This window comes from Erpetoichthys calabaricus, chromosome 12 (genome assembly GCF_900747795.2).
Source record: "Erpetoichthys calabaricus chromosome 12, fErpCal1.3, whole genome shotgun sequence".
NCBI lineage: Eukaryota > Metazoa > Chordata > Cladistia > Polypteriformes > Polypteridae > Erpetoichthys > Erpetoichthys calabaricus.
Window position 1 is genome coordinate 145,659,271 of NC_041405.2, and position 222,405 is coordinate 145,881,675.

The 222,405-nt window shown below is 40.0% G+C and overlaps 2 protein-coding genes across 5 annotated transcripts; one reads left to right on the forward strand and one right to left on the reverse strand.

Annotated features, from left to right (window-relative positions):
* Positions 1-10,657: 10,657 nt before the first annotated feature.
* On the reverse strand, positions 10,658-151,464 carry sh3gl1b (SH3-domain GRB2-like 1b). 3 transcript variants are annotated; one of them, XM_028816495.2, is made up of 10 exons: positions 151,287-151,464; positions 89,149-89,217; positions 83,212-83,284; positions 81,746-81,889; positions 39,921-40,054; positions 39,602-39,760; positions 36,428-36,531; positions 36,074-36,216; positions 35,909-35,962; positions 10,658-12,575 (listed from the first exon to the last, which is right to left on the reverse strand). In XM_028816495.2, the coding sequence occupies exons 1-10, from the start codon at positions 151,329-151,331 to the stop codon at positions 12,382-12,384; spliced, it is 1,119 nt and encodes a 372-aa protein (XP_028672328.1). In that variant the 5' UTR covers positions 151,332-151,464; the 3' UTR covers positions 10,658-12,381. The 3 variants fall into 3 exon arrangements, with proteins under 3 accessions (XP_028672328.1, XP_028672329.1, XP_028672330.1); XM_028816496.2 differs by having other exon boundaries at positions 35,909-35,959; positions 151,287-151,463; XM_028816497.2 differs by lacking the exon at positions 35,909-35,962 and having other exon boundaries at positions 151,287-151,463.
* Positions 151,465-163,068: 11,604 nt separating this feature from the next.
* On the forward strand, positions 163,069-221,449 carry chaf1a (chromatin assembly factor 1, subunit A (p150)). Of its 2 annotated transcripts, none has more exons than XM_051935257.1 (15): positions 163,069-163,309; positions 165,604-165,654; positions 170,079-170,869; positions 185,840-185,893; positions 186,469-186,710; positions 186,919-186,979; positions 187,061-187,129; positions 188,065-188,285; positions 192,615-192,789; positions 200,370-200,450; positions 202,970-203,065; positions 206,117-206,369; positions 209,401-209,885; positions 210,000-210,093; positions 220,984-221,449. In XM_051935257.1, exons 2-15 carry the CDS (start codon positions 165,606-165,608, stop codon positions 221,007-221,009), a joined length of 2,697 nt encoding a protein of 898 aa, XP_051791217.1. In that variant the 5' UTR covers positions 163,069-163,309; positions 165,604-165,605; the 3' UTR covers positions 221,010-221,449. The 2 variants fall into 2 exon arrangements, with proteins under 2 accessions (XP_051791217.1, XP_028672331.2); XM_028816498.2 differs by lacking the exon at positions 163,069-163,309 and adding an exon at positions 163,345-163,659.
* Positions 221,450-222,405: the final 956 nt, after the last annotated feature.

Consider the following 222,405-nt stretch of genomic DNA (forward strand, 5'->3'; position numbering starts at 1 on the left):
CTTGGGGAGAACATTCCAGATTTGTGAGTGTGAACTTGATGACTTCAGTTGCAGAACTTGTCACCCCAGTGTGCTAATTCACTGTGGGGATGTCAAAGTACACGACTACATGATGACCTCCCAGCACTTTCACAATTCCAATGTATCACAAGCTCACTTTTTGTTCTGACAGCCAATAACGTGCTGCCTGTTGTAGCTGAAGGTTTTTACAGCTTGTGACCCATAGGGGGCATTGTAACGCCCCAAACCCCCAGACATAATTGCATAACACAGTCCTGGGTTTAAATACAAGGCGTTTATTTCACACAATACCTCTGCAGGGTTTCACTTTCCTTCTTTCTAAACCTTTCATGCATTCTCATCCCCTTTTTATGAGGTGGGTCTGGCTGCAGACCTTCCACAGATTCACAATTGTGCCACTGGACAGTCAGTTGGATTGCAGGTTTTTGTCCCTTGCTTTACTTGACATGAGTCAGATGGCGCCTCCCTCCAACCCCTCATTTTGATCACAGTGTAAGCAGGCGTCATCACCGACATATTAACATAAAGCAACGACCTCCTCAATGGAGTGCAGCTCTGGAGGTCTGCAGCTGGAGTCTATTGCTTTTTACACTGGACCCTGGAGGAAGCCCCCGACAGTATGGACAGCTCCACCCTGTCAGCACTCAGCAGGGCTACAGAACTCCCAACATGCCCTGCAGGTACACAAATGGGCATACTGGCCTGTGTGTCGGGGGAGCATGTACTCTTGGGTGGCAGTCCAAACACTACACTGGCCTCCCTGCCAGTTAAGGGCATGGGGTTTTAGCCCAGCCCTGCTGCCCATCACAGGGTACAGTAAGTTCAGGCACAATCTCGGCCCTTTGTATTATTTTTCCATTCTGTCATGGTATGCAACAGACAAGTCTCTCTTCTGTTTCCTGCATTCCTTATTTCTCATGCTCTTCACTGTATGTATTATATTTCTAAGTGGGCACGCATTGCTTGTCAGCTGTCATTCACAAGAGCCCACCCCTACGATTTAAGGCAAAATCCAACCTATCTGCTTTAAGGCTATGTTACGTTATGTGAGTGTTTCAGCGATTTTCAGTACCAACCGTAGGAAGATTGGAAGCGAGAAGAATTCGGCAGCACATCCAAATGTGTGGCTCACTCTGATAAAGGTTCTCATATACAAAGAATAGGGAAAGTATTGTAATCATCCAAAAATTCGATGTTGAGATTTTGATGAATCATGTTTTAGACCTCACCCGAGTCCGAAAATACCATTCTTGGAATTATGTGTGTGTGAAAACACAATAACTTGAGTTCACCTGCACTTAGATCAACCACATTTTGTATACAAGTATTACGTACAAAACATTGATTTCTATCCACTTTTGGGCTATTTCCGCAAACTGGATGTGGTACTTTACCTTTTATTCATGCAGCTGCAGAGTCTGTTTTATTCAACTTTACTTTTAGAATAATTGTTCAATATATTATTAATTTGATTTGATTTGTTGTTGATGGTTTTTTAATGAACATAATATAAAAATATAATCATTGTCTTGTGGTTTACTCCTCAAATATCCATCCCCATATCTGAGTATACGAGAAAGTCGAAGGGAGACTCCTCCTGATTTTTATTGTTAGTCATAGTGGTGGGCTCAGGGTGCATGAGAGCAGACAACCAATGAATGGCTCGTCCAGAAGTACAATGCACAGAAGGCAGTGACGAGGAGTAAGGAACATGGGGGTCTTTGGACCTCACAAATGGAAGAGAGGCTCATCTATCTCAGGGGTTCTCAAAGTCGCTCCTGGGGGCCCACTGTGGCTTCAGATTTTTGCTTCAACCAAATTCATAATCGGTGACAACTGATAACACTGATCTCAATTAATTAGCTGGTATTTTTTTTCTCCTCCTATTCTACATTCAGAAAGCACAGAGGCATGATTTTTACCTTTATTATAAGACATTTAGAAGTATTTCCATTTTTGCTATTGATTTAAATGCTTAACTCTCTTTTGTTGGTTTCATTATATTTTTCCCTTTCTCAATGCAGTTTGCTCCCTTCGTTGTATCTTATTAATGACAAATAAAAATGAGCAGAGCAGACGCCCAGGCAAACAACACTGAATCGTGAAAGGCTGCAACTACTGCAGCGTCAGACCCACTAATTAGTGAAAAACTGATTAAACAATTACAACACCTGGAAAAACAGAATGAACTTCAAGATGAAAATATTGTTTAAAAAAAATACATTATTCCCATGTAACTGCTTTGTGCATTTTAATTTATATATAAATATATATATATATATATAAATTTTTATATATATATATATATATATATATATATATATATAAATATATATATATATATATAAATTTTTATATATATAAATATATATATATATATAAATTTTTATATATATATATATATATATATAAATTTTTATATATATAAATTTTTATATATATATATATATATATATATATATATATATATATATTTTTATATATATATATATATATATATATATAAATTTTTATATATATATATATATATATATATATATATATATATATATATATATAAAATTTTTATATATATATATATATATATATATATATATATATATAAATTTTTATATATATATATATATATATATATATATATATATATATATATATAAATTTTTATATATATATATATATATATATATATATATATATATATATATATATATATATATATATATATATATATATATATATATATATATATAAATTTTTATATATATATATATATATATATATATATATATATATATATAAATTTTTATATATATTTATATATATATATATATATATATATATATATATATATAAATTTTTATATATATATAAATTTTTATATATATATATATATATATATATAAATTTTTATATATATATATATATATATATATATATAAATTTTTATATATATATATATATATATATATAAATTTATATATATATATATATATATATATATATATATATATATATATATATATATATATATATATATATATATATAAATTTATATATATATATATATATATATATATATATATATATATATATATATATAAATTTATATATATATATATATATATATATATATATATATATATATATATATATATATATATATATATATATATATATATATATATATATATATATATATATACAGTGGTGTGAAAAACTATTTGCCCCCTTCCTGATTTCTTATTCTTTTGCATGTTTGTTACACAAAATGTTTCTGATCATCAAACACATTTAACCATTAGTCAAATATAACACAAGTAAACACAAAATGCAGTTTTTAAATGATGGTGTTTATTATTTAGGGAGAAAAAAAATCCAAACCTACATGGCCCTGTGTGAAAAAGTAATTGCCCCCTTGTTAAAAAATAACCTAACTGTGGTGTATCACACCTGAGTTCAATTTCCGTAGCCACCCCCAGGCCTGATTACTGCCACACCTGTTTCAATCAAGAAATCACTTAAATAGGAGCTGCCTGACACAGAGAAGTAGACCAAAAGCACCTCAAAAGCTAGACATCATGCCAAGATCCAAAGAAATTCAGGAACAAATGAGAACAGAAGTAATTGAGATCTATCAGTCTGGTAAAGGTTATAAAGCCATTTCTAAAGCTTTGGGACTCCAGCGAACCACAGTGAGAGCCATTATCCACAAATGGCAAAAACATGGAACAGTGGTGAACCTTCCCAGGAGTGGCCGGCCGACCAAAATTACCCCAAGAGCGCAGAGACGACTCATCCGAGAAGTCACAAAAGACCCCAGGACAACGTCTAAAGAACTGCAGGCCTCACTTGCCTCAATTAAGGTCAGTGTTCACGACTCCACCATAAGAAAGAGACTGGGCAAAAACGGCCTGCATGGCAGATTTCCAAGAAGCAAACCACTGTTAAGCAAAAAGAACATTAGGGCTCGTCTCAATTTTGCTAAGAAACATCTCAATGATTGCCAAGACTTTTGGGAAAATACCTTGTGGACTGATGAGTCAAAAGTTGAACTTTTTGGAAGGCAAATGTCCCGTTACATCTGGCATAAAAGGAACACAGCATTTCAGAAAAAGAACATCATACCAACAGTAAAATATGGTGGTGGTAGTGTGATGGTCTGGGGTTGTTTTGCTGCTTCAGGACCTGGAAGGCTTGCTGTGATAGATGGAACCATGAATTCTACTGTCTACCAAAAAATCCTGAAGGAGAATGTCCGGCCATCTGTTCATCAACTCAAGCTGAAGCGATCTTGGGTGCTGCAACAGGACAATGACCCAAAACACACCAGCAAATCCACCTCTGAATGGCTGAAGAAAAACAAAATGAAGACTTTGGAGTGGCCTAGTCAAAGTCCTGACCTGAATCCAATTGAGATGCTATGGCATGACCTTAAAAAGGCGGTTCATGCTAGAAAACCCTCAAATAAAGCTGAATTACAACAATTTAGCAAATATGAGTGGGCCAAAATTCCTCCAGAGCGCTGTAAAAGACTCATTGCAAGTTATCGCAAACGCTTGATTGCAGTTATTGCTGCTAAGGGTGGCCCAGCCAGTTATTAGGTTCAGGGGGCAATTACTTTTTCACACAGGGCCATGTAGGTTTGGATTTTTTTTTCTCCCTAAATAATAAAAACCACCATTTACAAACTGCATTTTGTGTTTACTTGTGTTATATTTGACTAATGGTTAAATGTGTTTGATGATCAGAAACATTTTGTGTGACAAACATGCAAAAGAATAAGAAATCAGGAAGGGGGCAAATAGTTTTTCACACCACTGTATATATATATATATATATATATATATATATATATATATATATATACACACACACACACACATACACATATACATACAGTGGAACCTCAGTTCACGAACGTCTCAGAACACGTACAAATCGGTTTACGACCAAAAAGTCCGCCAAACTTTTGCATCTGCTCACAACCACACACTCGGTATACGAACAAGCCAGTTTCCCTTTCAGTTTGTACATGTTCAGTCTCTCCCTGTGCATATCCTGTGCAGCAAGCGAGAGAGAGAGCGAGGCACACACACACACAGGCATGCGAGAGAGAGAGAAAGAGTGCGACACACACACGAGAGAGAGACGCATACACACACAGGCAGTGCAAAAGAGACAGAAACACACACACACACATGCGAGAGAGAGAGAGACGCGCGCACACACACACAGGCAGTGCGAGAGAGACAGAAACACACACACACACACACAGGCATGCGAGAGAGAGAGAAAGAGTGCGACACACACACGAGAGACGCACACACACACAGGCAGTGCGAGAGAGACAGAAACACACACACACGAGAGAGACGCGCACACACACACACAGGCAGTGCGAGAGAGACAGAAACACACACACACACACATGCGAGAGAGAGAGAGACGCACACACACACAGGCAGTGCGAGAGAGACAGAAACACACACCCACACGAGAGAGAGAGACGCACGCACACACAGGCAGTGCGAGAGAGACAGAAACACACACACACACATGCGAGAGAGAGACACACACACACACAGGCAGTGCGAGAGAGACAGAAACACACACACACGAGAGAGACGCACACACACACACACAGGCAGTGCGAGAGAGACAGAAACACACACACACACACATGCGAGAGAGAGAGAGACGCACACACACACAGGCAGTGCGAGAGAGACAGAAACACACACACACACACGAGAGAGAGAGACGCACGCACACACAGGCAGTGCGAGAGAGACAGAAACACACACACACACATGCGAGAGAGAGAGAGACGCACACACACACAGGCAGTGCGAGAGAGACAGAAACACACACACACACGAGAGAGAGAGACGCACACACACACAGGCAGTGCGAGAGAGACAGAAACACACACACACATGCGAGAGAGAGAGACGCACACACACAGGCAGTGCGAGAGAGACAGAAACACACACACACACACGAGAGAGAGAGAGACGCACACACACACAGGCAGTGCGAGAGAGACAGAAACACACACACACACACATGCGAGAGAGAGAGAGAGACACACACACACACAGGCAGCACGAGAGAGAGAGCTGGACGCATAAGGCAGTTAAAGAATGCACTGGGCTTGATTTTGTTTTACAGCGATCAGTTTGTAGTGTGCATTGTTGCAATGTTACTTTTATTGGTGGTTTATTAAATTACGGATTTTTTCAAATGTTCATTCTTTTCCCTGTGCTTAAAACTCATTAAAAAAAAAAGTGTTTTTAGCGAGCAGTTCGTATCGCTATAACGCAAACTATTGCAGTGTTAATTTTCTCTGTTGTTCAAGGTTTTCTCAGTGTTATTCAATGTTTTTACATTTAGTTTACTATTACGCTGTGCATTCTATGGTTTAATTAACTATATTTGTGCTTAAAAACTTAAAAAAATATACATATTTACATATAGTTCGTATGGTCTGGAACGGATTAATTGTATGTAAATACAATCCTATGGGGGAAATTACTTCGGTTCACGACCAAATCGAGTTACGACCAGAGTTTTGGAACGAATTACGGTCGTGACCCGAGGTTCCACTGTATATATATTTTAACAAACAGTTTTCTAATTTCTATATTGTACCCAAAACCCAGAATTTGGGCAGTAACAGTTCACTTAATTAGCCCAGGATTCCAATTAAAAACAGAAGCAGCTTGGAACAAAAACCTGCAGTCACAGGGGGTCCCCAGGACCGACGTTGAGAACCCCTGGTCTACCTGATGCCTTATGTCTTACATACTATGACAAAACCACGGAAAATGAAAAACAAGGGCCAAGATGGTTGCTGAACTTGCCACAGCTGTTAACCTTTGGTCCAGCATCTGCAGCACACTATTAGTTGTACGAGAAAGGAGCGAGCGGGACTGTGCTGGAAAGTCGTCACGCACTCTAAGTATGACACGGGCAACAATTTTCAGTCATTTAAAGTACAGTTGTGTTCAAAATAATAGCAGTGTGTTTAAAAAAAAAAGTGAATAAGGCTCAAAATCCTTATGATAGCTTTTATGTCCATACACACAAATGCATTGGGGACACTGCACATTCTATTCCAAATCAAAACATGAAGAAAAATTGATCAAATTTACAGAAAGTGAAGAAAAGGGAATATTAGGCTGTTCAAAAAAAAATAATGGTGTGGAGTTCAGTTAGTGAGGTCATTCATGCTGTGTCAATTACAGCCCTTATTTAAAGAAGGGGAATGCAGCAAATGTTGTACATGCTGGTCAGAGTGCACTTCTCTCTGAAATTCTGAGTAAAATGGGTTGCTCCAGACATTGTTCAGAAGAACAGCGTGCTTTGATTAAAAAGTTGATTGGAGAGGGGAAAACATATAAAGAAGTGCAGAAAATGATAGGCTGCTCAGCTAAAATTACTTCCTTAGAAGGCTGGCGTCCTTCAACAACAATAAGATGCTGCAGATGTTCTATCAGACAGTTGTGGCGAGCGCCCTCTTCTACACGGTGGTGTGCTGGGGAGGCAGCATTAAGAAGAAAGACGCCTCACGCCTGGGCAAACTGGTGAGGAAGGCAGGCTCTATTGTAGGAATGGAGCTGGACAGTTTGACATCTGTGGCAGAGCGACGGGCGCTGAGCAGACTCCTATCAATTATGGAAAATCCACTGCATCCACTAAACAGGATCATCTCCAGACAGAGGAGCAGCTTCAGCGACAGACTGCTGTCATCGTCCTGCTCCACTGACAGACTGAGGAGATCGTTCCTCCCCCAAACTATGCGACTCTTCAATTCCATCCGGGGGGTAAACGTTAACATTAAATAAAGTTATTGTCTGTTTTTACCTGCATTATTATCAATCTTTAATTTAATATTGTTTTTTATATCAGTAAGGTGCTGCTGGAGTATGTGAATTTCCCCTTGGGATTAATAATCTATCTATCTATCTAAAATGATCGCAAATGTTTTAAAATGGCAACCAAAACCTGAATGATGTGGAAAAAAACAGAAGACTGCCAATCGAACGGATCGAAGAATAACCAAAATGGCAAAGAGGGGAAAACATAAAGAAGTGCAGAAAATGATAGGCTGCTCAGCTAAAATGATCGCAAATGCTTTAAAATGGCAGCCAAAACCTGAAAGGCGTGGAAGAATATGGAAGACTACCATTCGAACGGATCAAAGAACAGCCAAAATGGCAAAGATTCAGCCATTGATCAGCTCCAGGAAGATCAAAGAAGGTCTAAAGTTACCTGGGAGGACAATTAGAAGATGCCTATGTGAAGCCAAGCTGGCGGCAAGAAGCCACCACAAAATCCCATTGTTGAAAAAAAGGACATGTGCTGAAGAGGTTACAGTTTGCCAAAGAACACATTGACTGGCCTAAAGAGAAATGGCGCAACATTTTGTGGACACAACTGTAACACTGGTCCAGTGACGGGATCAGCAGCTGTGGTCGACAAGTGTGACACACTACACAACTAGAGGTCTCTCAATGTGACATCGGGTTTATCCAGGGGCCAGTCACAGAGTGGTCAAACTATACGAATGGTGGTCACAACTGCCCCCGACTCGCTGAGATTATGTGATCTCCAGCAGAATTCTTTTCAGCGTTAACCATGAATGGAGGACACCATTAGAAATTACGGGGAAGTGCATTGAGGGTTAGGGTTTACTTTATGCAAAGAGTTGTGGGAATTTGGAACAAACTACCAAGTCATGGAGTTGAAACAAAAACTTTGATAAGCTTTAACTCTTTGATGGCTGAATATTTTTTCCAATACACTTTGTTTTCTGAAAAGCACACAGAGCAATGGTTTCACAAATAAATCAACATAAAACGTCTGTTGCTATGTGCTGTGGCTGCTGTTGGCATCTCTGGGGACACCTCGATGGTCAGCAGGAATGCACTTTGGGCCTGCTGCCTGGCTGTCTTTGCACAGCAGGTTGGCGGAGCGGTGGCAGTCACAGTGTGACACAATATAATAATAATAATAATAATTCTTTGCATTTATATAGCGCTTTTCTCACTACTCAAAGCGCTCAGCAATTGCAGGTTAAGGGCCTTGCTGAAGGGCCCAACAGAGCAGAGTCCCTTTTTTGGCATTTATGGGATTCGAACTGGCAACCTTCTGATTGCCAGTGCAGATCCCTAGCCTCAGAGCCAACACTCCGTGGCTTTGTACCTCTTGTCATCATAAGTGGTGGTCCTCCCAGGTAAACGCTGCTATAGACGTGTCAGTTACACGAAAGTTTTCAGCTCCACGATCAGCTGGGGAACGATCAGATGATGCTGGTACTTCATTTTCGTTTGAGTTTGATGCACGTGATCTGGAGATGGATATCAGAGTCCGACAAGTCAGAGTTTTATTCAATGAAATTACAGAAATGGTCCACTGAGTATTTTGTTTTGCACATTCGCTTTGGTCTCTCGCCCGATGTTGATGCCATTTTAGAGGTCGTTTGCTCTTCGCTACTTACGCACACGTCAGGAATCGAGGTTAAATCAACAAAGCTATGTAACTTTTCTTCTAGCAAAGAGAGTTGAACTAAAACGTAAGGGCGAGTTTTGTTGCAGTTTGCAGCTGATTACTGTCCTCTACCCCTGAATTTTGACAAAAGTCGACATCAGCCCTGAAAGAGTTAAGGATTATCTGGATGAGCTCCTGGAGTGGCGGGGCTATTCGCTAAACAAATGAGCGACGAATGGACTGAAAGGTGCCTTCTCGCTTGTCAGATTGTCTGTAATGTGACAGGATCTTTAGGTGTATCCAGTCCTAGTGGCTACTGCACAAAATGGGCTCACTGGTGACTTCTGCCCGGACCTGTGTATGTACAGAGGGGTAATGCGATCATCTTTCACAACAGAAGTCATTAGCTCTGTCCAAACACACAGCCCACCCAAATATGATTATAATAATAAAAAACTGTTTACATTTATATAGCGCTAGTCTCATTACTCAAAGCACTTTACATAGTGAATGGGGAGCCACTTCAACCATCACTAATATGCAGCAACCACCTGGATGATGTGATGGCAGCCATTTTTGCGCTAGTACACTAACCACACATTAGCTGTTAGGTGGTGAGAGTGATAGCCAGTTTGGGACAGGGGATGAATAGGGGGCCAGAATGATTAGGCCATGGTGGGCAATTTAGCCAGGATATCAGGATACACCCTACTCTTTACGAAGGATGGCCAGGGATCTTTTATGAGCACAGAGAGTCAGGACCTCAGTTTTACATCTCATCCAAAGGATGGCACCATATTTACAGCACAGTGTCCCCCTGGGATCCACACACAGACCACAGGGTAAGCGCCCCCCAGCTGGCCACCCCAACACCTCTACCAGCAGCAACCCAAGGTATTCCAGTACTGGCCAGGCCCGAACACGATTAGCTGGCTGCTGGTCTGACGTGGTGCCCACAGTGACAGAGCTCTTCCTCCCACAAGGCCTTCACCTGGGACGAGTAAAAGGGGACTGAAAGTAGCATTTCCTGACAGGTAAAAGCAAATCACCACGTCTCATTATTTGCAAACATTTTATTCAAAAGTTTGACAACAAGAAAACAGACAAAAAATACAAAATAAATCATAACAAAACAAGGCTACACTTCTTTTTTTTTTTTAATATAAAACAATCCAAAACAGAAGAGGACAATCCCCTTGGCTGCCTGGACTCTTAATTAGTTCATGGCTATTTTAATACCATAATGGAGGAGGTGGGGGGGTATATTTCTACATGCAGGATTATTTTGTAACAAAACGAAAATAAATTTTCAATTGAATAAGCATCATGATAACGGACTTGTAATATCAAAAGATAGACTCTTATACAATTCACTGATTTTTACCTTTTTTTTTTGCATTTTCCAATACACAAGGCGCTGAAATCGCCAATACACTGTAGAGTTGGGGGCTGGGGGGGGGGGGGGGGGGTGATTGGATGGGACGGCGCATTTAGAAAACTCTCAAACGATCGGTGGGCTATACGGGTTTACAATACTTGGTAGAGCTGAAAAGGCAAAAGGCGGGATGGGGGGAGTCTGAGACATGCGCGCAGGGGGAGAGGCAGTGGGACAGGTCGTGGGCTTCTGAGTAGGTCAGGAACTGCCTGCAGTTAACCTGTGGAAGCCACGAGGTGTATGAAGGAAAGCAAGCCGACACCTGGTGCACGAGTTACCACAAAAACAAAAGCGTTACTACACAGAGCAAATGGGGAAGTAGGGCCTGCCCTCTGCACTGTGCCAGTATGGCCCGCTTCACTTTATGGAATTAATAAACTCATCAGTTTAGGGTTGCACAGGGTCAGTGACAAAAAGGGAAGCAGTATGTTTCCTCACGGTACCTGACAACACAAATAGTGCTTCCTTAAAAAAACAAAACAAAAAAAACACGCTGCACGGTTTGGGGGGGTGCATTGTGGAGGACGTAAAGGGGGGGGGGGAGAGAGAAAAGAAAAACAAACAAAAAAAAAAAGCAGATTGTCTCTTCATATCTTAAAACCTGCCATGTCACCTTCTGCCATCCCTTTTGTGTCCCCAAGGTTGGAGAAACATGGATTTTAAAGCCACGAGCACATTCTTTTTTTTTGTCTTGAAACCTACAAGCTGCCATGGAGTGTTCCACTCTCCCAAAAAACATGCAGTGAATATTCTTTAGTGTTTTGAAAACTGTGCTTATTTTTTGATTTTTTTTTTTTTCCTTGAGTGGCAGCAGCATTAGTGTAAGCAAAAGGGGGCCAGATGTGGCTTAGCAAAACTTACCCCCCCGTTAAGAAACGCCAGGCAACCATCGTGCACCGGAACTTCAGCACCCCTTTACAGCTTCAATATCACAATTATCTCTGTGAATATGGTGCCATAATTCTGAAGACCACTTCCAATTCCACCAGTTAAAGGGAAAAAGGGGTGGGGGGGTGGGGTGGAGGTGGGGGGAGTTTTCAGTTGTTAGTTTGGTCCCTTTAGTGTATGTATGCAGGACCACGGCTCTCATGGCTCCTGCAAGTGTGCAAACAAAATATTTAATACTGTTAACATTCCTCTGCAGGGGGCAATGTAATGTGTTGGAATGTTAAGTGACCCCAGTGCCCACCAAATTCACAGGATGTATTTTCACCCACCCTGTTTAAGGCAGAAGAAGCTGTCACTTAGGGGATTTTAGTGTGACAATGCTGAAAAGGCTGCAGAGGGGTTTGTTGGGGTTGTAGTGATGGTGTTGGGGGGAGAAAGGAGGGGGGGGGAATAAAAAAAAAAAGAGAGAGAGAGACATGAATCGAGAGTTAACGTAGTGTTCTTCAAGTCGTTCTCTGAAAACTGCATTTAAAGTCCTCCAGTATCTAGTGGGGAAGGGGAACCAGGACCTCCACATAGTTCAAGGGGAAGAAGCCCGACAGGCCATGCAGCATGCCTTCATACCAGTTGTCATCAATCTGATTGGTCAGCGTGATTATGTCACCCTCCTTGAAGCCCAATTCGCCATCATTCTCGGGCTCAAAGTCGTACAGTGCCTTGCAGCATGGCTGATCCATGGCTGGTAAAAGAAGGAGAGCAAGGAAAAGTGGAAAGGTGATCAAACACAGAAATGAGATTTTGCGTTTCATATGCCAGTTGTTTTCACATTTCAAGGACCCAAGCCCAGCCCAAACCCTTGTTCAGGTAATTTTTTTTTTGGGGGGGGTCCCCTCTGGACGCATGTTAAGATTATTCATAAATGAGCAAGTATGGATGTGCAGGTAAGTGTGTCCTGTGCCCCCCTCTGTCTGGGTGTTATGAGAGTTAACTTGCACTTCATCGCTATTGATATTCATACCGTTATGACAACAGAAATTACTTGATTGTTTGTGTTAATCTCCTAATTTTGATCATTTTTAAGGATAAAGAAAGACAGGTTAATTGTTTAGGAAAGGACAAAAAAAAAGAAAGAATAATTCCAGATTACTTAAGTACCATACTGTAAATTCAAAGGTCCTACAACAAACTTACACATGTGGACAAATTTGTTGGTACCCCTCCACGAAAGAAGAAGAACCCACAATTATCTCTGAACTAACACGAAGCTGACAAAAGTCACTGGCACCCATCATTGTTTATTCCGTATTTAACAAAAATCAGACTTTGCTTTAGAGTTTTGATTCAGGAGACTATTTCAAATTATAACACAAATGAAAATGGCATGGACAGAAATGATGGGACCCTTCACCTAATATTGTATTGCACCACAATCACTGCAAAGAGATGGCGGAGTGGTGGCTCTGAGGCTAAGGATCTGCGCTGGTACCCCGAAGGTTGCCGGTTCGAATCCCCGTCAATGCCAAAAAGAAATCCTACCCCCCTGTTCTTTATTTCACCTTATACAATTTCTTGTATTAGGAATGGCTGACCCTGCGAAAACTAACAAATTCCTAATACAAGAAATTGTATAAGGTGAAATAAAGAACAAAAAAAAAAAAAAAGAGGCAACTCCGAGAGATCTCAGTGAGACTTCTGCTCCTGTTGACAGGTAGTTCGGCTCACTCATCCTGCACAAACTGCTCCAGCTGTGTTAGGTATGAAGCGGGGCCTTCTCCAGACTGCATGTTTCAGTTCTTTTCATAGATATTAGAAACGATTCAAATCTGGGCTCACAGAAGTCCACTTCAGAGTAGTCCAATGTTTTGTCCTTAGCCATTCCTGACTGCTTTTCGCTGTGTGTTTTGGCTCATTATCCTGTTGGAGGGTCCATGACCTGTGACTGAGACAGAGCTTTCTGACATTGGGCAATATGTCTTGCCACATAATGTCTTGCTCGTCTTAAGGTTTCAATGTTCTCTGCACAGACTCAATGCACCCCCATGTCAGAAGCAGCAAAGCAGCTCCAAAACATGTTTCACAGTAGCTATGGTGGTCATTTCTTTGAAAGCTTCATTGTTCATCTGTAGACACAGAGCTGATATGACCTGCCAAAAAGCTCCAGTTTTGTCTCATCTGTCTAAAGAACATTCTGCCAGAAGCACTGTGGCTTGTCAATATGCATTTGATCAAATTCTAGTCTGGTTTTCAATAGTGGTGTCATCCTGGGTCTTCTTCCATTGAGCACACTGCCACTCAAAAAGCGACGGATGGTGCAATCACACACTGATGGACCGTGACCTTGCAGTTCAGTTTGAATCTCTTTGGAAGTTGTCTACCATTCTCACTATCCTTGTGCCCATTTTACATTTGCTTCCATGTCCTGGGGGGTTGGCTTCAGTCCCATGGACTTTAAATGTAATAGTATTTGCAACTGTTGTCATTAAACTGCTTGGAGATAGTCTTCTAGCCTTTGCCTTTAACATGCTTGTCTTCATTTTTCTTTCTGATCTTCTCAGACAAGTCTCTCCTTTATTTCTCTGGTCCATGTTCAGTGTGGGACACAAAAATGATGCCAAACAGCAGAGCAACAACTTTTCTCCATTTAAATCGTCTGAATGACTGAGCGCACAACTGAAGACGTGTGGTACCAACAAATGTGTCCAGGCCATTTTAGAATCTCTTTGCAGAATAAGCAACACTTGATTTCTTTCCACACTTGGTTTGATTGACTCGATGACATCTCAAAGGCATGCAGGTACACGGGACAAAGGCTTTTCATGTTATCACTTTTCAGGCGGCATACTGAACTTTTTCAGTAAGCTTTAAGGACCAACAAATTTGTCCACGTCTGTACTTAGGCTAAAGTTAATATACAAAAAATGATTCCACCCAAACCCCCTGGAAGTTTATTATTAAGCAACACTGAATCACAGTGGATTTATTTTAGCTCTTTGACAGCAGGAAACACCCCTGATTGGGACAACAGTTTAGTGTTATTAAACTCATATGCATGTCTTTGATTTTTGTTTTCCTGGGCTGGGGATAACCACACAGACATAAGAAACGACCAAACTGCATGCAGATTGTGACGGGGTGAGGGATTTCACCCCAGCATGCTGAATCCATGAATTATGAGTAACCACTGCAGCTTCATTAATGGTTACTAGGACGTAAATGTAGTTATGTCTCAGTATAATTCAAATTAAAGCAGCAATACAATTTAAAAGGTTTAAATCAGGGTGTCCTAGTGGGCCACAGTGGCTGCAGGTTTTCATTCTAACCATCTTCTTATTTAGTGAGTCGTTTTTGCTGCTGATTAACTTGTCTTGCCTTAGTTTTAAATTAACGTGACTTAGACCCCTTAGTTGTTTCTTTTTCCTTAATGAGCAGCCAAATAATAATGAGACACAAAACAAGCCACCACATGACCAGCTCACCTGAAAATAAAGAAAGGTGAAGGTCTCAGTCATGTTGGTCTGCTCAGGTCACCCAAACATCTTGACGGTGGTCTTAGAAAAAACAGTGGCAGAACGAGAGCAGTGACAAGTCGTGATATTCAATAACGGCTTTAAATAACAGCAAGAATTGGCCTTTTATTAAGAAACTGGTTGGAGTGTGTTGTGATGTGAGATTTTGCATATAACTTGATAAATATTTTGTATGTCTTTATTTGTAATTTAGGCAAAGCAATGTAATTTAGTGTTACTTTGGTGAGAGGCATTCGTGTTTGCCCCCCCCCCCCCTTTTATGACTGAGTTTCTTTGAATTTTACAACAGAGTTGGAGGGGGGTGTGCTTTTAAGTGCCTTGAGCATGGGAAAGGCGCTATATAAATAAAATGTATTATTATTATTATTACTATTAAACCAGTTTGGCAAGTGTTTCTCTGCTAAAGTCTTTCAACCCCTGCAAGGAAGCCAGGTTACTTTAACATATGGTCTTGGGGGGTGGCAGGTTTTAAGATGTTGTATTCCCCCATTGGTCTGAAGTATGGCAGTTTGGAATTGGCTTGGATCAGAAGCTTTTAAGTACCATGATGTCCTATTGGCTCTAGGGGTTGGACAGAGAATCTATAAATCTGCTTGCTCAACCACATTCTCTCTCTCTTACTAAACAATATATGATGAAGACCATCACACCATGAACTGAAAGGACAACACAATGGAGACCACAGCTCGGTAGCCATTTTGGAACAGGCATATGGCCTGTTCTGAAGAAAGCTGAGCACCAATGATGCCTTAACTACAGAGCAGAATTTAACAGTAGATGGGATATATCATCTACTGTTAAATTCTGCTCTGTACTTCTAAAATTTATATATTTTTTTTATTTCTTACTATATTGAGAAATTGTTCTGTGTACTGTACTGTATTGTATTGACCCCCTTCTTTTGACACCCACTGCACGCCCAATCTACCTGGAAAGGGGTCTCTCTTTGAACTGCCTTTCCCAAGGTTTCTTCCATTTTTCCCTACTAGGTTATTTTGGGAGTTTTTCCTTGTCTTCTTAGAGAGTCAAGGCTGGGGGGCTGTCAAGAGGCAGGGCCTGTTAAAGCCCATTGCGGCACTTCCTGTGTGATTTTGGGCTATACAAAAATAAACTGTATTGTATTGTATTAACTAGAGACATTTTAAATAACTAACAAGCCTGTGTGCCGCCTGAACTACACGTCACCATTTAATCAGGTTGTATGGTTATCAATATTCAAATGTACTTTACATATTGTTATTATTTATGAATATTATCAATAATGCATTATTTTATGTGTAACTTAATTCCTGCTCGTCTTTTTACTATACCTAATTGCCTATAGATATAGAAGGGAAGGTGGGGATAAGTTATATACTATAATACCTTATAAACAGTGGTAAGTCTGTGAGATTAGGCATTCTGACAAAGGCTACATATTAATAATACAATAGGGGAAAGTAGAGCAATATACTGTATTACTCTACCAATACGAAACAGAGTGAAATTGGCTGGAGTTTGATGTTCCAGTTTAGCTGGTCATCTGTCGGCTCGTTTCACATCTCATTTCTGTTTGGCTGCCATTTAATGAAGAAACGAATCAATTCAGACGACTGAATCCTTAAAAACAGGGCTATTAAAATGAAGGGAAAATAAGTTAATTAGCAGTGAAAATGGCTCACCGATTAGGAAAAGGGTTAGAATGAAAACCTGCAGCCACTGTGGCTCTCCAGGACCGAGAGTTGGACATCCCTCATTTAAATACTATCATATTATTTTGTTTGTCTATCTAGTTTGCTAAAACCTGTGCTTCTCAATAAGACAGAAGGCTGTTAAATCTTACACAGCTACAGTGGTCTCACAAGGCTAGCAAGTATTCTGTTTTACAGTGGATTTCTTATAATAGAGGGAGAAAAATAAATGAAATCAGAAACAACTAACAGATTTATAATGCTTGGCATCTGGAACCACACAATGTCAACTGTAATCGAGACTGGAGAAGGAAGGACAAAGGTAAAGGTTTTATTTATCCTAAAGTAAACTTTAGAGGTTAGGAATAAACATAAAAAGTAATTTGTCAATAATAAAATGGGTACAAGTTTAATGAGAGCTGCTCAATGAATTCAGTACAAAGACAATATTCCCCCGTATTTATACTGTTATTTATCTATTCCCTGGGGACAAATAACAGTCTACCTACCTACCTATCCACCCATCCAATAATGAAGGCATCTTAACCACACACAATTTTTGAGCTAGGCATTTCAGGTTCACTTGTTAAATCAATTAAGTGGTGGGCTATGGACGTTGTACAAGGAAAATTAGTGGGTGGGTGTTACAAGTTAGCATTACAGTGTATGATTGTTAAAAGACTCAAGAGAACACGAGTAGGCTTTCATTGGTAACCTGCTGTACTCTGCTCTTTCTGTAACGATTTGACTGCACTTATAATTTTTTCATACACCAACACTATTGGGCCTGGGCATATTTGCTGTTTATAAAGTGTAGACGCCACAATGGTTGACAGGCATCTCGTCCTGAATGACAAACAATACCTTACCCTGCTGGAAAGGTCGTTGTGGATGGAATGCATTAAGTGGAGGTGCAACCAGGCAAGGGTGGCTCTAGGTTCCTATCCCAGTCAGGGTGATCATATAATGGATGGACTGTGGGAGGCTGGTTGCTGATGACAGTTTACCCACTCCAGGATGAAAGGTGGCAGTGCTGCTCTGGTATGGTCCCAATTTGGACTCCTGCAGGGTTACATGGGACCTGTAGTTCAGAAGGGCAACCCTGTCAAGGTCCCCGAGGGTGCTGCTCAGGGGAAGGTCTCCCTACTTTGGGGAGCTTCTGCAGGATCCGGGATGAGATATGTTGTGACATCGGAAGTAGTTCCAGGTCTAACATAACCTCACTTAGGTAAGTCAGAGCCTGGAAGAAGAGGATGACAGTCACTTCCACTGGTAACCTGCTGTACTCTTCTCTTTCTATAATGACTTGACTGCACTTATAATTTTTTTATTCATAACACTATTGGGACTGGGCATATTTTCTGTTTATACAGTGTAGACACCACAATGGTGGACAGGCATCTCGTCCTGGATGGCTAACAATACCTTACCCAGCTGGAAGGCCATTGTGGATGGAAATGCATAAGTAGAGTTGCAACCTGGCAAGGATGGCACTAGGTTCCTATCCCAGTCAGGGCGATCATATAATGCATGGACTGTGGGAGGCTGGTTGTTGATGACAGATTAAAGGGGGTGAAAGGTGGCAGTGCTGCTCTGTTATGGTCACATAATGGATGGACTCCTGCAGTGTTACATGGTAGTTCAGAGGGGCAACCCTGTCAAGGTCCCAGAGGGTGCTACTCGGGGGAAGGTCTCCCTACTTTGGGGAGCTTCTATAGGACCCAGGATGAGATATGTTGTGACATCAGAAGTAGTTCCAGGTCTAACATAATAGAAGCCATCTCACCTCACTGAGTGGAGTCAGAGTCTGGAGGAAGAGGACGACAGTCAGTGTGGAGGTAGAAGGAGTCAGAAAGACATTTGAGTTATTTAAATTATGTGGATTGACCTAAAAGCCTGTCGAGGTATTGTTATAAAATAAATTATCTTGGTTTTGTTTAAACTTGGAATTGCGTCTGGTGTTTGGGGCTGACTGGTGCCGCCGAATACCACCCCAACCCACCCCCACCCAGAGTCCGTAATAGTAAAGACTCTTTAGACAAGAAGCAAGAAAGGGAAAAAAAAAAATGTGTAATTTCACACCTTGTATAGAGCATTTCTTACCAGGATTCAGCACTAACAGAGTGTTGCTTTGCACCCCCCGAACAGGCCAGTGTTAATGAAGTGTGAAGATAAATGTGTGTGTTGGCTTACTGAAAAAAACTGTTAAACCAATTTTTCAGACTTACACGTACTTCACTTATGCGGAGTATCACTGGTAGCAATGGTTTTATTGTCACCCATGACCTAGCTCTGGCCACTGCTTACCATTTTTGCTGCACTATTAGGGAAATTCATTTAAAAAAGGAAAAAACCCAATCAAAATGCTGGTTAGACATTTAATCGGACTTTTTCTAATTTTTGGGGGGACGCATCCCTCTAAAGATATACACTCACACTTATGGTTTTGAAAGCACATTACAGTCTTGCTGTAACATGTTTTCATTTTGGCTTTTTCAAATGGCTTTTTCTGTGATTTTTATTCGTGTAAAGTTGCTTTTTCCTCATTGGGAAACTCAGGGTTGCAAACAACATGTCAGCTAGTTGAGTTAGTGTTTACAACCCACAAATTCAGCAAGACAATAAACAAAAATGTGATTTTGTTAAAGACCTACAAGTCACAACATTCAAAGAAAAGGGCCTGATTCTAAAATTGCCTAACAATTTAAAGTTTTGAGATGGCCGTCAAGTATAAATTATCGTTTAAAAGATATGTGTTTGTTCCCTCACTTAATCATATATACATTTTTTTTTGTAATTTCTTTTTAAGAATTGTTGTTTTTCATGTATTTTTGTCATTTTGAATTTGAAGATTAGTTTTTTTTATATTTGGATTTCCTTTCAGGCTGAACTATTTAGTTTTACTTTATTCCCTTTTCCCTTATTTTGTTCTTCTTTTGCTTATTTAATAAATTCTTTGAACTTGAATTCTTTGTCCTAAGCGCCAGGCGGTTTTTGGGTTTCCTCTTCCTTGAAGGGCATTTTTATGTATTTAAAGTAGTCTGAAAAGCCTGAGCCCCATTCTGGGCCTGTGAAGGCCTCGAAGCCTGCCTTCAGAATTTGGGGCCAGGCTGCCTGGGGTGAGGCCTGGTCAGGCTTTTGTGCATTTTGAAGCCTGGTCACCCTTTTGACATCTTTGTATTGCTTAATCAGAACAACTACTGTATTATATAAATAAAAAAAACAGTTTTAATAGCTGTGAAGAAAAATATTTTTCAAAGTTGCACATTTATGTAGTACTGATGCAAAGCAGCTTTACATTCATGTAGTGTGTTAGAAAAGCAAAAAAGAACAACATGCTAGGAAATACAGATTAAAATTCAGAACATACAAAATTGAAGTCTGCTAAGCAAACATGGACAATTTGTGTTGACAATATTCATAAAATACAGAGAGCTGAAAGATGTGTCAATAAATGGATGCTGAGGGTAAAGTAAATTCATGACATCATCACATCTTGTTATTACCAGCAGGCAAGTGTTGCCAAAAAATTACTAAAGCGTCTCAGTGATTTGCCACACATCCCACTCACTAATCATACGCATTGAGTGGACTACAGTGTTACGTTTTACACAAACTTGTCAGAGGAAGAATTCACAAAAACACATCAGCTGTACAAACATATGCAGTTTTTTTAATATCTGGAAAATATTTGGGATTAAATTGCTTAGAGATCTTCATATAGACAACATCTTTGGATCCTATGAACAATTACATTCCAAATTTAATTTTCCAGCAACACATTTCTTTCACTATCTTCAAATTAGAAACTTTGTCAAACAGAGAACCTGCCCGATTTTCCCTCACCTCCCACCTTTTTCTATGCTGGAAAAAATATTGCTAAGTCTCGAGGACTCAGACAGCATTTCTGCAATATATAAAAATATTTTACAGTCCCTACCTTTCAAAGATCCAGTAGGACAATGGGAAAAGGATCTCTCACTCAACATACCAGAAAAGGAGTGGAAGGTAGCAATGCAGAGAATTCATTCGAGCTCCATATGCGCAAAGCATACAATTATTCAACTCAAAATTATATATCGAGCACATCTGTCTCGCTTGAAATTGTCCAAAATGTTTCCAGGGCAAGATCCAACCTGTGAATGCTGCAATCAAGCTCCAGCCTCACTGGGTCACGTTTTGTGCCTGCACCAAATTAACATCATTCTGGACAAAAATTTTTAAGTGCCTTTCAGACAGCCTTGGTGTCACAATCCCTCCTAATCCACTAACAGCTGTGTTTGGTATTCTTCCAGATGGGCTTAAAGTGGAGAAGGACAAACAAACTGTAATTGCCTTCACTACACTACTGGCACGCAGCCTTATTTTGCTAAACTGGAAGAATCCTAACTCACCTCTTGATGTTTTATATTATTTGAAATTGGAAAAAATCAAATTCTCACTTAGAGGATCTGTGCAGAACTTTTTCAAAATCTGGCAGGATCTCATCAATAACATTATAGAATAAGCTCTTAAAAGCACTGAGGAAGTAGATTCTCTCCCCATTTCATTTTCTTCTCCATTTATCTGTATCCGCCTATTAAACTCATCAATTTATTTATTTTTACTATTTTTAAGTTTTATTCCGTTGGCCATGCTCTCTTTCTCAGGAGTGGGGGTTGATTTTTTTCCATCCTATTTTTTTTTGTAAAAATTGATCTATTTGTATGGAATGATTACAATAAAATTAAAAAAAAAAAAGATAATGTAAAAAATAAATTACCACTATATTAAAATAAAATTTAAAAATCGATTTCATATTAATTCTGGTTTTCGGGAGAGATCTTGATTACTGAAAAACTCAAAACAGTCATCTTACACTGTAGATCTACATGCTCACTACAACTTTAAGCAGTAACACAGAAACAACAGGAGCTTTGCAACACTACATGTGGTAAAAGCAGCAGGCAATCTCTGCCATTGTGGCTACAGAAGATTCCTGCCTTTCTTGGGAAATTTCCAGGATAAAATTATTTGTAAAATAACTTGTAATACCTTTCTGTCCAGGAACCATGTTTGCAAGTTGCATGTATGAGGCTACTGTACTCTCCTTCTTCACTGCGATGCCAATTATGAGTCACTACTGGCTGTTATTCAAAGGTAAATATGTTCTTTCAACAAATTAGGTGAAAAAAGAACCCCACACCACTTCTACAAGCTTGAACTTGTTTAGTTACCTCTGAATAAATTCTATTTGTCTTTATAAAATTATCAATTACTGGTGCAATGTGGAATTTTAAAGCATACTCCGCGCCTTGCAAGCCTTTGCATGTATAACTATATCCAGTCCCTCTCTTACTTATAGCAGCAAAATAAAAATCTCAAGTGTATACGCACTCAATGAGCAAATTAGATAGATAGATAGATAGATAGATATTAGGAGGACTGCCTATACGCCTGCTTATCCATACAATTATCTAAAGACCATGCCAATACAGGACAGGAGATTTAGTTACTGTACACATCAAACACCAGAATGGGAAATAAAAAACGTGGTTTCTGTAATTTGCACGATGGAATAGTTGTTGGTGCCAGGCGGGCTGGTTTGAGTATTTCCATAGCTGCTGATCTTATGGGATTTTCACACACAACAGTCTTTAGAGTTTACTCAAAAAGGCTATGGTAACTCAGATAACCAATCTGTACAACTGTGGTGAGCAGAACAGCATACCAGAATGCACCACACGCTAAACCTTGCGGTGGATGGGCAACAACAGTAAAAGACCACTTTGTGCTCCACCCCTGGCAGCCAAGAACAGAAAGCTGAGGCTGCAGTAGGCACAGGTTCACCAAAACTGGACAGCTGTAGGCAGGGAAAAAAGAAGTAGCCTGGTCTGATGAATCTCAGTCTCTGTTGAGGCACACAGGTGGTAGGCTCAGAATTTGGTGCCAACAGTATGACATCCCTTGTGTCAGCAGTCAAGGCCGGTGTCAGTAGTGTAACGGTGTGGTGAATGTTTTCTTGGCACACTTTGGACCAGTTAATACCAAACTATTGTCTCTTGAATGCCATGGCCTATTTGATTATTGTTGCTGACCACACTCATGCTCACAAGTTACCCATCTTCTAATGGCTACTTCCAGCTTGATATGTAACAAAGCATAGACTATCTCCAACTGGTTTCAATAATCGGACAACGAGTTCAGTGTTCCTCAGTGGCCTTCCCGGTCACCAGATCTGAATCCAACAGAACGCCTTTCAGATGTGGTTTTACAGGGTACAAATCTGCAGAAATGGTGCGATACAACCAAGAATGTGGACCAGAACCTCGAAGTGGTGCTTGCAACATCTTGTGGAATCCACACCATGAAGAACTGAGGCTGTTTTGGGTACTAGGTACCCAGTATTAGTGTAGCGGTAGTGGGTGTACTCTCTTTCAGAAAATTAACCCTAACCCCATACCATTTATACAAACTGGATTGTGTTTAGTGACCTCTGAATTATTCCTATTTGCCTTTATAAAATTATCAGTTACTGACATGGTGGCTTCCCATATGGGATTATAAAGCCAACACAGTACTTCCCTAAGCTTGTGCACATATAACTATAAAAAAACCATCTCTTACTTATATCAGGAAAAAAATGACACTACATATACAATACATGCCTCTGCCTTTCTTTTTATATCAGTATCACTGCAAGGTGGTTTACACCATCATTTCACAAAACCTTGAATCTCTTTTATGAAGCAGGTCACAAGATGAAATCACAAATGAATGTGTTGAATTAAATGTATAAGTACTTGATCCTGCCTTTCAATAAAGGTAAGCCACTTAACCACCCCACAGAAACTTACTTCATGAAGACACAATATCAACTGGGAAGTCTGTGATGAAGTCTTAAATGCTAGAGTGGGTGGGTGTAGGCGATAAAAGATCTAAGGAATAAACTTTGCACTCATATGAAAAATAAATGCCAACATGCCCACACCAGCAACTTCCCCTGAAGATTAATAAAGTTTCTATTTATCTGTCTAGATAACGAGATCAGTATCATCGCAGCCCCCTTATAAAGCACTTGTGGGTAATACAACTGTCCGTAATGTTGTGTCACTGTGAGATACTGTACATTCACTGTCGTTTCAGAATGCACAGATAAAGTTAATATACATTAAGCACTGTCATCATTTGTCTGAGTAAGTAAAAGAGTAAACAACCCTTCCATTTGAGTCATGAACTCTCCCTTACATATGCCAATACAGATCATCCAAATTTCCCCAATTCTGTAAAAAAAGTTGTTTTGTGAAGATTCTTAGGTAGGACAAGCAAAAACGGAAATGGCACACAAACAATAATAATATTTACATTTTTAAAGAACTTTTCTCACTACTCAAAACTCTTAGATATAAGGGGGAACCACTTCAACTACCACCAATGTGGATGATGCGACTGCAGTCTTTATTGCACCAGTACACTTAGCTATTAGGTGGCGAAGTGGTGAGAGAGATAGCCAATTAGAGACAGGGAGCCAGAGTTGATGGGGCCGTGACTGGAAATTCAGCCAGGACACTGGGATAAACCCTACTCTGTAAAAGGGTGCCCAGGGATCTTTAGAGACCACACAGAGTCAGGACCTCGGCTTTATGTCTCATCCAAAGGATGGTGCCATATTCACAGCACAGTGTCCCCCGTCACTGCACTGGGGCACTGGAATCCACAAACAGACTACAGGGTAAGTGCCCCTTGCTGGCCTCAACAACACCTCTTCCAGCAGCAATCCAAGCTTTTCCTAGATGGTCTCCCATCCAGCTATTGGCTGGGTGTGAACATGCTTAGCTTCAGGTGGATGACCTCTTCTGAAGTGCATGTGGTTAAGAAAATGCACTGCATTCCATTGGCAGCCATTCTGGAAGTGGTGCGTCCCACCCTTGAAGCGGCTCTAGGCCTTTGCTAAAGTACTGAAGCGGATTTACTCAGCCTTGGTCATCACAGAGGTAGCCAGTGCAGGTGGTGTGGCTTCTGCATATGAACAAAAGAAGTCTGCAGCTTCACCAAGCTATAATCTATTATTCTAGTGTTCAAGGTGAAATTAAGATATTTTCACTTGCTTTAAATCAATGATAGTTTAACACAAGTTGTTGCCAACAGGCTATCATAGATACACAGCTTGTGCTGCTGAGCATCGTTTTAAATTAAATTACTAAGACTACCATAATAGTATGCTTTGACTGACTGAAAGAAAACATGTATCAGGCCAACAAAGTGCTAGAGGCTTTCCTACCACATGTAAATTAGGGATGTAAAAGATGAAGAAACTAATGGGAGAACATAGGATAACTGTTTTGTAATTTAATAGCCTTCTATTTTGCCTAATAAATGAATCAGTTTGACAGGCACAGGTTCTATAGCTTGAAGGACAAGTTCAAGTCGAAATTAGTTCTTCATAAACATGTTGTATACGAGGGGGTACCCAAAAATAACCGGAATCTGTACCTGAAAAGCAATCTAGACTTAGATGCGAATTTCGGCGCTAGGTGTAGCATACTCACAATATGCCAAGTGGTGTTACTCTGTATTGTTCATATGGTATTTCGTGTCGGTCTTCCTTGGTGCTTATTAAACGTGTTCTGCGGTTTTTGTGATGGGTGATCATGAAGAACAGCATGTCTGTGTTAACTTTTGTTTTCTCTTAGGGAAGACAGCTGCTGAAACTGAGGTAATGATTGAAACTGCGTTTAAAGAGGAAGCTTTAAGTAAAACACAGGTCTGCGAGTGGTTTTCGCATTTCAAACGAGGGGAAATGTCACTTGAAGACGAACCAAGATCTGGCCGACCTTCCACAATTAGGAATGATGGAAATCTTTAAGAAGTTCGCAATGCAATTTTTCGGAGATCATCGGCGGATCCCACCTATCCCTTCTCGCCTGATCTTTGCTCCATGCGACTTTTTCTTGTTCCCACATATGAAAAAAGATCTCAGAGGAAAGCGTTTTTTTTGTTTTTTTTTTACCGTGGAGGAAGTCAAAGAAAAATCACTGCAGACATTGGACAACGTTCCTCTTCAGCAATTCCAAAAATGTTTCTACCAGTGGGAAAACCTTTGGGACAAGTGCATTGAAGGAGACTTAAGTGTCAGTAAGTAAAAATTATTAAAACAATTTTTTTTTCAATTCCAGTTATTTTTGGGTACCCCCTCGTATGCAATTGCCACTCGAGAAAGTATTCTTAATTTAAGCATGTTCTATAAAGCTTAAAACCTATTTTGCTCACAATGGTGCTTAATAATGGCGGTGAAGGACCACTGAGCATTACTGAAAAATAAAAGCCTAAAAAAACCAGAAACTTAAAGAGGCCTGTATGTTTGAAGGTCTTATACATTTAATTATTATTTTTTTTTTTTTTTTTATCCATCCCATCTAAAGAGGAGTCGCCCAACCTTCATATTTCTTAAACTTACACTGCACATTACTTTTGAGATTTTTTACATATACATAATCTACTGAGTTCTGTGCTGGCAGGCTGCCATGGCTGCACATTGTCAATGCTTCTAAACTCTTGATCAGATATGTAAATGGGGACTTTACTGAATTTGGTTTCTGTATTTATAGTACCTGGAAGTTTAAGGAATGTCAGCAATGATCAATAAGGCTTTCTACGCATTTCAAAATGGCAGATTTGTATTCAGTATCAGAGGACACTCACATATATATTGCTGTCTAATGTTAATTTAAAACACTCAAACATGTACCAGCCTGGTTAATAATTCCTAACTCTTAAGATAAAAAAAAAATCGCATTTGCATTGGTTTTGCAACACTGAAAATGAGGCTTTTACTAATGAGGGAAATGGAGTCAATGCCGAATTACTGCAGATATTGAGTTAATTCACCGACGTACAGTGGCGAGCATTTATAATTGGAGATATACCGGTTCCCTGACTTTGGAAAATCCAAAGTAAAATTCTGATAGCTCAGACCTGGTGTGTTGCCAAGGAGTTATTCCGATTTGAACCAAGAAATGGACTCCTAGCTTGCCTAGACAGACGATTTTGTTGAAAAGATCCTTACCACTCCATTGCAGAATCGGCTCCTGGGAGATTCATATCACACATGGGTAAGCAGATAAATGGCAGGCGACAAATCTTCAAATTTGTGCAGACAAAAACCTGCATCTACCATAAAATGCAGCTTATAATCACATGCTTGTTTCTGGGGAGCAGTTGCATGTAAACTACTCAGAATAGGAGATGACACTTTTAGAGGTTTCACCACAACACTACTAGAGTAGATCCCATAGGAGAATCTTTGTTGTTGTCCTTTGGCAGCACAAAAACACCACACAATCTTCTCAGGCACTGCACTAATATTTCTATCCACAAGATGGAGTAATGAGCTACGATAAAAATTGTAGTATGTTTGCAGCTATCACTTCTCCTTTTGGGTTCACAAGCCTCCTATCTGGAGCAGATGGGAGAACTTCAGAGGGGAGTCTGCAGCGGTCAGGATGAGAATTGTCACCTAATTGTCATCTACAAACCTTGAAATCATAATGTGCTCCTGGAGAAGATTTGCTAACTCTCTGCAGGTTAGAGGGGAAGTATCTGTACTAAAAGAAGGAGACCAAGCACCTCAGGGTCTTGTTTACGGACGACTATTAAAGTAACTGAGACTGTCCAACAAATCAGCACAGTGGGAATCACATGATCGGTTTGCACTACTCTGTACTGGCACTTCCGTATTTGAGCTTTAAAGTACCAGCAGATACTATCTGCGTACCGGGGCGTACCTGCACACCCAGTGTGCCTATGATGCAAGGGGCAGATCGGGCAGCGACTTGAAGGTCAGTAGGCGTACTCTTACAGTACGTAGGAGTAAAAATTCTAGGAAAAAAGAGAACTCTGAGAACTGAAACAATGCGTCCTCTTGTATCCCCTAAAGGACCTGAATTAGGTGAGAAGTTGACCCTCTAACTCCTGTGTGATTGACAGTGCCAGTGAAACACACAGGCAGGTTGCAGTAAAGATAAATAGCCTTTATCTACTCGCTAAAATATGTAATTGTAGAAAAACCAGTATGAGCAAATTGATAATAAAAATGTAAATACACAGCTCGGGAAGTCCATTTTGATGGTCAGTCTTAGTAGATTCAGTAGCAAAGTAAGCTTCATTCTGCCTTTTCCTTGTTTTGCACTATGCCATGATGATATTCTCAGGATCGGAGGGACACAATTGTTAAGTGACAAGCTTAAAGCACTGTCACCAAGGCCTTTTATTCTTGAAAGAAGAGGCCAGCAATGGACATTTTCAGCCGGCCCCCTCTTATATGGACCTGGTGCGAGGTGAGTTGGCTGCAGGTCGTGTATAGACGAGGACAAATTTGTTGGTCCACTTACAGCTCATTGAAAAAGTTCCATCTGTCTCCTGAAAAGTGATGACATGAAAAGCCATTGTCCCCTGTGTACCCAACATGCTTTTGATATGTCATTGAGTAGAGTAAAGCAAGTGTGACAAGAGATCAAGTGTTGTTTATTCGACAAAGATATTCTAAAATGGCCTGGACACATTTGTTGGTACCCCTAGAAAATATTATCAGTAATTGGATTTGAGGGATTTTTCAAACTTGCTAGCTACTTTCCTGAATTCTTATCACATAGGTCTCCAATCGTGCAATCAGTCATTCAGCTGATTTAACTGGAGAAAAGTCATCACTCTGCTATTTGATATCATCGTGTGTCCCAAGAACCAGAAAGGGAAAAGGTGAGCGTTGTCTGAGGAGATCAGAAAGAAAATGATAGACAAGCATGTTAAAGGCAAAGAGGGGTGGGAGATCATCTCAAAGCAGATTGATGTTCCCGTGAGAACAGTTGCAAAAACTATTAAGAAGTTTAAGGTCCCATGGGACTGTAGCCAACCTCCCTGGACGTGGCCACAAGAGGAAAACTGATACCAGAATGGCCAGAAGAACAGTGAGAATAGCAGATGGAAAGTCAAGGACAACTTCTAAAGAGATAAAAGCTGAAGTCCAAGGTAAAGGTCCATCAGTGTCTGATTGCATCATCCGTCACTATGTGAGTGATGATTGGCTCAATAACAAAGGAGGACTGCACTGTTGAAAGCCAGACTGGAATTTTCTAAAATGCATACTGACAAGCCACAACGCTTCAGACAGAATGTCCTGTGGACAAATGAGACAAGATTGCAGCATTTTGGCAAATCACATCGGCTCCATGTCCACAGATGAAAAAAAAAAAAAAAGGACACCAGATCTGCTGTGAAAGATGGTTTAGACTTGGTTATGTTTTGGGGCTGCTTTACTGCATCTGGCATGGGGTACCTTGAGTCTGTGCAGGGAACAATGAAATCTGAAGACAATCAAGACATTCCAGAGTGAAACGTACTGCCCAGTGTCAAAATTCTCCATCTCAGTCACAGGTCATGGACCCTCCAACAGAATAACGAACCAAAACTCACAGCGGAAAAGCACCCAAGAATGGAAAAGAACAAGAAATTGGATTATTGTGAAGTGGCCTTCTCTGAGCCCTGATTTGATCCTAGCGAGCATCTATGGAAAGAACTGAAACATGCGGTCTGGAGAAGACCCCTTCAAATCTGATGCAGCTGGTGCAGTTCGCTCATGACGAGTGGGCCAAACGACCTGTCTTCAGGTGCAGAAGTCATGGAGAGCACCAGGAATTGTTTGTTTGCAATGATGGCCTCTAAAGGTGGTGCAACAAAATTTTAGGTGAAGGGTCCCATCATTTGTGCCAATGCCAGTCTAATTGTTGTTAAATACAGAATAAAAAAAAGATAGGTACCAATCATTTTTGTTGAGACACTTGTGAGTTATTCACTTCTCGAGGAGGGGTACCAACAAATTTGTCCAGTTGTATATGACTGTAGAAGTAAAGCAGGAACTACAGTAGGTCCATGGGTAGCTTTACACTCAATCGGTCAATTCACTTGATCAAAAGAATTGGACCACATTTATAGATTTAAAAACTAGTGGAGAGATAAGCTGGTGCAGCTTAAAGTTTTTGTAAAATAGCTTATACATGTTAATTTTAAACAGAAAAATCAACCTTATGTAATTCTGCCATTTTAAAAAATAAAAAGACCAGCTGTGTGCGTTAGCTTAGCACTTAGTCTTCCTGCACAATAACCTTTCATACCCCCTGGGGTTGGTTTTCTCATAACAAACTATATCATAATAAACGTTTCATGCCATGTGCTTGGTTTTGTTTCGATTTACTTCTGTATTTATGTCAGAATTTGCACAAGCAAGCAGAAAACATATCCTTATCACAAGAAAAATACTACCAGAAATCTATATATATATATATATATATATATATATATACACAGAATCCAACATCCGTCCGTCTGTCCACTTTCACGAGAGAACTACTTAACAGATTTAGATCGGGTTTGTTTCCATAATTTGCTTGAACATTCTGGTTGATCATAGTTTGGATGCTGCAGCGATTTATTTGCGAGAATCTGAGAGAGAGGCTCTGGGCCGAGGGGAGGGGGAAGCTGGATAGGACCCTCCTGACTCGCGCACTAGCCTCTGTTCAAGTTGGTCTGCCTCTTGCCACGTGTTGGAGCGCACCTTGCCTCCGCTTAGCTAGTGATACCTGCTTGTTCAGCAAACATTATAATCTAGTGATTGTTAAGGACTAACATTTGATGTTTTTGAGAAACAGAGAGAGAGAGAGAGAGAGAGAGAGAGAAAGAGAGAGATCAGAGCTATGTGTCTTTTAGAAGGTAGCTGCTGAATGGCAGAGATATCACGGCCACAAGCTTTTGTCCCCACACAGGGGATGCTCTCCCATCAGAGATGAACACGATCAGATACAGTGGCAACGTTTGACGTTGAACCGTACCTACCTTCCGCTTGGCCAGAATTGCATTTTTTTTAAAGTTTATCCTGTTTCACTACTACGTGGATTCAGAAACTTAAAAAATATTTATCAGGTGTTCAAGTGTGATCTGCACATTCCCTAAACCTATTTAAATCAATCTTTGTGTCACTGACACATTGCAGTATTTAATTAAATTTTTAATATAAAGTTCAGGCATATTTTAAAGAACTTATTTCAGATTACTTATTTAACTAAAAAAATAGGTTAAGACAAAGTTAAATGGCATGTGCAACCAGTAACTACTGAAGAATACTCAAAATATAGAAAAACAATTTGCCAAATTTTTAAAATATGCAGTAACATGACACAATTATACAGCAGACCAGCTATAACTCCCAGACCACCAATAAAACTGAACACTGATAAGTCAAGTCTCTTCTGGCACGTCATTGTTCATTTGGCCAAAAGTGACTTTAAGAGTTTAACTTGGTATATTCAATGTATGGTATGAAGAAGTACCAAAAATGGGGAAGGACTACTGAACTTTGCACCTGATGACCTGGGGACATCTGATGTCATTTCACTAACTAACATGACAGGCATAAAAATGCACACAGGCAGATGCAGCATCACATCAGGCTTTCAAGACCTCCTGAGTGTTGTCAAAGAGGGGTGTCTTCAAAATGCCATTCTAAATTGAAAGGCTGTGTGTGGGTGGAAGTTGGGATTGTTTCCCTCAAAGTCGAGCAACAAATGTGAATTCAACAAAAAACTGCATAACGAGGAACAGAAAGTGATTCAACACTTTAATAGGATGTGATGAGTAATTAGCCATTAGATGTCAACTGCCTTCTTGGTGCCTGGTGAACTCTAACCACCCACCCAAAATGCTTTCACAAAAACACATTACCAAGAAAAGCAGAAAACAAAAAACAAGGTAAGGATTTAAATGCTAGAAGATAATATTTAAGCTATACTTGCTTACTTACTTAAAATGTGAAGCCCTACTTTATTAAAGACCAGGAGTATTCTTGTGCGAGTCCACTATACAAGGACACCGCATAAAGCAGAAGACATACTCTTTGAACTAGGCACACCACTTTTATCTGTTCTTTGTGCCTTAACATTTCTTCTCGGCACATCCCTGTTATTCATACTAGACACTTTTCGTGTCCTGTTAACAGGTGTAGCTGCCGGAGTGTAAGGCGAGATCAAGCACGGGTAAAACGTGTACCAAAAGAAATCCCTCAGTCCGAAAGTTTGCTTTAAAAATATTAAGTGAAAATTCAAAGCAAATAATCCACACAAGAATAAAGAAAAACGTTGTGACACACGTAGAATAAAATGCAAAAAAAAGAAAAATGTATCTTCTCTAAACTTAGCTTTTCTTGTAAAACTAAATGTAGTTATTTCTATACTTAAGTTCTTTACTTCTTCTTTTATACTTAAAGATTCTTAACTTCTTCTTCTGTACGCTTTAAATGTACGGAGCAGAACTTTCATTTAAGTGCTTTGTCTTACATGTTAAAACCATGTGCCCTCTACACCTTACACATGGCAAGGCTGGCCACTAACTGAGAATAATATTTAGTCAGAGCAGTTAGAAATAGCTAGAATATACAAATTCAATTCTACTTATGGGGGTTATAGGAAGCTCCCATAAATTATGCACTATCATCTAGTAAAACATTTATGGATCTCATGTGACTAGGAAATGGCTCTTACAACAGGAGAAGATTAAGTACTGGCATAATTTTGAAAGTCGTTGCTGCATAGATTTCAAAAAAATATGAAATATTTTTTATTTAATCATATGTATGGATAATTGATGGCCAAATATAATTTGTAAAAATTTGTAATTATCCAGTAACCCACTTCAAAGATGGCGGAAGTCACAATTTTTAACATTTGGAAGCTTTTGCAAGATCTCTTTATACAGTGCATCCGGAAACTATTCACAGCGCATCACTTTTTCCACATTTTGTTATGTTACAGCCTTATTCCAAAATGGATTAAATTCATTTTTTTCCCTCAGAATTCTACACACAACACCCCATAATGACAACGTGAAAAAAGTTTACTTGAGATTTTTGCAAATTTATTAAAAATAAAAAAATTGAGAAAGCACATGTATATAAGTATTCACAGCCTTTGCCGTGAAGCTCAAAATTGAGCTCAGGTGCATCCTGTTTCCCCTGATCATCCTTGAGATGTTTCTGCAGCTTAATTGGAGTCCACCTGTGGTAAATTCAGTTGACTGGACATGATTTGGAAAGGCACACACCTGTCTATATAAGGTCCCACAGTTGACAGTTCATGTCAGAGCACAAACCAAGCATGAAGTCAAATGAATTGTCTGTAGACCTCCGAGACAGGATTGTCTCGAGGCACAAATCTGGGGAAGGTTACAGAAAAATTTCTGCTGCTTTGAAGGTCCCAATGAGCATAGTGGCCTCCATCATCCGTAAGTGGAAGAAGTTCGAAACCACCAGGTCTCTTCCTAGAGCTGGCTGGCCATCTAAACTGAGCGATCGGGGGAGAAGGGCCTTAGTCAGGGAGGTGACCAAGAACCCGATGGTCACTCTGTCAGAGCTCCAGAGGTCCTCTGTGGATAGAGGAGAACCTTCCAGAAGGACAACCATCTCTGCAGCAAATCCACCAATCAGGCCTGTATGGTAGAGTGGCCAGATGGAAGCCACTCCTTAGTAAAAGGCACATGGCAGCCCGCCTGGAGTTTGCCAAAAGGTACCTGAAGGACTCTCAGACCATGAGAAAGAAAATTCTCTGGTCTGATGAGACAAAGATTGAACTCTTTGGTGTGAATGCCAGGCGTCACGTTTGGAGGAAACCTGGCACCATCCCTACAGGGAAGCATGGTGGTGGCAGCATCATGCTGTGGGGATGTTTTTCAGCGGCAGGAACTGGGAGACTAGTCAGGATAAAGGGAAAGATGACTGCAGCAATGTACAGAGACATCCTGGATGAAAACCTGCTCATGTGATGGTTCGTCTTTCAGCAGGACAACGACCCTAAGCACACAGCCAAGATATCAAAGGAGTGGCTTCAGGACAACTCTGTGAATGTCCTTGAGTGGCCCAGCCAGAGCCCAGACTTGAATCTGATTGAACATGTCTGGAGAGATCTTAAAATGGCTGTGCACCGACGTTTCCCATCCAACCTGATGGAGCTTGAAAGGTGCTGCAAAGAGGAATGGGCGAAACTGGCCAAGGATAGGTGTGCCAAGCTTGTGGCATCATATTCAAAAAGACTTGAGGCTGTAATTGCTGCCAAAGGTGCATCGACAAAGTATTGAGCAAAGGCTGTGAACACTTATGTACATGGGATTTCTCAGTTTTTTTATTTTTAATAAATTTGCAAAAACCTCAAGTAAACTTTTTTTCATGTCATTATGGGGTGTTGTGTTTAGAATTCTGAGGAAAAAAATGAATTTAATCCATTTTGGAATAAGGCTGTAACATAACAAAATGTGGGAAAAAATGATGCACTGTGAATACTTTCCGGATGCACTGCATATAATAGGCTACCGTGGCTATTTATTTGTCTGCCCAGGTTTTTAAATCACCTGTAGCTCACAAACCGTTTGACGTATTGACCGGAAATTTGCTACACATATACTATGTGACGTCTACTATCCGCTTTCGGGGTGATGATTGACCTCCAAGGTTATTCCTCTTCATATTTTTATTTTATTGTAGAATCAACTCTCGGCAACGGACAGCATGGCGACCGTGCATGTGCCGTTCTCATCCCTACCACCTTTGCTGTCACCTCCCCTACCGCTTCATATCTTAAATCATTCTTGAGGCAGTTTGAAGACTTAAGTGCCAGCTTATGTGAAAAATTACAGAAAACGTACTAAGTAATTGGAACACAAACACTGACTTAATGAGTTTTAACACGAAAAGATGCTGACGAAAGAGAAGAAGAAGCGGGCTGCTAGGGTGGATGCTCAGTAAGCAGCAAGCGTATCAACCTCTGAGCAAATGAATGCTAAACGTATAGAGAAAGAGGATGGAACTGTAAGTCAAGTGTATTCACTGCACATTATCGTGCAGTGCGCCGTTACTGGTGTCAAATATCTCCTGAACCAATAAAGATATTTTAATGATTCAAAAATGACTTTCTCAGCATAAAATGATGATTCCTTTTCACTTACATGCTCTGAAATCAGTTATATTCTTTACTGTATAGCCCTTTAAAGACTGATGATCAGATACCGATTCTCACTTACTTTGTGATTTTTTTTTTTTTAAGCAGTGAAGAAAAGGTACACACATTTGTTATTCATACTGTACAGACTTTGGTACATGAAAAACATTAAAAGTGACCTGTAACATTTGTTTCAAAATCAACTTCTACTTTATGTTGATTCGATTACATTAATTCTCATTTGTAAGACGCTTTGGATAAAACTGTCTGCTAAATGAATAATTATGCCAGAAAGTAGCTGTAAGACAGAAAGGTACATCTCCCTACACTGTGTTGCATACAAACAAAGGGTATCTAACCATATTGTGACATATTTGGTATAATGAATTAGCTGAAGGCCATAAGGCTCAGGAGCCCAATAGTTCTCAATAGTGCAGTTAATTAAAACAATTCTATTTAAGAGCTCATTGGGTGCAGCAAACTCAGAAGAAGATAAGCAATTGTTGACTGAAAGCAACAGACTGAACTTGAAAATCCACCACAGTAATCAGCCATTAATTACTGCCGCTCAGATTCAGAAAGAGAGAGTCAAACTGCAAACAAAAGTATTTAGGAAAGGTGTATTAAAACTGACCCACACAATGCCAATGCACCGATGCTTCGCTTATGCTGGACTGGCAGGTATGGCCTATAAAACCTAACGGAAAGTTAGCAAACTGCAGTTAAATAGTTGGTTAGTGGAGCAGATGGCTAAATAGAAACACAGAGTATCCCTTCGTAGTAGAAGCTCTGCAGGGTTAGTGGAAGGCGGCAAAAACAAGCAACAGAGCAGGACAGCAGTCCACTCCAAGCTACTCTGAAACTTACAGGTGCTGCGGACACTGGGTGCACGGACTGGTCGATCCGAGCGGAATGAAGCTGCTGACATCAAAGTGCAAAAAGAAGATAGATTAAAGCAAAAAAATGTTTCACAAATCGACCACAGCTGGCAATTCTCCAATACGCATTAACTTAACACTTATGCTGTCTCACCTGGTGCCTTACTGGAGGGTTGGCTAGCTGCTGAAGATCCATAAGAAAAACCCCCATTCGACTGATCTTGGTCTCCATAGCTGTAAACAGGCTTAGGCTTTGGAGTATATTCCCTTTTAGGCTGTGAAGATGCTTCATTCATCCTGCATAAGCAAAAAATTACAAAAATGCTTATGGAAGCGGGACATCTTTTGTCCTTCAGGACCCTGACTAGAATACCCAAGCTATAGAACCCACAAATGCTAATTATGGAGTTAGAGCAGGAATTTCAAATTAGCTGGTTGAAATGATTGAACCTTTGGAAGACCAGAAGTACAGGAGCTCTATTTCCCATCATTAACAGCATAAATTTACCTTATCTTCAACTTTTCTGAAAGATCTTCCATGACTTGAACAGCTTGTCTGTGGTAATCAAGTTGGGCCTCCACCAGAGCGGACAGCTGGCTGACCTGCTCAATCTACAAAAAAGAACAGACAGCCATCATTCTCTGAGTTAACAGCACAAACGTGCATGGAGTAGATGGAAGGTAGTGCTGGGCGGTATGACCAAAATTCTCTATCACGGTATTTTTAAAAATTATACTGGTTTCACGGTATTGGAGGGTATTTTTTTCCCCATGCATGAGTGGATGTTAACCACATTTACACACACTTCAATTTCACCCTGGGGGTAAACGTTAACATTATACAAAGTTATTGTCTGTTATACCTGCATTTTTATCACTCTTTAATTTAATATTGTCTTTTTGTCACTATGCTGCTGGTGGAGTATGTGAATTTCCCCTTGGGATTAAGAATGAATGAATGAATGTATGTATGTATCTATCTATCTATTATATAGTGCCTTTCATATCTATCTATCACTTTTCCACTGCAATTACTGGCTAAGAATAACCTATTCCACTTTCATGAGAATTGTACATTGTACAAAAAAACATTTTAATGTGCACACAAGTATTAATACAGGTTTGCATGGCCCCATAAAGTCATAGTTTTCAAGGGGGTGGCACTAATGAAGAGAAGGAATCGCATTGCATGACAGATGCAGTCAAAATATAGAGCCTTTTTATTGAACAAAGTTTGCAAACAACTTAAACTAAAATTTTGACAACATATTTTCAACCATCCAAAGAGGCATTTAGACTTAGTAAAATATCCAGAGGTGCTTATCAAAAGTTTTATTGCACTGAACATGTCTTAGAAAAGGAAAAAAATAGTAAATATTTTTGTAAATCAACTACACTTTGTTAATGTTAACAACCTCTGTCCACTGACACATTAAAGTGACTTTCTAAACAACTTTACCATCATTAAACTGCATAATATTTAAACTAATAAATAATAACAATAAAATAAATAATGGTGCAACTTCCAGTAATAATACTATTACTTCCAAGACTTCAAGCCCAGGTGCATTACACAGTATTCACCAAATTAAAATAAAATAAAATAAAACAAGTGCAACTTGGTGAGGACATCTTTACCAACTGCACCATCATTAAGGCAAACTGCATTAACATGGACCTTGCTTCAAGCTAAGCTATATACATAAATAATAAAACTGCAACTTGCATTTATAATGGTATTTGTGGTATAGCCCTACAGAAGCGTATCAGGGCCACAGTGAAGAAGGAAAAAAAAACAAAAAAAACTATATGTCGAGAATAAAATCGACATTTTCACTTTATTCTCATAGTTTATTTTGTCATTAAAGTAGAATGTCGGACGTAAACTAAACTTCATCCTAAAATCAATGCTTAATTTACTAGATTTTCTCAAACCCTGTCATGAGTTAATGTAGCACATTAAATGCTTTGTGTTAAGTGTTCCCCGACCCAGCTGTTAATCGCTACGCTCTTCTTAAACTGACTTCCTCTTGCACTGAGGAGGCGCAGGCAGCGATCGTCGCACAGAATATATTCACTTCATGTTATTCCTGCTCTCTGGAAATATAGAATGCGAAGATAAATTTTCATGAAGAAATGCATTAAAGCAGGTATTAAACATGCACGGTGGTGTGACGGTAGTGCTGCTCCCTCGCAATAAGGGGTCCCCAGGTGTACGTTCAGTGTAGTGAACTTTATGGCAGGTGTGACGAGGCTCCAAAAAACTGGATGCATGAATGGGTATCGCACAGGTTTAACTTAAAATATTGTGTAAATATTGGATTCGTGATCTGGTGGTCGGAGACACGAACGCAGAATTCAATGGATGTTCTTCTGAGCGGGCTTTTTTTATTGTATGCATGCTGTCTCTGTCTGACGTACCGAACCCCCAGTTCCTATCCTTCCTTTTTCTTTCTCCACATAACCAATCACCACACGATAAACGTCTTTGTGAAATTAAAACTAGTTATAAACTTAGACCACGTAGTGTTCAGAACTTTAAAAAAATCTCCGTTATACATGTTTAATTATGCCATCCATTCAGGGTTGCACCCATCCCAGCAAGCATTATGTGCGAGGTAGGAGCAAATCCTGAACGTGGCGCCAGCACATCGCAGGGTAAATATGAGCAATACATACACTAGCAGGGTCAATATAACGTAACAAAACTCCACATCCTACATGACTTTGAAAAAAACTGAAGCACGCCAAGTTAACTCACCAGAAAAACATGCAAATTCAAGGCAGGGAACACCTGGGAACCCCTTGCTTGCGACGCAGCAGTGCAACGTCCACGCCCCTGTGCCCCCACATGATTAATACCTGCTTTAATGCATTTCATCATGAAAATGATATCGATTAACAACTGGGTCAGGGAACACTTAACACAAAATATTTAATGTGCTACATAACTTATGACGAGGTTTGAGAAAATCTAGTAAATTAAATATTCATTTTAAGATGAAGTTTAGTTTACGATGTTCTACTTTAATGAAAAATTACGAGAATAAAGTCAACATGTAAACTTTAATCTCAATATAAACGGCGAGAATAAAGTCAAAATGTCGACTTTATTCTCGTCATTAGCGTCGAGATTAAAGTGGAAATGTCGAGAATAAATTCAACATGTCGTCACACTATTATACAGTAGTACCCAGGTACATTACAGAGTATTGAGAAAAAAATAAAAAAAACAAGCACAACTTGGCTTGCAGTATTATCCAGTAATACAGAAACAGTATTCATACATTTGAACATAATGGTCCACATCCAATCTTTTAAAACCAAAGTATCTCCAGACAACAGACACGGCTCCTTTTTTTGACAAAAGTTCTTCTGTGTCATCATGTTCAACTTTATCGTCTGCTACAGCTTCAGTTTCAGAATGTTCTCTGTCCATTTTCACCGTTCAATACATCCACTAATGCATGTAATCAGTGTTTAGCGGTGCAGCAGTGAAAAAGTTCCCCCCCACTGCGCCACGTTCCAAATGTTGTTTAGGCTTTTTAAACCGGTGCTGCGGTATAACAAAAATCCATATTATAACTAGAATAAAAAACGGTTTTTGGTATGAACCAGTATACCGCCCAGCACTAATGGAAGGTTAACAGTTAAATAGAGATGGCAGACACTGCATACTTACATCAGTCTCTAGCAAGTTGAACATACTGGTCTCTGCAACTTCCTTGGATTCATCAAATTTTTCCAGGGCTTGGCGCACCTCCTCATCTGGGATTTTACCCTGACGCTTCTTCTTGTAATCATAGTCTAGCCTACGACCCTCCAGTTTTTTTAGGTGATGCTAAGTCAAATATCAACAATGAAACAAATTGTGAGAGTTTCCGCTTGAACTGAAAATATAGGGAAACAGGACTGATATTTTATCTATAGTCAAGACCTAGAGGATTTCTCAAGGTCAAGCATAGCACTTAGCTTTGCGTCTTGGGCCAACTGCTAAATACCTGGATCTCCTTGAGGTCTTTGTCGCATAGGTTCTGCAGAGGGTCAATAAAGTTTTGCTTTACTTCAATATCCAAAGAGTCCTTCACCTCAGCCAGTCGCTTCATAGTCTCTCCAGCATCCACAAGGGCAGCACCTAAAAGCAGGAGAGGATTATTTTTTACGAGAGCTAAATTTAGTATTATCAATGTTTTTTACCACATGGGTTTGTCTACCAATATAATAAACAATGGATATAAGCCCAGCAAGTTATTGTTTCAGGGAAGTTCCATCCATCCATCCATCCATCCATCTTCTTCCGCTTATCCGAGGTCGGGTCGCGGGGGCAGCAGCTTGAGCACAGATACCCAGACTTCCCTCTCCCCGGCCACTTCTTCTAGCTCTTCCGGGAGAATCCCGAGGCGTTCCTTCAGGGAAGTTAACCAATAGTATTGAGGCATGTGACTCTTTGCATGCGCTCCTGCAATCTATTATCAGGGGTTTTTCAGAACACCAAGGGGAGTGCTGGAGAGCCTACGTTAAGAGTTTTCTGAGGCATATCTAGCCTAAGAAATGATTAAGAGCTGTAATTTAGAAATGATCCCATAAAAAAGTTTAAGTGCTTCTTTCATGTTGTTAGATTAACAAGCTTGGAGTCTAGTGTGGAGTGCTGGACAAAGGCTTACATGGCAGGAGGAGGTGAGGCAAGTAGTGTACCATAAAGACCTTGGCGCGGGTTAGTTGAGGAGCTTGCCCACAGGATAGTCAGGGACCTACTATAGTTATATGTAGACAGTGCCGGTCAAAGCCTATTTGGAGACCTAGGTGGGGTGGGAGATGGCACCCCTCTGTGTCCATAGCAGGTAGTCTGTGTTAGACTTTGACAACCCTTGGTTCCCAATCTGTGTCTAGAACATGCACTCCTTCAGTTACATAATAGGCACCCCTCCATGCACGCAATACAGACTTTACAGAGTGTGTGCCCCTTAACTTTCGCAAATGGTGCCCCTAATGGATTGACTGGCTCAGGCTACAATCACCATTCTGAATTTTTGGTGCAGGTGCCCTGTGCTGCTTCCTATGTCACCCACATCTAAATCTGCCACTGAATGTTGGTCACAGAGTACATTTAAATATAAATAACTAAATAGAGGAATGTGTGTCTAGTGTAGCTCCATCTGTAATACATACCCATTTCATATTTATTTTAATTAAAACTCATGTTTAATTTTTACCTAGACTTGTCTGGCTTTATCCTGGATTAAAACATAGGTTAACAATATAAGCGTAACAAATCTCACATGTTCAATCAATTTTCAGCAAATAAGTAAACTATGTGCTATGTCAGTGAGTTTTCAGAGCCCTCGTTCTAATATTTGCTGGAGGTCTTTTACAGTGAATGCATTTACAGGCAACACAAAATGAGGTGAGGTAAGGTAAGTAACCCAGTTAAGGCAGAAATCTGGTTTCTTAAAAACTGCCACTTGTATGCATGAGTCCCCTTACAGAGTTCTCCCTTGGCAAACTGCTCTGACGTCATTAAACAGCACAAGAAAAAGATTTAACCATCATCGGCCACTGTGAATCTGAAAACAAGCATGAAGCCTGTGTCTTCTGAGATTGTGTTGCTGAGCTTAGCACTGGATGTTCATCTTATCAACATAAACGTAGCGAATTTTGAAATACAGCCACTCCCCAGGTTAACAACGATTCACTTATGGACCATTCGTACTTACGAACAGACTGCCATAAAGCGTATAATATAAAAAATTTGAAGAAGGCCCACTTACAGTTAGGTCCATAACTATTCGGACAGTTGCACAGTTACCATAATTTTGGCTCTGTATTACCACCACAATGGATTTGAAATTAAGCAATCATTATATGATTGGAGTTTAGACTTTCAGCTTTAATTTAAGGGGTTTGCTAAAAATATCGTATGAGCCATTTAGAAATGACAGACATTTTTCTGCATAGCCCCCCCATTTCCAGGAACTCAAAAGTATTTAGACAAACTAACATAATAATAAATACAATGATCATTCTCAATATATGGTTGAAAATCCTTTACAGTCGATGACTACCTTAAGTCTGGAACCCATGGCCATCTCCAAATGCCGAGTTTCCACTCCAGTGATGCTCTGCCAGGTCTTTATTGCTGCGGTCTTCAGTTGCTGCTTGTTCACTGAACGTTCTGCCATCACTTTTGCCTTCAGCAAGTGAAATGTATGTCCAGTTGGGTTGTGGTCAGTTGACTGACTTGGCCTTTGAAGAATATTCCACTACTTTTTATTGAAAAGCACTTGATTTGCTTTAACAGTATGCTTTGGCTCATTGTCCATCTGTACTGTGAGGAGTCTTCCTGTCAGTTTTGCAGCATGTGTCTGAATCTGAGCAGACAGTACAGCCCTGGAAACTTCAGAATTCATCCTTCTACGTCTGCCAGCAGTCATATCATCAGTAAACACCAGTGACTGACTTCCAGTTGCAGCCATACGTGATCAGGCCATAACACGGCCTCGACCATGGTTCACAGATGATGTAATATTCATTGGATCATGACCAGTTTCTTCTCTTCTCCATACTCTTCTCTTTCCAACAATCAGGTATTTATTGATCTACTTTCCTTTGTCCAAAGAAAATTATTCTAGAACTGGACAGGGTTCTAAAAATGTTTTCTGGCAAAGTCTGATCGGTCCTTTCTATGCATGAGGTTTGCCTTGTGGTAAACCCTCTATGTTTACTTTCATGAAGTCTTCTTTTGATTGTAGACTTTAGCAATGATAGGCCTACCTCCCGAAGAGTGTTCTTGGTTTGGCTAAATGTGGTGAAGGGGTCTTCCCCATGGAGTTTTTTCTTGCCTTTACATATCGATCTCACAGATATTTCCATTTCTGCCTGCACAAACATTCAGCTTTTTCCAAAATCTCGGCAATTTCTTGTTAAGAATTTATGCACATTTGGCTATAGAAGTGTGCTTTTAAATGTTGGATTGTATAAGTGCAGTTAGCATCATTTCACACAACTGTTCCTCCAATAAGCACGTTTTCTTGTCTAATGCATACAACTGGCACACACAGGGTGGTACAAATACAAAATTCTGGTGGCGTGCAGTTGCCAATGACTGATGACAAAATTTACACCACACGAACCGTAGTGTCCTCTCGCACTAATGTCTAATAACAAACACACACACATTATAGTACTTCACTGGCTTAAGGAAGGAGCCACTTTAAGTCAGATCACATTCCAGGGGTAAAATACAAACTACATATTAAGACAAACGTTTCACTAAATGATGCTAAATAAGAACCATATGTATGTTTTCCTACTTACCTACAAATCTGACTTAAAGACAGACTTGGGAACGGATCTTGTTTGTACACATGGGACTAACTCTATATTGAGACAGATTATTTCAACCAGGTGAAGGAATACCGCAATCGCCCAAGCTGCTGCCTCATCTTTGTGGATGCTTTCATCATTTATTATCCGTGGGTTGCTAGATGTGTGAGTGAAGCAAAGACTGGTGCAACAGTGTTAGTTTGAAAGAGTTTACCAATAATAAACATAGGGAAAAGATCAGGATGTCAAGAAGCACATTTATAAAATTATGCATTAAATTAAGCAATGTGATGAGCCCGAATCCAGTTACCACATGTGCAGCTCTGCCTTTATAAACGAAGAGTCCCCATTGCTCTTTATATAGGTGAAGTCAGACGTTTCCACACACTCAGAGTGAATTCTTTAAAACTCACTTTATAACCCCTCCACAGATTTTATGCTAACAAGCTATAAATTTGTCATAATATTTCAGATATCTGCTTTCTGCAGGGCAAAAGTAATTTTTCCACTAATGTTCACAATCAAATTATTTCACTTTTTACTGACAATCTCTTAATTCCAGAGGGTGACAATGTTTGTTAACTGTGCCCTTAAACAGCTTGGAATATTCCAGAAAATGATGTCAAGCCTTTAGGCAGTTAGACAATTGGCTTCTGATAGCCGATTAGCCTAAGTAGAGTCAACACGTGGACGGACGTTAAGGCCTACCATCAAACTCACTGTCTCTTGACATAATGGGAAAATCAAAAGAAATCAGGCAAGAATTCAGAAAAAAATGGTGGACCTCCACAAATCTGGCTTATCTTTGGGAACAATTTCCAAACACCAGAAGGTTCCACGTTCATCTGTATAAACAAGAATACTGAAGCATAAACACCATGGGACCACCCAGCCGTCATACTAAGGAAAGCGGCACATTCTGTCTCCTGGAGAAAAAAACATACTTTGGCACGAAAAGTGCAACTCAATCCTAGAATAACAGCAAAGGACCTTATGAAGATGCTGGAGGAAACAGGTAGACAAATGTCTCTATACACAGTAAAACAAGTCCGATATCAATATAACCTGAAAGGCTACTCAGCAAGGAGGAAGCCACTGCTCTAAACCCACCATAAAAAAGCCAAACTGCAGTTTACAATGACACATGGGGACAAAGATCTTATCTTCTGGAGTAAAGTCACCTGGTCTGATGAATCAAAGATTGGACTGTTGGACCATAATGACCATCATTATGTTTGGAGGACAAAGGGTGAGGCTTCCAAGCCAAAGAACATCATCCCAACTGTCAAGCATGATGGTGGAAGCATAATGTTTGGGAGGTGCTTTGCCTCAGGAGGGACTGGTACACTTCATAAAACAAAAGGCATCATGAGGAAGGAAAATGATGGAGATATACTGTGGCAGCATCTCAAGAGCTGAGCAAGGAAGTTGAAGCTTAATTGCAAATGGGTATTCCAAATGGACAAGGGCCCCAAGTAGACCTCCAAAGTCGAGGCAAAATGGCTTAAGGACAACAAGGTCAAGGTATTGCAGTGGCCATCACAAAGCCCTCACCTCAATCCAATTGAAAATTTGTGCGCAGAACTGAAAAAGTGTGTGTGAGAAAGGAGGAAAACGAATCTGTCCCAGTTACACCAGTTCTATCTGGAGGAATGGAAGAAAATTCCGCCTGCTTACTGTAAAAAGCTTTTCGAAAGCGACTCAAGATGTTTGGCTCTAGTTAAACAATTTAAAGGCAATGCCACTGAATATGAACAAAGTGTATGGAAACTTGTGACCCACTGGAATTATGATACGAGCAATAAAATGTGAAATACTCGGAGGTCTGTGAACATTATGAGAAAAAAAAAAACATTCTGCCCTGCACAAAGTCAATGTTTTAAATGATATGCCAAATATAGAGTTGGTTGGTATAAAATCTGTGGAGGGCTTATATAGTGAGTTTTAAAGAATTCACCCTAAATGCATGTAAACTTCTAACTTCAACTGTAGGCTTGGTAGTTGTGGAGAGTTTGCCAATCAGTTTGGTGTACACTAATCCACTATAAACAAATTTGTGTTCATGTTTTGTAAATGCATGGTGTCAATAATCAGCAACCTTATAAGAGTTCCTGGTCATGGACGCATGCTGGGTTTCTGTAAATGTCCGGGTTATTAACATGCATCTAAATGCACCCAGTGTCTTTTTGGGTATTTAACACTTTACACACAATCTGAAAGTTTTATTTTTTACTTTTAGGCAAAAACATCTCCAAATCTCTCAAATTGTTTGGAAAATTCCCACTTTGGTCCTGTTTTTTGTATGCTTGTCGCTGTGACATTTGAATCTTCATCCTTGCCTCACTTAGGTCATCTGCCTAAAAAAGTTGTGCACATTATCCCTTCTGCCTATTTATCCCACCCATATCTAGCATCTACAAACAGAAGCACCAAAATGGATGGAAACAGTCTTCAAAGTGTTTCAGTGAGAGTTTGGGACAAGTGATATAATGGTTGTTAGATTTTATGACATACATATCCTGGAGATATAAAGGTATTTTTAGTTACAATTGACCACATAAAGTTAATCATTTACAACCAACATAATAAGTTCCTTATAAATTAATAATTTTAGCAATGGCATCTTTATATTGCTTACTGATTAATGTTAGCTGCACTCTTGGCAGCTAAGCACTGTAGTCAATTTAAAGTTAAAGTTATTGTAGGCCCCTTACAAGTCATTGCTGGATTTGCTGTCTACTTTGAGGTATAGAGGATGCCATTCTGTGCACAATTCGAGTATAATGATGCATCTTTCATCAAGTCCTATTGAAATATTTCTAACTGAAATGCTACTTTGTAGCTGAAATTATAGCCAGCATGGCCTTATTTTAGCTGCAATAATAAAATACAGTAATCCCTCGCTATATCGTGCTTTGACTTTCACGGCTTCACTCTATCGTGGATTTTACATGTAAGCATATGTGAATATATATCGCGGATTTTTCACTGCTTCGCGGATGTCTGCCGTCTTTTTATTTCTGGTACGTGTTTACAGTACTGTATGCTTCCTCAGTTGATTTGCCCATTTGATTTCAAACAAGGGACGCTATTGGCGGATGGCTGAGAAGCTACCCAATCAGAGCACGCGGTTAAGTTCCTGGGTGCTGACTGGGAGCGCAGAATTCGATTTCGCTTAAATCTGGCATCTCGTCTCGCTCATTTAACATCAACGTGTTTCTTTGTGCGTACTGTAGTCAAGCCCTTCGTTATGTCTACAAAATGATCTGCTCCTGCTCCTGGGGCCGTGCCGAAGTGCCAACGGAAGATGCTAACAATTGCTGAAAAGGTAAAATTTTTGGACATGTTGAAGGACGGGAAAAGCTACGCCGCTGTAGGACGCCACTACGGCATCAACGAGTCCACAGTTCGTTATATTAAGAAGGAGGAAAAGAATATACTGTATGATCTACGGCCGCAGTGTCCTTTAACCAGGACGCGAAACGAACTGTAAGTGGACGTAATAAGGCGGTAGTCCGGATGGAATCTGCTTTAGGGATTTGGATCGAAGACTGCCGGAAGAAGAACATCCCCATGGACACCAATATCATCCGAGAAAAGGCCAAACAAACTTTATGATAGGTTTGTGGATGCCGGAGACGCTCTAGACGATGTCCCTCAACCTGGAACTTCTGCTGAATCCCCCAGCGAGAACCATGAATTTACTGCCAGCAAGGGCTGGTTTGAAAAATTCAAGAAAAGGTTCAACTTGGCCAGTGTTAACCTGCAAGGAGAGGCTGCCTCCGCAGACAAAGCCATAGCCGAGAAATACATCGCCGACACGTTCAAGGCGATCATTGAGGAAGGCGGATATCAGCCTGAAACCGTGTTTAATATGGATGAGACGGCCCTATTTTGGAAGCAGATGCCGTCTCATACTTTTATCACGAAGGAAGAGGCAAAAGCCCCGGGGTTTAAGGCTCTCAAAGATCGCATCACGCTGGTCATGTGCAGCAATGCTGTGGGCTTTATGATAAAGCCTGGGCTCATTTATAAGTCCAAAAACCCCCGGGCCCTGAAAAATAAGAATAAAAACCTGCTGCCTGTGTACTGGATGCACAACCTGAAGGCCTGGATTACGAAACGCCTAACGTCGGATTGGTTTCACCAATGCTTCGTCCCAGTGGTAAAGATCTATCTGGCAGATAAAGGGCTGGATTTCAAAGTCCTTTTACTTCTGGACAATGCTGGAGGTCATCCCTTGGATCTATCCTACCAAGGTGTAAAAATAGAGTTCTTGCCACCAAATACGACATCACTGATTCAACCAATGGATCATGAAGTTATCCGGGCTTTCAAGGCTTCGTACACAAGGAACAGCCTGCAACACATGGTCGAGGCAATGGACATGGACGATGACTTATCCCTGAAGGAGTACTGGCTTAAGTACATGATCACATCGTGTATGGTGAACGTGCAGCAGGCCCTTAATGATATGAAGAAAGAGACGGTTAATGCCTGCTGGAAGAAATTGTGGCCAGAAGTTGTGCACGACAATAAGGGCTTTTCTGCAGAAGAAATTGATCACTCGGTGGTTGACAAGGCAGTCAGGCTGGCAAAACTGCTAGGAGGAGAGGGATTCAACAACATGACCTGTGATGACATCAATGAGCTACTCGATGCCCACTCCGAGCTGCTGAGCGATGAAGATTTGGCCGAGATGACCAAGTCAGCGAGCGAGGAAGAACAAGATGACCCAGCAGAGGAAGAAGACGCCGGCCTAACTCTCGAGCATCTCGCAACCATTCTACGAATGGCAAAAGATCTCCAGACATCAGTTGAAGAATGGGACCCGCAAATGATTCGTTCTTTGCAATTTAAAAATGCTCTTGACGGCGCCACGGAAGTATATAAGAACCTCTTTACACAAATGAAAAAGCAGCGCCAGCAACTGCCCATCACGATGTTCCTTACCCGCAAAACACTGCCTAGTACGCCTTCAGTGGAAGAAGACAACGGCGGTGCTACACAGTCGCCTGAAGAGGCTCCTTTAGAAGAGCTGTGACAGTGCAGTAAATGTCATCGTTATCTGACAAGTTGTCATGTCATTGTTGGTGAGTACCCATAACTATTTTTCTACGTACTTAGTACATGTATGTACGTTTATTGTAACTGTGCACACATTTTATACAATTTTTCTTGCATTGTAGGTATTTATTGCCAGTGGCCTGTCTATTGTAATCGGTGTAACAAATGTGATATCGGAGACGCTCTACAGTATCTTTAAAATAACATTTTGATTTTATGTACAGCATTTACATGTTATAGATTTTTCACTTATTTTTATATTACCTAATCAATTACAATATATTTAAAACTGTATTACATATTAAATAAAACTCCTCAATGACATACGATGCGTATGTTTGTGAGTAGTATATAAACTGTGTTTACATACATAATTTCAACGAATCTTACCTAATAACTAAGAGAATATAAAGGGTTTATGCTGTATAACTGTACGGGGAATATTTATAAACCATGTGGGAGAGTTTATAAGGACTTAAAATATATAAAAATAACCATATAAACATATGGTTTCTACTTCGTGGATTTTCACCTTTCGCGGGGGTTCTGGAATGCAACCCCCGCGATCGAGGAGGGATTACCGTATCAGTATGAGGTTCAATGCAATATTCCTTCCATTGAAAGCGGTGAGGATGAATTTAACTGCAGGAAAACTAGTGAAAAGTTATTCTCTTGAAAAAGAGGCCTTTGATGGGGATTGTCATTCTGCATGAATGTAGACAATAACAATGCCATTTGATGCATGCATTCTTCTTCTTATCTATGGCCTTTGGATAGTTTTGCTAATGTTTGGTCTTCATTTTTGGGACCTTACCTAAATGGCCAATGCCCTTCACAGCTTTTATCCTTGTGTAATGAACGTTACACCTTTGCGGTTTAGAAATAGGGTACTTCATTGTGTGGCTCTTTAAAGCCATTTTAACTAAAAACTTAAAAATGCTATCTAGATGTTTGACTTTTAAGTATGTGTGGGGTCCTCCCCTTTTTAATCTGTATACAGTATGTGTCAAGTATTTAAAATTGCAGTATGGCATCTGCACTATGGCAGAGTGCAAGACCCCACAACAGTGCGTGGCTGAAATGGCCCAGTTCATCACTGGAGCTAAACTCCCATCTAACAGTACAGATGCCTTCAGAGTGCACTTTGCGCCATCTCACACATCCCAGTAACAGCACACACTAGAAATAATATAACTGTACACTGTATATGAGACAGCATTAACCCTAAGAACAAAGCATGATACAGCGTGCAACATCACAGCATTTGACATTTCAAGCCATACCTACAGATTCATGAATAACTGTTAATAAAGGTCCCTTAACCTGTTTCTTCATGTGCCATCTACTGCTTGGGCAGTGAACAAGACTCCAATAAATACCTGCATTACCAATCAGGCTGTAATGTAATTTTCTAACCCACCTGTTCCAGACCAGCTAGCTCAGGGCGCAAGGCGAGAAAAAACCCGGGACAGGGTGCAAGTCCATCTTGGGGTGAACACACACGCACCAAACACACACACACACTTTGGATAATTAAATGCCATCCATTTGTCTAATGTGCATGTCATTACTAGGAGGAAAGACACAGGGAGAACATACAAACTCCTTACTGCAAGGTAGCAGCACTACCACCGAGCTACCCTACCAATCAGCACTACCCAATTATTATTACTGACCATACAAAGTTCAGTTAATTATACTGCCCAGCTATTGGCTTGTTCTGATACGTTTATATCTGATGTTTATTTTTGAAATCAAAGTTTTCTAATTTGTGTCTGCTCTCTTCACCATTCCATTCAGTACACTGCTACGTCAGGTTTCTGCACCAGTAAGACTGGCAAAAGACCTTTTCACCGTAACATAAGTGATAATGAAAATTAAATTGAAATGCATATGGTCACAAATGAAAATAGATTTCACAATATGTGCTCTTTGTTACTCGTTAAAACACAATAAGTCAGTGAACTCTGAAATGATTCTGATGTTTCTCCACAATAAAACTATAATGAAAATAGTTTTGTCCATAGGTTATAGACTCATTTCAGCATTAAGCATGGTTCTCTCTCACTATCTTTCCAACAAATTATAAATGAGTACAGGTGGGCTGGCGCCCTGCCCGGGGTTTGTTTCCTGCCTTGCACCCTGTGTTGGCTGTAATTGGCTCCAGCAGACCCCTGTGACCCTGTAGCTAGGATATAACAGGTTGGAAAATGGACGGATGGATGGATTTAGTTTACAGAAATCTTCTAATGTCATTTAAGAGGATGAATTTGAAGGAGGTAAGAAAGTGAACTGTGTTTACATTCTATTAAAATACTAAAATAGATTAAGTATGGTCTGCCTCCTGCAATTTAACCAATATTAATCAATTCCACAAAAATACTTTGCAATGAGATTTATATATAATCGTGCATATATAATGAGATTTATATACAATCGAGTCCTTACTTGGTCTTTAAAAACATATATCTCTCTATATATAAAAGAAAATCCTGGAATGGAAAGCAAATGCAAGGCTACGATACGTGATAATCTTGAAAGACATTTTAAAGACCCGCAAGACCAAGGAGACTTGCCACGGTGTGTCTCGCGGGGACCGTAAACATGAGACTTGGTGCCAAGAGATTGTCCCAGGGCCATAGCAAAAAGGACAGCAGCTGTACAGGCTTTAAAAAGATCGAAGGGCAGCGCGACAGCAGCTACCCCAACCGAACACGAGCAGCGTTATACATCCTGCAAGAAAGAATTCAACCACACCCGGGGCCAGAAATAAAAGACAGGTATTGCTTTTACAACGTCACGCGAGACCAGGCAGTGAGCCATCATTTAAAACAAGTCAAAAGACCTCTAAGCTAGCAGTTGTTGGATTGCTTTTGGCAGGCAAGCATCATGTGCTCCGAGCTCTTAAAACAACGACATGCGACAGGCAAAAGAGGCAGCTAGCAAGCAGCAAAAAGACAGCAAATGATCCAAAGGCATATCTTTGGTGTACGTTCAGCCGCAACACCCTTCACAACAAGAGCAGTATTATACGTCTGGGAAGAAAGAGATGTAACCTCGCACGGGGCAGGAAATAAAGAAACAAGTATTGTTTTTACAAAAGTCTTTGAAGTAAAAGTGAAAATAATGCATATGTAACAATTCACAAGAAAATAACAATCTCTTTAAATTGTAGATTGCCTGCCTAAGGTAAAGTCATCCCTGATGAATGGGGACGTGGGAATGAAGGGGACCTTTCATCAGATTAGCGCTATTTCAGATGTGGAATGGCAAAATGGGGGAGGCAGCTTGATGAATGAGGTCTCCAGGACTTAAAACAAATCCAAATCATATTATGTGATATCATCTAATGTGAAATTCTACTCTGTACTTCTAGAATTTTTATTTTTATACTGTATTGAGGATTTATTTTGTTCTATGTATTGTACTGTATTGTATTGATCCCCTTCTTTTTGACACCCACTGCACGGCCAACCTACCTGGAAAGGGGTCTCTCTTTGAACTGCCTTTCCTGAGGTTTCTTCCATTTTTTACCTACAAGGGGTTTTTTTGGGGAGTTTTTTCTGGTCTTCTTAGAGGGTCAAGGCTGGGGGGCTCTCAAGAGGCAGGGCCTGTTAAAGCCCATTGCGGCACTTCTTGTGTGATTTTGGGCTATACAAAAATAAATTGTATTGTATATCCGGTAAACCAAACACAGGGGTTGGTGAGCGAAGCGAGCAGGGGGCGGAGCCCCCTAGTATTATTGAAGACAAAATAACAACAAATCTTTTAATTCTCGCGGATACGCCTCTTCATTAGGAAGAAACACTACTTTTTTTTCCCCTGATGGCAACATGAATTAGACAATCTACAAGTCTCAGACTTAAATCCAAACAATATAATTCGATCTCTTTTCGCTGTTCCGTTATTTCACCGAATAATAATTTCCGTTTATTTGTGCTAATGCGATCTTTACAATCCTTTTTTTTTTACTTTTGAATTTACGTACTTCCATTATTCCATCTTTACGATGGTCTACTTTGTCATCTACTCTATGTCTTTTATTTCCAGTCCTGGGCATGGTTAAATCTCTTGGCACAAAGTCTCATCTCGCGGGAGGTGAAAATGTAATTCTGAGAAAATCACTTCTCGTTTCATTCCAAGATTTTTATATGTATTTTTTTATGAGTTCAGAATATGTATTCAAAAGAAATCCATGGTAGCATCCATAAAACAAAGACATTTTTTAAAGATTAAAATGATCACATGGTAACGAGTGTGCCTTTTGAAACACAGGTGCCCTGCTCAAAGTAGGTTCCTGCTTTACACCCCTGTTGATCCACTCAAACATACCCAATAAATCACCCTTCAGAAAGAACCAGGCTTCCAAAAAACATTGCTGGATATGGTTCAAATAAGGCCGAGATTCTTATAAATAAAGCAGCAACTCTGTCTTGCAACCACAAGATGTCAGCAAAAAACATATCATTAACTTTCAAAAATATTAAAAGTGGAAGCCTAATAGTGTCTATATGATAGGTTAAAAGAGGTATAAATTAAAATATTTTAAATAATACCAAAAATAATGATTTATTTAATTATTTGGAGAGTAAACCATTTACAAGTAATTTACAGGAAATGTCAGTGTTCCTTCTGACTGGCTCCAAAAGACATGATGTTTTCTTAGAACATTATCCAAACATTGCATGAAGTTACACAACTTGAAGACACCATGCATGAACAGTAATATCTACTAAATAAAATACAGCCAGACTTCTTTAGGCAATAACCTTTGTGTAAGGTCAACCTGAGAAATCCACACAGATGCTCGGCTGTCAGCAGGTAAAAAAGAAATGAACAACACAAAGAGGATACAACTTTACAATGGTATCTATTGTAAAGCTCCCTGAAGCAAATGTAATATTGTAATATGACCTTTGAAACACGATGCCATAAGCATGTTTTAAAGCAAATGGGTAGTGGATTTCAGTGAGTTCCATTCTGTTGTGCACTTTCCAACAAGCTATCATCTGATGGTGTTAAAAACAGACAGAAGGGGAGAAGTGTTGCCCATTCAGCAATTTAACTTCACTGGCTTCAGGCTTGTTAAACACTAGAGTCCTTTAAATCTTCCTCAAAGCACATTACTGTCGCCTCTGTAATTATAGACTAGACTGATGCATACAGAAAACAACAATATCTGTATATTATCAAGCACTATATGCTTTAGTTTATAAATAACTCAACCAAACCCAACAAAAACTACATTGTTTTTAAAACTCTCTCTCTTGCAAGGCTTAGGTCTCAGCATCTTAATCCTGAGCATTTTACGCAAATATAATATAATGTGAAGAATCGTACTTCATACATACAAAGAAAACCTTATTAATGTTATAGAGTCTGTGGAATGAGTTCAAGTGATAAGCATGAAAGATCTATTGTCAACTGCTGACCTTGACGTTAGTATAATGTATATAATGTGTATGTGTTTCTGTATATGTATATATCTACACATACACAAATATATAAAAGATATATAAATCAATACAGAAATAAATACGATAGATAGATAGATAGATAGATAGATAGATAGATAGATAGATAGATAGATAGATAGATAGATATGAAAGGCACTATATAACAGATAGATAGAAAGATAGATAGATATGAAAGGCACTATATAACAGATAGATAGAAAGATAGATAGATATGAAAGGCACTATATAATAGATAGATAGATAGATAGATAGATAGATAGATAGATAGATAGATAGATAGATAGATAGATAGATAGATAGATAGATAGATAGATAGATAGATAGATAGATAGATAGATAGATAGATAGATAGATAGATGCAGACAGGCAGGAGACAGATTTTGCGCCCAGCACATGATTTATTTACAGTGCACAAATCACCAACACACAACACAATCTAGTCCCTCCAGGTGCCCAATGAGCTTCTTCTGGCCACACTTCCGGGAGTGGTGGAGGTGTGGCCAAATAGGGCTCTAAAAATATTCACAGGGGCAGCTTTCTGTCAACTCGGGGGAGAAACTGTCCTGAAAATACTGTGTCCTTCCACACTCTGGGTGACCCGGATGGGTAAGGGCTGTGGCCATCCTCTGCTATATATTATATTATATATACATACACACACACACACAGGGGCAGCATGGTGGTAAAACTGCTGCCTCACAGTAAGGAGACCTGGGTTCGCTTCCCGGGTCCCCCCTGCGTAGAGTTTGCATGTTCTCCCAGTGTCTGTGTGGGTTTCCTCCGGGTGCTCCAGTTTCCTCCCACAGTCCAAAGACATGCAGGTTAGGTGCATTGACGAGCCTAAATTGTCTGTAGTGGTGTGTGGGTGTGCCCTGCCCAGGATTTGTTCCTGCCTTGCATCCTGTGCTGGCTGGGATTGGCTCCCGTGACCCTGTGTTGGATACCTACCTACCTTTAACACTGTTCTGTCTCATAAACTGGGGAAAAAACTCAAGGCTTTGAACCGTGATGCCCTCACAATTTCCTAGATCACAGACTACCTGAACAACAGGCAGCAGTTTCTAAGCCTGAGGGACTGTGTGACAGAAATGGTGGTGTGTAATACTGGAGCAGATCAGGGAACTGTCCCGTCTCCCTTCCTAATTACCCTCCATTCAACAGATTTCCAGCACAATGCCAGCACTTGTCATCTCCAGAAATTTTCAGATGATTTGTCCATCATAGGCTGCATTAATAATGGAAATGAGTTGAAGTACAGGAAGGGTGTGGAGGACTTCATCTTGTGGTGTAGGGGGACAACAACATGCAACTCAACATCAGCAAGAAAAAAGAGCTGGTGGTGGATTTCCGATGTGCTGAGATGCCTCTGAGACCAGTCACCATTCAGGGACAGAATATGGATGGTGGCGCAGAGCTGCAAGTTCCTGAAGGTTCACATAAACAACAGACTGGACTGCTCAGACAACACGATGGACCTGGACAATAAGGGTAGCAGCAGACTGGACTTGCTAAGGAGACTTGGATCTTGTGATGTGTGCAACAAGCTGCTGGAAATGTTCTACCAGTCCATAGTAGCCAGTTTGGTGTTCTATACTGCAGTCTCCTGGGGAAGGAACTGGAGCTCAGAAGGAAAATGCCTGAAAAAACTTATCAAGAAAGCCCACTCCATCAGAACTCTGGACACACTGGAAGCTGTTATGGAAAAGAAAATGATAATAAAATTGGATGCCATCATGAAAAAACTCCTCCATCCCCTCCAGGAGGTGCTCTATTGCAGTACTTTGAACCACAGGCTCATTCCATCATGGTGTGCTACAAAGCATCTATGGGAGTCTTTTCTGCCCACTGCTATCAGGCAATTCAATGCTTCCAGCCAGTGCACTCATTAAGTTTATTTTTATTTATTTATGTACCTATTGATTGATTGATTGATTGGCTGACTATATTATTTGTCCTGCGAGGGAGTATCTTTGTTGTTTATGTTTCTGCTGCTGTATGCATCTGAATTTCCCCATGGGATTAATAAAGTTTATCTAATCTAATCTAATATTTTCTGAATCCAGTGTATATCAATTGTGGAAGAAAATTTTATTGCTATTCAAACACAGTTGAGTTGCTAACTCTGTTCTGGCAAAATGAATACAGTGGACAGTTTTTACTTTTTTATTTTAGCCGTTTTCTTGGTCGCACATCCGACATTTCTGCTCTGCGCATGCCTGTTTTCAGACTGGACTGCAGCTGCTCCCAACTCTTCATCTTCTGAGAGATCAACTACTTTGTTTAACTCTACTTATTTAATTAAAGGAAGCAAAAGTACATGCGTCTTTGTAACTTCACCTATCTTTACCTAGCATTCTGTCCAGCGTCTCCACAACCAGAAATAATGGCATCTTTAGTAGGTCATCTGGTCATTTATTCTCATGACTGCTTACTGCCACAGTTACAGTTATTTTAATCTGAATATAAAAGTGCTTTATAATTTAACCATTAAGTATTAACAGCTATATAAAATGCTAAATACATCTATGTTTATTTCAGCATTGGAGAGACAGTATCTTTTCTAAAGTTGTTCATAGTGTCTTCAATACCATCCAGATATCCCTGTTATGGGGTAAACTCCGAGATATGCAGGTGGATGAGCCTGTGGTGTCCTGATAACGGACTATCTGTCGGCAGACAGCAAGTTTATGAGACTCAAAGACTGGGTGAGCAACACTGGAGCACCACAAAGAACAGGCCTGTCTGCTTTTCTGTTCATTCTGTACACCTCAGACTACAAATATAACAGCAGGTTATATCACATGCGGAAATTCTCAAATGAGATGTGAACCCATGATCTGCACTTATGGGGTGTATTGAAAAGAGGGAAGAGACGGAGGAGAGGAATGGGGTGCAAAACTTTGTTTCTTGGGGCAAAGAGAATTGTCTGCAAATTAACATCAGCAAAACCAAGGAACTGCTTATTGACTTTTGCCACACCAAACAGCCTTTATGTCCAGTCACTATTCAGTGAGTGCATGTAGAGGTGGTCCACTCCTACAGGTACTTGGGGATCTACATTAATGACAGGTTGGACTGGTCTCAGAACACAAAGGAGCAAGAGAAAAAACAGCAATTTCTTTTTCCTTACGAGACTGCATTCCTTTAATGTGGGAAGTGACATTTTCTGTAACACTATGATGGTCAGTGTGGTGCGATGGGCCAGTAACATCACTTCAGGAGAAGCCCACGGAATAAACAAGCTAATTAAAACTGCAGGGTCAGTTATGGGGCGCACCCTGGACCACCTTGAAGGTTGTAGCAAAGGACAAAATTAAAATAAAACATAATGCCATTATGAACAATGCAGCACATCTTCTCTTTGACACACTAACACTGAGGACTTTCAGCCAATGAATCATTCAGCAGAAGTGTGTCAGGAAACACGACTAGGCCTCCTTTATACCAACAGCAGTACGCCTGCATAATGCCTCACTTTTACTGGGAGTGCCAAGTTATAAGTTTTCTTTCTTTTTAATTTTTTTGTTTTCTAGTGTGTCTTCAGACCATAGTGTGTGTGTGTATTTATTTATCTACCTACCTATTTATGTATTTATTTATTCAAAGAGTTTCTATAAAAAGTCAAATTTCCCCCAGGGACATATAAAGTTCTGTCTATCTACCTCACATCAAATGGAAAAACAAATTAAGCAACCAAGGAGCTCAACTAAAAGGATGTGTATAAAGAAGCTGAAATAAAAGAGACTCTCTAAAGATCGAGATTCAGAAAGATCCCAGACATTCAGACTGCAACAAATATTCACAAATAAAAGTGAAACCCAATCAGAACACAAAAACAAAAAACTTGAACATGTTAAAAACGCTCTTAAAATCTGCTCAAGAATCTTTCAATGTTTAATAGTTTAATAACAATTGCATTGTACATTTCTCTACCATATATTTACCTAGACCCAAAGATTACTTACACTATTATTTTTTAAAATTTGTATCTTTATTGTTTATTAAGTGGCTCCTTAGATCACATTTCTCCACTCTTTGCCATTTAGTTTGTGAGTACAGGAAAACAACTTTTAAACCTTCCATCTTTCCCAACATAAACCTCTACTTTTTTTGAATTAATTGTAATCAACTTGCTCTTGAAGACACAGACCCCTTAATTGTTTCTTTTTCCTTAATTAGCTGCCAAACAATAATGAGATACAAAATGAGCCAAAACATGACCAGCAAACTGTGTCCATCATACAAGATCTGAAAATAAAGATAGATGAGGGTCTCAGGAATGCTAATCTGCCCAGGTCCACAAGATATTTTAACAGAGCTCTTAGAAAAGAGAAAATCAACAGATTCAGAAATGTCTGCTATTGCATAATGAGAGCAGCAATAAGCCTTGGAATTAAAGAAGGGGTTTAATTAACAACAAGAATTGGCGCCTAATTAAGCAACTGGTTGGAGTGAAACTGGTTGGAGTTTGAGGCCCTGACTTAGTTGGTCTTCTGTTGGCTCATTCACTTCTCATTTCTTTTCTGTTTGGGTGCCATTTAAGGAAAGAAGTGAAGCAATTCAGAGGAACGATGAAGAAATTCAGGGAAACAAATCTTAAAAAATAAGTCAATTAAAATTAATTCAAAAGAAGTTAATTAGCAGCAAAAACAGGACACTAATTAAGAAAAGGGTTAGAATGAAAACCTGCAGCCACTGCGGCCCTCCAGAACCAGAGTTTGAGAACCCTGCTGTATATCAATGTTTCAATTATGTTTCAATGAAAAAGTTAATATCCATTATTAAAAATTGAAAACACACATAATAGTTCTACAGTAAAGAATAATGTATTCTGACAGTTTGTTGCAATTATTTATATAGTTCCATAAGGTTACTAAAGGAACACAATTACAAATGTTAATAGCAATGGAAGTAAAGACATTTTTTAATCTATTGTTCAAGTCTTGGGAATTTAAATCTGTAACCAGAAGGCAATATATACAACTTTTGTAAATGGAGGATGACATTTGCCAAAAACAACAGAGCTGGCCTTCTTACTAAAACTGCGTGCAATACAGCTTAGTAACAGAGGAATCCTGCAGACCAATCATTTTACCACTATCTTCACAGATTTGATGATGATGATGATGATGATGATGATGATGATAATGCTATGTAAGTAAACTTTTATCTCCTGGTATTCTTCTGATAAAATTTTGCATTGATAGCCTGGGAACACCTTGGGATGCCAAAGTATGCGCTGGCAAGTGTGGCTGGGGAAAAGAATGTGTGGGCCTCACTGCTAAGACTGTTGCCCCTGCGTGAATGAATGAATGAAATGTGACAGTGGCTTTGGTATGTTAGAGAAATGAATAGCTTACCTGTGAAAGAAATCTTGATGATTTTAGAGTGTTTTTTTTTTTTTACTGTAACTGTAGTATAGTTTGTATAATGTTACCCCAGTATACATAATGGAATCCCTGCTTATGTCAATGCACGCTTACCTGGGAGTACCAGGAACCTAACATGTATTCTGGGAATTTACCTAACAGATAAAAACAAAATAGAGACAGATATTTATGGCAGGAAACTAAAACCATATTCAAATGTTTTGTGACAGACTAAAGATATAATGGCACCTCCATTGCTATACTGAAAATATTACACAACAGACTGCCTTGTGAAAGTCTTTGCACCCTTGAACATTTTTATAATATACTAGCTGTGTAAGCCCATGCTGTAAAAAGCCCGGGGTCCTAGAAACTACTGAAATGGTCAGAAAAAAAATTGAAATGTAGAGATGTCAGGTAATTGAAAGGAGCTATTCTGGGTGTCTCTCCTAGGAGGTTTTGTTTTGCTGACATACTCGCATCGCTTGTGTATTAGCGGCAGGAGGAAAAGTAAAAGGTATACTGTTTAACCGATGTGCTCGCATCGTTTCTGTATTAGCGGCAGTAACATAAGTTTAATATGTCACTGTCCTCTGTACAAATATATTTTATAAATCTACTTTTCTTTCTAGTCACATGCACAGTTGACACAGATTTAGCACAGAGGCTCATCATTTAGAACTGCTAGGCAAAGCATAAGACAAGACAGATAAACACAGCTGGGAAAACGTGCACTATTTTTCATCTGCAGAGTCAGCATGAAGTTGTATCCTCTTTGCCTTGTTTGGAATTGTATTATTCACCTAAGTGGGGGCCTGCACATTAAGAAAGAATATAAAGTCTTGGAACATTGCCCGGCACATCTTTAAAGCTGACTGACGGATGGGAGATACCGTCTTCCGATCAAGAAAATCCTTCCAACGCAGCGGCGAAAATGGCAGACTCTACACATCGGGCCCCGACTCCAGAACTGGGTTCTTGCCATTGGCTTCCTTTGTCTGTTATGCAGCATAAGCCATCATGAAAGAAAGTGAAGTTATTTCTCCAATGTGATTATCGCTGTATCACTAAGGTAGGAGTATCGCCTTTTAATATCATATCTATATAGATTTAGGTTATGTAACATGCCGCAATTACAAAAGAACTCATTCCAACAAGGGTGCTAACGCCCCCTGCTGGATACAAAGGCTAAGGGAGTGACTCTTTCTTCGGAGGTTTCATTTGGCCTTGCTTGTGTTATTAGAGGCTAAGTGAGTTTCTGTTTCCTCAGAGGTGGAGACCTTAACTCGACTCCACCTCTCACATCCGGGCTGGACAGACACACTTCCATAAGATTCCAAAGCCTCAGAAATCCATCCATCCATTTTCCAACCCACTTTATCCTAACTACAGGGTCACAGGGGTCTGCTGGAGCCAATCCCAGTCAACACAGGGCGCAAGGCAGGAAACAAACCCCGGGCAGGGCACCAACCCACCACAGGGGGTGCGCGCGCGCACACACACACACACACACACACCAAGCACACACTAGGGACAATTTAGAATCGCCAATGCACCTAACCTGCATGTCTTTTGACTGTGGGAGGAAACCGGAGCACCAGGAGGAAACCCACGCAGACACGGGGAGAACATGCAAACTCCACACAGGGAGGACCCGGGAAGTGAACCCCGGTCTCCTAACTGCGAGGCAGCAGCGCTACCCACTGTGCCGCCACCTCAGAAATCTACTTGAAAATTCTGGTGTTGTGTTTGGTAATTTATGCAACATATCCTACTCATAAAACATAAAAAAAACAAGAAAAGGGGCTTCAGGAAAACAATTCAGGAAATGGAAAGAAAAAAAAGGCCTGACATCCCAAGTCACAACGACCAATAGACAGGATATATTTTACTCATATTATTGTCTTGGTAAACCTGAATAATGAAAAATATATTATTTAAACACTATTGTTTAGTATTTCCTTGAAGTCTAATCTCTAAGCTCCTAGACATCAGATGTAAATGCCATATATAATGCAGTCTGGCAGTGTCACTTTTTCCATAATTTTTTTTTTATTACTGTACTAAGCCTCAAACTGCACTACTTTTTCTTTTGCGACCATGTTGTTCGATATAGCTCCAACTTCATCATTACATATGCAGAAGACCCACCATCTTAGGCCTGATAACCAACAAAGATGACATGGCTGACAGAGAAGAGACCTGCCTTCTGACTATCTGCATTAGATTGTTTAGCCAGAAGGACTGAGAGTTTTTAAGCCTTTGGATTATTTTATTCAGGCTGATGCTTAAGCAATTAAACATGACTCTTTACAAACACTACGTGTATTGCTGGGAGTCAATAAGGAAGTTACTGCTTAAGAAATAATGCACGATACACTGAAAAGGAGATATCCAGCACATCATACCACATGCAAGATTTTGTGCTCTATTAAAATTATATGTAACTTTTTAGTCAAAACGTGATACTTTTATTTGACCCCACATAGTACCATACTACAGGGCTATTCAATTACCGATTCAGTTGGGCCAAATTTTCAAAACGAGAAATTAAGCTGGCCATACATGTTCAGCGGACAGTACACAGCTGATAATGACAAATTTTAAACCAACACATATGAATGCTTTGAAAAAAGGAATAATGTTTATTCAATACTCCCCTTTAAAATTTGGTCACATCTGACAAAAAGGCATATCGAAAAAATGTATGAAAAAACAATTAAAAAAGCTATAATTGAATAGAATCTGAGGGAGAAGCAATACTTTTTTTCCGCTTTTGAAAAAAAAACATTTTGGTCATATCTGACCTAGGCACAACTCAAAGTGCATAAAAACAAGATAGTGCACAGTATTAGCAATAACATTTGCTTCCCTTTTGAAATAAAATAAACATTTTGCTCACATCTGACCCAGGCACATCGCAAAGTGCTTAAAATCAAAAAAAGTGCACAGTATTAGCAATAACATTCGTTTCTCTTCTGAAATAAAATAAATATTTTGGTCATACAATAATAACAAATCTTTATATTTACATGCCGTTTTCCTCACTACTTAAAACACTTTGTGCCCCACGCAGAATGCAACCCATGATCTTTTTAATGTCAGGCAGCAGCACTTTGATTGTACCGCTGCATATATATATATAACCCAGTTACATCACAAAGTGAATTTAACAGAATAAAAAAAATATATATATATAAAACTATTGTGGAAGAAACACCCTCGAGGAAGACAGGATTAGTTCAATCAATTAGAGTTTTATTCAGTCACAGATGAGTACATGGATTCTACGCTGCAAGGCAGAAGAGCAAAGTTCCATTTTTAAGATTGGCCTTTTATAATTTCTTTTTCCTCCCCCTTCCCCTTATTTATAATAATAAAAAAAACATATTGCTTACTTAAGCATTTTATTTTATTACGCTAATCTGTTCTTATTTTTTTTTTTTTTAACTTGTCAGAAAGACCCTAAAGAAAGAAAGGTCATCTTTCCTGTGTCAAATAGATGCGTTCCTAAAGAAACTGGAAATTGTCCTAGGTCAGCTTACTGCACCCTGTCTAATGACAGACGCCAGTATGAATAACCTGTCATTAGAGCAAAATGGCTTTGTCAGCTATTAACCCTAAGTAGCTTGCAAGCAGTTAATTTTTCTTTCACACTATCAGGGCTATCAGCACTATCAATGCACAAACACACAACAAGAGAGAATAGTAACTAACATACATGAATTTAACATCTATGGCACACTGAGGGAACACATTAGTTTTAAATCACCATGTGAGCATTGATATCGTGACGTGCCTCGCTACTGTGTGGGCTGTCGGGGTTGAAGTCTTGGGGGAACGCATTTCATGAGGGCTCAGGGCACCTCCCTAGAGACAGCTGAGTGACAGGATCCGGGTGAGAGGGGAGTGAATGGTAGAAGAGCAGGAAGAGATTCCCCTAGGGAAGCGGCTCTTCCAACAGGTCGTTGTATCGGAGACTACTACCACCACTTCTAGATACACAACAATGTGCTGTATTGTGGGATGAATGTTGCTAAGGCTACACAGAGTATTGCATTCGTGGACTGTAATACTGTCAAAATTTCTGAAATGTGTTTTTCTCTGCGTTTCTGGCAGGACCATGGGCTGGGTCACTCGAAGGTTGCTTTTTCAGCCACATGTGGCCCACAGGCCGCCATTCCAATAGGCCAGTCATACTAAAATCATTCCTACAGCAAAGCAACATATGCAATATGTTTAAGAAATTCATGGCAAATCAAGGGACAGCGAGGCTTGACAAGTTCAAATAGGGGGGGAAAAAAAAAAAAAAAAAAAAAAAAAAAGGAGTGTGCCAAATAACTGGCGTATACTGGTGAAAAAAAATTTGTTATAGTAAGCCAAAGACCAGACTGAGGAATTGGGAAAGAAGCCACTTTAAACAAGCACAAAAAACAAAATAGAAGTGAAAGAGCAGAGCAAAAATAAAATGAAGGTGAAAAACTGAGAGCTCAATGCAACAAAATATCTGTGCCTGCAGGATCTGATGACTGCTGCACACTAACAAACTGCAGCTAACTTAAAAAGCTCTGGCAGCTCTGCCAAAAAGAACAGACAAAAAACACTCCATCCCCGCAGAGCAAAGCTGGCAGTCACTTAGCCAAAATGACTCATAGCTGTTTTTGCTACAAAAAGGTCCTTCACCAAGGAAGTGCTATAAAGACATCCCACTGCAAACTTTCAGTTGTGTTATTCATAAATCTTTTTTAAAATTTCTTTTAATTTTTCCACTTCACAGAAAGCCTAGATTATGATGCACAGATTATTTAAATACTTGCTACTGTAATGCATTTCCAGTGACATTTTCCAAAAGACACAGGAGAAATAAAGGATAGACGCTTTTGGCTTGTTTACAACCTGTCTGACTACGGATATCTCCAGCTGTACTGTACCCAAAAGACAATGGAAAAACTGACTACTTCTGTTAGTACAGTTACAGCACAGCTCTGCTCAAAGAAGAAAGAAAGAACTGCTTATTAAAGAGAAGGATTTTTTTTGTTAATGTAATGTGCCGTGGATCGCCTTGTGTACAATGTAGTAGAATTTGCTTTGAGACAGCATTTTTTTTTTGTATTTTAAAATTAAAAAGGTATTAGATACTTTTATGATGTAACCAACCATGTTATTTAGTATTGCCATTTATGATTTATATAGTCTCTCTCTATCTACATAATGTTTGGAACAAAGTCACATGTTGCCTTGATTTACCACTCAGCTCCATATTTAAAATAACAAATCACACAATTCAGACATTGTGATTAAAGTGCACATTTCAGGCTTTCATTTAAGGGTATTTGTATACATTTTGGTCAAACCATGTAGAAATGACAACACTTTCTACACATGGTCCCCCCTTTTCTGGACACCATAATGTTAAGGACAATTGGCGTCAAAGATTTATGTGATTACTTTGGTGTGTTTCATTGCTTCATCAGCACAAGCATAAGTTACCTCAGCTTGCTTCTACCTAAAGACTACCTTTGGAGTCTGTAACTGCCATTGTTCAACATGAGGACAAGAGCTATGCCAATGAAAGTCAAAGATGCCAATATGATGCTGAAAAACAAGAATAAAACCATTCGAGACACTAGTAAAACCTGAATCAACTGTCTAGAATATCATGAGGAAGAAAGAACACACTGGTGAGCTCAGTAATCACAAAAGTACTACTAGGCCAAGGAAGACCTCCACTGCTGAGGACAGAAGAATCTTCACTATGGTAAAGAAAAAGCCCCCAACGCCTGTCTGATCGATTACAGGAGGCCAACGTCGATGTGTGAGAGGCGACCTACCAGCAGAAGACTTCATGAATTCCATTCCAGCAAGCATCGGGTGCGAGGGAGAAACAATCCCTGGACAGGGCATCAGCTCATTGCAAGATGAATACAAGCACAACAACACACTAGCATCATTTTAGCATCACCAAATCCCAAAACCTTCATGTCCTTGGAAGAAAACCAGAGCACACTGTGGAAACCCAACAGGAAAACATTCAAACTCAAGGCAGGAAACGCCAGGGATGTGACTCCCTGTGAGGCAGCAACACTACCGCACTGCCATTGTGCCACCCCCACGTGTGATTATTAACAGTATTCATTATTTAAATGACGTTAACAATTGATCTGTAAAATGTAATGTACATAGTTTAATGAATTTCATCATGAAAGTGATATCAAGTATAAATCTATGGATTCTAAATGTGCACAGAGCTGGAATACAGTAATCCCTCGCTACTTCGCGGTTCACTTTTTGCAGATTTTATATGTAAACATATCTAAATATATAACGCGGATTTTTCACTGCTTCGCGGGTTTCTGCGGACAATGGGTCTTTTTACTTCTGGTATTTGCTTCCTCTGTTGGTTTGCCCAGTTGATTTCATACAAGAGATGCTATTGGCGGATGGCTGAGAAGCTACCCAATCAGAGCACGCAGTTAAGTTCCTGTGTGCTGCTGATTGGCTCAGCGACGGAGTGCTGCATTAACCAGGAAGTCTCTTCTCACTCATTCAGCATTAACGTGCTCTTGCTACTGCATTCAGGGGATTATCACCTTCATCGTCATCATTTTTACTGTGCAGCATATTCATCACCATCATCACGTCATATATAGCTACGTGTACTTTGCTATACAGTAAGTGTAAACTTATCTACCGATTTCATATTGTTTAGCAGTTGTCCCTGTTATTAACAGAGTAAAGGGTGGGTTGTAAACAATACAGGGAGGGTTTAAAAACGTCCAAATACACGTTAAATAATTAAATAAATATGGTGTCCCTACTTCGCGGAAATTCAGTTATCGCGGTCGGCCTTGGAACCTATCTCCCGCGATAAGTGAGGGATTACTGTATCACAAATTTAATGTGTTCTGTGTGGCAATTGCTGCCTGACACTGCAGTCAGTTCAGGAGGGAGTTCCAGAGCATTTAGTGATTAACAACTGGGTTGGTTTTAAGATGATGTTTACAACGGTCTAGTTTAATGACAAAATAAACTATGGGATTAAAGTGGAAATTTCGAGATTAAAGCCGAAATTTCCACTTTAATCACAAAATAGACCTTTTCACTTCCGTACATTCTGATGCTGTTGTGAAGGAACAGAAGATGGTATGTGAGACCTTTAAAATGTATCACGTCATTATGTTGGGGAATACACGATGGTCGAAAAGGAAAGCCCCACAAATACATTTATATGTCAGCATTTTGCTTCACCACATCAAACCATTCACCAAACATTGAAGCACGCACATTGATCCTGTAGGATCTGCAAACCACCTTGCTGTCACATGTTGATAGTAAACAGAGACTCTGATGTCATGTTCCAACTTACACATACTGCACTCCCCAATTTGCTGCTGGTACTGCAACTCACGCACACGTCTCGTTAATTTCTGAGAACCTCCTCAGAGGACGCTCAAATGGATGCTGGGAACGCGTGCCAGCCATGATGCGTACACGTACGTGTTCTGAGCGTGAAGTATAAACAGACCCATCCATCCATTATCCAACCCGCTATATCACGGGGGGTCTGCTAGAGCCAATCCCAAACAATACAGGGGGGCAAAGCAGGAAACAAAGCCCGGGCAGGGCGCCAGCCCACTACAGGGCACACACATACACCCACATACCAAGCACACACCAGGGACAATTTAGAATCACCAATGCATCAAACCTGCAGGTCTTTGGACCGTGAGAGGAAACCGGAGCACCCAGAGGAAACCCACAGGGAGAACATGCAAACTCCACGCAGGGAGGACCCGGGAAGTGAACCCAGGTCTCCTAACTGCGAGGCAGCAGCGCTACCCACTGCTGGCCATGGAATGGCAAATGAAACACCAGAAAAATGAGTTAAGGGTCTTCTGCTCTCCCTTCACATCCTTTTAATTGATAAAGAATCAATTTTGCAGAGTAGGGATGGCGTGGCCGAAAAGATTCAGCAGTGTGATAATTAAAGAGGAGTGAAAAAACAGAAATTGAAAATCTACAAGCTATTAAAAAACAGTAAGGAAGGAAAGGTTTATTCTTCATCCAAGGAACCTGTCTTAATCGCATTAGCCAGTGCTTCTCAAACTCTGAGGACCCCCTGTGGCTGCAGGTTTTTGTTGCAACCAACTTCTGTCTTTAATTGGATTCCTGGGCTAATTAGTGAACTATTATTTCCCAAATTCTGTGTTTTGGAAACAATATAGAAATTAGAAAACTATGCTAGGTAAAATAATATTATATATAAATATATATATATATATATATATATATATATATAAATATATATATATATATATATATATATATATATATATATATATATATATATATATATATATATATATATATATATACATATAAGGGGTGACCCGGTTTCACAATCTTAAAGAAAACTGAATTGTTTGAAGAGGTGCTGCTCTGTCATCCCAAATATTGTTAAAAGAGATGAACACATTGTTCACTTCTAAATGTTCCTCAGCAAACTCAAGCAGAACAGCAAAATTATCCCTGCTTCCTTCAGCGAGGGCACCAGGGACTATCTCCATATACACGTTTACATTGCTCTGCATTGCCTTCCAACTGACCTGCTTGGAGACCGTGCGTCTGAACTGAATGTGAAAGATTTTAGTCTTGCTGGTGGAAGCTAAATCTTTAGTTATTACCAGTCGATTATCCAAATAAATATAAGTTAGCTGAAAGATTGTGATTCTGGATCCCGTTGACTATTTCCTCACCTACCTGGGGATCTTCAGGGGTGGTTGAGGGATATCAGGCACACCACATCCTGGTTTTATTTCAATGTTTTCCTCTGACAAAACAGTGACTGTTTAGTAGCAGCTGGAGGCTGGAGTTCACCATCTGGCCTCTGTCTGCGAACGCAGATTTCAAGTGCCCTTCAACTTGAGAGGAGTGAAAGTGTACTTAAAAGAGCCTGCTAAATTCTGGAAAAATGTCTTATGGACAGATGGGAGGAAGATTAACCTGCATCAGAGAAGATGGAAAGAACAATGTGTGGAGTCCAACAAGAACTGCCCAAGACCCAAAGCAGACCACCTCACCTGTTAAACATGGTGGCGGGGGTGTTATGGCTTGGGCACGTGTGGCTGCCACAGGTCCTGGCATACTTCTCTTCATTAATGATGTAACTGCTGACAGCAATGGCACATCGAATTGTGAGGTGTATAGAAACATCCGATCGGTCTCACTGTCCCAAACATTATGGAGGGCACTGTATATCAATATTATCTATATATATCTATATATACTAGCTGTGTAAGCCCATGCTGTAAAAAGCCCAGGCTCCTAGAAACTATTGAAATCATCCATCCATCCATCCATTATCCAACCCGCTATATCCTAACTACAAGGTCATGGGGGTCTGCTGGAGCCAATCACAGCCAACACAGGGCGCAAGGCAGGGAGCCAGCCTACCGCATGGCCTATTTAAATCATCAGAAAAAAAATTGAAATGCAGAGTCGGCAGTTTTGCGGACGTGCTCACCCCCCTTGTCAATCGGCTAAGCGAGTTTGTCTCCAACTCGTTAACATGAAGTTGCCTTGCCGGCTCTTTGAGCTCCATTACTGTAGTCTCGCACCTCTGACCGCCTCATACTTCCTGCCCGGACAGACGGACACACACACACACTTCCACGTGTAGATGTTTATATATAAGATATATTGTTGTAAATACTGCATGGGATTTCTTTAAACATTTTGTTTTTTGTTTGTTACATTTTTATTTCACCCTGTTTGTAATTATTATGTACTGCCCTGGGCTCATAAGTGGAAGCATGTTTAATAAAAAATAAATAAACTGAAAATTATCTCTGCAAAAAGAAATACTTCATTAGGTCTGTAAGAATGCCAAGCTTCTTGATTACATGATTGGAAAGTAATCAGTAAGGCAACATGCGGAGCCACTCTAAATGCATCGTTATTATTATTTCCAAGGAAACCAATCATAATGTATCGTCCTAATTATAAAGAGTTTCTATAGAAACAGTGGCTTTACTTACTCACTCGACAAAATCTTGGCTGTCAGGACTGCTTTTCTGAAAACTCTGATTTATAATAAATAATGTTTCTAAAATTGGTATTTCATGGATGACCATGATTTTTCTTTCATACAATCAGTTTTATCCCATTTTGTCCAGTTAAGTCTGGTGGCTCCAGCCACAAGACCCTGTGACGTCCGAGGTCTGCAGCCAAACCCCTCTCTAGTTGGTGACCAGGATGAATTATACATTAGGTAATAGCAACGTCTAGTGTCCAAAGGTGTAAGGAATGTAACCTTGAAGTTACAGTGGATGTACAGACACACACAAAACTTTTTTTTTTTTTTTGGAAATGTAATATTGGGCTTTGAAAGAATGTCCACATTGAGGAATACGCAGCAGAAGGCAACTCAGCATGGATTTTCGAAAAAATAAAAATAAAAAGAGGGAGTTTACAATACTAATGTGAAATGGAAAGTTTTCATGGCAGTACATCTAGTAAAAACATGCTATTAATTTTGGTTAAGATAAACCCAATACAATTTGGATTTGTATTATGTAATTACACCCTATCATATCACACTCCTCAGCCTCCCTGGAAAAGTCTATTCAGGGGTCCTGGAGAGGAGGGTCCGTCGGATAGTCGAGCCTCGGATTCAGGAGGAACAGTGTGGTTTTCGTCCTGGTCGCGGAACAGTGGACCAGCTTTATACCCTTAGCAGGGTCCTGGAGAGTGCATGGGAGTTTGCCCAACCAGTCTACATGTGTTTTGTGGACTTGGAAAAGGCATTCGACCGTGTCCCTCGGGGAATCCTGTGGGGGGTACTCCGAGAGTATGGGGTACCGGCCCCCCTGATAAGGGCTGTTCAGTCCCTGTATGATCGGTGCCAGAGCTTGGTCCGCATTGCTGGCAGTAAGTCGAACCCGTTTCCAGTGAGAGTTGGACTCCGCCAGGGCTGCCCTTTGTCACCGATTCTGTTCATAACTTTTATGGACAGAATTTCTAGGCGCAGCCAGGGCGTTGAGGGGGTCCGGTCTGGTGGGCTCAGGATTGGGTCACTGCTTTTTGCAGATGATGTTGTCCTGTTTGCTTCATCAGGCTGTGATCTTCAGTTCTCTCTGGATCGGTTCGCAGCCGAGTGTGAAGCAGCTGGGATGAGAATCAGCACCTCCAAATCCGAGACCATGGTCCTCAGCCGGAAAAGGGTGAAGTGCCCTCTTAGGGTTGGTGGCGAGATCCTGCCCCAAGTGGAGGAGTTCAAGTATCTCGGGGTCTTGTTCACGAGTGAGGGAAAAATGGAGTGTGAGATCGACAGGCGGATCGGTGCGGCATCCGCAGTAATGCGGGTGCTGCATCGGTCTGTCGTGGTGAAAAAGGAGCTGAGCCGCAAGACGAAGCACTCAATTTACCAGTCAATCTATGTTCCTACCCTCACCTATGGTCATGAGCTATGGGTAGTGACCGAAAGAACGAGATCGCGAAAACAAGCGGCTGAAATGAGTTTCCTCCGCAGGGTGTCTGGGCTTTCCCTTAAAGATAGGGTGAAAAGCTCAGTCATCCGGGAGGGGCTCAGAATAGAGCCGCTGCTCCTCCGCATCGAGAGGAGTCAGATGAGGTGGCTCGGGCATCTGATCAGGATGCCTCCTGGACGCCTCCCTGGTGAGGTGTTCCGGGCACGTCTAACCGGGAGGAGGCCCCGGGGAAGACCCAGGACACATTGGAGGGACTATGTCTCTCGACTGGCCTGGGAACGCCTTGGGATTCTCCCGGAAGAGCTAGAAGAAGTGGCTGGGGAGAGGGAAGTCTGGGCATCTCTGCTCAAGCTGCTGCCCCCGCGACCCGACCTCGGATAAGCGGGAGACAATGGATGGATGGACACCCTATCATATCATGAAACCTAGTTAGTGTTTTGACAGCTTTCTAGATTTCTCCACCTCGGTTTTTACAAGTGTGATGGATGGCGTACATGGGCCAGCGTTCCACCCAGAATGTGGCAAGGTTCTATACCTGGACAGGAGGCCAACTCCTCAAAGGCCCAAGAAACAGGGTGAAGACAATTCTGCCTCAGCCAGGAGACAGGCAGAAGATGCCAGTGATGCATTGGATCACTGGCATCCAGACCTGGTTGGTCCCATAAAACAATACTTAACCCGGGGGGAGACAACCTGGCAGGGGTACATGCTCCCCAACACACTAGGTGGCAGCTTCCCTAGGCAATGCGTTCTGTGTGCTGACACCCGCAAGAGACGATAGGAACTGAAGTCCCATAGGGCAGCCTTGTCGGATTCCATGGGTGCTGCAGGGAATCATTATCCCTACTTTGTGGCACTTTCGTTTGACCCAGAAGTACTTCTATCAGACTATGTTCTAGCACCAGAAGTACTCTCAGGTTCACGTTGCTGCTCGACATCATCCCAGAGAGATGAAGTTGGGCAAAAGAAGGATAAAGCTTCCTGGAGGAGTGAAAGGAGAGAGAATAAGAGAAGGCGAAGAATCGTGTTGAATTTGTTATTTTCAAAGCCTTTTGTAAGGTACTTGTGAAAATAAACTTTTTTTTATTGCACCGGGACTTGTGTCTTAGTGGTTGTGTCTGGGGTTTGAAGGTCTGCAACACCCCCTTTACTGCTCACACAGGTTTACCAAAATCAAAAAAACTATCAATTTCATGCTTGGCTACAGATTGTTTTCTTCAATAACCTTTTAAAAAAAATCCCCACAGACTTCACACTGTTAACTCAGTGAGTAAGAAAAGCAGAGCCAATCAAATTTGCTGACAGGAGAAGCAGACTTGGTGTGTGTGTGTGTGTGTGTGTGTGTGTGTGTGTGTGTGTGAGAGAGAGAGAGAGAGAGATCAAGAGTAAAGTAAGACAGCATTACATGCAATATAAATAAAGTTAGTTTTGAGTTTTACAATTTATATTTTTATTTAAAGACTGAGAGTAAAAAGTGGCAATATATTATTTGACTTTGAGTCACTGATGTTGCTAGTTTCCTATTAGAACTTAATGAATAAGACGTTAAGACACTGTGTTCTGAACATTTGAAATTTAAAGTTGGAATGCTTCAGGCTGAAGACTAAGCGCCTAATCGTCACTCTTATATGACTATGAAAAGGAAGCCTTCCTGAAACATATTTATGTTTTTCCCGACACCCTGTCACTACAGAGCAGCCCGAGTTAGCACCCTAATTCAAGCGAGTTTCCTCACCCACAATGACGTCCATCCATTTCCCAAAGCAGCTTATTCCTATTTTGGCAGCATTTGGTATAAGGCAACCTTAAACAATGGCTGACACCTAAGCCCACAATTGAGGTCTGAATGTTAAATACCTTTATATTATATAAAATTACAATTCTATACACACACGCAGTTCTAATATATTCAAATACAGTATGCGTTAAACATTCTGTAGGCCATGTGAATGCTCCTGAACAAGGTTTTGTAAATGCACCCTTGTAACATGCCCTTTCACATGATGTTTTTGAAAAAATGTATGTATTAAACATTCTTCTCTCTCTCATTTTTGCTTAAAGAACGTTTTACTTATTCATTTCTGGAGTGTTTTTGTAGCTCAGACTTCATATGAGGTGGGTAGTGAAACATTAAGCAGCTACCTATACTGGCCTTACATATTTTTGTGCTTTGCTGTACATAATTTTATTGCTGCGGTTGAAGAATATGATGCAGTATGAAAATAATTTGAACTTTTAAAACATCTTTTTGCCAATTACTTCATGAATATGAATTATCATTTTTAAGGCAGTGTGTGCCAATAAGTTAGCGATTATATAGCAGGAAATCACAACATAAACATATACAGGCTTACTTTAATGTGAAACTGCATGTTGGCCAAAGTAGCTAAAAAAAGGGCGTTACCAATGCTGTAATGGCTCTAAAATGGAAATTAGAAAAAAAAAAAAACAAAATCAGACCTACAGTATAATAGTTAATTTTAAATTGGCTGATGATGTGAAAGGAAAACTGCTGTTATTTGCATGCTAAAAATATATATCTAAAGCCTTTACCATACAATAGCTCTAAGTCAGATACCTCAGTTCTAAGGGGAAATATGAATTATAAAATGTGAAAAAACAGCCAGGACAGCAAAATGTAGTCATTAATTGAGAATCTACATTAAACATACTGTGGATAATATTATTAACACCCTTGCATTTCAGGTATATCATGTACAAGATATCCCAAAAAAAGTGAGTAGCAAAACAGCTTTGGTCTATATACACTTATTTGTTTGCTATATGTTAGCCCTGGATCAAACAGTAACAGTAGATAAGATAGCTAAATTGCCGTATATACTCACGTTTAAGTTCTCCCACGGATAAGTTGGGGCTTGATTTTACTGTATAATTTCCGGTATTTTATGTCAGTTGTGTAAGTCGAATGTGGAAAAGTCACGCTATTGGTCCAAGAGATTATGATATGCTAAAGCCTACCTGAGAGAGTAACCACGGAGCACACCGCCTTTATTTTTTCTATGTATTGTGACCACACGGTAATACCCGAACTATTCCGAAGTGACGTTTGCACTGATTTGTGTTTTTTGTATCTCACACCCTCATACACCTTTATCATACGAGCATCTCTTATCTACGATGGAGCGTTCGATCAGAAGAAAATATGAAGCTGGTTTTAAATTAAAAGCTGTTGAAGTGAAGAAAGAAATTGGTAACTGAGCTGCTGCAACAAAATTTGACATGTCTGAGAAACTGGTGTGAGATTGGAGGAAGCAATAAGATGTTAAAAAAAAAAAAAACGTAGGTGTTGCATTTTTGAACGGGCGTATAAATTGGGGTCTGATTTTATGATCGATTTTTCAGGTTTCAAGACCCAACTTATTTGTGAGTATATATGGTAAGCGTTTTAAAATGTATGATGAATAAAATTTCTAAGCAAGATGCAATAAATTTGAGAAAAGCTAACTAAGAAGAAAAAAGAAAACTCAAGTAAACTATATAACAGAACAGTTTCTAAGTATTTTCCAACTTCTTCGAGTCAGCAGAGTTAGGAGGAGTGGTGACTCTGAGGCTAGGGTTCCACCTGCCAATCGCTGGTTCAAATCCCATAAATGCCAGGAATGATTCCACTCTAGGGTGGCACGATGGCGCAGTGGTAGTGCTGCTGCCTTGCAGTAAGGAGACCTAGATTCGCTTCCCAGGTCTTTCCTGCGTGGAGTTTGCATGTTCTCCCCATGTCTGCGTGGGATTCCTCCCACGGTCCAAAGACATGCAGGTTAGGTGCATTGCCGATCCTAAATTGTCCCTAGTGTGTGCGCCCTGCGGTGGGCCTGCTTTGCGTCTTGTGCAGGCTGGGATTGGCTCCAGCAGACCCCCCGTGACCATGTGTTAGGACATAGCAGGTTGGATAATGACTGACTGATTCCACTCTGCTGGGCCCTTCACCAAGGCCCATAACCTAACGTTAACCTGCATCCATCCCTGCAAGAAGGTCCTTCAGCTTGGATGAAAAACTCAGGGGTTGGTGGCAGGACTGGCACTCCAGCCACTGTTTATATATAAAAAAAAAAAAAACGCTCACACTCTTCCATTTCATTTGAACTAGTTTGGTGCTGAGGTGTCACCCATTGCACAACTGCACTCAGGTCCTAATTTGGGCTCCTCTGGTAGATCGTCGTGTGGTGGATGTGGCAACGTGCTGTATCAGTACATGCGCCCAGCCCCTCTTTTTCTCCTCCGAGTCAGCAAATTCTATCAGCTTGTAAAATGTGCATACTTTAAAAGGTAATGCATGTTAAAGCACACCATTCTGGATAGTTTTGGGTTTTCAAATCTTATGGTGGAAGAAACTCTGACGAAGACTTTGTTTCCAAGTGCACAGAAGTTGGCATTCCAACAGAAAAATGCACAAACTCCTCCCCATCATGCTGAAGTACTCTCTAGAGGGAGATGCGCAGACTGAAAACATATCATCACTCCAACAGCTCTAATTACCATGAGAGCCCGAGTCACACATGACAGCTGTTGCGGAACAAATAAGTGGAAACTCGCATCAGTTGTTGTCAGTGAGACAGTGGATCAAGGAGATTGCAAGATTTTTTTTAATATTGTCATTTAAGTGTTATAGCAAGTTTACAAGTATGCATTACCTATAAAAAATGTTAACAAAACAGCCTTAGTCTGGTGGCGTGACACTATAACAAATGTGTTACATCCTATTAGACCTGTCACATAAATGTTATTTTTACATGCTGTATCCTGCACAGCATTAAATTTTATTATTAGAGAAGTTAATCAGTTGTTGATGATGATGGCAAGATATTTCAAGTAACTGTAAGCCTGAGCCCACAAAATAAACATATTTGTATTCATTTTGTTTTTAGCATAGTTAAACATCTCTCTACATTCAGTCATCCATCTAGCGAACTTCCAAACCCACTTATCCAGAGCAGGGTTGCAGGGAAAACATTTAAGCATTTCTTGTTTTTGCTTACACAATTTCTTGTTTATCCCTACACAAAGCATGTATTAAAGTGCAGCTTTGGGTAAAAATACATACATACTTAGACAAACTAGACTGAATTAAAATGTTGTTTTACATATGCTGTACATTTTCTGTTTTATTAAGATTTAACTATGCCAACAGATCATCTCTTAAGGCAGCTCTCAAACCTCCTACAAGGTTAATATTATCAATATTATAATAATTATATATTATTATATATATATATTATATATTATATATATATATAATAATATATAATAATTATAATATTATCAATACTGATGCGCTGTGCAAGAAAGGACAAAGCCGGTTATACTTCCTTAGAAGGCTGGCTTCCTTCAACATCTGCAATAAGATGCTGCAGATGTTCTATCAAACAGTTGTGGCGAGCGCCCTCTTCTACGCAGTGGTGTGCTGGGGAGGCAGCATTAAGAGGAAAGATGCCTCACGCCTGGACAAACTGGTGAGGAAGGCAGGCTCTATTGTTGGCATGGAGCTGGACAGTTTAACATCTGTGGCAGAGCGAAGGGCGCTCAGCAGGCTCCTATCAATTATGGAGAATCCACTGCATCCACTAAATAATGTCATCTCCAGACAGAAGAGCAGCTTCAGCGACAGACTGCTGTCACTGTTCTGCTCCACAGACAGATTGAGGAGATCGTTCCTCCCCCAAACTATGCGACTCTTTAATTCCACCAGGGGGGGGTAAACGTTAATATTTAACATTATACATAGTTATTGTCTGTTTTTTTTCACCTGTATTATTATCATTCTTTAATTTAATATTATTTATTGTATCAGTATGCTGCTGAAGAATGTGAATTTCCCATTGGGATTAATAAAGTATCTATCTATCTATCTATCTATCTATCTATCTATCTATCTATCTATCTATCTATTATGTACAACTGTTGTAAAGTGAAACTTAAATCCAACAGTCTGAAATCTTGTTAAAGTGAATTAAAACATAAATCAGAAATCAACAAAACTTTTCAAATTAAAAATGCTGTAATCCAAAACTGACAAAAATCATAAAGTTTAATATACTAAAATGGATTTTATGGGGTTCTAGACACAGTCTTTGAAAATAGTTTTATTCTTTGAGACATGCATTTAACATGTGTCCGCCTGTCATTTTCTGATATTACAACACCTACTTTACTAATTATGATGGCAATCATTAAGACACATCAGAGACGGGGACTATACTGGGGACAAACAGTACATTAGCACAAAGTGTGCATAAAAAAGAAAAATTTCGCCACCTATTGTCACATAAATTAATTTTCCATCATTGGTTTATGAGAGAAGACAAACCCAGCCACAGGGGATGCACAAACCAGTGTGTTTCTTTGTGCCGGTCCCAAGCCCGGATAAATGGGGAGGGTTACATCAGGAAGGGCATCTGGTGTCAAATTTTGAAAAATCAATATGCGGACAGTCCTGCGGTGGGTTGGCACCCTGCCCAGGATTGTTTCCTGCCTTGTGCCCTGTGTTGGCTGGGATTGGCTCCAGCAGACCCCCATGACCCTGTGTTCGGATTCAGCGGGTTGGAAAATGGATGGATGGAATATGTGGACAACAATGCAGATTTCCATACCGGATCGATCAAGCCCTGGGTTAACAACAACCGCCACCAGTACTGTTAGCCAACAGGGTGCTGGCGGAAATTGGGCTACTGTTGGCCGAAGAAGAAGAAGAGGGGCGAGGCGTGTCCAGAGGCAGGAGCAGAGGAGGAAAGTAAAGAGTGGAACTGAGGGTAGGAACTTTGAATGTTGGTAACAGAGCAAGATGCAGAGGACAGAAAGATATGGAAGAAGATGATCCACTGTGGCAACCCCTAACGGGAGCAGCCGAAAGAAGAAGACGAAGGTTTATGAGAGAAGACTACCTTGTTACTTCATTCAAGGGGAGAGTAACAATATCAGCAAAGAGCACCATGCTTTTGCACTATTTTCACACAGGTGTACACTATATTTAAGGATACTGCCCAATCTGTACAGTACCTGATATTTTCAATTACTACTACAACATGTTGGTACTTGGTTTTCTTTGTTAAATACATATTTCAAGTTTAACTATGGAAGATGAGAACTTTTGAATTTTACAATGTGTTAAAAGATTGTGTTTCATGAGGAGAATTTTACCTCAGGCTAACGAGAAAGACGAAGTACAGTAATGTGAACTGAGCTGTGCGTCCGTGAACTTTATAATCTAACGCTCGGTAGCAGGGCTAACATTCTGCATATATCTGATATAACATACTCCATTGTTCACTAGTCAGTAATAGGGGCCAATTCTCCTGGATTACTCATTTTTGCACATCTATAGTTAGGTCCATAAATATTTGGACAGAGACAACTTTTTTCAGATTTTGGTTCTGTACATTACCACAATGAATTTTAAATGAAACAACTCTGATGCAGTTGAAGTGCAGACTTTCAGCTTTAATTCAGTGGGGTGAACAAAACGATTGCATAAAAATGTGAGGCAACTAAAGCATTTTTTAACACAATCCCTTCATTTCAGGGGCTCAAAAGTAATTGGACAAATTAAATAACTGGAAATAAAATGTTAATTTCTAATACTTGGTTTAAAACCCTTTGCTGGCAATGACAGCCTGAAGTCTTGAACTCATGGACATCACCAGATGCTGGGTTTCCTCCTTTTTAATGCTCTGCCAGGCCTTTACTGCAGCGGCTTTCAGTTGCTGTTTGTTTGTGGGCCTTTCTGTCTGAAGTTAAGTCTTCAAAAAGTGAAATGCCTGCTCAATTGGGTTAAGATCAGGTGACTGACTTGACCATTCAAGAATTTTCCACTTCTTTGCTTTAATAAACTCCTGGGTTGCTTTGGCTGTATGTTTTGGGTCATTGTCCATCTGTATCATGAAACGCTGCCCAATCAATTTGACTGCATTTAGCTGGATTTGAGCAGACAGCATGTCTCTGAACACCTCAGAATTCATTCGGCTGCTACTGTCCTGTGTCACATCATCAATAAACACTAGTGTCCCAGTGCCACTGGCAGCCATGCACGCCCAAGCCATCACACTGCCTCCACTGTGTTTTACAGATGATGTGGTATGCTTTGGATAATGAGCTGTTCCACGCCTTCTCCATACTTTTTTCTTGCCATCATTCTGGTAGAGGTTGATCTTGGTTTCATCTGTCCAAAGAATGTTTTTCCAGAACTGTGCTGGCTTTTTTAGATGTTCTTTAGCAAAGTCCAATCTAGCCTTTCTATTCTTGAGGCTTATGAGTGGCTTGCACCTTGCAGTGCACCCTCTGTATTTACTTTCATGCAGTCTTCTCTTTATGGTAGACTTGGATATCGATACGCCTACCCCCTGGAGAGTGTTGTTCACTTGGTTGGCTGTTGTGAAGGGGTTTCTCTTCACCATGGAAATGATTCTGCGATCATCCACCACTGCTGTCTTCCGTGGACGTCCAGGTCTTTTTGCGTTGCTGAGTTCACCAGTGCTTGCTTTCTTTCTCAGGATGTACCAAACTGTAGATTTTGCCACTCATAATATTGTAGCAATTTCTCGAATGGGTTTTTTCTGTTTTCGCAGCTTAAGAATGGCTTCTTTCACCTGCATGGAGAGCTCCTTTGACCGCATGTTGTCTGTTCTTCCACATGCAAGCACCACACCTCAAATCAACTCCAGGCCTTTTATCTGCTTAATTGATAATGACATAACGACGGACTTGCCCACAACTGCCCATGAAATAGCCTGAGTCAATTGTCCAATTACTTTTGAGCCCCTGAAATGAAGGGATTGTGTTAAAAAAATGCTTTAGTTGCCTCACATTTTTATGCAATCGTTTTGTTCACCCCACTGAATTAAAGCTGAAAGTCTGCACTTCAACTGCATCTGAGTTGTTTCATTTAAAATTCATTGTGGTAATGTACAGAACCAAAATTAGAAAAAAGTTGTCTCTGTTCAAATATTTATGGACCCAACTGTATATCAATTTAAATATACTCCCTCCATGTGTAAATGCATAGAATATATGCAGCAAGTTACCTATTTTTTAAAATGCAATGTGCTCCTCTAAAGTGTTTCAACTGGGGCCATAGAATACAACTGAGTTTACAGGTATGCTGCAAATTGCTCAGCATTATGCAGATGCAATAATAAGTCAGGGAAATGCAGAAGTATGAATGTAGTGTAGGAAACTGCATATGAAAACATGTAAGAAACATCCTAGCAAACTCCTTCTCCTATCCCAGAGTTCCATAAAAGAGCCCATATTTAATTACAAAATGGCTGCTTTCTTCTCCCTAATGGCCCATTTTATTTATAAAAGGAGCTATCTGCCAAAAACAAAAATGGCAGTCTGTAAATATTCCCGTGGTACATTGTGCTGATTAAAACATGAAATTTTCAGTTCAGTTTTGAAAATTAAAACATTAATGGTACTAGAAATATGGACTATGAGAGATGTATAACTTGGGATAATACATTTTAAAGTGTATTATCAAGAGCTGAATTTGATTAGTTTAGCTATTATCACTGAACACTGACTAGTGAAAATCCCATTTGCTACAGCTTGGATGCTCTGATAATAAACAAAGAGAGAGACATACTACACAACACAAGTTTATACTATCATTATTTTCACTAATATAGCACACATTAGTATATACAGTATTAAATACAAAGATTAACAGTTATAGGTATTATTTTGAAGTGAAGTGCAAGAGTGGTACTGGGAGGGGATATCTACTGAAAAAAGAGTTAGGCGTTATTAATATAATGGGTGAGACTTTGAACATGCAACTAAAAGTTTATATTGTAACTGTCATCGGGGATTGTCTGGCATCCCCTCCAGTGGAAAAGGTGGTCCCTTGTAAAGAGTAGATGTCGCAATGGAAAGACAGCAAAAGATTGACTCCTTGCCAGGGATGGAGGCCAGAATGATAAAGGCACAGGGGGAGTTAGCCTTCCCGGAGCTATACTTCCCCAATGCACTAGAGGGCAGCATTCTTGTGTCACTGCTCCTTTTTTTCCATGTTGGGAAGCGTAGTCAGGTGGTGCAGCCATGTTGCATGCCACAGATGCCGCCAGGGGAAGCTGCAGGGAGGAACCATCCCTGAATTCCACCTGACAAGGAAATGCTTCTGTCGGACTTTGGGCAGGCACCAGAAGTATTCCTGAGATCCAGCTTAAAGGGTGCCAACTATGCCTTGCCTCAACGATTCGGAGTCGGGAAGCAGAGGATAACACTTGCAAGAGTAAGAGAAAGAGAGAGAATGAAGGATTCACCGTCCACATACAAACTGTATTATATATAAGGTACTTGGAGGAATAAAATCCATTATAATTGAACCCATGGCTGTGTGGATGTCAGCTGTGTCTAGGATTTGGGGCTTGATGGCACCCCTGTCTTCTACAATATGCACAGTCATTTACAGCATTTTGCAAATGTATAACCCAGTTTAAACAGGTGACATTTAATAGCAATGACAAACAATTTAGCTATGTTTCTATTTAGTTTTTAACAATCAGATACCAGGAATAACGTTACATCACAAAAGCAGGGCAGTAAGACGTGGAGGGAAAGAATGTGGATGTTTTAACACTGAACCTATCCAAACCAGGAAATGACTGCAGCAAAAATGCTCCCTACAGTGACCAATTTAAAATCCTACATAATAAGACTAATACAAACAGTACATATACCAGCAAAACAATTTTCCCCCTCAGTGCATTTGATTTATCACAACGTTATGTAATAGTTATAGCTTGCAGTAACATTTAATACAAAACAAGTGTGATGTCATCCTTGCACGCAGCTCTTTCATAGGCACAGATGCAGACTTTTCTTACCACACATTGAGACACTAAACAGAGAAATGGCATTTTTAAAATATACTTTTAAAAATATACAAAAAAAAAAATTTTTTAAAAAGCTGTTGTAAAAGGCCATTTCACTAAACATAGGGGGAAACATAAGCAGTCCACTAGTCACTCACAGCATAAAGATTTCAACAAAAAGTATATGACAAAACTCAGTGTGGAGTGCAGCTTTGGCTCGGCACTAATATAATGTATACATATTTACTTGCAAATGTTAGAAGAAAATGACTTACCAAAATTATTGTCCTCTCCTAGCTCTTTGCCATACTTCAGCATACATTCCCCCAGAAGTCCCTCAGGTTGTGGATAGCCAGGATTCTTGACCTGCCCACGAATTTTGGATACTGTGTTGAGCATAGACAGCTTGGCTCTTGATGCTGGTGACCAAAAATAAAAAAATCTTGTTAACAAAAGAGGAGTGAAATACAGAGTTGTTACTTTTAATAATGTTCAGTCCCATCCCTCCTATTATAGGGTGGTCACAGAATTCTAGGCTCCTGTAATAAGCATACGTTTAATATGTCACTGTACTCTGTGCAAATAAATCTTGTAAATCTGCATTTTTCTACTCACATGCCAGATTCAGCACAAGGGTTCACCATATAGAGCTGCTAGGCAAGCAGTATAACATAAGACAAGATAGATAAGACATAACCGGGAAATGGGCATTCAGACTGAGGACTGTTGTATACTATTCTTGTCTGTCAAAGTCAGCATGAAAATTTGCCTTGTTTGGAATGGCATGATTCACCTAAGTGGGGGCCTGCACATGAACAAAAAGAGTATAAAGCCTTGGAACATTGCCTGGCACACCTTTGAAGCCAACGGACACATAGGAGATAACATCATCCAATCCTGAAAATCCTTCCACTGCAACGGCGAAAATGGCAGACTACACATCAGGCCCCTACTCCCGGACAGGGTTCTTGCCATTGGCTTCTTTCATCTGTTATGTAGTGTAAGCCGTCATTAAAGAAAGCCAAGTTATTTCTCCTATGTGACTTCTTACCGCTGTATCACTAAGGGAGGGTTATCGCCTTTTTATATTATATATATACTAGTCATTTAGCCCGTTACAATAAAGGGCGCTAGAACAGTAGTGCATAAACATTAGTAGGAACAGTCTACATTAAATGGCAAGGGACTTTGACCTCATTCTTTTTGTTGGTCGTATTTTTCTTTCTTTCAGCCTTTCTTTTGTTGATGTTTACTTGCTGAGCTGACCGTTCTTCGTGGGCTGCCGCTGTATATTGTGTGTCTTTAATTTTCTGTGACAGTAATACTCTCTTGTACGTCCGCTGGCTTGTATGTCCGTAATATACCTTTAATTTTCTCTGGCGGTAATACAGGCGTGCGCGTCGGTAATATGCCTTTAATCTCCTCTGACAGTAATACTGGCTTGTATGTGGCTGTAATATGAGTCACTGTATTGTGTACCTTTAATTTCCTCTCGCAGTAATACTGGTTTGTATTTCCGTAAAATGCCTGTAACTTTCTCTGACAGTAATATCGCGCATCGCACCGTGTCCCGCACATGCGCACTTCACCAGAAGACACACACACACACACACACACAGACACCTGGACGCACACAGGGATATTATTAAAGAGGTTAGTTTCAGGTTATGTAACACGCCGCAATTACAAAAGAACTCATTCCAAGGGAGCTAACTACCCCTTGCTTGATACAGCTCCTTACCTGGGTTTGGCTGCAGATACTCAGAGGTTCTAGCAATCATTTCTGACACAGCCTTACTGGTCACGTCCACCTTCTGTAGGGCAAAGACACAAAAATAGGATTTGGTAAATTATAAGACACTGGCAGTACTGACTGCATAGCTATCAGCAGCAGTGTGACCAAAAAAATAAACACAATATTACAATCTCTTCCCTAACAGTTAATGTCAGTAGCATGTTGGAAATAATGGTTAAGCAAAACTATCTGAATAAAAATTCATTCCTAAGCAATAAATGAAGAGCATTTGATATGCAGATAAGCCAAGTACTTAATGCACAAAAAAAAACACCTAAATAGGCTTTAATTATGTCAACTATACAAACGCAAGAATCCAAAAAAAAAAATTTTTGAATTTGCCCCACTCTTTATACCTCTGACGTTTTTCCCTCTCCGTAAAGACGTTAATGATGTAAAATGTGAGTTCCATCCAATACTGGAAGATTAATCAATGGAAACCCTTAGTTTAATCCAGCCATCCATCCAATTTTTGAATTTGCTTTCCTGGTACAGGATTGAACATGGGCTGGAGTCTATGCAGACAGCAAATTTATTAAGCAAAAGAAAGAAAAGGCATTGTCTACCCTTTATAAGAAATTAAAAGTATTTAGTCAATATTTAAGTCACTGAAAATGTTCTCAATATGGCAAAAAACTTTGACATAGTAACAGAGAGATCAATTCAATCAATTATCAAAATTTAAATCTGAACCAGAGGTAAAGCTTGGTTGCCCATTATTTTTATACGTTTACTATAAGCAACTTAGAAATACAGGTACATACACACACACACACACACACACACACACACAAACAAAATACAAAGTGAAAGTATTCCAATATTTGCAAAATTCAAACTATTGCTCTGGGTTATACCACAAAGTAGAAACTCTGTAAAACAGGTAACCTCTTCACCATTAAGGCCTGCCTTGAATCCAGCATGACCAGCTTTAAACAAACTTATCGCTTCTTTCCTTTTTATTTTCCTCCTTATGTGTACAACTTCATTTTGCCTATAAAACTATTACATTAACTTCAAATAAATCTATAGGTGTCATATTTTCCATCATCTCCTTTTGGTCGCTGCAATATTAAAGGCTGAACAGATTCCCTCCACACCTGTCTGAAAGCTTCAGAATTAAATTGCTCTCCTATCCACACCTCTATCTTGAGTGGATCTTCAGGACATATTTTGCATAGTGTGGAATTCTGGATACACATCGGTACTACCCAGGATTGTAGAGGAAAATTCCAATACTGTATATGAAGAGAGCTACTTTTTCATTTTACAAAACACAATAAAGTATAATTTTCATGGTTATGAACATTAAAGAGTTTGGGATGTCTTCAAACATACACTGGTAATACTAACATCTGGTCATTCTGCTGTCATTTCACTGCAGCTATTTGAGGCGGGACTGGATGTTGGTGACACCCAATCACAGTTTTAATCATTCTTGCAGATGATATTGCTTTCATATGGTGCTGTCATCTTATAATGTGTGTTGCTCATGTTTTCTTACATTACCTCAAGCATCATGGCCCCAAAAAACATTGTGAAAGAGTTGGAATATCCCAAGAAAGATGAAAAAGAAATTTCTTTGAATTTGAAGTGACAAAGTGAAGGTAAGAGGTCTCATTTAATAATCTTTAATGAAGGGAATGTGCTGTTAAAGTTTGTTTTGAGGACTAATCAAGGGAACACTTCATCATCATAGCCTAACACCAAGTCAATTAAGCTTCAGGGATATCAGTCTGTCCAGTTAGGAAGCATACGTAATTGCGAAACAACTTCATTTGCTTTGGTTCAAATGAAAAGTGACAACAGGTGACCTTGCAACAGCAAGACAGCCCTCAAACAGGGATTGGTTTTGAAAGTGGTGGCCATAGACAATTGCTCTCTCCTTATCCTTCTGACTGATTTTTCTCTTGTTTTGCTGTTTTGCTCGTGTTACTTGTCCTTACTGGTAGCATGAGGCACAGATAGTCCAGCTCCACCAAGATGACACATCCATACGTGCAGCCGCAAGAAGGTTTGCTGTGTCTCCCAGCACAGTCTCAAGAGCATGGTGGAGATGTCAGGAGATGGGCCATTACACAAGGAGAGCTGGAAGGGCAGCATCAAGAACGGTATCTGATACTTTATGTGTGAAGGAACAGGAGGAGCACTGACAGAGTTCTACAAAAAGACATCCAGCTGTCTACTCATGTGCAAGCTTCTGACCAAACAGTCAGAAACAGAGTCCATGAGGGAGGTATTAGGACCCGATGTCCTCTAGTGGGACCTGTGCTCACAGCCCATCACCATGCTGCTTAACTGGTATTCGCAAGAGAATACACAATTGGCAGTTCCGCCACTGCCGCCCCCATTCTCTTCACAGATGATAGCACGTTCACACTGAGCGCATGTGACAGACACGAAAGAGTCTGGAGACACCATGGTGAACATTATGAAGCCTGCAACATCATCCAGCATGACCAGCTTGACGGTGGGTCAGTGATGGTCTGGGGAGGCATACTTGAAAGGGACTTTGCTAGGCAATGGTACCCTGACTGCTATTAGGTAATGAGATGAAATACACTGAGCCATTGTCAGAACTTGCACTACTGCAATGGGTCTTGGGTTCCTCCTGGTGCAGGACAATGCCCGGCCTCATGTGGCCAGAGCGTGTAGGCAGTTTCTGGATGACAAAGACACTGATGCCATTGACTGGCAAATCACGTTCCCCAGACTATGGGACGTTATGTATCAGTGCATCCGACGCAACCAAGTAGCACCACATCCTGTCCAGGAACTCACTGATGCCCTGGACTACCCCCAGAAAGCACCCCACACCTAACCATATAAACTGCACTTCCCCATGCCTCCAGCAGATGTCGCCGTGTTGATCCTAGTATATTCTTATTTCTTTTGTGCAACTACTATCTCTATTAGTAAAGCTGTACATGATATACAACACAAGGCTGACAAAGCAATGAACTGCGTTGCAAAAGGCAGACAGAAATCACTTGAAAATAAATAATTAAAAAGTGAAATGCTTTATGTTTTTGTTGTTCTATGACAAGAAAATGTTTGCTTCAAAAAACAAAAGCAGAATGCTTGTATTTGAAATTTATGAAGAGGCGTGTAAGAGCATTACATGAAAAAATGAGATTTAATTTTCAGACTGAATCAAAGAGACTGCCTACAACTGTTCACACCTGGTAGGCGTTTCATCATAGGCTCTTGGTAGACTGCTGCTGTGAGGTCTAAACAAATAATTATTTTGGAAACTGTTAGCTGAGATCATTAAATTAAGTGGAGTTTTCATGAAGATTTTAGAATATATAAAAGAGTTAATGTAAATTAGATTTTCATCATAACATAGTATCAGTGAAGGTGCCTGCTCTGTGTCTTACAAACAGTATCACAAACACTGTAATAAACAAAAGACATGTTATGCTGCCACTGCACCCGCAGGTCTTAGTCAAAACTGATTACAAAAACATTAAAATGAAAAACGCACATGTTGGTCAAAAGTGATACAATAGACATTACCACTTGTAGAAAAGGAATTGTTACCATGAAAGGTTTAGACAGCAAGTTGTATCAATTGAAATATCTACAGAAAAATGTTATCAGGACAGAGTTTCTTGCGATAAGTGAATAATTCATCTTGCTCAAAATATTATTAATAGCCAAGTTGACCCCAAAAAAATAAAAAACACCAACAATGGTGGCATTCTGCCAGGCTGCTGCAAAAGAAAAAACTTCACACATCATTCCTACTTATTATTTTTACATCTAAGATATCAGAAACAAACAATACTACATGAAATATGGTTACTGTCACTGCTGAAGAAAAACAGTATGGCCTCCATTTTCCATTTATCCTTCTATTTAGGTGTACTTGAGAGAAAAAACAGCTGCAAGTAGATACATTTAAGTATTTCATTTTATTTATATTTATGTCAGCATATATCTACACACACACCCACATCCACACTTACTGGCCACTTTATTAGGTACACCTTGCTAGTACCAGGTTGGACCTGGTAATTCTTTGTGGCATAGATTCAACAAGTTGGTAGAAACATTCCTCAGGTATTTTGGTCCATATCGACATGATAGCATCATGCAGTTACTGCAGATTTGTCGGCTGCACATCCAGGATGTGAATCTCCTGTTCCATCACATCCCACTGTGGAGGCCATTTGAGACCAGTGAACTCATTGTCTTGTTCAAGGAACCAGTTTGAGATGATTTGAGCTTTATGACATGGCGTGTTATCCTGCTAAAAGGAGCCATCACAAAATCATAAAGGGATGGACATGATCAGCAACAAAACTAAGGCAGGCTGTGGCATTTAAACATTGCTCAATTGGGTACTAAGGGGCCCAAAGTGTGCCAAAAAAATATGCCCCACACCATTACGCCACCAGCCTGAACCATTGATGGAAGCAGATGAAGCAGGGTGGATCCTTGCTTTCATGCTGCCAAATTCTGACCCTAACATCTGAATGTTGCAGCAGAAATTGAGACTCATCAGACCAGGCAACGTTTTTCCAATCTTCTGTTGTGCAATTTTGGTGAGCCCTTGTGATTTGTACCCTCAGTTGCCTGTTCTTCGCTGACAAGAGTTGCACCCGGTGTGATCTCCTGTATTTCATCTGCTTCATGGTTCGACTTGTTGTGCATTCATACCTCAGCTATAATGAGTAGTTAATTGAGTTACTGTTGCCTTTCTATCAGTTCGAACCAGTCTGGCTTTTCTCCTCTGGCTTCAATAAGGCATTTTCACCCAGAGGATTGTTGCTCACTGGATATTTTCCCTTTTTCGAACAATTCTCTGTAAACACTAGAAATGGTTGTGTGTGAAATCCCAGTAGATCAGCAGTTTCTGAAATACTTGGACCAGCCCGTCTGGCACCAACACAAATGCCACATTCAAAGTCACTTCAATCCCCTTTCTTCCCCATTCTGATGCTCAGTTTGAACTTCAGCACGTCGTCTTGACAGTGTCTACATGCCTAAATGCACTGAAGTGCTGCCATGCAACTGGCTGATTATTTTACGTTAAGAAGCTGTTCAACAGGAGATCCTAATAAAGTGGCCAGTGAGTGTATACTACGATATTAAAATGTATTTTGAATTAGGTTACCTTTTTTTTTTTTTAAGAAAAAAATACCTGAAAACCATTTTGCAGTTATAATGACAACCTGCCTAAAGGGAAAAAAACTCAACACTTTCCTGAATAATGCTTTCTGAATTGGGACGGTCCATGGTAAGCTAATAAGTTTGGCCTACAAAAGATTCTTGTTGAGTCTGTGGAATTCAAGGACCACTAGCCTTCAGTGAAGCACTGAAGGATGCTTTCACACGTCTGCCTACTTTAGTAGCTTAAAGTTTTGCCAGACTGCATTCAGGTGAGCAGTTAGACCGATGGCAAAATTAAAGTGCGTACTCCTGCTATTGCCAACGAAGGCAGCATCCTTCTGACCCTCGTATACATTCCACATTAAAAACAATCACATGGATCAAATCTTACCGGTGAAATTCTCCTTTGGGTTATATAATGTAGAGCTTCATAAGTTGCAAACAGAACAGACATGCATGAATAGCTCAAAGTTCTTGATAAACTCAAAACATACTAGAAGACATTTTCTCCACTGCCTTCTGTATTTTCTTCAACATGGTTCCTGAGGGGCTTCACTATTTTATAAGTTAACCAAATCACTTTAATTAATGTTCAGTACCGGTACTTGCAATTCATAAATTAAGTCGGCAACATTTGCAGTTAAGTAGCAGCCACAGATTATTTTGGGGATGAAAATGCACTGGTAAAATTTATGTGAATTATTTCATTTTTGAAGCACAAATGTAACCTGCACAATATGGAAAACAGACAGATATGCTACTTACTCTTTCCATTTCCTTGAAGTCTTCATCGAGCTTGGTGCCCTCAGCTCCACCCACCTTCTCACTGACCAGCTGTAAAAACAGCAAACAGACAATGTCACAATTACAGTTGACATGCACAACTGCAAAAAGGGAAAAAAAAATAAAATAAATAACACTTGTTTTGTTATCCACAACCCCATATGGGCAACAACAGGTGCCACCAAAACACATACACACAAAGCATTCCATAATGTGTTTTTCTTGATTTACCTGCTACACTGCTACACATTTATAATTACAAATCAAATAATTCAGATGTGATTAAAGCACAGATGTCAGCCTTTAACTGAAGGGTATTTGCATATATTTGGTCTCACCATGAAGAAATGAAAACACTTTTCCTACACTGCCCCCCCCATTTCAGGGCACCAGAATGTTTAGGACATTTGGTGTCACAGGTGTTTGGGATTCCTTAGGTGTGTTAAATTGCTTCATAAGCTATCTCGGCTACCCTACCCTTTGGAGTGTGTAGTTGCTAATGTTTAACATGAGGACAACAGAAGTGCCAATGAAAAGTCAAAGAAGCCATTATGAGGCTGAAAAATAAGAATAAAACCATTAAGAGACATCAGTAAAACCTTAAGGTTACCTAAATCAACTGTCCAGAATATAATTCATGAGAAAGAACACATTGGGGGGGCTCAGTAATCAAAAAGGGACTGGTAGGCCATGGAAGACATCCACTGCGTAGAATAGAAGAATCCTCACTATGGTAAAGGAAAAGCCAAAAACACATTTCTGACAGATCAGCAACAGACTGTGGATGTGTCAGAGGCAACTATCAGCAGAAGACTTCATGAACAGAAATACAGAGCCCACACTGCAAGATTCAAACCACTAGTGAGCCACAAAAACAGAGTACAGAGTAACAGGGATTGTGAAAAAGAAGTGAAAAGAGAGTGCAGGCAGAGTGGAGTGGGTGGAGAAGAGTCTCAGGAGTAATTTGTGACAGATGGGTATCAGCAAGAGTGAAAGGGAAGGTCTACAGGATGGTAATGAGACCAGCTATGTTATACGGCCTGGAGATGGTGGCACTGACCAGAAAGCAGGAGACAGAGCTGGAGATGGCAGAGTTAAAGATGTTAAGATTTGCATTGGGTGTGACGAGGATGGATAGGATTAGAAATGAGGACATTACAGGGTCAGCTCAAGTTGGACGATTGGGAGACAAAATCAGAGATGTGAGATTGCGTTGGTTTGGACATGTGCAGAGGAGAGATGCTGGGTATATTGGGATAAGGATGCTAAGGATAGAGCTGCCAGGTAAGAGGAAAAGAAGAAGGCCTAAGAGAAGGTTTATGGATGTGGTAAGAGAGGACATGCAGGTGATGGGAGTAACAGAGCAAGATGTAGAGGACAGGAAGATATGGAAACAACATGTTCCGCTGTGGCAACCCCAAACGGAAGCAGCCGAGGAGAAGAAGGAGAAGAAGAAGAAGTTAGCCACAAAAATAGAATGGTCAGATTACAGTTTGCGGAAACGTACTTAGAACAGCCTGCAGAATTCTGGGAAAAGGTCTTGCGGACAGACGAGACAAAGATGAACCTGATCAGAGTGATAACAGGAGCAAAGTGTGGACATGAAAAGGAACTGTCCAGGATCCAAAGCAGTCCACCTCATCTGTTCAACATCTTGGTGGAGTTGTTATGGATTGGGCAGGAATGGCTACCACAGGTCCTGGCACACTTCTCTTCATTGACGATGAACTGCTGAGGTGCAGAGAAGCATCTGATCTGCTCAAGTCCCAGTAAATGACTCCAAACTCACTGGATGGCAATTCAATCTACAACAATATCATGATTCAAAACAGACTGCTAAGGAGTTTTTCCAAACTAAACATGGAAAATTCTTGAATAACCAAACCAGTCACTTGATGTAAATCCAATGGAGCAGGACTTCCATATGCTGAAGAGAAAACTTAAGGGGACAAGCCCCAAAACAAGCAGGAGCTGAAGATGGCTACATTAGAGGCTTGACAGAAAGTCACCAGAGAAGACCCTCAGAACCTGGTGATGTCTATTATAAACTTCAAGCAGTCATTTAATGCATGGGATATACGACAAAGTACTAAATATGACCGCTTTAATAGACATGCCATTGCTGTGTCTCAAACATTATGGTTCCCTGAAATGGGGGGGGCCATGTCTATAAAAAGCTGTCATTTCTACATGGTGTGACCAAAATGTATGCAATTCCCCTCACATGAAAGTCTGCAATGTGCACTTTAAAATTACAAATCAAAAATTTAAATGTGATTTAAACTGTAGAACGGGGAGGTAAATCAAGGAAAAATGTGTCTTTGTCACCCATTACTCACACATCATGGGTGTGCACAATGTGGTTCAAACCCGTTTTGCTCTATATCAGACCATGCCCCTGGTTATTGATTCCACAAGTATGCACAACTGACATGTATGTACACATGGCAAGGATAAGAGTGTGCCAACTTTAGTTTACAGAAAATGGTGCATCAAATTAGGCAAAATCCACATTATGTTGTGGGAAAGTTGACAAGGTATGCTTTGAATGTCTAAAAAACACATTGGTGTGCCGATCACTGCTATCAAACTACAATACTACCAATTCAATACACTGTGGCTTATCACATTAGATCTCACTTCCTCCAACTTCACTTCAAGTTTCTCACTGCTGAGCCACACGGCCTCCTTTTTTCTTGGCTCAATGAACACATCACACAAGCCAAAAAAGTTTTCAATACTTGCACTCCCAAACACTTGCATCAGAGGCGCCTGTTGCCAGAAACTCCCCCTCAGTGTGCTTCAGCGGGAAGTTCTTTTCCTGACCTCAAAAAAGAAAAAAAGTTCTTCACAGAAACAATTCCTGAATCAGCAGGAGATAAAAAAAAAAACTTAGGAGCTGCTTGATCAGCACATGGGCAGCCACATTCCCAGTACAATCCCAAGCCCACCAAAGCTTGCAGATGTCCTTCAGAGCCGTTTCCGCCCCACTGCCCAGCAATCTCTTTCTCTCTATTCCAGAATATATATGTATGCATCCCCTCCCCCCTAAAAGAGTACTGTATCTAAATTTCCTGCATTCCCAGCACAAGCGTAAGAGGAACAGAGGCAGTTCCTGGATTCCTGGGGAGAGGAAGCGAGTAGCCGTGTGGACTTAAGCAATCAGAGCACCACCTCGCAAGCTGCAGCGCTGTCTTTATACCCTACACTGGTGCAACTAATGAACTCCGGAAAAATGAACAGTTCTCCAGAGAACTCCACTACTCAAGAGGGTGCCTCCCACCAGCACACGGCTTGATCCATTAATCCTGCTGACTCTAAAGCACTTACAGGAAAACAGCACTTGTGCAGCAGGTGGACTGAGGCCCATTTCTGCATGCAGTTTATTTACAAGAATTAGAAATGGAAGAGGCTGACAAATGGAAAAATCACTAGGATTAACATATTTTTTACTTTGAGGCAATGATGCAAATTAACTGTGAAAAAAAAGACAATTTGCTGTTTCCACATTATCACAGTTGTCTTTAGGGCGAAGCACTGCTCCTCGCTACCGAGCGAGTATTCTCGTATCACTAAATTCTCAGTGGTGCATAATCATTTACTAAAAAGCCCTCAGCGCTTCTCTGTTCAAGTGAGAGTCACAAGGGGCAGAAATGTACAGTCGTGGCCAAAAGTTTTGAGAATGACACAAGTGTTGGTGCATGCAGGCACAGCTACATAACTGGTAGATGGAATAGCAGCACATACTGTATAACTGACTAGCAATCATAATTTCCCTCAGGGTTAATTAAGTCTTAACCTAATGATAGTGTTAGTAGAGAGTGGTTGATTGCTTGTTGATGGTCTGTGTTAACTGTATTGTGGTTAGTTGGCTGTAGACTGTGGAGTTGTGATGTTGCAGGAGTACAGTCGTGGCCCAAAGTTTTGCGAATGACGCAAGTATTGGTTTTCACAAAGTTTGCTGCTTCAGTGTTTTTAGATTTTTTTGTCAGATGTTTCTATTGTATACTAAGGAAGAATTACAAGCATTTCATAAGTTTCAAAGGCTTTTATTGACAATGACATTAAGTTTATGCAAAGAGTCAATATTTGCAGTCTTGGCCCTTCATTCTTTTTCAAGACCTCTGCAATTCGCCCTGGCAGGCTGGCAATCAACTTCTGGGCCAAATCCTGACTGATGGCAGCCCATTCTTGCATCATCAATGCTTGGAGTTTGTCAGAATTAGTGGGTTTTTGTTTGCCCACCTGCCTCTTGAGGATTCAGCACAAGTTCTCAGTGGGAGTTTCCTGGCCATGGACCCAAAATGGTGATGTTTTGTTCCCTGGGTCGCTAAGTTCTCACTTTTGCCTTATGGCCTGTTGCTCAATCATGTTGGAAAAGGCATCGTTGGTCACCAAACTGTTCTGGGAAGGTTGGGAGAAGTTGCTCTCGGAGGATGTTTTGGTACCATTCTTTATTCGTGGCTCGGGATCAGGGCACCACCAGTGCAGAGTTTGCTCAGGAACAGAAGCATGCAGGTGTGAGCAGGCGAAGACGTTTTGAGGATGGTCTAGTGTCAAGAAGGGCAGCAAAGAAGCCAAGAAAAACATCAGGGACAGACTGATATTCTACAAAAGGTACAGGGATTTGACTGCTGAGGACTATTGGGGGGAAAGTAATTTTCTCTGATGAATTCCCTTTCTGATAGTTTGGGAATCCGGAAAAAAAGAAAAGGTGAGCGGCGCTACCATCAGTCCTGTGTCATGCCAACAGTAATACATCCTGAGACCATTCATGTCAGCCAAGGGAGTGGGTTCAGTCAAAAGTTTGCCTAAAAACACAGCCATGAATAAAGAATGGGACCAAAACATCCTCCAAGAGAAACTATTCCCAACCATCTAAGAACAGTTTGGTGACCAACAATGCCTTTTCCAGCATGATGGAGCACTGTGTCATAAGGCAAAAGTGAGAAATAAGTGGCCCAGGGAACAAAACATCAACATTTTGGGTCCATGGCCAGGAAGCTCCCCAGAACTTAATCCCATTGAGAACTTGTGGTCAGGAGGCAGGTGGACAAACAAAAACCCACCAATTCTGACAAACTCCAAGCATTGATAATGCAAGAATGGCTGCAATCAGTCAGGATCTGGCCCAGCCCAGAAGTTGAATGCCAGCCGGCCAGGGCAAATTGCAGAGGTCTTGGGAAAAAAAAGAAGGGCCAACACTGCAAATATTGACTCTTTGCATAAACTTAATGGAATTGGCAATAAAAGCCTTTGAAACTTGTAAAATGCTTGTAATTCTACTCCAGTATACCATAGAAATATCTGACAAAAAGACATGAAAACAATGAAGCAGCAAACTTTGTGAAAACCAATACTTGTGTCATTCGCAAAACTTTGGGCCACGACTGTACTTCTGCAACATCACAACTCCGCAGTCTGCAGCCAACTAACCACAATCTTGGAAGCAGTCTGCCAATACAGTTAACACAGATCATCAACAAGCAATCAACCACTCTCTACTAACACTATCATTAGGTTAAGACTTTATTAACTCTGAGGGAAATTATGATTGCTAGTCAGTTATACAGTATGTGCCGCTATTCCATCTACCAGTTATGTAGCTGTACCTGCACGCAATGAGAAACTCTTTCACAGCCATGTCCCACTTGTAAGACAAAGTGTGCATCTTACACCACCAAGTACAGACGTCAGATCAGCTACCCTGTATGCTATCTTGACAGTATTGGCTGCAAGACAGTAACCAAATACAAATATACACGCTCGATCATAACTATTTAGAGTCTCCATTTAACCTAACAGGCATGCCTTCCAGGAGAAGCTCTGGGGTTAGCTTTGTCTGCCTCACATTTTACAATCCTGGCCCCTAATGCTAGCTCAAGGAACGTCTGTGTGGTGCTTGCATACTGTACCCGAGTCTTCGTTGGTTTACCTCACAAAATGCCAAGACACTTGGCCGTGTTGAACTGCCTCCATTCGACCGGCTGAGGCTACGTCTACACGACTATGTTTCTGTTTTAAAAAAGCAGACTTTATGCTTCGTTCCATTTACCTCAGAAGTCAGATTGTCGGAGCCGAGAATGACGTCACAGCAGAGTTGACCGCATTCCAGTAAAATGTTAATAAAACCAATATGGCATACAGCTTTGTTTGGTGTTCTTCCAGATGGGTTCAAAGTGGAGAAAGACAAACAAACCGTGATTGCATTCACTACACTTCTGGCACGGACACTTATTTTGCTAAACTGGAAGAATCCTAATGCTCCTCTTTTAAGTCAGTGGGTAACCAATGTTTTATACTATTTGAAATTGGAAAAAATCAAATACACAGTTAGAGGTTCTGTACAGAATTTTTTAAAAACCTACAGGATATAATCAATACAATTTTAGAATAAGCTCTTAAAGCACAGAGGAAGCAATTATCTCCGCATCTCTTTTTCCTCCCCATGCATCTCTACTGGCCTATTAAACTCATCAATTTAGGTATGTCTACAAGCCTTAAGTTTTACTCTGTTGGTAATGCTTTCTCTCTCAGGGGTGGGGGTTGACTGTTTTGGTTTTTTTTTTCTTCAAACCTATTATTTGTAAAAATTGATTGATTGTATGAATGATTACAATAAAATTAAAATTAATTAAAAAAAAAAAAAAAAGAAAACCAATATGGACACCTTCAGGAAAACCTTTGTTGCGTTTCCTCTGTTGGAATACAGACAACTACTGAACATGTTGATAAAAGCGCCATAAGTGGTATCTTGCAAATTCCAAACACCGTTGCAACATGTCCACAGATAGAAGTTGGACAGTACTCTGCATGCTACTCATTTAATGAGACACAAAGACAGAAGTGCTAATAAAAAGTCTAATACTACAGCTTACACTTACAGTTCATGCATGGTGCAGTTATCTTAGATTTTGAAGTCAGGGTTGGTGAGGTTCTCCTGTCTTTCTGAGTAGCAAAGCCAACTGGTGGGAGCATTCCAGCTGAAACTTCCAACTCGGAGCTCAGAAATTCAGACTACCCAGTTCAAATGAAACAACAGCATTAGTCCCTGTTTCCTCACCTTTTATCCATACTACCTTGGCATTTTATGAAAATGCCAGCTCAGCACTGTAACATCGATGAGTGAAAATGTAGACTTTTAAAATCGCAGACTCTAATCATGTTCTGATTTGTTTGTGCTTATTACATGGCACGTCCCTGATTGGATCCTGCTAAATGCAATCTCTCATTCCCTGATTGGTTGCCCTTCAGAGAACAAAATCATATTCTAGAATAGCGGATGTAGAGGAGCTTTCCCTGTCACTTGCTGTATCGCTTACATGTTTGCATTTGAATTGTGTTTTGTTTAGTGTGAATGCGGCATACATTTGCAAAAAGCGAGTAATATACCGGCCCCTATAAATTTTCAGATTACAGTAATTCCTGTGGCCTGCGATGTTACCATCCTTTCAAGGATATTTCCACAGATGCATACATAAGTATTTTTGTTGTTTTACTGTGGACAGAGATTGATTTTGTTTAAAAACGCCCTTTGTAACTGTAAACATGTTAGTGTGGAGGTAGCTGGAGTGAGGGTCTGTAGCATGAATACATTCTGCCAGGATCCTCCTACCTTTCTAAGGCATCCAACTTCTCCGTTTCTGTTGATGGTACACATTTGTCAAAACTGCTCCTGTTGTCAGAAATCTTAGTGTTTTGTTTGATTCATCACTTAAGTTTGAGTTACGCATTAGGCCTCTTTCCAAAATTTCATTCTATCATCTCCGTAACATTGCCCACCTCTGTCCTTTCCATCCATCCATTTTCCAACCCGCTGAATCCGAACACAGGGTCACGGGGGTCTGCTGGAGCCAATCCCAGCCAACACAGGGCACAAGGCAGGAACCAATCCCGGGCAGGGTGCCAACCCACCGCAGGACACACACAAACACACCCACACACCAAGCACACACTAGGGCCAATTTAGAATCGCCAGTCCACCTAACCTGCATGTCTTTGGACTGTGGGAGGAAACCGGAGCGCCCGGAGGAAACCCACGCAGACACGGGGAGAACATGCAAACTCCACGCAGGGAGGACCCGGGAAGCGAACCCAGGTCCCCAGGTCTCCCAACTGCGAGGCAGCAGCGCTACCCACTGCGCCACCGTGCCGCCCTTTAATGATGCTCAAATGCTGGTTCATTGTTTCATAATATCTCATATTGATTACTGTCATTCCCTCTTCATTGGCCCTCGCTGCAAAATCTACACAGAGACTGCAGTACATTCAGAACTCCGCAGCCAGAGTCCTCACCCACACAAAGCGTTCTGCTCACATCTCCCCCGTTTTCTCCTAACTTCACTGGTTACCGTTTCCATCAAGGATTAAATCCAAGATTCTGCTTCTCACCTTCAAAGTCCTTCATAACTTTGCCCCCCTCTACTTCACTCAGCTCCTAGCTCCTTACACTCCTTTTTGCTCTCTCAGTTCCTCAAGCAGTAATCTCCTTACTGTCCCATGCACCAGACTCTTCACCCTGGGAGGGAGGTCCTTCAGTGTTATGACCCCTCAACTCTAGAACTCTCTTCCTCAGTATCTCTGAGATGGCTCCTTTTTTTCCACCATTAAATCTCAACTGAATACTTTCCTCTTCTACGAACTTTTGTCTTCTGTGTAATTTTTTTTTCTCCTCTGTATGTAAAGCGACCTTGGGTTTGTGAAAGGTGCTCTATAAATGCAACTTATTATTTTGTAGTGAAGTGCTACCAGGATAGGTACTAGTTTCCCCGGGTTCAGGGCTAGATAACCAAGATAGAAAGTGGACAGATGGATGTTTATAGGAAAATGGAGGAAGTGGGTGTAACCAGAGAAAAACCATGTGGACACAGAAAGGATATGCTAGCTTCATCAGCACAGGTACCAAGCCAAGATTCAAAGTCTGGTCTCTGAAGCTGGAAGGAAGCAGAGCTAATCACAGCATTATTATGCCAACCAGTACAAAATGACTAGCACTGATTTTTTCTTTTTGTCTTTATACAGTTAAAAAAAATTAAAAACAACTATGATTTTGTCTTTTAGGTGACGAGGTGTCAATGAGTACATTTATCTTCAGTTCACTTTAATTTTTTAATGTTCTATATAAAAGATATTACCAGAAAAACCATAGATCAACCTCAGGCAGTAAGTACCCGTACCAAGGCATTGCTGAGCCTTACCCAGCGGAATGGCATTCATACACGGCTGGGTGTGACAGAGGAAGAAAAATGTAAATGCTACCTTTGCAGGCTTAAATTACCCTCTAACGATGTCCAACAAACGGGCTGTGAATTTAATACATTGTTAATTCAACATCTGGTATGTCAGAAACCAGATGACAAATAAACCGCTCCCATTCAGTTTGTTTACCGGGCCTCATACCACAATTGTTTTAATTAGTCGGCTTGAAGGATGACAGAGAAATAGTAGGGAAGAGTGTTCTGGACTGGGACCTCAGCTGGCTTAATACTGCAGGTGACTAAGAGGTTAAGTGAGTTAGTACGCCTGCAGTGGCAATTCCAGTGGAATAATAAAATCAGTCCACTGTAGTGCTTCCTCTTAGGTTTTTCTCTAGCACTGCATTCTTTTTGTAACACAGAGATCAAAACACACAATATCCTTAAAGAGGCCACATAAGCAAATTGTATAGCATAATCATAACCTCCCCTCAGTTTGTACTCGATATAAAGTTCTATGTAACTCATTATTCTGCAAACATTATCAACACTCGCTTCTGAATTATCATAATAAAGGATTATTTTCTGCATCTCTTCAGGAACTGTGAGTATACAGAGGGTTAAAAAGGCCAATTAGATTGGGACAGTAGTACATATAAAGTGTCACGTGTTGCAGCATGCTCACTTTAATATCAGGTCAAACTTCTTGTTACTCTACAGGCCTGCATTCTGACACTAACAGAATCATACAGTTGAAGAATGTCCCCTCACTGAATGTCAGTCCATGGCCTTTCGAAGGTGCAGCTGGTTGAGGATCACTGCTGAATATGCAAGCAAGAATTTCACTGAACACTCTCTATGGGACAATATTACTACTACTACTGAAACAAAATGAGCAAGTCTACATCAAATATAATTCTAATGATAATATGTTAATAAAGAAAATAATATATAAAGGTAAAATTCCGTTACAACGAACTTCCAGGGACCTAAAAAATATTTTGTTGTAATGAAAATTTAGTTGTAATGAGATTCTGTATTTGTCACTATAGTGCTTTCTTTAACTTGCGTCCAGGCATCTGCAATCATTTCAATAGCTTCGTTCGCATTAATTTTAATCTACTCCTGTCTACAAGTTATGCTGATGAGTTTTTTTCTCAGTATTTCCTTGCGATAATACACTTTCAGGGTGCAAATGATGCCCAAATCCAATGGCTGAAGCACTGCCGTGGAATTGGGTGGGAAGAATTCAACACGAACATTATCTAAATGTGGAAGCATGTTGTGGGTAGCACAGTTATCAATCAGAAGCCAAATCATCCTTTTCTTCATATTGTGAGGTTTCTGAACTCTTTTGAGACAGACCACCTACCAACGGGAACGTCATGCTGAAGTGCATCCCAAAGCGCGATTGCTGCGTCTGTGGAAGATTGTCTGTCTGTTGCTGGGGCGGGGCAACAGTAGGCTCACAGCAGTGCAGTGAGGCGCCACAGAAGCGAATCCTAAAAGATCAGGGTCGCGCTATAAGTCCCTGTCTTACACCCCAAAACACGAGGCTGAGTCCCAGTACTTTAGCAAAACCAGCTTTATTCAGCTTGAAACAGGAACAGCAGGGTTATTTATTGTAGCGGGGTCTGCCACTTTCCTATAAACAGACACAGCAGTCAGGCAGGGTTGTGGCCAGGTTAGTGGTTAAGTAATCCTGTTACCTGCATTTACAATGTTCCTTGCATCACCCATCGAGATCTTTTCTATTTGGCGGAGAGATGCTGCAGAGCTGTGAGCCTGCTGTTGCCCCGGCAACAGATAAACAGTCTTCCACAGACGCGGTGATCACATTTCGGGATGCTCTTCGGCGTGTTGTCCAGTTCGGAGAGGTCCCAAGAGAGTTTAGACACCTCACATTTTCTTGAATGAGTGCCACATTAATAGGAATGTTTCTTGAACGAGCATCACTGAACCACATAAAAACGGAATTTCGATATCTTCAAATGCAGCAGTTCACATACGTTTGCAACCTGAGATTTTTCTTCTTTTTTTGCTTGGTCTTTCAAGAAACAGTGTTGATGGCGAAATTCTGAATTCACTGGCAACGTTTTTTTTTCTTTTTTCTGCAATCGAGAGCTGCAAAAATTTTAAAGTTTTTTTTTTCTAATATGAACTGTTATTTTTTCATGTCTACCGTTTCTATAGGAGGGTGACACTGAGTTAAATTCCAATGGATGTTTTTCAAATGTTGATGAGCGATAAGCAAAAGGTGTCCCTGAAAACCACCGAAAACAAAAACGGCAAAAAAAAAAAAACAGTACAAGCAAAGTTCGAAGAAAGAAATTTTTTTTTTACAATGTTTCTGTTTGGGGATCATTGTGCACAACTGAGCTGCAACCACAGAAAAAACTGCTCTGTGGATGATCCATTCGGGCATTTCAAGGTCTTTTGGGCACTTCGTTGTAATGAAAGTATCTGCTGAATGTACTTCGTTGTAACGAGATTTCTATAGACTTGTGTCTTATGGGGAAACTGTCGGGACCATAAAAATACTTTGTTGTAACGATATTCATTGTAACGGAATTTTACCTGTATCTCTATTATAAAAAAAAATCTTGGAAGGAAACGAGATGTGATTTTCTCGGAGAGACACTTTCATGTCCCACAAGACCAGTCTTTGTGCCAAAAGATTTAAAACACGCCCAGGCCAAAAATAAAAGACAAAGAGTAGATGACAAAGTAGAAGGTCATAAAGAATTCAAAAACATTGGCGCAGTACACATGCAGAGCAGGTTAGAGATAATGGAAGTATGAAAATTCGAAAGTCTCAAAAAAAAAAAAAAAGGATAATAAAGACAGCATTTGCTCAAACAAACATTATTACTCGGTGAAATAATGGAACAGCGAAAAGAGAACAAATATATTGTTCAGATTTCAACTTTATGTCGGAGACTTGTAAATCGTCTAATTCATGTTGCCAGCGAGAATTAAAAGATTCCAAAAAGGGTGCAGTATGAAGTCCCGTGAGACGGAGACTTTTAACATGAGATTTTATCAAGTCACTCCCTACTTACAACCATTTTCAAACAAGACCACGGTCATCTAACCTCAGTCGTGTGAATGCTTTTGTCAGACACACTTCCTGCACCCTCAGCTCTTATAAATTTTATCAGGGCAATAATTTTATACGTTCTAGATAGATGACACATCAATGACTAAGCGAAGAAGAAAGAGCATGGACAAACATTCGAAAAAGTCATTTTATTTATTAGAGAGAAAGAAACGATATTCACTCACAGGCAGTTATACGTTGCATTGTCACAAAGTTAAGTCCAAACACGGAATCAAAATTCAATGCGATTTGAAGAAAAGTTACTTCCAAATATTGCTTTTACTAAAGTTTTAAAGTAAAAGTGAAAATAATTCATAAGTAAAAATTCCCATGAAAATAACAATCCCTTTAAATTGTATATCCGGTTAACCAAACCTGGGGGTGGCCGAGCGAAGCAAGCAGGGGGCAGAGCCCCCTAGTCTCAAAAACTTTCTATACCTTTGGCATGACCTAATCATTGTTCAGACTTTACCAGCAGGTTTAAGTTCATAAATTAAAAAATACCTCTAACATAAAACAGTTCTATAAAGATGAGTGGCTCACATTTCCCTCACAGCTCTTCAAGAGACTGATTACTTAAATCTATTAACACATTCACTACTACTACTTCTCAGCTCATTGGACCTTGGTTTGACAGGAGGCTGGGGCAATATTTCTGCAGTGTGTGCATAGATTTTCCATAGGTATGAAAGATGTGCATGCTAGGATAAATGAAGAGCATGAAGCAGAAAAATGCCTTTTTGTAACTTTTCGTATATGGGTAATCATCGACTTACGACTTATACGTCTAACAGCCATTCACATTACAACTTGTACCATGTCTCATGAGCAAACAACAGTTTTCGCCATGCCACCTCCATATGCTGTGACTCATTCATCTAGAGCTCAGTTTATTACTTGCAGCAGTTTTGACTACGTTCAATTAGTTGTCTTAACAATTACAGGAAAAAAGGCAATTGATCATGAAACAAAAATGACGGTGATCAAGCAGTATGAGGGAAGAAAGAAAGTGAATGTGATCACATGGGACTTTAATTTATCCAATTATAAACAGTGTTCACCACACACGCTGTACTGTTGTGCTTTAGCTTTGAATTTGATTAATTTCTGAAGCTTATTTTATTTGTTAATGTTTAATGTTAACAGACTGAAATGTTGAAACAGAAAACATGAGTGCACTAAATTCTGCTGGTACAATTCCTCTTCTCACAGTTAACACAATGAACACTGGGAGAGGCTCACACTGATGACGTTACATAACACTGACAAAGAAAAGTTTTGTGAAGCTGTTAAAGGTTTGGCACCCAAGCAAGCAACAGTAATAACGAAACAAAATAATAAAGTGAAAAAATAATTCACACAAAAAAAAGATAGAAAATCTACACAATGTGCTAAGCATAATTAAAAAAAAAAAAAGATATAAAACAACATGACTTAAGGGATATATTATACAGTACTATAACTACGGTCAAGTTTATATACATATACCAGTCCATCTTACCTCCAGATCGACTTTTGACTGGTCCGTTGGAACCGAATTTGGTCGTAAGTCGATGACTACCTGTATTAGACTTTGTTTCAAAGTGCAGTCTTGTATAAAACCACAGTGAAGTAGTAAAATATCAGTTTAGCTATATTCAGAATTTATTTCAAATATAAATACAATTATAAGAATTAATGTCAAAACCTAAGAATGTTAGTACTTAAGAATGGAAAGCCCAATTACAATAATGACAATGGCACTTCAGCACAAAAAAAAAAAAAATTATCAATATATTATCCATCCATCCATTATCCAACCCGCTGAATCCGAACACAGGGTCACGGGGGTCTGCTGGAGCCAATCCCAGCCAACACAGGGCACAAGGCAGGAACCAATCCCGGGCAGGGTGCCAACCCACCGCAGTATCAATATATTATTCAAAGTTAAAACAAAAAAAAAATTTGTATGCATTGCTGATTTTAAAGTTTAACAAAAAAGATAGGGTGGCATGGTGGCGCAGTGATAGCGCTGCTGCCTCGCAGTTAGGAGACCTGGGTTCGCTTCCTGGGTCCTCCCTGCGTGGAGTTTGCATGTTCTCCCCATGTCTGCTTGGGTTTCCTCCTACAGTCCAAAGACATGCAGGTTAGGTGCATTGGCAATCCTAAATTGTCCCTAGTGTGTGCTTGGTGTGTGTGTGTGTGTGTGTGTGTGTGCGGCGCCTGCGGTCGGCTGGTGCCCTGCCCAGGGTTTGTAATTTTCTGTGATAATGGCAAGAAAATGGCAATTAACAAATAAAATGACACAGAGTATTACTACCCTTAGAACTGCAGGTCTTTCATTTAAATAAACTGTAAAAAAAAAAAAAAAAAAAAAAATCAACATGTCAGTGAGTCCAGTGGCGTCCTACACAATCCAATGGCAACTGGAAACTGGAAGAAACTCCGATACGAAGAGAACTGACTGAGCCAAAGTCACTAGCCAATCAGAAAACACGTTTCTGAGGGTCACCAGTTTGTGTGATCACAGGCGCCTCACAGCACAGCAGCTTCAAGCACAGCTTAACAGTGCAGGTGAAAAAAGTAAAGTGTCAGTTGGTACTGGGAAGAGGAAACTTTGTGCTGCAGGTTTGACAAGGCGAGTGGCAGGAAGAAAGCCATTCCTTACAGGACAAAATAGGGCCTTGAATTACCAGCTGTGGACTACTGAAGACTGGGAGAAAGTCTTATGGACCAATGAATCAAAATTTGAAACCTTTTGGTCATCACGCAGGGTGTGTTTGTACGCCGTCGAGTTGGTGACAGGAAGGTTCCTCAGTGTGTGACACCATCTATCAAACATGGAGGAGGAAGTGTGATGGCCTGGGAGTCTTTTGCTGGAGTTGGTGACTTGTGCAGAGTGACTGGCATTCTGAATCAAAAGGGTTACCACAGTTTGGCTGTTATACCAGTAAAAGGTAGCTACTTTGATGAATCAAAAATCTGAATAAAATTCTGTGCACTTAATGATTCCTTGACTTATTTTTATTTGCCATTGTTTATTTGTTCTTTATTTGATTTTATGAAACATTAAGCCATTAAACTGTGTGCATTTCCATAAAAACTGAAAAAGTGAGGTGTTCTAAAACTTTTGAACGGTAGTGTATATTGAAGGTATATTGTATTTTATATGAATCTTGGATACTTGGCTTAGGTGAACTGCTGTAGAACTCTGATAGTTAACTTGCTTCAATGCTCAAATGAAATTGTGTACTCTGTGTAATGGGCCAAGTACAACAGAATTAATTTCCATTTATGGATAATCAATCTTTCACGGAGTGTGGATTTATATGCCAGGTTGTCCTGGCACATCATTCTGGGTTAGTTCCTGGCTTATGCCCAATAAAGCTGGGATACTCAGAGGCACTCCATGATTTTGTTTGAGAATACACACGTAAAGACAGATTGGTAGAAATGCACAAAGAGTACACAGAAATAGACGAATATTCTATAAACTGACACACAGAACATAACAGGACACAAAAAGGAACTGGGGATACACCAGCAGATGACATCAGAAAAGATGCCCGATGGAACCAAAACAAGCAGCAGTCACTATAGTTTGAATTTGCTCACTTTCCTTAATTCAATACAGCTGTATGACTGACTAACCTGCTTAAATTTAAAGAGAAAATAGGGAACCACGGAAGAGACAGTTTAAGAAAACAAGACAGGTCAACAAAACAGGAAGCCAGCAATTATTACTGTTGTATGTAATACACAATAGTTGGAAGATTATTTACAACTCGAAAGCAAGCCTGCACACTACTCTATATATGATATCATGTGTTTTTACATTATCTGTTTTATTATGTCCATGTATCCATGATCAGTGCCTCACTCCTATCCCTGTAATCATTCATTTATAATGCAGACACAATCTCATGTCTATTGTTTCCTAAAGTTTAGAAAGATCAATTACCGTATATACTCGCGTTTAAGTTCTCCCGCGGATATGTTGTGGCTTGACATTACCATATAATTTCAGGTATTTTATAATGTCGGTCGTATAAGTCAAATGCGGAAAACTCCCGCTATTGGTCCAAGAGATTATGATATGCTAACGCCCACCTGAGAGAGTAACCATGGAGCACACGGCCTTTTTATCTCTATGTATTGTGCCCACACGGTAATACCCAAACTATTCTGAAGCGACGTTTGCACTGTTGTGTGTTTTTTGTATCTCACGCCCTCATACACCTTTATCGTAAGAGCATCCCTTACCCACGATGGAGCATTTGATCAGCAGAAAATATGAAGCTGGTTTTAAATTAAAAGTCGTTGAAGTGGTAAAAGAAATTGGTAACTGCGCTGCTGCAACAAAATTCAATATGTCTGAGAAACTGATGCAAGATTGGAGGAAGCAAGAAGATGTAAAAAATAAATAAATAAATAAATACTGTACTTTTTGAACAGGTATATAAGTTGGGGTCAGATTTTATCATCGACTTATACGCAAGTATGTATGGTATCTATTGGCTGATTTAGGAATTTGTTAAAAATTAAAAAAAAAAAAAAAAAAAAAAAAAAAAAAAGAACACTACACTTGTACAGTTTTACACATTATTGTTAATCAACAATAAGAAGTACTTATTTGTAGTCTTTTATTCCACCCAATTTCATGTCAATCGCTTAATTAAAATTGAACCCACTGTGTAATTGGACAGTCTTCTCTAGATCTGTCTGCGGTCTTGGAGATTAATAACTGGATTTGTAACTATTTGAATTCAGATGGACGAACAGTGATGCCAAGGCTATTATACGAGGGCAATCCCAAAAGTAAGGTCTCCAAAGTGGTGGGGACGTAGACAAACTGTTCGTATGGCTGTTGGCCACACTGTTGTGATTCGTGCTTTCTCCACTCCCAAACAAGCATGTGCGGCTTCACTGGGATGCTCAATCTTGGCTTGGCAGCCCTTGAAAACGGAGCTCCCATTGAATGCTACCGCCAAGTGCGAAGTTCGCGCAGGAGACCGTCAATTTTCGGCGAGACAGTCACGAAGGTTGAGGAAAACATGCGTAAAGATCGGCGGTTGGAACTTCATCACCCACCCACCCTATAGTCCGGACTTGGCACCCAGTGACTACCACCTGTTCCCTAAGTTGAAAGAACATTTGTCTGGAAGGCGATTCTGCTCCGACGAAGAGGTGAAAGATGAGGTTCAACGCTTCCTGAAGGACATGGCGAGCTGGTATGGCATGGGCATTCTAAAACTACCACAGCGTCTACAAAAATGCATCGACCGAAATGGCGATTATGTAGAAAAATAAATAAGTCTTTAACCTTTAAAATGATGTAAACATTATAGAAAATAAACGGTTGTTTGTATTTCTAAAAAAATAGGAGACCTTACTTTTGGGATTGCCCTCGTAGTTACGAAGTCTTCCAACCGCCTACATTTCTTTTACATTTCAATTCACTTCCTTGTTAAGTATTTTAAGTTGCTTGTTGTTTTTTAAATTATGCAGAAGGCAATTAACTGTGACAAGCAGATAACATGGAAGACAACAGATACTCAGCTATTTGTGTCCATCATTATGTAGCCAATTTAAAGTACTTTAAAATAAAAACAGAAAGGCTGAGGAGTCAGGATGGAAATACAGCAAACAATCAGAGCTACAAAGAGGAGAGTGTTTAATAAGTTGCAGTTTCTGCAGACACAATCAATAGAACAGGTTAAAGTTTATTGCAATATTCAACACAGAGCAAATGTGATTCTTATGTCCATGTTTCCAACAGGTTAGTAACTGCAGTACAATCTCAAGAACGGACAAATTCAGACAACAAAGTCAAGTAATGCATCAAAAAAAAATCTATATATATAAATTTAGACAATACATGATGTGTAAAAAATACACATTAGATACGCTTATGCGATTATAATGTTAAGGAATTTTTAATCATTTGTTACATTTTTCCCCAAAAATATGCATTACAAAAGAAGTGTAATAACACAAATTTCAGCAAAAATATGAAAATTAAAACGTTTGTTCAATCAAAATATGATCAATTCCAAACCTCACAGAAATAATTAATATTTGTAATAATACACTACACTAAAAACCCAACTCTCACCTGAAATAGAGGGCTAATTAGTAATAGTAAGTGGCACAAAAATACAATAAGAGCTTAGCAGAGACTGGCAGGAGCTCAACAGATGTACAGTATTTTAGAATGACATTAAGTGAAATGTCAAGCAAAATGGCACCTTTTATTGGCTAACTAAAAAGATTACAATATGCAAGCTTTCGAGGCAACTCAGGCCCCTTCTTCAGGCAAGATGTAAACAAGACACCAGAATGACATTAATGAATTCTTACCACATTCTAAACAAGCTTTGCACAGTTCCATGCAAAAACAAAAAAGTGATTTGTTTTCTAGCTTTGGATAAAATATCATTTCCCTATTGAGTTATGAAGGGCGCATTAGGATTCTTCCAATTGAGCTAAATTTGTCAACATGCTAACAATGCAGGGCAGGAAATCACAGTGAGTTTATCACTGGATAGTCTAATCCTGCCTGAAATAACTCCAAACAGTGCTGCAAGACAATTTACATTTATCGCACATCCTTTATGAGAGATAAAGTTTTTAATTTTAATAAAGTTAACTACAGTCGTGGCCAAAGGTTTTGAGAATGACACAAATATTAATTTTCACAATGTCTGCTGCCTCAGCTTTTATGATGGCAATTTGCATATACTCCAGAATGTTATGAAGAGTGATCAGATGAATTGCAATTAATTGCAAAGTCCCTGTTTGCCATGAAAATGAACTTTATCCCAAAAAAACCCATTTCCACTGCATTTCAGCCCTGCCACAAAAGGACCATTATTGCTTTGCACAAAAAGGGCTTCACAGGCAAGGATATTGCAGCTAGTAAGATTGCACCTAAATTCACCATTTATTGGATCATCAAGAACTTCAAGGAGGGAGGTTCAATTGTTGTGAAGAAGGCTTCAGGGCGCCCAAGAAAGTCCAGCAAGAACCAGGACCGTCTCCTAAAGTTGATTCAGCTGTGGGCACCACCAGTGCAGAGCTTGCTCAGGAATGGCAGCAGGTAGGTGGGAGTGCATCTGCACACACAGTGAGGCAAAGACTTTTGGAGGATGGCCTGGTGGGTGTCAAGAAGGGCAGCAAAGAAGCCAAGAAAAACATCAAGGACAGACTGATATTCTGCAAAAAGTATAGGGACTGGAGTGCTCAGGACTGAGTAAGGTCATTTTCTCTGATGAATCCACTTTCCGTCCGTAAAAAAGAAAAGGTGAGCGCCACCATCAGTCCTGTGTCATGCCAACAGTAAAGCTTCCTGAGACTATTCATGTGTGGGGTTGCTTCTCAGCCAAGGGAGTGCAGGGCTCACTCACAATTTTGCCTAAGAACACTGTCATGAATAAAGAATGGGACCAAAACATCCTCCAAAAGCAACTTCTCCCAACCATCCAAGAACAATTTGGTGACTAACAGTGCCTTTTGCAGCATGAAGGAGCACCGGGCAATATGGCAAAAGTGAGAACTAGTGTAAGTTGCTCAGGGAACTAAACATCAAAAATTTGTGTCTATGGCCAGGAAACTCCCATTGAGAACTTGTGGTCAATCCACAAGAGGCGGGTGGACAAACAAAAACCCACCAATTCTGACAAACTCCAAGCATTGATGATGCAAGAATGGGCTGCCATCAGTCAGGATTTGGCACAGACGTTGATGGACATCATGGTAGGTGAATTGCAGAGGTCTTGAAAAAGAAAGAAGGGCCAACACTGATCACTCCTACCACTTTCTTTTATGTGGACTCGTTCCCTGGACACTTTTTCCTACTTTTGTTTCTTTATCAGTATGCTGCTGCTGGAGTATGTGAATTTCCCCTTGGGATTAATAAAGTATCTATCTATCTATCTATCTATCTATCTATCTATCTATCTATCTATCTATCTATCTATCTATCTATCTATCACTGCAAATATTGACTCTTTGCTTATGAAATGCTTGTAATTACATTTCAGTTTTACATAGAAACATCTGAGAAAAAGATCTAAAAACATTGAAGCAGCAAACTGTGAATACCAATACTTGTGTCATTCTCAAAACGCTTGCCACGACTGTAAAGATAAAGTTTTTTTGCTCAAAAAGTTTTTAATTTTGGACAGTCCAAAACATTTGCTAGAGTGGGGCTGGAGCTACTCAGCATCATTCTTGGGTACAATCCCCAATATATTCAAGTTCATTTTAATTTGGCGAGTGTGTTCAGTCTACAATTTTCAGCCATAGCACTGAGGGTTTTGCACAGATTGATTATTCTTGAAATTCTTTCATAATTGAAACAATTTTCATAAGTCTGATCATTCACCTGAAGCTAAGCATGTTCGGGCTCAGCCAGTATCTGGATGGGAGAACATCTAGGAGAAGCTTGGGTTGCTGCCGTAAGAGATGTTAGCAAGGCCAGCTGGGTGCACTTTCCCTGTGGTCTGAATGTGGATCCCAATACACCAGTGCAGTGATGGGGGACACTGTGCTGTAGAAATGGTGCCATCCTTTGGATGAGACATAAAACTGAGGTCCTGACTCTTTGTGGTCATAAAAGATCCTGGGGAATCCTTCATAAACAGAAGGGTGTATCCCAATGTCTTCACCATCAAATAGGTAATGTGTGGTGCGTGTACTGGCGCAAAAAAAAAAAAAAAAAAAGTTCTCTCGTGAAACGCAGACAAATGGTGGCTTTTATATATATTGTGCAGACTGGCTCGGACACAGACAGGCAGACACGCTCATGTCACCCAACACGTGTTTATTTACAGTATTATATACAATCTTATCGTGCTCACAGACCACAAGGACCCCAAAGTCCTGGCCTCTCAACAATGCCTTTTCTCTCTTCAGGCCGCCTCTTCTTCTCTTCCCCCCAGCACTTCCGGGTGTGGCGGAAGCGCTGGGGTCCAGGGTCCCCAAGGCATCAGGGCACCCCCTGGCGGTGGCCACTGGCCCCTACAGTGTAGAGCTTCCAAGCTCTGTACCTGTGGCCCCCAATACAACCAGGGCGGATGCCCCCTCGCGTTCTGGAGGAGCAATGAGCCCTCCTCCTGTCCTCCTGGGCATCCCGGCCGGGTGTGAGCCTCGTCCGGGTGCCACAAAATATATATATTTTATATATGTATATAAAATCCACCATTTGTCTGCTTTTCATGAGAGAACTACTTAACTGTTTTTTTTTTTTATTTGTTAATTTGTTTGAAAATTCTGGTTGATTTTGCAACTTCTCTCATTGTGCTAAGTACCATAGTTCGCTTGCAGCACCAATTTATTTGTGCGAATCCAAGTAACACACAGCGGGCCGAGGGGAAGGCCCCTTCTCACTCGCATGACAGTCTCGGGACGTTCCTTACCTCTGCTTAGCTTACAAGAAAACTACTTAACGGATTTAAATCAGGTTTTTTTCTATAATTTGCTTTAACATTCCGGGTGATTTTGCAACTCCTCTCATCACGCTAAGAATCACAGTTCTCTTGCAGGAGCGATATGTTTGTACTAATCCGAGACATAGGCTGTGGGCCGAGGGGAAGAGGAAGCGTGATGTCAGGAGGGAGGAGCCAGGCAGGGCCCTCCTCACAGTCCTGTTTCACTACTACATGGACGGAGCCGCGGGGCACGGCTAGTTTCTGATATAAACTAGCAAACAAAGTCAAAAAGTCCATGAAAAAAAAAAAAAACTCACATTTACTAACGTTGCATAATTCTCAGGTCAATTCCTCCAGTCATACGCTCACAATGTTCCAAACACATGCATTTTCACTAAAATATTCTTAAATAAACCACTTCCAGAAAACAAAAACGGAACGTGCTCAGACATGACCGAGCATTTACTCTGAAGACCCACCTCTGTGCCACATTCACTGGTCAGGAGTCCAGACCAGTAGCAGTTTATTCATTGGCCAACATTGCGCATCATGTGATATCAACAAAGAGTTCAAGAAAACCGAGTGAAAATGTCTTCAGGAAGAGAATTTGCCTCATACTTGTGAGTATCTGAGCAGCTTCAGAAAGCAGTTGGTCAACTCAGCCATACGGTTTCACAGACTGCAGCTAAATAATGCCAAAGTATTCCAGTCATGGCTAGGAATATAAATGCAACTAAAGGAATTGGATCTACGATTCAAATTCTTGTATGTGTTTATTCACAAGAGTGCTGTTGGAAAGTGGTTTGTTTAATAATATTTTAGTAAAAATACATGTGTTTGGGATGTTGTAAGCATATGAGTGGACAAATTGACAATTGGATCATATGACAAATGTAATTCAAGCCTTTTTCATGGACATTTTCAATATTATTCATTGTTGTCCTGTGTTGATCACCATGGACGTGTATTATTATCAGGAACTTTGCTATCTCTGGTCTACATGAAAACATGAGATTAAAACTTTTTCTCAGTCAACACTACAAAGTACACGGCATAACTAACATAAAAAATATTTCTGGGAGGAGTATTCCTTAACATACAGTAACTTTAGGTTATACAGAATACTACATATTTAGTGATCCCAATGACCATACCGACAGACATTTTGGCAAGCAATAGTTTATTAAGTCCTGGCATAGTTTTAAAGTAGGATTTGATTAAAAATATTAAGTTGTCCAGTTGGCATAGGTCTTTTTGAGAAACAATTTATATCGGTTCATTATACCTGTGAACTGTGAAGAAAGGATTGGCAGATAAGAGAATCACTCCATCTGAGGTGTCAACTCTCATGGGAAAACAAACCTCTCCATTTACACACCTGACACTTCCATTCACTATACTGCACACACCCTATATGTCAACAGCAGCAGGAAGGAAACACGAGAGCAGTAGTTCACTAACCATGTGACAAAAAAATACTATCTGAAGCTGGCATGTCACACATAGCACTAACCAGTAGGCAAACACAGCAGAGCACAGCAGCAGATGTGCACAAGGAAATAACAAAAAAAAAAAAAAAAATGAAATGTGTTTTTATTAAAATACTAAATTCATAATAAAACCTTTGCAAAATGTTAATAATCTACAAGTCTCCACCAATCTAATCTGTTAAAGACCCTTTTCTCTCCTCAAAGTTACATACCAGGGTGTCCAGCTCTGATCGTGTAAGGCTACCGTGGTTGTAGGTTTTCCTTACTGCCACATTCTTTATTAGTGACCGATTTCTGCTGTTAATTGACTTCTCTTCCCTTCATTTTCATTCATTTGCCGTGTTTTTTTATAACTCGGTCCTCTAAATTGATTAGTTTTTCCTTAAATGGCAGCCAAACAAAAATGAGATGTGAACATTATACTATCCATATTACTAACCGAGAATGGTAAACCGGATGGCATGGACGCAGGTACACGGCGATGGGACCATGAGACGTACTGCGCAGGCGTGTACAGCGCACGTCTCATAAACCGCAAGCGAAGTCGTATCCACCGCGCACGAAGGAGTCACGGCCCAAAAATGAAAGAGCTCAACTGACGTGAATGACAAATGAAGCAACAACGCGCCCATAGCTAACGACTACCGACACAGCCACACAAACAAGAGGATTCTGCGCTGCGGCCCAGATTCAAACGGAAGAGGCTACGGAGGCCCCACAGGTCCACAAAGATGGTGCGGAGTGAAGGCACAGGCGTCACCGCCATATTGTGAGTGGCACTACTGCGGAGTGAAGTTAGGAATAATGTGCTGCTTGGGATTGTACAAACCGCTGAACGCTTTACACCAAATTCAAACACTATACAGCTCAACGATACAAACACGAGCCCACCTGGATAAGATCAATGAACGCAGGCGCCTACAACGCGCGTCTGAAACTGCGGAAGCACAGCAGGCACGGGTTCAAAACGAACGAGCTCGACTGACGGATATACAAACATGAGCCCACCTGGATAAAATCAATGAACGCAGGCGCCTACAGCGCGCGTCTGAAATGCCGCGGGCAAAGCGGGCACGGCTCCAAAACAAACGAGCTCGACTAATGTATTTCAGGATTCCCAACGCCGGGGCTAGGCGAGCGAAGTGAGCAGGGGGCGGAGCCCCCTTGTACATGCATAAATTATCATACTCTTCAGGTATTTGTAGTCGTTACTAATCAAGTGTTGTTCTCTGCTGTCTTTTCTGTGCCACCGCCACCTTCACCTGATCGAGGCACCTGTGATGCTTGAATGAAGGCAGGTTCCCCAGTTGTACACAAGACCTGATTCGTTAAATCCTCTGGGGCAAAGCCTTGAAATAATTAGGAATGTCCTTTGGGGGCTGGAAGAACAAATGGCCTCCAAAATCCCTGCAGATCTTGTTTTCTCTTAATTGTTTTTCTTTTTTATTTCTCTAGCTTAACCAGACTGTTTTTTCTGCTTTTACTCCAGGACATTTCACCATTATTTTATCATCAGACTCATCCTTAGAGTCTTTGAATATGATATTGTACATAAGGACTATACTTACTTTTCTGCTAATTATATGATACAGTGATCCCTCCTCGATCGTGGGGGTTGCGTTCCAGAACCCCAGCGAAAGGTGAAAATCCGCGAAGTAGAAACCATATGTTTATATGGTTATTTTTATATTGTCATACTTGGGTCACAGATTTGCACAGAAACACAGGAGGTTGTAGAGAGACAGGAACTTTATTCAAACACTGCAAACAAACATTTGTTTCTTTTTCAAAAGTTTAAACTGTGCTCCATGACAAGACAGAGATGACAGTTCTGTCTCACAATTAAAAGAATGCAAACATATCTTCCTCTTCAAAGGACTGCGCGTCAGAAGCAGAGAATGTCAGAGAGAGAGAGAGAGAGAGAGAGAGAGAGAGAGAGAGAGAGAGAGAGAGAGAGAGAGAGAGAGAGAGAGAGAGAGAAAAGCAAACAATCAGAAATCAATAGGTGCTTTTTGGGCTTTTAAGTATGAAAAGCACCGTGCGGGAAGCATGTCACTTGAAAAAGCAGCTGCAAGGAAGGGAGCAATGTGAAGGTAGTCTTTCAGCATTTTTTAGATGAGTGCTCATATCCTCTAGGGGTGTGAACAGACCCCCTGCTCACACCCCCTCCGTCAGGAGCAGAGAATGTCAGAGCAAGAAAGAAAGAAAAGCAAACAATCAAAAATCAATAGGGCTGTTTGAGCTTTTAAGTATGTGAAGCATCGTGCTGGAAGCATATCGTGCAACAAAGTAACCACAAGTAAGCCCAGCAAAGAAAGAGCAAGGTGAAGGTAATCTTTCAGCGTTTTTTAAGGAGTGGCCGTATCCTCTAGGGGTGCGAACAGCCCCCATGCTCACAATATATTTGAGGAGTTTTATTTAATACTTAATACGTGCTCTGATTGGGTAGCTTCTCGGCCATCTGCGAATAGCGTCCCTTGTATGAAATCAGCTGGGCAAACCAACTGAGGAAGCATGTACAAGAAATGAAAAGACCCATTGTCCACTGAAACCCACGAACCAGCGAAAAATCCACAATAGAGTGAAGCCACGAAAGTCGAAGCACGATATAACGAGGGATTGCTGTATATGTATAAGCCCATATTGAGTTGTTTTTTTTTTTTTTGTTACTTATTCCTTATTTTTGCCTAATTTAACTTGTTTTTTCTTTTGCTTTCCGTGACCTTCAGTAATACTGATGGTTTCCTCATTTTGATTATGTAATCTTACTTCTATTTATTATTTATTTTATTTACGTCCATTTATTTTATTTCTATTTATGTTAATTGTATGTTTTTTTTCTTCTTTTATTGGTAAAGCGCTTTGGCCACAGCATTCCTATGTTGTTTTAAATGTGCTATATAAATAAATGGAAATTGACATTTTCTTGTAACAATTTCTTTGAAATCATGTAAAACACTTCTATCTACATTCTGTGTATGAAATTATAATATAGAAATAAATGCTGTTATGACGTGAACCAACAGATGACCAGCTAAGTCCAGGCCTAAAATTCCAAGTAATCAATTTCTTCATTAGAAGCCAATCTGCGTTGTTAATTAACCATCTCATTTAATTCTGTGGGTTGTTTGTGCTCTCATTCTGCCACAGCAGACATTTCCAAAACAGATTTTTTTTTTTTTTTTTTCCCCGCCAAAAGGCACCATCAAAATGTTTTGTGGACACGAGCACATCAACATTACTAAGAACTTCACCTTTCTTTCTTTTCTACACAAACTGGTGAGGAAGGCAGGCTCTATTGTAGGCACGGAGCTGGACAGTTTGACATCCGTGGCAGAGTGACGGGCGTTGAGCAGACTCCTGTCAATCATGGAGAATTCACTGCATCCAAAGAACAGGATCATCTCCAGACGGAGGAGCAGCTTCAGCGACAGACTGCTGTCAATGTCCTGCTCCACTGACAGACTGAGGAGATCGTTCCTCCACCACACTATACGACTCTTCAGTTCCACCTGGGGGGGGGGGGGGGGGGGGGTCTAAATGTTAACATTATACAAAGTTATTGTCTGTTATACCTGCAGTGCACTCTCCACCTTGCACTTTTAACTTGCACTGTGTTTTTATCACTCTTTAATTAATATTGTTTTTATCAGTATGCTGCTGCTGGAGTATGTGAATTTCCCCTTGGGGATTAATGAAGTATCTATCTATATTTTCAGATAATGTATGATGGACATGGGTTAGCTGGTCATGTTTTGGATCATTTTGTATGTCATGGGGCTGAGTTTTAAATAAGTCAATTGCAGTTAATGTAAAAGAAGTTAATTAATAGCAAAGACTGGTCACTAATTAAAACTACGGTTAGAATGAAAATCTGCAGCCATGGTAGCCCTGCAGGATCTGAGTTGGACACCCTTATTATACAGTTAGGTCCATAAGTATTTGAACAGCGATACAATTTTCATTATTTTGGCTCTGTGCGCCACTCTGGTGGCTTATGTAGGCAAAAAGTATGAAAATTGTGTCACTGTTCAAGAAATTATGGACCTAACTGTATACTACTGCACCAGTAGATATTGCTTATCATGGTGTAGCAGGTATCATTGCCATTCTACACCACTTTTGCATTTCCCCATGGGATTAATAACATTTATCTAATCTAATCTAATTATAGCCAGTTTCTGTTTCCCGTAGGAATAACTCTAACAAAGAGTCTGCTTTTTTAATTTGTATGAATTAGCTCTGGAATTCCCATTTCCTTAAACAGTAGGGAAAAACAAACATCTATCACATGCACCCGCCCAGTGTATGTAAGAGTGTGCCGTGTCAAACCCACCCAAGAAAGGTTTCAGCCTTGCACCATTTACAGTTGTGTTGAGAAGGGTAAAAAAAAAATGAAAAAGAATTGGAAGACAAATCCAGTCGTTTCATTCTCAAACATCATTCATTATAGCAATTGTTAAGTAAAGTCAGGGTCAATAGTACTTTGTTTGGATGCAAAGGTAATAGTAACAAACCAAACAGAAGCATATACACTGACTGGACCACCTTAAAAATAAAAATGGTATGAGGGAGTGTGAGGGCTTGTATGCATGTGCACGTACAAGTGGATCCTGCCTCCTACCAACTGCTGCCTGAATAGGCTATGGACACTAGTTAAACCACACTGGGCTGAGAATTTTATACAGTATTATCATCTTCATCTTATTTATTTATTTGAGCTTCTGTAATAACATCAACAACATTTATTTCTATAGCATGTTTTCATACAAATGATGTAGCTCAAAGTGAACAAGATGAACAAAGAAAAAAGAAAAAGAAAAAAATAAGATTAGGCAATGCTAAGTAACAGAATAAAGTAAGGTCCGATGGCCAGGGAGGACAGAAAAAACAAAAAACTAGTAGAAATACTGAACTTTATCTATAAACGTCTTTCTTTTCTCACCCGAATAAAATCTCAGGATATATTTGTGATATAGAAGCATTTGACAATCTTTGGATAGCAATAGAGCAATTTATATGATACAGTCATTACCCATTAGCTGTGGGATACACTAGAGATGGCACGTACCAGCTCTCCTTCTGGTACCGCAGTATTGTGCAGATGTTCTAAGCCAGCCAAGAAAATATTTTTTAAAACTAATTCAAATACAATTCAACTACAGAATAAAGATGAAGAATGTCTTGCATTTTAAAAACAAAACAGAATTTTATGGGACTTCCCTTAGAACAGAAAACAAAAATATTTTGGTACACTGCTGTGTAATTTCTTTCAAGTAGTCATATGGTCCATTTTTCCACCTCTTCTCAATAAGCCACATTTTCCCCATAGGGACAAATAAAGTGCAATCCATCTATAATGACTAATACAGCTTTTTTTCAGTTTCATGACTATAGTTTAAATGCTGGTATTTTTTCCTAGAGGTTTGCAATTATTATGGATATTTTTATTATAAATCTTATGACAGTGCCGTGACGATGCGGGTCTTGCTCTATGGTCCATCTTCCCTTTTGGGAGCCTCTCAAACCCAACACCGTTGGTAATGTAACTGGATGAGCTGGTCTGATGGGGACAAATCAAATTGAGCAAGGGGATGGTGCAAAAGTGTCCAGGTGCTTTTATTAACAAAAAAACAAAAACAAAAAAAGTGTCCAAATAAAGTGCAATGCATTAAAGTTCCATAAATAAATAATCCATAAATAGGCAAAAATCTAAAAGTCTAAAACAAGAATTAAAGCCTGCAGCAGTCATTGGGGTCACACTAGCCAAACACAGCTCTATCCCTGTCTCTCCAGCTTACCCAAGTTTTGCTCAGCTGAAGAGACTTCAGCAGTCGCGGTCCTCTCACTAACGACCCCCCTCTTGGCTGCCAAACCACTCGGGGTCAGTTGTCCACCCGTCTTCCTTCTCGCACACGTAGTCATCCCTCAGATCCCTAGGGAGGACTCCACCTCGATCGAACCCACTCTTCCACACAGTCAATGGGCGCAATCTGCCCCTCGAGCACCGATCCTTCGCTCCACGCAGGACTCCTGACCACGCTGACCTCTCTCTTTAAGCTGGATGGCTTGTTTGTCCACTCTCACTGCCCCAATGCCGCACTCTAGCTTTGCAAGCTTTTCTTCCCTCCCCCCCCCCACATCCCTCCAATCTCCTGTGCCGGCCCGTACTTATACGGCGCCTCAATCACGCACCAAAGGAAGCCGATCAAGCAACTGAGAAAGATCGCACCCTCACGTGCAGGTGCAACTCGCCCCAATTACCTCATCAACTCCCCGCGGCTACACAATTGCGCCCACGGAGACACGGACATGGCCAAATGGATTATTTAAAAACTGGCCTTTCATTCAGAGGCATGGACCCGCTATACCACAAGTGCAGATTTTCTACCATGATGCCAAATATATGATGTAATTAATCTCTAATTCTCATTAGTGTTTAAAACATACTTTTCCATCTACCAAAGAGAATTACAGCACACCTCTTTTGTTCTACTTTGAATTTTGTTCTCTGTTACTTCTCTCGGTTTTCTTTCTACTTTATATGTATTATGGTTTGTTTTTCTAAGCAGCATTGGATAAAGGCATCTGCTAACTAAAGAGCAATCATCAAAGACAATAAAGAAAGTAAATCAAAAATGCTTACGAAAGTAGTACTGGGGGAAGGAGGGTGTACCTTAGGCCTAGCCACATCCTAAGCAAACATTAAAATATGCTTACCAAAATCAAACATTGTTATTCATTCTGTCTGCTGTTTGTTATTGTGCAAAAACTTTAGAGATGAAGGGTGACAAGCCACAAACATGCATTTCAAACACAATGCAATTCTTGCAGGACTGATGTCTCTTGATGGGTCACACAGACTCTCATCATGCACCAGCCACCAGTGCACAGCTCTAATCCTGTGCTGCTTCACTCGTGTACCACACCCTATATTGTAAACCACTTTGTACCACAAAGTTTAAACCCAGTGTCTGTACTTTTCCAGTCTAGTATTTCATAATCTTAATTTTCAAATTCATTTAATCTAATTCAGGCATTTGGACTGGGGTGTTTGTATGGCTGAGCTAATCCAGAGAACATTGGACAAGTCCTTGAGGGGCACCAATTAAATGCAGAGCTCACTCATTTATGCACCCATCCAATCCTCTCACATAGCCAAAAGAAAATCGGTAGTTAACTTAACATGCACTTTTTTCAGATACAGGAGGAAAACTGAAGCACACTAAGGAAAAAAAAAAAGACATGAGGAGAAAGAGCAAACTCCATAAAGAGAGAGCATGGATGTGGGATTCAGAAGATGCAGCTTGTTAAAAAATGATAATTGTTTTGTACAGGAAGGCTTTTACTTTACACCACTACCACAAAACATCCAGCCTTTTACTGTGCACTTAACCCACTTGACTAAGCAAAAGACCATTAGAACCATCTCATGCATAAACATAAAATAAAAACATCAAAGACCATACAAAGAGAACGTCACTCTCACACAATGTTTAGTACAGAAGCCAGGAACAGGAGAAAAGGATCAAATGAAAAACTTAAAAAGAAACTTCTGCTCCAGAAGGAAATGAAAAAGCAAAAAGAAAGCACGATGTGCTTCAGGGAGAATGCAAATATGTCATAGTGTGCACTGAATGTTACACATGAAGAAAATTCCTTATTTCTGTGCCATGGCACCACCAAAAAATTGTGAAGGAAGAAATTACTCATTAGCACATATGCATATCTTCTTATATAATATGCTAACGTGGCTGTCCGTTTGTCTGTCCAGGATATTAAATCACCTGTAGCTTGCAAACCGTTTGAACTATTGACCTGAAATTTGGTATACATATACTATGTGACGTCTACTGTCCGCTTTCGGGGAGATGATTGACCACCAAGGTTATTCCTCTTTTTATTTTTATTTTATTGTAAACTCAACTCTCAGCAGCAGCCCACATGCGTACGGGTGCCACTCTCATCCCTACCACCTTCGCCGTCACTTCCCCTACCTCTTCATATCTTAAATCATTCTTGAGGCAGATTGAAGACTTAAGTGCCAGCTTAAGTGAATAATTAAAGAAAACGTACTAAGTAATTGCAACACAAACACTGGCTTAATCAGTTTTAATGCGAAAAGAGGCCGACGAAAGAAGAAAAGCAGGCCACTAGGGTGGAAAAAAGAAGAGCTGCCGCTAGCATATGGGGAAGTGGATGTACAATTTAAACAGATTATTATTTTCATGGGAATTGTTACATATGCATAATAGACCTATTTTACATTACAACGAGTAATTAACTATAGTAAAAAATAGTAAAACGTAATAAATTGAAAGAAAAATATGTTTCATGTTGCGTTATGTTTTCGTTCTGTTTGGCTTTGAAATGAACATGCAAATACTTTTAAACTTACACTTTCACTTTAAGACTTCAGTAAAAACAATATTTGGAATTAACTTTTCATCAATATCCATCCATCCATTATCCAACCCGCTATATCCTAACTACAGGGTCACGGGGGTCTGCCTACGTCAATATTGCACTGAATTTTGATTCAGTGTTTGGAGTTACATCATGACAACACAACATATAACTGCCCGTGAGTGATTATCGTTTCTTTCTCTCTAATAAATAAATAATACATTTTGGAACGTTTGATCCTGTGATTAGTCAATTGTCATAGCAAAAGCTATTCTAACGGGAAACTGTAAACGTTTTAATACGAATGGCTTATCAAGATCTCCTTTGGTGTCTAATGTTATCTGCGGAAGATGTACTACATTACATAATTTTTTCTACAGTAATTTGTGCAGTAGAAGACCAGACAGAGTTAATAGTTGTAGATATTCTACGGGATATTGTCAGTTATGTTTTTATCTTCCACAATATCACCACCAACTGTTTCAGCATAGTCTATTTATACGCATTTAACCAATTTGCTGTGTAACCGATCGAAAATTTTCACGTTAATTCGTTTGACTTTATCGTTTCTCTGTGCTAGGATTGCTCGTGTACTCATTTCTTCTGTTGATAACCCTTCGGGATTAAATTCTTCAATAAGATTTGGACATAATAAGTCTTTTATTGGGAACTTAAAGTGGGGAAAACATAAACATTTATAAGCGCTGAGAGGAACTGTGTCTGACAAAAGCATTCACACGAGTGACGGGACCGTGGATGTGGGCCATTAACCTGAAATGGCGGGACTTCAAAAAAAATCTCTTGGCAATAGTCTCGTCTCAAGGTTTTATTTTATAATTTTATTTATATATATATATATATATATTTATATATATATATATATACATATACATATATATATATATATATATATATATATATATATATATATATACATATACACATATATATATATATATATATATATATATATATATATATATATATATATACATATACACATATATATATATATATATATATATATATATATATATATATATATATACATATACATATATATATATATATATATATATATATATATATATATATATATATATATATATACACACACACACACACATATACATATACACACACACATATATAAAAACAGAGCTGCTGATAATCGTCATTAACGCATGCAATTAAAGTGTTAGAAATTTCTGTGAATAAATTATTTACATCTTGCCTGAAGAAGGGGCCTGAGTTGCCACGAAAGCTTGCATATTGTAAAGTTTTTAGTTACCCAATAAAAAGTGTCATCTTTGCTTTTCTCTTCATTTATAATGGCTAACACGGTACAACACCCTAGTACTACTTAATGCAACTCTTAAATTCATTAATTTAATTCAGTCAATTTGACTGTGCTTCACATTTAATGAAGCAGCACCAAATGAATCTAAGTCTATTAATACTGTTGTAGTAGCAGGTCACCAGTACTGTAATTGTTTTTTTTTTTTTTTTTTAATTTCTTTATAGTGTATTTCATTCACACACACACGTACCAGTAGAGTCAACACTCATCCCTTATAATGCAGGACCGTGCCGTATTGGAACATAAAATTCTGTGTACTTAATGGAATCAATAAGGAATGCAATTTGACCCGTATTTTCATACACACCATTTTTATATATAGACTAGCTCTTCAAAGTTCAGGGAATATCATGTGAACAATTTAATTCAAACCAGTTTTACAAGCAGAGTGAAACATTTTCATTTCCCAGTTGTGTTAACAACATTGCTTCACTCTTAAGTATGCATTAGCGTCATCATTGCCATTATGCTGCTTTCACACATTAACTGTTTAAAAAAGTGGAACATCCGGAACAATGTAAGTTTGCCTGTGAAACATAAGCTGTCGAGGTATAGATGTGAGTGGGAGTCAGAATTTCAGAGGGTCAGCCCTGTCCCTGGCAAAAAATACACTTGCCTTTGAGCCTTTTTCCGCCGCCCATGGAGGAATACCTGACCTGAAACAGAACCATGCCACCCACGTTTCAAGCAGTTAAAGAGCAGATGACATAGAGTGGAATTGCTTCTATCCTCTTACTTCACTCACACTCCACCCAAAGTAGATATGGTATGTTGTCGTTGTTTAACTATATGTTACCTACTGAAAATTACATTATAACCTACATAGTCTACTGTCATCTATAAAACCAGGCAATAATCAGTGCATATTAACCATTATTAATATTAATATACATCCAACTATTAGTTATATCCATCTGGGCTGAAAGATAGTCACTTTTTTTTTCCAGTCTATACTTTGTATTTAAAAGCCCTAATCAATACACATTTTCAATCTACTTAATGGCACCTTTTCCTCTCTTGCCAACAGCTGTGGTGTTGACTTACTTATATCGTGTAGTTAAGCATAACCTGAACCAATTGTACACAAAATCTAAACCATCATTTTATGTTTCTAATTTTTAATATTTAATTGTTTGTGTAATTGTCAATGCTTCTGGGAGGTTGACTTGCAACTCAGCAGTTCAAATCAAATGTATTGGTTTTCCCAAATATTATAATAACCCCAGGTTGGATTGTTTGGTGGTTGTAAGGTATGGTTTCTGTTACACAAAAACTGTTCAATAAACTAACTGAAATAATTTAATATGTACGGGCAAGCAATTATTAAAACTTTTGTATTAGAAATTAATTACAGTTATTTCTAGTAGACAGAAAAATATCAATATGCTTGAAAGAAATATGATAAATTGAAATTAATATGCTGTTAATTTTGATTCAAAATGCTTTTTATTTTAATTGAACAGCAGCCCATATTTTATATTTAGATAGATATATATATATATATATATATATATATATATATATATATATATATAGATAGAGAGATATATATATATATATATATATATATATATATATATATATATATATATATATAGATAGATAGAGATATATATATATATATATATATATATATATATATAGATATATATATATATATATATATATATATATATATATATATATATATATATATAGATAGAGATATATATATATATATATATATATATATATATATATATATATATATATATATATATATAGATAGAGATATATATATATATATATATATATATATATATATAGATATAGATATATTATATATACATACACACAACTTCTGTCTGTCTGTATGCACAAATAGCACAGCTGATAGAAAATAACATTAGAACAAGGCTTGTGCATGTACAAGAAGTCTCACGTTACCATGACTGTCTGTGTCAGTGTATGTTTGGTTAAAACCTGCTTGTTCTTCACTCAGTGAAGTGATGGTTAAGCTTCAGCAGAAGTTGGCTCTCAAGGTTCTTGCAGTGAAGCTGTGACAGTTTAGCAGTGAACAGGAGCCCCGCATGACTAAAAGTCTCTCACAGGCTGCAAACGCAGGAATTTTGTGTGTGGTCATGTGACTGCATGGCTACGTCTGATTGGTGAAACTGAGTCATGTGATTATTGTTTCTACATCTGATTGGTGAAACAGTCATGCAGTAGATCCACTGGCGACTTCTCTCTGGCAAAAAAACTTTTTTCCATTTACAAATTAGATATGCAGTAACGAGTCGAGTGTTACCCAATGTAGCGGAGTAAGAGTAGCGTTTCTTCTTCACAAATGTACTCAAGTAAAAGTAAAAAGTATGATGCAGTAAAACTACTCTTAGAAGTACAATTTTTTTTAAAAAGTTACAAGTAAATGTAACGGAGTAAATGTAGCTCGTTACTACCCACCTCTGCATTGCACTAAATGTCATAGTTCGCTTACGGTACCAATTTACTTGTACTAACCGGAGCAGCGGGCCAAGGGGAGGAAGTTGGGGCCCTCCTCACTCAATCGCCAGCCTCAAAGGGCGTTCCTTACCTCCACTTAGCTAGCGAACGAGAGAACTACTTAACGGATTTAGATCAGGTTTTTTTTCTATAATTTGCTTGAACATTACAGTTGATTTTGCGATTCTCTAATCACGCTAAGAATCATAGATAGCTTGTAGAAGCGATTTATTTGTGCTAATCCAAGACAGAGGCAATGGGCCAAGGGGAGGGGGAAATGTGACATCAGGAGTGGGGAGCCGAGCGGGGCTGTCCTCATTGTTCTTGCTGTTTCACTACTAAACGCAGGCAGTAGGAGTATGTACTTGTACTTTTGAATTTCCCATTGGGATTAATAAAGTATCTATCTATCTATCTATCTATCTATCTTTTTAATGAGACTTTCTCCTCTTTCAGCTGTGTCGTTCGACTACCTGTATATAAATATTTAGCGGTGAAAACTCCCACAACAAAAAAACAAGACACCTCAAAATCAGTTTGACTGATTTGATTGAAATTTGTTTTTCATTTGTTTACATCTTTCACTCAAGTATTTTTTTGTTTTTGTGTTTTTCGTCAACTGTATGCAGTCCCCCTTTAAAGTCCATAGATGTGAATGTTTATTTAAAGAATTTTGGTGAGTGAGGGAGTGAGGAATCCCTGCTCCAGGTAAGCAGACCTTTTCAAAGTCTATAGATACAAATGCATATTACAATGGAGTAGCTTGTGGGGAACTGGCTTCGTTTAAACTGACGCTGTCAGTCCAGGTTTGTCTTGGATCCAAGGACCCCACTCCTGCTTCTACTTCTCTCTCACTTCGTTTTTTGCTTCTAGCAAAGCAACACCTATGTTCACAGGCACAGCACCCCCTCACTCAAGCTAAAAAGCGTGTTTGCTAACCACAGAATAAGGAACAATAAATCAAAATAAAATACAAAAATACGAATACCATGAGAAAACCTTACACAAAGAACAAAATTTTAATTTGTTTAAAGAAAAATTAATTGAGTCGGCTGATATCATTTAGGGAAGTTGTTCCAAAGTCTGAGCAATATAGAAATGAGTTCTCTGTCACCCATAGAGTGCAGGTTAGTCTTGAGCACAATGAGATACGAGAGAAGCAGTGTACCTTGTTGGGCGGATTGTAGCATGGTGATGAAAGAGGTTATCGACATAATCCGATGCTTGCTGTTGTGGGTCTGTGGAGAAGAGTCCTGAACCAACTAGTGCTGCGATGATAGATTAGAAGGGGCGCCTATCAATAGAAAATTACAGCAGTTGATGAAAGCATACTCTCACCTGTGGCATCCTGGTATGGTATACTGGCTACTCCATGGTTGAAGGCTCTTGAGAGAGTTATGAAATCAGCCCCAAAAATTACCAATACCCAGTTACTTTCACTAGAGGATATATACAGAACTTTATGTTTAGGACGAGTCAAAAAAATTATTAGGGACCCATCTCATCTCATCTCATCCAGACCACCACCTTTACACTCCGCAGCCATCTGAAAGGCATCATATTTCTAATAAGGCACACACTTCCAGACTACTGAAAAGCTTCTACCAGAGTACTAAAAGAGAAATGTTATCAAATTACTGCATCTTAGTGCAAGGTTTTGATCTTATGTCTTTCAGGGTCACCCATGGCACCAATGGGACAAAAGTGCAATATACCGGAGACTTAGTGCAATCAGTGGAACGACTCCACTATTTAACATGCTGTATATATTTTTCCACCTCGTGTATACGTACATATGCATACAGAGGCACTCAATGTGCAGGGGACACATTAAAATTTTGTTGTACACTTGGGAAATAGAATTAGAATGCCTTTCATTGTCAATGTAATAAAAAAGGTTGGACTACTTGAAGTATTTGCATTTAATGACTAAAACTTCTATTTGTTTTCAGCGATGTTAATGCTTTAATGCAACAAGAATGGAATTAATTTAAATAAGTTTTTTTTAATTGAGTTGCATAATATACTGTATTGGGGAATCAAAAATGGTATTGAACTTCAATGCTTTTCTTAGTATTGTATCAAAGTTTTAAAGGTTTGGTATTGTAACAATTCTATTACAGAAATAACTCCAGTACAGGGTTGCTGAAGGGCAAACATAACGTCAGAAGGATCGGGTACAAGACAACATATTTGTAAAACTGTTATCGTTTAACGCTTGTCTTTAAAGATGTTATGCAGAAAAGTCAAGTATATACACCATAACTTACAGAGTGTGTAAAGCCACAGAGTATGCACAGGAAGAGACAAAGGAGCTCAGCTACAAACCACAGGGCTTACTGATAGACATTATATGTCTGGTTTACCATGTAGTCATAAGCAAGTCACTTCTTAATCGTTTTTCTCTAACAGCTAGCAATATACAGTATTTCTAGTGATAGATTACATTCACGGTACATCCTGCTATTATGCTCTCCTAGTTACATTCTCATATGTCTCCAGCTAGGATGTCTAAGGGTGGCCACGATTACTAACATAAAAGCTTGGAAATCTAATGTTTACAATTAAAACTAACATAAAATGAAAAATTAACAATAAGGCTTTAGAAAATTGACAAATAAAGAGAAAGAGGATTAGGAAAATTAAACAAGCCATTGTTCGGACTTTATTTACCTATCAAAGTTTCTTCTTTACTTTACTTAAGTAGGCATAAGGAACTTCCCAGGGCCAATTGATCCCAAATGTGAGCACTCACTTGACCAAAAGTCAACTCACCTTATGACTTAATGACTCAAAGAAAGCAAAACACACCCACTAATGAAAATGAGTGGCAGATAAAGGTTCTGATCTAAGAGCATCTTAATAAAATCAAACTTCCAAGTGAAGTTAATGAAATGTTGTTATATAAAAGAACATCAACAATTTCTTCAGGAATTTGAAAAATGTTACTTGGTCTCAGCAAATTTTGTAGCATATAAAAGCCAAAAGTTGCAAATGAGCACATCCCATGATTCATCTAAAGTCCTTGCCAAACCTGACTTACCTGCATTGTTTTTAATGACACTGTGTGGGAATGCTAGCAGACTAGCGAACACGTGTGTGTGTGAGTGTCCCTTGTACCCAAACTGCTGCCTAGATGTATGCTACTTGCTCTGATGGAAAACTGCTAACTTACATTCTGAAGTGAAAACCCCGTAAATGTTTCACTCAACAACCTAAAAAAGTACCTAATAATCTAACATTACTGTATATAGATTAGTGTAAATATTGCTGTAACATTCAAAGCATCTTACCAGACAGGTTGCACAGTATAAGGAAAAAAAGAATGGATGGTAAAACAACACACTTGCAGACCACAGCCACAAACATGCAGCATTTAGTGTGCCTTGGCACCACTGAACAAGTCCATTGCTTCCCCAGTGTTTAGTTCAGTAAGGATATTGTACATTGTTTAGCTAATTATTAAATAATCATTTATATTACTCTCAAATGATAATATAGTGATGCAGATTCTTTACTGATGCTACACTGAAGAACACAGCAATAAAAGAGATTTGACAACCAGTTGAATTTTTAACCATCAGTCAAAATTCATATTTCTCTTCATTAAGGCCCAGAACTTTTCAGAGTCATAGCCTTCATTTACCTAATCTTAGCGAGCCAGAAGCATTCAGCTCTGTGCTCCTGTGAAGCGAGCCACAAAATGTGAAATGCCCAGCGACTCAATCCACCTAGTCAGTGACTCACTCAGCTAACATCAAACAGGTTTGATTTTGTCTTTAGTCGTAGGGGTGGGCTCTGAATGCATGAGAGCTGACAACCAATAAATGCTCATTCGGAAGTACAACTCCTAAAATGAAGGGACAAGGAATAAGGAATAGGGGGGCTTGGATCTCAAAGGCAAAGCAGATTAGTTTTACGTACCATGACAAAATGAAAATAAAGAAGGGGCCGAGAATGCGGCTGAACTCGTCGTACCTCTTAAGCCTTCGTAGAGAGGTGGCTCCATCAAGTAGCATGTTACTGAATGACAGAAAAAGAGAGAAAGAATGACCGACTGCACTGGAAGGTCAGCAGTCACTTGATAACTGTGACATGCTCAGCAATCTTCAGTCATATAAATTATCATTGGTCCAGCAACAAGATCAGCAAATGCAGACGACAAATCTGACAAAACAAATTGAAAGTGAACATCGGCTTTAAAATAAGCCAATACCACCTTAAATATCTCTTTCTTTTCTTTTTTTTTTTTTTTAAATAAGGCTATTAGAAATAAACTGGATACATTAGGATTAAAAGTCAAAACGGAGGTAAAAAGTTTGGGGTAACTGTTGACTGTAATCTAAATTTTAAATCGCATATTAATCAGATCACTAGGACAGCATTTTTTCACCTAAGAAACATAGCAAAAGTTAGACATCTTATATCATTGAAAGATGCTGAGAAATTAGTTCACGTGTCTGTTTTCAGTCGACTACTAGATTACTGTAACACACTCCTCTCAGGACTACCCAAAAAAGACATAAATCGTTTGCAACGAGTGCAGAATGCAGCTGCTAGAATCCTAACCAGGAAAAGAAAATCCGAGCACATCTCTCCAGTTTTGATGTCACTACACTGGTTACCTGTGTCATTCAGGATTGACTTTAAAATTCTGCTTATGGTTTATAAAGCCTTAAATAATCTCGCCTCATCTTATATATCGGAATGTCTGACGTCTTATATTCCAAATCGTAACCTCAGATCCTCAACTGAGTGTCTCCTTAGAATTCCAAGAGCAAAACTTAAAAGAAGTGGTGAGGCGGCCTTCTGCTGTTATGCACCTAAAATCTGGAATAGCCTGCCAGTAGGAATTCGCCAGGCTAATACAGTGGAGCACTTTTAAAAACTGCTGACAACACATTACTTTAACATGGCCTTCTCATAACTTCACTGTAAATTAAATCCAGATACTCTGTATATCTAATTCATTATAATAACTATTCATGGTGGCTCTAAAATCTGTACTAACCCCTACTCTCTCTTCTGTTTCCTTTTCCGGTGTCCTTTTGGTGGCGCATCTACTCAAAGTACCATGATGTTCAAATAATGATGGATGGATTAAAAGCCAGAAGTCTGTATGACCATCAGCATCAAGTGATTCCGTGAGAACCCTAACTACAAAGAGGACTATTTCATTTATCCATCCATCCATTTTCCAACCAGCTGAATCCGAACACGGGGTCACGGGGGTCTGCTGGAGCCAATCCCAGCCAACACAGGGCACAAGGCAGGAACCAATCATGGGCAGGGTGCCAACCCACCGCAGCTATTTCATTTATGTTCGGTAGAATGCCCAGAGGGGACTGGGCGGTCTTGTGGCCTAGAACCCCTACAGATTTTATTTTTTTCTCCAGCCTTCTGGGGTTTTTTTTCTGTCCCCCCTGGCCATCGGACCTTACTCCTTTTCTATGTTAACTGATGTTGTCTTATTTTAATTTCTTATTTTGTCTTTTATTTTTCTTTTCTTCATTATGTAAAGCACTTTGAGCTACTTTGTGTATGAAAATGTGCTATATAAATAAATGTTGTTGTTGTTTCCAATATTTAGAGATAAAAAAACACCTTACGGTACAAAAATCTATTTATTGACTATTCAGAACAAAGCATCACATGTAAAATTTTGAGTTAATCAAGAAAGAATGGGGAAGAAAAAAAAAATTGGACTGAACTGCACTTTCTGGCGATGTACATGAAATTGCAAATCGCTGGTTAGTTTATATGATTTGTGGAAGTTCAGTCCCTTAACACAGACAGACATGACAGCAGATGCCCATAACACACTTTTAATATTCTTCTTTTCTTACAGCATCATACAATGCTCTAAACAGCTGTAATTTGCTCAAAATTCCTTTGTTTCTTCTCTTTTCCTTCTCCTCTGCCACCCTCACTCCTCCACTCGCAAGCTCCCGATTCCGGCTCACTTAATGGAGTGAGGCGGCCCCTTTTATAATACCCTGGATGTGCTCCAGGTGCTTCGTGATGATCTTCCGGCAGCACTTCCGGGAGTGGTGAAAGTACTGCAATCCAAGGCCCTATAATCATCCAAATCGCGCCCCCTTGCGGTGGCCACAGGCCCCATTAGGGTTGAGCTTCTAAGCTCTGATCCCGTGGCCCCCATGTGAACGAGGGCGGCTACCCTCTCATGGCCTGGAAGAGGTATTGTCTTTCTCCCGGTCCTTCCAGGCACTCCGGCTGGGTAAGGTCCCCAGCCATCCGCCACAGGTTAATGTATTAATCATATGGCTTCATAAAAAAGGAAACTTGCAAATAAAAAAAAAAAAAAATACAAAAAGAACAAGAAAACAGACACACTTTTCAGATTTAAAAAAGCTTATAATCACCTTCATTAGCAGTTTTAAAAACAATATCTTAAAACTCCATGGAGAACATACCTTAACACTGCATGCATGGCCCCTACTTGGTCTGCTCAAGACGAAACACAGAAAAGTTTTTTTTTTTTTTTTTTATGGGTAGCAGGGGAGAAAGGTTGTCTTTATATTGTTTTAGCATGCAAACTCAGAACTGTGTTAATACTTTACCAGCTGCTCAACTGTCCCATATTGACAAAGGAGTTATAAAATTACCCTTATCTACAGTATATACTAATCGCAATGCCATGCATTTAAATCAAGGTGTCAATGTTCTTTCTGCAAATGAGATTAACGTTACTTAACAGTGGAGTGTCTTTATTTTCTTAGTCTTGCACGTTGCCTCCAACAGACCCGCTCTACTAGATTGCCCAGCCTAGTCACCAAGGGTGAGGCAGAATAATGAAAGAGTTGCACAAGTGTATTAAGATGGACTGCATGACGATATTCCCATTGGTTTAGATCTCTTTCAAAATGATCAATTGTTTGAACTGGAAATCAGAACTGTAACCTGTGCTCTCTCTGCTTGCCCCGTGTCACAAATATCTAAAGTAAAATATTGTTGCCCCAATTGTATCCAAGATTACAGATACTAACCTCAACATCAAGTTTTAAAAATGCTAAATATATTTGTTTCTGTACATGTCTGCCCTAGTCTTTCATGAACCGAGAGGAGAGTGCCTGAATGTCACCTGTTGATGCTATAGCACTTTGTGCATATTTGGAAGGACAAAGTGTCAAATTAAAATAGGATGGTGGTGGCTTTCTTTCAGCAATCCTAGTAACCCGAACTGGGACTTGGACAATACAGCACGAACATTTCGCTGGAGACACAAGAGTACGATTCCACTTCATCACAGGTATATGTTATTGTCTTGGCATATCAGAGCAAGCATGGCATTTACATTATGTAAGTTTTATTGTCCTAGTCTACAATATGGATATTATTGAATCAGTGAAAAATTGTGTGCTGGCACATTATATAAACTTCAGTGGGACAACCGAAAAAAATGTATCAGTATTCAATAGTTAAAAGCACTGGTGAGTACAGGCCCAATTCAAGCAGTAAACAGTAAAGCTTGAAAAAAATAGTAGCTTTACATTTTAGAGGTCCTTTGGGAAGCAATATGAACAAAAAAAGCTTTGTTCAGCTTCATTTAGTAAAAGGACATTCAACAAAGAGAAGGAGTGCCAAGGCATAGCCACTCATTTCTAGATATGAAAAAAAAAATGCTGACTCATTATTAAAATTAAAATGAACTACAGCTGGAGTGTTATACTATGATTAATTCAATTTACAACAATATGGCTGAAAAGGTAATACATAGCTTAGTGAAAAGCAGCTGCCGTTCTACTAGCTTGTTCTCTGTTATTCATATAAAATATCCATCCATCCATTTTCCAACCCGCTGAATCCGAACACAGGGTCACGGGGGGTCTGCTGGAGCCAATCCCAGCCAACACAGGGCACAAGTCAGGAACCAATCCTGGGCAGGGTGCCAACCCACCGCAGGACACACACAAACACACCCACACACCAAGCACACACTAGGGCCAGTTTAGAAACGCCAATCCACCTAATAACCTGCATGCCTTTGGACTGTGGGAGGAAACCGGAGCGCCGGAGGAAACCCACGCAGACACGGGGAGAACATACAAATTCCACACAGGGAGGACCCGGGAAGCGAACCCAGGTCCCCAGATCACCCAACTGCGAGGCAGCAGCGCTACCCACTGCGCCACCCCATATAAAATATGCAGACATTAAAAAAAAAAAAAAAGCTTCTTACTTTATTCTGTTGAGTGAAAAATCTCTCATATTATTTCTGCTTTTAGTGATGGACAACTTCACAGTTATCCTACATTTCTAAATGTTTTCTCTCTTACAACACAATACTGAGCGCTTTGATATAAAAACAAAGTCAAAGAAAAAATGTTTGCTTTCGATTGGATGGCAGTTACTATAGTAATAAATAAAGTTACTACCTATAATAAATATTTACATGCCCTCTATAATGTTTGGGACAAAGACCCATTTTTCCTTGCCTTCCCCCTCTGCTCCACAGTTTAAAATGACAAATCAAACAATTCAGACATCATGATTAAATGGTACGTTGCAGACTTTTATTTAAGGGTATTAGCAAACATTTTGGTCACACTGTGCAGAAATGGCAATACTTTTCAACAGAAATGCATGCAAATCTATTATAAAAGGAAATCCTGGGATGAAACTTTCTCGGATATAATTTCAACTCCCGTGAGAGATAATTTCACGTCCCAGGAGACGAGACTTTTGCCAAGAGATTTTGACAAGTATCACCGTCCTCTCAAACATTTAAAACCACGGCCACGGTCCAATCACTTCTCATTTGTGTGAATGCTATTATCAGACACAGTTCCTGCACTCTCAGCTCCAAGCTGGGTCAGAAATAAAAGACAAAGAGTAGAAGACAAAGTAGGACGTTGTAAAGAGGTTCAAAAATGTTGGTGCGATACACATGCAGAGCAGGTTAGAGATTATGAAAGTACTAAAATTCAAAAGTCTCAAATAACTGATAGTAAAGATCGCATTAGCAATAACAAACAGAAATTACTACTCGGTGAAATAATGGAACAGTGAAAAGAGACAGACAGGACATAGGTGATATGACAGAAGTACGTAGATATTGTTTGGCTTTAAACTTTAAGTCGGGACTTGTAGATCATCTAATTCGTGTTGCCATCAGGGAAAAGTAGTGTTTCTTCCCAGTGAAGAGGCGTTTCCGCAATTATTAAAAGATTTGTTGTTTGGTGAAAGTGAAATCCACATACGCAGGCAACACAGACATGAAGTGGCTGGCTTGCCCGTAGTCCACTCACTTCTCATTCATGTGAATGCTATTGTCACACACAGTTCCTACGCTCTCAGCTCCAAGTGAGGTTGAAAATAAAAGAGAGTAGAAGACAAAGTAGAATGTCATAAAGAGGTTCAAAAAAGTTGGCGCAATACACATGCAGAGCAGGTTAGAGATTATGAAAATACTCAAATTTAAAAGTCTCAAAAAACTGATGGTAAAAATCGCATTAGCGCTAACAAATAGAAATTATTACTCGATGAAATAACGGAACAGCAAAAAGAGATCAAAATTATGGACATGGGTGATATGACAGAAGTATGTAGATATTGTTTGGCTTTAAACTTTAAGTCAGAGACTTGTAGATCGTCTAATTCATGTTGCCTTCTGGGAAAAGTAGTGTTTCTTCCCAATGAAGAGGCCTATCCGTGAGAATTAAAAGATTTGCTGTTTGGTGAAAGTGAAATCCACATACACTAGCAGCAGAGACGCAAAGTGGCTGGTGTGTAGCGCAGGTTGGGGGGTTGGCGAGCAAAGCGAGCAGGGGGCAAAGCCCCCTAGTACCTTTAAATTAAAGTCTGCAATGTGCACTTTAATCACGCTTGAATTGTTTGATTTGTAATTTTAAGCTGTAGAGCAGAGGGGGAAAATCAAGGAATAATATGCCTTTGCCCCAAACATTATGGAGGGCACCATATATAATTTAAAGAGCAGGCACATACTGTGTAAACTAAATGATTTATATATAGTTATAAAATGCATTCTGCCTGTTTGCATAAGATTCTGGCTTTCAGTTCTCTTCATTACTGAAACTAAGTATTTATTTCAAAAATTTACATTGTAGGCATGCAAATTATTAGTGATATCGTTCTTTATTTGAAAGTGAATATATTAAACTTAATAATTAACAGTACTCAGTTGACTGAATTATAAAGTGTGTAGCCTGTTAGGTTAGGGGTAGAGTTATGGCTAGGTTAGGTTCGCAAAGTGGTCCCACTCAGTGAGAGTGTGTGCATGAGAAAGCCCTACAGCAGACTGGTGCCCTGTCCATGTTTGGTCCCTATGCACTAGGGCTATCAAATTAGACAAAAAAAAAAAAAAAGATTTGAATATTCCAATTAAAAATAAGTATTTGGGACAGTAAGGAAACTGCAAATAAAAACACAGTGATTCTTAAATTTACTTCGACTTTTATTTCATTACATGACAGTATGAATGCAAGATATTTCATGTTTTGTCTGGTCAACTTAATTTCATTAGTTAATATACATTCATTCCTGCATTTCAAAAAATGCTGTGACAATAAAGCATTCGCCACCTTGCAATTTTGCCATTCCTTCTCACAACACTTCAAAGACTTTTTGGCACCGAGGAGATCAAGTGATGAAGCATTTCAGGTGCTATTTTGTCCCATCCTTCCTTCAAACACATATTAAGGTGTGCAACACTTACAGGGTGTTGTCGCATTTTTCGTTTCAAAATTCTCTACACATTCTCTATTAGTCAGGCCAGTCCAGTACCTGTACCATCTTCTTCCACAGCCATGCCCCTGTTATATGTGCAGAACGTGGTTTTGCATTGTCTAGTTGAAAAATGCATGGACGTCTCTGGAAAAGGTGTCTTCTTGACTTCAGCATACGTTACTCTAAAACTTCATTGCACTTTTCTGATTTAATGCTGCCATCACAAAAGTGCAAATTCCTTTGCCAAGGGCACTGAGACAAGCCCATACCATGACAGACCCTGGCTTTTGAACTTGTTGCTAATAACAGTCTGGATGGTCCTTTTCGTCTTTGGTCCGAAGCACACAATATCCATTTCTTCTAAAAAATATAGTTGATCACACAAAACATGAAATATTGGGTTGCATGTATCACGTTTATAGCATTCAGCCGGCATCCTGCGCTATAAATATATTGCAATGTGTCTTTGTGCTACAAGGACAGCTGTGAAGATTTGGAAGCAGGGCTGAGGTGCAGCCCAGGGGAGAGCACTTTTTATAAGGGCACCCACAGAAAAATTAAAGTGACATGGCTTAGGGGTATTTCTTTTATGCTAAAGAGGCACAAGTAGAGCAACAAGAAGAGTAGACAAGACGCAGGTGGATATGTTTTATTATTCTGGAGGTATCCAATGGGAGCAGCAGCACTAAATTTTTTGCTGCGCCACTGAATAAAATAAAAAAATAAAAAAGGCGGTTGGCACCTGTGGACTCATCTGGATAAGCACGATAATCACAGTATCAAGTGAGGGTCCGCATAATCTGTCTATTTGTGAATTTGTGAATTTCCCATTGGGATTAATAAAGTATCTATCTATCTATCTATCTATCTATCTATCTATTTTTTTTTTCCTCCTTTATAGGTTTTAATAATATTTTAATACATGTGGCGCAAATATATTTTAATTACACCTCATTGTTTTAGGCACTATGAGTCAAACCAACAGCCACGTAAAACATGGAAAAAATCAGAATTGACAGATATTTTCCAATTGCTTTAATAAGAAGGTCTTAGCATTAAACAACAGTCAGGGATCTCAGGCTTATGAGTGAATGGGTCGGAATCAGATGCAAAATGATACTCTTAGGACACAGGATAAGCGTTTGGAAAAACTGCTGCTTGTACACTTGAAGATTAAAATTCAGATCAATGGGATGAAAAATAAAAAAGAAAATGGCAATGAAGGGGTGTGGCTGCAAGTTCTACTAATGAAGTTAACAAGCTAACCATTTAAAATGACCAAAAGGCTGATCGTGGAAGTGAAGTGCAAAAACTGATTGAGGGCTGAATATGGTTTTCCAAAAAAACTCAGTTTTCTGAAAAGCACACAATGCATTGGTGTCACACATAAATCAACATAAAACGTTTGTCACTACGTGCTGTGACTGCTGTTGGCGCTTGTTCGGCAGCAGTGGCTGTGCAGGGGCAGCTTGATGGCCAGCAGGAATGCACAGCAGAACGGCTACCACTCTGTCGGCACACAGCAGGTAGATGACAGTGGCAGTCGCTGTGTGACGCAATATGGTTTCTATCTCTTATCATTAAGTGGTGGTTCTCCTAGGCGAACGCTGCTGTAAGTGTATCAGCTACACGAACGTGTTCAGCATCATGATCAGCAGTTGACCGATAGGCCGATGCTGGTACCTCACTTTCGTTTTCGATATCAATCCTCTCCAGATGTTGATGCTATTTTAGAGGCTATTTGCTCTTCACTACTCATGCACACACAGGGAATCAAGGTCAAATCAACAAAGCTACGCAACTTTCCTTCAAGCAAAGAGAGTCGAACTAAAAAGTATGGGCGAGTTTTGTCTCAGGTTACAGCCGATTACCATCCTCTACCCCTGAATTTCGACAAAAGTCAACATCAGCCCTGAAAGAGTTAAAATACTGCAGCTTTGCAAAGCAGCATCTGGAGTAACACAATGCCAGAATTAGTGCAGGTAAAACAAACAACCATTCTCTGACAGCTTTTTCTTTCAAACAAGACCTTTTTTAAATAAACTCAAATTATGCTCGAATAGTGACATTCGATTTGACAGCCCTACTATACATAGTTGTATTTAACACTTTCACTTTAATTTTTCCTCTGTGATTTTTTGAGAGCATTATCTTTGACAAATGCTTTCACTGTAATAAAAATATTCTAAATTTCTATAAGACATCCACTTCTGATGCAGGAAAACACTTTACCACTACTGAATGAGCCACTGGACCGCGAAGCTCAAAGTTGCTGACTGTGAGGAATTCCCTTTAACCCTTCAGTATATAAACTGAAGAAATATGAAAAGGTTTACCAAAATTAAGATTCAACTGATGCACAGCTAAACTAAATAAATGTAATGTCTGCTGCTATAGCACCACATTGATTTTGAATTGACGTATAGAATTCAGAAACAAAGAACTGGCCAGTGCTGGCAAAAATATAGTCATGCTGGGAATGAAGCTATAAGCTGCAACTTGCAATTAAAGAAAGAAAAGCAAATTAGAATTTCAGAAAATTCAGTTTCTAAGCAGGTACAATCTGATCAACGACAAATTAGGAAAAAAAGAAAGACTGTGCCATGGGAAATCAGCAACACACAACCCTCATTAAACAATACTGACTGCCGAGACAAAAAACAGAAGCACAGGAATCCTTCTGCATAACGCAAAACAACAAAAAATAACAATGTCCCAGAAGTAACCAAACCTGTAAACAAAAGAAATAGTCGGCAAGTCACCATAACTGCCATGGACGGCAACTGAGACTTAAAACAGACTACGTAACCTGACTGGAGGACCCGAAGCCAAACCAGACACTGAGGAAGAACATCTTGTGACTGGGAAAAATTTAATGCGGCTGAAGAAGTGGAGACTACAGTAAATAGGAGTCTGAATTATTGATAAAATCAATTACAATAATTAATTCTGAGTTCTAAACAAAATAACTAAAATTTGCAAAGTGATGAAAGAGCCATTCTTAGGAAGACAGCGTCAATTAAAATAAGGATTGGCTTAGCTTTGACAAAATATGTAGCTTTGCATAACTGCACAGAGTGCACTGGTAAACAGATAAAAGAGGTTTCTGACATACCTCATATAAGCTGATAGATAGATAGATACTTTATAAATCCCAAGGGGAAATTCACATATTCCAGCAGCAACATGCTGATAAAGAAAATATTAAAGAGTGATAACAATGCAGGTATACAGACAGACAATAACTTGTTAACGTTTACCCCACCGAGTGGAATTGAAGAGTCGCATAGTGTGGGGGAGGAACGATCTCCTCAGTCTGTCAGTAGAACAGGAAAGTGACAGCAGTCTGTCGCTGAAGCTGCTCCTCTGTCTGGAGATGATCCTGTTCAGTGGATGCAGTGGATTCTCCATGATTGACAGGAGCCTGCTCAGTGCCCGTCACTCCACCACAGATGTCAAACTGTCCAACTCCGTGCCTACAATAGAGCCTGCCTTCCTCACCAGTCTGTCCAGGCGTGAGGCGTCCCCTCTTCTTTATGCTGCCTCCCCAGCACACCACCGCGTAGAAGAGGGCACTCGCCACAACCGTCTGATAGAACATCTGCAGCATCTTATTGCAGATGTTGAAGGACACCAGTCTTCTAAGGAAGTATAACCGGCTCTGTCCTTTCTTACACAGAGCATCAGTATTGGCGGTCCAGTCCAATTTATCATCCAGCTGCACTCCTATGTATTTATAAGTCTGCACCATCTGCACACAGTCACCTCAGATGATCACGGGGTCCATGAGGGGTCTAGACATCCTAAAATCCACCAGCAGCTCCTTGGTTTTGCTGGTGTTCAGGTGTAGGTGGTTTGAGTCGCACCATTTAACAAAGTCCTTGATTAGGTCCCTATACTCCTCCTCCTGCCCACTCCTGATGCAGCCCACGATAGCAGTGTCGTCAGCGAACTTTTGCACGTGGCAGGACTCAGAGTTGTATTGGAAGTCCGATGTATATCGGCTGAACAGGACCGGAGATTATGTACAGTAAATGTACAGTAACATCCTAGCACTGTAACTAGTCAACTACAGGGGGTCCTCAGGTTACAACGTCTCGACATACGACATTTCGAGTTTACAGCGCTCACTCCCATAAAAACTTAAAAAAATTGAGACGTGGAAAGGAATAAAGGTAAGGATTTTTTTTTTTTTTAAAACACTCATTTTTTCTGTTACTACAGTACAGTATATTTATGTCCTTTTCCTTTTTCTGTGACTTAGTTGTGTCTTTATGTTCTAGATTATGATTTTGCAAATGTGTTAGGATAGGTAAGTGACTTAGGCTAGGGTGTGTTTCAACTTACACCAAAATTTGGGTTACATCACTATTGTAGGAACGGAATTGTGTTGTAACCCGAGGACCCCCTGTAGTTTGTATTTTGTTAGCAAATGGCAAGAGTTAAGGGAACCAGTTTTCTGACCATAGTTATGTACTCATGTAACAACATCAAGAATGACATTGGAATGACAAATGAATATGACATGTAAAGTTTAAGAGATTAGATTAGGGATCTTTATGATCACATAAACCTCAAGAGCACAATGAAACTCTTGTACTACAAGTGTGGTGATGTATAAATAAATATGGTAAATAAGTTTAGCAGAAGACAAATGCATGTATAAAAATAAATACAGAAAATAGGATAATAGTTTTAAAAAAGTAATGTACCGTACAATTAAACATAAACCAGCAGATGGGTACAGCACATAGTGCTGGGCAGGTAGGATCAGGTTACTTCTGGCCTGGGGTGAGAAGCTGTACCTGATCTGGGTGAAGCGAGTGATGAGGCCACAGTAGCGCTTCCTAGAAGGCAGGACTGAAAACAGAGGATGAGCTGGATGACTTTCAGAGATGGTGGATTCAGCTCTCCTCAGACATCTGGTTGAGCTGATGGTATGAAACTGCAGAAGGTCAATCCCAGGGATTTTAGAAGCTGTACAGACAGTCCTTTGAAGGAGTCAGTGATCCTGACAAGTCAGGTCATCAGACCACACCATGATGTATCTGGTCAACAGTGCAGCAGTAAAAGTTTACTAACGTTTTCGTTCCTATCCTAAAGATTTTTAACATCCTCGGGAAAAAGAACCTTTGCTGAGCCTTTTTGAGTATGCAGGTGGTGCCGACTGACCACAAAAGGCAGTCTGTGATCTGGACACACAGGAACCTGAAATTGCTAACTGTCTCGGCAGGGGAGCTGTTGATGTAGAGTGGAGAGTGACTGCCTTTGTTCTTCCTGAAGTCAACAATTATCTTTTTTGTTCTGATGACATTCAGGGAGAGGTTGTTGTTATGGCATTGTGCAGTTGGGTTTTTTTGCTTCCCTCCTGTAGGCAGCCTCAACATTTTCACAGATGAGGTCAATCACAGTAGTATTGTCCTCTAACTTGAACATACTGTTGCCCACATGCTTTGCTTCAAAATCATTGGTGAATAAATTGTATAGCAGTAGGCTGAGGAAGCAGCCTTGTGGAACACTCATGTTGGTGAACAACATGAAGGAGCTATTTTTTCCAATTCTCACTGACTGGAATCTATTTGTCAGCCAGAGATGAAGTTGACCAGACCAAGGTCTCTGAGCTTTAGCAGCGACCTGGTGGGCACAATGGTGTTGAAGGCAGAGCTATAGTCAATGCGCAGCATTCTGACATAGGTGTTTCTCCTTTCCAGATGTCACAAAACAGTGTGCAGGGCGAGGTAGATGGCATCAACCACAGATCTGTTACTCTAGTATGCAAACTCTAGCGGATCCAGGGTAGCAAAAATGTTGTGGTTAATGTGGATCATGACCAGCTTCTCCAGGCACTTCATCACCACGGAAGTTAACACAATGGGCCAATAGTCATTCAGGCCGGAAACAACAGATTTGTTTGGCACGGGCACAATTGTGGCACCGTACATGAAGAGAGGGACAAGTTGAAAATGTAAGTGTACACCCGTTGTGTTTCATGCCCTCAGGATGTGGAACGGGAAATTATCTGGGCCAGTAGCTTTACAGGGTTTAACCCATTTAAAGGTTTTACTCACGTCAGCCTTTGTCACCTGCAGTACAGCTTTGTTTGCTGGCAGCACAAGAAACATTGCAACACTCTACAAGTCTGAGCTGTAAGGCTCAAAATGAGCAAAAAAAGACATTCAGCTCATCTGAAAGCGAATGGAGGGGATGTCCTTGGACACAGTTGTTGGGGTTTTATAGTCCATGATCGACTGCGGACCTTTCCACAGTCGACAAGGATCACTGCCACCAAAGTCACTTCCCAGCCTGATCCTACACTGCGTCTTTGCCACTCTGATTGTAGCTCGTACCTGGAGCTCTTGTAGCACCTCTGTGTCATTTGAATTAAAAGTAGCAATCCCCTTCCTCAAGCTCATGCCAACAGTACCATGCACCTAGGACTTCTGATTAGGGTAGAAGCGTACAGTATGGATAGGCACACAAACGTCCACAGAGAACCTGGCATAACCAGTCACGAGTTGGCGTATTCATCCAGATTCTCGTAAGTCCACAGAGAACCTGGCATAACCAGTCACCGAGTTGGCGTATTCATCCAGATTCTGGTAAATCCACAGAGAACCTGGCATAACCAGTCACCGAGACGACAGATTCATCCAGATTCTGGTAAGTCCACAGAGAACCTGGCATAACCAGTCACCGAGTCGGAATATTCATCCAGATTCTCGTAAGTCCACAGAGAACCTGGCATAACCAGTCACCGAGTTGGCGTATTCATCCAGATTCTGGTAAATCCACAGAGAACCTGGCATAACCAGTCACCGAGACGACAGATTCATCCAGATTCTGGTAAGTCCACAGAGAACCTGGCATAACCAGTCACCGAGTCGGAATATTCATCCAGATTCTCCCAAGTCCACAGAGAACCTGGCATAACCAGTCACCGAGTTAGCATATTCATCCAGATTCTTGTAAGAATCTTTAAAGACAGACCAGTCAGTCAAATCCAAAGAAACTAATTTATAAGACTCCCTTGTTTTGTGTGTCATGAAATTCAAAACTTATTTACTTGGACTGTGGAATTTTTTTTTTGTATTACATGTCATATGCAATCCTTAAACCTTTCCCATCTCAGTAGCTGTGCAGTTTGGAAACACTGAAGAAACGTTGCTACACATACAATTTTCTGACACGCTCCTTTTCTTTTTTTTTTCCTTCTGTAAGGCCTGCTGCCTGTCCCACACTCCTCAATTACAGACCTAAGCAAATTTTATGGGAGGAAACAACATTCGCCACTGTTCAGTTATTCCCTTCTCTGTATGTTCTGAGTCATCAGAGCAGTAACTGTTAACAAATTTGTAAAAGAAACACACCTGCAGTTTTTAATGTACACAGAACAGAAATGATTTTCCTTAGAAATTTTTTTTGGTGAAGTTTTAAGCTTCCCTCAACTCTGTCCAGAGGGCAGGCTCAGAGCAGTGCTCAGGAAGATCAAAGAATGTCCTGCCAACAGTGTAATACCTCAAAGTTTCCTAAAATGACATAAATATCAAACCTTGCTGTCCAAACAAATAAACCTTTACTCTATTTAGTGTCTTTCTGTAATAAACATGAACACCAGAATTAGTTAATAAGATTATCACAATGAGTCGGCTGTGGGAATCACATCAGGACGACTGTGGCTCAAAGTCTAATCATACACACAAAAAAAAATTTAATTCAGTAAATACAGACCCAAGATACTTTTAAGTGGTACAATTTTTCCGATAACTTGAACACAGGTCGGCTAAATGGCTTGCTCAGGGGTCACATGGTGAGTAGAATGTCATGACTGAACCAAGCCCATTGATTTAAAGTTCAGTCTTTGTCTCCAAGTCACTCTGTTTCCAGAGTAATGAAAAATGACATTCATGCCAAATGTATTTATGTTTCTTTGGAAACACCTGGGTAAACTGACATCAGCAAAAGGTTTGACTGACTATATATAAAGGAACGAAAATCTGTGACAAAGGCATGCAGTGCCAGTTTCAGAAAGGCCTGGTCATTCAGATATCCTAAATTACATTATGACAAATCCTTATTTATTTATCCTTATTTATATATATTTATAATATAAAAATATTATATTTATATTATGCTATATTTATTTATAATATATAAATATATTTATTTATATTTATATATCCTTATTTATTTATCCTTACAGGGCTTCACATTATTCCCATTCTAGATTATCTCAAAAACCAGGTCATGAAGCTCAGCCAAAGGAGTCACATCCATGTAACAGAGCTCAACATCTTTACAAAATGCATTTAAAAAAAAAAAAATAAAAAAAAAATGAAGGATTACAAATTCAGTTCTTAAGCACACTACAAATACCACTTCAAAGCTAAAATGAAAATCCAGTGCACAGCTGGAAAACAGGATGTACTGTCACATTAACAGAATATACTGTCCGGCTAGGTGACAGCCAGCTAAAGTCTTAAAATTCTGCCTTGATTTCCCCGAAATGCTTTGTGTGTTGAGTCTGCATGTTCTTCCCATGTTTTCATTGGCCTCCTTGCTTAAAATGTCTTAATGTGAATAGCTAAAGTAAGTAGAAGACGGACTGATCACCAAAAGGCATCAAGTTAAAGATGGCACATTTCTTTTCACCATTTATGCAAGAAGAGTTTATTATGTTTTGTACAACTGTAAAGTAAAAATCGGGAGTGGTCTCCCCACGACTTTCTCATATACTCAGATATGGGGATGGTCATTTGAGGAGTAAACCCCAGGACAATGATTATATGTTTATATTATGTACATTAAAGAACCATCAACAACCAATCAAATTAATAATATATTGAACAATTGTTATAAAATTAAATTTGAATAAATCGGACTCTGTAGCTGCATGAATAAAAGGTAAAGTACCACTTCTGGTTAGTGGAAATTGCCCAAAAATTGATAGAAATCTATGTTTTATACCTTTGTATGAAAAATTTGGTTGACCTTAGTGAAAGCGTACTCAAGTTATCATGTTAACATACATACACACACACAATTCCAAAAATGGTATTTTTGGACTCAGGGAGGTCTAAAACATTGAGATGAATCTTGTCATCGAATTCTTTTGGACAATTACAATACTTTTCCTAAACGTCATATACGAGAAAGTAAAAATGGAAATGAGCACCATGCAAAAATCTGAGCACCCCTAGTTCTCAGATAACTTTTACTGATGTTTCAGGCCTTCATTAGCTCATTGAGGCTATGGCTTGCTGACCGTCATCATTAGGAAACCCAAGGTGATGCAGATTACAAAGCTATATAAGTTCTATGACTCCTCAAACCTGGTCCCAACAATCAGCAGCTATGGGCTCCTCTAAGCAACTACCTAGCACTCTGAAAAATAGAAGAACTGATGCTCACAAAGCGGGAGAAGGTTACAAGAACATAGCAAAGTGTTTTCAGTTCATATCGTTATTAAGAACTGGAACAGAGGAGGTCAAGCCAAGGACTGGAAGAAAACTTTCTGAAAGAACCGCTAGTTGGATTGCTAGAAAGGCAAGTAAAAACCCCTGTCTGAATACAGAAGACCTTCATGAAGATTTAGCAGACTCTGGAGTAGTGGTGCTCTGTTCTACTGTGCAGTGACACCTGAATAAATATGTCATTCATGGTACAGTCAGCAGAAGAAAATCTTTCCTGTATCCTATCCACAGAATTCAGCGCCCGAAGTTTACAAATGAACATCTAAATAAGCCTGATGCATTTTGGAAAAGAGTCCTGTGGACTGATGAAGTCAAAATAGACATTTTTGGTAGCAATGTGCAAAGGTATGTTTGGAGAAAAATGGGTGTTGAATTCCAGGAAAAGAACACGACTCCAACTATTAAGCATGGAGGAGGATCGATCAGGCGTTAGGCTTGTGTTGTAGCCAGTAGCACAGGGTACATGTCATTGGTAGAGGGAAGAATGGAGTCAAATACCAGCAAATTCTGGAAGCAAACATCACACCAACTATAAACAAATTGAAGTTAAAAAAAAGATGGTCCTACAACAAGATAATGATCTGAAGCACACCTCACAATCTGCAATGGAATACCATAGAAGCGGTCCTATTCAAAGGAGTGACATGTCATAGGAGTGACATAACAAAGGAGTGAAACCTCAGATATAAATTTCAAAGGACTTAAAATCATCCAACCAACCATCCAAGTGGTAGGTGAGGCGACAACGATTTTTTTGGAGAGCGTACTTTCAGTTGTATGTAATTTGTCACTCCATCGTTATGTGTCACTCCAATAAAATGTCACTCCTTTAATACGGTATTTATGTCACTCCTTTGTTAGGTCACTTCTTCGATACAGACCCCATATGCTTGGATGAATGAGTGAAAATACCCCAAAGAAAGAACTGAAAGACTCTTAGCTGGCTACAAAAAGCATTTACACAATATGAAAAATTGCCAACAGGGGTCTTACTAACTACTGACCATGTTGAGTGCCCAAACTATTGCTTCAGGCCCTTTTCATTTTTTTGGTATTTTGTACCTATGACTGATGGAAATAAAAATACAATCTTGCTTAAAATATTAAAGAAATGTGTCATCTTTAACTTTACGCCTTTTGGTGATCAGTTCGTCTTCTGTTCATTTAACCATGCAGAGTAACAGACATTAGGGCTGGGCGGTATGACCAAAATTCTATATCACGGTATTTTTCAAAATTATACCAGTTTCACGGTATTCAACGGCATTTTTTTTCCCCATGCATGAGTGGATGTGAACCACACTTTCCACTACAATTACTGCAGTAGACTGGCTAAGAATAACCTATTCCACTGTCATAAGAATTGTACAAAAAAAAAATTTTAATGTGCACACAAGTATTATACAGGTTTGCATGGCCCCAGAAAGTGATAGTTTTCAAGGGGGTGGCACTAATGAAAAGAAGGACTCACACTGTATTACAGTTGCAGTCAAAATATAGAACCATTTTCCTGAACAAATTTTGCAAACAACTTAAACTATAATATTGACAACATATTTTCAACCATCTGAAGAGGCATTTAAACTTAGTAAAATATCCAGAGGTGCTTGTCAAAAGTTGTATTGCACTGAACATGTCTTAGAAAAGGAATAAATAGTAAATATTTTTGTAAACCAACTACACTTTCCGTTAATGTCAACAATCTCTGTCCACTGACACGTTAGCTATATGGATTGTAATGCTGTTGGTAATCTCGATCCACCGTTTGCTTTTTCTGTTGTAGGCACTCCTCTAGCAAATGCGTCTACAAGTGACGTCTGACTCGAGTGTCCTCTAGCTTTTTCAGTTTTACCCGAGGACGAGGAGGGTGCCAATCTTAGTTCCATACATTCATGGTACTCCAAAGCATGTTTGCAGCTAAGGTGGTGCAGCAAATTGCTCGTGTTACCGCCTCCGGCGACAACTTTAGCTCAACAGCATTTGTAGTACATAGTTTGGTCCACATCCGACCTTTTAAAACCAAAATCTCCAGACAACAGACACAGCTCCTTTTTTCAGCAAAAGTTCTTCTGTGTCATCATGTTCAACTTTATCGTCTGCTACAGCTTCAGTTTCTGAATGTTCTCTGTCAATCTTCACCGCTCAATATCTCCAATAACGCATGTACTCCGGTTGCATGCATGTTTAGCGGTGTAGCAATGAAAAAAGTCCCCCCTTAAACAGTTTCCTGCTGCGCCACGTTCTGAACGTTGTTTAGGCTATTTAAACTGGTATTGCGGTATAAGAGAAATCCATATCATAACAAAAATAAAAAACGGTTTTCGGTATGAACCGGTATACCTCCCAGCACTAACAGACGTTTTAAGCAAGGGTGCCCAAATCTTTGCATGCCACTGTGTATCCCTTCAGGGACTCCAGTTTCCTTCCACAGAACTACAAAATGATTAAGTGAAGGCTGAGTGAATACAGATGTGTGTACATGAATGGACTGCAATAAACATGAATCCTGTCTGTAGATGGTTTGTCACTTATACTTGGCCCTACCCAGATAGGCTCTGAATCAACATATTATTACATATTAGGTATGAGAAAAAATTTTGATGTATTAAATTTCATGAAACAAAATACTTCCAATATGAAATATGGTGTTATACTGTGTATTATATGACATTACCACATGACTGAAATGAAAAAGTCTTTCGTCAAAAGCAAGGGCTTTCAATCAGATATTTAAAAACTACAATTAAAGTATAACATGATAAACTGAGTGCACTTTGCCAGGGCTGTTATCTACCGCCTGCATAATGATGTGAAAGTGAAAATTGCCAGAGTGCAACACAGAGCAGAAGAAATATGACAAATAAGAAAAGACCATTCAGTCCATCAAGCTTGTTTGTTAAGGTAATAAGTGAGCTGTCCCAATATCTCACCTAGACACTTCTTAAAGTTTTCCCATAACTCTTTGCGTAAAAAAACGTATTTCTGGCTTCAGCCCTAAATGCACTAATCTTAATTTGCATCGGTGTCCTTAAGTATTTGATTCACCCTTAAGCTGACAGAATTCTACTCAATTAATACCTCTGAGGATTTTAAAGACCTGTCTTAGGTCCCCACGCAGTCCCCTCTGATCGAGACTAAATAGGTACAGAGTACATTCCGGTTGATTTTGTGACTTCTCTCATTGCACCAAGTATCATAGTTCGCTTGCAGGTGCGATTTATTCATGCTAATCCGAGACAGAGGCTGCGGGCCGAGGGGAGGGAGAAGCGTGACGTCAGGAGTGGGGAACCAGGTAGGGCCCTCCTCACTCACATGCCAGCCTGCGTTCGAGTCGCTCTACCTATCGCCATGTTTTGGACAGCACCTTGCCTCCGCTTAGCTAGCAATACCTGCTTGTTTATTGATTTTTACAGTTTGTCCTGTTTCACTACTATGCAGGCAGAGCCACGGGGGACAGCTAGTTTTTAAATAAACTCACCCATTTTTGGACTTAATGGTCATTTGGTGCATGCGCCTTTCCATTTTGGTGTTCTTTACAATGCTTAAGATAATTATATTTTATTGTAACACAAAAGAAAAGGCGTGCAAAATCCATACTGATTTGAATTTATTTTACAGTGTTTTGATTAATGAATGTCTAATAGTAACACTGAACATATTTTTTATGAAGACTTCATATCATGGCAATACTGCATTGTGAAGCTTGAATCTCAATATGAACTGTATCATGAAATACATGTACTACATATCAGTTATATAAAAAAGAAAAAGGAAGAAAAAAATTGGTCTTGTATGTTACAGAAGATGGATGTCTGAAGCGGAACTCCATTAGCAGTGGTGTTATGTTTTCTCTTTTTTTTTTATCATCCCGAGGTATCCTGTATTTACTTAACCAGAGGACGCTCAATTACAGTATATCCTTGCATGCATTAACATGACCGGCAGAAATAGGGTTCAGAAAAATACGGAAAAGACAGCTAAAGCTCCATCCAACCCGGGGCGGAGTGGTGGCTCTGAGGCTAAGGATCTGCACTGGTATCCCAAAGGTTGCTGGTTCAAATCCCCGTCACTGCCAAAAGAGATCCTGCTCTGCTGGGCCCTTGAGCAAGGCCCTTAACCTGTAATTGCTCCAGGGGCGCTGTACAATGGCTGACCCTGCGCTCTGACCCCAAGGGGTATGCGAAAACTAACAAATTCCTAATACAAAAAATTGTATAAGGCGAAACAAAGAACAAAAAAAAAAAAAAAAAAAAAAACCCTAGACCGGCATCAAGCCCAAGTTAAGTTAAAAAAAAAAAAAAAAAAAAACGAACAAAAAAACCAATGTATTTTAAATCCATTATGTTGTTACAGAGCACTATATCAATAGTTTAATGGAGACAATAATGTCAGATGTATTATAAAGAAGGCCCATCAGAAAATGGTTTTTGTGTCAGCTGAGGAAATTCAATCTTCTCCAAGAAAAAAAAAAAAATCGGTCCAGTCCTGCAGAGCCATTGTCAGGTCCATTCTGACCTCATCTATGGCTGTCTGGTTTGGTGCTGCCTCTGATCAGGCTAAGGCTAATCTACAACACATCCTCAAAACCAGTGAAAAGAGCACAGGCTGCAACTTACCACACATTCAAGTCCTATACAAGTCTTGGGTAAGGAAGCAAACCATAAACATCAGTCAGTCAGTCAGTCAGTCATTTATTATCCAACCCGCTATATCCTAACACAGGGTCACGGGGTCCGCTGGAGCCAATCCTAACCAACACAGGGCGCAAGTCAGGAACAAATCTCGGGCAGGGTGCCAGCCCACCGCAGGGCACACACACACTAGGGACAATTTAGGATCGCCAATGCACCTAACCTGCATGTCTTTGGACTGTGGGAGGAAACCCACGCAGACACGGCGAGAACATGCAAACTCCACACAGGGAGGACCCTGGAAGCGAACCCAGGTCTCCTTACTGCGAGGCAGCAGCGCTATCACTGCACCACCGTGCCGCCCCCATAAACATCCAATTTCCCCAGGACATCACCCGTTACAAGGACTTCCCTCCGGCAAATGGCTTTGTACAATCAAAGCTAAAACAACGTATTACCTAGAAAATCAAAAGCCAACTGTGCTGTGTTTAGTTTTTTTTTTTTCCACTATTATAATTTGCATACTATGGATAATTGATTTTTTGCCGTCACATGTGAGGGGGCATTTTGCAGTTGGGGCCATGGAGTTTTGGGGGGGCTGGTGTTTATGACCTCCTGGACATCTTAACATTTATAAGTTAATGATTTTTCAAACATGGTTTGTAATTTGTTTTTCTTTGACTTATCTGTAATTTTATATACTGTATATGTTTTCCTGCTTTTACGTTGCTATGTATCATATCTTACTCTCAATAAATAACTGATCACAAAAACAACACCACATTACCTAATCTGTTTTTTTATGACTACTTAGGTCTGTGCTTCTACTTACTATCTAAACCTGCACATTAAACTACCTGGACTTTTTATTCCTGTTTTATCTTTTTATATTTTGTACTGCCCTCATATACTGCATTATATTTTATATTCTCTGTTGCTCTTGTATGTTATCCCAATACAACCAAGACAAATCCCCAGTACCAATATTAGACAAATTCCTAGTATTCCCTAGCTAAAAAGAGACAATTCTGAGTTGTTATTATATGCAAAATATGAATTACCAAAAAAATACACACAAAACATAAAACAAAAAAGTTGCCTTAAATAAAAAAGAATGAGCCACTGTTCTAGCTGTGACACATCACCGTGAGCAGTAACAGATGGAAAGAAGTGCACTCCCTTCTATCTTGCCTAAGTAGCATTAAATAACTGATAATATTCTCCAGATGTAAATGATATTCAAAATTTTTGTTTATAAACGAAAGTAAAAGGAAGAAAAACTTGCCGCTCTGTACGTGTAAAAAGAAAATGGGAGACGATCCACACTCCAATGGGTAATAAAAGTCACCAGGAAAGATGTTGTTGTTTACTAGTTAACATTTGTTAATCATCCATTACCAAGCCAATGCTTTTTCAACACTAAATGTATTGTCACAAGAACAAAATGAATTTGACAAGAGAGAAAGAAAAAAAGACTGTGGCGGGGGCGTGATGCTGAAAATGAAGTGACAGAAGACAGTTATAAATACACACGCTGGCGAAAACAGCAGTCTCACAAGAACATTGACAGGCGAGACAAACAAGTACAGTAAGGGGACACAAGCAGCGCAAAGAGCAGTGAAGCGATCTTAAAACAGCGGGACCGGAGAGGGGCAGACAACCACACGGGCACCGGACAGGCGCTTGACAGCACAGGCAAACATTCAAAGAAACGCAAAACGACTCGAGAATGCAGATCCAAAGCCAGCCGCGAGATACTGGCGGACTTTCCGAAGTTCGCCTCGGCACTGTGCCCAGGGGGCCCCTGTGGGGTTGGAGTGGGGAGGGGGGGGGGGGTGCGGTGTTGCCCCCAAGGAGCCGACGCTACTCACCTGGCTAGCCTTGTAAAACTGCTTCTTGAGGCCGGCCACCGACATCTTGCCTGAAGTGCTACGGGGCAGAGCGGTGTACGCACAGTCAAGTCAGTCACACTGAGAGCCCTTAAGCCCGTCTGGTCCGCTCGCTCTGCCTTCGCTCCAGTCCAGCGGCAGGAAATTACATGGCAACCAAACAGACTTCCGGGGCTTGGCGCTCAAGGGTGGGCTAGCGATTTGTACATGCGCGCGCCAATGTAGCGCTTGGTGTGACCCCTGGCGTTTGGAGGATCAACGCGGCGCTTTGAGAAAAGGTGCACAGTTTTCGATTTTCTAATCTTTCGGATTTTTCGATCGGCGTCAGTGAGGTCGAATTTACGAACCCAGAGAAAACCCGATCAACTAGACGTTTTTGCTTTTACATTTATTTATACAAAGCGACATATAAAAGCTGTCAGCAGAATCGAGTAAACGTCAGTCTTGGGAACAGTTCAGGAAGAGGTGTTACGGGACAAGGTTACAAAATTGATCACTGCATTGAGGGGGTCAGAATTTCGACTGGAGGCGTGCAGTGCACGTTCACCAAGCTTGCAGCTGCACCTGAAAAGAGTCTGGATTCTGATCTGATGCCACGCAGATGTGACATCACCAGACGCCGATCATCAACAGACCTGAGTGGTCGAGAAGGAAACAGAGAACCTCACAAGCGTGTCCATATATATAGGAGATGACATGTTGACTGGCGGCACGGTGGCACAGTGGGTAGCGCTGCTGCCTTGCAGTTGGGAGACCTGTGGACCTGGGTTCGATTCCCGGGTCCTCCCTGCGTGGAGTTTGCATGTTCTCCCCGTGTCTGCGTGGGTTTCCTCCGGGCGCTCCGGTTTCCTCCCACAGTCCAAAGACATGCAGGTTAGGTGGATTGGCGATTCTAAATTGGCCCTAGTGTGTGCTTGGTGTGTGGGTGTGTTTGTGTGTGCCCTGTGGTGGGTTGGCACCCTGCCTGGGATTGGTTCCTGCCTTGTGCCCTGTGTTGGCTGGGATTGGCTCCAGCAGACCCCCGTGACCCTGTGTTCGGATTCAGCGGGTTGGAAAATGGATGGATGGATGGACATGTTGACTACTCTGAAGGAGAAGTGTTAAGGTTTAAAACCTAATACATGCCGATGCAGGGAGCCAATGGAGTGATCTGAAAAGAGGAGTGATTATTTTATTAAATAAGGTAGCCGGAGTTTATTCTGGCGGCATCTGCTGCAATGCAGGAAATAACCCAGGAGTTGTAAACAGGTCATTGCAGGTGGTGGAGTCTCCAGAATTTTTTTAGAGGGAGGTGGCAATTGACGATAGGGAAACATTTTGAGGAGGAACACCAAAATCAGTACCATGGCAGAATTTAATTAATACAGCTGTCTAGTTGTATAATAACTGATGTCACTAAATATTCATTTTCTGTGTTCACACTTAGACTCCTTCCCTACTAATCTTGGTGCTGAGTGTGAAGAAAATAGTAAAAGGTTTTCCCAGATATTGCAACAGTGGAAACACGGTATCAGGGCAAGTGGAATCCATCAATACTGGTGAACTGAACCAAAAGCATTAGAAGATGAGAACAGATGAAAATATTGCAGTAAATAACTTTTAGCTCAATTGACCCAATTCAGTGTCAGCGTCATTAAGCAAGCAAAATTTGTAAATTCAATAAAAATTACCCGTGGGGGTAAACGTTAACATTATACAAAGTTATTGTCTGTCTGTTATACCTGCATTGTTATCACTCTTTAATTTAATATTTTCTTTATCAGTATGCTGCTGCTGGAGTATGTGAATTTCCCCTTGGGATTAATAAAGTATCTATCTATCTATCTATCTATCTATCTATCTATCTATCTATCTATCTATCTATCTATAGCTACATTACAGTTCTCATAGATCTCTTTGTGGTCTCCTTCATTTGTCTTCTTCTTGCACGATCACTCAGCTCTATGCAGATTTACAACTATGTCATACTCCTTCCATTTCTTAATATTTGATTTAGCTGGAGTCTAAGGGATATTCAATAACTTAGATGTTTTTTTTATTTTCATCTCCACACTTTTACTTTCAATCAGCTTTTCAAAGTGTTGTTTGGAACGTTCTTTAATCTTTATTGTGTAGGTTAGACCATTATACTGACTCAATACAAGTTGGACCTTTCACATACATGGACATTCATATGACAGAAAACCCCAGACAGGTGATCATGAATTCATTAATACATACATTGAGTCTTGATGCAAGATGCACAGCAAGCAGCAGTAAGCCAACACACACAACATATAAAGTATTTGACTGATACAGAGGCGCTGGACCCACTGTGCATACTTACAGAGCTAGTAAAACTCTAAACTGAAGTAATAAATAGTATAATGTTGTTGTGGACATCACCACATCCACACCAAAAAGCAATGCAGGATGTACATGTGGTGGTGTCCACAACAACTCTGGTCAGTATAAATGCCATTGTATGTGGCAGGTCCTACATGTACTGAGTCGGTATCATGGTCTGACCTACACAGTGATCTATAAGGGTGTTTCACCAGCACTAGCTGTTCATTTCTCAGCTCTGTAGGAGTCCAGAAAATTAGAGGGTTGAAAGATTTCAGGCTGGCCCTTACAAAGGTGATCCACAAAGGGTGTCTCACATACAGGGCCGGATTAAGACAAAATTGGGCCTGATGCTGCAGCACAAAAAAAGCCTATTTTTTCTCGGCATTGGTGCAAGTGCATTCGACACTCAACGTACTGTACATGTGCACTCAGACCGACCAAGGAGCCTTAATTGCTTGCGACGCAACCAGCCAGCCTTTACAATTCGAGATTAAGTTCAAACTATGTAACATCAACATTCAATAGCAATTGTCTGAAAAGTGCACTTAATGCAGAAAACCTAACAATGAAATACACAAAATTTCGCAATTCTCTTACGAAACAGAGTAAGAAAAAATGAATTTGCAGCGACATTAAGGTCAAAATAACTCAGTTCAGGCTCTTAAGGGTAAAAATTTGTCCACGATTTAAATTTCATAATAGACCAGAATCCTGTTGAGGATTTTAAAAATTCTAAACATCCATGCCAGGCCCACGGGCCAACTTTTAGTTTTACCTTAACACATAACCATTTAAATAGCCATCGATTTTTACTGTGCAACTAACTTTCAAGGTGAAAAATGTACTATGTGGCACTTACCGAACAATAATAAAGTGGCAAGAATCCCCAAGATATTGCAAAAAACGCAGCTAAATTACTAAGTAAACTGTTTAACGTTAAATTGATAGCATTAACTTGAAATCTTCGGTTAACAATAAACACAACGACGTTATAGTTACGTCACAGCGCAAAGAACAATAGTAACTGTATAATAAGTAACTCTGTGTCTAGGCGTCCAAAAGTTGGACTCCAGATTTCATTCTAAGAATTATTTTGAGGTTAATATAGCAAAGGAAAACTGTTCAGCTTCCGGAAAATTCTCTTCTGTTTTCATCTGGGCCTATTTCAGGAATGGGCCTAATGCCGCAGCATCAATAGCACCCACCTTAATCCGGCCATGGTCACATAACTGTGACACTAGTGTCAGCAGCTGGCAGCCATCACATAAGAAACCCAATTAGTTACAGAGCTGAATGCTTTGCCTGAAGCACAAGTGTATATACTCTTAAGAATACTGGTTCTGTAATAGCAAACTTTGCAGGGTTGTGGGGTTCCTTGTAGAACCTTGCTTAACAAAGAACCATTTAATTCTGGGAAAGGTTCTTTGTATATCAAGCTGGTTATTTGAGCTGTGAAAAGTTTCCTAATATGCAGAGAAAATAGAAATCTTTAATGTCTAGTATTCAGTAGTACTAGGGTGCTGTACCGTGTTAGCCATTATGAATGTAGAGAAAAGCCAAGCAAAATGACACCTTTTATTGGCTAACTAGAAAGATTACAATATGCAAGCTTTCGAGGCAACTCAGGCCCCTTCTTCAGGCAAAGCTTGCATATTGTAATCTTTCTAGTTAGCCAATAAAAGGTGTCATTTTGCTTGGCTTTTCTCTACATGTCTAGTATTCAGGAAAACTTGGGTGTTGGTGGCAGGATTGGCACTCCAGCCACCATAAAAAAACCTCACACTGTTCCATTCCATCTGAACTAGTGTGGTGCTAACGTATCACCTGTTGTGGCCGTGTGGTTGGTGTGACAACGCACTGTATCAGAGTATGGGCCTAACCTCCTCCAGGCTATTTAGTAGGAGACTGACAGATCAAGAAAACCTGAACTTAGTGTATGTTATAGTAGGAGCAAGTAAGAGTTCTTTAAAATCAGGAAGCCATTGACCTAGTGGCATGGATCGTGGACTATCTTAAAGACAGACCTCAGTATGTGCGTCTTGGGAACTGCACGTCTGACATTGTGGTCAGCAACACAGGAGCGCCACAAGGGACTGTACTTTCTCCGGTCCTGTTCAGCCTATATACATCGGACTTCCAATACAACTCAGAGTCCTGCCATGTGCAAAAGTTCGCTGATGACACTGCTATCGTGGGCTGCATCAAGAGTGGGCAGGAGGAGGAGTATAGGGACCTAATCAATGACTTTGTTAAATGGTGCGACTCAAACCACCTACACCTGAACACCAGCAAAACCAAGGAGCTGGTGGTGGATTTTAGGAGGCCCAGACCCCTCATAGACCCAGTGATCATCAAAGGTGACTGTGTGCAGATGGTGCAGACCTATAAATATCTGGGAGTGCAGCTGGATGATAAATTAGACTGGACTACCAATACTGATGCGCTGTGCAAGAAAGGACAAAGCCGGTTATACTTCCTTAGAAGGCTGGCATCCTTCAACATCTGCAATAAGATGCTGCAGATGTTCTATCAAACAGTTGTGGCGAGCGCCCTCTTCTACGCAGTGGTGTGCTGGGGAGACAGCATTAAGAGGAAAGACGCCTCACGCCTGGACAAACTGGTGAGGAAGGCAGGCTCTATTGTTGGCATGGAGCTGGACAGTTTAACATCTGTGGCAGAGCGAAGGGCGCTCAGCAGGCTTCTATCAATTATGGAGAATCCACTGCATCCACTAAACAGGATCATCTCCAGACAGAAGAGCAGCTTCAGCGACAGACTGCTGTCACTGTCCTGCTCCACAGACAGATTGAGGAGATCGTTCCTCCCCCAAACTATGCGACTCTTTAATTCCACCAGGGGGGGTAAACGTTAATATTTAACATTATACATAGTTATTGTCTGTTTTTTTCACCTGTATTATTATCATTCTTTAATTTAATATTATTTATTGTATCAGTATGCTTCTGCTGAAGAATGTGAGTTTCACATTGGGATTAATAAAGTATCTATCTATCTATCTATCTATCTATCTATCTATCTATCTATCTATCTATCTATCTATCTATCTATCTATCTATCTATCTATCTATCTATCATTGGTATTTATTCAACCTGCTATCATCTATGCATGGACATTTATGTTATGTCTTAATCTTCTTCTTCTTCTATGTCTTAATAATAAATAATAATAATCTTTACATTTATATAGTGCTTTTCCCATTACTCAAAGCACTTCTGTGAGTGGGGAGCCACTTCAACCACCACCTGGATGATGTGACGGCAGCCATTTTTGCTCCAGCACGCTCATCACACATGAGCTATTAGGTGGTGAAGTGATAGCCAATTAGAGACAGAGGATGATTAGGGGGCTTGAATGACCAGGCCATGGAGGACAATTTAGCCAGGATATCGGGATACACCCTACTCCTTATGAAGGATACTCAGGGATCATTTATGACCACAGAGAGTCAGGACCTCAGCAGGGCCATCTTAACATATGAGTAAAATGGGCACTGGCCAGGGGTTAGAGGAGCATAGGGGCCCACAATGTTTCTGATGCCTATATATGTTTCTGTTATCAAAACATTGGCCCCAGAGCACTATTTTGCCTGGGGGCCTATGATGCTGTTAAGACAGCCATTGATCTCAGTTTAACGTCTCATCCAAAGGATGACACCATTTTTACATTACAGTGTCCCTGTCACTGCACTGGCATCCACATTCAATCACAAGGTAAGCGCCCCCTGCCTGCCTTGCCAACACGTCTTCCAGAAGCAACCCAGGCTTCTCCTAGATGGTCTCCCTTCCAAGTACTGGCTGGGCCTGAACTTGCTTAGCTTAAGATGGATGACCTTTTCTGAAGTGAATGTGGCATGGTTGCTGGCTGTGTTATGTCCTAAAGAGATAAATAAATAAACTTTTTTCAGGAATCTTCATGTAGATATTTCTTTAGGGAACCAAACACGGTTCCCATATGGCAGTGTTTTTCAACCAATGTGCCATGGCACAATGATGGGCCCTGAGAGCTTCCCAGGTGTGCAGTGGAAATAATAGTGTAGCACACATGGATCTAAGCATGAGAGGGACAAGTTTCACAGGTGGCTGAGATCTGCTAGAGGAGGACATAACTAACTGGAGAATGTTGGATAAACGCATTTCCTTGATCACTATGTTGTGGACACAGCACTTACAGCAATTTGGACGTGTCTCCTGCAGCTGCTAGAGTCCATCAGCCTGGGTGTGTGCTGCCAGTGAGTCTCACAGGGCTGGTGGATAGTGGGCATACAAGTTGCCTCTTGGACAGAGAGAGGCAGGCAAAGGGACCAAGCAAATGGGGAAAGCTCCCAAAGTGCTCACCAAGTGCCGTGTCTGTGAACGGTGAACTCAGAGCTGCTTTTTTTTAACCGACTTTTCAGGTAGTCCGGCTCCTTTGGACAGTTGAGGACGTTTATGAGATTTAAGGCTTTTGTGCTTAGTAGTATAGTGTTGTACCTTGGGATGTTTTTAGTTACAAAAAATGTGACACCACAGAAAAAAAGGTTGAAAAGCACAACCCCATGACAATGCTTTGAAGAACCATTGACACCTTTAAGAGTGTAGGGTTATAGAATCCTCCCAAATCTTTTAACAGGAGTGTTTCTTCAGTTTCAGTTATCGTCTTCACAGTGGCAGATTGCAAAATCACAGACTTGCCGTCAGAACGGAGGGATATACTGTACACAGATTTGTGACAAACATCTGCAGCACTGTAAAAGTAAACGAACTCTCTTCTTGTTTACCCCGCCCTCTATAAAATTCCAGGGTTCCAATCCAGAAACTCCCAAGTCATAACCTCCGAGTGTGCGCAGATAAAAACTTTAGGAAGTACACTGCTGCCACCTAATGGTTTGAATAAATACTGCAATTGCAACGACTAATGGCGGACTGGTGGCTCTGAGGCTAGTAGGGATCTGGACTGGCAATTGGAACTGCTAAATGCCAGAAGCGACTCTACTCCGTTAGGCCCTTGAGCAAGCCCGTTAACCTGCAATTGCGCCTTCCTGGGTATGACGTTAATCTGCATCCATCCGTGCAAGAAGGCCCTGCAACCTGCAGGGAAAAACCTGAGGGCTGGTGGCAGGATTGGCACTCTATAAAAACCCTCCCATCAGGGCCAGATTTTCCTATAGGCTAACTAGGCTTCAGCCTAGGGCTTTAAGATCAAGAGGGGCCTACATTCAAATTGTTAGCAAAATTTTATTATCTCTTATGTAATTTACAAACTTAAAAATGGAAGGTGAAAGGGCCTCATAAGTGGAATAGCCTAGGGCCTCTTTTCATATAACTCCGGCCCTGCCTCCCATTCTTCCATTCCATCTGAACTAGTGTGGTGCTGAGGTGTCACCTGTCCCATGGCTGCAGTGGGGTCCTAATCTGGAATCTTAAGGTGGTTTGCCATGTGGTGGGTGTGGCAACACGCTGTATCAGCGCATGCTCCTAACCTCTATGACTAAGGTGAACAATTCTTTTTTAGCTAGGATGTCACGTTGTTGAAGTAAGTTAGCTAGTGTGAAATAGCAGAACACCACGCTCTGTTTTGTATATTATTAAGATGAATGAGGAAGGCAACTGAAGATTGCTTAACCCAATATCATTGAGAGGTGAGGTTTTTTGGAATGTGCAGATTTTAAGGCAGCTCTAAACTTTTTGACTAAGGCACCCTCAATTGCTTATTTCAGTCTTAAACAGTTGCATTCACTGTTTCTAATGGCTCCTTATTTGCAATAAGATGCAAATGACAAAAAATGTTTCCAACTACACACGTGTTAATTCATCATGCACTCTCTGGTTTAATAAAACACTTAACAGGAAAATGTGACAGACTGAAAATTATCCATTTTAAGCTTCAAATCATTTAGTTGATATCCTTGGAAAGGAAAAAAATTACGATGTAAGAACTTAACATTGCAGACTAACAGGGTCTTGTTCAATAAGCGGATGCCACTTGTTTTTAAGCTTAGGCACCCTTACACTATTTTAAGATTAGGCACCTACTCTAAATTTTTAACATTAGGGACCCTGATGTACCTGGCCTTACCCCCATGAACCTTAAGTTCAGGGTTTGTAGGGGGGATTGGCCAGTCTAAAACAAACAACAAGAAGAAGATGGCGTCCATTTTTTGAACAAGACCCGACTAACAAGCCATAAAATCAAACAAGATCTGAGATCAGCCAGGATTGGTTTCTAATTAAGCAACTGGGTTGGAACGAAAACCTGCGGCCACTGCAGTCCTCCAGGACCGACGTGGCCTACCCCTGGACTAAAGGGTTAGCTCCTAAATCTGAGGTTCAAATCCCAGCCTGGTCACTGTGTGAAGTTTGCATGTTTTCCCCATAGCTGTAAGAGCTTTATCCCTAAAATATGCAGATGAGGTTTAATTGGCATCTCTAAACTGAACAAGTAGGTGTGGGTATGTGTATGAGTGTGCCCAATAATGAATGAGCGCCTTGTCCTGCCTTGTGCCCAGTTCTGTCATAATGGGAACAAATTCTTTGTGACTGTGAACTGGACAGGCAGTTTGGGAAAGTTATATATATATATATATATATATATATATATATATATATATATATTGTCACAGATGACTGGGGTTCTGACCCGGCAGGGACACCTAAAAGGACTGGAAGGTGGCAAGAATAGCTTCTGGGCCACGAGGGGGCAACCGCCCTGGAGCAGGAGAGTGGAGGATTGATTATTATTGATTATTGTTTATTATACAGTATTAGTATTGTGGAGAGGAGGGTGCTTTGTGCACTGTGTAGTCCGAATAAAAATTATATTTGGACTATTACCTGGTGTCTGGCATCTGATCTGAGGGGTCAAGGGAGCGATAGCGCCCCCTATCTGTCACAATATATAATAGGTAAAAGTGGTTGTCTTTGGACATTTCACTTGACAACCACTTTTAGACCCAACAAATACATTTTTGCCTCATCTTGGTAAGAAACTTTGATGAAAAATGCTGTGAAAGTGATGAACAAGAAGGGTGAAGAATTTTGATATTTGAAACAGATGTTTCCACGAATAACTGAAGCCAAGGATAACAAAAGCAGTTTTGCTGGTCTACAAATCAGACATATCATCAATGACAAGTGGTTCAAAGATCTTGTAATGGAGGCCAGAGGAAATCATATGGAAGGCATTCAAGGATACTGTTGAGATATTTCTTGCTAACTAAAGAACACCGAACTATGTCCAGCATGATTCAATTATGCAAAACTATGAAGTGCAACATGTCATTAAAGAGTCATTTTCTGTGTTCACACTGACTCCTTCCCTGCTAATCTTGGTGCTGAGTGTGAAAAAATAGTAAAAGGTTTTCCCAGACATTGTAACAGTGGAACACACTATATCGGGGCAAGTGGAATCCATCAATACTGGCAAACTCTTGTTGGAAACCAAAACCAAAAGCATTAGAAGATGAGAACAGATGAAAATATAGCAGCAAATAACTTTTAGCTCAATTGACATAATTCAGTGTCAGCGTCATTAAGCAAGCAAAATTTCTAAATTCAATAAAGATGCCTCATAGGTCACTTTTTTGAGATTCTATATTTGATGTTTTGATTTTCTGCAAAAGAAAAAAATAGAAAATGGAAGGTCATTCAAAGCAGGAGTCCAGTGGTGCAGTGAAAAGAAAAATTTAAAAAGAGTGATGCAAATGATGCTGTTTTGGTGAAAACCTTACCTAAAATAAGCCAAAATCATGATTTGAACAAACTGTAAATACTGCATTTGAGATGGACCTTACAGATAGTATTGATAGTCAGGATAGGGTTGACATCATATCTTCTAGCATTAGTGAGCACTCAGTTCTGTAGAGTCACTGACATAAACTTGGTCAACAATGTGGAATACAAAAAGGTCATTGCAGGAAATTAGATGCACTAAAAATGCCAAACCCAAGTGGCATAGCCCTTTTAAAAACATTTAATTGATATTCTTTACCTGTGAAGTAAGAAGAAAGTTGATTTCCTACAGGTTTGAAGTTGCATTCCTCAGTTAGTTATATTAAAAGGTGAAGTTCACATAATATAAAGATATAGATTTTTTCATTTTAATACCCAATATATTACTGACATAAAGAATGTGGGAGGCGGCACGGTGGCGCAGTGGGTAGCGCTGCTGCCTCGCAGTTGGGAGATCTGGGGACCTGGGTTCGATTCCCGGGTCCTCCCTGCGTGGAGTTTGTATGTTTTCCCCGTGTCTGCGTGGATTTCATCCGGGTGCTCCGGTTTCCTCCCACAGTCCAAAGACATGCAGGTTAGGTGGATTGATGATTCTAAATTGGCCCTAGTGTGTGCTTGGTGTGTGTGTGTGTTTGTGTGTGTCCTGCGGTGGGTTGGCACCCTGCCCAGGATTGTTTCCTGCCTTGTGCCCTGTGTTGGCTGGGATTGGCTCCAGCAGACCCCCGTGACCCTGTGTTTGGATTCAGCGGGTTGGAAAATGGATGGATGGATGGATAAAGAATGTGATAGCCACAATATTTGTATGTCTGGCGAGATAGCTTTGACACCCGGGGCTGCGGGGCTCTTAATCCGGTTTGCCTGGGCAGCAATGGGGGTAAAGCCGGAACTACACCTGGAAAGAGTAGCATACTATTACAGTCAAAATTACTGTCACCAATTAATCAAATATTGGGTTTTTGAAAGAAAAACAGAATTGCTAAAATGGAGAGAACATGCAAGCTCCAGATGGAAAGTGCCTGGGCTCCAGATGTAATCCAGGATTTAGGAGGTGTAAGGCAGAAGTGCTTACTAATGCACCATCCGCTAGTCGAAAAAATGTGCTTTTTGAAATGTACATTTATACACTACTGACTAAATGTTCACAGATAGCCCAACCTGGAACCACACAAGGTTAAGCGACCCTATGAAGTTTCTGTTACTCACTTTAATAAAATGCATAAGAGGGCGTGGCGCTATGATATTGCTGGCTAATTTGCATCTAAAGGGGTGTGGCCCTGTGCCAAAAAGGGCGTGCAAAGTACTAGTTAAGCCATTTGAACGAGAAAACCCTTCCTCTCAGTTTTAACTGGAATAGAATAGTGCCGACCAAAGTCTTTCCTTTGCATAAAACGATATAAAAAGTGAACTTGTGATGCCGCTCAGTTCGCACTAATCGACCCCCCAAAAAAAGACTTTAGTTGGAAAGGCGCCGTGTTTGGTTGGCGCGGGAGCAGGTATGAACCCGCCCCCTTGGTACACGCGCGACTTTCTTCCAATCAGGAAGAGCAATTTCTTCATATTTATATCTAACACAAGGTAGGCCAATCACGACCATCCACAGTTGGTCTACCGTCTCAGAGCAAGAGGAAAGAAGTACTGTATTATACACTTTTTTAAAATTAGTATGTTAGGGGACGTGTATGTCGTGATTGGAGCGCACGGAGTCTAATTGTTTTCTGATTGTTTCACTGACTTTAAACAATACATCGATATATTACTTCTCTCTCTGCTATTTTATCCATCTATCGATTTCAGATAAACACTAATATAGCTTTAGTAAGCAGAATAAAATGACAAAGACATAAATTTCATTCGGATTCCAAATTTATGAGTATTTCCATCTTAAAACCGGACTCAAGCTCATACCCCGCCCTTGTTCTTGGTGACGTCACAAGACAACGACCAATCAGGTGTGTATTCGAGCCAGGCTGCCGTCTCCCCGCCAATTCCGAGCGGCAGGCGCTGTTGTAGAGCGCGACTAAGTCCGCTTAGGGAAATCTGCCGGGTGTCCGAATCAGAGTTGAGTGGAAAAGGCCGCTTGAAATAGTTACTTCTCCCCCCAGAAAAGAAAATAAGAGAAACTGGATTTTGTAAATAAACTTACTTTCTCGCGAAAAAAAATACAGAAGAAAAAGAGAACTTCGTGAAATCTATTTGTTTTGGTCGAGGAACTTGCATTAAAGCAGTGGGGGGGACGTGATGCTGGCGGCGGAGCACCCGTTGGAGAAAGGGGCCCGCGAAGCGACCCCGAGGAGAAAAAGTGAGTAAGCGCCGGAGAAGCGGGCTTTCATGTAATTTTAAATGAGACAAAAGCGGTTAAGTTTCCATGTGGGCTCTCCGACTGCTTGGTATGTGGGCCTTTAGATCAGGAAAGTGTTTCTATGGGTGTCGTACTTGTTTTGATTGGTAGTCAGACAAGCAAGCATAATAGCTGTATATGCACATTTATTTAATACGTGCATTTTTATTTCCGACTTTCCTATGAAGAGAATATTACTAGGTCATATTGTCTTTCTGATATTTTAAAGGGAAGTTAATTATGTAACGCAATTGAGTAATAATACGGAGATAATGATGAATTTACTTCTTTTTGATAGTGTATGCTATTTTATGTGTGCTTAACGCATACATAAAAGTTTAAAATGTAAATGGAAAATGCAATTATAGTGTTATTATTCACGAGAGCTCATATATTCGCTTATTGTACTCTGTATTGTGCTATGTATCCGTGCAGTCTAATATTAACGACATCGCTCTATATAACAAGTATATATGTTTTGATTTGCTTCAGTTAAATAAATATAATTGTTCGATGTTTGTGAACTTAAAAAACGCACGTATTTCCTGACGACGAACAGTTAGTTGTCATCTGGCAGTATTGGTAATAGACTGCTGTTGTTGACTGATCAGGTATCAAACGTGTCATCGACTTTTAAACTTATTTAATGTCGGGAGATCATTTTATCGAATAATCCGAAAAATATATGAATAAATTAGGTTATTTGTAATTTTAAGAAATAGCTACGTCTTAAAATGACGTCCCAGAGTGGCGCGTGCGCATTGCTGGTAATTCCACAAGGGCCCAAGTCGTACACTTTGTACGCTTTACTTTTCAGTACTCTTTTATGCCCCTCGTAGTTCAGGCTGTGTTACCCTACTAGGCCTCTAGGAACCGAAAGGCGGGAGTGCGGTGAAAAAGTGATTGGTGCAGCGAATATTATACACTTTTCAGAGTTATGAGGGGAGCTGATCGTGTGTCATTTCAAATCCATGTACCTTTCTTTATCCTTTAGACGTGTCCAAATGTCGCGATCCCATCCAGCACTATATGTTGTAAAAAGGCAAGTCGGCACTGTCATAGTTTATGCCTTTCTTATGAAAATTTGAGCCAAAAAGCTTTAACAAGAGAGTCAAAAAGTATTAGAGATTTTCTAATTTATTTGTTTTTTAGAATAGCAAAGGTATATCATGACAGTAAATAAACACATAAATATGTCGGACTCGCTGTACCATTTAATTTTTTTCCCAAGCTAATAGCAATTTCAGTTAATGCTGGACTAAAACAAATGACAGTAACGTTAACTTTCTATCAGTTTGTTAAATGATTTTGTCGCTGTTTCTTCTGCATATGGCCAGTAGCATTACCACCTGCTCTTTAGAACAGGTAATCCACCTGAAGATATGTATATTTTGAGCCCAGCCAGTGCTTGGATGGGAGACCATCTATGAAAAGCTTGGGTTGCTGCTGGAAGAGGTGTTGATGAGGCAGGCAGGGGGCACTTACCCTGTGGTCTGAATGTGAATCCCAATGCCCCAGTGCAGTGAATGGGACATTGTCATGTAAAAAGAGCTCCATTCTCCTGTTGATGGATACAAGTTTCAGCCAAAAAATATTAAGCAATATAAAGGTCTAAATCCTGCACTTGGACATTGTGGGTATGCAACTGGCATGTTCACCTCATGTCTTGTTTTTTTTCCTTTCTCTGAGATATTATGATTGTTACTTGGTGACTGTAAATTGTCTGTGTGTGGTCTGTGATATGCTATCTTAACATTAAGGGCCATTCCCTGCTTAGTGCACAATGCTGCCAAAATAATATCTGGAGTTCTGCAACCTTGAATTTAAGTTGTTTATGTAATGCAAGTTCACCCAAACATTTTGTTTTGTTAATTGATGGCTCCTTCTCCACCTTAATATTTCTAGGTATGGAGTGTAGAACAAAATCCGACACATCTGCAAAGAAGTTAGTCCAAGGTAAAACTGACTTTTAAAGGCTGACTTGTAAATCATTTTTAAGTTGTGTGTTTTTTTTTTAATGATCACATTAAAATGGTGTCCGCTAGTCCTTTTCTTTCATTTTCTCTTGATGAAAAAACAGTTGTACCCAGAAGAAGTTGTCTAATTTGTTCTACAGCGCCTAGGGAAATATTCAGACCCCTTCACTTTTTCTATGATCTATTAAGTTAATTTCTACCCTCACCAATACAACACTCAGTACTTCAAAATGAAAACAGAATTTTTGGATTTTTTTGCAAATTTATTATAAATAAAAATTGAAATATCCTTTTGACAGAAATATTCAGACCCTTTGCTGTGACACTTGAAACTTGCCTCAGGTGATTCCCATTCAATTGATCATCATTGAAATGTTCCTACACCTTGTTTAAAGTCCACCTATGGTCAGTTTACTTGATTGCACATGATTAGGAATGGCACACACTATTCTGAAGAAGGTCCCACAGTTGACAATGTAGATCAAAGTGAAAACCAAACCATGGGGTCAAATTAATTACCCACAGAGCTAAGAGACAGGATTGTGTCGAGACACAGTTCTGGGGATGGCTACAAAAACATTCTGCAGCACTAAAGGTACCCAAGAGCACAGCGATCTCCATTATTCTTAAATGGAAGAAGTTTGGAATAACCATGGCTCTGCCTAGAACTGGCTGCCGGCATGCCCAAACTGCGCAATTGGGTGGTCACTCTTTCAGAGCTTCAGATATCCTGTATGGAGATGTGAGAAACTTCCAGGACAACCACTACTGCAACACTCCACTAATCTGGGCTGTATGGCAAAGTGGCTAGATGACAAAGCTCACTTGGATCTCTATGAGACATAAGATTCTCTGGTCTGATGAAAACAAGATTGACCTGTTTGGCTTCAATTCTGGTCGGCTTGTCTAGAGGAAACTGGGCACCATTCATCACCTGTGCAATACCATTCCAGTGGTAAAGCACGAAGGTGGAAGCGTCATGCTGTGAGTTTATTTTTCAGAGTTGGGGATTGAAAGACTAGTCAGTGTTGAGGAAAAGCTGAACTGATCAAAGTACAAGCAGTATCCTTAATTAAAACCTGCTCCAGAGTGCACTGGACCTCAGACTGGGCCAAAGATTTACCTTCCAACAGGACAGTGATCCTAAGCACAAAGCAAAGACAACAGAAGAGTAGTTTGTGGATGACTCTGGGAATGTCCTTGATTGGCCCAACCAGAGCCAAGACTTTGGACATCTCTGGAGGGACCTGAAAATAGCGACCATCTAACCTGACAGAGCATGAGAATATCTTGGGGGGTTTGTTTGAGTCTGAAATCCTTTTTTTGTGCTTTGTTATTCTGGGGCATTAAGTGCTTTTGGATGAGGGGAAAAGTTTTAATGGTTTTAGCACAAGGCAGCAACATAGCAAAATGTGAAAAAAATAAAGGGGTCTGAACTCTTTCTGAAGGCACTGTGTAAACCTCTATTAGAGGCTAGTTTAGGAATATGTTTTGTGCTCAAGTACAGATATTGATTATTATGCCCTTACAACACTTATGTAGCAATCCTACATCAAGATTTCCTTTACAGTATGTATTCTTGCCATCCAAAAAATTTAGCAGAATTTGCTCTTACATATGTACTGTACTAAGGTGACCCAGTAATTATGTTTAATCACATTCAAAATAGTCATGTTTATTATTTTTTTAGTGCATCACTGCATCTGAGACATAAACAACACTACAGTAATCCCTTCTCCATCGCGGGGGTTGCGTTCCAGAACCCCCCGCGAAAGGTGAAAATCCGCGAAGTATATGTTTATATGGTTATTTTTATATTGTCATGCTTGGGTCACAGATTTGCACAGAAACACAGGAAGTTGTAGAGAGACAGGAACTTTATTCAAACACTGCAAACAAACATTTGTCTCTTTTTCAAAAGTTTAAACTGTGCTCCATGACAACACAGAGATGACAGTTCCATCTCACAATTAAAAGAATGCAAACATATCTTCCTCTTCAAAGGAGTGCGCATCAGGATCAGAGAATGTCAGAAAGAGAGAGAAAAGCAAACAAATCAATAGGGCTGTTTGGCTTTTAAGTATGAGAAGCACCGGTGGCACAAAGCCGTTGAAGAAGGCAGCTCACACCCCCTCCGTCAGGAGCAGAGAAAGAAAGAGAGAGAGAGACAGAGAAAAACAAACAAAAAATCAATACGTGCCCTTCGAGCTTTTAAGTATGCGAAGCACCGTGCAGCATGTCGCTTCACGAAGTAGCTGCACAGAAGGGAGCAACGTTTCAGCATTTTTAGACGAGTGTCCGTATTGTCTAGGTGTGCGAACAGCCCCCCTGCTCAATCCCCCTACGTCAGGATCAGAGAATGTCAGCGCAAGAGAGAAAGAGAAAAGTAAGTTGGGTAGCTTCTCAGCCATCTGCCAATAGCGTCCCTTGTATGAAATCAACTGGGCAAACCAACTGAGGAAGCATGTACCAGAAATTAAAAGACCCATTGTCCGCAGAAATCCGCGAACTAGCAAAAAATCTGCGATATATATTTAAATATGCTTACATATAAAATCCGCGATAGAGTGAAGCCGCGAAGCGCGATATAGCGAGGGATTACTGTATTGATCATAAATTGAAAAATGTTGGAGTCAGACAAAAAGGATACAGAGTTGTTCCTGAATTTTAACTAATTCTAAAAACTCTTTAAGCTGTGACATTTATTATGTGTCCCTCCAAACCCCCCAACCACTCACCCGGCCTCTAAGCTGACATAACATGCAGCTCTTAGTTTTTGGTTAAAAAAAAAAAATCTGTAAAGGAGGCACATGGTTGTGTCTATTGGTAAGTTAGTTTAATACATTTCTTCATTTTGATTTCTTTGAAGAGAGGCTTCACTGTTCCTCCACTCTCCATGCAACTTACATAAAGCTAATGTAAGAGATCTGCACTTAGCTATCAAGCAAGACTTTAACTTGTCATTATCCAAAGTGCCTTGTGATTGGTTCATTTTTACATGTACTTGTATGAATCTTAAAATCATAATTGAGAAAGCCATGTACGTTTTTTTACTTTCTGTCAAATGTTTAGCATTGATTGCACAAAAAGCCAACCCAGAACTTCCTTGGATGTATAGTAAGTCTTCATAATACATGGGTTTATCTTCCTGAGTTTATTGAAAGTTTTATTTACACGTGCAGTAGAATGGGGTTTTAGTGATTTAATTCAGGGAACAGCTTGCATGTGTGAATGGAGCTGATGTGATTATTAGTTGTATAGCTGATGGAAAACTATGGAAAAGTTGTCAGACTTTTACTGTATATCCATAGGGCTGGTTTAGTTGGGAGCATGCACTGATACAGCGTGTTGCCGCACACGACTGTAGAAATACATATTCTTGAAAGGTCTCAACTAGGACAGCAGATATCATTGTAGGGGGCAGATATGCTTGTGTCTGAGGATTGGTTCTGCTCTTTAATAGAAGCAGTTTGATATGTTGATGATACAGCATCTTGCTGTTAGTCTTGTAAATGCTCACCTGCTGCTATTTACTGTTGTTTGCCCAACAATATTGTACTGCCATTATACTTGGAACGTGTGACCTCACTTGTTTAAGAATTTTGCTGGCAAGGAATATGTTTCTCAATAGAACATGTGTAGGGCATTTTTGGGCATCTGTAGTCTGTTTCGTTCTTTCTAGCAGGAACAGCTCTGAGTGACGTCGTGTGATACTATTCTGTACCTATGAAACCCTAATGTTACAATGTATAGACACTTGTATTACCAATCTTGGCTCCTTTACATATATTAAAGATTCAGATGTCTCCCCCGATTCTGAAACTAAAAAAGTCCCTTTGCTGTTCTTTTGGAAGAATTTTTACTATGCTCACTTATTTTTCTGAATAGATTTTACTGCAATTAGACAACATTTTCTGGGTGCAACCTTTAAATTTTATTTATTTATTACATGTCTATACAAAAATATTCTCTGGTGTTCAGAAGTAGCTGTAGTTTTTTATTGTAAAGAGTCACACTAACAATCAGACACGTGGAGTCTTCAATGAAATATTTTGCCAGGTGTATTCTTGGTTAAGAGATTTATGAAGAAATTATATGTTAAGAAGCATGGAAAAGGTTTCAAATGGACAAAAATTTGTCTTCAGATATCTTTTATCATAATTTTTTATACTGGTAAACAGAATAGTTTGGTAGAAATTTAGAGCTTTGAGAATGAGAAGAAAATGAATAACAAAGCTGTGAATATGATCCTGAAATTAAAAGTAAGTTACTTCATATTGGGAACTAGTTGGTATGCCTTAATACTTTTTACAGGAAGATGCTTGTCAAGAGATTTGGAACAAGAAATGCAATGCATTCTTGTTTGATTTAGAAATGAACTAAAAAGGATGTTTTCTGTTTTAGCTCGTCTCCCTTTTAAGCGACTCAGCACCACTCCAAAGCAGGACAGAGAACTGATAGAGGCTAAAAAGCCTAAACATGCCTCCTCTCCCAAACATATCTCAGTGGACCTTAACACTTCTGCCAGTGATGTGGAGAATGAGCAAAGTCATCCGTTCCATTTGGAGCATCCTTCTTCTGCCAAGCTTGTTAATGGCAAAGGACCTCTGGACAATTTCATGCATCGTGGAAACAAAGTCAGAACCACTGAGAAAACTAATAGCACTAGCAGCAAAGATGCTTCTGTGATGATTGATCTGACAGAGGACTCCAATCCTGCCGCAAGTTGTGTTGAGATGATTTCCTCAACTAATGAACAGAATGAGAATAAGTCTGCTGGACTGTCAAACGGTATAGCAGAACAGTCTGGCAACTGCTCACATTTAGATATGAATTCCCCATCGGATTCTCTGTCCACTAATTGTGACTGTAAGATAGAAACAGACAATCTCACAGATGTTGGTTTGTCATTGTCTTCCAGTCCAGAAAAGAAAAATGATTTTGAATCTGCGAATAAACTTAATGCAAACAATTGCTGCCAAGAGGTAGATTCAGTGGTTCTTGGAAACAAAGTGGCCAAAGTTGTGCTTGAAAAGTTACAGACATCTAGTATTAACACAACAATGAATGAGGACGAGTCGGGTCCAGAAACCACAGTCTTGCTGTCTCCTTCCTCCACAAGCTCCCTCTCTACAACTGAAAGCTCTCCTGAGGAGTGTAGGACTGCAAGCATGGACAGCACCCCTACCCATAAGGTAAGATTTCCTATCAGTTTTTGTGTAGTGTCTAGGGCTTGATAATAGTAAGATATTTCCACGTCATTTTTAGAAAACATTATTAAATAATAAATGTGTTAGTAATGAGGAGGAGAATGCAATGGAGGTTAGATCCCTTTGGTATTGTGTGAAAGTAAACTTGCATTTGAAAACATGCTGTTTCTGCACTTTTGTGGTAGGAACATATTCTACCTGATGGTATAGTATAAGTATAGTATAGTTCCACATATACAAAAAGGAATTGACTATACCAATTGAAGCTTACATAATTTTGCATTATGGGCTGTTATATGATATTACAAGAGATAAAGCCAGATATTTTGTGCTTTGGACTAGTCAAAATTTATATGAAACAGAAATATTTTATAGTGATATGTTAGTTGTGCTGTTGTGTGTACAGAATATAGTGAAATCCTTGTCTGACCCCCATGCAACACATGAACGAAAGTAACTCTTGATGACTAAAATGTTAAATTTTTACTGATTGTTGCCTTCAAACAGAATTTTGATTTTGGGGGGGGGGGGGGGTCAGATTTTAAAATACAGATCTGTAGTTTCATTTTGTCAAATGGTAACTAATTGGCCTTTCCTATTGACTTGTATAGAGCATTTAATTAGGGAAATTTCATTTCAACTAGTGAAAAATTGTACTTTATTATTTTCATAACTCTAAATCAAACACATCAACAATACTGTATTTCCGATATGGCATATTCTTAATCTCTGATTGTAAAAACCATTGCAGTGGATTGACAAGTCTCTGTAAGACTCCAAGAGACAGTTTTCATTAGCCACAACTTAAATTAGAAATACAGTATTATAGATTTTAATTTTGACTTTTCAAAATTTAATTTCTAGGGATGCTCTGTTGAAGTTTTTTAATACTGATTTCTTGTTACTTGATTGGCCGATTCCGATGCATTTTTTCTTTATCCCTTTAAAAATGTTTTATACTAAGCTCCTGCATAACCAGATACATAGGAGCCTTATGTCCTATTTTAATATGTACAGTTAGGTCCATAAATATTTGGACAGAGACAACTTTTTTCTCATTTTGGTTCTGTAAATTACCACAATGAATTTGAAATTAAACAACTCAGATGCGGTTGAAGTGCAGACTTTCAGCTTTAATTCAGTGGGGTGAACAAAACGATTGCATAAAAATGTGAGGAAACTAAAGCATTATTATTAACACAATCACTTCATTTCAGGGGCTCAAAAGTAATTGGACAATTGACTCAAAGGCTATTTCATGGGCAGGTGTGGGCAAGTCCGTCGTTATGTCATTATCAATTAAGCAGATAAAAGGCCTGGAGTTGATTTGAGGTGTGGTGCTTGCATGTGGAAGATTTTGCTGTGAACAGACAACATGTGGTCAAAGGAGCTCTCCATGCAGGTGAAAGAAGCCATCCTTACGCCGCAAAAACAGAAAAAAACCATCTGAGAAATTGCTACAATATTACGAGTGGCAAAATCTACAGTTTGGTACATCCTGAGAAAGAAAGCAAGCACTGGTGAACTGGACCTGGATGTCCACGGAAGACAACAGTGGTGGGATGATCGCAGAATCATTTCATGGTGAAGAGAAACCCCTTCACAACAGCCAACCAAGTGAACAACACTCTCCAGGGGGTAGGCGTATCGATATCCAAGTCTACCATAAAGAGAAGACTGCATGAAAGTAAATACAGAGGGGTGCACTGCAAGGTGCAAGCCACTCATAAGCCTCAAGAATAGAAAGGCTAGATTGGACTTTGCTAAAGAACATCTAAAAAAAGCCAGCACAGTTCTGGAAAAACATTCTTTGGACAGATGAAACCAAGATCAACCTCTACCAGAATGATGGCAAGAAAAAAGTATGGAGAAGGCGTGGAACAGCTCATTATCCAAAGCATAGCACATCATCTGTAAAACACGGTGGATCAGTGTGATGGCTTGGGCGTGCATGGCTGCCAGTGACACTGGGACACTAGTGTTTATTGATGATGTGACACAGGACAGAAGCAGCCGAATGAATTCTGAGGTGTTTAGAGACATACTGTCTGCTCAAACGCAGCTAAATGCAGTCAAATTGATTGGGCAGCGTTTCATGATACAGATGGACAATGACCCAAAACATACAGCCAAAGCAACCCAGGAGTTTATTAAAGCAAAGAAGTGGAAAATTCTTGAATGGCCAAGTCAGTCACCTGATCTTAACCTAATTGAGCAGGCATTTCACTTGTTGAAGACTAAACCTCAGACAGAAAGGCCCACAAACAAACAGCAACTGAAAGCCGCTGCAGTAAAGGCCTGGCAGAGCATTAAAAAGGAGGAAACCCAGCATCTGGTGATGTCCAGGAGTTCAAGACTTCAGGCTGTCATTGCCAGCAAAGGGTTTTCAACCAAGTATTAGAAATGAACATTTGATTTCCAGTTATTTAATTTGTCCAATTACTTTTGAGCCCCTGAAATGAAGGGATTGTGTTCAAAAAATGCTTTAGTTGCCTCACATTTTTATGTAATCGTTTTGTTCACCCCACTGAATTAAAGCGGAAAGTCTGCAGGTCAACTGCATCTGAGTTGTTTCATTTAAAATTCATTGTGGTAACGTACAGAACCAAAATTAGAAAACAAGTTGTCTCTGTCCAAATATTTATGGACCTAACTGTATTTTTATAATTAAACTGCAGACCACAGATGTTCACTTTGTTAATACAAAATGAATAGTTAGGTTTTTGTAGGCTTATGGTTCGGTGATCATAAAAATACTACAATAAAATTTCTTTAAAATACATACTTTAACTAATAAAATATGTACAGAAATATGTATCCATAATACATATAGCATAAAAAATATAAAATGCTTCTCATAATTACAAGCTGTCATTTTGTTTAATTTTTCTGTAATTTGTAATTTTTTCCTACCTGAAACAAAGCTTAATTTAAAAAAAAAGTAGCTTTCTCCATTTCTCTAACAAAATATATATATATATATATATATACACTAAAAAAAGAACATCTATATAAATATAGTAAATGTATATTTTGACAGCAAAAAAGCTGTAGTACAATTAATGATTAAAAATTATTAAAACCTGTAAGTGCATGAATATTTACATTTAAGCAGTGTTTATTTTCTAATATCAATTAATTGACTGTGTGTGTGTGTGTGTGTGTGTGTGTGTATCAGTGAGACATTCATTATTCTTGAAGTATAATTATAAATATGGATTACCATTTTAATTCTGAAGTACACTTTTCTTACCAAAACTTAAGCTATATGGCACACAGAAACAAATAAAAAACAGCAGGAGCTGAAAAGATCAGTTTTTGTGATCTTCCAATATACCAATTGAGTTTTTTTTTTTTGTGTGTGTGTGGAAAAATTTCCGATTTAGCTTGGCGGAGCATCTTTAATGCAGATATAGAATACAGGACCGGGTATGACTAAATCAGGAATTAGCTTAAGACATTAAATGTGAAAACACTTACCTTACACATGTCTGTGAGACTTTAAAGGTGTTCTTCCAATTGAACAAATGTGTTTTGGATTGTCATTGCAGAAGAACTGCTTTGTTAATTTTAAGATCTGTAGCAGTATATGTCATCTTTAATATATAATTTTTGATAATTATGAAATTTATTATATATGGTAGTCGTAAATTTTCCGGGAAAGATAAAGATTTCCTTCCTTTGCAGAGGAAATGATAAAAATGTTTTGTAGTTTATGTTAATAAAGACAAACCAATCAAGTAATTCCATGGGTAAAAGAACAAATGCTTGCATTCACATATAAGCAAACACGGCTTGCCATGCTGCAATATGTTGTAATGTCTGTGTCAGTTTGCTTGCTGTGAAATATGATCAACGTTGCTCTCCCTCCCTTTAAGTCCGCAATCCCTTTCTTTTCTATTGCTACCAAGGTATTTATAATAGCTAGCTAACCTGTCAATATTTTTTTTTTTATCCTTCTTTATGTAAGATCCATAAATTAAGACACAACCTTATGATGTGATCTTTACATCTTTCCCTTAAGTAATTGAAAAATTTTCATACTGTTTCTGGATCCACTACTGTTTGAATCCGCTGTTTACCGTGCTCTACACTATACACTGATTTCCAGTTACTTTTCTTTTTCCTTTCTCACTTTACACACTGGATACCCATCCTTCCTTTTTTCAATTATTTAGTAGCTTTACTTTTTTCACTTATGATTTTGTTTCTAAAATCAATTTGTATAAAATTTCATCCTTTCTTTACCATCTCTCTTTACAGTTCAATTCAGTTTATTTGATTATTTTGTCTTTTAAATTTTTCAAAGATCAGTAATCTTTACTTTTTTTCCTAATTTTACTATTTTGTTCTTGTCTACCTTAACACCACTTTTCTGGTGCTTAGTAATGCCTATTGTTTCTTTCTTGTATGCGTTCTTTTGTATGCCATATGTTTTAAATTATCTCTTCTTTCATCCTTTGATCATATAATAGTCCAGTCCATTTTATTTCGATTACACATAAAGGGTCCAACCAGAGTTGAGCTCAGCTAGCGAGTCCCCATTTGAGAAACAGTGTGAAAGTCTATGATTAACTTTGGAAAAATCAGGCACAACCTTTGGAATATGAAAATTAGTCACAAGATCATGAGTATTGTAACTATAGGTTTATGTACAGTATATTTTACTAAACAATACACTTACTCACTATATAGTGACAAAAGTAAAAGAAATTAGTTTTCTTGTTGTGTTTTTTCCCTCATATCTATACTTCTTAAGTATTTAAATCTTTTAACATGAATGTTCATTTGGAAAAATAAGATGAAATGCCAAGTAAAGCATCTCTAAAATCTTCCTATGTCCAAGATCATTTTTATTTAATTATCTGAATAATGCAAATTGTATTTGTACCATCATATGACAATGTAAATAAAAGAACTGTAGAATGGCAATTAATATAAACACTTAAATACTGTATTGGACATTAATGACCCTTTATATATATATATATATATATATATATATATATATATGTATGTGTGTGTGTGTGTGTGTGTGTACCTAAAGAATATGGCTCATGTGATTACCATAGACACAATAGAAAATGAGAAAGAACTGTGCATTTTCAGCTTTGCTATGGAGTAATTTGTGCTAGACCGAAACATCTGACTTGGCATGTGTGCAATATTCAGTACTCCTGGCTAATGTCAGTAATTTAAATGCAAAGTTTCGAACAACCTGAACCCATTATGTTTAATGAGGAGTAGTGTACAGTGCCTTCTAACTGTTGTGAAAGTCTCATCAGCATCTATAGGAAACAATTTATGGAGGTTATTGCATCTAATGGAGGTTCTAAAAGTTACGGAATACAAGGGTTGAATACTTTTTCCAGAGCAGGCTATAGTATTAGGGTGTTTTGTACCATGTTAGCCATTATGATTGTAGCGAGAAGTCAAGCAAAATGACACCTTTTATTGGCTAACTAAAAAGATTACAATATGTAAGCTTTCAAGGCAACTTGTGCCCCTTCTTCAGGCAAAATTTAATGACTGTGAATGTGTAAACTATGTATTGAAAAAAGTAAAATTGTGTTGTTTAAACAGGCTGTTTCTATATATTATTCTGACCTGGTTGAAGATCAGACCACATCTCAATGAGTAATTAGTGCAGGAATTGTAGGAATTATGGAAACATTTTGTTGTAGATGTCTGTCAGTGCTTTGATGCTGCCTGTTTATTGATATGATTGTTTTTCACCAGACTGACGTTGCAGTAAGTTAATGAGGACAGTTTGCATAGCAGCAGTGTCATCCTAATTGTTACATACATCGCTACAAGTTTAAAAATTCCCTACGAATAGTGAAATTACACCACATATGGCAACATTCGCTCTGGGGCGTGCCCCACAGTTTGAGAACTGCTGGAATAGATTGACTTTACTAATCTTGCTGTTTTTATTTATTCAATTTCAGTGAAAAATATTAATCAAATATAAAATAGTTTTATGCTTTATGCAATGACACAAAAATGTACAAAAATAAATGAAAAATGTTTTCAGTATTCAGCATAGTGTTTTCTGAAATTTAGCTTCAGTTAAAAAATTCGTTATGGTGCATCAGTGATTTAGAAGTATTATTGTATTATAGCCCACATATTCAGATATGTGCTCAGTGGCAGTTCCAAGTTCACACCCATATATACTGTATATTACAAAGGGTTGCAGCAAGTAATGTGGTGCCTGTTGATTAGCACATGCAAGTAAAAATTTCACTGTACTCTGTACACGTGACAATAATGAACCCTGTAAGAAGGTGTGTATGGCATTAATACGTGGTCCATATGCAAAATGATGTAATAAGTTGCTGGTCTCTCCACACTGGTTTAGAGCTAGAGTACAGGTTTTTTTTTTTTTTTTTATTCAGTGCCAGGTAGCAGCATTATATAAAGTGACAGAAATGAGAGTACACGTGTGTGTGTGTTGTGACGTGTGAGTCCCCGACTTGCACCCTAAAACACGAAGCTGAGTCTCAGTACTTTAGCAACACCAGCTTTATTCAGCTTGAAACAGCAACAGCGCGGTTATTTATTGTAGCGGGATCTACCGCTCTCCTATACACAGACACAGCAGTCAGGCAGGGCCCTGCGCATTTATAATGTTCCTTGTATCACCCATCGATGGCAGGCGCTTATAGCATGTCCGCGATCTTTTCGGATTCGCTTTTACAGCAAACTGCTACAGCGCTGGGAGATTGCGATTGCTTTGGGATGCTCTTCCGCGTGTCGTCCCTTTGGGTGCAATCCCACAAGAGTTTAGAAACTCACTCACACCAGCCATGATTCTTTTCAAAGGTAAAGTGCAGGTTAATTTGTTTTATGTATTTTTACTTTATATTTTGTATTAATCATTTTTATATGAATAGTTTTGGGTTGTGGAACAAATCATCTGAGTTTCCATTATTTCTTATGGGGAAATTCACTTTTATATACGAGTGCTTTGGACTACAAGCAAGTTTCCGGAACGAATTCTGCTCGCAAACCGAGGTTCCACTGTAGTTGTGATTGGTTTGAAGGCTGTATTTGTTTAAGGCATGGTTTTAGTTGTACAATAAATGATCTCTAAAGCTATGAAAGGAAAGTTTAATTAAATAATGCCCTGAAAGAACATTCACACCTGAATTTAATTTTTAAATTTTAGTTTTAAATGTGTAAGTTCTTAACAATCCTGCTTTAAAAGAATTGAGGAATATATATTGTATATTGTAGGTTGTACTACTACATGAAAGTCAGTTTTCAAGAAACTACTTTGAATTGAATGTGAATGATTCATAACAACTTTCATTTTGGAATCCAAGATCTTGTGTTATCTGTTTAAATTTCCTGAGGTTATTAGTGAGTCACAATACATGTGTTATCCTGCTAGTTAAAATTTGTAATAATTATTCCTAATATTAAGCAGAATTATATCCATTGTTCCACAGGCTGAATATATTCTTTTTGGTTAATCTTTTGATATTTCTTTTGCCCAAATCTAAGCAGTGGGCTACCAAAGATCAAATTAGCAAAACATGGAGACAGTACTTGCATTAGTGAGTTTTACAGATGAAATAGATAGAGATATCTTAGCACATGATGCTGATTTGACATGAACTGATGATAAACTGTGTTGAAAATCCTTGGGTGGAAAAATAATTTTCAAAATGTTAAAACTGATGAAGAGATCTGCAAAACTGATTGAATTTCGTGTCTGCACAGAAAATACCGTACTCATGAAGGAATCACAGATGTACTCATTAATACTGGACATTCCTGCAGTTGATTTTGGTCTGTAAATGTAAATAATAGTTTTTATTTAATCGCACCCATTAGTCTTGATTGACAAATGACAATATATTAATGAAAATGAGTATTTTGAGATAAATAGTAACGTTTAAAAATGTGCTGTTTGGAATTTAAATTGTTAAATTAAAAACACTCTTTAAAATAAAACTTGAATTAATTAAACTTTAAATAATTTAAAATAAAACAAATACAGAATTATATTATTGAAATAAATTTTATTTCATTATAATTAGATGACTTTTCAATTTAATGATTCATTTGTATAAATCACTGCACCTTTTTGTGTGATTATTCCAGTCTTGCCTGTTACCACAAAAAGTATTTCATGTCAAAGGCACCAGAGTGTGCCTTGTAGGAAACGTTGTTATGAACTTGTAATATTTTCAATCTATGATGGCTGATAAAAGTGCAGCTTTGTTGATCTCCATGTTTAAGTTATGACTTTGTAAATTAAGGAGTATTACTACACCAAGGTGAATCCTTTCTATTTTGATTACTTTTGTTTTGGTATGAGTAGCTTTATCTAATGCGTCTTTCATAAAGATGTAGTTTTAAGAGCTGAATTGTATTATTAGTCAGTGTTCTCCTCAGATATTTTTCAGCAGCATGGGATGAATGTCAAGTTGTAAAATTATTCAGTAAAATCTTGTGATACTTGTAGTGATTACAAAGCTTAACCTTTTACGAGGGAGAGTCAAGGTAAAGTTAGAAATTGGAATAAACCTTCACAAAACTGATCATGTCAATTCTCAATGTAGTCTCCACCCTTCTCAATGCACTTGTGCCACCTGCCTGGATTCCAGCCAAATAAAAGGTTTTGTCTTGATGGCGCGAAGAAAGTGAGGACATCTGTCTTGAATCATTGACCACCCAGATGTTTTTTTAGCCGTCCAAAAAGGTGGGAATCACACGGTGCCAAATCTGGTGAATAAGGAGGATGTGGCAATACCTCAAACGTCAGTTTCTCCAGACAAGCCTTGGTGTTCTTAGCAGTGTGTGTGTGTGTCATTGTGATAATGTCAATTCTCTATGTAGTCTTCATCCTCCTCAATGCACTTGCGCCACCTGCCTGGAAGTGCCTGGATTCCAGCCAAATAAAAGGTTTTGTCTCATCCTCACAACCACTTGGGCACAGCTTTCTTCTCATCGTCATCTGTCTTGAATCAATGACCACCCAGATGCTTTTTTTAGAGGTCCAAAAAAGTTTGAATCACATGGTGCCAAATCTGGTGAATAAGGAGGATGTGGCAATACCTCAAACTTCAGTTTCTCCAGACAAGCCTTGGTGTTCTTAGCAGTGTGTCATTGTGTTGCAGTAAAAGGACTCCTTGAGACAGCAGTCCCTGCCGCTTGGATCGAATAGCAGGCTTCACAGTGGTCTCCAGCAATCTGCATTAGTGACTGTAGTACCCCTCGGCATATGGGGGGGTGCACGAGTGGCTGTGAGGAAAAGACAAAACCTTTTATTCTGCTGGAATCCAGGCAGGTGGCGCAAGTGCATTGAGAAGGGTGGAGACGACATTCAGAAATGACAGCATCAGTTTTGTGAAGGTTCATTCCATTTTCTAATAAATCCCATTTTTTAACTTTAGCTTGACTCCCCCTCATATATTTCTTTTTCTCCTCTTAGAAATCCAATTTTCTGCAGCTTTTTCATATTCAAACTCAATTGGTGACAAATGTATATCACATTATTTACAGTCTTAGGGTGACCCTGCAGGGTTTTTTATGTTTTAGTGCAGAAAGGCCTCTGTCACATTCTACTGTGGTCAACGATATGACCAAACAAACAAAAGAGTGTTTTGTTAAATTTGGAAAAGATTTTGGACCCGAATGTTGTTAATTTTAGCAGTGTGTATTTTGAATCTTCATGTTTGTATGACAGTCCTTTCATTTTTGTTACAACTGTCTGCTTTTGTTTACTCTGGAAATCATATGCAGTGTTTAGGATAAAAATAATCAAACCGCATCTCGGCAGCATCACTTAGATTGTGAATTTATGCATTTAAGTCTTGAAAAGCAGGAAATGATAGTCATATCTGGGAGATTTTGCACCTAGGTGGTTAACAAACATACCTGTGTTTTTATCATAAATTGTAATGTTGGACATCACATTAAATGCAGTATTTAAGAGCTGATGATATGTTCCGACTTTTCACTTACAAGAAGCTGGTTAAGTTTTTTAAAAATGTCTACTGGGGTGTCTCAATTCCTTGATGAATATTCTTGTTGCTTGTAATATTGACTTTATTTCTGTTAACTCCTTTTTTACTTTTATATAGTTCAATATTAAAGGAAGCCTCCTAAAGCATCATTAATGAAGTAATGAAATTGAATGGTGGAATATATCAACTTAAACCGTTACCAGTGACATTTTATTCCGTGACCAAGTGCAGCTGTAACAATCATCTTGAATTTTTGCAGAGTCATGAGAAATCTGTATAGTGTCGCTAGCCATTTCAAGTTTAACTGAAGAATGTGGAGTATATTCTGGATCAAAGTTAACCAGTCATTCTGACAGAGGAAATTTAGAAGAAGAAAAACAGTTGTACTAAAATATCATTAAACCAAATCAAACACCTCAGCAGTAACAACCAGTAGTTGGAAGTTTATACAATGGCAGTCCATCTGTTTTAACTGAGGAGTTTTGAAATCCTTATTTTGTTGCCCCATCAGATCATAGACCACAGTATGCTTTTTTTTTTTTTTTTTTTTTTAAAGCCCAATTGATTGCAGTTAGTATGTCGGTAGTAGTGTCGACTTTGCCATCGATTAAAATTGCAGGTTGCTATAAAACTTACCCTAAAGTCTTCATTTAGTTGTGTGTAGTTTAATCACATATATTGCTAAAAATCATCAGAATGTATTTTTTCAGTGTTGTATATCTACATTCTGATGTTAAAATATCGAGCAATTCTTAGATTGTTCTTTCTGAAGTTTAATGTGCAATTTTACCAAATTTGAAATGTTTTAAGAAGGAAAAACCCATTGCTTTGCAATGCTTGAACAATTATAAAAAAAAAAAAAGTATTTGGTGATGTTTATTAACTAATATATTGATTGCATGTCTCAAAGAAAAACCTCAATCAACCAGCTGTTCAAAATCTAAATTTATTTTTTTAATTTTCTGTGTCCCAATTAGCTGTTAGACTCATTTTCCTGCACAGTGGTGAAGGTGCATTTTTCTTTGTTCATGGCCTACCAAACATTCTTTTCAAAGTCTAATTCATGTAATGCACAATTCACTTCCTTTTTTTTTTTTTAGGGTCAAGTACAGTATTTGTATATTTTTTTTACCATGGAACATATATCATTTTACCACTAGCCATTCACAATTTTTTTTAAATCTTTCAAAAACAATGTTGATTAAAATATTCTGCAGTAATGTCTCATCTCCACTAAATCTTTTTTTGTTTCTATTTATATTTACTGTTTCTGATTTTTATTGTTTGAACTTATTTGATAACATTTTTGATACTTTATTGTGTTTTTTGGGTTTGTTCTTTTTTCTTTTAATCTATTTAATCTCAGTGCAAGGCTCATACGGTTGACTTAAAGTAAAAAACACCTCTTAGAAACTTGATTGAATTGATCATTTACTTCTTACCTTGGATGTGTCCTTGGCAAATTTAAGCTGTCTGTCTTTCTTGACCATTGTTGAAGTGTGTGTTAAAGCTGTAGCATGTAGAAATATTATTTGACGTGGAATTACTGATAGAATAGATATCTAAGGACAGCTCATCCATAATACTAACCGAGAATGGTAAACCGGAAGGCACAGACGCAGGTCTCGGTAAACCGGAAGGCACAGAGGCAGGTACATGGCGATGGACCCAGGAGACATAGTGCGCAGGTGCCTACAGCGCGCGTCTCATAAACCGCAAGCGAAGTCTGATCCACCGCGAACGAAGGAGTTACGGCTCAAAAACGAAAGAGCTCAACTAACGTAAATAAGGCATGAAGCAACAACGCGCCCATAGCTAACGACTAACGACACAGCCACACAGAAAAAAGGATTCTGCACTGCACTCCAGAGTCAAACGGAACACACTACGGAGCCCGCAAAGGTCCACAAAGAGAGTACAGAAGGCGCAAGTGACGTCTGATCCACCGCAAACCTACAACACGCGTCTAACACACCGCAGGCAAAACCCCGAGATGGCACAGAAGCCCCAGAGATACGGACACCACAGCATATGTGAATCACATTACGGTAATACAATAATATGAGTACTCACAGAAAAAACAAACACAAGACGCCTCGGCGTCCCGCCCCACAATCAAACCGGAGAGGGTACGGAGTCCCCAAACGTCCACAAGACACAGCATAGTCAAACCCGAGATAGTACGGAGGGCGCATGCGCCTACGACGACAACCACATAAAACACACACACGGCACCAGAGGTATAATATTAATAAACGAACGCTCCGTATTAAACAGACAGAATCCCCAAACGTCCAGAGTACACAGCATATGTGAAGCACATTACAGTGATACATTACTAACAGTACAATCACAGAACACACAGACACAAGACCAGATGGAGGAGTACGGAACTGTACACGCCCACACTACACGGCATAGTCAGACCCGACATAGTACGGAAGGTGCAGGCGCCTACAACGCACGTCTAAAACACCGCAGCCAAAACCCCAGGATAGTACAGACGCCCCAAAGATCCGGACTCCACAGCATATGAGTCCCCAAACGTCCACAAACCACAGCATGGTCAAACCCGACATAGTACGGAGCGCCTACAACAACAACTACAGAGAACACACACACGAAACCAGAGGTATAATATGAATAAACGAACGCTCCGTATTATACGGACAGAATCCCCAAACGTCCAAACTACACAGCATATGTGAAGCACATTACAGTGATACATTATTAATGGTTGCTAACAATACTGTTCACTTACACGACGCCAATCTCCCATTAAAGCTGCATTTGCCTTGATAATCAACAAATCCCAAAGACAGACCATGGACAGAGTCGGCCTTTACCTCTCTGAGCCTGTATTTAGACATGGACAACTTTATGTAGCCTTCTCAAGAGTTCGGCATTCATGTGACATTAACGTTAAGATTATAATAACTCCATACCAAGGAAAACTCATTCACGGACAACACGCCATCTATACTACAAATGTTGTGTATATCTGTACTTCCTATATACGTCATCTACACCTTTTACACTCCAATATATCTCATACATAGATCTGCACATCTATACCTACATAACATAACAATTAAACTGCTATTGTCATTTATATATATATTACATAGACCTACAGATATCGTGGCAGTGAACGTGATACATATGTAACAATCACCAAGAAAGACAATAATCTCTATCAAATGTATTTCGGGTTACCCAAGACCAGGGGTTGGCAAGCGAAGCAAGCAGGGGGCGGAGCCCCCTAGTAGTGATGCATAATTGGCAGTGTGCGATAAGGGGAGGTGCAAGGTTAGTTTGTATAAAGTTATATCCAGCAGCCATACCATATGTACTTCAGAAGAGATCATCCACTGAAACTAAGCATGTTGGTCCCGGCCAGTACTTGGATGAGAGACCATCTACAAAAAGCTTGGGTTGCTGTTGGAAGAGGTATTGGTAAGGCCAGCAGGGGGCGATTACCTTGTAGTCTGAATGAGGATCCCACTGCCATAGTACAGCAATAGGGATGCTGTGCTGTAAAAAATAGTGTCGTCCTTCAGATGAGATGTAGAACCCAGCATACTGGTGCAAAAATGGCTGCCATTGCATCATCTAGGTGGATGCTACAACATTAGTAATGGTTGAAGTGGCTCCCCACACACTATGAAAAGCACTTTGAGTAGTATGAAAAGTGCTATATAAATGTAAAGAATTTTTTCTTCTTGTTGTTCTGCAAGTGTTACTCATGTATGGCTAATCAGGAGTAATTACTTCCCCATCGGTATTTTCAAGATAATAGCTGCTTAGGAACATGATATCAATCTGGCATCAAGTGGAAAGACACAAAACACAATAATCAGGCACCTTTTAAACACAACTACCAACATGGTAGTGAAGAGAAAGGTGTTTATTAGAGCAAATAAAGCTTGATGATGATTATCTGGGGGTATCAGTATAGTATCTTCAGGACATAATATTTTGCAGCTCAGTCGTAAATGAAGCCTGAAAAAGTAAGTAAAATACTAGCCTCAATCGGCAGAAATTTGAGGTAAGGTTCGATGTATTTTATGCTTTATTGCTCAGCACTCATTACCACAGAATATATACTGTAGGTCTGGCAGAAATGGAGAGTAATGCTTCACTATTTTAAGTTATTAATTCCTGTGAAATTTGTTTTCATGCAATGTGGGCACAAAAATGTGGATCGTAAATAATCTATGTGCTTGATTCCAAGTTGATTAAATAAAAAAATCCTACTAATTATAAAGTATATACTAGTTATACACATTAATGTTTAAGTACTTAAAAATGTTTTAAAAGAAGTCTCTATGGATGCATTTAGAGATTTTGCTGTTGCTATTGTATAGTGTAACAAAAGTACCTAATTTAGTTCACTAAGTCAGTTTAAAAATATAAGGCATCATACTAAAGGAATTATTAGAGGCTGAGCCACTGTACAGAATTTCAGTTTTTTTGAGTGCCAAGTGGTAGTTGTCTGTATTATAAAAGTGTTTTGTTTTTACAGTAGATTAAATTCACAGTACATTTTGTTTCTAGTATTGGTTCATCTGTTTTGTTTCTTGTAAGTGGATTGGAATGGGCTTATAAGTAAAGTGGGCAAAAAATCTTAAGAATATGAATAAAATCCCAAAAACCTTATTAAAACTGACAAATGATACTCTATCTATAATATTTGCTCAGACAGGCCCAGAAGAAAAGTGAAAACTTGAAGCTGACACATTTTTAAAGGTTCACGCTCTGCAGTTCGAATAATACATATTGTTTATAATTGTGTGTATTGTAAATACTGTAGCTGCCACGAGGTAATGATGTACATAAACTTTATTACACAAATGTTGCCGTTGTATCTATGAAGGACTAAACAGTGAGCGAGTATGCAAATTACAAAAGCTGTTCACTATTTTAGCTTGAAAGAAGTGGAAACTAATGTGTATTTTCTTCCTTTCCACAGACGCCAGAAAACAACAAAAATACAAGTGAGAAGAGTAAGAGACGTTCACTCAAGGTAGGTTAAAACTGTTTTGTTTTTTTTTTGCACTCCATGTTTTTACATTTTGGTTAAACTAAGTTACTCTTTTAATGTATTTTACCTGTTTACTCTGTTCATTTGTGCTTTTGCTTAATGTTATTTATTGCCTGAGTTCTAACTCAGGGTTCAGGCAAATACAGGGAATTCTTGCCCAAGCAAAACTTTCAATCAGTCTGTACATTCTAGCAAGACAACTGAGGAAAAAAATACAACAGTGATTTTATGATAATATAGTATGTAGTAGAACGAATGGCAAGCTGGCCTAACACTGAAGGTCTTAACTAAACAGTACATAAGCATTTCATTCTTTTTCTGAATTTTAAAGAAATTGTTTCTGTTTCAAGTAGGTAAACAATGTGATCTAATTTCTATGAATATTCTCTAGTCGATCAAACTGTTCTGTGTATACCATATTAGCGCACATTTATGTTAACCTGAAATAGCTTTTTTTTATATAGTATATAGGGAATTCCTTCAAAAGTACCATATAACATAAAGAATGATTTTTGTAAGTTATTGGAAATGTTTTAAATATTGAGGCTTTATTATAGGACATGGAACGGGAAGAAAAGCGGCGCAAACAGCAGGCAGAAAAGGAGGAGAGGGATCGAATACGAGAGGAGACCAAAGCTGCCAAGGAACGGGCAAAAGAGGAGGCCAGAAAAAAGAAAGAGGAGGAGAAGGAGGCTAAGGAAAAGGAGAGGAGAGAAAAGAAAGAAAAGGAAGAGAAAGAGAAGGCAGAAAAGCTCCGGGTGAAAGAAGAAAAGCGGCGTGAAAAGCAAGATGCGCTTGAGTGAGATGTTTTTTAAAATTATGTTTTTGCATTTCTTAGATTTTGCTCAGATTTATATTTTAATAGTATTAGCTCGGCTAATTTAAATAGCTTTTGTCTTCAATTCTTTTTTGTATAAATTGATCTATTTGTATAGAATGATTACAATAAAATTAATAAATAAAATTTAAAAATAAATAAATACTGTTTTGCTTATACTTCTTTCAAGAGCCAAACTTGAGGAAAAGCGTAAAAAGGAAGAAGAAAAACGGTTAAAAGAGGAAAAGGAGGTATGACCTTTCAATTACAAAGTCAAAATCTTCCATCTCTTGAGCCTATTTGGGTTTATGTCCTTTTTATTTACCTTTCAGCGCGTGAAAGCCGAAAAGGCAGGGATTACCAGGTTCTTCAATAAAAACAAAACTCCTCAGGCACCCAAGGTAAGAATTGCAGATAAAATAAAAGTCCTCAATTCTAGCGGGGACAGCTGTCAAATAAAACCATTCTGCAACAGTCTCGCCTATCTCACCTGATGTATAGTTTATATACAGTAATAGGATCCAGTTGTGTTTTTAGTCTGGCTTCCTTTAAGTGCGGCTTTATTTGAAAAGGAAGGCTGTATTTTAAGTGAGAGAAATTGTTGCTTGAGTTCTGTTTTCTTTTTTTATTTTGCCACTTTTGTTTTTGTTACTGTTTAAGATGTGTCTGTGGGAGACAGGGAATAAAATTCAAACCTAATTTGCCATATAAAGAATCCACAATTGTTTTTGCATTTAGAATTATTGCTGGCCATATTTACATGCCATGTGCATGTGTAAGAGACTATTAGAACAGATACCCATGTGTTTAAACAAGCTTGTTACAATTCTAACTTGAGATCTCTATGTTAAAGGTTATAGGTTTTGCTGATTAAATAACCAGCTACTTAATGAAAAAGCCAAACCTTATTTACTTTTACAAGTGGAGTGCATTACCAAAGCACTTTGAGCTACATTATTTGTATGCAAATGTGCTATATAAATAAATGGTGGTGGTGTTGTTTAACATTCATATTCCGAAAGTGGCAGTAAGCAGGCAGAAACTTTAAGTGTACATCATTCTATGAAAAAATAAAACCTAATTTGCCAGTTCCAAAACTTGTTCAGGAGAAGAATTTTGAACCCCAATAAATGTGTTTGTACCACAAAAAAACAAGTGCAATTACCAGCTGGGTTGGTCACATCTGATGATGAGCTTTTTCAGTCAGATTTTAATGGGGTGGAGGCCTGAGACGTGCAAGACACATGAATGTAGTCAAACATATAGTCGACTATATTTGTTTTCTAGATACAGTTGTTGCAATCCAATAAATACCCAACTTTCTCTCTATTCTCAGAATCTCGTTGGTGCATGTGGAAAGTTTGCTCCATTTGAGATCAGGGAAAACATGGCACTTGCTCCATTAAGTCGGGTCATATGTGAACCTAACGTTTTAGAGGAGTTAGATTTGTGCCTGCAAGACCAGTGCCAAAGTATGACTTGGATTCAGGAATTACAAACTAGGAAACCTCGAAGGTCTAGACCTACTTGGCCAAGAGTATCAAGACTTTTGCCTGTGTAAGTATCTTTTCCTTGTTACTTTTTTGTATTAATGAAATGGTTAAAGCTTGACCCTTCATCAAATTGTAGGTCATTTGTTCCTGTGTTAAGCAGGTTCAAAAGTGGATAATTTGGCAAAAACTTTCAATCTAGATGAATTTTTTTTTTACCTTCTGATTAGTAGAATAAGCACATAGACAAGTGTTTGCCAGGTCTATAGCAATAGTAACTGTTTCTTACGCCGTTGTTTTTTTTTTTTGGCCTTATTATTCCAAAAAAAATCAGGCTAACTGCAAATTACTGCATAATGTGCCTATTAAAAATGCATTACAGAAAGTTTCTGGTTGATTTTAACTTTTTAGCTAAAGATAATGAAACAAAAAAAATGAGCAAAGGCCAAAATATTGTAACTTTTCACTTTCCTGACAATAGATATATCCTTACAACCGAAAAGGCCAGTAAAATTAATTTTTAAAACAATTTGGCCATATTTTGGAAAATGAGAGTAGTTATCTAATTTTTCACCATTTATGGTCCATACATCTCTTTCCCCAGCCACATTTACCAACTCATACTGTGGGATCTCAAGGCGTTACCAGGCCATTTGGGATATATATTTGGTTGTGCCCTTAAAACCTCTACAGTGAGGCGTCCAGTAGGCATCCATATCAGATTCCTATACCGCCAAGCCTCTTAGTGCGGAGGGTAGCAGGTCCACTCTGAGTCTCTCCCGAATGTCTGTGCTGCTCAACCTAACTCTAACAGAGAGCCTAGACAAACTGAAGTGAAAGGTCGTTTTGTCAGTTTGTACCCACAATCTAATCTTTTCAGTCATTACCACAGCTCATAATCATAGGTGAGGGTAGGGATGTAGATTGACTAGTAAATTGAGACCTTTGCCTTCTGGTTCAGCTCCTTCTCCATTACAGATCAGTATAGTGACCAGATAGCTACATATACCATCCCACTCTACCTGTCTGTCTCAGTCCTTTTTCTCCTCACTCAAGTCCCTGAGATACTTGAACTCCTCCACCTGAGGCAGTAACTGAACTTCCACTTGGAGAGGTCAGTCGACCTTTTTTCCTCCTGGGGAGCATGAATTACTTGGTCAGTTTTTTGTAAGTTTTGATTTCAACACAATTCAGCAGCCTTTTCAGGTTTACACATTACTACATACAAAGTACTTATTGATCCTATGATTATGATTTTAAGCCGGTATCCTCTTGAAGTAGACAAGACTATAGTTGAAACACTGTCAATATTCCATTTGTGAAGTTTTCATTTGATTGCTTGAATCAGTTTAGTTTTATACAGTACTCACTTTTTATAAAATATGGCATCAGATATTGACTAGTCTCCAGACAAGCTCTTCAGTGAGTTTTGTCTGTCTATAGGGGCTAATGTGACTTGGAAACCTTTAATTTGTAATAACAATGTGAATAGTAAAGAATATGTATTGTACATAAATATACACACAATGTTATCAGTGTTTGAGTAACAGATCATTTACCTGTGTAGTTTTAATTTTTGGTATTAAACAGGCATTGGCAGCTCGCTAATTTTTTTGGAACCTCGTTTTAAATAACAGCTGCTTAAGAAAAAGAAGCAGGAAAGGGCTTATAATCTTAACCTGCAAGTAAATTACAATACGCTTAAAAAACACCAGATAGACGAACAAATGGATGAAAATGAATTGCAAAGAGGTAATTTTTGCAAAAAATGAATAATAAAATATCTCTGCTCCAATTTTCAGAACCAGCTTGTCCAATTTAGAGATGCAGTGGATGCCTATAGCAGGAACTTTGGTCATAATATAGGAACTTGTTGTGGTCTTGGCTCTACTTGCTTAAAATGTATTTTTGTTTTTTAAAATTACTTAACAGCTGTCATTTTGTATTTGTTAACTTTGAGTTCAGAGCTACAGTATAATTTAGCTCCATTTTATTTTAAAAGTACATAATATCTGCAAAATAATAAATCACAAGGTGTTAAAGAAATTACATTATCTGGTAAGGTTTTGAGCTTTCATTTGATATTTATAGACTGACTACTTTAAATATTAAACCTCACAACCCTGTTAAAAATCTTTATTGCCCTAATGATGCCATTCTTTTTCATTTAAAGATAGTTTATGAATAAGTTTAATAGTATTAGGGGTCAGCAACAAGTGAAAACATTGTCTGTGTACTTGAACTGGGGGATTTCAAAAAGTAAAGTTTAATGCAGAACCATACATAAATGTACATTTAATATTTTTTTGCCCAGTCATTTATCAACTGAAATTGTATTGGTTGTTTTTGAAGTTATTATGGATATCTCTATACCCTTGATAAGATGCATACCTGAAACTGTTATGACTATGTTTCATGTTGGTAGACTACAAGTAAAATCCCAAATAAAAAGCCTATCTTTAATTGACACAACCTTGATTTTCAGTACAGTCTATTAAAATTTCATAACTTATTTGTAGTCATACAGTGGTGTGAAAAACTATTTGCCCCCTTCCTGATTTCTTATTCTTTTGCATGTTTGTCACACAAAATGTTTCTGATCATCAAACACATTTAACCATTAGTCAAATATAGCACAAGTAAACACAAAATGCAGTTTTTAAATGATGGTGTTTATTATTTAGGGAGAAAAAAAATCCAAACCTACATGGCCCTGTGTGAAAAAGTAATTGCCCCCTTGTTAAAAAATAACCTAACTGTGGTGTATCACACCTGAGTTCAATTTCCGTAGCCACCCCCAGGCCTGATTACTGCCACACCTGTTTCAATCAAGAAATCACTTAAATAGGAGCTGCCTGACACAGAGAAGTAGACCAAAAGCACCTCAAAAGCTAGACATCATGCCAAGATCCAAAGAAATTCAGGAACAAATGAGAACAGAAGTAATTGAGATCTATCAGTCTGGTAAAGGTTATAAAGCCATTTCTAAAGCTTTGGGACTCCAGCGAACCACAGTGAGAGCCATTATCCACAAATGGCAAAAACATGGAACAGTGGTGAACCTTCCCAGGATTGGCCGGCCGACCAAAATTACCCCAAGAGGCGCAGAGACGACTCATCCGAGAGGTCACAAAAGACCCCAGGACAACGTCTAAAGAACTGCAGGCCTCACTTGCCTCAATTAAGGTCAGTGTTCACGACTCCACCATAAGAAAGAGACTGGGCAAAAACGGCCTGCATGGCAGATTTCCAAGACGCAAACCACTGTTAAGCAAAAAGAACATTAGGGCTCGTCTCAGTTTTGCTAAGAAACATCTCAATGATTGCCAAGACTTTTGGGAAAATACCTTGTGGACTGATGAGTCAAAAGTTGAACTTTTTGGAAGGCAAATGTCCCGTTACATCTGGCGTAAAAGGAACACAGCATTACAGAAAAAGAACACCATACCAACAGTAAAATATGGTGGTGGTAGTGTGATGATCTGGGTTTGTTTTGCTGCTTCAGGACCTGGAAGGCTTGCTGTGATAGATGGAACCATGAATTCTACTGTCTACCAAAAAATCCTGAAGGAGAATGTCCGGCCATCTGTTCGTCAACTCAAGCTGAAGCGATCTTGGGTGCTGCAACAGGACAATGACCCAAAACACACCAACAAATCCACCTCTGAATGGCTGAAGAAAAACAAAATGAAGACTTTGGAGTGGCCTAGTCAAAGTCCTGACCTGAATCCAATTGAGATGCTATGGCATGACCTTAAAAAGGCGGTTCATGCTAGAAAACCCTCAAATAAAGCTGAATTACAAAAATTTTGCAAAGATGAGTGGGCCAAAATTCCTCCAGAGCGCTGTAAAAGACTCATTGCAAGTTATCGCAAATGCTTGATTGCAGTTATTGCTGCTAAGGGTGGCCCAACCAGTTATTAGGTTCAGGGGGCAATTACTTTTTCACACAGGGCCATGTAGGTTTGGATTTTTTTTTCTCCCTAAATAATAAAAACCACCATTTACAAACTGCATTTTGTGTTTACTTGTGTTATATTTGACTAATGGTTAAATGTGTTTGATGATCAGAAACATTTTGTGTGACAAACATGCAAAAGAATAAGAAATCAGGAAGTTTTTCACACCACTGTATGTACACACCTGTTTTTGAGTCTACTTCAGTGGGGTTTTCTAGAAATTGTGTCTTTATCTGTGAAGCAGGGTTATAATTGGCTGTTACTCATTTGGTGAAGGAATGCAGTTGTGACTTATGCTACATCTGTTGACTGTCATGTAGCTGGGCTTTGTTTTGTTTGATTTGTTATTAAGTCATGTTCCCTCTTACAAATACATCCTAATACTTAGACTTTATACATTTTGGGAATTTCTCATCTTGTCATATTTGCTTTTACAGAAATGACTGTGTAGTTGTAGTGGAAGGCACAAAGCCTGAAGGGGTTCCTGATAGAAAAGAATGTGGCCTGATGAAGTTGCTGCAATTTCATGAGAACTACCGTCCAGCCTACTGGGGTACCTGGAGTAAGAAGAGCAAAGTTATAACTCCTCGTAGGCCTCTAAATCAAGATAAGGTGGGCAATGGGAGATGTTTTCATATTTGTTTGGTGTAACTGTAGCAGCTTATAGAGTGTCATATATGGTAGTTATCAAAAAGTTTTAATATGCAGCCTTTATTTTTTATTTTTTTTATACAATCATATGAAGCAGACCCCTCCTCGAACCGCCACCTTATCGTGGTGGAGGGATTTGTGTGTCCCAGTGATCCTAGGAGCTCTGTTGTCCGGGGCTTTATGCCCCTGGTAGGGCCACCCAAGGCAAACTGGTCCTAGGTGAGGGATGAGACAAAGTGCAGTTCAACACAACCTCCTATGATGAATAAAAAATTTGAACAGCGTTTTCTCTCGCCTGGACGTGGGTCACCGGGGCCCAAATCTGGAGCTATGGCGAGCGCCTTGTGGCAGAGTTTGCACCCATGGGGCTCGGCCGAGCACAGCCCAAAGAGGCAACGTAGGTCGCCCTTCCCATGGGCTCACCACCTATGGGAGGGGCCAAGGAGGTTGGGTGCAGTGTGAGTTGGGTGGTGGCCGAAGTGTGTTCCAACTACAGAGGGATCACACTCCTCAGCCTCCCTGGAAAAGTCTATTCGGGGGTTCTGGAGAGGAGGGTCCGTCGGATAGTTGAACCTCGGATTCAGGAGGAACAGTGTGGTTTTCGTCCTTGTCGCGGAACAGTGGACCAGCTCTACACCCTTAGCAGAGTCCTGGAGGGTGCATGGGAGTTCGCCCAACCAGTCTACATGTGTTTTGTGGACTTGGAAAAGGCGTTTGACTGTGTCCCTTGGGGAATCCTGTGCGGGGTGCTCCGGGAGTATGGGGTACCAGTCCCTGTACAACCGGTGTCAGAGCTTGGTCTGCATTGCCAGCAGTAAGTCGAACCCGTTTCCAGTGAGAGTTGGACTCAGCCAGGGCTGCCCTTTGTCACCGATTCTGTTCATAACTTTTATGGACAGAATTTCTAGGCGCAGCCAGGGCGTTGAGGGGGTCCGGTTTAGTGGACTCAGGATTGGGTCACTGCTTTTTGCAGATGATGTTGTCCTGTTTGCTTCATCAGGCTGTGATCTTCAGCTCTCTCTGGATAGGTTCGCATCTGAGTGTGACGCAGCTGGGATGGGAATCAGCACCTCCAAATCCGAGACCATGGTCCTCAGCCGGAAAGGGGTGGAGTGCCCTCTCAGGGTTGGAAGCGAGATCCTGCCTCAAGTGGAGGAGTTCAAGTATATCGGGTTCTTGTTCACGAGTGAGGGAAGAATGGAGTGTGAGATCGACAAGCAGATCGGTGCGGCGTCCGCAGTGATGCGGGTTCTGCATCGGTCTGTCGTTGTGAAAAAGGAGCTGAGCCGTAAGGCAAAGCTCTCAATTTACTAGTCGATCTATGTTCCTACCCTCACCTATGGTCATGAGCTATGGGTAGTGACCGAAAGAACGAGATCGCAAAAACAAGCGGCTGAAATGAGTTTCCTCCGCAGGGTGTCTGGGCTTTCCCTTAAAGATAGGGTGAGAAGCTCAGTCATCTGGGAGGGGCTCAGAGTAGAGCCGCTGCTCCTCCGCATCGAGAGGAGTCAGATGAGGTGGCTCGGGCATCTGATCAGCATGCTCCCTGGACGCCTCCCTGGTGAGGGGAGGCCCCGGGGACGACCCAGGACACGCTGGAGGGACTATGTCTTCCGGCTGGCCTGGGAATGCCTCAGGATTCTCCCGGAAGAGCTAGAAGAAGTGGCCGGGGAGAGGGAAGTCTGGGTGTCTCTGCTCAAGCTGCTGCCCCCGCGACCTGACCTCGGATAATCGAAAGAGGATGGATGGATGAAGCAGACCCTTACCCTCTACCGTCCCTTTGCAATGGTGGCGGGACTATGTACACCCTAGGCATGTTCAGAGCTGGGTCATCTAAAGCTTTGTGCTCCATGTAGGATCTCCTTTGACGAACAGATTTGGTTTGAAAGGTCAGAGAAAAAAAGGTTCACAACAACCTTCATGGCAATACAAATTAGAAGACTGCATACCCTGCCCAGGATAAGGTTACCAGGACTCGCTCCTGGTGGGGATGGCATTTGGCTGTGAGAGCCTAGTGGTTGGGCACCCCATATAATCTGACCAGCCTCATCCTGAAATGGTGATATGAAACCATTTTGTTGGCTCACCACTTGCAGGGTCAGGTGTGATACCAGTTCAGTGGCAGGTATGGGCAGAAAACAACTAGATGGACTAGACCCTGGCAATGGTGTCTGGCTTTGGCAACTTGGAACATTTATGTCTCTGATAAGGTTAGGAGCATGATTTGGTACAGGAAATGGTATACCTGGTATCGGAACCCATTGCAACCAAACTTCTTGATCGGGGGTGGTCTCTCTTATGCTGAGGTTCTGAGAGTAAATGTTTCTGATGGCTGTGCAGTTGTATTTCCCCAACCCCGCCCCCCCTTGGTGATGAGTAAGCTATCTTAGTGCAGCTACAAGTTGCATAGTGTCATCCTCTGACTGCTTGTACATATACACCTAATATCTGGTTGGAGTATTCAGCCTTCTTAGGGAAGGTGAGTGAAGTGCTTTAAAGGATGCCACCTGCAGTCTTGCTGGGTTACTACAATGCTCACGTCTGGAAGATACCTGGAGGGGTGTGATTGGGAGAAATGGCCTGTCAGACCTGAACAAATAAAGTGAATTATTGTATTTATGTGCTACTCATGGATTGCTCATAACAAACATAGTATTTAAAAACAAGGAGGCTCATAAGTGTACCTGGTACCAGAGCATCTTGGACTGAAGGTCACTGATAAACTTTGTAGTTGTGTTGTCTGGCCCGAGGTCATATGTTTTGCAAGCTGTCAAAGAGAGGGGCAGAGCTTTCAGCTGATCACTACTTGGTAGTAAGTTGGATACAAAGCAGGAGGTGTAGGCTGGATAGATGGGGGGAGCCCTAGATATGCAATTTGGGAGTTCTGGAAATACAGTGGTGTGAAAAAACACATTTAACCATTAGTCAAATATAACACAAGTAAACACAAAATGCAGTTTTTAAATGATGGTTTTTATTATTTAGGGAGAAAAAAAATCCAAACCTACATGGCCCTGTGTGAAAAAGTAATTGCCCCCTTGTTCAAAAATAACCTAACTGTGGTGTATCACACCTGAGTTCAATTTCCGTAGCCACCCCCAGGCCTGATTACTGCCACACCTGTTTCAATCAAGAAATCACTTAAATAGGAGCTGCCTGACACAGAGAAGTAGACCAAAAGCACCTCAAAAGCTAGACATCATGCCAAGATCCAAAGAAATTCAGGAACAAATGAGAACAGAAGTAATTGAGATCTATCAGTCTGGTAAAGGTTATAAAGCCATTTCTAAAGCTTTGGGACTCCAGCGAACCACAGTGAGAGCCATTATCCACAAATGCAAAAACATGGAACAGTGGTGAACCTTCTCAGGAGTGGCCGGCCGACCAAAATTACCCCAAGAGCGCAGAGACGACTCATCTGAGAGGTCACAAAAGACCCCAGGACAACGTCTAAAGAACTGCAGGCCTCACTTGCCTCAATTAAGGTCAGTGTTCACGACTCCACCATAAGAAAGAGACTGGGCAAAAACGGCCTGCATGGCAGATGTCCAAGACACAAACCACTGTTAAGCAAAAAGAACATTAGGGCTCGTCTCAATTTTGCTAAGAAACATCTCAATGATTGCCAAGACTTTTGGGAAAATACCTTGTGGACTGATGAGACAAAAGTTCAACTTTTTGGAAGGCAAATGTCCCGTTACATCTGGCGTAAAAGGAACACAGCATTTCAGAAAAAGAACATCATACCAACAGTAAAATATGGTGGTGGTAGTGTGATGGTCTGGGGTTGTTTTGCTGCTTCAGGACCTGGAAGGCTTGCTGTGATAGATGGAACCATGAATTCTACTGTCTACCAAAAAATCCTGAAGGAGAATGTCCGGCCATCTGTTCGTCAACTCAAGCTGAAGCGATCTTGGGTGCTGCAACAGGACAATGACCCAAAACACACCAGCAAATCCACCTCTGAATGGCTGAAGAAAAACAAAATGAAGACTTTGGAGTGGCCTAGTCAAAGTCCTGACCTGAATCCAATTGAGATGCTATGGCATGACCTTAAAAAGGCGGTTCATGCTAGAAAACCCTCAAATAAAGCTGAATTACAACAATTTTGCAAAGATGAGTGGGGCAAAATTCCTCCAGAGCGCTGTAAAAGACTCATTGCAAGTTATCGCAAACGCTTGATTGCAGTTATTGCTGCTAAGGGTGGCCCAACCAGTTATTAGGTTCAGGGGGCAATTACTTTTTCACACAGGGCCATGTAGGTTTGGATTTTTTTTTTCTCCCTAAATAATAAAAACCACCATTTACAAACTGCATTTTGTGTTTACTTGTGTTATATTTGACTAATGGTTAAATGTGTTTGATGGTCAGAAACATTTTGTGTGACAAACATGCAAAAGAATAAGAAATCAGGAAGGGGGGCAAATAGTTTTTCACACCACTGTACCTGGCTGAGGCCTCTGTTTGTGATGAGTTCAACTCCTACCTTTCAGTGGAATCTCTTCCAACATTGAGTCCAAATGTACCCTGTTCTAGACCTCAGCTGTGGAAGTGACTGCAAAGAGCATTTCATGGTGGCAACCCTGGGACCTCATGGTGGACACCAGAGTTGAGGGAATCTGTCAATACTAAAGGTGACCTTCAGGGAAATGCTCTCTGTGGGATCTCCAGACTCGGTTCAGAGGTACTGACATGCTAAGCTGCCTGCTGCAAAAGTGGTTCTAGAAGCCAAAGATCAAACATGGGAGGAGTTTGGTGAGGCCATGGAGAAAGAATATTATACTGTATGGCCTTTATGGTGTTTTGGCAAATTATGCAACGTCTCAGAACGGAGAAGTCATGATCTTGCCCAGACTATGTTAAGCATGAATGTAAAGGTACTGACTTCTTCTGGGAAAATTGTAAAATGGTGGAAGAATAGCTTTGAGAACTCTTCAACTTGGTGGACATGCCCTTCTATCAGGAGTTAGTATTGGCTACATCCAGTGGGAGGATCCCATCATTGTTGCCAAAGTCATTATGATGGTCTATGAAGTCTGTGGTGGTGAGGCTGCTGGGGTTGGATGAGATCCGACCAAAGATTTTGAAAGCGCTGGACATTGTTGGGATAGGGAGTTTAACACATCTGTTCAATGTTGCATGGAGGGTGGGAAGGCCCTGTCCTTGCCTACGGTTATGAGCTTTAGGCAATGACCAAAAGAATGAGATCGCAAGTACAATGTCAGAAATGAGGCTTCCTTGCAGGGCATCTGGGCTGACACTCTGACAGGGTGAGAAGCTCAGCAATTCAGCAGAGCCTCAGAGTGGAGTTATTACTCCTTCAGATCAAGAGGAGACAGTTCAGGTGGTCTGGGCATGCCCTGAGGGGTGTTATCTCTTGGCTGTCTTGGGAACATCAGCGAATATCCCAGAAAGAGCTGGAATCTGTAGCTGGAGACAGGGAAATCTGGGCTGGTCTGGTTAGTCTGCTGCCACTGTGACTCTCCCAGGAAAAGCTGTTCCAGAAGATGAGATGAGTTGTGCAACAGACATTTTTAGATGCTGTCTCATTTAAAGAACTCCTCCACACATGACATTCACTTCCCCCAATGTTAATGCTACTTTTGAAGACAGTATTGTGAATTTACAACTGTCGAGAAAAGATCCTAAGGCAGGAGCAGGTGTCAGGATGTGTAGAACCTTTTAAAAACATTATTTTAGTTGTAGTATAAATCTTAATCATTGCTTTTATGATCACTGTTTTAGACAGTATCTGATAATGCAGGTATTGAAACATGCTGTCAATGCTTTACTCATTTTAGAGTGCATTTGTGTGTTGGTGTGAGGCAGTTCATAAGGACATTTTTAGGGATGCACCGATACCGAAACGGGTATCTGGTATCGGCCTCTGTACCACATTTTCTAAAGTACTCATACTCGTTAAAAGTCCCCCGATACCGGGGACCGATACCACGGTCTGAGAAATGTCAATGTTTGAGCGGCGTGTAAGGGGTTAATCACAGGCGCCGAGTGCCCGCCCCCAGGCCCCGGCTGCAGCTCAGAGCGGGGAGAAGGCGAGGCGAGACATGTCAGCCGTGTGGAACTATTTCAAAGTGAATGAAGACGACAAAACAAAGGCGGACTGCAAATTGTGCTCAGCGAAATTGTCCAGAGGAGGCTCAAAAGGTAGCGCATTTAACACAAGTAATTTAATCAAGCACCTAAAATCCCAACACGACAACGAGTACAAAGAGTTTACCCACGCTTCTAAACCAACACAACCCACGCTGCAGCAAACTCTTGCAAGACGAGAGAAAATGTCCAGAGACAATCCACGTGCTGTGAAAATAACACAGGCAATTATCGAGTACATTGCATTGACTGACCAGCCACTCTCGGAGGTAGAAAATGTGGAATTCCTGCGTCTCCTCCATGTTCTGGAGCCCAGATATGATGTCCCAAGCCGCCGCTACATGACTGACACGGAGCTGCCTAAACTACACGACTCCGTGAAAAAACATATCCACAGCCTACTGCAAGCCTCCTCTGCGTTTAGTTTCACCACGGATATTTGGACAAGCAGTGTTAGCCCCGTGTTGCTAATTAGCCTAACCTCCCAGTGGATAGGCGAGAGTTTCTTGTTTTTTTTGTTAAATTATATGACTAAAGCTGTTACCTGTAAATTTAAATCATGTTTTTATTAAGTACTCGGTATAGGCAAGTACTCGGTATCGGCGAGTACTGAAATGCAAGTACTCGTACTCGTTTTACAAAAAAGTGGTATCGGTGCATCCCTAGACATTTTCTGCTTTAGAATGGCTCTTGAAAAAGTTTTTTTTTTTTATATATATATATATCCATTACAGTAAGAAAAAAATCAGTTCTGGCAGTTACTTTATTTTGTTGATAAGTGAGCTGCTGTTTTCTTGCTGTGATGGATGTGTAAAAGGTTTACTAAACAGTAGACTTTATGTCCGTCACTCACCTCAGGATTGAGTTTTTGGAAGGGCTTTTACACAGCACTTTTACATTTAGAGCCAAGCTTTTCTACAGGACATATGCAGGACCTGATTTTATAGTACGTGGTATGGGACATAATTTTAGTGGTACTACCTGGGCCAAAAGTCTTTGCCTTTTGAAAGAGGGTGGGGATTAAAAAAATAAAATAAAGTTCTTTCTGTTCCTCATTCTAAAGAATGGTTGGTATATCTTTTAAATTACTTTTCCCTTTAACTTAGATTTTGACATCACAAAACATGCAAGGTCGGTTGAATATGAAGGGTGTGGTATTACAGAAAATGCTTCTCTCTTGCTATCCATTATCATGATGGCTCAAGGGCTAGACTTGCATTGAACATGCTTTAAAGTATGCAGAAAGAGTTTGTTTTAGGTATTGCAACTCTGTTGGCATTTTGAGTGGAACATCGTACCTTTTATAATTCAACCTAGTGCCATTGTTAGTCTTTCAACATTTTGATGAACTTTTAATGACTGTGAGTAACTTTGAACAAAGATGTTGCCGGTAGGTCTGCAGAACTTTAAGTGTGAATGCTTTGTTTCAGGATCACTTGGAATATGAAGTAGATAGTGATGAAGAATGGGAAGAGGAGGAACCAGGAGAATCTCTGTCGCACTCTGAGGGTGTAAGAAATTATTTCCACTTTTCTGTACTATCGTGTATTTACTGCATTGTGTTATAAATGAATATGCACAGCCCCTGCTTTGTACTGGGCTTTACCTGGAGAGATGCTTCTTTCTAAGACTGTAATCTCATTGAGTAGAACACATACTCAGCAACAGGTAGTGGCCAAAATTGGAAACACCAACATGTTCACACTTAACAGGTTTATGGATCACCATTTGCCTTGTCTGCTCATTTTACATTTATGGGTGTGACACGGCACCATTACCATTCCAGGTCTTCCTGACTGGTAATTCTCAGACTATAAGGCTTGGAGAATGCACGTCTAACACACTTACTCTGAATGCCAGATCACTTTTTTTTTTTTTTCTCAATGTTTACACACTATTGTGTTCCTAAGAATGACGTATTTGCTGATGAAACAATAGTAGTTTGTCTAATTATCATCAGTGATCACATAGGGCTACAAAAATCAATCTGTCCCCTCATTGTCCATCCATCCATTTTCCAACCCGCTGAATCCGAACACAGGGTCACGGGGGTCTGCTGGAGCCAATCCCAGCCAACACAGGGCACAAGGCAGGAACCAATCCCGGGCAGGGTGCCAACCCACCGCAGGACACACACAAACACAACCACACACCAAGCACACACTAGGGCCAATTTAGAATCGCCAATCCACCTAACCTGCATGTCTTTGGACTGTGGGAGGAAACCGGAGCGCCCGGAGGAAACCCACGCAGACACGTGGAGAACATGCAAACTCCACGCAGGGAGGACCCGGGAAGTGAACCCAGGTCTCCTAACTGCGAGGCAGCAGCGCTACCACTGCGCCACCGTGCTGCCCCCCTCATTGTCAATTAAGTAATAGAACTGATTGTGGACTATGAGAGATTTGAAGGTAGTTATGAGCCTGTTCACATTATTAGACTTTTCTAAATAAATAGTTGCTAGCTTTAAGTTCTTACAGTGCAGCATTACTGTGGATCTCCTAGTTCAACACCACTAACAGTTGTGGCTCAGAAGAACCTTAATTTTAGTTAAGATTATGGAAAATCAGTCCATCAAGCCAGATCTTCAGTAACATCTTTAAAGGTACAGTGAGGAGCATACTGTCTGATTACATCATAATCTTATAAGGAAACTGCACAGTGGCCAAGGTCACATAATAAACAATAATTTTCTGTCAAGTCATTCATGAAAAAAAATGTTTTTCACTGTCTCAAACTCCATGTAGAACAAAAACAGCAACCTGTTTGCCTCCCACCGATTATCCAGCAATAGCAGGCGATGCTGTACCAGTAGACCTGCTAACTCTTGACTGTCTTGTATTTGATATGTTCCTTTAGTGTGATCCTGGTGCTATTTGCTTTGGTTTGTATAGCAGTTTTTGTCTGCTGTGTAGTTTCATGTACTGTTGTTGCATATTTTTTTTCCCTGCTTCTGGCAGTAGCAACAAAAACATTTTTATTGTACTTTAAATTGTAACAAATAATACTGAGCTGAAGCAAGACCATTAGATCTCACATTGAAAATAGAAATTAATGCCTCCGGCATTGTTCCAGAGTCACTTTTAGATATGAGATTAAGTTCACATCTGGTGAGTGAAAAGAAAGTCTTAGTAAATGTATAAGTCCATCCATTATCCAACCCATTATATTCTAACTACAGGGTCACGGGGGGGGGGTCTGCTGGAGCCAATCCCAGGCAACACAGGGCGCAAGGCAGGAAATAAACCCCGGGCGCCTGCCCACCGCAGGGTCATCTGTTGACTCTTTGCACATCTCATTTTTATTTGGCTGCCCTTTAACAAAACAAAAAGCAATTGAAGGACTGAGTTTTAAATAAAAGACAATTTAAATGAAGGGAAAATCAAGTTAATTAGCAGCAAAAAAGGGTCACTAATTAAGAATGGTGTTGGAATGAAAATCTGCAGCCACAGCAGTGCTCCAGGAATGGAGTTGTAGACCCATGAAGTAGACAAGTTACTTCATAAGGTGCAACAATACGTGAGAAAAGTCAGTCAGTCATTGTCCAACCCGCTATATCCTAACACAAGGTCACGGGGGGTCTGCTGGAGCCAATCCCAGCCAGCACAGGGTGCAAGGCAGGAACAAATCCCGGGCAGGGTGCCAGCACACACACCAAGCACACACTAGACAATTTAGAATCGCCAATGCACCTTACCTGTGGGAGGAAACCAGAGGAAACTCACGCAGACACGGGGAGAACATGCAAACTCCACGCAAGGAGAACCCGGGAAGCAAACCCAGGTCTCCTAACTGCGAGGCAGCAGCGCTACCCACTGCACCATGAGAATACACATTCTATAAGTAACTTTTTTGTCACTGAGTAACTGAACTTGTGTACTGTGTTCCGTGAAATAGAGTACAGCTTACAATAAACTGTACTGTAGTTCTATTCCTTAAAATTTCTTTTTGATAAGTTCATTATAGAAATTTTGATATTTAAGATAAATGTAATTTGATTTTGTGTTTTGAATGTCTTTCTTTATGTAAGGATGATGATGATGATGGCGGAGATGATGATGACGACGACGATGGCTTCTTTGTTCCCCATGGCTACCTATCAGAAGGAGAAGGAGCATCTGAAGAGGTATCACCCTGTCAAATACCTTATGTCTCCTTTAAGGGAGGAATTCTTTGGCCTATTGTCGTCTTGGATTTCTGGGTTAGAATTTGGATCCTTGTTGAGTGCTGCTGCAGTGGGTTTTTTTTTTTTTTTTTTTTTTAAGTCCGTTTGAGATTATGTTTATAGAAGAAGTGCATAGTGAATGATTCTTTTTATTCCTTACAAGAGCAGGCTATTTAGCCCAACAGAGCTTATTTATTATGCACAAATTAAGCTTTGTTTTGGTTATTGTGGTTTTTGTAACAACCTACGTTTAGAACCCTGGTACAACTGTTTCAGGCTGAGGAATTGTTCTTGCTTTGACCACTGTATATATTTTTTTATCTTTTTTTATTTAATTATTTCTTTTAATGCTTTTCTTGTCTACAGTGGTGTCCTGTTATAATACCTACTGCTTTTAATTTGCGGTTAAAATGTTTCCTGCATTGAAAAAAGCATACTTTTAGATTCAACCACCTTTTTTTACAGTTGTTTTTTCATGAACTACTTAAGTTTTACTCTCGGATCCCAAATATGTGTGTGCTAGATTAGCTAGAAAAATGTTGACTGAGTGTATGTATGCTCTGTGATAAATTATCATCCTGATTTGTACCAGCTCCCTACAAATGAGAATCACGTAATTGGCTTAGAAATGGATGACTAGAATGTCAGTGGTCTGTTTTATATGTATTAGGTTGCGGTATAGGTTAGAGTTGTTATGTATTGTAGTGTTAAATACAGTAATCCCTCCTCCATCGCGGGGGTTGCGTTCCAGAGCCACCCGCGAAATAAGAAAATCTGCGAAGTAGAAACCATATGTTTATATGGTTATTTTCATATTGTCATGCTTGGGTCACAGATTTGCGCAGAAACACAGGAGGTTGTAAAGAGACAGGAACGTTATTCAAACACTGCAAACAAACATTTGTCTCTTTTTCAAAAGTTTAAACTGTGCTCCATGACAAGACAGAGATGACAGTTCCGTCTCACAATTAAAAGAATGCAAACATATCTTCTCTTCAAAGGAGTGCGCGTCAGGAGCAGAGCATGTCAGAAACAGAGCATGTCAGAAACACACAAAATCAATAGGGCTGTTTGGCTTTTAAGTATGTGAAGCACCGCCGGTACAAAGCTGTTGAAGGCGGCAGCTCACACCCCCTCCGTCAGGAGCAGGGAGAGAGAGACAGACAGAGAAAAACAAAGTCAAAAATCAATACGTGCCCTTTGAGCTTTTAAGTATGCGAAGCACCGTGCAGCATGTCGTTTCAAGAAGCAGCTGCACACAGAAGGTAGCAACGTGAAGATAATCTTTCAGCATTTTTAGACGAGCGTCCGTATCGTCTAGGTGTGCAAACAGCCCCCCTGCTCACACCCCCTACGTCAGGATCACAGAAAGTCAGCGCAAGAGAGAGAAAGAAAAGTAAGTTGGGTAGCTTCTCAGCCATCTGCCAATAGCGTCCCTTGTATGAAATCAACTGGGAAAACCAACTGAGGAAGCATGTACCAGAAATTAAAAGACCCATTGTCCTCAGAAATCCGCGAACCAGCAAAAAATCCGCGATATATATTTAAATATGTTTACATATAAAATCTGCGATAGAGTGAAGCCACGAAAGGCGAAGCACGATATAGCGAGGGATCACTGTAATTACAATAAAAAAAAGTACTAGTCATAAAAAAACCAAAAAAAAAAAAGATTTTAATAAAGTCGCACGATAGACTTGAGTAAAGAGACTGCTGTGCGATAAGAGGAAAGATGGTTAGTTATTAGCTCTTGAAAGACTGTGTAGGTAAAGAGAGAATTGAAAAACTGAGAACAAGTTGTTGCTTTTGATTGCAGTCACTTAACCTTGCATCACCTTTGACGTTAAGTAAATTATTTAGCTAAAAAATGATCAGGCTGCCTTAAGAGATAAACAGGATTCACTGTTGTTTTCCTCATCATTGCCCAGTGGGGGCTGGGTAGTCTCATGGCCTTGGAACCCCTGCAGATTTTGCTCTTTTTTTCCCTCCAGACCTCTGGAGTTTTGTTTTTTTTTTTTTTTCCTGTCGTCCTGGCCATCGGATCATACTTTTTTCTTTAATTAGTATTGCCTAATTTTGTTTTTATATATATTTTTTCGTCATCTTGTAAAGCACTTTGAGTTACATCATTTGTATGAAAACGTGCTCTAGAAATAAATGTTATCATGCTTAGCATCTGCCATCTGTGATTGGCAGTGTGATAGATTGAGGTCTCCGTGACCCCTTGAACCCTCAGACTAGACGTCAGACACCAGGTAAAAGTCCAAATAATGGTTTATTAATAATAATTATAATAATAATTGTGCACAAAGCACCCTCCTCTCCACAATACTCAATAATAATAATAATAAACAATAATCCTCCACACTCCCAGACGCGTTGCCACCCTTCCACCCAGCTCAGCTCAACGTCTGGGATTTCCCATAGTCCTTTTATATTCCCTGACCCGGACGTGTTTCCCATTCTACAGTCCATGTGATTTCTTATCACTTCCGGGTCAGATAAAAAGTCCTTTTCTTCAACCCGGAACATGCCTACGACGAACTTCCGGGTTATAGGGCACAAACAACTCTCTGGGCCTCCCTGCAGCGTCATCTGTTGGCCCCTGTGATATCCAGCAGGGCTGTAAAGGAAAACTCCATCGTCCATGATTCCCTGCTGGTATTCGGGGTACTTCCATGCAGCAGGGACAGCTCCATCTGGCGGCCTGTGGGTGTTGGCCAGGGTGACAGGCCGGCCATATCCCACAGCAGTTACAACTGTTGTCTTGATGTGATCATTTTATTTCTTCAGGTTTGAGCTATGTACAAATTGAAAATTGTACATAAGTAGGGACAGCCCTATATTAATAAGTGGATGTTTGTACACTGGATATTCTCAAATCAGTGTAGATGTTCATCTGCTTTTGTCATCCATGCATTGTTTTCAGTTCACTAATGGAATTAAAGATGCGGATGCACTTTTTGTTGTGTACTCTGTAGTACATTTGACTGTGCTATTTTGTTGAAACAGGAATGCATGGATCCTGAGAACCAAAAGGTACGTCAGAAGCTAAAGGCAAAGGAATGGGACGAGCTGATGTCCAAAGGAAAAAAGTTTAAAGTGCTGCAGCCTGTGGTGATTGGGTGTATGTGGGACAGTGAGAGCACGGAAGAGACAAAGCTGAGAATGCTGAGGCAATATGAACTGTGTACTGTGGAACCACTGACTGCAGAAGATTCCCCCTCATCTGAGAGCAAGCTCAAAGATAGGAAGGAGGACCACAGTGAGTGTTAAATGTTGGGACCGATTCTCGAAGTTTCAGATATTATATACGTAGAATAATTGATAATAAGTTTTGAGCCCAGTGTGTTAAGGGAAGTCCAAGTTAAAGCAGACAAGGTTTAATTTTCAACATAATCCATGTGAACACTAACATATTTGTTATAGAGTTCATAGGTGCTTTCTGTGTCACTCAAATAATTCCTAAATTAACACCGTGTGACCCACGGTGTTTAGGTATCAATTATGATATCTGCAAATGTATTATTTATCATGTTATTATGTAATTCTTTAAATTGGGCAACAGGTGTATTCACACAAGGCCAGCTTTGGAGAATATGATGGGCATAGCAATGCTGAAAATCCAAGTTTTTGCAGTGCAGAGGACCCTTTCAAACTCTGTGGTCAGGCACATTATAATGAAGGGGTAGGGAGGGGGCAACTGACAGGTTTCTTTACTGCTTTCCCTTACTGACTGAATTTGCTAAAGGAGATCATTGTAATGTTGACCAGCTGTGCGAGTCTTCTGCGGTGGTTAATCTATGTGGACTACAACCTTAGCCTCATAGATTTTGTGAGCATAACCTTGTCAGCACTAACTTTGACCTTAAATCTCTGTGGTACAAGCAAATCACCATTTTTCCAATGTTGAGACTGTTGTTTGGACTCTGGGTCATAATGATAGGTTTCATCCCCAGTTATAAAATGCTTCTTAAATTTCTCCCTGCCTGAATTTGTTACCTTGAGAATCTTTTGATTTTTTTTTTTTTCCTCATTTGATTTGGATTTTCTCATGACATCTTCTTTGATAAACAGTTCAGTAACGTCTATATCAGTAGTGTTTGTTGTTACAATATAGTACTTTATTTACTTATTTGGCTGATGTCTTTATGCAAAGTAGCAAACAACATTTGAAATGTACTTGGTTACATTTCTTTTGTTTTTCCAGTTGGGGCACAGGCAGGTGAGGTGTCTTGCTCAGGGTCGCCCAGCGTCGGCAGCAGGATTTAAACCCTACAACCTCAGGGTTTGAAATCCAAAAACTTAACCACTACACTACCCTGCCTGCCATGCTCATACTTGCTATTGTTTGTTCCTTTGACTTCACCATACTGCCATCAAGTTAGTAACTTGACTCATTTACAAACATCTAGTAGACCTTTCAGTAAGGTACTACTGATTTTATTTTTCCTGTATCCCTTATTTATTGTAGACCACACATGTATATGTATTCATATACCATCCCAACAAATCATCCATAAATTCCTTGTGAACTGCTGTATGAAATGCTCCAGTGTTCTGTCCAACACTCTGGAGCGAGCACTGCATGTTCTGAACTCCTTATGGATATACAGACTGTCCTTTGCCACATGTCTTATACTCTTAGGATTGTAGGCCACCTGAGAGGAATGAGTGCAGAAACTAGATAAAGAGCGCTATAAAACTCAGTAGAAGTCACCATTTTTAGATAAGATTAGTGATTGTGAAAACCTGTAGTCATTGCAGCAATCAGGGACCATCTAAGAGTCCTAAGGGCTTGTTTATACTTCATGCCCGGAGCGCGTACGCGCCCGCATCATGGCTGCCACGCGTTCCCAACATTCATTTGACGCATCCTCTGAGCAGGTCCTCAATAATTAACACGACACATGTGCGTGTTGCAGTACCAGCAAAAAGTCGGGGGGCGCAGTGTGCTAAAAGTCAAGAGTCTCCGGTTACTATCTACGTGTGACAGAAAGCCGCTTTGCGGATCCTACGAGGTCGATGTGCGCGCTTCGATGTTTGAATGGTTCAATGTGGTGAAGCAAAATGCCGACATACAAATACATTCGTGGTGCTTTTATATTCAAGTGTCGCATATTCCCGATCGTAATGACACGATACATTTTAAGTCTCATGTACCGCCTTTTGTGCCGTCTTTTTTCTAGTGCTTCCTCCGGACCTGTCAGCAGCGGCAAACACCAATAGATCACCACACAGAACACATTAACTGTATGATATTCCAACTCTCTGCACATTTAGAATCCTAAGATTTATACCTGATATCATTTTCATGATGAAATGCATTAAAAGTATGTGTGTTACATTTTACAGATAAATCGAAAATTTCATTTAAGTAATGAATACTGTTAATAATTACACACATGGTGGCAGAGCGGTAGCACTGCTGTCTCGCAGGGAGTCACGTTGCTGGTATTCCCTGCCTGGAGTTTCCATGTTTTCCTGCTGGATTTCCACCGTGTGCTCCGGTTTCCTTCCAATGATAGGCAGAGCTGGTGACACTAAAATGACGCCATGTGTATGTTTCTGCTTGTAATCACCTTGCGATGAGCTTATGCCCGCCAAGGGATTGTTTCAGCCTCGTGCCCAATGCTTGCTGAAATGGACAAATCCCTGGATTGATGGATTTAATCATTAAACATCCTTTTCAGAGATATTGCAGTAAGGTGTTCTCGGAATTTAATGGGTGTTCCAGGCAATTCACAACACAACACAGCAAAGCCAAACCAGTTCTCACTGTGATGATATCTCGCACTGACACCTGGTGGATTCTTCCAGATTTCCGTAAAGTGCGTGCGCAAGTATAAACAGTAAAACGCTTGCGTAGCAGGAACGTCCGCTGGAGCATGTGTCGCGTCACGTGAAGTATAAAGCTGTTCTTACAGTGAATGGTGCCCTTAATAAACTGGGATTTATGCACTTAGGATAGGGCTAGTCTTCCTATTACACCATAATGTCCGAGACTCTTTATAGGTCACCATCATTGTAATGGGTTTTGCAGTAAAAGTCTTTATACTGTTGAGCCATGTTGATTAGCATAGTATTTTGAATTCCTCCCAAACTGGATTTATCGTGCAGTAAGAAGTGACTAGGTTATGATGTTGAATTAGATCATATTGGATCAGTGGTTCTCAACCATTTTTTTGGTTGTCTTGGGACCCAGTTTTACTTGCTTTTGGTCAATGACAATCCTAGGCAACGGATTCTGATATCCCATTCAAACAAAGACTAATGCGTTCTCTCTTCTGTTTTAGTTCTGTCTCAGCTTCTACCTCTACTTCATGGAAATGTTAATGGAAGCAAAGCAATTATTCAGGAGTTCCAAGAATGTTGCCGCCGGAATTCTCTGCCTTCTAGCACTCCTCCAGAAGGCTCAAACAGTCCCCAAAGCCCGGAGTCCCCTTTGGCAGTTGGTGAGGAGAGTGTTCCTTCAAAGTACCGCCTGAAGAGGCTGATCTCTGAGAATGCAGTGTATGAGAAGCGTTCGACTCTGAGGCGCTCCTGCTGGTATGTGCATGATGAAGTGCTGAAGCGTTTCTCACAGGAGTCTCTGCCTGTCCCTTGCCAGTGGAACTATGTAACACAGGTTCCCTTTTCCAACCGAGAAGATGGAACTGTTTTTCAGACAGGGACAGGAAATATGCCCAACACACCCCTTTCTGCAGCATCAACAAAGAGAAAACCTGTTGGCAGCATGTCCATAACAAAGTTCATGAAGAAATCTTCAGATCCTGAGCAGGTTGGTGGCTTTACATTTAAACCCTAGCTGAAATCTGTCACAATAGTCCATTTAGAAGTTGTAGTGTGCCTGAGAGCACAATTTTTATAATGCCAATACGTTTTATATCTGTAGTCTGATGCAATGGAGACAGATGGATTTCAGGCTGACACAGAGGAAGATGAAGAGGACGGAGACTGTATGATTGTTTGTGAAAATATCAATACAGGCAAGTGATTCAGAGCTGGAGTACCATATTGTCAAATTTCTTGTATTTTTCCCCATATTCTTTGCCTTAATTCTTTAGGAGTGTAATCATTTCAAAAAATGGCGTACTGGAAATGCTTCAGCTGTTTTTGGGACCATATAAACATCCATTCAAATATATAAAACAGTTCTTCATTAGCAAATATAGGCTTCTACATTTGCTTTACCTTTTCTTTATTATCATGAAGGGTGGGAAGTTTTGGCATTAGGCCAATTTGCTTATTTCATACATATACTGTACATACAGGTAGAGTTCACTTACTTCAGTTCTTAACTCTTTTAGGGCGGATGTCGACTTTTGTCGACAGGAGGGGTTGAGGGCGACAATCAGCTGTTAATGGCGACAAATCTCACTGTCACATCACAGGCATTCCCTCTGTGCTTGGAGGAATGCTAGACTCGTTGACTCGGCAAATAAACCTTGCGTGTGCGTGAGTTGCGAAATGTAAACAGGCAAGATGGCACCGACATGTGAAAAGGCAGCGAAGCAAGTGCAGAAAAGAAAACTCGCATTATGCGCATTTGCGCATTATCGCGGAGTCGGACTCTTGATTTTTTAGAATCGGACTTTATTGGCAGTGATCAGGAGATCGAGCAAGAGAGTTAGAAGCAGGCATCAGCTGATCAGACACCAGCCGATGCCGCGCCAGCGGATCTGCTGCCAGTTGCGTGCCTTCGCGCAGCCGATGCATCTACGGCAAGGTTCGCATGGGATAAATACACAGACATTGATCCGTTGAGAGCTGATCTGGCTACCGGAGTTTACAAGGCGGCATGGCTTGCTGTTGGACACGACAGATCACCAGCTGCTGTACTTCAGGCTGCTCTCTCCTGATGCTGCTTTTCAGCTACTGTCAGACGAGAAACAGGTAGGCAGAGATTTTTTTTGAATCGCGGGCTGCGTTTGCATCGCATTCTCGTTTTTCAAAGTGGAAACCCACAACGAAAGACGAGATGAAGCGCGCTGTGGCATTACAAATAGAGATGAGACAGAATTGGTGATATAACTTCAGGGAGCATTGGTCCAAACATGTTTTGTCCCCTGGTGGCTTAGGTACGTGCTGCTGCAAAGTTTTATTCACTTCTGTAATAAACAGAAGCAAATCCCATGGGGTGAGCCAGGCTATAATGCCATACATAAAGTTCATAAAGTTTCAGAAGATGAAAAGAGGTGACAATACGGTTTTCATGCTGGCAGAAAACTTGGTGGCAGTGGCATGGCACGATGGCAAATGGGTGACTTGTCTCTCTACAGTACACACTAACAATATATGTGAGAAAGTGCAGCAACAGACAATTGAAAAATAGGCACCAAAGCAACACAAATTGTAAGGAGTGCAATGTGGCAATGACTGAAATTGGCTGCTTTGAGCGAAATCAGACTTTGCTGTGTAAAATGTATGTGATATGTATGTGAAATCATAGAGTATGCAGGCTCATGCAACATGCAAGACAGTAACATTTGTCAAAAGGAAATATTTTTTGTTGATTTGATATGTTAAACAATTGCTTTGTGTTCTTTTTTAAAAAATGTTAGTTTTTGGAAAAATATTCAGCCCTGGGAGAAAAGAAACAAAAAAAAAATTAGCCCTAAAAGAGTTAATATTACCAAACATGAATTATGCCAGATTATTACAACAGCACCATCTACCGTAAAAAAAAAAAAAATAGATAATTTTTCTCTTAACTCTTTTAGGGCTAATTTTTTTTTTTTGTTTCTTTTCTCCCAGGGCTGAATATTTTTCCAAAAACTAACATTTTTTAAAAAAGAACACAAAGCAATTGTTTAACATATCAAATTAACAAAAAATATTTACTTTTGACAAATGTTACTGTCTTGCATGTTGCATGAGCCTGCATACTCTATGATTTCACATACATATCGCATACATTTTACACAGCAAAGTCTGATCTCGCTCAAAGCAGCCAATTTTAGTCATTGCCACATTGCACTCCTTACAATTTGTGTTGCTTTGGTGCCTATTTTTCAATTGTCTGTTGCTGCACTTTCTCACATATATTGTTAGTGTGTACTGTAGAGAGACAAGTCACCCATTTGCCATCGTGCCATGCCACTGCCACCAAGTTTTCTGCCTGCATGAAAACCGTATTGTCACCTCTTTTCATCTTCTGAAACTTTATGAACTTTATGTATGGCATTATAGCCTGGCTCACCCCATGGGATTTGCTTCTGTTTATTACAGAAGTGAATAAAACTTTGCAGCAGCACGTACCTAAGCCACCAGGGGACAAAACACGTTTGGACCAATGCTCCCTGAAGTTATATCACCAGTTCTGTCCCATCTCTATTTGTAATGCCACAGCGCGCTTCATCTCGTCTTTCGTTGTGGGTTTCCACTTTGAAAAACGAGAATGCAATGCAAACGCAGCCCGCGATTCAAAAAAAATCTCTGCCTACCTGTTTGTCTCGTCTGACAGTAGCTGAAAAGCAGCATCAGGAGAGAGCAGCCTGAAGTACAGCAGCTGGTGATCTGTCGTGTCCAACAGCAAGCCATGCCGTCTTGTAAACTCCGGTAGCCAGATCGGCTCTCAACGGATCAATGTCTGTGTATTTATCCCATGCGAACCTTACCGTAGATGCATCGGCTGCGAGAAGGCACTCAACTGGCAGCAGATCCGCTGGCGCGGCATCGGCTGGTGTCTGATCAGCTGATGCCTGCTTCTCACTCTCTTGCTCGATCTCCTGATCACTGCCAATAAAATCTGATTCTGAAAAATCAAGAGTCCGACTCTGCGATAATGCGCAAAACATCGTCTGCCGAGTGTTTTCTTTTCTGCACTTGCTTCGCTGCCTTTTCACATGTCGGTGCCATCTTGCCTTTGTTTACATTTCACAACTCACGCACACGCAAGGTTTATTTGCCGAGTCAACGAGTCTAGCATTCCTCCAAGCACAGAGGGAATGCCTGTGACGTGACAGTGAGATTTGTCGCCATTAACAGCTGATTGTCGCCCCCTATCCCTGGATGTCAACTTTTGTCGACATTAGCCTTCAACCCCTCCTGTCGACAAAAGTCGACATCCGCCCTAAAAGAGTTAATTACAGCAGGACAACAACCAGGTGTGTAATTCAAACTCCAGACATGGGATCTGTGAGGCAGCAATGCTAACCACTGTGCCACCATTCTGTCCATCAGTGGTGTTAATCAGCCTTACTTCACAGCTCATTTGAATGCCCTTAACGCTGTTGTGAGGGTCACTAAAATAAAATGGTTGCTCACCTTCCTTTTTTTCCCCAAACAATCCTAAAATACAGCCCCTTTACTCATACAGCCTTCTAGCATATTTGAAGTTCATTTTTGTGAGGAAGTGGAGGTCTACAATAGAATGTCTAATGTTATTTTTAAAAATATTAACCATCAAATTGTTTTTGGGTACGCCCCATTCCATATGTATTAATAACTTTCTCAAACCGGCTTAGTATAATTCTGAATTGGGAAAGCCAGATCTTAGCCTTTTAGCGCTGGATATGAAGCCAGTACATCACAGGGCCCACTTTTACACACACCCACACTCTCACAGGGTCATTTAGACTGCTCATGTGGCATAAGCTTCAGGTTTTCTTTACTCTTATCTCTCTATTATAAAAAAGCGTGCGTTCAGCGCCCCCCCCTTCGCAACGAGAGCGGCAGAGACACTAAGAAGGACAGCTGCTGTACAGACTTTTAAATGATCGATGTGCAGCACGACAAACAGAACGGGCAGCTCGACAGCAGCAGCAGCAAGACAACATGATCCAACTGCATCTCCTTAGCGTGCGTTCAGACGTGCCGCCCCCCCCCCCCCCCCTTTACAACGCGAGCAGCGTTATACGTCCTGCGAGAAAGAGATAAAGGACAAGTATTGTTTTTACAAAAGTTTTAAAGTAAAAGTGAAAATAATGCGTATGTAACAATTTTTATTGTATATCTGGTAAACCAAACCCAGGGGTGGGCAGGGAAGCGAGCAGAGGGCAGAGCCCCCTAGTAACACTAAAGGAAAAAAGTGCACTAGGGTTGTGAGTAAAAATGTTTAAACATGTAACCAATTTGAGATTGAAAACCAGAATAATAAAAACTATGCAAGTCACACCCGCCAATACTCCAGGTCACAGTGAGCGTTATTTAGACTTTTTTTGTTTATAGACCTCCCTGAGTCTGAAAATACTATTTTTGGAATTTGTCTGAGTGTCGCTCTGTGTGTGTGTGTGTGTGTGTGTGTGAACACAATAACTTGAGTTCACTTTCACTTAGGTCAACCAAATTTTGCATACAAGTATTTGGTACAAAACGTAGATTTCCATCAACTTTTGGGCTACTTCAACTAACCGAAAGTGGAACTTTACTTTTTATTCATTCAGCTGCTTTATTTATTCAACTTTACTTTTATAATAATTGTTCATCCATCCATCCATCCATTATCCAACCCGCTGAATCCGAACACAGGGTCATGGGGGTCTGCTGGAGCCAATCCCAGCCAACACAGGGCACAAGGCAGGAACCAATCCCGGGCAGGGTGCCAACCCACCGCAGGACACACACAAACACACCCACACACCAAGCACACACTAGGGCCAATTTAGAATCGCCAATCCACCTAACCTGCATGTCTTTGGACTGTGGGAGGAAACCGGAGCGCCCGGAGGAAACCCACGCAGACACGGGGAGAACATGCAAACTCCACGCAGGGAGGACCCGGGAAGCGAACCCAGGTCTCCCAACTGTGAGAAAGCAGCGCTGTCCACTGCGCCACCGTGCCGCCCATAATTGTTCAATATATTATTAATTTGATTTGATTTGTTGTTGATGGTTCTTTAATGTACATGATATAAAAATATAATCATTGTCTTGTGGTTTACTCCGTCCACATATCCGAGTATACGAGAAAGTCGAGGGGAGACCACTCCTGATTTTGTAATAATAAGATTAATGTGATTTATTCTGAATTTCAAAAAAGGTCCATTTGTTCAGTCAAAACTGTGCCAATCTTGTATCTTAACTGGACAGTTTGTCTAGTTTCCCATTGTTGGACGATCCAGCAGTCCATAAGCTTGTTATGACCGCCGCCTGTATTCTTGGCCCCATGTCTTCTTGTTTGGTTAAGGCTGCTTTGCCTTTTCTTCTTACTTTTCTCACCAGTATTAGCAGTACATCTTCTTTATACTGTACTGGCCTGGTCCCTTCCAGCCTAAACATGGCTGCTGTTATACCTGTGCTCAAAAAAAAAACCCTAAGGATTTTCAAAATTATTGACCGATTTCAAATCTTCCCGTTCTGAGTAAAATCTTAGAACATGCTATTGCAGGCCATTTGAAAGACCATCTTGCCTCTAATAACCTGTTTTGAGGATTTTCCGTCTGCTTTTAGGGCCAATCACAGTATGGAGACAGCACTTGTCATGGGGAATAATTATCTCCTAATTACAACAGATTGTGGGCTTTTAACACTAGTGAACTTTTTAGTTTTCACTGTTGCTTTTGATATGGGACATCATGACATTCTCCTGTTTAGACTTGAAAATGAGTTAAACATTGTTAGAAATGCTCTTACGTAGTTTAAATCGTACCTTATGGACTGACAGCAGCTCGTTGCCGTTGGTAGGTTTACGTCTGACCCATCTTTGTTTCAGGATGTTCCTCTCTGCTCTTTATCATTTATGTGCTTCCTTTTGGTGCCATTATTAAATGGCATGGTCCACAGTTTCCTTGTTACGCTGATGATGCTCAGATTTATTTACACACAGGGCGTATGCAAACATGACCTCCTGCACTGGTTGCCTGTTTGGCTGCCATTAAACACTGGTTATCTGAGAACTTTCTCAGACTGAACAGTGATAAAACTGTTAATTATTGCACCCCAGGCACTTCCAAGGAAAATCAATAACGTCTCAGTAAAAATCCTGGGCTTTATTACATCTCTGTCTGCACAAGTTAAAAATCTTGGAGTTGTTCTTGATCCCACACTTGCCTTTAATCCACATATTAGCCATACAGGGTGGCGCAGAGAAACAGGAAATTTTGGAACTAGGTGTTGGTGACCAATGCGACCTCGTTTAGAACCCCCCTGCCATTAGTTATAATGGAGCAGTGGAGTGGTGGGCAACGAGCGTTCACTGTGAAAGACTTTTATAAGAACGGTGACAGTGGGACTGCTGCGCAAGGGGAATTTCGCCGTCATTACCAGTTTGGACCCACCTGCTCTTGTGATTTACAACATGGGAGTGTAATTTCGAAGAAGTGGGTTCAGCCTTAAAGAAGTCCCCAGGTGGAGCCACTTCAAATACTGCCCAACAATCGACGGCAGATATTTGATGATTGTTTGGAAGGCGCATCATTTCATGCAACGGTGACATTCCATGGCCACCGAGATCCCCACAACTCGCGGTTTGTGATCACCCACCCCCGTGGGGACATCTTAAAAGCCAAGTGTATGGCACACATCCTGCAACCATTGCTGAACTAAACAGGAGGATTGAAGAGGACATGTTACATCAAGCAATGCAGAATTTCCACAACAGGCTGTCAGAATGCGTACGGGGAAATGGACAAACACATCCATGATGTTCTCTTCAAAACATAAAATGAATATTGATTACCATCATTAATTGCATTTCCTGTGCAATACATTTAATCATTAAATGCATTTTGTAACATGTTTATTCGTACATTGAACATCAGTTGAGAATTTCCCGATTCCCTGTATTACCAAGGTTGCCTTTTACCACCTTAAGTAAATTTCAAGGCTGCGTCCATTGCACTCTGATGCTGCAACTGAGACGCCTGTCCATGCTTTTGTCACCTCACGACTTGACTATTGCAACGCAGTGTTGTTTGGTATCAAGTAACAATACGTAAAAGAAAATTCAGTGGCAAGGGTGGTTACAGATTTAAATCCTTGGGAGCATATTACACACACACTTCTAAAATGACATTGCTGACCTGACCCTTTCTGCATTCAGTATGAAGTTCTCCTTTTAGTTTTTAAGGCTCTTCGTGGTCTGGCCTCACCTTACTTGTCGTCTTTATTATGTCCCTATACTCCATCATGTTCACTTTGTTTTTCTGACTCCTTGTTCTTAACCATTCCACTCTGCAGACTGCACACTATGGGTGATGGGGCTTTTAGGGTATCAGGGCCACAGTTTTGGAATGTCCTGCCTTTGGAACTCCGTACTTGTACCTCACTTTGTTTTTAAATTGAAACTTAAAACTTACCTTTTTAATATTGTTTTTTGTTGATCTCATTCATTATGTTTGTGTATTGGACCGTTTGATGTTATGTATATTTTTGTACAGTGTCCTTGGGTACCCTGAAAGGCACTTTATATAAAATGTGTTATTATTACTGCTACTTCTTCTTTCAACTGCTTCCGTTAGGGGTTACCACAGCGGATCATCTTGTTCCATATCTTTCTGTCCTCGTCATCTTGCTCTATTACCCCCATCACCCTCATGTCCTCTCTCACCACATTCATAAACCTTCTCTTCAGCCGCCTTCCTCTTTTCCTCTTCCCTGGCAGCTCTATCCTTAGCATCCTTCTCCCAATATACCCAGCATCTCTCCTCTGCACATGTCCAAACCAACGCAATCTCGCCTCTCTGACTTTATCTCCCAACCGCCCACCTGAGCTGACCCTCTAATGTCCTCATTTCTAATTCTGTCCATCCTCGTCACACCCAATGCAAATCTTAACATCTTTAACTCTGCCACCTTCAGCTCTGTCACCTGTGCCACCGTCTCCAACCCATATAACATAGCTGGTCTCACTATCGTCCTGTAGACCTTCCCCTTCACTCTTGCTGATACCCGTCTGTCACAAATCACTCCTGACACTCTTCTCCACCCATTCCACCCTGCCTGCACTCTTTTTTACTTCTCTTCCACAATCTCCGTTACTCTGTACTGTTGATCCCAAGTATTTAAACTCATCCACCTTCGCCAACTCTACTCTCCTCATCCTCACCATTCCACTGACCTCCTTCTCATTCACACACATGTATTCTGTTGTTGTTCCTACTGACCTTCATTCCTCTCCTCTCTAGAGCAGATCTCCACCTCTCCAGGGTCTCCTCAACCTGCTCCCTACTATCGCTACAGATCAGTGTCATCAGCAAACATCATAGTCCACAAGGACTCCTGTCTAATCTCGTCTGTCAACCTGTCCATCGCCATTACAAATAAGAAAGGGCTCAGAGCCGATCCCTGATGTAATCCCACCTCCAGCGTCACTCCTACCGCAGACCTCACCACTGTCACACTTCCCTCGTACATATCCTGTACAACTCTTACGTACTTCTCTGCCACTCCTGACTCCCTCATACAATACCACAGCTCCTCTCTGGTCACCCTGTCATATGCTTTCTCCAGGTCCACAAAGACGCAATGCAACTCCTTCTGGCCTTCTCTAAACTTCTCCATCAACACCCTCAGAGCAAACATCACATCTGTGGTGCTCTTTCTTGGCATGAAACCACACTGCTGCTCACTAATCATCATCTCCCTGAGCTTCCGCTACTCTTTCCCATAACTTCATGCTGTGACTCATCAATTTTATCCCCCTGTAGTTACTGCAGTCCTGCACATCCCCCTTATTCTTAAATATCGGCACCAGTACACTTCTTTTCCACTCCTCAGGCATCCTCTCATTCTCAAAGATTCCATTAAACAATCTCGTTAAAAACTCCACTGCCATCTCTCCTAATCACTTCCATGCTTCCATAGGTATGTCATCTGGACCAACGGTCTTTCCATTTTTCATCCTCTTCATAGCTCTCCTTCCTCCTTGCTAATCCATTGCACTTCCTGATTCACTTTCTCCACTTCATCCAACCTCTTAACGTTAAATCTTCCATTCTGAGTTGCTGTAATTTGACAGTAAATTCCAGTTTTCCATATAAATGTTTACATGCTTCTGATTCTTAGTAATTTCATGAATTTTAACATCCCAATGTGACCATGAGGTAGATTAAGCAGATTATCAAATGGTGTGTTCCTAGAAGAAACAAAAATTAGGAGACTGAATTGTGTCAGTGGTTCATCATATACAGAGCATCCAGAAAGTATTCACAGCACATCACTTTTTCCACATTTTGTTATGTTACAGCCTTATTCCAAAATGGATTAAATTCATTTTTTTCCTCAGAATTCTACACACAACACCCCATAATGACAACGTGAAAAAAGTTTACTTGAGATTTTTGCAAATTTATTAAAAATAAAAAAATTGAGAAAGCACATGTACATACGTATTCACAGCCTTTGCCATGAAGCTCAAAATTGAGCTCAGGTGGATCCTGTTTCCCATGATCATCCTTGAGATGTTTCTGCAGCTTCATTGGAGTCCACCTGTGGTAAATTCAGTTGACTGGACATGATTTGGAAAGGCACACACCTGTCTATATAAGGTCCTACAGTTGACAGTTCATGTCAGAGCACAAACCAAGCATAAAGTCGAAGGAATTGTCTGTAGACCTCCGAGACAGGATTGTCTCGAGGCACAAATCTGGGGAAGGTTACAGAAAAAATTCTGCTGCTTTGAAGGTCCCAATGAGCACAGTAGCCTCCATCATCCGTAAGTGGAAGAAGTTTGAAACCACCAGGACTCTTCCTAGAGCTGGCCGGCCATCTAAACTGAGCGATTGGGGAGAAGGGCCTTAGTCAGGGAGGTGACCAAGAACCCCATGGTCACTCTGTCAGAGCTCCAGAGGTCCTCTGTGGAGAGAGGAGAACCTTGCAGAAGGACAACCATCTCTGCAGCAATCCACCAATCAGGCCTGAATGGTAGAGTGGCCAGACGGAAGCCACTCCTTAGTAAAAGGCACATGGCAGCCCGTCTGGAGTTTGCCAAAAGGCACCTGAAGGACTCTCAGACCATGAGAAAGAAAATTCTCTGGTCTGATGAGACAAAGATTGAACTCTTTGGTGTGAATGCCAGGCGTCACGTTTGGAGGAAACCAGGCACCGCTCATCACCAGGCCAATTCCATCCCTACAGTGAAGCATGGTGGTGGCAGCATCATGCTGTGGGGATGTTTTTCAGCGACAGGTACTGGGAGACTAGTCAGGATAAAGGGAAAGATGACTGCAGCAATGTACAGAGACATCCTGGATGAAAACCTGCTCCAGAGCACTCTTGACCTCAGACTGGGGTGACGGTTCATCTTTCAGCAGGACAACGACCCTAAGCACACAGCCAAAATATCAAAGGAGTGGCTTCAGGACAACTCTGTGAATGTCCTTGAGTGGCCCAGCCAGAGCCCAGACTTGAATCCGATTGAACATCTCTGGAGAGATCTTAAAATGGCTGTGCACCGACGCTTCCCATCCAACCTGATGGAGCTTGAGAGGTGCTGCAAAGAGGAATGGGCCAAACTGGCCAAGGATAGGTGTGCCAAGCTTGTGGCATCATATTCAAAAAGACTTGAGGCTGTAATTGCTGCCAAAGGTGCATCGACAAAGTATTGAGCAAAGGCTGTGAATACTTATGTACATGGGATTTCTCAGTTTTTTTATTTTTAATAAATTTGCAAAAATCTCAAGTAAACTTTTTTCATGTTGTCATTATGGGGTGTTGTGTGTAGAATTCTGAGGAAAAAAATGAATTTAATCCATTTTGGAATAAGGCTGTAACATAAGTAAAGGTGGAAAAAGTGATGTGCTGTGAATACTTTCTGGACGCACTGTAAGTTACAGTCGTGTGTAACTGTAGTTGAGTTGTGATGCTAAAGGTTCCGGCTGTTTTGAAGAAAATAATGATGGGATATGTTGGCAAGATTGGAGATAGTGGGGGTGGGGGGGTCATGCATTTACTGCTACTGTATTCTAACCTATTTATTTATTTTTAATTCTTTGCAGGTCCAGCTCAAAAATGCCCAGTCTGAACCCTGGAAGTAGATGCAAGCTCTCGACTTGTTACTGTACTAAGCCTGTACAGTGTTGTGCCTGAATCAGATTTCACTTGTACCTATGTAGGGCTATTCTAGTTTATTTTCTCCCTTCATGCTCTGTATAAATAAGTTTGCAATACTTGAACAAATGTCATTACTTCTGTATAGAAGAAAAAAAAAATCTAAATAAAATTAAAATGTATCGCACTTTGCACCCCACCCACCCACCCACTTCAGGAGCCTGGAGTTTGCTTAGCTGCTGTACAGAGCCAGCATGTTTGCTGTAACTTGCTGATTAGGTAGGATATCGAACAGGAGGGTCTTGTACTTGAACCCTGCCAACCCCTACTCCTCCTTTTTTATTTTTTAGAAATTTCAGTATGAAATATGGATAATAACTTGACATTAAATAAAGCATTATTTAAGAAAAAAAATAAAGTAATGCCTTGCAGGCACTTTTATTTTTATTGTAGCAAGAATAATTGAATGGTTAATCAGCTGCTGGGATGAAGCTCGGTGCGCCACCCGTGTGACACTCCTCCGCATCACGGAACTGGACTGGCTTATCGTGCGCCTTTAATACCATCTTTGGGTTTGCCAGCGTGCGGCACATCATGGGTATGTCTTTAGTTTTAGTCTCGTCACTTGTGTTTTCTGAATGGCTTTCTTTTCAGTTCCACTCTTGTGTTCTTAGACACATGACTTCCAGTGAGTTTACTGTAATGTTCATGTTTTATATCTTTCAGTAGACTTTCATATTTGTGGGACTTGCTGACTAATGTCTGTGAAGCATTCTTGTCTTGAGGATGCTGTGTATTAGAATGAAGGGCTTGCCCAATTTTTTTTTTTATAATTATTTATTGAAGAACCTCTAAATGTTTCTTCAATAGCAAAATAGCCTTTCCACTGGAACAGTATGCCAACCCGTAAATAATTGTCTTCAGTATGTAAAATTTAATTACAGCAGGAAATATACAAGATTTAGGATCAAGTGAGTCCATGATTATTTCCATCCATCCATTATCCAACCCGCTGAATCCGAACACAAGGTCACGGGGGTCTGCTGGAGCCAGTCCCAGCCAACACAGGGCGCAAGGCAGGAAACAATCCCGGGCAGGGTGCCAACCCACCGCAGGACACACACAAACACACGCACACACCAAGCACACACTAGGGCCAATTTAGAATCGCCAATCCACCTAACCTGCATGTCTTTGGACTGTGGGAGGAAACCGGAGCGCCCGGAGGAAACCCACGCAGACACGGGGAGAACATGCAAACTCCACGCAGGGAGGACCCGGGAAGCGAACCCAGGTCTCCTAACTGCGAGGCAGCAGCGCTACCACTGCGCCACCGTGCCGCCCCCATGATTATTTGTATACAGTAAATC

Excerpts from the sequence above, each read along its gene's own strand:
- sh3gl1b (XM_028816495.2), bottom strand. The coding sequence starts at position 151,331 with ATGTCGGTGGCCGGCCTCAAGAAGCAGTTTTACAAGGCTAGCCAG. Across the intron at positions 40,055-81,745 it reads AGGAGAGGACAATAATTTTG|GTGCTGCCCTTGTGGATGCT; the intron begins GTAAGTCATTTT and ends TCCTGCTTTTAG. Across the intron at positions 36,217-36,427 it reads TCAGAAAAGTTGAAGATAAG|GATGAATGAAGCATCTTCAC; the intron begins GTAAATTTATGC and ends TTGCTTATGCAG.
- chaf1a (XM_028816498.2), top strand. The coding sequence starts at position 163,599 with ATGCTGGCGGCGGAGCACCCGTTGGAGAAAGGGGCCCGCGAAGCGACC. Across the intron at positions 186,980-187,060 it reads GGTTAAAAGAGGAAAAGGAG|CGCGTGAAAGCCGAAAAGGC; the intron begins GTATGACCTTTC and ends TTTACCTTTCAG. Across the intron at positions 206,370-209,400 it reads AGATAGGAAGGAGGACCACA|TTCTGTCTCAGCTTCTACCT; the intron begins GTGAGTGTTAAA and ends CTTCTGTTTTAG.